We start from the raw sequence: 288,358 nt of genomic DNA, 5'->3' as shown, positions 1-288,358 counted from the left end.
TATTTATCTATCTATCTAGTTTTCAACAAATAACTCCCTAAGCACTGGTATGGACTATGCTTTTCTCTCCTCCTCTCTGTCCCACATCAGTTTCATAACAAATTCATGTTTTACAGCCTCAATGCGGCCTTCAGTGCTGCTTGCAGCCTTTCTACGTGTCTTTCTTTGGTCAGCACTCTCCCCCATTCTCCAGTGGCAAATGTCAGTCTTCATACTCATCAAAGCGTCTACCTCATCACCACCCTCTTTACTCAGGAGAGCCCCTCACCTCCTCCTTCCCAGACAAAATGAAAGCCATGAAGGAAGAACTTACTCCACCATCTACTTCCAAGTTCACCTGCCTGGGTCCCCACAATTGTTATCACTAAGTGATTGTGACAGTGGAATACTCTGGAGCCCATCCCATCTCATGCCACCTTCTCAACCCTCTCTTTCTAGACCTTCAACTTCTCCCCTTCTATCAGTTCCTTCTCCATCAGCATTTAAATATACTTCACATTATTCCATCTCGAAAGCAAACAAGCAAACAAAACCCCTCTCCTCCACGGGCTGACCCTTCCAGTTCTCTCTTCCACATCAGACCCCAGCTTGTTGAAAGCAAAGCCGACACTTACTGCCCCCGCTCTCTTCTCTCCAATAAGGTTAGGAGTTTGGATTAAACTAGACTGAGACAGAGCTGTTCTTCTCCCAGCTGAGTTGTGTGATCATGGGCATAGTATTTAAACTCTCAATGTCTCAGTTTTCTCATGTAAAATGGAGTTATTAGTTCTAAGTATTTGGATGTTGTGAATATAAAAGATGGAAATATGGGTAAAAAGTTTAGCACAGTGTCTGGCACATAGTAAGCTCTCAGAAATGTAGCTATTAATGTTATTCAATCCTGAAAACTCTTTAATCCGCCTTTTTCCCATGCCATTCCATTTCCCAGAATACTTCTTATTGCTAAATTCAAAGATAATTTTTCAGAATTATCTCCGTCTCTTTGGCACAACTAATGGCTTGTTTCCTTATTAAACAAGCTCTCTGTCCACTTCTTCTTAGTCTCCTTCCTCCAACATTGCAATATTTATAAATATTCTTCAGTTTCGTCCTCTACCCGGCCTGTTTTTCACTCTCATACTTTCTTAGTTATCTCATACACTCCTACAGCTTCTACAGACTGATAATATCCGAATCTATATCTGCAGTCCAGAACTTTCTCCCAAGCTCCAGACTCCAAAATCACATGTAAGTCATCTTTACTAAGGTGATTCACAGATGTTTCAGACGTTTCAAACTGTCCCAAGTGCACCTAATCATCTTCCATGCGTCATCCTCTGTGAACCATCACTCATCCAGTTGACACTTCCAGAATCCTTTACAACACCTGTTTCCTTCACGAGCCTCCACGTCCAATCCCAATTCTACTTCCAGTATGCCTCAATCCATTTGTGCATTCCCATCCCTACTGAGGCCCTGCCACAGTTAGCACACTGTTATCTCCTGTCAGTGACTATCACAAATTTCCAGCTGATATAGGTGTAGGGGTTCAGAAGGAGCCACCCCAAGATGTGCCTCAGTGGTATGCGAATTATTTTGAGCGAAAGGCAACTAAGACCCTGCGGGCTCAAGGTAAACTTCTGTTCTCCCCTTAACTATCTAGAAAAATTTAAATCAGGAGCCTGGCCCGCGATAACAGTTATCACCAGAAATGCCTTTTTACCTATCTATCTGACAGGGTGAACTAATAATTACAGAACACGTGCCCTCAATGTAATGACCTTGTGAAGACCCAAGGCGCATTACCTCATCCCTAGTTCAGATTGTCTTATGTACCTCACTTTCCCTTTCTGTTTCGAAACCTCTCATGTATGTGAGATCTCTGACTCTCTCATGTAGAGGTATAGGTTCCCATCCATAGGTACGTAATTAAACTCAGTCCTTTCTCTTGTTCATCTGTCTCCTGTCTATTGGACTCTTAGATCAGCCATAAAAGCCTTGCGGGTAGAGGAAAGTTTCTTCCTCCCCTACACAGGCCTTGCATCTCCTCTAATCCCTCTCTATAGCCAGAGTGAGCTTTATTTATCTATTTCATTTGAGGTAGACTTTTGAAAATATAGAAAAATACAAAGAATAATCAAACAAACACCCTTATTCCTACCACCCATAACTAACAGTGATGTTTCTAAAATTAAAATCACATAACTAGTCTGCAAACTGCCCAAAGGCTCCTACTTGGCCTTAGTATCAAGTTCAAACTCAGCTGCAAGGTTGACATGACTCCACAATTTCCAGCCTCTTCTTGCCCACACTTCCCCACTCAGCAATCTGCAGTCCAGATCACAGCAAAAAACAAAAACTGTTTTTGTTTCCCCCAAAATACCAAGCTCCCTCTCTAGCCCAGGCCTTTCCACCTTTGAGGAAGAAGGCAGTAAAGGGATGAGACACTACCTGAGTAAGGAAAAGAAGCAGAAACGAACGCTGGCAGGTAGTTGGCAGTCAGCCCACAGAACGGATGCTCAGAGCAACCCCTGAGCTCATGCCAGTGACAGCATCACAGAGTCTTAGAATTGCTCGGAAATTTATTTAAATCCAGCCTTCCCTGCCTCCCACTCCTGAACTTACCCATCACACCTTCCAAGAACCTATATCTGAAGGGTAGTAAAGTACTACCCATATACTAAATGTTTTGCATCTTATGGCTGTTTAATGTACTCAAAGGAGAATATATAATCCAGGGAGACAGATGATTATAATTCTCTAAGGCTCCTAGAAGACAGAAATCTTTCCTCTGACATCCCTCCTAGTGGGTAGAGGTGATCTTTGAATGGAAAAAGAAAGAAGGTCAGTAACTAAATTAAGCAGTCCTTTTCATGGTCAGAAAGGAAGCATCCAAAGGTTTCTGGCAATTCCTTTGTTTTATGGAGACAGTTAAAAGGAAACCAGGACGGAAAAGAAATCTTTCCACTTCTTGTGACACGCCTTACAAATTGTCTCATTTTAAGAAAACACTGGTATTTCTTTTGCTACCCAGTGACAGCACATGATGCCTAGAAAATGGCATGGTCACTGTAAACCAGAATTCTCTTATTTTAGCCCATATTGAAGTTCATCATCAAAGACATGTACATCAGTAAATGTCTGACGACATTCGGCTTGGTAACAAAATTAGTGAAATACTAGCATATCATGCAACCATACTACCAGAGTTATTTATGAAATGGTAGCCGGCATGGAGGAAAGTGGATTGTATAAAAACTGCCTAATCCTCCGGTCTGTGATGGAAATTATTATGATTTCTGTGGACAACTTAAGATGGAAGCTTTGTTGGTAATTTATCAAAATTCAATAGTTGTTAACTGATCACATCTCTGCTTCTACAATGATATTTTTTTATATAAAATGTGAGAAAAAAACCGAAGGGACTCCTTGCTGATTTTCAAAAAGTTAATAATGAAAGGGAAAGGGAAGAAAATGTGTGCATGATCTCTGTATATGTTATCTGGGGTTTTTGTTTAGGGCTTGATTTTCCCCCATTACATATGAGAATCTACTCCCTCCCCACACATACCCCATGGAGAAAATTTGTTCTAGAATATATCTGACTTTCCAGTAAAGTGAAATATCTTTAAAGTGCTGTCATTCTGATTATAAAAAAAGTACACTGCCTTTTAGAACAGATGTTTTGGAAAAAGTAAACATGTGTCAAGATGGATACTTTAATTTGTAATGGGAAGTTAACAAGCATGGCTGTGACAGGGGCTCTAAACTATCTTTTAATTTATTATTCAGAACCTTCTATCATTATGCACACATCCTCAAAAATTTCAATCCTCCAAGCACAGTTCTAACTAAAAGTGCTCAAATGCTCAAATGTGACACCTAAATGATGCTTTGAACTACATGGTAAAGTCATTAGAAAGTTGAGGAACACGCAGATTACAAGAAAGAAGCTTGTGGAAAATTCAACCTCTAGATGGTATACAGTCCATGCAGCAAGAGCACGTGGGTAAGCACTACACACACACGTACACACATGCACACAGAATATTTCAGAAGGGCAGTAAGGAAGTCTGAGCACTGTGAGCTCACACTTGTCTCTAGAACCATCATCTATTGGAAGGCATCAAGCCAGTCCCTTAGAGATAGTCTTATTCATAAATATAGAAGTCACTGTTTATTTTGTGTGCCATGGTGCCCTTTATAATCACGATTTCATTCTCCCAACAACCATATTTAGTAAGTTGTAACATCCTCATTTTACAGATAAGGAAACAGAGGTGTGCTTCATCACCAAACTATCACATGACCTTGCAAACAGCACCAGGGTCCTTTATTTTCAAGTTGTACTCATTTCATGAGGGCAAGCTTCCCAATGCCAGTAGGAATCAAATTTGGTTTTATGTCAGCTCTGATCATTTTATTCCAAAGAATTTATAATTGAAATATAGAGAATAACATTTCATTTTTATTTATTTATTTTTTTCATTCACAGCAGTGTACTTTACTTTAAAAGCTAAGGATAAAGATTGCCTAATATTCTCATAAAAGTTTATTTGAGTAGGATACACAGTGGAGCAAGTGTTGAAACATAAATGATTCTTTACAATTCAGCACCTTTCTCTCAAACTTTCATCAGTTTAACAATTCAATTCAACAAATGTTACTCTAGTACATGCTGTGTGTCAGGAACAGAAAATACAATACTAAGTTGGCAGACATGGCCCCTGGCACTCACAGAACTTTCAATCCTGTCAGGCAGATGATGATTAAAAAGTAACTCCAATACAATATTGTAAGTGCTGTAGAAGGTGAGAAGCAGGAGACTATAGGTGCATATTCAAAGGTAAGGAAGGATTCTGGGAGAAAAATGACATCTATGCTGAGAGTTGATGTTAACCACACATGGAGGAAGTAGGATAAAGATCACGTTAGGTCCTGGAGTTGAGAACATGGTTACGTTCAAGAAAGTCACTCTTAAACTGGTACCGTGATATGGTTGGTGGGAGCACAGAGGTTGGCATGGTGGGGAGGAAGATACAGTGTAAGGTGTTACAGACAGAGATGGGTAAGGGTGGCCAAAAATAAGGCTGGAAATGCCAAATCGTAAAAGCTTCATGTGCCATTTTAAGAAGGTTGAGCTTTAGCCAAAGGGTCATGGAGAACATTTGAAGGGCTTTCATCAGTAGCTACTCGTTTTAACTCTACTTCTGTCTCCAGGATTGAGTAGAACTCCACCCCAATCTCTCGCAGCTAAAACCTCCCAGATCTTTTAGCCTCACCACATGTTAAAATTCCCAAAGTTCTTCTTCCGCAGCACACTTTAATGACCCTAGAAAAGGAAACTCCTGATGTTTAGGATTTTCCCATCCAGAAGGCATGCTCAGCCCTCCCTGCCTGTTCTGATACATTATTCATTACATGCTACAGTATTCCCTGTCTCCCAGCTCAAGGAATAGAGTCTTTCTGATCCATGCAGAGCTAGAAGGAAAGATGATAGTTACTCAGCACTCGTAGCATGAACCCACGTAACTAATCTGCCCTACAATGCATTTGTCTCCTAAACCACCCTCACTCCCTTTAGCTCTTTTTCCCTTGAAACTAGAGCTTTTATGTAACTTTTCTAAATTTATTTATTTATTCATTTATTTTTTTAATTAAAGGTTATTGAGGTGACAATTGTTAGTAAAGTTACATAGGCAAGGTGTACAATTCTGTATTACATCATCTATCAATCACATTGTGTGTTCACCACCCAGAGTCAGTTCTCCTTCCATCACCATATATTTGATCCCCTTTACCCTCATCTACCACCCCACTCCCCCCTTACCCTCACCTTTATGTAACTTGAAGCTATTTAATGGAATTTTTCTTTAGCAGTTATCCCCGATACACTGGTTAAATTCAAAGCTATTTCCTCTTTACAAATTTAAAATTACAAATATATTATGCCAGAATACAACCTTCAAACCATACTTTAAATAGGTCATTTTAAAAAATATCTTAAATACATAAAGTGTATTCTCCACAAGTTTTTTTCTCCTTCTGGACAAAGAGAAAATTCTAAATGAGAACGTAGAATATGATTTTGGTGTGAGACAATCCAAAACACACACACACACACACACACACACACACACACACACACACACACACACATCCCTGCATTTGAAAATTGAATGGTAATAGAGGAAAAGTTGTTTTAAAAAGGTAGTGGGATACCTGAAGAAATAATATCCCAAATATTTCAAGTATTACCCAGGAGAGAATTTCCACTAACACATGCTGCAATTTGCCACAGGCAAATGAGAACCTCTAATTCAGAACAAAAGCTGGACTTCCACCTATAAAATTCTGCAAGCAACAGCACGCCCTGGCTAGAATAACGATGCGTGACTTATGGCTGAAAACATACCGCAGCTCAACAGATGGTTCTCTTCTGGGGTTTAAGACAGGGGCAATATCCTGACAACAGTGAAATACTGACGTGAGGAGGAGCCAGCCAGAGGCACCAGCCCCGGGGATGGCACATCTTCTGTGAAGCACACCATTTTCCGGGCGTGCACTGCAGGAATTTCCCCAAAACACAGTCCAAAGCAATTGCTTTGTTACAGAGGCATGTCAAGGAATTTGCAAAATAAGAACCATTGGTGCAAGTGAAACGCCATTACTTCTTTTCAATACATTGATAGAGGCAGATCTTGTTTGTTCGTCTCAGAAGCCCAAGGTTTGCATTCAGAAGCTGCGCATTTTTATTGTACATCTTAGGTTTTAACTTGAGGTTTGTCCCTCTGGCACATTCCAACCCGAATTCCTTGTTTTCCCAATGCAGATCCTCATTAGTAGCGGGAAGAAAGATAACTCTGTTAACTGAAAATGAGCTTCTGCTTGGTCCTGCGAGCAGCCTTACCCAAACCTGGACAAGCACTGCCACCTCTAACCCCAACATGTCAAAAACTGAACTAAAGTCCTCCCTCCAAAACCCAATTCTCCCTTTAGTTTCCCAAACTGGGAACTGGGAACCATCCACTTCCACTGTCCAACCCCGAAACCCGGGATCCTCTTTGCCTCCCTCTCTCTTACTTCTCTGGTCAATAGCCAAGTCTTGTCACATTGACAGTCTAAATCTCTCACCTGTCTGTCTCTCTCCAGCTTCAGTGCCACCTCCCAGGTCCAGCTGGCTGCCATCTCAGCCCTGAATTAATTAATTATGCAACCTGCAGCCGGAGTGGGCTTTCCCTACACAGCTCAGATGGACTTTCTCTTGCTTCAAACCCTTAGTGGCTGAGGGTCTGGCTCTCCATGGCCTTAGAACAAAGCCCAAAGTCCTCACCATGGCTGAGAAGGCCCTTCAAGTTCTGACCCTTGCCTTTAATCTGAATCCTTATCCCCTGCTATGCCCCACCTCACACTCTGTGCTCTAACCAAGCCAAACGCCATGTGACGTCCCCAAGGTACTACGCTCTCTCTCGCCACCCAGCTTCACATATGCTGCTTCCTTCATCTCCAACGAGCAACCTCCACCCAACTCCACCTCGTCCTTGAGCCTCAGCCCAGTGTTCTCTACCAAGAAGAAGGCTCCTTTTTTCTCCCAAGACTCCTTTAGTCGGACACAGGTAAGTGTCCTCCTCCCATGTTCTCATAACCCTCTTTCAAGTCATAGTACTTGTCACACCATTTTGGTGACTGGGTCCCATCAGTATTGCATCCCAAGATTTAGACACATATTAGGCACTGAAGTATTTGGTGAATAAATGCATCAATGAATACATCCTGAATGACTGAATGATATCCTAAATTAATAAATGACACTCTTGAATATTTTAGACAGTGACAGCCTGCCCACCACCACCCTACCTCACTCCTTTCCTTGTCTCTTTCTGATTTCTGCATTGATCTGCTCCCTCTCTGGTTCCTAACCTAATCAGTCCCTCTGCAGACCCCTGGATTGGAGCATGTGTAGTACTGCTGTCTGACCCTTGGCTTTCCCATGCATCTCTGATTTGGCCTGCGCTCTTGCTATTCCCCACACCCCGCACCCCCCAACATCCTTCTTTGGGTAGGACTAGCCTCACAGAATCTAGTTTTTGCTCCCAGTCATTCCGTTGGCCTATACTTGGGCAACTTCCCACTCCCACCCCCACCCACCTGTGAAGTGAGGCATCAGGCATTTCCCACCCATTGTTCTCGGAGTCCTCACTACTCAAGCAAAATTATACTGTTTCTGTCTCCTTCAATTATGGCTATGGTGTTAGGGCAAGGCACACACAGCTTGGTGGGCAGATGTGTGCTTTTCTGGACCAAAGAACGATGATGATGATGATGACGGTCAAACCAGAGATACTCACCCTTTGCCCACAAGTGCCTAAAACAACCACTGCCATGGGGTCATCAGCTCATGCTCTGTCTTCCTGTTGGAAAGTTATACGGATTCCTCACATAGCTGCAGTAATCCATGGATACCCAGTGCTCAAAATCTTGAGGAATTCTTTCTTGTAAACCAATTATAGTGGGACAGTCATATTATCCCTGCAGAGGGGACTCTGTCAGCCTCTTGGCTACTCTGTACAACAGCTCCATCCACCACCCTCTTGGCTGCCAGGAGTCACAGGCTGACATTATTAGGATACTGCAGCTGAGTACCACTGGCCTAGAATGTTCTCACACAACACTTACACGCTGAATCCTAACACTAGCTCCCTGAGACCCCTCCCATCCCATTTCCCCAGGCACCATCCTCTGCCCCTTCCCTATATGTTTTCCATTTATTTTGGTCTTGATTTCTACCACTCTGATCTTGGAACTGAGATCCCTATCTTGACCCTGCCTCTGCATTTCCTACCTACACATGGACTTTCAGGGGTATAACACCTGGCTTCCCTCTGTGACTCTGACTGGTTCAACCTTCAGATTAAGATTCCAGCACCACAGCATCTACCCAACCCATAGCCCTTTGGAAGGGGAAGAGAGGGGTTGTTAGAGTCAAACAAATAATCATTTCTAAGAGGGCAGCACACTTCCTGTAGACGCTTTCTATAAAGACTACTTTATCCTAGGCTTTGTAGACTGAGCCCTAAAACTAGAGTTGGAGGCCATCTACGTTGTAATTGACTGACAGCATGAATTAGGGAGAATTTTGAAAAGTATTCTCTCCCTTATTTATGCCATCAGCAGATACCCTGCTGTCTCACTTTAAGGCATTTTTTTCATCTGAAAAGTGCAAAATTCTTAAAACACACAAGGTAGAACTGAAAATACCACATTGGGTATCACAGAAGAATGGGCCAGCCTTTGGAGTGTGTGTGGTACTGAGAAAGTTAGAATCTTGATCTCAAAAGCTATTAAAAGCCATCCGTTTCCCAATCCCTTCACCTGCCTGCCTGATTGCTTTTAAATGAAGATGCAAGATTTCAAGGGGAAGACGGTGCAGAAAATAGAATACCATTTTTTTCTCTCCTCTATCTCACCGATAATGGTGTGGGAGCGTCCACAGGTATAGATAACCAGTGTAAATTAAAAGCTTAACTGGAGGCCTATAAAAGGCCATCTTCCCTCCCTCTTGTCTACTCCTCTTCTCACACAATGCACAATACAACCTGAGAGAAGGCCAAAAAATGTATCTCTAAAAACTCAATTGCTATAACCAATTATTCAGCAAAATGTTCTTTATTAAGCCTCAAGCCTTTGATTAGTGAGTTTAATTTAAAGAGATTCTTCCTTCTCCTACTTAAGGCTGAGCTGTATAAAGTGCTGTCTTTGCTTATCAGGCTGATATGGAGCATTTAAAGGCCAAAGGGAGTGTTGGGTATGTTACAGCATTGCTGTTAAATCAGACCTGCTTTAGAAAAGAGATTGGGAGATGACCAGAATGGCTGTCCCCTGGTTAGTCTAAGGCAACACCTAGAAGCCCCTGCTCCCAGAATCACCTTGATATCAGTAGCTTGTCCCTTCTGGCTGAGACAAAGCATAATATCAGAAAATACGTATTTCCCTCCTTCCCTGCCTTCAAAAGTGATCAGCTGCAGAAAATCTGGGTCTGCAGTTTAGGTTGAACAAATAACCTTGAAAATCCAAGACAGACATAGACATTCTTGAAATGATTTTATGGACAGTACTTCCATTCTAATACAGCCCATGGTATAATTAGCTGCAGTGAAAAATCTAAGCCACAAAACCCATAATACAAAACCAGATGTTCTGAAGGATTTACTCAGTGAATTTAGAACTTGATTAAAAAAAAAAAAAAACAAGTTTACAAAAACCAGGACACAACATTAGCCCCTTATTCAGATTAAGAGCAATTAGAGGAAATACCTAAATTATCATGGCACTTGATTTGGCTGCTCTGTCCTAATCTCTGCCCATCTCCATGCTCAGCGCCCTGCTGACTGAGCCATGAGACCCTTCCCATACCCTACTGACAGCGGACACTTGATTAAAGGCAAGCACTCAGAGTCCCTTTCACAGAAGGCTAAACTCAGACACCAACCAGCGTCCTAGTTGTTTAGCCACAAGTGCAGGACTCAGAAGGTCATGTAAACAAACTAAGACCCTGACTTTCTTTTGAAATGGCTTTAGTAATATTGCTTGTAGTGGGGAGGAAGGGAGAGCGATGGAAGGAGAAAGAGAGAGTGAAGCATCTCAAAGCTTTGTTGTAATGACTGTACCTCCTACAGAATACCTGTGGGATCCCTGAATTAAACCCCTTTTCACTGGCACTTTCTTAAATGATTTCTGTTGCTTGCCATAATGAGATAGACGCCTATGCACATTGCATGTGGCCTCCATCTGTCCTTTTATTGTGATTTGCATTTTCCTGGGTTAAACCACACCTTTATAAATAAAAATACACTTATTATGTATTTCAACAACAACCCAATTCTTACAGATACCTCAGGCTTCAAATGATTCTCTGACTATGGACGTTCATTAACCACATTACAAGGCTAGAGATCACATGCCCAGTTTTCGAGAGTTAGTAACAAAGCAAAGCTGAAGTCAAATGTCTCTGTAGTAAAAGCCGCAGAAAAAGAATTCCACGAACCCACTGTGAGAATGAAATTGATGTCAAAGGCCCCTCACAGCTACTCTTCCGTTCTTATCCGCCACGCCTTTCTCAATATTCTGGAATCTTTGATTTTGTTTTATTTTGTTTTGCTTTGGCAAGCAGTTGGGAAGCTAAGTAGATTTTGCTGGATGTTGGAGATAGGAAATAACAATCAGTCGGAATCTTTGACGCCAACACAATAAAACTGTGAAGAACTCACTTCCCTTATCCTCTTTCCTCTGGAAATGAAAACAGGACACAATCAAGTACATCAATTTTAGAGGATAAATGACCTTTAAGAAGAATGACAAGAATCAGCAAATGTGTCAGAGATTATTCTTTATTATGCTTAGTTCTTTATGTTTGTGTCAAATAACCAATTCTATTGCTAAGAACCCTTATTAGAACTGAGAATCCAGTAAAAGTTCTATTACACAGGGATCTTCTCTGTAAGAATATTTGCTGAAATGAGATATTTTCTTGTGTGATATGTAACCATTGTGGTATGGAAGCCTTTTTCAAGTTCGTATCACACACATACACTCAAACCAAAGCTGGCCACGTCCCCTGCTGGACATTCCGCTGGTGCACCCAACTTGTACCTACTACTACAACTCTACCAAGATGTTAAATAGGACTATTCCTACAGTTGCCGGACAAGATACAGGATCCCCAGGTAAACTGAATTTCAGATAAACAATAAATATTACACAGGACATAATCATACTGCAAAAAAATTATTTGGCAACCTTAACTTCTCCTCTTGTCTCAAAGATTCAACGGAAACGCTAAAGCTGAAACCATTGGGTTACAAACACCTCAACATCCCTAAAAAGAGCTGCTAAACATACCCTGGCCTTTGGTTTGATTCTGCCTCAGCCTTTGTGCCTGAGGTTCCTTAATTCTCTATCTATTCCATAAACCCCTGCCCAACTCATCTAAGATTCTACTTTCACATCTATTGTCACGTATAGCCGGCAAACTCCTTGACGACGGGGCCAAGTCCCATTCATCTGCTTCCTCGGAACCCTGAGCACATATGGATGTTCAATAAATATTCACATGTTAGCCCATGGCCTTCCGCATCAATCCTAGACCCTCTTCCTGGCTTTTGAGCGCTTTCATAATCCAGCTTCAGCTTATTCTTATTCTTCGTTTCCTCTCAAGAGCTTCCCTGTTTACGAAGCTTTTGTTCTGGCTAGGTCCCAAATGTGCTCTGTGCTCTACTCATTCTGATGTGGGAGCCCAACCTGCAAGCCCTCACCTCTGCTCCCTGAAATTTTACACACACTTTACTTAAGACCCAATTCAAGTATCACGTTCTTCAATAAGGCTTTGATTATTGCAATCTTCAAATGCCATCTCTGCTCCACGAAATTTCCATTTTAGAAGCTAGAGCATAACACAAAGTTTTACCTTCAATGTTTGCTAATTGGTTGGTCTGTTGGTTCAGTCGCCCTAGTTCTGAGGTCCATAAAGTCAAGGACTGTGTCATAAATATCTTTTGTATGCCCTTCCCTCAGCACAATGTTTGCCCAGAGGACATACCCCACAGAAAGACATTGAGTGTCATTTCCATCTTTTCTAGGACCTCCTATCAAATCACTACAGTATATTCACGGCTTAAAACTTTCAAGAACTAAAAAACATGGGGCTTCCACCTTGGCCCTTCCACAAATTTTCATCACTCCAATAAAATGTTTTAAGTGACATCTCGTTTTGATGCATATTATTCTGACCACTAGATGTTTAACATCTCAATTTTTATCAGACATTTGTATTTCTTCTTCTTTAACTGATCAGTTCATACATAGTATATTTAGCTGTATGTTCTGGTTTGAGTTTAGGATGAAATCTGAATTTGAGATAGAGTCTTGGGAGTGAATAGCCTAAGGATGGACACTGAAGTAATGGTTTTGGATAAGAAAGACCAGGGAGTATGGCAGATATAACAACCCAACTGGGCTTATCAAAAAAATATGAATATCTATAGTAAATTTTTCAGAATTATCCATTTAGCAATGGCCAAGTAAATCAGAAATGAACCATTTAAACCTAATCTTAAGCCCTCTGCTCACATTTGCTGTTATAGGATTTTGTTCAGATAAACTAAATCATGTTTCCGAGAATCAAACATATTGGTAACTGGGAAATTTCTAGGAGGCAGTATCAATAAAGCTGTGTCTGCCACTCCAATTTGACACTGTGAAACAGAGACATATCTGGCAAGAGATAGTGGCTGCACTAGGTTCTGAATAGAGATGATAGTGGCCCAAAATAATGAAATCGTAGCATCTGCTCTGACTGGGTATAAATTGTTTAGAGCAATTTATCTGGCTATTGGGCCAAAGTCAGCATTACCCACTGCAGATTGGAGAGTCAGAAATGTTGACATACGGTTCACCAGTAAGCAAAACAAAGCGTGTTGTTGTAAGTCAAACAGACATCATAATAGCTACATAAGGAGACCATTTTCAGAGATGCCAAAGGGTCAAGATATACCATTAGCTGCTTCACTATGACAGAATATACCAAAGGCCTGAGTACAGGCTAACATGCTCGACTGATAAACTAAACACAGGGAATGTTGTAATCAAAAACTGCTGTATACACAGGATTCTGCAAGGGGGAGTAATAATGTTTTATCTGCTCCTGGTTCGGGGATCATGAAAGCTATGTTTGTTCCTCCACATATCAAAGAGAAGATCGGAGGATGACAATAAAACTCCACCACTGTGAAATCGCATTCCAGGTCTGACATCCTGGAACCAGAATAAGCAGAGAGGCAATGAGGCTATCCAATGAGGCTTTCTTTCCTCACTTGCAAACACTGATGGTCAAAATAATGACAACAATAATGGTTATCATGACAACAACAGCAGTTGACAACGAGCAAGTGTCTTCTCTATGCCAGGGACTGTGCTTCAATATTTAATCCAACCCCATAAGGTAGGGTGGGATCATTTTGGAAGTTACTCATGGCATGGCCTAATCTTCCTGGAGATCTTTCTTATCTCCAGAACTTCCTCAGGATGCAGTTAGAGGCAGCATCCTGCTATTTTACAGAAGTGGCACTCAACTCTAGCCTCATACACAATATACAGTGTGAGTCCAATCTTTGGTTGTATTTCTTCTTTGTTATTTCTTCTTTTCTGATCTTGGCTGGGGATCTGTGTAGCCATATAAGAGAGTAGATTAACCCTATGTGCAAGCTCTATTAAATGTTGAACACTTCCAAACAAACCTGGCACTCTTGGATGATTTGAAGGGGAAAGGCTATAGCAAAATAAACTGGCTGGTTCCTTTGGATGCCTAGTAAGAAAATCTGGCTCAGTATTTGGGAACCACTCTAAAATCTTGGAAGGACAGTAAAGAATCCTTGTTTGTGTGGTTGTGCTATTCTCAAATAGCTATTTTTATGATTACCTTCTATTCTGAGTGACAAATGGGAAACGAAATCCTTGAACTTTTATCCCAAACAATTGCCAAGTTTTGTTTTACCATAGTGACTTGGAGAATTACAATTATGTTGCCCTGACCTCAGAAGTCGTCGTTCTGTTTTGGAAAGTAAATAAACTAAAACAGAAGTTTTTTCTTCTCTACTAAAGAGATACTCAGTATTCTGTTCTAGGACATGATCAACCCATGTTATATGGTAAATGCCTTTCTTCCCCCATTCTTTTTGTCTGTTTATATTGTCAGCTTTGAGTCTGGGGGCTCTGAAGTATTAGTTAAAATTTAGGAATTAGTTGTTAACTCATTGGCAAAGTACACTCCCTTTTCTTCCCCATTTGTTATCTGGCCTTGTAGTTTAGTCATGTAATGTGTTAAAATAACAGCAATAGTAAAATATGCAGTGAAAAAGATTTATAACAGAATAAAGCCATCTGTTGGAGAGACTTCATAGAAAATGGACATCAGAAAAAGATCTCATTCATTCAGGCAGTTTTAATAAATCCTATGTATCAGACATTGTGATGCCCAGTCCTTAGGATGGAGGAAGTGGAGGTCAGCTGGACACAGTGTCACATGGAGAGAAAATGGGCCTTGGAGGCAGGTGGAGCTGCCCTTGGCCTGCCCTGGGAAACAGGCAATAGCTGGCTTTGCACCAGCTACTGACTAGGGTCCTCTCTGGATTTCAGAGGTTACTCACTTAATTTTTTAGCTTTATATTTTGAGATAATTGTAGATTCCCATGCAAAAAATAATAAAGACATATCCTGTATACCCTTAACCCAGTTTCCCCAATGGAAATATCTTGTATAACTATAGTATAATATCCCAATGAGGAAACTGACAACCTTATGCAGATTTCACCAGTTTTTCACATACTCTGTGTATGTATGTGCTTGTATTTAGTTCTGTGCAATTTAACCACATAGTACGTAGATTCGTGAGGCCAGAAGCACAGACAAGATATAGAAGTTCCATCATAAATATCCCTCATGCTACCCTCATCTGATCTCCATTTCTATGATTTTTTCATTTCAACAATGTTATATAAATAGAATCACACAGGGCAACCTTTTGAGACTGGCTTTTTTCACTCGGCATAATACACTTGCCAGCCATTCAAAGTGTTGCGTGTATCAATAGTTCGTTCCTTTTTATTGCTAGGTATTATTTCATTTCATGGTTGTGCCACAATTTCTTTAACCAGTCATCCACTGAAGCACATTTGAGTTGTACAGTTTGGGGCTATAGCGAATAAAGCTGCTATGAACATTCACCTATGTTTTTGTGTGAATGTAAATTTTCATTTCTCTGGGATAAGGGCCCAAGAGTGGAATTCCTGGGTTGTATGGTAAGCGTATGTGTAGTTTTATAACAAACTGCCAAACTATTTTCTAGAGTGACCTTACCATTTTACATTCCCACAGCAATGCAAGAGTGATCCAATTTCTCCACACCCTTACCAGCTTTCGGTGTCACTACTACTGTTTTTACTTTACTCATTCTGATGGGTGTGCAGTTCTATCTCATTGTGGATTTAATTTGTGTGTCCCTAATAACTAATGATGTTTCACATATTTTCATATGCTCATTTGCCATCTGTATTATCGCCTTAGGGAAATGTCTATTCATGTGTGTTATCCATTTTCTAACAGGATTATTTGCTTAATTTTTACTGTTGAGCTTTAAGAGTTATTTATATAGTACTTGTATTCCAGATACAAGTCCTTTGACAGATATGTGGCCTACGAATATTTTCTCCCAGTCTACAGACTTGTCTTTTTATGCTGTTGCATAGTTTAACAGAGCAAAAGTTCTTAATTTTAATGTCAAATTCATCATTTTTTCCTTTTATGGATTATGCCTTTGGTGTCAAGTCTAAGAACTTTTCACCAGTTCTACATCCTGAAATTTTTCTCCTATGTTCTCTCCTAGAAGTTTTGCATTTTTACATTTAAGTCTATGATCCACTTTGAGTTAATTTTGTATAAGATATGGGGTTTGCGTTGGATTTTGTTGTTGTTGTTGTTGTTTGTTTGTTTATTTTTACCTATGGATGTCCAATTGCTTCAGCACCTTTTGTTGAAAAGGTTATCTCTTCCCCATTGGATTGCTTTTGCAACTTTGTCAAAAATCAGTTAGGCATATTTGTGTGGGTCACTATTTCATTGACCTGTGTGTCTATCCCTTCACCAATACCACACTGTCTTGATGTCTATAGCTATATATTAAGCCTTAATATCAAGTAGAGTGACTACTGCCACTTTATTCTTTTATTTCAACATATCTTAGCCATTCTAAGTCCTGTGCATTTCCATGTGAATTTTTCAATAAGCTTGTCTGTGTCTACTAAAAACCATGCTGGGATGTTGATGAGATTTGCATTGAACCTAGGGATCAACTCAGAGAGAGGTGACAAATTGGCTATGTTGAGTCTTGCAATGCATGAATATCACCTTGATTTTAATCATCCCCTGCAGGTTGCTTTGCCTCAGCTCATGGGTTAAAATGCCCCCAGAGCCTGCACCTGCTAAAACTCACCTGAGTTTACCACAGCCTTTGGACCCAGAGCTGCCCTCACAGACACACATCTCTGGTGCAATCCCCTGTGATTACAGCTTTGGCTACCACCTATAGCTTTACAACAAAGAGCCAGACTTATGTTTTCATTAGACCACCATCAGGTGCTACCTGAGCCACCTCAAGCCTCAATCTCCTCATCTGTGGGATAACAATGCCTTCCTTGGAGCATCCTTATAGCTAGGCCTTAAATGGGGGTTATTGTTATTGCTCTAACACATGCTCTTACCACTTCCCTAACTTGGTGTACAGTTAGGTTTTTGGCATTTAAAAAGCCAAGCCACAATCATCCTTATTAGTAATATATTACCTATTTTAATCCATCATTCCCTTACGTTGTAAGCATTCTAGACCCTGATGCCATCTATGTTTTTATCCCAGTCATTGAAAAATAATGGCAAACAAGGCAAAGAGACATGGACAGAGTTTGACATGTTACTAGAGAAATCTGTACTCATTTAGGTCCTTTGGTTGCAGTGAACGGAAATATATTCTGGGAAATTAGACAAAGGATATGAATTAGAAGGAAGTCAAAGGACCATGCCCAGGAGCAACAGAACCAGGCAGTGCCAAAATCAGAAACATGACAGTCTTGCCGAGGACCCTGGCTCTGAAACAAATAAGCTGTAACCATTATGTTTGTCTATGTCACTCTATTCAAGAGGTGAAGAGCTCAGAGAAAGGGCCTCTTGGCTGAGCTCAGGTCTGTATTAGGCAGTTCAGAGAAAGGATCTGGCTGACAAGACCCTTCAGCATCTGTTATGGAAAGAGTCTACCTACATTTCCCATCCACCCAAACTGCCCACAGTGGAGGAGAATCAGTGCCCCTAAATGGAGTCACAGTGGTGTCAGGAGGGAACAGGAGTACTTGGATACTGCAAAGTGCCAGATGTCTACCCTTTTTCCCCAAGTGATAGGATTCACTAATTAACACTGTGACTGTTAAGCCAGAAAGAGATCCACCTAATTATCCATGGACAGAGATCCACCTGCTCCACCAAAGCTGTGTTAACAAATTGATAAACAGTCTTGCTAAAATGCAGATATGTAAAATCTATGGCATTCTGTGAACCTACTGGAAAATACTCGAATCACAACTTTCATACTCACATTTAAGCAACCATACTGATTGTGTAGTGGTCTCAAGTCCCTCACTTAACTTCAGTACTCAAGTTTTCTCACCGACAAAAAGGGGGGATAATGGTTCTAATCTCACACTTGGTTGGTTCTTTCTTTATAAAGTACTATACACCTTATTTATTACCTATCAGCTAGTTATAACCCCAACTTCCTTTTTAGAAGCATAGAGGTCATTCAGTGGAAGTCCCTTAATTCTGGTTAGGTTTTTCTTTTTTTATAAGATTGGGGATACAAACTAAGGAAAAGAAAATCTGGAGGGAGAATTGAGTTGATCTGCAAAAGAGAAGACTGAGAAATAGAAGACCTCCTGCCATCTGGAGAAATCTGTGAGGGAGAAGTGAGGAACAGGGCGGGCAGAGGGAGAAAGGACCAGGAAATGGCAAAGATGTCATGCTGTCCAATGAGACCCCTCACGATGTCCCCTCAGGAAACCCACCCCAAACAGGCAGTTCCATATTAGAGTGGCATGTTCCAAGACAAAGGCAGATTCAAGGAGGTTGAGCCCAAGTGGAAGACAAAGCCAAGAGGACACAAGTATCCACTCCCTTTGTATCCTGACCCTAGCAAGAAGCAGAAATCTAGGATGTAAAGCTCCATGGACTATGGAATTTGACGGATAAAGGCAAATTTATATAGATCTCAAGGGGCAAGGAAGCCTCCAGCTGACTTCTGGATTATACATATTTGAATTCATATCTGAGAAACAACAGAATATTGAAGCCTCTAGTGATTCTTTTCAAGCAGAAAAAAGGGGGGGAGGGGGAGACTCTCAGTTCCGTTATTCCAATTTTGATCTTGTATTCATTCTCTAAGGGCAGAAACGACTGTTTATATGTTTTCATGAGTGAAATCACTCTTGAAGATTTTTTGTGTTCAGTTGCTGTTTCCTGATATGGATTTAAACACAGAAGCCCCTCTTTCTGAACCAAAAGTATCGACAACCAGCACCCTACAACTGCCATGTGCTAGAGTCTAGATTCCTTTGCGTGCTCTTTTGCTGTATGTTTTGTAGGGTACACAATTAATTACCAATGTGAACAGTGTGTTTCTTCTGTGTAGGAAAACCTGAGGTGAGATGAGCTGCCACCACCATTCCTCAGAACGTGTCTAACCATGGCCTCAGCAGAACATGGAGCCCCAGGAGGATCTATTGTGTAGCACATGGCACTGCCATGCCAGCCACAGCCAGGGTACAAATCTAAAGCCAGAGCCAAACCCCAGCCTCGCTGTGACCTCTGGGGGGAAAAGACAAGCTAGGCCAGTCACAATCTCTTTCTTGAATATTTGAAACAGGAAATGGTAAGATCATGATGAAAGTGTATGTCAAGGAAAGTCGTGAAACAGCTTTAGAGGCCATGAGATGTCATGAGCAAGCCAGAATTAGGAAAAATGCAAGTCAACAGCAAAAGGAGAATGAAGCAGACATAAGAAAATTGATTGAATCATATAAACCCCACCTGTTCCTGCCACAGGTATGAGCAAATATGAACCATTCCCTCTGCTTACCTTCTTACATTCTGTCTTCTTCTTTTTCTTCTTCTTCCTATTACCCCCTTCTTGGCCTAAACCCACCAAGTCAGAATTGTTCGAGTTTTGCCATTAGAGCTGATGGAAATGCACCTTTCTAATTCCCTTGTTTTTCTCAATCCAGAACAAGATTTACACAAGACATGTTGACCATCTTGCCATATATAGGCATGATGACACCAAGGCCTTCCTTTGTTATCTCAAAATGCCCAGATAGAAATAATATCTAAGAACTTACGGTTTCCCGTCACAGCGCTCTTCTCTCTTATGGAATCTAATTGTAGCTCAGAAAAGAGAGATTGGTTCTTGCCAAATTCCCAGCATGCTGACTCTAACACATCACAAGCTGAATAATAAACAAGGGGAGCATGGTGTGGGAGAAGTGGCAGGGTTATCTTTGCTGTCCATTCAGATTGTCAATTCAATTGGTGGGTTTGTGAGGAAAGGAAAGAGAAATGCACATGGAAGCAATATCACTACAGGCCACAATAGATAGGTCTGCAGGGGAACTGTACAGTTGAATGTATCTTCAGGATGTGGCAAGCAGATGTGACTCAACCAGAGGAATTTATAGCTGCAACTGGCATCCCGAATACCATAAAACTGTGCATGGAAATTACTTTTAGGCTTTGAGGATCAAACAGCCAAATTCAAAACACAGATAATAGAATGACAACTGCTGCTTAATGGGGAGAGGGAGACAAAAATAATTTGCTACGTTTCACTGAATTCCAACCCCATACCTCTAACACAGCAACCCTACGCAATTAATTTATTCAAGTATGTGCAGTTGCCACAAATGAGGACAAATGCTATCAGTGATGGGACAAATGGCAGACAGGAGATCCTTAGCCAGCAGCTAAACAAGGGTAAGATTTTATTTTACTTGTTTTAAAAGAGCCAGATTTTAGATGCTAAAGAAGGAACCATAGGAAGTGAAGTGAATTAGAGGAAAATAATGCCTAGTGGAAGCAGATCTCTTTATCCTACATTAGCAAAAAGAACCTACATAAATGAATCCATATTTATTTTTTTAATTATTTTTAAATAGGCTATCGCATCAATTAAGAAACTGAATGAATTCCTGGAATTAACGTCTTTTCTACCTTAGAAATCAGCCAAGAATAACCGAGACCAAACACACTCCCTTCCTATCTCTTAAATATTCATAAAAGCTCTTTCTCCAGCAATCCTTAAGAAGAATTTGAGAGCTATAAAGTCACAAGAATGATATTTTAAAGCTGGACAAATGTAAGCTGGCTTAAGAGGGTATTTCCGACTTTCCCTCCTTGTCAACCCAAAAGCTCTAGGTGTAGTAGACACATCTGTGGAGATGTTCATAGACTTGCATGTGTGGCACTTTAATGAAGAAATAAGAAGGCACTGGATTTCCCGTTTACATTCGCGCACCACCTCCCCTTCCTTCGATTTTCTCCTTGTTCCCCAACTCACGAAGCAGCACAACAGCCAGGAACAAACAGGATGAGAGTGTAGAAGGTGGATGAGAAAAACACTTGATCTTAAGAGTTGTTGAGAGCTTTTGTTCCGAAGCAGAGTGAGTACCGTTTGAAGTCCCAGATACATCATCACCATCGTCATCACCATCATCACCATCATCATCGTCATCATCATCATAATTTGAAACATTCCCTTCCTTTCTCCTGAAGTCTTCTTCCCCAATCTGGCGAATTAGAATGCACTAAATGAATATTTTCATCAGTATGTCTAAATATGCTATTCTGAGTAGGATTTTGTGAGTGATAGTCACTGGGGAATTTTCTGGAAGAGGAAGGCAGTCCCAAAATTGGATACACAAACTGCTTTAAGGTTTTAAGATTTGGCAAAGTATATTGTGCCTCCACTGCATCCCAAGCCAGAAATAGTGGGAAAAAAAAAAAAATCCGTTTTCCAGGCACTGCAAAGGGACTCACTTAGTACTGCAATAGGTTCGCAAGATTTCAGCAAGCAGGAGAGAGAGTGTTCCCATCACAAAGTAACCCACACCCCTGAGTTTCTGGCTGGCAAGTTGCCCAGCAGAGAAAATAGGATGCTACTGAATGTGCAGGCTTCTTAGTCAATGACGGGTGACGAGGGTGGGGAGCTGCTACAAAAGGACACTGGCGGGAAGAGAAATTGGGAAAGGAGGAAGAGAGAGGCAGGAGGCTTCTGAAAGCGGAAAAGTATTTTTCAAGCATAGAACAACAACTTAAAAAATATTACTGGGGGATGATGCATAAAAAGTGTCCTTAGCAGGGGGAGATGTGAAGGAGAGGGACATGTGTTATAAAATATACTCTGTGGCCAGGATCCCCTAACCCTTAAGACCACAGATAATTAAACAGAAAATTTCTAATCGAGCAGAAGAATGGTACTCTCCAGTGACAAACACACTCTAGTCGCAGGCCCAGATTAACAACAAGAGCAAAAATGTAAGTACACACACACACACACACACACACACACACACAGAGGCAGAGCATCCCGAGGACTGCACGTAGGAGTCAATGGGAAAACTCATTCCCAAGGACTTTAATTGCTTTTCATTTGTGTTTCATCTTCTCCCCCATTTCTTCTGATGGGGATGATGATTGTCTGTTGAGGTCATGGTCCACTACTGGCCTGGAATTACATAAACATGGCATTATAAAGGAAGGCCAGTTCCAGAAATAGCAAAGCAGAGAGTGGTGCCATTTGTCTTTATGGATGTAAGTGTGTGTGTCTATGTTTATAAATACCTCCCATTTACATGGTATTTGGAAATCATTTGCTAGTCTAAGCAAGGAGGGTTTAGGAAATAGAACAAGAACCTCAGTCTCATGTTCAGTTAAAGAAGATGAAGGCAAGAAAAGATGAAGACTTCGTTTCCAGTCACGATAAATGGAAATGAAGAGGTCAGAGCTAGGCTTAAGCTGACCTCAGATCTCTGAACTCGCGTGCAGTAGATGGGCTCTGCTTGTGGACAGGGAGCAGTCAGGGGTAGTGCAATTGTCAAAAGTGTCCTTCAGCACCTGTGGAACCTCAGGGAATGTCTCTCAAGCACCATTCACAACAGGAGGACGACCTACCTCCCATACTCTCACTCATACTTGCCTCCAGGGCACCACCCAGAATCTTCAACCAATAGCAATGGGAGCTGGGAGATAAATAACCCAACTTCTTCCACTCTCAGCAAAAAGCAAAATTCTAGAGTGTGCTCCACTTGTGTCACATAGGATATGTGGTAGTTTAATATGTTAACAAATTACTTGAAAGTCATCCTTTGAAAAGCTGGAGCCTAATTCACCTTCCCCTTGAATGTGGGCTGTTCTAAGGGCCTCAGGGCCCACCATGTGATGTGAGTGATGCTATGTGACTTCTATGCCTCAGTCACAGAAATACTGTTTCTCCTTTGGATCGCTGCTTCTGGGGAAAGCCAGCCCCATGGCAGGAGAACACTCAAGCAACTTGTGAAAAGGTCACAGGGTAAGGAACTAAGGTCTCCTGCCAACAACCAGCACCAACTCACCAGCCATGTGGATGAGCCACACTGGAAATGGACCTCCAGCCCCACTCAAGCCTTCACATGAATGCAGCTCCAACCAACATCTTGACTATCACCATATGAGAGATCATGAACCACCCAGGTAAGCCACTCCTAAATTCCTAATCTACAGGAAATATAAGGATAATAAATATTTATTGTTGCTTTGAGCCTTTAGATCTTAGAGTAATTTCTAACACAGTAGTAGATAACTAGGTAGAGTCCTCGTGGTTGCCCATAGCTATAACCTGCATATCAGCTCCTTCACTGTGTTCTTAGATCACCTCCACAGTAAACCACCCGCCTTCCAAATTCTTGTCTCAGGGTCTCCCTTTGGGGTCTAAACATCCCATATAAGGTAAATATTATTATCATCTTCATTTTAGGGATGAGAAAAAACAAACATAGCTTTGAGTTACACAGCAAATAGTGGCAGGAAGAAGTTTTCTGAATCCTAATCCACTGCTTCCTGTTTCATCACAGCTGTATCCCTCCCTACCCCAACCCTTTGCAATTTTAAGCAATCTTTCTTCTCTCCCCAAGAACAATAAGTCAATTTGCTCATTCACTGTGGACTTAGACGCCCATCATAATCACCAAATTTCAAAACCAATCTAAGTGAATTCAATAACAAAAGCAGGAACTTTGAGTCACTTAAGTCTCAGCATATTTGTTTTTCCCAATGATACCTATACATGGCAGGGTGGAGTAATTAGCAAATTAATGGATTCTTCTCCTGTTGACATTAATGCAAAGCCTAGATGTCACTCTACCTTGTTTCATGCACAGGCTACAGGTGCTGGCCTAAAACTGTGGCCCAAGGTCACTCATAACTTACTGAAGTTATACACAGACGACCACACTGCATGGCAAGAAACAATGAAGACGAAGCCTGTATGTGCGGTGCTTTCTGTTCTGATCCAACAGAAGGAACAGCCAACTTCATCTGTCAGACATTTAATCATAATCATTATTGTGCTATGTGGTAATTAGGCATAAATGGGACAGAAATGACTCTTGATAGCACCATTTTATATATCAAACAACAATTTTTGTGTGTTTCTTGTCCCTTTGATAGTTTTCCAGTCTCCATCTCTGCTTAGCGTCACTGTGGTTGGTTTCCCCTGAGACGGCGAGGTAGAACACATACAGGTTCTGAAACCAAACAAATCACTCAGGCTGTATGATCTTGATCAAGTCACTTTACATCACTGGGCCTCTATAAAATGGAAATGAGGCCTCTTTAGCAGGACCACTACGAGAATCAAATGAAAAATCGAAACGCAGTCACCAGCCCAGTGTTAGCATGCAGGAGGTACTCAATAAAGGTCTCCTTCCTAGCTCTTTTATCAACATGACTTCCACATGTACTCGTGTCAGAGGTTCTTGATTGTCTCCCCAGAAGTTATCATTTTCTGCCCTGGACCCCACCCCCAAGAGTACCGGCCTTCAGTCTCTACATCACAGGGTCCCATACTAAAATCCTAAACTTATTCATACTTTAAAAATTCTTTCTGGCATTGAAAGGAAAATTACTGATGGAATCATGACAAATGACTTTGAGTTCACAAGTAGAAATAAACAGACTTAAAATTTACCTAAGAGCAGGGGAGTCAACACTTGAGCATGAATGAGTTCCAGTCACAAGCAAAGGATGATGGCAATTTGTCTTTCTACTTGATGTGGATGTAGCTGGTGAGAAATTGGAATGTATTAGTCATCTGGAAGAGCTAAAGTTAAAAAAATGATGCTGTGGCTTCCAGTTGTGTTCACCCAGTGGGAGGCTGGTGCATTCTGGAGTAATTTCGTGAACATATACCGAAAGTTGACATAAACGTATTTCCCATCCTCAGTGCTGTGTGCTATTCTGGGCTTTGGCCGGTACTATGAAGGCAAACCGTTTGCCTCTGTGATGGAGAAGACAGACTTGGGAAAGCAATGCCCACTGACAAACACCACAGCTCGTAACAACAGCAACTGTAATAACTACCGCTTCTTAAGGGCCTAACATTTATTTGCATACCAAGGTTAAAAAATAACCTTTATGTCTTACCTCATTTGAGCGTCTTGCAGCTTGGGTAGATATTATTAACTCCATTTTACAAATAAACAAATGGAGACCCAGAGAAATTAGATGTCATTCCCACGAGGATTATGAATAATAGGCAAAAGGACCAGATCTAGACTCTTAATCTCACATTCCTGTTTCTTATCAGGTTCCCTCTATTAACAAATAATTAGCTTGTTTGTTTGAGGGATGAATGGAAGCTAATTTATAAATTCTCCAGTTAGCTTTTCTTCCCCAGGGTTGGTTTTTAGACTCACAAACCCACACATTCACACCACCCAGGGTGGTGTAGAAATAGTTTTTAAAACATTGTTTAGTGATCTTCAAGAAGAATTCCTTGTCATGAATAGAGAGACTTCTTCCTAGGGTCCAGAGTAATTGCAAACGGCTCTTCAGGACCACTGTAAGTTGGCAGGAAGGGTCACTGTTAGGACCAGTGATAAAAGGCTTGATCTTTTGTGGAATTGTGGCACCTTTGATGCCTATAACTTCCGCAGAAGGAAGCATTCAGAGCCTGCCACACAAGGGTAGACCTTTACAGAGTCAGCAAGCAAGTACACTTAGGTTTTTTTCAACTTCCCCCTCACAACGTGGAGGCTTCTGGCCACAAATGTCAAGATTTATCTATGAACCTCTTTCCTTCATTGGGAAAAAAATAAAAACACTGTCAAATACAAGAAATGTAAGATTCGCTTTGAAAAGAAGCAAGTGAGGCCTGGAATACAGCAGATCCAAACAGAGACAGACGCTGTGACAGGAGCAGGATCCCAGCCTGGCGGAGCAGACGGACTGTGGTTCTCAACCTGGGCTGGTCATTAGTGTTCCCTGGAGGCGCTTTAACATCCCAACAGGCTCTATTTATGGAGAATTAATTCTTCTCAATTAATTCAGAAACTCTGGGAGTAGCACCAGGCACCAGTATTTTTTAAAGCTCCCCAGGGTATCCCACTGTGCTGCCACTGTTGAGAAACAGTAATACAGTAGAAGCCAGACTGTTCCTCGCTTGCTTGATTTGAGAATCACCTAAGCTTCTCATTCAAAACACTGATTCATGGGCCCTGATCAATACTTCCTGAATCAGAATTTCCAAGGAAAGGAGTTGGGAATATGTACAGCTGACCCTTCAACAGTGCAGGTTTGAACTGCACGGGTCCACTTAGACGCAGGTTCCGTGTTTAAAGGGACCCGCGTAGGTCAAACCTGCATTGTTCATGGGTCAACTATATTTTGAACAAGAGCTCAAAAATTCTCATGATTAGGAGAGTTAGGCAAACCCTGTTACTGTCCTCAAAAACTCAACAAAATGAAAAGGCAACCTATAAAATGGGAGAAAATATTTGCAAATCATATATCTGACAAGAGGTTAATACCCAGAATATATATAAAGAAATCCCACAATTCAAAAGGATAAATAATCTCATTTTTCTAAAAATATGGTAGAAGGACATGAAGAGACGTTTCTCCAAAGATACATAAGTGGCCAACATGCATATGAAAAGATACTCAACATCACTAGTCATTAGAAAAATAAAATCAAAACCACAATAATATGTCACCTTACACTCATCAGGATGGCCACTATATTTAAAAAAAAAAAAAAAAAAAAAGCTAACAAATGTTGGCAAGGGTGCAGAGAAATTGAAATACATGTACACTGTTGGTGAGAATATAAAAATGGTGTAACCTGTATGGCAAACAGTATGAAGGTTTCTCAAAAAATTAAAATAGAACTACCATATGATCTAGCAATTCTACTTCTGGCATATATCTAAAAGAATTCAAAACAGGGTCTCAAAGAGACATTTGCACACCCATATTCATTATAGCATTATTCACAATAGGCAAAAGGTAGAAGCAACTCAAATGTCCACTGATGGATGAATGAATAAACACAATGTGGTAGACACATACAATGGAATATTATTCAGCCTTCAAAAAGGAAACCTTGTTACGTGGTACAATATGAATGAAACTTGAGGACATTATGCTAAGGAAAATAAGGCAGTCACAGAAGACAAATGCTGTATGAGCCCACTTAAATGAAGTATCTAAAGAAGTCCAGCTCGTAGAAACAGAAAGAAGAATTGTGGTCACCAGGGGCTGGGAGAAGGATTAAAGAAGTTGATCAATGGGCTTAGAATTTCAGTTTTGCAAGATGAAAAAGTTCTAGAGGTCTGCTGTACAATAATGTTCATATAGTTAGCACTACTGAACTGTACACATAAAAATGGTAAAGATAGTAAATTTTACATTACTTGTTTTTTATCACACGGAAATTTATTTTTTAATTTTTTAATTTAAAAACACAATATTGTCCAAAATCTCAATAGCTTCCTACATCCCATCAGTCTTGCTCACAGCACAGAGAACAAAAAACTAAGGGGGTTTCAGTTCTTTCTTCTGTAAAAACAAAACAAAAACAAACAAGCAAAAACATTTCCCCCAACTGCCTCCTAAGGAGGGTAGTTCCCAAAGTCCTGACACTTGCTGAACATAAATCTGGTCAAGCTGGCCCAGACGAAGATTGCTCTGATTCAGAGTGGAGAGTTTTAAAGGTATGTGGAACGGGAAGATCAGACTAAGGAGAACAGGTGCCAGGAGCCTGGGCCGTGCATGGGGCACGAGTGAAAAGAGCAGCCCAGGTCATCTGTGGGGCCTAAGGCACTTTGCAGGGAGGGGGTTTAATTCATTGAGAAGAGATGACACTGCCTGTCATGGAGCGTGTGACGAAGACCTTCTTCCATCTCCCCTAAGCCATTCCCAGTAAAATTCACTTGCTCCCTCATCTTTCAGTGTGATGAGACCTTTCTGTGAAAAGTGAAGAATTGCTCAAACACTGGAGGGGGTGGGGCTGAGGGAAGTTTCCGTGCTGCTTATTCCCCATCCACTGCCACCCTTCCACAGCCAGCCCCTGCTCAGATCCATTCTCTGCCCTTCTCTGCTCAGCTCTGTGTCCCAGATCACAACGGAGGCTCCTTGCTCTCGGCTTCTGACAGGGTCCAGTCAACGGAGCCACCATGAGGAAATGTGAGGGTGGGAGAAGGGGTGAGGCCAGGGTATAGAAGTGGCGACATCCCTCCCTGATGATAAACCCTGCAGGGCAGCTCCTCCTTCGCTGTCCCAGGGCTCCAGTAACATAGCATGCTCCCCCTGTCCCATCAGCTCTGGGGAAGGTATGGCCTCCCCTGACGCTAGCCCCTGGGTGTCCCAGTATCCCTGTGGATGTCCTACAGTATCTTTCTTAACCTTGTTTGAGTGGAATTCAGCTTCCTTCTGGAACCCTGACTGGTACACTTGGCTTCTGGTTTGTGGAGTGGGGTTGGAAGGCAAAAAGAAAAAATAATAAAAAAGTGCAAACTAGTCAAGTCTATCATGAGCTTCTGAAGCTCCCAAGCATGGGCCTCATTGGAGCCTGTTACTAGCATACATGCAACAATAGGAAATGCTTGAAGTATATAATCCCACATACGAAAAGGGCTAAAATTAATACTACCTGTCTAGGGATTTCCTATGCTTACAACAGAGAGAAAAAGGCAAAAACATCCACACAAGTACATTGGTCCACCACTGTCCGCAAACCACAACGAGGCCTTAGAAAGAAGCTCCCAGTAGGGCCATGTGTTGGCAATACATGCTCTCTTTGATCCATCACAGGAAGGCAGTCCCTGCAAGTACTAGAGGGACAGGCATAGAGAGAACTTAGCAATGATGAGAGGAAGGCAACTAAGCTCACTACAGCTGTGGCCAAAGCTCATGGGGATGTCCCGGAGAGGACTCAACCCAGAGCAGCGAGGACTCAACCCAGGGCAGCGGAAAAACAAAAGTACACACTAGGGAGAGAAGTGAGAAGTGCAGGTGAACTCAGAGACTGAGTCGTGCCCAGGAAGTCTTGGGCAGGGGTATTTACACCTCCCGGGGGCAGGTTTTGGTAACATCCCTTTGAGGAGGCTCATCAATTTCTTCACAATAGGTGAGATCCTAAGTTTCCAACTCTTTCTTCCTTATTTGGCTCCTCTGGAACTGTCATGGTGTCAGATGCATGCTGGGAGGTGTGGTAACCACAGTGTAAACGAGATTCTGATGAAGTTATAATGAACTAATGGTCAGGTCCCAGTCAAGAGGACCAGCCTTGCTGGATGAAACTGGTTCTTGTTCTTCTCCAGCTATAGGTGCGAGATACAGTCACTTGTTACTTGTGAAACCAGTGAGCCACCTCACTTGTATCCTGGAGGGGGTGGTCAGTTTCCTAGGCTACTTATCTGTTCAACACTTTCAATCACAAAGGAACCCACAAGAAACTGTTATTTAAACGTCTGAGCTTCCAGGCTGGGCTTAGAATTGATTCTTCTCAGGGATGAGTTCTTGGCAATGTCATTGGGAAACGTGATAAAAAAAATTTTTTTTAAGGTTTTCTCAGGGTCGAGGAGGAGTCACAAGGGCCCCTGAGCAACCAGCAGGTGGGTAAAAATAATAACCAACTCCTTCTTCCCGACTCCCAACCTGTCACTCAGACCCAGAAGCCTCCGTTCTCTCAAGTCCCATCAAAGACTGAAGAGGTCCTAAGAAGGACAGGACATTTTGAGGGGCTTCTGGTAAGAGGAAAGGTAATGGCAGAATGTGCAAGGAAGGAGGCTGTGTGACCCTAAAGAAAATCTGACAAAGGCAACCAGAGAATGGAGGAAAATCCAAACAGGTGGACAGAAGGTGGGTGAGCTGTGGAGGTGGACAGGAGCAAGCTACACAAGTGTTAAAATGGTCCCCATAGGGTACATTTGCTCTGTCTCTGGGAACCACCTCCATAGCCATTTGAGGCAAAGAGGTTGAAAAGAAAGGCAGGGGAGGGGTGGCGACCTGCTTCGGAATTAACGCAGCTGCTGCAGTTTCATTAGCTGGAAGATGCACAGAAGGTACCAATTGTTTTTCTTTGGGGGATACGTAACTGATTGCCAAAGAGGTCCAGACAGCCAGCTTCTCTTTCCCTGAGGTCTGGCCCTGAGTTCAGCAAAATGAGCTAAGGGCCTCTGTGCTGGAGAAGGCTCTCTTTTAAGCACAAGGTGCAAGGAAAGAGAAGCTTCAGGAACTCTTTATACCTGTCCCCAACCAAGACCCACACCATCCACTGACACTGCTACGAGCAGAAGCTGTAACTAGGGTGGAAATGGGCTCTGCTTTGGGCTTTGGCAGTCAGTTTCTAAGGGCATGAAAGAGATACACAGGACTTCAAAAGAAGCCAATTACATTGAAATACAGCTACCAAAATATTTTTTAAACAAACTGGTGATGTAGTAACAGTTCTGCATCTTTATTAAACATAATAAATAGTAAGATCTAGTGGTGGGTATAATAACTTAGAATTACAGAAGTAATGAATTGTTCAAGATATCTACAACAATAGCTACATGATATGAAAATATTTGTAATATCTAGTGGAACTGTTAATTCTACTGTGGGTTTCTGACCTACATTTATCACCGAAGGCAGTGCTAGTTTTATTTAGATGTTAGTGGGGGGAGAAAATAAGTAATATGTTTTTCACCCACGTTTACAGATCCCTGAATTCTCTCACGTGCCTCAGGTTAAGAACTACAGCTGTAAATGGGAATTTAAAATGACAATGACCCTCTCCAGTCACTGCCAGTGCTGTAAGAAAACATGCATTCATCTTTTAATTTAACTGTGCTAGGTGCAAATCGCTTAGACCTTGGCTTTAAGAGGCCTGGAATCTGGAATGAAATGACAGGGAAAGTATCACATAGAGACAGTAACTCCTGTCACCTCCAAAGCTCTTCAAACTAATGGCTGGTCACCCCCTTTCCTGCAGCCACACAGAAACAGATGGTACCACTCCTCTGTCTTCTTTTCCTGACCTTTTCTCCTTTCTATCAGTGTCCCCATTTGGGGGGTTGGAATAGATGGTGACTGAGTCCATGGAGCTCACTAACTGGACCGTGGACGATCTGTGGCTTTGGGATGGTTTTTCTCAGTGACATGATCGGATCTGTGTTTCAGGACAGTCCCTCTGGCTTCAGGATGGAGAATACCCCTCTAGACCACCAGCTGGGCTCCCTCTCCATGGCCTCACCCCTGTCTAAGTCACTACTCACTCTTGCCTAGATCGCTACTTTGTTCATAACTGGTTTCCTGGCATCCATTCCTGCCCCCCTGCTGTTGTTATTCTCAACAGAGCAGCCAGAGTGATTTTCTTGTATGAGTTATCCAATCCTATCACTTCCCTGGTTCAGTGGTTTTCCGTGTCACTTAAAATAAGTTTCAATCTCCTTGCTGTACTGCAAGGGCTGGCAATCTGTGGCCTGGTGGCCAAATCTGGCCGACACCTGCTTGTGTATGGCCTGTGAGTTAAATAAGTTATGAAAACTTGTTTTCACTCCTATTACATAAATACCTACCTATAAGTACCTCAATTTTGCCTGTTCACCCACAAAGCCTAAAATATTTACTATTTGGCCCTTTATAGAAAAAGTTTGCTAACCTCTGGCAGCCAGGAAACCAGAAGCCAGTTTCGGCCATTCAAAAGAGAGGAGGGAGGGGGGATTAACTCGGAGAATTGGTTGTTCAGAAGTTGTAAGAGCTAAGGAGACAAAAGGACACAGCAAGGCAATGCAGAGATTAAGGACAGCGGGGAGCTGTTACCACCCTGCAGGTGGACAACCAAGGAAGGAGGTGGTGTAATGAATTCAGGCGAGAGAGCTGGAGGCATCCAAGAGAGCTGAAGGGGTCACAGGTGTGCAGGAGACGCTGCCCAAGGCAGAGCTGAGGTAAGGGAGAAAACCTGGAGTCTCACTTCCTCTGTCCCCCAGTTTCGCACCAGTACTTCCTATTGGCTGAAGCCACCTGGAAGGTTGTTGGCAAGGGGCCCTAGGAAATGTAGTTCCCTGCAACAGAGAGCAGCGCGATAGAAGGAAGGGCAGACAATGGACAGCAGAGCAGACAGGCAAATGACCAGCTCCCTGTAAAGTAAGCGTAGCACCTGCTGTGCAAAATAGCTGTAAGAACGAAAGATGACTGAAGTGAGGTGTCCATATCATGCCTGGAAAGGGTGCCGACTATTATTACCATCATTATTACTGTTAGTAATGTCTACCTGTATGTGGGTTTCCTGTATTGGGCTGTCCAAGCTGAGCATGGAGGTGTGGGCAGAAGATAGGACTGTAAGTGACCTGACATACCCACATGTTGTGAGGAATGGGATGAAATCAGAGCCTATCAATGGCTCCCAAACATACCACAGCCCAGGAACTTGCACCAAACCCCATTCTCCCAAGCGCTGGAATTGTTTCATGCCTCCCATGGAGGCCAGAGGGATGGTGAGATCAGGAGTTTGCTGTTTCAAAATGTACTCAGTCAGAGATGCTTTGTGCTAAGAAGGATTTTTTTTCCCCCTAGAAGTATGTATGTTGTTCGCAGAAATTCATTTCTGTCCATTCACATACATTTCTTCATTCCCTAGAACTGTCTGTTGTGCCAATCTTTAAACCACAAGCATAGCAGCTTAGTTTAACAAGCTTCATCTGTTAAATGCCAACCAATGAAATCAATGATGGGTGTAATGAGATAAAGAATAGAGCCAGTAGGGAAAGTTTTTGCCACCTTAATGCCGTAAGCAGGGATGCAAAGGTGCACAGACTGAAAATGCATCACAAACTCAGGAGGGCCATCCATCCAAGCAGAACCTCCAAGAACTGGCTATTGGGAAACTGACCACCCACGTTTCAACTCCTGGACAGCTGAGCACTGAAACCCCAAGCCTACAACGTCAGGAGTTCCAGCTCTAAGTTACAGGGAAATATGTTTCTACTACTTCAGCCATCTCTGGAGGGTTGTGTCACTCACAGCCTTCTCTCTCCACTTACTTGTCAGGGTTCAGGCATGGTGTAGATGACGACAATAATTAAATGCATAATTTGGTCTTGCAGTCAGTCTACCTCTAATGCTGCACCTGCCAGACCCATGTGTAGGTTAAAATGTTAAGTATTACAATGACAACTATTTAAATAAAATCAAAGTGTGAGTCGAATGAATTATTTCTACCCAGTTCTCATATTGGGTCCCAGGACGGCCCTTTACTGGAATCTCCAAGCTGGCTGGCTGGGCTTGGGACCTGCTACTGAGGAGCTGAAGGTGGATGGAAGAATGGTTTTCATCCTATGCTCGAGTTTCCCAAACTTCAGTTATTCCCACAAAGTCTTCAAAATTGTTGTTATACCCAAATGCCACCTCTACACTTATTTATTTAACATCTTGCTTATAATTAATTCGTTTTTTATTTAACTTCATTTTAAGGGAAATTTTATATTATTTTCATAAATGGGAAAGTAGTATCATGTGCCAGAAATAGAAGAACCATGAAAATGAAAATGATGTGGCCTGCTGAAGGCCCGGAACCTGAGGCCCAGTCTACGTTAAAAAGAAGAGGATTGACAAGTGGCAGAACTGGCACAAAATAAAACCTTTTCCTTGAAATAATCACAAGGATTGAAGGATCACTGAAGTCACCCTTTCTGTGTGATTCAGTGTCACCTGTTACATCTCCACCCATTGCCTGAATCACCTGCCTAGTCTGGTAACAGAAAGAGCTACGTAATTTGCAGGGCCCAGTGCAACAGAAAAATGTGAAGCCCTGTTCAAAAATTACTAATAATTGGAAGACGGTGACAGCACAGCATAAGACCCAGCGCAGCGCCCTTCTAGCAAGGGGCCGACGCAATTGCACAGGCCACACCCTCATGGAGCCTTCCTTGATGTTTTATGGAGAATGCAAACACCCAAGAGAATGAGTAGCTGTGAACACCCTGTGTGAATCAAAGTCTGACAGCCCCAAAAGCACAGTCCAGAGGGCTATGGATGCTGCTGAGGCAGGAAACAAAGCCAAGGTACAGGACGAGTAAGTCCCATCACGCTGATGAGAACCACCACCAGAGTCAGGTCAGAAGCACTAATGGGGAATACGGCTGGGGCCCCTGCGTGTAACTGGGGCTTGCTTTTAGAAAATCAGCACCTTCTTCCTTTTAACCTTAGTCAAGGTTAGATTCAAGAAATGTAAGAGACAGCAATGGCATGACCTGGTATATCTGGCAGTGCTCTAACAAGAAATATCCGGTCTGCTTAAAGGTATAGCTGAAGAGAGTTTAATGAAGGAATGAGGCCCAGAGAGGTGCAGGCAGGGTCACCAGCACCAGAAGGGACAATCGCACATCAGCACTAACAACCGCAGGAAGCTATTACCAACTTTAGATCTGAAAGGGCAAAGGGAAGCGGTGGTTATTGAAACCTGGAAGGAACAGAACCCAGGAGAGAAGGGCCTGCCAAGAGGAGCCAGGGCCCAGGGGAAGGTACGGAGCTCCAGCCAAACCACAGCTCAGTGGGAGGGAGCTTAAAGAGCAAGTCCATCAACTCCTTTCTCCTCTCAGGACTGCTCATTGGCTGAACCCAACCCAGACCCAGAGGAGAAAGGTCCCGGATGATGCAATCCCAGAAGTCAGCCTTCTGGGGCACAGAAAAGGGAGGCCAAGAAGGGAATGGACCTAGAGGGCAAATGGAAATTAACCAGCACATCTGGTGATAGTATTTGTGGAGGTACAGAGGAGTGTGTGAGTGTGTGTGTGTGTGTGTGTGTGTGTGTCTGTCTGGGAGAGTGGCTGCTGAGGGAAAGATAGCACCCAGCTTTTAGGCTAGGGCAGACAGGGTGAAAGGAAATTCTACTCACCAAGCTAGGGGATTCAGAAGGAGGAACAGCCTGGAGAAGGAGGTAAGGCATTCTGTTTGGGCCATACCACATTTGCAGGCCTAAGGGACATCTAGGGGGAAAAGAAACCAGGACTGGCACTATAGACCTGGAGGTCATGGATTTGTATGAGGCAAGTAAAGTCAGTGAAAAGAAAAAAAGGCCAAGAACACAGATGCAGCAACACCAACATATAAAAGGGGGGCAGGAGGAAAAGGTGCAGAAAGGGGAACTAAAGAATGGCCAGATGGGTAAGAAGAGACCCAAGAGAGTTTATCTTTAGGAGACTGAGGTGAGGTGGTATAGAAATATGTGGTCAGGAATGTCTCTAGAGGGAGTGAGCCTCTGGTCCCTGCACAAAAAGCCATAAAGTGGAATCCTGCATTGCATAGGTAGAGATGAGAAGATCCCTTCGATATCCCATCCCTGTGTTCCCATCATGTTCAGAGATTCAGTGGCCACAGTAGTTCTCAGCTGCTCCCCCTCTAAAGATACCAGTCGGCCCCAAGAATAGAAGGCAGTGCCCCCACCACGACGATGTCCACCTTGGAGACCACCTCTGACTTTCATCCCCCACCACCATTCTCTCAATGTCTTCTGAAACCAGCGCAGAGGATTAGCGGGATGGTGCATGCTGGAGAGGACGGAGGTACAAGAGTAAGAGGAACTGAACGAATCGCCCGTGAAATCGATGAGACAATTCAGGGCCAACACACCAGCCACAAGTTCCATCCAGTTTCAGTTGCAGAGGCCAACTCCCCTCATCAGGCCTAAGGAGGTGCAAAAGGTCTCCTCCAGACAGCAGCCCTCTATCTGTCTGTCCATGCTGCTGCCCCTCACCACCCTTCTCTCCAGGCCGTGTTCATCCTTACCTGACTGGATGCTGGGGATGTAGTTACCCATGGAACCAAAGTCCCGGACTGTCCACCCCACACACTCACAGACAGGATGGCCCCGAGCCGAGTACCACAGGGAGGTGTCCCGTCCTGCTCCCCTGAGTGCCCTGTAGCTCTTTTTCAGGGAAAACAATGGCAAGGCTGACAATCCCACCTCTGAAAAGCCTTACGTGCCTCCTAGAAAGAGCATCTGACTTCCACCAAAATGAGAGGATAGAGATTTCTCCTTCCACAATTTAAGCCTGGTGTCCTCTCCAAGAAGAGCTGCTTTAGCTGCGAGTCCCCGCTGTCCACTCCCCCCACGCCCTTCCCCCACCACCTCTCGCTCCCCATGAGGAAGGTATTATTTCAATCCCCCTTTCACAAATAAGATATGGAAGGTCAGTGAAGTTACATAACTTGCCTAAGGCCACAGAGGAGCCAGAATTCAAATCTAGATCCTCATTACCGCAATCTTTTTCCACCCAGGTTAGAAGAAAGACTATGTGAATGATGCTCTAAATGCTATGAGAAAAAAAAAGGTTTCCTTAGTTTGGGTTCCTCCCAAAAGCATAACCTGAGACAAGAATGTGGGTACGGGCAATTTATTTCTAAGGTGATCCGAGGGAGCAGAGGAGAATGACACAGGAAAAGAAATCAAAATAAGGGTTCATGATTGGGGTTGCCACTCGGGATGGCAGAAGCTCCATTCCACAGACCTTCCCAGAAGCATACAGAATCCTCCCAGAATTGAGCTCCCACAGGAAGGATGGTGAAACACTGCCCATGCTCCCCTACCCCATGAGGTACAGGCCTGCTGAGCACCCTCGGGGGAACCCTGCGGCAGAAAACAGACAAAATATGTGTGTGAAACCAGACAGTGTGGGCAGCAAGTGAAACAGAAATAGGCTCTGAACCACCCATCCCAGCCACAGGTGAAATCTGAGGTGATGTGCTGACCACCTGCCTGCCAGGTGAGAGGGGATACGTCAGACACAGCAGCCCGCAGAACCGAGATGGGAGCCTGAGCACCTAAACCAGGCTTGGCCTACGACACACGTGTGAAACTTTGCAATGTCCTCGACCAAGCTCCCCAGCTGCCTCAAGCACACCGGGTTTGCAGCTCTCCTGTTGAATTTATAGAAATAAACTCTTGGGCCGTGAGGTAAACCGAAGTGGAACAACCCATGATGTTAGAAGCCCCAGGCAGCCTCTACTTTTTTCCATCCACCCATGAAAAAGCAGTCTTCTGCCTGAGGCAGGGGTGTCGTTGGGTTCTCAGCTGCTGGAAGGATAGAACTGCAGCTGAATGCTTGGACTACGTGTCCTTGGGCAAGTTATTAACCTTTCTGAACCTCAGTTTGTTTCATCTCTAACGCAGCACAAAGATGCCTACCCAGGAGAGCAGAGTGGGAATTAGACGATATTCTGCCTGTAATGCATTTAGCACAGTATGTGGCATAGAGTGAGCATTTAATCACGATGGATGTGCATATTTTAACATTTTTGAGTCGATTCAATCCGATATCCAAGGGGAGAACTACAGTTATTTATCATTTAAAGAAAGAGAGTGACATAATACAGAGAGTGCTAGGCTTGCCAGGCAAAAGATTTCATTTCCCAGCTGTGCAATCTTAGGCCCAGTAACCTCTCTAAATTTGGGTTTTTCTATCATTAAGTGGTGATAATCAAAACACTGCTGAGGCTCAATGGAGATCACAAAAGTAAAACCCGAATGTCATAGAAAAATGTTAGTGTTTGTGATTATAATAACAATAAGAATCAAAGCCCTCCCTGGCCCCACCCAACACACCCACAGACAGACTCCGTGGGGCCAACTGCTCCTCAGTCGCTGGCAGGAGAGCAAGGCATTTTCATCTAAAGGTCAATGCTATTGAAGGGAGTGTGTGATTAATATCAGAGACACTGTAACAGCTGTTCAGGGCGAGTCATTCATACGATCAGTGTCAAGGACTGTGCTGCTAATTTATTTATACATGAAGATGACAACAGGAAAAGCAATTAGGACCTGGGCATCTGCGCGTTTTTGATCCCGGATCCCGGTGGCCACAGCACACTACGGAAACCTTACCGACAATTGCTACCTGCTCACTCCCTTCCCTCTGCGTTGGCTCAGGTTCACTGCCTCTTTGTAGGCCAAACAAGTCATGTTTCTGTCCCAATCCCTCATCTGTTCCCTTCCGCACTTCACCCCAAATTACAGGACAAGTGGCAGGAGTGCTGAAGGGAAGACAAGACTTGGGGACAAAGGTGTGTGTGTGGAGGGGTTCTAAAGTATTTCCAGAGATTTTTACAGCTATCAATTAATGAACCCCTGCGACAACCAGGAAAGTAGGTCAGTATTATTATCCCCCCTTCGTGTAAGAGAAAACTGGCTTAAGAACAATGGCTCGCCCAAGGCTAAGCCAGCGATCAGAAGAGCTGAAGCGCAATTAGATGGAAGAATTCCTGACTTCAAATCCTCAGCCAAGTATGTGCTTACTTAGCATGCAGAAGGTGACAGGTAAATGAGGTGGACTCACTGAGTCCTCGGATGAAGAATTAATCCCCTCCTGCGCACAGAGGTAGAGGCTAGGTCCAACTCAGATTCTAAAACCAGCAGATCTTTTAAACATAGATCCTGAATAATCCGAGAAAATACATTTGGATGCACCGCAGTTGCAACAAAGATGAGGAGGTAGGGTTGTCTTCACAGTAGATGTTGTTTTGGCTGCCTAATAGCTCAATATGCCTCCTTCCAGGAGGCAAGGAGAGGTTTCCAGGGCCTCTCTAGCCTTCCCCCACCCTGTAACCCTATGAAAGCCCAATTAGCTCCAGCATGTAGCACAGAGAGGGCAGAGGGGGACTGGGGCCCCTGCCACCATCGAGATGCTCAGTGGCCACTGGTCTAGTGGTACCGTCCTCATAGAACTGTTCCCATGGCAAGTACTTGGCTGTGCTTCAACTCCCTGGTCTCCCCTAAGTCTGTGCTCCAGTTTTCTAATCGATTCCAATAAACGCTTCCTGCCTTAAGTTAACTGGACTCTCTTCCTGTTGTTTGCAACCCTGACTATACAGTTTCTGACCTAAAAATGGAAGTACTTGCCAAGGGGGATTAAAACTGCCAGGCGCAGATTCCCATACATTGCTGGTAGGAGGGTAAATGGGCAAAACACCCAGGGAGGGCCATTTGGCAAGGCTATCACGTACTCTTTGAGCCAGCTCTGCACCTTGGGGAATTTATCCTATTCATATACTTCCACCACTGCAAAATGCCTTACATACAAAGTCATTTTGCACTTGTGTACCTATGTGCCAGGTTATTCACTATAGCAATATTTATAACAGCAAAATACTTGAAAGGATCCAAAAGTCCATCAATAGGGAATTAGATAAATTATGAAATATACAGACGATGGAAAGTTACCCAGCTCTTTTTTTAAAATGAGATATTTTCTGTGTGTTGATATGGAAAAATCCCCCAAATATACCAGTAAGTAAAAAAACAAATAAAATTAAAATTAAAGGTTCAGAACTGTGTATATAATGTGCTATCTTTTATAAAACTAGGAAAAATAAGAATCTGCATTTGTTCTTTCTTCAATATACATAAGGCAATTCTAGCAGGATGTAAAAGAAACTGAAAACAGTGGTTTCCTATTGGGAGGAGAGGGAATGATGCAAATAAGAAAACAAGATGGGGCGGTGAAAACTGTTCACTGGGTACCTTTTTATAATGTTAGATTTTTGAATCATATCAATAGGCACCTATTCAAAAAAATTACACTTAAAAAGTGCCACCTCAGAGAGTGAAAATCAGCACAGATGTAATTCATTTGACCTCCCTGCCTTCACACCAATCTGCCCATTGCTCTCAGCATACAGACTGGGCAAACTGGTTACCAGTGACTCTTGGCTCATCAGGTTCTGGAATGTGCAGACGGCGGCAGCAGACAGAGACTTTTCATTGGAGGACTGCACACCAGAATAGAATCTGGTCCAGACCATTGAGGGGAAAGACAGAATAGGTTGTTGAAAACCAAGCAAGATGGTTTCTAGTGCAAGAGAAAAAGCAAGTGCATAGCAGCGTTTGATTTGTGGAATAAAAAGAAATTAAATTTCAGAGACATGCCTGCTCTTAAGAAAGATGTCTCCAAGCCATACAATTCACTGTCCCCTGCCGTCAAGACACCCTCCTCAAACACAGGAAAATAGCCTATTCAGCATGAGCTATTGGGAAATACAGGGTCCTGGCAAATTATTTGCACCAGTGAAGTATGTCTGATGTCATTATTCCACAAACAGTGCCTAATGAAGAGATCTGAGCTTTCTCGCTGGCAGGTCCACTGCTCAAACTCAAATCAAAGCCCCCAAGATGAAATGTACTTATTTATCCTCTAAACCATTTACTTGAAAATCAATAATATTTCAAATTTAATGAGTTGTAAGACAAGAAAATTAGAGTTTGGAGTAAGCAATATTGATTAGATTATCCTGTCAACTGGAACCCGTAACTTTCCTCTGTAATTAACTGTTCCATGTAGGGTACAATCTTCTCAACCCTAGTTGCTTTCATGAGGAAATCAGAGGTCGCCCCATTCCTGTAATGAAAGCCTTTTCCATAGGCGAGCTGGCAGTCTGTACCCTGCTAGTGTGGGCGGCCCTGCCCTTTTCCTCGGAGGCAGCAGGCTTCAGTGATAAGTGGCTTTCCCCAAGCACTAATCACCCCTTGCTCTAGTCCCAGAGCTTCAGTGAATTTGAACATCAAAATGAGGAACTGCAACTAAAAAAAAAAAAAAAAAAAAAAAAAAAAAAAATCATTGTGGTGGTAGAAATTGCCTTCAGTAAAAGAGCTTCTGTGGAATGATATGCAGCTGTTAGAAGCTGTCTTTAAAGGTCCCCTTGCAGTTTGCATTTCACAGAAGCTCGGGGATGGCCAAAGTAGATTTCTAACCAAATTGACTGAAGAAGGAACAAAAGGGCAGAACTTAAAACATCTCCTGTCACCACTCAACATCAAACGTCCTACCTCTCAACACTAAATCACCTTGCCTACATCAATCTTGTCTGCCCCATCAGGGGGACCCATATTTTTAAAATCTGAGTAACGGATGCTTTTTAATGAATGAATTTAATTAATGTTAAATGGAATCTTTGACCATGTAGTAGTCCTGGATCTTCGAACTTAAGGGTCCCCCAGCCCTATTGCTCAGGAAGAAAAATTCAGACATTGGATGAGAAATGTAGCCACTTTGCAAAGCCCCAGCTGTGTGAAATAGGAAAAACAGAAAAGCAAGCATGTATCTAGGTCCTGCTGCGGACAGCATGGACTGTGGCCTGATGTGGGCACCGGAAGCTTGTTAGACAGGAAGGCTCCACCCCCAGAGCTGCAGAATCACAATTGCATTTTAACAAGATTCCCAGGTGGTTCTTGTGCACATTCCAGCCTGAGCAGCGCCCCTACATCTGCACTGTGGCTCTGCTCTCACTGACTGTGTAACTTTGGCCAGGTTACATAGCCTCTGTATATTTCAATGTGCCTCGCATATCATGAGCACGTAACTTGACAAAGATTTTACTGGTGCTGAAGAAGTAGGAATGGATGGAAGAAGCGGTGATATCCTTGAACACAGGGATTTGTCTATTCTGCCTCTGCTCCTTGAGCCAAGAGGTACACTGGCAAAATTTAAAAAGGAAGAAAAACCAAAAAACTCACTAGATTTGGAATTCCACAGTCCTTGATTAAAATTCTGTCTCGACTATTTCCTGGCTGTGTAAACCTGAGCAAGTGACTGACCAACCTGGGCCTGAGTCTCCTACTATGTTATATATGATGTGTATATTCAAAGTTACCTTTAGAGGTTGTCATAAAATTAAATAAACAATCTGTGTGTAATAAGATGTGTGTATATAGCGCACGCGCGCACGTGTGTGTGTATGTGTGTGTACTTTTTTGAAAAGCTCGTGGAGAGTATTTGTAAGGCTAGATGAACCTCTAAAGACATGGGCTGGGTTAGGTTTATAGTGGTGCTTAGCCCTGGCTGCATGTTTCAAAACATGGGGCAGGGTAGGGTTGGGGGTGCCTTTTTTAAAAGACCAGGTTCCACACCAAACAAATTAAATCAGAAGTTTTAGGAATGGTGACTAAGCCTTAGTATTTTCAAATGTACAGCCCACGGTTGAGCCCTACCATGTTAGAAGGAAACAAGAGCTAGCCAAATCACTCTGCCCCACCCCCCAAAATCAATAACAACAACAAAAACAAACCCCAATAATCTTGGGTGGCAAAAGAGATGAGAAAGAAAAGAGGTCTGGAGATTGATGAAAGAGAAAAGGACCTTATGCTATGGTGAAGTACCTGGATCTCCAGCAGGAGAAATAGTTAAGGGTCTTAATAAAGAATAGCGAAATCTAATATAATTGATATTGGCAAGGTCATGTCAAATCTTCCAGTGAAAACAATCACACAGTTAATATGTGGGATAGTTGGGAGGAGCTAGAGAAAAAGACACTCAGAGAGAAAGAGCCATTGACTCTAATTTGGGTTGACACTAGGGCTGATATAGAAAAGAATATATGCAAAGAATAAGGATTGAAAAAAGCCAGGAACAGGAGTCAGAGATGACCGAGAGACATGGCAAGCCACAGGAAGTTGTAGAACTCTCAGGGTGGAGCACAAACATCTACACCATGAGAAATAAGAACGTCAGTCCATTTTCTCTAGAGCATAAGGGGCAGGGTGAATGCAGCTGATTTGGGGTTACACATGACACACAGCTCACCCTGGGCAGATTCTCAATACATGGTGGTAGTTATAATTAGGCCTGCCATGCAGACATCTCAACTCCCTCCACACACCTGACACTCCCCTGTATAGAGCCATCAGTACAGAAACCCTACTAATCGATGCAGAAGTTTCAGTGAGGCTACTGCGTCAGTCTAATACTCATCAGGTCTGCAAACGAACCTCATGACTTTGAAGTTGACCAGCTTTTGTATTAGAGGATAAGTCTTGGCACATGGATCTTGATGACCATTTGTAAGGAAGAGACATGGCCTCTATCTAATACACTTCTCTTAAGACCTCCAATTTTCAGAATCATATTTGTGACTCAAGAGTCAAGGGAATTAAGAAGAACACAAGCTGAGGGGGAGCCTTGCATGAGGCGCCCACATTTCCATTCACGTGCCTCCCTTCAGCCTAGTTCAGGATCCCACAGTGCTGTTGGTAAGGAGAAACACCTCAAGAGAACTCAAATCGATAACACTGAGGAGTGCACAGAATTTTTTCTTTATAAATGGCCTCTCAGAGGCATGACTGCAGCTCAACACGTGGAGTGAAATCATTTACAAGAAACAAACATCATCCAACATGAGGCTTTCTGGCCCCACAGAAAAACCTTTTAAGCTTTCAAGGCTTAAATGAAGGAAAACTTCTCAAGAACCTTCATTTTAGGATCATAAAAGCCCACTTGTCCCATTAAATACACTTGATACTCTTGGTGTCATTACTTTCCATAAATGTTTAAGCTGTCTGATTTGTCCTCTCTTTCATTGCAATAATAGGGATGTTACTTAAGAGTAGAGACTTTATTTATCTGGCTGACCCATAGTCTTTCTTCTAGTCTCAGCTCAAGTATCTTATCCTCTGAGATGCTTCTCCTGATCCCCAGGCAGGGGAAGTGGTCCTATCTCTGAGCGTCTTCAGCAGTCTCTTCATCTCACTACATCTTAGCTTCTTATGTTGAGGTCATCTTTATGTGTCTGTGTCTCCTGCAAGACTGTATACTGTTCCCATTGCACCCCTAGCACCTCACACTGTGCCTGGCACAAGATGGAAAGTCAGTATTCATTCCCCTGTGATATCAGCAGACAATGACTGGAAGAGGATTCACTATAGCTCAGAATCTGTATTACTATAAACAGGGACATCTGTGGCTTTCTTTCTCTCCTGAGTAATAACTGAGGACATTAGTCTCTTCTCCCAACTTTGTGGTGAGGCAATCCATCTAAAAAAGATTGTCCACTTGTAATATGGAGACAACTGAAAATTCTCCAAACTAGCCAAGGCTATAAGCTGCATGGGATGGGGGAACTTGTCCTCCCCATTTGGCACTGCAATACCAGGTTTGGGCACAGGCTCTGCTCATAGCAGCCACCCGTGGGGGACACTAAAACGCCCCATCCAGCCTCCCTTCTACAGAGTGTCGTCAGCACACAGCCTTCAGCTATAAGCTCCCTTCAGAGACCATCTCAGCTGCACCTCACCTAGCCTGAGGTCACGCCCTTCCCTCATCCAGGCAATGAGCAAGCAGGGTATAAAGGTACATCCATGTTCTGTTCCTCAAACTGCATCTCAGTGTCTACTCCGGAAGAACCTAACCTGTGACAATACCAATAAATGTTTGTTGAATGAAGAAATGAGTTTCCAAAAAAAAAAGAATCTATAAATAAATTAATGTGCAAATGAGTACACGATATAACTAGGAATTATTTCAGCTGTGCTAAATGACACCCACTGTCAACTGAAGACAGAGTTGGAACCATCAGGGAATCCTCAAAAACAGTCCCCTACAGACATAATGGAAAGTAGCTCCCACGATCTGAGTGCATCTCCTACTAACTGCTATGCTATGGCACATAATCCTTTCAGCTGCCCTACTGGGTGGAAATTCATTGGCCCCATTTTACAAATAGGGAAAGAAGCTCTCAGAGGTGAAGGAATTTGCTTGAGATCACAAAGCTAGTGAGTTGCAAAGTTAGGATGCAAAGCCTTTCTGCCTGGCTCCAAACCAAACTACTCTGTGGTTTATACCATGTTTCCCTGAAAATAAGACCTAGGCAGACAATCAGCTCTAATGCGTCTTTTGGAGCAAAAATTAATATAAGACCCAGTCTTATTTTAATATAAGACCAGGTCATAATATAATATAATATAATATTGGGTCTCATATTAATTTTTGCTCCAAAAGATGCATTAGAGCTGATTGCCCGGCGAGGTCTTATTTTTGGAGAAACACGGTATCATCCTCCACAATTGATAGCAAATGTTGTAGCTGGTAACCCTTTCTCAATATGGTCACACTGACTGAAAGCAAACATTTGGCCTGAACATTTCCTTCTACCCAGCTGGCTGCTCCAACAAGAAACTATTACCCTTGCTCCAAATATACCAGCTCATGCCAGTGTGGGCAAATTGACACTACCTGGAAAATTCCAGTTTTCTTTTTGCCCTTAGTGACATATGCAATGCTACTTTTCCATGTGGTGAATAATCACAATAATAAAATTGAATAGTAATAATGATAATACAATAATAACAATAATAATAGTTTTTAAAAGTCTATCTTTACTAACTTAAAAATCACAAGAAAAGAACTTTGCATCATTTATCTAAAAGGAGAATATAATGTTACCTATCAATAACGCAATGATACAGCTTGTTCCAAAAGCAATCTAAGGGGAAATTTTTAAAATACACTTCTGAATAAACACAGTGAGGGACTTTTCAGATCATGACAGACCCCTCCCTTACCAATGAGGCAAAATTGAAATGTCATTGGAAACTAGATTTCCCCAAATTAGTACTTTCCCAAACTTTTGGAGGAATTCCCTCTCATCATGATGGGGAGATGAGTCCCTGTTTCTTATCTGTTTCTGCACCCAGGCTTTTGCCTTTAACGTCATAGGGCTGTCCCACTTGGATTCAGGGCTTACCATGTGACTTGCTTTGGCCAATGGGATTCAACAAATGTGATATAGCAGAAACTTGAAAAGTGCTGGTAAGGTTGTCCTTGCTCTCACTTTTGCTCCTCTGCTATTGCCATGAGAGTGTGCCCTGGCTAACCTGCTAGAAGGTGAGAGACGTACAGAACAAAGAAGCCCCAGCTAAGGTGCCCCATCCAAGTCCAACCTAGATCAGAACTCCAGGCTCATCCTCTAATGTGTGAGAAATAAATGTTCCTTGTCAGATGTAACTAAGTTCTCCAGTAGTTCACTACATAACAAAATTTCACTGACATTCTGGGCTTAGGTAAAAATGTATTGGTAGCCTTCACTCGCTTTCATCATTGAAACAAAATGGCAAAGATAAACAGGAAAAAAAGTGAGCAGACCTCTCCTATGTATTCTCAATGTGAAGACATAAGACCAGGGCTAATCTGAAATTGGCTTTCTGAATGATCACAGATTTTTCCCCATTCTCTATTAGTATCTCTCTATATCATTGCTGTCCAATAAAAATACGTGTAACAGATAAATGATTTAAAATTTTCTAGTAACCACACTTTAAAAAAAGGTAACATTATAATATTTTAATATATCCAAAATATTATTTCAACATTAATCAATATTTTAAAATTATTAGTGAGATATTTTACATTCTTTTTTTTTTGTATTATATCTTCGAACTCTGGTGTATAATTTACATTTACAGCACATTTCCTCTTGGACTAGACATATTTCAAGTGCTCAATAGCCATAGGCAGCTAGTGGCTACCATATTGAATGGCACAACTCTGCATTCATTGGAAATGGTAACTCTATCAGTCCAGAATGGACATAAATGGGAAGTTGAGCATTGCATCTTAGTATTTTAGGCAGCCATCAGAAAATAGTAAAGCCAGAAGAACTGAGAATAGTAATTTTTCATATTCAGCTTTGGACATAAGAACTACACATTGCTACAGATTACTCAGAAATACATTTCTTCATCATATTCAGAAAAGAAAAAAGAGTGGCTAATCCAGGAAAACTGCCTCAGGTAAATGTCTGCAAGACACTAGTAACTAGTTAGGAGCACTGCATATCCATTCTCTCTTCAAGTTGAGACTTGAGATCAGGAGAACTGAGTCATTGTACAGATGGAAGATAATGAGATGAGGAAGAACCTATGTGCCCATTCGTTTGAAAACTCCAGGAGTACACACACACACACACACACACACACACACACACACACACACACAAATTTAAAAGTTTTGCATCACTGAAGAAACATGTCTCCCTGACAATGCAAATAACATATAGTTGAAAAGCAGTTGTTACAGGTAACTCAATATAATTTGAGAAGTTATAGAACCTATGAAACAAGAGTTGAAGGATCTTACATCTTGTAAGATGAAAAAAGGTTGAATTTTGTCCTTAGCTAAAAAAATTTAAAAAAACAAAGTGGAGCTTATTGAAAAGAAACAAAAATTCTAGAAAATAAAAAATGCAATGAAACATTAGAAAGATGAAGAAGAAACGGATAAACAGAATAGAGACAAGAGACCCAACTTATAAATAATTGGTGATACCAAGAGAAAAATCACAACAATATAACCAATTTTATTAAAACTGGAATTTTTCCAGGTAGTGTCAAACCTTAACAATAAAAGACAATGAAACAAATCTATAAAGTTCTGAAGCAAAGTAAATAACCCAATAATCCTCTACCAAATAAGTTGTCAACAGAAACATATTTTTGGACTGTGAACTGTACACATTATCTGTTGCCACAATGATACTGTAAAACAAACAACCACAAATCTTAGTGAGCTACAACAATGAACATTTATTTTTGTTACCAAGGTTATGGGTCAGCATATGGGGTCCGCTGATCTGAGCTAAGCTACTTCACATGTCTGCAGCCTTGGCTGGAGAGTCCACTTGACTGATATCCATGTGTCTCATTCTCCATCATGTGAGCTTGGTCTCATGGTGGTACCAGGGAAGATAGCAGACACACATAAACTTTCTAACCTCTGTTTGCATCAAGTTTGCTACTATCCCATCGGTCAAAGCAAGTCACATGACCAAGTCAAAGTCAGAATGGGAGGGGACTACAAAGTTACTGAGCAGGAGAGGTGGATACAAGGAAGCCAGTTAGTGGAGCCATTGATGCAATCACCCTACGTATCAACACCCTCCAGCCATAGACCTAACCAAGTTGGGTTTATTATTCATTTCAGTGAGGGTAAACACAGCCTGGAAAACCTTGAGGTATCTCTGTAAGAGGGCATTCAAAAGGACTGATGGTAGGATTTGGGCTAGAGTTAAGTGATTTTGAGGTACAGAGCTTAGCTCTGGATTGATGCTCCCAGGATATAGAGAAAATGTTATGATTGGGTATCTTATCTAGAAGGAAGGAAGACAAGATAAAAGCTAAAGCTACAATTGGTAAAGCAGCAGCAGTCACTTGTACTAGCTGGAACAAGGAGATGTTTCATCATCTTTGTGCTTTGGACAATAGTCATGTTTCATCTGAGTTCAAACATGATCATGAAGTAGTCTTGAACAATCACAGTCACAGAGTGGCCTGCTCTGATACTGACATTCCGGGAAATCATTTATGTCCAACAGGATACTGGTACCCATGCTGTATGGCTGTTTCTTTTTCCTCTTTGCATATCACACACACTGCCAGTTACTGCAGAAATTTTACTTAATGCTTTCATCAATCATCCCCAGAGGTGATTCAAAGTAAAGAACTTGATTAAAAAGAAAAAAAATGCTTTGGTATAAAAGCACCAACAGTAAACACTGAAACCCATTAGCTATGTCTAAACAAATGTTATAAATATGCTTACAAAATATCAAAAGCAATCATCAAATGATTCATATAAACCATGTAATAAGGGTGTGTTAATAATAACAATTTAGGTATAAAACCTCAAATTATATTAGCAAAAGTCAAGATGTAAAAAATAGATGGTGGGAGGAAGTTAAGGGGTATAATCTTTCTCATATTAGAAAGGGGGGAGTCAATTTTTTGAACAGTGGTTCAATTTTTTCCTTTGATGTTTGGTGAAACGGAGGTGTCAAATATGTTTGAATAACGAAAACTACTTATAGGGCTACAAAAACAGAATATATAACTTCTAAACGGTTAGGGGAAATAAAAGCCAAATAACTATTTTAAAATAGAAAACAAAAAAATAACAAAAGCGTATTTTTTTTTTTATGCATAAAACAAAATGGCTGAAGTAAGCCAAACCCGTTCACACCGCTGCCCCTGCCTTAGCAGCGCCCCGATGGGCTCTCTGCCTCCTACAATACTGCAAGCAGCCTGCTAATTGGTCTGTCTCCTCCACTAGGTCTCTGCAGAACAGGCTACACCTGTGCTCCCAGTGCAGTTCATGGGGTGGGACCGTCCCTATGCTGCTCTGTTGATTACAGGTCAGAGACCGGGTAAGAACCGAAACTGAGAGAAGCACTGGAAACTTGCAGCAATTTGGCAGAAGTATTTTCTATCTATTGAAACTACTAATTAAAAATTGGTTCTTGCATTTTGTACATTTTTATTTCAAGTTTCTAGTATTCCTTTTTATTGTATTTTCTAAAAATATCAGTGTGTAATAATATACTAGAAAAGGAAGAGTTGGTGCCTCCCCACAGGTGGTTTGAGAAGCCCTGTATAGACCACATCAGAAGGAGTTGTACGGACCACAAGGCAGAATCTGTCACTTCTCTGCCTGCAAACATTCAGTGGCTGCCTCTTGCCTCTAACAATGATTCTCAGCTCTTTTTCCTGCCTCCACACCATTCCTATGGGCAGCACTATCAGTCATGCCTCTTACGATGCAGGGATTCTCAGAGTGGGGGAGGAGGGTCATAGCTACTCCAAAGGGAGTGAGGAGAGAGAGAAATCTCAGACGTGGGAGGGAATGTGCACTTGGAAACAAAAGCCCTGAAGATTCAGATACACGCTGAGTGGTGTGCCCCTCCCCCTCTCCTCTGAGACTCGCTGGCTCCAGGCCGACGTCAGCGCTCCTTAGCTCTGCCTACGGTACACTTCACCTTCTGAACCCCACTACCCTCGCGCTTCCCCGCCAGGCCCTACCCCACAGCACCCAGAACTCCAGGCACGCAGATGCAGCTCCCCAAACACACTTTCTACCTTCCCGCTTGCACCCCTACTCCTCGCCATAGACTGCCCTACCTCTCCCCTCCACCCATCTGACCGCCCCAGCCTGCTGTTCCATGAAGCCCCAACTCCAATGTCACACCTTCCTTATTCCCGCCCTTCTCCCCAAAGCTCCTTTGAGACTAAAACTCTAACTTTGACTTTTAGGATCTTTTTCTAAGAACAAAATTATGGATTCATACACACATTTACCTATTAAACTGAGAGTAATGTGCAAGTGGCTGAATAACTAATTTCTATCCATAATAGAGTAATATATAGCTATTAAAAATGATGAATACTATATAACATGGAAATATGTTTATAATACATTGCTAAGTAAACAGACTATAAAACATAATATATGTGCACATATAGGGGATGATCTTGTTATTATAGTGATAGATACAAGCATAATATGTATCCAGGTACAGATAACGGTATAGACATAGGCAGAGGCACAGCTAGAAATGTGTAGACACAACACAGATACAGATATAGACCAAATGTAAAGAATAGGTTATAGGTCATTTTTATTATATGCATTATATGTATCAGGAACATTATTTGTTCAATAACAAAAACATGTCAAAGAAAGAATTGCCATGGAGCTCTTACCGTGATTATTTTCTTGGCTGGTTCCAGTGGATCGTGGTCCTGGGAGGCAGGACCGGCCTATGCCCAGTGCAAACACAGCACCCCACACTGAGCAGTCAGCAAAGATATGTTTGCAGAGTTAGAGAGAAGGTGCTGAATGGCCAAAAGACAAGCACTGAACAGCATCTATGCTGTTTCCTGGGAAACTGCAAATTAAATTGATCATAAAGACCAGGTTATGGCCGGACCCATGAAACTGAGACTTCAGGACTCACCTGTCTGGATGAAGTGTGAGTTGAACTTGGTCAAGGACGAGATGCACATACCCTGTTGGAAGCGTTCATTAGGCGTGATGGATACTTGACTGAGCAGCCCTCCCCAGCGCCGACAGTGTAGGTGTAGGCTGTGATGATTTATCCAGTAGGTATTGATTCTTTTCAGGCAATTCAGAGAGTTTTTCATGGAACTGTCTGGGAAATGGAGCAAGTCCTCAGGATGGGCATATTAGCAGCAATGATTTTTCACTTAGTTGCTGTGTGTTCATGTCTCTATGTAATAATAATACTCCCTGAAATGTGTACATTGGCTTTCCCCTGAAGAGGACTCAGTTCTTTCACACATATTGAGCCCAATGTTCCCATTTCTCAAGTTTCTCTCCAAGAGTGTGAGTACTTCAAAAGACACATTAGTTCTGTAAAGCATCTAGACTTTTATTTATTGACAGTCGGCTAATGCTGAAGGAATCAAAGCAGCGTAACGCCCGTCATCTGACTGTGTTGGCTTCCAGAAGCAACAGCCTCCCTGAGATGCTCATTCATCCTTATAAATCAGGTGTGAAAGAGCTCAAGGCAAGGAGTCACTAACGTGGACTTTGGAGGTGCCTGACCTGGGTTCAAGTCCCACCCTGTCTTTTATGAGCCAGGGATCAATCAGGCAAGGAAATAGAACCACTGTGGCTACTGTGAGCATGATGAGCTAGGACTAGGGCCTTACACAATTGTGGGAAGAGCTGGAGAAGTAAAGGTCTGAGAGGGGCAGTTGAAAGATCAGAAAAAAGTCACTAACCAGCCCTCTAGGGGGCCAGTCAGAGCCTGTGGGAGCATCAGGAAGCCTAGTGGTTCCAGCTGCTGGCGTGGGGCCACAAAGAGGTGTTGGTGGGAATGTCAGTGATGGCTGGTGTCCCACGTCTGGCCGTGGGCCTGGGGCTGCTGTTGGGCAGGCAGGCCAGCAAGTGGAAGGAAGACCTAATCATGGAGGAGGGATTTGTGAGGAAAAGCTTGGATCTGCTGGTAGGATCTCTGCATCCATCTCTCACTGCTTCTCAACACAACAACCTTCAAAGAATCAAGGCTGTTATTTCACTTCTACTTTGCACATCCCAAGCATATTTCCCTTTTGTCAACTCTAGTGCAGGACCATGAAAAGAAAGGGGTTCCAAGAGCATGATTCCAGTGTAGCTGAGTTGACACCATACAAAACCACTATAGATGTGACCTTGGGCAAGTTACTTAACTTCTCTGTGTCTCAGTTTCCTCACCTGCACAATGGCGATAGTATGAGTACCTACCTCGTATGGCGGTTTGGCAGACTAGTGAAGCGGATACAGCTAAAGAGAACAGTCCCTGGCACAGAGCAAGTGCTGGGCAAGCCTCAGTTATTATCATTGATGTTGCTGAATAAAGAGCTATTCTGGAGTTGGTATTCTTTCAGAGTTCACTTTGCAGAGTTTCATGGCTGACCTTGACTTCAACAAAGAAACTCTAGCACAGCTCAAAAAGCAGCCTCCTCCACAGACCGAGTTATTAAAAGAGGGAAACAGAGACCAAAATCAAGCTTATCTTGAATGTAGTATTTTGGAGGTGACAACAAAAAGGACTAGGTTGGGAGGCCCACTCTTACTACCCGCTAGTTATATGACCTTGGACAAAGTCACCGCCCCTATTGTTTTGGTTCTCCCATCCATGAAAGTGGGAAATGGATCCTCTTCCTTCCTCTCTCCTGGGAGGGATGGGAATGGGCCCAAGATAGGACTTTGTGAGATCTGAGAATTCTTGGAGAGAAAAACGCTCTCACAATACTAGGTAATCTTCACCTTTCTAATGGTGTTTCATCTCCACCAGGAGAAATGCTCCTTTTAAAGTGCTACCGGGTGTAGATTATCACCAAGCTGAGATTTTTAAGGTCATTTCTCCCTCCTGGTATCAGGCACTGATCAGCATATGAGTTTATGAAGAGGGACTGCTTGCCTGCTACTGTTCATAATTTCCCACGCAGGAACAGCAGCCAGAAGTGACAGCAAAGCCTCCCAGGCGAATTGCTGAGTTTGCCAAGGAGTCAAATGTGCCTCATAGTTTACGTATTAAACCATTATGCTGACTACTGTCACCATATCCATTTACAGACCCACGGAGCAGTTGAATGTTAAGACTTCTTCAGTATCCTTCAGGCTGTAAACCCTTAACAGCCCTTCCTCTGTCCTACCTTCCCCCGCCACCAACACTATAAGCCACAGACAACATGTTCTGCCACATTGAGAGTCATGGAAACTTAACAGGAAAGCAGTCACTCTAACCGCTTAATTTTTCAAATGTGGACACTGGGGCCCAAAGACGTGAAAACCTCCATCAGAGTCACAGGGAAGGATACAGGCAAGGACAACAGTCAGTCCTAGGATTCCTCATCCAACGCCCTGCCCTCCACACAATAGAAAATGACACTTGTTACCGAGCTCTACCTCCCACCCCTACCCCCTTTATGCTGACAATATGAGTCACCGTGAAAAACTCAGAGCTTAACTAAAAACCAAGTCTACAACATGCGCCTGGGTGATCCCAGAGAAAGGCTGCATTTCAGTGATTTATTATTAGTTGCAGTTTCCTGTTGCCCAGCAAAATCCATCATAACTGCATTCTCTTCCTCCTCACCCTTTCCTTTGAGTCAAGGTGAATGTACAGACCTTCTATAGCTCTTTTCTCATAAAAATATGCCCTTGGGCTGGAAGATTCCAATTACATCCTTTGATGAAGTGTTATCTATTGGAGAACGATTGAAAAAAATAAGGATCCTCTTTGACCTTTCTTTTATACAGATGCCCTTTTCCATGAGAGTGGGGCTTTTCACACACCTATGTGGGCTCCATTCCAGGGACCCTTTCTTTTAACATTTGTCATGCATTCATTTGGGCCTCGCCCTTCACCTTGAAACCTGACATGATCAGATCTGCATTGTAAGAAAACAAACAAACAAACAAAACACTGTCTATTCTTAATCTTGTCCAGGATTGATTTTAGAAGCCCTCCTCAGCTACTACTTCTAGTTGCTCAAGGCCCAACTAGAAGTTTACTCATATGGCCTGCACTGCTGATGTTGTATCTTTGTCCCTACTAACCACATATACTGAATATGCTACAGTTTTTTGTGTACATGGCACTCATCTGCAATTCTGGTTAGTAAGATTTTGGAAGGCCGTAACTTTGCCTAGCATAGTCACTTGCCCACACAATGAGCCCTCCAAAACTGGTCAGTTAAACACGTCTTTTGAATAACTAAATAAATGACTCGATAAACTCCCATAGACAGCAATTCCCCCTTTGGAGAGGCTATGAGTAACTCTAGATGAGCCCAGATCCCATCAGATCTTACAGCCATCAGGGCCTCAGTAGAGAACACTGTCCAACACGTTTCAAGAACGTTTAATGAAGAGGCTGCTTACAGAGGTGCGGGCAGGCTTCAGGAGCCCACAGCAACGATGTGGCACCCACAGACCAGCAACAGTGGGAGGACATTACACCCACCTCACTCTCAGGGTTTCTATACCCCGTGAGAAACATTGACTTCAACCTAACTTTCCTGCTCTCCTTCTTAATTCTTCTCCTCCCTTCCTCCCGACCAAGTGACAGCATCTGGATCTCTTTTCATGAAGAAAAGATTCTCTGATAGTCTATCCTACACCCTTTCATACTCCAGTGTTAATTCTCAGATCTGAGTCCTCCAGGCTCGAATGAAACTTAATTTCAAGCTGTGCCTTCTCGGAGACTCACAATAAAAGCCCTTTTTATCTCAAGAGCCTAGTTCTCACCAATCAAAATCAACTTGGCTTTCAGACTGTTATAGCCATGGACTCTCAAAACCCTCACAAGTCAAAGATAACAATGACATCTTTGTTCTACGCTGTATCCACCCTCCTCTGAAAGCAAAGAATGCTATTGATTTGGATGAAGGGAGAGAAAAGAAAGATAACTAGAAACATCTGGGGATTCCAAGAAGTGAAAATACAGCCATTGAAAAAAACAGCATCCTGCTACATGTGTAAGCCTGAAAGGCATCGCTCACTCGGGAAGCGTGAGGACCTTCAGCTCCAGACTGACTTCCCTCTCCAGTGAGCATGATTCATAGCATCTCACCCATCTTTCAGAAGAAGCACAATACAAACGATTATGTTTAAACTTTCTTAATTACAGTCCGACTCTAGTCGCGCTTCCTAAAGAGGCACGGTCAACCACCACCTTGGCTGAATTAGAATGTCTTGGAACTTCTCAGCAAAACGTTTTACAAATAGTCTCTTGAATTAGTTTCAGAGTTGGCTGACTCCTCCAAGATGTTTTAGGTATTTCGTGGATGGTAACTTTTTCCTGGTGTGCTGGGAGTGTGTGATGCAGATGGCTTCAAAGCTAGAGAAATTAAGGACAAGATAAACAACTTACCTGAGTAACCCTCCTCCATGGGATCTGATAGGCACCTTCTGGAGTCCAGTTTTTTATGAAAGGAAACAAGTCCTATTCACAGGATCTAGGGAACAAGCAAGAAGGAACTGAAATCACTCCTCACAATCCATCTGTAAGTTCCACCCATGGCCAAGGGGAAGAGAGTCTCAAATTTGTGTTGGAGATAGTGGGCCTTGGAGAGGTCCACTTAGTGAATCTTCTAGGGCCGTGGTGTTAGCCCCTTGGGAGGTTATCCCAACTACTCATAGTTCACAAAAGCCCCACACCTGTCCATCTCCCCCAAGGTTGTTATAGCAGAATGAGAGACTTATTTCTCACTGACTAATTAGCTCTCCAGACCCACTCCTTAGAAGTAAATGTTTAATTATTATTGGCCTAACTGCTTTACTTTACTGAGACAAAGTTTAATAAATCCAGGAATTAAAACCGTATTAGGCTCTCTCTTTAATGTCTGCAGGGCTTTTGTGTGTTGAAATGAATATGCACTAATATTTGTATTATGTTTAATGCTCAAGGCATTAGACTCATATATCTAATAAAGGACACTTTAAAAGCTTTTCTTTTCTTAAGTATTTAGTCATTGATTACAAGTTTGATTAATTAAATTCCCTTATACAGTTTAAACTGCAATTACAAATTTAGTGTGGCTGCCTCTTCTGAAAGTTTTCAATGCCTTAAAGAACAAACAAAACAAACAAAAGTACAATGATTTCAAAACTATTTAAACTCTTCCACACACCAAAAAAAATGGTTCTAAATATACTAAAATTGTGAATTTAACCTATTTTTTCCCAAATGCTTATCCTTTTCAGGGATTTCAACTTCCTTGACTTCCTATAGTTACAGTAATCCTACCGTACACTATTTTACATTTTCTAGAGTTTTAGTAATCTTACTAGATTCAGAAAGAAACGAATGCCATCTCAGAAAAGCTTAGAAGGCAGGTACTGGATTGATGACCTATTGACTTTAGGCCAGAATATAGGGTTTTGTTTGGCAGTCCTTTAATGACTAAGCTAAATATGTTTTTCTCATAATGTTTTGCATATGGAATTATGGAAAACTTATATCCATGTCCTTCATTTCTGACATTAGGTGTTCTTTCTCAAAATAAGAGTTTCTTTATTCCTACTATCCTGTCATTAAGAAATACTGACCTATTTTGTTGGCACTATTAAATATATATGAAAACTAGGTGGAGTTTCTTATACAGTTAAACCCATACATACACTGTGACTCAGAAATTCCACTCCTAAGCATTTATCCAAGATAAATAAAAATATATGATCACAAAAAGACTTGTACAATAATGTCTATAGAAGTTTTATTCATAATAGCCAAAAACTGGAAACGGAGTCCATCAATAAGAGAATGGAACAACAAATTGTGTTTTGTGCATATAATGAAATACTACTCAGCGATGAGAAATAATAAACTACTATATGTACCAGTATGGATCAATCCACAAAACGTTATGTTGACTGAAAGAAGCCAAACACAAACACGTACTGTATGATTCAATTTACATAAAATTCAGGAATAAGTAAAACCAATCTATGGTGATACAAGTCAGAACAGTGGTTTCCTATGTGGAGTGGGGAAAGACTGGAAAGAGACGTGAGGGAAACTTCAGGCGTGATGGAAATATTCTGTATACTGATTGGTGTATTGGTTTCACGGGTTAAGTCTGTCAACTCACCAAACTACATATTTCAGATTTATTCATCTCACTGTACCTAAATTTTACCTCACTCAATACATACAAAATATGTATGCCCTCTCAAAATATATAAGCAAACAAATAAACAAAACAAAAACAAAAACAAATCTGTCTGCAGGCACCGGAGAACTGCTAAGGCAGTGAGGACTTGAGGGGACAAAAATCCCAGAAAAAAGGGTAACTCAAAGAAGTAAGCTCAACATTTGGATTCATTTGTCCTTTTGAGGCATTTGCTTGTTCAAGAGTGGAGAAAATCTGACAAGCAGAGTATGAGGTAATTTAAGTAAAGCAGGGAAGGGGCACAGCCTAAGATGGGAGAAAAATCTGAGTTCAGGCCCACTGCTAAGGAGAGACCTGGGTAAACAGGTGTACAGCTGGGACCCCCAAAGGAATACACCCTAAGAGTAAGGTAAAGCGAAAACAGAGCAGTCCACCAAAGTTCAAATCAACTCATTTGGCGGTCTGGAGGCATGTCTGGTTGTCACAGCTGAGCAGGAGTGCATGGAGGTGGGGGGTGTGGGGAGCAGGGTGGCAGTGACCTTACTGGTATCTAGAGGGCAGAGGTCAAGGATACTGCTAAACATCCGACCATGCACAAGAAAACATCCCCGCAAATTAACATTTGGCCTCAAATGTCAATAGTGCAGAGAAACCCTGATCTAAGAAATGGGATCAAATAACTTCCAAAGAAGTCTTGTTCTTTTTTAAGGTGCAAGAGTTTCCGAGACCAGAACCTGAGGGCGGAGGCTGTACAATAGAGCTGCTGATGGACGAGCATGCAGCCATCTGTCACCAGGTCGATAAATATTTTTTTTAAAGGTTGAACTCAAATTAATAATTTATAAGTTATCTCATCATATTGTTGTATATCACTTTTCTCATGAGTTTTCCCAACCACTAAGACTTTCTGCTACATTGGCAAAAACATTTTTGTGATCAAGATTCATTCAAGGTGGCTTTCACGTAACATGGTTATGGTTCACACAATACAATATTTGCTCTCTTTTCCTCATACCTCAAGGAAAGAAAAATAGAATGAGAACTTTAAGCACTTCCAGAAAACTCTTCTATTGCTAATTTTTCCACAGATAAATACTACCAGTATCCAGATTTGATTAGCAGGCTGGTTCTCGGTTATAAAAATAGCCAGTTTAAAATAAAATAGTAGGCTTGATCTTTAGAGTAAATAATGGAACATTAGATACTAACCTAAAAGAATACAAAAAACAAACACTCTCAGATTAGACTTGAGAAGTCAGCATTGGATATTTCTTCAAGAAAAGGTCATATATTAAGAAATTCCTACCATTCAGATTCTGATAAAAGAAATACGGCATTTCCAGACCTTCGGAAAGACAGAGCTTAACTGGAGAATAAGGGGAGTTTAAAGGCCTTAATTTGTGGTGCAGTAAACTCAATTTCCAACCAAAATAAGTTTGTCTTTTGCAATGTGCACACGTTTTTCCCCACATCTCAAATTTTCATTCTCTCTCTCTCTCTCTCCACTCACTTTTCTGATCTTTAAAGTTTTTGATTCATGCATTCTAGAACATGCATGTATTTCAGTCTTCCCCAATTTAAAGGGAAAGCAAAGAACCCAGTCCAATTCTAATTCACCACTGAAAACTTATTTCAAGCCAATCTACTTGTAACCAAGCCACTGTTACAGTTTGAAACTCTCCCCTGAAAAAATGAGTGGGACAGAATAAGCCCCTGATGAGCATTGGTGTTATTCCTTTGGGCAGTAGGTTGCAAATTGAAGTGTAAAGTCTGTGTTCCTTTACTTCCCTCAGATTTTCAGATTTTCATCAGAAAACTGAAAAAAGTCTTCATTAGCCACATCTCTAGCATATGAGATAGAGAAAACAGAAGCTAAGGATGAAAACTATCATGCAACCTGCAGTAGACAAACAATATTCACTATTCACCTACTTCAGGAGCAACATGACTTTTAAAAATTATAGCCACAGAATTGTAAAAACTGTTACGGGCAGGAAACAAATCTAAGCTACCCTTTGTCAGTTATATATCATACCAGCATCTACTCAGTAATGGCTATTTATATAGAAAACAAACCTCAATTCAATGTGTATTTTAGATATTAGATAATTAGGATGAGACAAACAGACACATTTTAGAAGGTCATCGACTCCAACTAAAAGGGAGAGTGAAATCATTTATAAAGTGATTTTGTGCCATGAGGAAGACGGAAGACGTCAAACAGAGGAAGGAAAAGAGGGAGGGAGGGAGGGAAGGAAGGAAAGAAAAGTCTCTGAATTCTTACAATATCTGTGTAAGGTAAGTTTCAGTATCCAGGTTTTAAAGATGGCAAAACTGAGAGTAAGAGAGTTGGAATGACCTGGCCCAGAGCTTGAATTCAAACCGTCATCAATCTGACTCTAAAGCTATTAACCTCTTACTAAGTCAGGGAGTCCATAGTGGAATGCTCAGTATGAGACATCAGGATGAGAGGAATAGATCCTGGAAAAGATGTGTGTACATTGAGATGGACTTAAACACATTACATAGGCACAAGAGCTGGGGCTAACAAGAGAATGCTTCCAAATGGGAGCAAGATTGGCACACACCACCTCACTTTATTTACATAATTGAATTTTGGATATTAGGTTTAATCAAAATGAATAGAGAGAGTAAAATAATAGCTTTCGTATGGAATTGATGATAGACTTTAACTTGTAGCAATAATATAATTGGATACAAATTGGAGTAGTTCATAATTTTAATTGAATAGGTTCCATAAAAGCTCTAGAAAAACAAGTATGACAGTGACATTTATGAGAAAAGCTACTTTTCGTTTTCGATTTTAGTCACTAATTAGCATGCATCTATGCCAACATTTTCCACATTATACTCCATGGACCATTACTTTTTTTTTTTTTTTTTTGCCCAGCCAATGCCCAGTGCCTCCTAGCCGCAGCTGTGACTGCAGAACCCTGGGGAAGACTGGGTCTGTGGAAATCCCTGCCCTCCTCACCATCTGGGCCAGGCTCAAACCTTACTACAGCTCCTTTTAAAATAATAATAATAATCCTATTTGTTGATCACTGCAGATCCTGGCTCCATCCCTGCTGGCACTATTGAGGGGTCGGGGAAGGTACAGACCTGGGGCTGCTTAGTTAGTGCAGCCAGAGGCAGACACTGCTCCTATAAAAAGCCTTCCACTTCCAACCCCATATAGATCCTGACACACCAACATACACAGATAGATCCACAAATATAGACCCTGCCCAGACAAACACACACACAGCCAGAAACGCAGACCCAGGACAGACGTACACGCCCAAGTAGTACAAACCCTCGCAGGCATTGTCTAATCCACTGGCATATCCAAACCTGGCAGCCTCTCCACGTCCATAATTGAAGGACTCCACAGCCTTCAGCAGGCAGCAGTTTCCAGCACTGGAAGTGGCTCACAAACAAAAGCCTGGGGCTTCCAGTTCCCCACACTTAAGATGGGGAGACTTCTCTGACGGTCCTGGGTGCTGCTTCCACTCAGGACAGAGTAGTGTGGGGTAGGAGTGGGAAGTTGGCACCAGCGGCCACTCTCGCATCCTCTCCAGGCCCGAGTCAGACCCTCACTACTGGGACATAACTGACACAGCAGCAACTGTTCCCCCACTCCTCAGATAGAGCCTGGCTCTCTAACATACATACATACACACATACTCACACATGCACGTTTCCAGAGTCCAGAGATTGGCCTCTGCCCAGAGCAGCTCGGGCCCTACAAACTATTCCTCTTAAAATAAAATAGGACTCCAGCATTCAAATCATTGGGAGAAACCCTGATTTAACAACATAGGGAAATTTCTTTATTGCATGACTGCAAACATAAATCTCCAGGAAGGAGACAAAGTCTGCTGGGATGCCCAAACTTCTCTGTCCATGGGATGCTGGTTTCATAGAGTATGTAGCAGGACGTGTTCCACAGGGACGAATTTGGGAAATGCTTGTCTATGCAGTGATTGTCTTAAAAAAACAAAAGAACTTTGACGAGGGTTAAAAATATGCAAGTTGAGAACACTGCATTGCTCAACAACCTTCACAGGTAGTCATGTCTTACTTTATTCATTCACCTTTGGGCCTGAGCAAAACTGGGTAGTCCTCGAGAGCCACTGACATGAGATTCTCATTTTCTTCATTCTCCTTACTCAAGTATTTTAACCTTCATTAGAATTAAAACATCAAAACTCAGGACAATTGACCTCATAATTACGTATAGTTTAATGTTTCCTTTGCCCCTCAAATTAAAACTAGGAGCCCATTCCTTCTGCCTGATTTCATTTTAACAATTTAAGATTCATCTTTGGGGAAATATGAGGAAATCATGGGGAAAGGATTTTGAAGCTCAATTAGCATAAGTGTAGATTTAAACCTTTTCATCTTGATGGATTTGGGACATGTTCTATGCATTTGATTTTACTTTATAGATTGCCCTCAAAGTAGTCAATAAATGATTTGGGGTAACTTTTAAAATGGGCAGATATAAAAGTTCTGAGGAAGTACATAACACATATGGAAAGATAGTATTTTTCCTTCTGACTTCCTTACCCTCACAATAACCTTGAAGAGATCTTTTGTCTTCCCTTAAGGGTTTTGATAATTCTCAGAGGGCAGTTGGGAATTGTTATCTGTGTTACACAGGCAACATCAAGAGCTGGATTGCAAAGTGGAAGTGTCCATACAATTGGGAGATAGGCTATGGAGCAGCAGAGAAATGCCACTTCCTAAAAATTTTGCCAGGTCATTTAATATCTTAGTTCTGATTATGGAAAAGAAGATAACAGACGAAAGAATCAGCATTGATTGAGTACCTACTATGTACTAGGCACACTATGCCAACTGCCTTCCCAAAATTTAATTTTAATTGGCATCACAAGCCTACAATGTAAATATCATTGACCTCATTTGAGACCCACAGAGGCAAAGGTACAAAGCTGGGAGGTAGAAAGCTGGGAGTGATAGAGCCGGGAGTCTGTTTGTCCCTAATGTGTTTGATTCTAAAGACCATGTTCTTCTAATACAAAACACTGCCTTCAGTGGAAGGGTGGTCTTAACTTTTGGTTCCACTTTATTCTTTATGATAAAAGGAAGATTTAATTGAGCAGCTCTGCCCTTTTCTAGAGGCCATAAGAAGAGACGTGACTCAAGAAATAAAACTACTCATTTTCTAAAAGGAAGGAACATGTCAAAAGTCATTAACTTCATCTCAGCCTGTGCCCTGAAAAGCAGAATCGAGAGCCTAAATATTTAGTAAAGTTATTCAATGGATAAGTCATGTTTTAGACTTTGTGGATTTGGCAATGAAATGAAATAACTCCCACCATCAAGAGCTCAAGCTGTAATGGGAAGACAGGCAAGCCTCCTTTTCTCAGAATACACCAGTAGAGTCTAATTTGCAGTAATTTAGAGCCAAACAGAGTTTGATTTTTTTTTTCTTGGTGACTGACGTAATTGATTGACATAGTAATAAGCACAAATGTAACGTGTAAAGCTCGATAAACATTTACATATGTTTACACAAGTGTAACCACCACTTAAACTGAGATATAGATCATGTCTAGCACTCCAGAAGGTTCCCTCGTACCCCTCCCAATCAACATCATTCCCAAAAGCCACCTCTGACCCTGCCTCTATCATTATAGATTAATTTTGCTTATTCTTGAACTTCATATAATCACATAATAAATACTCTTTTGAATCTGGCTGAATGTACTCAACATTATATTTGTGAGAGTCATCCGTAGGATTGCACGTAGTAGCAGTTTGTTCTTTCTCATTGCTATGGAGCATGTAAATGTGCCACAGTTTATTTATCTGTTATGCTGCTGATGGACACTTGTTTCCCACTGGAGGCGACTCTAATACATATGAACAGTCTTACACATGTCTTTCAGTGGAATTGCTGGGCCATAAAATAGGCATATGTTTAGCTTTATGCTACTTCCAAGCAATATTCCAAGAATATCTGTGCAGTCATCTTACCAATGTGCACTCCTACAGCAATGTATGAGAGTTCCCATTGCCCCACATCCTCACCGACATTTAATATGCTTAGTCCTTCTAATGGCAGCCATTCTAATGGGTTTGTGGGGGTATCTTTCTGTGGTTTTCATTTGCATTTCCCTCTGGACTGATGAGAAGCACCTTTTCATAAGCTTATTGGATATTTGGATTTCTCTTTGTTACGTGCCTAGAAAAGTTCTTTGAAACAAGTGAGATGCAGCTTGTGCCAAGCCAACTTTATTTCCAACTTCACATTGCATAAGATTTACTAAAAGACACTTTTCTTCTCTCCAGTCCTTCCCCATCCTCAGTTCCTCCCCCTCCCTTCAACCCTGCTCCTCATACACATTCTCCTCCTTACCCACTAGAAAGAGCTTGTATCAGCTAGAGATGGGAACTCAACAGGAAAACCCAATTTCACTTAGAAAACTGAAATAGATTATGACACTTCAGAAGGCTTCATCTCTGCCTGCTTGTTTTTTGCTTAATGCCCATTTCATATCTCTGTTACAGCTCTGTGATTTACCATCCTGGCATAAAAGAGCCAAGTAGATTCTCTATCTCCCACTGTGCTGGAAATACGGCATTACATATATTTAAAAAACCTAAATCATTGTGAGCCCTGCAAAAAAAATATATCCAAAGTATTGATTTAAACATGTCTTTTAGCAACATGCCTCCCTGCATGCTCAGGGGAACATAAAGTGACCCATAAATATTCTGGAAGAACCACACGTTTTCTATTTTTCTGTCACCCTGAGCCATGGAACCATTCTTCCCTGTGTGCTCCCAAGATTTCAAATCCACAGGCAGACTAGCTGGGAGAAGTTTCCATTAAAGTAGATTGCTGCAGACCTTCTGCAGACAGTGCTGTCTGATCTCCCTTCAGGCTATTTCTAAAAATAATAATAAGCAATGGTGTCTCTTCGTATCACCCTTCTCCCACAATGGAGAGTTCAAAGAGTTTCTAGTATTAATTTATCAATTCCACAATAGCCTTCTGAGACAAGAAAGGGTTTGGTACCCCAGTTTCTCAGAAGGATTTTAGGGCCTGGTGTGTTTGTGTATTCTAAGTCATGCAGAAAAACAGACTGAGAGTGACTTCATGAAATCCATTACATTGAGTTACAAAGCCATACAAGTTTGAAGAGGTAAAAGCTCAGACTCAAAGAGTTTAGGGGCGGCCTAAAGTCACACAGACAAGGGATTGAGGTTCCCACCCAAGATCATGCAGAGACTTAATGACTGAAATAGGACAAGCCCCAGGTTTTCTGACTTTCAATTCAATGATCCAAGAGATTAGACAACAACAACATCAAGAAAAAGCGGCATGAAGAAGAGGAACCATTCTCATCCGTAAGATTCCACGGTAGTTAAACCAAAATTTAGCTCAAGATTTCAGAGGAACTTTTGCCTCTGGTAGGTCAAACAAGAAATAAGTACTGGATTAGAACCCAGATCTGACTGAGGTCAAACTCTACACACTGAACCACCTCCTCTATACTGGTAAGTAAATACCTGAAGTGCTTTATGATGAGAAAGTACTTAACAATTTTCTTTAAAGTATTCTAGAAAACTGAACACGTGGTTTAAGGGTGAAGTGGGAAAGAAATCCTTTTTCTTTTCATTTTATACCTTTCACACTGTTTGACTATTGTTGACTGTTATGCCCATATTACTAAAATTGTGGAGTTTTTAAGTGATTGACATATTTTAAGGATTTTCCTGAACTATAAAACGTTACTTAATTGAAAGAAAAAAACTCAATTCTTCTCCTCGCTCAAAATGTGTGCTCCCATCAAAACATTTCTTTTAATCTTCTTTGAAACATACCCAGTGTCCCTTCACCCTATTTTCTCTGACTGTATTTTTGGTATATCCAGTTTGTTACATGACAATTATAGCTAAAAATATGCTTGTTTCTGCCCACTCCCAACTTATTATTTTTGTAAGCTCCTGCTCCGTACAGTATCTGTATTATAAAGCATTTGCATAGGCCTTTATAGTTCTTGTTCACTCAAGAGACATCTATCCATCACCTACTATATGCCAGCATCTCATGACCCTGCCAGCCAGGAAGACTGACATTTGAGCAAAGTGTTACCATATAGTCACAATTAAGAGTATTGGTGTAAGGACACAGCAGAAAGTAAAATGCGTCTGAAGAGGGAGTTAGGACAGTGTTCCTAGAAGTGACATTTGACCTAAGTCTTGGAGGGTGAAATGGAGTTTTCCAAAAGTCTAAGAGGAAACAAGCATGAAGAAAAAGATAGAGAAATGTCCTCTCCAGGATTTGCGAGGGCTGCTCCCCAGAAGGAAAAAGGCAGTGAACATGGGAAACCAGAAAACAGAAGCCAGGTGGCTGTGGGAGGTGAGAAACCATAGGGTAGCATATAGTGTGTGTGCGGAAGCAGAAAGGAAGGCGAAAGCAGCATGTGGGAGAGAGCGAGGAGAGGGAAAGAATGAGAGAGGGTCTGTAAGACATTTTGCTGCATGAGGGCTTGGATCAACACCTGCACCGCCCTCAAAAAGAAAACGCTGCTATTGTGCCTTAGGGAAGCACCGTTCAGTGATAAAACGATATAAAGTCACTCAAAGATGAGATCACTGTACAAGTGGGAGAGCAGATACTTTGGCGGGGATGAGGTGCGGTGATGGGTCAGGGTACACGAAGCTCTCTGGGGTTGGTCAGTAATGTTCTCTTTCCCGACCTAAGCAGTAGTTATAAGGGTGTGTGCTGTATAAATAATTCATTAAGTTGTTTGTTCCTTCTGGCCCTGGTGGTATTCATGCTTAGTTTACAATGTAAAAAGTAACCACTATCTGGATTGAAGATGGTCTCATTTTTCAAAGTCTCTGGGTGGATGGTGGGAGTGGGAAGGTGGGAAGCAAGCCTCCAGGTGGCTCAGTGTACTCTAGGCACACGTGTAAGAACATAGCGTACCTGGGGATTGTTCTGAAGGTCACTGTAGTGGAGAGGGAGTGAGTGTCTGTAAGGTGATCCAGACTTGTGACAGAGGAGGAGCTGGGCAAGTGGGGGACCTCAGAAAGACCCCGGGGGAAGGGGGATCCTCATTTCCACAACTTCCATCCAGGAGTCAGCAGCACTGTCTCCTGAAACTTGGGGTGATAATATCAGGACCCCTTGTTCAGAGGCAGGGTCATGACAGCAACCTTACTCTGGGCAAAGAAAGAACTTGAGTTCTCCCTACTTCACCGTGGAGTGACTCAGGGGGGCCGCCTTGTAAAAAGCAGCAGAAGAGTAAAGCTACCTATCAGAGCTTCGGTTGTAGCTGGGACTGGGTGCTCATTCCAGCTTTCTGGCTCGGCACCCTTGAAGTGCATGTCCCTTGGGAACAGAGGACAGGTCTCTAACGGCTTAGGGAGGGAAATACACACTGTGTCCTGTGGTGAGACCAAGAGAGCACTGTATCCCCCAAGCCCACCTCTTCTAGGAATGTATCAGACAGGCAGCCCCAGGGGCAGCTTCTGGATTCAGAGCGTCCTAACCGCTCTGCGGAGGTCACCATTTTCTCTCCTTCCTCTTGACCCCTGCGGTGTCAACACCACAGTGTTGTCGAAACAGTGCTTGTGTTTGAGGATCAAACAGAACTCGATCAAGCAAGACCAGAGCCTTGCCACTTAAGATCCCCATGGCCTGGAGTAAGCCGCTTCATTTCTCTGCTCCTCACCTGTGAATGGAGGACAAGAACACCTCTTTCCGAGGGTTCGTGCGTGGACTAAATGAAGTCGTATCTATGAAGAACCTAGCTCAGTGCCCCACACTTAGAAGGCCCTCAGGAAATGGTGGTGTGTGTCGTTATAATTAGATAGTCTTCATAAGCATTAAAACAAATTTTTTTTAAAAAAGGACCAAATGAGAGATAACCTTCAAGACAACTAAAATGGAAAAGAACAGCAAGGCCTAAGAGTGGTGAGAATGAGGAGCAACCAGAACACTCCTAGATCCTGGCAGAAGGGTGATTTAGTTCAACAACCATGGAAAGCTGCTCAGAGAATCGGCGAAAGCTGAACATGTGCACCCCCTATAACTCAGCAGTTCTGCTCCAAGGTCTACTACATACCCAACAGAATACATACTTGCCCGTCCCAAAAGATAAGAATCATCACAGCAGCATCTTCATAATAGCCAGAATCTGGAAATCATCCAAAATCCATCAGCGGTAGATAAATTGTGGTGTACTCACACAATGGAAGAGTACACAGCAATGAAATTAAATAGATTCCTGCTTGAATCAACAACACGAATAAACCACACTAACTGTTGAGCGAAAGAAGCCAGACACAAAGAAGCACATCTAGTACACGTCCATTTATATATGATTCAAAAACAGGCAAAACTCATCGACGGAGCTGGTAGTCAGGAGAGCGATTACTCCTGGGGCAGAGGTTAAGGTGGGTGAGTAGGAAGGGGCACGAGGGGCTTCTGGGTTCTATGCTATTCTATTTCCTGATCTGGGTGGTGGTTGCTGAGTGGTTTCTGAGTGTATTCACTTTGTTGTCACTCAGTGAACTTGTATTATGTTTACTTTTACAAGTTCAGACTTGTATTATGTTTACTTTTCTAAGGCTGATATACCTCAGCTTTAAAAAAAAAAAGATTAAAAAGGATAAAAAATATCAAGCAATTACTTCCTGATATAACCTGAGATATACACCCCGTCTCACATAATCAACAGTCCGCCTTTTCCTAAAGTCTCTGGGAAGATTCTACTGCTTCTCAACGGTAATACTAGCCTTTACTGAGCACTATGCGTATGTCAGGTACGCCTCAGAGTTACAGGTATTGATTCCTTTAATTCCTTTAACAGTTTATGGGTAGAATAACCATACCTCCTCATGTGCTGGGTGTAGTCCCAATTTACTCCTGTTAGCCCACCAAAATTATTATCAGCACATCTTTTACTTTCCAAAGTGCCCAAAGGTAGAGAATAAATTACACATTCACCCTACCTATGAGGTGGGCACATTATTATTATTATTATTATTATTATTATTAATACACACAGAGTAGTTAAGTAATTTGCCCAAGATCACAGGGCTGGTAAATGGTACAACCAGAATTTGAACACGGAGTCTGCTTCCTCACCACTGGGATCTACTGCCATCCTTGTCCAAATTGCATTATTCTTGAGATTCAAAAAATTCATGTCTAACTTTTCTTCTTCTGCAATTTTAACCTCTTTTCTGTTGCCCGGCATTTGCTGAACTAAGAGCATTGCTCATGTCTCACAGTGAACCCCACAGCTGGCCCACCTCACACACAACAGCCTCTCTGCGTGTTCAGGTAATGAGTGGGACTCATAGTCTCCCTTCTCTAAAACAATATACATATGCTTCCTTTCACATTTATGGTTTTCCTCATTCAATACATTTTCCAATGCTTTAATTGTGTCTCTGGATCTGTTTCCCATTTTCCATTCATTCATTCATTCAGCCAATTATTCAAGGAACCCCTACTATGCACCAGGCACTGCTGCTCTACCTGGCAATAAAGTCCTCATAAACAAGACAAGCGCAGCCCATGTTTTCATCCTGGTAGGAAAAAATGATGCTAAAGAAATGATGACATGAATAATTATTTGTTAACATCATGATAAGGGCCGTGAAGGGTATAAGAGGAGACTTGACCTGATGAGATGAGGAGTCAGCAAAGGCTTCTCAAAGAGGGACATTTGAGCCAAGTCCTGAACCATGATGATGGGCATTGGACTGGTAAAGGCAGCAGGGAAGGGTGTTCCAGGCCGAGGGAAGAGTATATGCAGAGACCCTTGACGATGGAAGGAGTTTGGTCTGTTGGAGAAACCACAAACACTCTGGGTGGACAGAGCCTTGTGAACAGGGGAGAGAGTGGTGCCATGGCGGGCTGGTAAAAGAGGCGGGGAAGCTGGATCTCACAGGGCAGTAGCCCAAGCAATGAGTTCTAAGTGCAGTGGGAAGTATAATATTTGGTTGGACTCATTTAGCAGGACAATTCCCTAATCCCATCTCCCTGCAATACTGCAATTCCTGGCTTTCGACTCATTTAATACTCTATGCTAAGTGAAGAGGGAGGCCATCTCCATTCATCCATGTAGCCCAAGAGTGTAGAAAATTTTTAGAATGTTTTAAGAACATTTTAACAGATGAAGAGCCTACCCTAAATGCCCTTGGTTACCAGAAACATCTTTATCTTTTTCAGTAATGCATTACCAACTAGTCTACAGAGACTAAATTTGCTCAACGTCCTGGATCGCAGCCACCAGTTGCATAATTCCACTATTCACCTTGCAGTCTATTGTTGGGCTCACAGAGCACTATTTACATAAACAAGAAAAAAAGTGTTCCCTGAAGTTGTGCAGCACATAAGGTCACCTTCCATCTACTAAGACTTGTACACTCACTTGTCTTCATATTTGTATCTTTATTGATGAATCTGTGCCCCTATCTTATTCTAAAAATCACTTAAGAAGGCTTTTAAGGATAAAAAAAACAGAACAAGATAACATAACAGAGCACAAGTTCAAAGGAAGAGGAAAATAAAAGGAAAAACAAGAGTAGAGCCATAGAAATGATTCAGGAACGAGGTCATTACAAAAACGCATTCTTACAGTTTTGTACACTTGGCTCTAAAAGTTTTTCTACCAGCCAATATTGTTGGGATTTGAGGGGACTAATTAATCAGATCCTTCCTCAGAAGATGGAGAACAATTAAGAAATAGAACCAGAGAGAAAATGAAAATGCTATTTCTGTTTCTATGCTGGAAAAGCTGGATTGGAGAACGGGACTTGGGTCTGAGATCCAAAATAATGCTTCCCCATTTTGACTTGTCTCCCGCCACAGGTAGGACTCTGAACAACGGCGACTTCCCCTCTCCAAGGAGCAGAACCTGCCTGTCTGTCTAGCCGTCACCTGAAGGAGGCAAATACAGAGAATAAGAACACCTTTGCACAGGAGAGCACCGGGAAGCTAGATGCACCAGCAGTGGCCATTGTTCCAATCTCAGCAATCAGTGAAATCGTCCCCCACCCTGGGAAGTTACAAAAGGCAGAGAAAGGTATAGAAACAAATCTGCAATCATACCTTTTTAATTCGATTCGAGTACACATCTCTTTGCTGGTCTGACCTAAGCAAGCATGTATTTTGCATTGCTTCTCAGTTTTCTATACACACCGATTACCCAAAGATCATGTTGAAATGCAGTTCTAATATATGGGCCTGGGGTGGGGCTTGAGATTCTATATTCCAACAACTTCGAGGTGATACTCATCCTGCTGGTCCACATCTAGACCTTCGAGAACAGGAGTTCTTGACCTGGGGTCCACACAGCACTTCTTCATTTCAGGAGGCCTTTGAACTTGGATGGTAAGAAATATACACCTTTAGTTTTACTAACTTCTACCTAAAATGTATCCTTCCCTTCCGTTGTGAACGTGGACCACAGACCACAGCAGTATGAGCAGTACCTATGACTGTGTCAGCAACAGAAATCTCAGCTCTCTTCAATACCACTTCATTATTGCTGCAGATGTCTCCAAATTTCATATTCTGATCTCTCCAAATATTACTTATGATGGTGTGGGCATTACAGGTTTTATTCGACCCACTGCTAGCTCTTGTTATTCTAAGTGTTAATAGAGAGGCGTGTACATTATTATCTCACAAATCAACACATCAGGGTATGTTTCATATTTCAATAGCTGTATCTCATTATAAGTGGTTTCCTTCGTAGTCCTTTGCATTTTATTTTTATGCATTTAGAAGTAGTTTTCCCGGAAAGAGTTCACGGGCATCACCAGAATGCAGGAAGTACATAAAAAATTAGAACTCTTGGATGTGGAAGGGAAGGTCTCCCAGAAGTAGCCACCACCCCGTGGTGGTGACAGTATGTTCTATAGCTGGAATCTGGAGCCAGACAGTCTGGGTCTGAAACGTCCTGGCCGCGAGCTATGAGATCTGGCCACGTGCTTACCCTCCCCTGGCCCTGAGAGTGTGTATTTCAAAGAGGTGGCTAAAGAATTAGATGAGCTGCTGTTTCTAAGGTGAACAGACAAGTGCCTGGCTCAGAGTGAATACAGCACCCACCAAGAAGACAGAGATGGGGATTATAAAAATATCCCTCTTCTCACAGAGTCCACGGGTTTAGCAGAAGAGATGGCAACCAAGCAAAGGAAACCACCAAGCAAAGTCTCAGAACCTAGGTAGGCACTGTGGGAACCCAGTGGAAGGAATTCTTGGCCGGGTGGGAAGAGGAAAAGAAAGCCTCGCAAACATCCATAAAACATTCTGAGGTTGGCAAAAGCATGCCATTTCCTCCTGGCTGCTGCTTCTGATTTCTTGCTTAAATTTCCCCCAAAGCTCCCCATGCCTTCTAGAAGTCCAATACCCAAGCTTCTTATCGCATTTTTCTGTTTTGTTGGAGTTGTTCCCATCTAGTCCCACTCGCCTGCATGCTCGTCTTCCACGATGCCAGAACCGCATGACAGGTTCACACGGACTCCCTCCCGGGAGAAACATTCTCTCTGCAACCCAAGGAGCTACATGCCAACATCACCACTGCACCAGGGCTGTCACAAAACAACCCTGCAGGAAAGCGGCCTCCAGCCTGGCATCAAGACCCTTTGGCTCCAGTGCTTAGTATGTGGGGATCCCTGGAAATTTCTGTCCGACTATTAGCACTAATAACAGAGATAGCACCCATTTGCTGGGCTGGCTGTGTGCCAGGCACTGCACCAGCACTGCCCATCTGGATTAGTTTCCCAGGGCTGCTATAATAAAACCCACAGCCTGGGTGGTTTATACCACAGACATTTATTTTCTCACAAGTCTGGAGGCTCAAGATCAAGTTCTCAGCTGAGCTGGTTTCTTCTGAGGCCTCTCCTTGGTTCAGGGGTGGCTGCCTTCTCACTGTGTCTTCACATGGTCTTTTCTCTGTGCATGCACTTGTCTGTCTTAATCTCCTCTTCTCATAAGGACAGCAGTCATGTTGGATTAGGGCTTACCCCAATGACCTCCTTGTCACTTAGTCACGTCTTTAAAGATCTTATCTACAAATAGAGTTTTACATTCTGAGGCACTGGGCGCTAGGGCTTCACATTACGAATTATGAATTAAGGGAGCACACAATCACCCCACAACACTGGGGTAACACCTAACTCACGGGGGAACTGCTGCAGATGAGGGTTCCACAACTCTGAAAGATTAAGTGACTTGCTGAAGGTCTCACAGCCAGATGAGCTGAGAGCCGGAGCCAGGGCACTCTGAGCCCACAGCCTGGGCTCTAGCTTCCAGCTTCCTGTACCAGCCCCACCGGCTCCACCACACCAGTTTACTTCGGGCATGATCACGGGGCTCAGTCCACAGCATCAGAGATCCCACGGGAGAGGATTCTGCCTTCTTACCATCTCCTTAGATGAAGCACAATTTCAGAACCTCTTCATTACACCGTGTCTTCTCCTGCCCTCACTCCCATCTGTGTCCCAGTCCTTTTATCTCCTGCTCTCTAGGACTACGGGAACCCCGGTCTGCAGTCTCCATTCCCAGGAGCACGTGTCCTCCTGAAGGAGCGTATCTGTAGCAGGATATGATGTAACACCTGTTTCCCAGGCAGGTGGCAGAGCCCCACCGCCACCTGCCCTTCCCACGCCCTTGCCTTCCCTCCTCACAGCATGTAAAGCCCACTCCCCCAGGGGACGCTGAGTGGCCACCAGAGATCTGGACCAGTGAATAGCTCCTCTGGTGCAAACAGAGTTGGAGGCTGAGCTCAGCCAACCTGTACACCCAACCATTCCCTTCAGCCTCCAGTCCCAGAAGCCCTAGGAACCCCAGGGCTTCCCTCCACACTCAGTTTGAAAACCTCTGTTGTAAGCCATGCCCAAGTTGGATTTATCCTGGACTCGTCTGTTTTGTTGTTTAACAGCTTTACTAAAGTATGAATGAAACATAACAACTGCACATAAAGTGGACAGTAAGTTCTGACATGCGTATACACCAATGGAAGAAGCACCACAGTCAAGAGAATGAACACACCCATCACACCTGAAAGTGCCCTCCTGCCCCTCAGGAATACCTCTCTTGTCCCTCTCTGCCCCTCCCCAGGCCCCCACTCTTCCACCCCCCACCCCCATCCCAGGAGACCACTGTTTGCATATTGACATTCAAATTCATTATAATTAAATAAAATTAAAAATCAGTTCTTCAGTAGCAGTCGCCACATTTCAGGTGTCGTACAGCTACGTGGGGTTACATATTGGATAGTACAGATATTTAACATTTCTATTGTCACAGTGCTCTTTCTGTTGTTGGACAGCGCTACTCTAGATTTTAGATCCTGCGCTAAACAAAGGTGGTCCACATTTCTTCCTAAGCTCACATTTTTTAAGTCGCTTGTGATCACTGGGAGCTACGTGTCTACTAAGCATTTGGCATTTATTTCATTAAATAATCACAATGGCCCTGAGATAGGAGCAATTAATGTCTTCACTTAATAAATGAGAAAACTGAGGTTTCAGGAGGTTACACGGCTGGGCGAGCCGGTCTGGCTTCCAAGTCCCGCCCTTAACCTTGCATTATTTCCAAGGCACCAGAGCGTGGTGGTTAAGAGCACAGACTCAGGTGTCTGCCCACATGGGTTTCAGTTCTGGCTCCACCATCAGCTGTGTGATCTTGGGCAAGTCATCAATTATCTATGCTTACGTGTCCTCATCTGTAAAACAAGGGTAAGAATAAATCCTGCCCCATATGGCAGTGTGAGGATTGAGTGAGTTAAACTACATAACGCATTTAGGATTATGTATTAGGATGTCTGGCACACAGTCAGGCCTGCATAAGTGTTTCCCACTTTATACCCTTTTGCTTACTCCCATCCTGAATGCCTTTGTGCAACACATCAGTGTCTCTGAAACAGAAGCCCATGTCCTGAATAACTAGACATTTCCTCATTCCTGTATCGGCTCTCAAAGCACCTCCCGAGTCCCCGGGAAGCACACGCTCTCTGGGCTCAGCACCATCATCTACAAGGATGGGTGAGGTCCCCGTGGTTCCAGTCGGGATATTTCTGCTCAGACTTTTCCCCAGTGATCTATAAGTCACTTCTTTTTCTTTTTGAAGTAAAGACAAAATTATTTGAGGAAACACACGCACAGAATCATGTTCCCACTTCACTGGCTTTTCGGAAGAGTTCAATAGTGTTAGATTCATAATCTGTTCCTATTCTTCCTGTCCCTTGTTTCACTGCCTTTGAAGGCTTCATGTCCCAGTCAGAGCAAGAAAGCAGGTGCTTTCTCGAGGAAACTCGAATAACATATTATCACCGTAAGGATCACTATGACACATTATCATTGTAAGAATCATTAAGTCTTAGTGTCAAAATCCATTAAGGGAAACTTAGTTTGAGAAGAAGAGACACAGCAATGTGGACTTTGCCACACATAATAGCGCCTTTTGTGATAGACAAGACAATAAGACCCATTCTCAAGGCATTTTGGCCCCCTAGGTAACAATTTCTTTTCTTTTTAACCTCTACCCCCAGCCCCCCACCCATGCCCAACATTCGACTCCCAAAGAAAGACTTTTATTTCTTTGGCAAAGATAGAGGAAGAGGTCCACCTCACTCCACTCTTCATCAGCACACGTGTCCCCAATTCAACTGTCTACTTGCTATAGGACTGGACAGAGTCTTTCTGGGCCCCAACCAGCATCCTAATATATAAGACCACATTCTGTGGCCAAGAAAGTCTCTAACAACACACATGCACAAACGCACACACCTGCACACACTCATGTACACTTCTTCAACTTACTTTCAAATCCCGTAGTTTCTAGTCTAAAGTGACGGAACTTTCATCCAACCTGAAAGTGTTAAGAACCCCTTCCTGATCACCAAACCAACATGTTTTAAATGGATAGGGTGTAGATTAGTAAAACCATAGAATCTATGCCATGAACAGGAAAAGGGTTTTCTTAGGTACATATTGATCCTTAGAAAACACAATTTTATTTTTTTGGACAATGAAAGGGAGGTTATGCCACTGGGCCTAAGAAGAGGGTATCACTTCTTACCATCTAAGTCCAGCAAATAGCTATCTTAATTTAAAAGGCCCTAAAGGTCAATGCTTATTTAGTTCCTTGCAATAAACTGTTTTGCCATAATTCTGCTTTTCTATGTAATTTCCTTATCTATAGCAGCATTTTCCAATTTGCATTTTGCAGAATAATAGATCAATGAGGTGTTAATAAATAGCCCAGGGGTGGTGAAAAATAAGTGGTTCTACAAGCAAATAAATTTGGGAAATGCTGGGCTAAAGAAAATTCAGCAAGTTCTTTATTATAGGACTTCTCAGAGCCTTTAATATGCTAATGTGTGTTACAAGTCAGTGGGGTAAATAGGATTAAAGATGTTTATAATGTGCAAGACATATAGTAACAATCAACCTATGTTAGCTAAAGATACATAGTAACAGTCAATCTATGCTAGCTTTTATAATTGTTAGCTATGTGATTTGAAGCTTCCCCAAACTGACATGTTAAAAGTGCCCCTTCTTCCACAAAACAGCTACCTGGATCTAATATCCCATGAAACACACTTTGAAAAAGGCTAACCTACTTCATCCCTATTGATATTTTACTAAGTATTTTACTCATTTCTCTGAGCAAAGAAATAAGATGAAATATAGTACCATATTACAGTACACAATATAAAAAAGAATCTTACTCCTGATTTTGAAAGCAGGCAGTGTCTCAAAACAAACTTAGTTCCTATTTGCACAGGACTTCATTTAGTCTGCCTTCCTCGCCAGAACTAATGGTCCTAACAGTTTTACATGTTGCTAATTGCTTTTCATCAACCTAAATATGGGAACATTCAGGCATCTGGATCATTTACTAAGAGGAGAATCGAGAAAATCCATAGGTCACGTTCATTAGTCATTCATTCACCCACTTATTCATTAAAATACATACACATATGGAAATATATGTATTTTTTGGAGGGTCAGTTATGTATCAAATATTGTTCTAGACTCTGGGGATAAAACAATGAATCATGTAGACTACATCCCTACCCTCATGGAGTTTTACATGCTAGTGTGAAGAGAGATAATACGCAGATAAGTAAATACATAGTAGATCAGTATAAGTGCTCTGAAGAAAAATAAATCAGGGCAAGAGGGTTAGGCAGTGCCAGGGTAGTGGTGGTGGGGTGTTAATTTAAATAAAGGAGTAGGGAAGGCTTCATTGATAAGGTGATATTTGAGCAGAGACCTGAAAGTAGCAAAGGACAAACTGTGCAGAGGGTGGAACTTGACTGGGGCATCTGAGTACTACTAAGAAGACTATGGCTACAGTGGAGCCAGCGGCAGGGAGAGTTATAGATGAAGCTGGAAGGGTAATAGGGCAGGAGAGGGATCTGGGGCCTTGCAGGCATTTGTCAGGACTACAGCTTTTACTCTGGGAGCCACGGAGGGGTCTTGAACAAAGTGACACATCTGATTTACTGTAAAAAAAAAAAATCACACTCTCTGCTGGATTGAGATTAAACATGGAGTCCATGGAAGGCAGGGGGATTAAACCATGCACGAAGGAACACAGTGGCTTGGACCCAAGAGGTGGTGATGGAGAAGGTTCCAGGAATGAAATACATTCTAGGAGAAGTACCATCTGTCAGGCTGCTTATCACTCAACACACCTCCTGACAGCAAGTATGAAGGAAGGCTGTCTGTCTTTCTAGGATTGCGATGTTCAACAGCCATTGATCTTTGCTTAGAGGGTAAATCAAATGTCAGCTTGTTAGCAACCTGCCATCTTCTTCCTACCCAAAAAGATCTGTGCAATCAAGATCTAAATCAAGCTGCCTGGTGGATTACCATAGCTACGGTGCCTGGCAACCAGGATTAGACTGATAGTCACTGATCTATGGGCTCCAGATTCTCCCCAGGGAGGTAATGCACTGTGAGGCACATCCAAATTCCTGAAATCATCCAAAGCAGAGAGAAAAATACACAATCATCACCTTGCTCTGTCTGACTGGCCTTTGCCTCCCACAGACAAGGGGCCAGCTCACCAGATTCAAGCTTCAGGGGTCACTCGGACAGGGGGCTACCCAAACTACCGACTAGTAGAAAGTTTCAGAGAACAAGAGCAAGTTCTAAAGGAACAAAGAAACAGCACAAAGGAAATGAAAGTAATCAAAAAGATATTGGACAGGTCAATGCTGGAATAGAGACGGGAACAAAGAGTGAGCAAGAAACAGAGTGAGGGGTGTAATTCAGGGGTCAGCAGACTATGATCCATTGGTCTGCTGCTTGTTTTTTGTAAATAATGTTTCACTGGAAAGTAGTCATGATCCAATCATTTATATATTATCTATAGCTGCTTTCATGGTATGATGGCAGAGTTGAGTATTTAGTTAATGACAGAGACCATGTGGCCCCAGACACTGATATACTTATTACTTGGCCCTTTGCAAAATAACCTCATCCACTCCTGGTTCAGTTGTTCCCAAATGGCTGGTGGACATAGGGTTGCTCTTATTTGTTCACCAGAGTACTTCGTCTGGTTCAATGCACTGAACCATGGTAGGCCATGCGGAATGCTAAAGAAATATTAACAAGCTTCAAAAATATAGTCAACATCACTTTCATAATGAGGAAAGTGAGGGGTCCTATAATAATAGCCTCAGCTCCTTCTCTTGGCTGGTAAGGTATCAGACAGTAACCACGCCTTAAGACCTAACATTACACACAGAAGAGCAAAGAAACGATGACAAATATGGAAGACACAGGAGAAGCAATGGGACCTCAACACTGTTTTCATCAACTTCATGCCTGTAGACTGAATTGTGTCCCACCCCGAAAGTCATACTGAATTCGTGTTGAAGCCCTAACCCCCAATGTATTTGGAGATGGGCGCTTTTAGGTAATTAGGGCCCTCATGATGGGATTAATTCCTTATAAGAAGAAACACCAGAGAGATTCCTCTCTTTTGCTATCTCTCTCTCCTTCCTTCTTCTTCTTCTTCTCTCTCTCTCTCTCTCTGTCTCTCTCTCTCTCTGTCTCTCTGTCTCTCTCTCTCTCTCTCTCTCTCTCTCTCTCATGCACATGCGCAGACGTGCATGCTCTCATTCTCACTCTCGCTCTATCTCTCTGCCATGTTGAGGACACAGTGAGAAGACAGCCATCTGCAAACAAGAAAGAGGACTCTCACCAGAACCCAGTCATGCTGACACCCTGATCTCAGACTTCCAGCCTCCAGAATTACGAGAAAATAAATCTCTTGTTTAAGCTACCCAGTCTACGATATTGTGGCAGCCTGGGCTAAAACATTCACCAAACTGTTTGACCCAATAGAGTGAGGCTCTGGGAGCAACTGAGCCAGTGTGACTGCTGAGAAAAGACCATAGAAATCTCGTATTACCTTCTCCATTATATGTCTAGTACTCTCCTTTCCCTATTTCCAGGAAAGCCAAATTTCAATTTTTTTCTCTTCCAAGCACCCAACCAGAAACCGATCAGAAAAATGGAATTGGTACAAGAAGCCGGTTGCAGTTTTCCAGGAAATGCTTCCTAGTTAATGGTCCATGGACATCATCCAATGCCCCTGGGCTTTCCTGCCGTGCTTCCATTTACTGCTAATTATTTTCTGGAACCACAGCCCTTAGAAACAGGCTCCAAAATGCTTCTAAAATAGCCAACGTACATAACTCCAACTATTCTGGCTTCTTTCTTTCTTGCAACCTTAGCTTATTGGAAATACTAGTGACCACCTAAGTTGTCATCTACATTGGTTTGGGAGCATTTTGAGAGATTTTGTCCTTCAATAACTCAAAGAGCTGCCCACGACCTTGGGGGGAAGAAGGGTAAAATAAGAAGCATATTGTAGCTTATCCGACTCCCACACTGCATTGGCTTATACCAAGGGAAAATAGTAAGACACCTATTGTCCCCCTGACCTTCCATTACATAAACCTGAAAAAAACTCTGTAAGTTAGAAATGGTGAGAGAGACAAACAATTTGTTCTACAAGATTTTCCAAACCCTGAGTCTCTTCTGAAAATCTCTGTAGCCAAACACTTTTTTTATCCTCTGTTGAGAGATGGAGTTGAACTTGATTTGATGACAAAATAATTTAAGACCTTTCTCTAAAAATGTTGGGCCAGGATCCGAAAATGCTGTTGACAGTGCTAGAATTGTTTCTTGATGTCTTGGGGTGATAAGAAAAATTTACCCCTAAAATGCTGAAGTGGTTTTCTCTAGGGCCCTGCCCTGTCTGCAGAATGACCATCTGACCCCTTTGTGCTCCTAGGGCCACAATGCGGTAAGAGGAGCCCATCCCACAGGTAGCTAATTTTTCTTTTTTGAAGATCTGTAACAGTGGCATTTTTCTATTATTGGTTTTGCTTTTTTGAGAGTTTCTGTCTTTAGATTGTTTCTTTCTCATACTTACTGGCATTTTGTTAAACCTGAAAAGGGTCTAGTGGGTAAGGAATGTGCATAGGTTCTGACTTCCCCTGGGAAAAGTAAATGCAGGGCTCACAAGGTTGTCTTTTCACTGAGCTGTAAATTAGTGCTACTTGGAATTTTGCCTCTTCTTTAGAAGACTGGTGCAGGTTAAAACACATATTTAAATTTGAGTGGTCTCAGAGAGGCTAATAGAAAACCAGGCAAACCATGAAGAGATGAAGAACCAAAAGAAAAATACAAATGGTCAATAAACATGCTAATAAATGTAACGTTTCCCAAAATTACAAATGCAAATTCAAACAGGTCCCATTTTTTGCCCATCACGTTAGCAAGTCCTTATTTTCTTGTCAGATAACACCTAATGTTCATAAAGTGAATATCTAGGGGTCATGAGAGTATGGAGAATTATAAGATCAAGCAGTTTCATACAGTATAATAAAATTAAAAATTGTTTTTAAAAAAATTTCTGGAAGGTAATTTGGCAATATATTCTAGAATCTTATAATTTTACATAAACGTCTCACTCTAGAAATATAGTCTATGAAATTTTACTTCCATAAAATGTAGCTTGGACTTGCCAGCCTCTACAATCATGTCAGCCAATTTATTTTAAAATTTTGTCTGTGTGTGTGTGTGTGTGTGTGTGTGTGTGTGTATGTGTGTGTGTAGAGAGAGAGAGAGAGAAAAGCTATTTTCTAATTGTCTAATCTATACATGTATAAACTTTACATATATAATTGGCTCTTTTTCTGGAGAACCCTAATACAGTGGACAAATAGAAAATAGCTTTCATTTCCTCAACTCTACATCTTTAAACCACTCTGTGGGGCTGATTCATCCTGTCCCTTGAGGGAAACTTGGGTGTGGGGACAGAGCCAGGAGGGCAGTTTCCAGGCTCTCGGCCTCACGTGGAAAGGTGCTGGGTCGGGTAGTAAATGGCCATCAACTGTGGCTAGTTGGCCATCAGCTGTAACCAGTGAGCCATTGGCCACTAATATAACCGTGGTGTCTACGCTAGCAGGAAAAATGGGATCTAGCAAGGGCAGAGTGTGGATTGCGAATCGTGTGGCTCCTGCTTCCTGTGTCTCCATCCCAGCTGCCAGTGAGACTATAGTGGTATGACTCCCGTATCTATGGCTCCGTGGGTGTTCCTTTTTGGCCTCACCATGTCCTGCATTCTTATGTGGGGAGCAGGACCAGAGACCCCGCATGACACCCTGCACAACATTGGGTGAACTCCATATTTGTGGTTATTTTCACATAATAAAAAGTCCTCCTTATCACTTATAGTCACAAAATACATGCAGACTAACTTCCATGTTGTTTGACTCTCATGTAATAATAAAAACTCCAAATGTTACCTCAAATTCAAATTCCTCTCCCCCTCCATCCCAGGCCTGCCGCAGGCTTGAAGCCTGCCCTAAGGAAGGGGCTGTGGTTGGCTTTCTCCATTTCCCTGGTCTAGCTCCTCTAGCATCTATCCCAGTCAGGAGTCTGTGCTCTGCTCCTCCATAGTCAGTGTGGGAGGGAGAGGAAGGAGAGGTTGGGCGCAGGAAAAACCTTACCTGGCCCGTGTTGGCACGACGGCACGGTGGAAGGTGTTTAAGACTGTTTTCCTCATGGGGATGATAAAAATGATAACTGAAACCTTAACATAATCAGCTGTGGAAGGAGCGAGGGCTTATGGGAGGCATTCTCATACTCTGTCCTCGTGAGAACTGCAGAAAGCACTCTGATTGTAATAAAGCTCAGGTGTTATAACTGCCCCTCTTTTAACTTACTTTTCCCCTTCTATAAATGGCCCTCCATCTTGGCAGCTGTGCAGTGTGTGTGCCCGTAGCTTGCCCTGTCTTCCTACAGTGGATTGTAACCCTTTCTTTTTTTTTAAATACTTTTTTAGTGACAGGACACCTAGTTGATACTATCTTTCAGCTGGCAGGGCAAGTTCCCAGGTTCTACAGAGACGCCACCGGTTCCATCACTCCAGCCCCTCAGTGGGATCCCTGAACTCCTCCTTAACATGGACTGTGCCTCCTCCCAAAGGCCCCTGCCATTCCCTGGCTTTCAGCAGGCCTGTCCATGCAGACCGTCTCTTTCTCTTCCCACCGCCCCTTCCCCACGTAGCCTTTAGCCTGCTTCGTTCTCGCTGGTGGCCTGAAGAGTACACGGGGCAGACATCATTCATTCCCACAGAGTAGTCAGGCAGGCTTCGTCTGTGATCTTTAGGTTTTTACAGATGAGATTCTGAGGGAAGTACACACATTTCTAAGCACTCTCTCTCAGGCAGGTACTCAGGGAGGGTTTGCAGCTCCTTGCAAGTCCTGCTTAGGTGGCCTAACTAGCACCTCACTCTGGAATGCTGAAGTAGTTGGCCCTGGCCTCAGCTGAACCACAGACAAGACTCATTTTAGCGTACTTATATACAACCTGCAGGCACAAGAAGGTAGCCTCTGTTTCATACATGTCAGAAGTCTCAGAGGAACTTATGAAATTTTCTAAAATCACACAACCAGTCTATGGCAGAGCATGGATTCCAATTAATGATTGCCCAACTCCAGCTCAAGCTGTTGGCACTGTACCATTGTTGTCTTAATAAAAGGGCTTTCAAAGAGGGTTGGCCTTAAAACCTCCATCGTCCCCCACCCTCCCCAAGGCATTCCCTCTGATCATTGATGGAAAGTATGAGGGCTGGGGTATACTCCCTTTCCCACCACGTGGTCCAGCCCTACCTGAGGCTGTCTGGGCTGAGTTTGGGAGGAAGGCTGTGTGCTCTCCATAGACGCCCTGGGCGGGCAGATCTCCAGCACAGCCCAGAACCCTACACCTGGGCAGTTCCCCACCATCTCAGAATGGGGAATGGCATAGTCCACACCTCACTCTCCCGATACAAGTGAAGAAAGCACAATATAAGCATCAAACATCAGTACGTGTCTATAAACGTCATTACAAACATCACTGGGAATGAGAGAAAAACAAAGCATGTCTATTTACAATGTGGGAAAGAAAAAAAACAAAAACCTTCCCAACATATGCTTAATTACATGTCTGTACTGAGAGGGGGAAATTACCTGTAAATCTTTTCCTTCGTGGTTGATGGGAAGCTGATAGATCTTCCCTTTGGAGATGGATATTTATAAATTCCTGATGGCCGCTGGAGAGAGCAGGGCAGGCAGGGGTGCATTCCTGTGCCAGCCTGCTGGGAAAGGCATCAAAGCATCTTTGTTTAAATTGGGACAACCCACCCAACTGACCCTACCCCACCCCCTTTGGAGCTTCTTTCTCTCTTTGAGGAATCAGCAGTAAATTCAGCAGCTGACCCCAGGGGTCACCTCACAAGCACTTTCCTGTTTGAAACTTGTTCTGCAGGTCACATTTCCACCAGGACTGAGTCATTGTCCTCCAGCCCTGACATCTACACCCCATTAGATGAAAGAACTCATCTCTGCTATCCTGAACACAAAGACAGGCGGCAGGGTTTTTTGTTGTTGTTTAGATTTGCTTTCAGTTTTTTAAAATAAAAACCTATGTTACACTTTTTTCTCATTACAAAAGCAATACATGTTTGTCATAAATATATTCAAACAGTGCGGAGAAACAGAATGGAGAAATTAAAAGCGCCCATCAATGCATCAAACAAAAAATAAGCACAGTGCGCGTGTTGGAATACATCTTCCAGACTCTTTTCTCTGCAGAGATCTATCCATGTTGTGTTGCAAAAAGAGATCACACTGAACATTTTGATAATGAACTTGATTTTTTCATTTGGCACTACGTTGAGAATATTTTTCCATGTCATTAAATATTCTGCAAGATTTTTTTTTTTTATGTATTTTGTAATATGAACAAAGTTTGGTAGCGTTTGTCTGAATATAAAAGCAATTCACACTTAAAATTTCATATCCTTAGCTCCAGTCATGGCTCTCCTGGGAGTGCTGCAGAAATACTGTGGGTCAATTGGAAGAAGGCACTCTAATTTTTTCCATTTGAAAAACAGGAACATTGCTAATGTTCCCTTAAACAGCTCCTAGGGGTTGTGACTAACTGTTTTGGAGAGTTTCACAACACTCAAGTACAAAGATGTTCCCTTCTCTCTTATGTCTTCAAGTCAAGTGAGAAGAGGCCCAAGCTCCTGCTGCCCTCCCCCTCCCTGATACTGATTATCTCAGCCCCACCCCCACCTTCCCCACCACGAAGGAACCTGCCCGCCCCACGAACTATTATACAAAACACAAACCTCCAGGTCACAAACCTTAGAAGAAAATGATCAGCCCAACATGCCCACCAACGATGAGAGCACGGGGTCTACTCTGCCCTCTCCCGCCACTGCTGTTTTGGCTTCTCACCATGGCCTTTTGGTGCTCCACGGCCAATGGGTGCTCCTGGCCAACTGGGGGTGATGCCAGCCCCAAGCATGGTCCAGCTCACAGCATGGCTGCCACTGTCCTGTGAGAGAGGATGCTCCCATTCTCTCTACTACAAATCTAGCTCCAAATACCTCTCAGTGAGTGTGCAGGGAGTGTCCAGGTCCTCAGCCCTTTCACTGCCGTGGCTGAGAGCCATTCCTCCCATGGCTCTGGCTGGGGGAAGCCAGTCAGAAATGGGTTCAGGAACCTATCACTTGTTCACCAGAACCATTGTTTATTCCATTTTCCTCCTGCAAGGATCCAAAGCTACACACCTGGCATTCATTGTCTCCTTTCTCAACACTGAAGTACAAAAGGTTTCTTCCACCCCCCCCCCCTTCTGTTCAGTAGGACATTGGGGTAGTTAGTGATTGAAGGATTCAGACCCTCAACACACAGAATCTCACAGGAAGCTTCTCCTTTTGACCCTGAAATATGAACATTGCTGGCTTTCAGTTTTCAACAGAGCAGGGAATGCTAGCATCTAAGAGATCAGACCTCCTTCAAGAGCCCAGGGGAGAGAAAAGTCTCTTTATTCATGATGGAGGAAGGAATAATTTCCCTACCTCACCTTTTATTTTCCAACCCAGATTCCAGCAAGGGAACCATTTTTGTGTTTCTTGCTACAGCAGTGAAAAACAAAACCCTAGCTAGGTTTTAAGTGGGTCACGCTGCTAGAGAGCAAAATTAATCTTCAACGGGGATCACTCCTTCTTTCTTTAAATGAACAATTACTGATTGTTTTTAGAGAAACAACCTGGTGCCGTGAACATTCCCCAGGGAAGGAGTCAGAAAACCCAAGTTGTTCTCTCCTGCCTCTTACCACTATGTGACTTCCAGCCAAGTACTAAACTCTCTGAAACCCAATTTCTCTCTCTGCCTAAGATTGGACTTGACAGTGGAAACATGATACCCAAAGTCTGTTAGCCACGAGTCTGCTTCCCTGCACAGTGCTTAATAGTCCACTACCAGCATTTGTCGGGGCAACTTATTTTTCTGGGTATTCTCACTTTGCAATTTCAAGAACTGAAAATCTGAAAATCTAAATGCTTGCTCATTAACGTGAGAATCCTTAAAGTACCTAGCTAGGTGACACAGTTGATTGACTGTAAGTTACTAACTGCATGACTTTGAGGAAACTGTTAGTCTCTCTGGAATTCAGTTTCCTCAACAGTAAAAAGAGCTAACACAAGTTCTACAGGCCAGGCACTAGTCTAAATGTATAGCTATAGTAACTCATTAAAACTTTACAACTGCAGCTCTATTAAGGTAGGTATTATTATTATTAGTAGTAGTAGTAGTAGTAGTATCATCATCATCATCATCATTTTAGGTCAGGAAACTGAGGCATGAGCGTTTAAGTGACTTTCCCAAAGTAACATAGCTAAGAAGTGGCAGAGCCAGGATTCCAACCCAGGCAGTCTGGTTCCAGAGTCCATATATGCATGTCACACCACCTGTGGCTTTGAGACTATGGAAGGGTGAGTCAGGCTTACCTCCTAAGAGTATTGAAAGGATTAAATGTACGTACGTGACACACACTGAGTCCTCAGTATATAAGTCAATATGACTATATTACTATTTTTAGATTAATTTGATCACATTTTATGCGCTAGTTGAAAATTATAAGAACTGCATGGCAACAGAGAGAAACCCAACTATCACACATTATATAGGGATTAAAGTGAAATATAAAATAGTGTTATGTTGTGGTTGTGCCTATGTACAAATTATGTTCACATTTATTGGTCAGTTATTGCTGCATAACAAACAATAAGCATTACTGTTTATATGTCTGCTACTAGCTACAGACCTACACATGTAGACTGGTTTCACCTGAGCAGCTTTTGCAACAGGCTGCAGTCCCACTGGGTTTTCTCCTGGATGCAGATTGGACTCAGGTCTGCTCCACGCACGCCCATTCTGGGGCTCAGGCCGGAAGGGCAACAGCCAGCTGAAGGAAGCTCTTCTTGCGGCAATGACAGTGAAACAAGAGGGCAAGTCCAACTGCACAAGTGCACTTCAAATTCTACTTGCATCATAACATCCCATTTGTCAAAATAAATTATGTGGCTGAGCCCAGAATAAAGGGATGAGAAAGCAGACTCCACATTCTATGAGACTAAATGGACTTGGTCACACAGGCAAGTCCAATATCAACTGATCAGGGACACATACTTTTCCCATGGAAGTGGAGGTAAGATAGTAAATATTTTTTGAGCTATAATGTACTATAAGAAGAATGATATATAGAGAAAATTGAGAAAGATAAATAGTTTGGTGAGATCATAGGTGAGTATTTTATTTCCTTTCCTTTCCAAAATTACACTTTTTATTTTATTGTCTTTAAGATTGAAGGAGGAAAATAAAGGGAAACCTCAAGAATCAGTCCTAAAACAAAAAAACTGAAAGGGAAGACTAACACTAAGCAACATTAATTCACTCATGCAGCAAACATTTGCTGAGCTCCTCTTATGCTAATCTAGTTCCTGTCCTCAAGCATCTCACAGTCTAGCCAATGAGTGATAATGATAATGGTGATGATAATTATTACAGTAAGAGCCAGCATTTATTAAGTGTCATACCCCACGTGGTATGTTAAACCATTTACGTGGTGTAATTTCCTATACTCCTATTACAAAAACTCTGCAAAGAAAGCTCTGTTACAATTGCATTTTATAGAAAAGAAACTGAGGCATAGAGGTTGTCATGCGGGAGACCCTGCTCGCTGCTCCATTTGTCGTGCGGGGCGGCCTGCGGGGTCTCTGCTCCCGCTCCCCACATAACGCAGGATATGGTGAGGCCAAAAAGGAACACCCACGGAGCCATAGATGGGGGAGTCATACCACTATATTCTCTCTGGCGGCACTATACTCTCACTGGAGGCTGGATCCACACTGTCCGCAAACCACCATCCACGCTTGCCAGCCCAGCCGCCATCTTCTTGCTAGCCCCCATTTTCTCTCTCTTCTCCTTCCTCTCTGCTAGCGTAGCCACAGCAGTTATATTGTGGCCAATGGCTCACTGGTTACAGCTGACGGCCAACTAGCCACAGCTGATGGCCATGCAATCACAGTTGGCCATTTACTACCTGAGCCAGCACCTGTTTATGTGAGGCTGAGAGCCTGGAAACTACTTTCTGGGGCTCTGCCCCCACAGAGGTAGATAATTTATTCAAGGTCACCCTACCTCATGGCTGAACTGGAATTCCCACCAGGCAGTCCATCATCCATACCCTCATCCTCCTAATTACTAAGTATAGATGTGAAAGTTTGACAGTGGAGAAGGCTGATAGGAAAAAAATTGATTCATTTGAAAAACGGTGTTGGAAAAGAACTCTATGGATACCCTGGACCACCAAAAAGAAGGACAAGTGGGTCCTAGAGCAAATTAAGCCTGAAATACCACTGGAGGCAAAAAACAACACAACTAAAGCTATCTTACTCAGGGCACATCATGAGAAGGCAGGTTTCTTTGGAAAACACAATAATGCTGGGAAAAATCAAAGGCAATAAGAAAAGAGAGAGAGCAAATACAAGATGGATTAACTCTGTAAAACAAAGCCATAGGCATGAGTCTACAGGGGCTGAGCAGGGCTGTTGAGGACATTGTGGACGTCACTCATTCATAGGGTCACCAGGAGTTGGAGCCCACTCAATAATGCATAATACACACAGTCCAGCTTCTGACCCTGCACTCTGAAGCCCTCTACTCCCCATTCACTCATATTCCCCTAACCCATCCCACCTCCGTTCCTTCAAAGCAGACCCGTTCCCTATCCCTGAATTAAAAGATTACTGAGTTACTGACACAAAACCTCCCTTCTCTGGAAAGGATTGGCCAACACAAAGCCTCCCCTTTCAACTGCGTACTTCACAGGTTAGATCTCACAGGAATGTGTGAGCAAAAGAGGCCAGACTTCAGTAAAGAAAGTGACCTTTGGTAGCTATGAGAAAACAAGAATGAAGGGAGAACTCAACAATGTTCATTTTCTAGGTTGATGGAGGCTGAGTGTATGTGCCAGAAGGGCTGTGCTTGCTTTTCTCCACCTCAAAAGGAAGCAGTAAGAATAAGGGTTTGTACTGCAGCATCAGAGAACGGGATGAGGCAAAAGTGGATATTTCCAGGTAACAAAGACTTTTTGCACGGAAAGAGTCTGCCAAGGCGGAGGCCCAAGGATCCCTCTCTCAGAGGCAAGGTGGGGAAGCAGGTCAAGCAGGAGGCAAGGTGTAGACAGATGATGTTACCCTAGAATTTAGTAACTATTCTACTCAGATTCTCTTTCTACCTCACTTTTTTCTTGAGGCAGCTTTCGGAATGTGCCAAGCAACAGAGGTTGAGTAAGACATCAAACCCCATTTAGACCAAATTATTTCTTCCTTCTTGACTTTGTAACCCTGCCAGCCCACCCTGGAGCCTACCCTCGTGCAGCCTTGATCTGGCACATAAGAGAAACATAACTTCCCACTCTTCCCTCACACACAAAAAAATCAAAACAAAACACCAGAACAGGGGAGCCATATAAACACTAGCATGGAACTCAGCTCTTTCACATAAAATTATAATATTTCACTTGATCGATAACTAACACCAAGAAGGCAAATAATAACCAATAGCCAACAAAGAGACTATGTGATGAATCAAATAGTTTCAAATAGAAAATAACGTATTTGTTTGTAAGTGTCCAATTTAACCCATCACAAATGACCCCACGAGTAGCTGATGAAAGGAATAGCCAAATTTAAGCTGCAGACAGTCCTTCCAGAGGAATCCCACAAGGAGAATGCCAAGCAGTTCTCTTTTCTTAGAAATAATGGCCAATCACATTGAGTACAGTAACAGAAAATTAGAGTTGGCCTCTTCCATTAAAACTGGGTCACTCTTAACCTGAGCAGGCTCTGTGCGACAGTTACCTGCTGTCCACCTGGTGATTGCTGCGGACCTAATTAACAGCCTATAGGGACTGGTAAAAAAAAAAATCCATTTAGCTTCAACCAGTGGGTTTCCAGATATTTCCGCCCTCACATTTCCGACAGGAAGAAAATTAAGAGATTAAAGAGGTAATATTTTTAATAGGATTTTGTAATGCTTCCCCTTCACACAGGCTCAGCACCGGCATGCAGCTGGCTTCTGCACCTCCCCCATCCTTCGAGCTGTCTCACATTGAGGAAATGCATTGCTATTTGTGGAGCCCCTACCACCCCACTCCTAGGGTTCTGTTGTTCCATAACGTGGGAAACCCTGGACAATTCCACAAAGGTGGGAAAGGAACAGCCTGGGGGTGGGAGGGCTGTCGGTGGTGTACGGCAGCTGAGAAAATGAAGACAGTTCCCTGGAAAAGGCTACAGAGAATGGGGCCTCCAAGGGCACCAGGTTTCAATTAAGTCAGAAGGCGTCAATTTCAATACCTTCCTCTCTGCCCTGGCTCCTTTGTTTTACTGCTTCCTCTCTTCTGTCTTGACAATCTGTGGGGACAGAGCCCCAGAAAGCAGTTTCCAGGCTCTAGGCCTCACGGGGAAAGGTGCTGGCTCAGGTAGTAAATGGCCATCAACTGTGATTGGATGGCCATCAGCTGTGGCTAGTTGGCTGTCAGCTGTAACCAGTGAGCCATTGGCCACTAATATAACTGCTGTGGCTACGCTAGCAGCAAATGGGGGGCTAGCAAGAAGATGGTGGCTGAGCCTGCAAGCGGTGCAGTAAGGGTTGCGAACAGTGTGGCTCCTGCTTCCTGTGTCTCCAACCCAGCCGCCAGGGAGAATATAGTGGTATGACTCCCCTGTCTATGGCTCCGTGGGTGTTCCTCTTTGGCCTCACCATATCCTGCGTTCTCTTGTGGGGAGCGGGAGCAGAGACCCCGCAGACCGCCCCGCACAACACAATCTTATCATAACTCCTGTGAGGATGTGACCTTAAAATCAATTCTTACAAAGGTTCCACTTTTTAAAGAATGTGATCTGTGTCTCTGCTCCAGGGTAAGTGTCTGGTAGAAAATGGAGGCCACATTCTGTGACTAGTTTAAGGATTTGGTTTACCTCAGAATGAGGGTCACTGAGAGTACATGGAATAAGAGGTGGGGGGAGGGGGAGTAGGGAAAGCCATGAGTGGAGGAGAAAACACAGAGCCTGTGAGGATGAGAATCAATCGAAAGAGGGGGTGGGAGGCGGGACATGCTAGAGCAAAGATGAACCTTGAAGACCTTATGCTAAGTGAAGTAAGCCAGGCACAAAAGGACAAACACTGTATGATTCCACTTGTATGAGAAACCTAGATTAGTCAAATTCACAGAAGCATAAAGTAGAACAGTGGTTGCCTGGGGCTGGGGGAGTGGGGAAGAGGGTTATTGTTTAATGGATACGGAGTTTGATTTGGGGAAGATGAACATTTTAGAGATGGATGGTGGCGACGGCTGCACAACAGTGTGCACGTACTTAATGCCACTGGACTATACACTTAAAAGTGGTTAAAATGGTCAATTTTATTGTACCACAAAAAATAAAAAAAGTTTTTTAAAGATACGGGATGGGGGACAAGGATAGTTTAGTTAGTTATGGAAAAGACCTAGTTTGGAAAGAAACAGATTCAATGTCACTCTGAAACTCAGAGGCCCAAGGCAGGGTGCAGGGGGGAGGGTCCAGCTGGGCCACCAGGCCTCTCCCAGAAATGTCCGTCTCAGTGATGTCTGAACTTGGGAACGTGGAATCTTTTGAACTGACTGAAGGGACATGAGTTCTTCATTGGAAACCATCCTAAGTATACAGCAGACACCCTTTATTTCTATTCACCCAGGAGGCAGCCTCGGGACATATTCACAAATGGGGTCCCCTTCCCTAAAGGAACCAACCCAAAGGCTTTCCAGGAAAGCTGGGAATAAAAGTGGAAAATGTTAAGGGTGAATTGCGTATAAATTCAGCCTTTCAGATTGGGAATGAAACACCTTGCAAATTTTACCACATGGAAATCACCAAAACTCTGTGCAAGAAACCAGGATAGTGGTATCCAGAACTCCATTTGCCCCTGAACTCTGGTAATTAGGTTGGCCAGAGTGTGCTCAGCGGGTAGACTGGGGCTGCCCCAGGTCTGGCATTGCTCAAGAGGGCAGCCTTCCCAGACTTAGCTTGGGAACCACGGTTGAGGGAGGCGCAGAAGTTGGGCTGGCAGCTTACGGTTGGCATCCTGTTTGCCCCAGGCAAGCATCATGTCTGTGGGTTATTTTGGTCTCTGGCCTTGACTTATTTTTCCCAGTGCCACTCCTTGCCTGGTAACATTTCTTCCCTGGTTTATTAAAAACTGAGATAAATCACCTAATAAATCTTTATTAACTTTTTTTCTTTAAACCTCCAACAATGGCCAAAGTCACAACGTTGCATGTTTCTCACAGCAGGAGGCTAACAAAATAACTGGTGTGTTCATGGAAACGTATAGATTAAGAAAACAAAGAGAAAACCTTTAATTATTCAGAAGTCTCCCACTCTGGTACTAAATTAACTTGCCTTGGTTTGATTTAAAGAGGCAGAGCAACACCTGAGCAGCAACGTAGCTGGCTGTAATTACAGCCACCAGCACTCAAAGTTGGCTTGCCTCCCTTTGCGTGATGAAGACGTGCATATATAAACTATCTTCTTTGGTGATTGGACAGTGGTTGGGAGCACTTCTAGCATGTCAATTTTAAAGCTTGCCCTCCCCAAACACATATACCCAACAAACATCTGTACCCTACTCTCCTTCAGTTTCTTAACATCACTGAATCACAGAATTCTGGCATTTGAAAGAAACTCAGGCACCCTTTAATATAATCCATTATTTTCATAGACGCACAGGATTCTAAGGATATTAAAGGATAGACTAGATATTAAAGGATATCTAGTCTGACACCAACTCTCCCCATCAGGTGTCTTATAATTCACACACAAATCTATTTAACACCCCAACAGTACTGTGTACATATCTCCATTAGTACCTTGCTCATTTACTGTAATTATTTCTTTTTAAAAAGTTTAAACTAGTATTTATGTTTTGAAAAGGTAATATGTTCACATGATTGGTAATTTAAAAGGTAAAAAGAATATATTATCCTATCCTACAGACATCTAGTTTACCTCCCCAGAAGCAACTAATGTTAACAATCCTTTCTTAAGTATCCTTTCTGAGATAGTCTATGTATCTGTATACATTAATATATTCTTCCTTCTTTTTTACATAAGTGCTTTTACACTGGTCTGCATCTGTGCTTTCATATATTTTGTAGATCTTTCTGTATCATTCTTTTAGACAGCCCCATGGTCTTCCATTATATAGATGTACCATAATTTGGGAACATTTTGATTGCCAGCAGTCTTATTTATTACAAATAAAGCTGCAAAGGAATAATCGTGTGCTCTTGATATTTTGTACCATGACTTCCTCAGGGTAAATTCCCTGACGTGGAATTGCTGGGTCCAAAGGTATGTGCATTTGCAATTATGATAAATATCACCAGACATCCTCCCCTAATTTCTACTCTGACCAACAACAGGTGATAGTGCATGTTTCCCTACATCAACAGTCTGTCTTCAAACTCTTTGACTTTTGTTGTAATTATTTACCTGTTTCTCTTCCTGGCCCCATCCCCTTATTAAAATATGAACTCAGAACCAACATGACATCTAGTACATAATAGAATCTCAATAAGTATTTGACTGGGCTTATTTTGGCAGCACATACACTAAAATTGGACTGATAGAAGGTTACCATGGCCCCTGCACAAGGATTCATGCAAACTCATGAAGTGTTCCATATTTTCAGGGAGTAGATCTTAAATGTTCTTATGATACACACACACACACACAAAAATGATAATATGAGAGGTGATAGAGGCGTTAACTAAACTTACTGTGGTGATCATTTCTCAATATATACGTGTATCAAATCATCACATTGTACACCTTAAACTTGCACAGTGTTATATGTCAATTATATTTCAATAAGGTTCGGGGGGAAATGAGTCCCTTCAAAAACTAGTAAATAAATAAACACTTGAGAAATATACTCTAAATGGATGAATGAATGAATGAATACAGGTTTAAGTCAGAATCACACCCTCCCCTCACACATCCACCAGGCCCCAGGTAGAACACTCTACCTGTGGCCACTGCACAACTGGCCAGCCAAAAGATTAGTCATCAAGAGCAGTGGATAAACTAGGAAATCAAGGCTGGAGATCAAGCCCCCATCTGTGGCTGCTGTTTTTAAGGTGGTACGATGCCAGAAGCAAAATAACAATGTGGCCATGTGGGGAAATGGCCCACGCAGACATTCACTCACCCCATCAAAACGTTCAGAGAGTAGGAGAAAGTGTCCCACTGTGATTTGAGAGTTGGCCTTTCCAAAAACAAAACAAAACAAAACCCCGTAATTATCAGGCTACCTGTCCTTGATTCTGAGCCAGAGGTGAGGCCCAAGCACAGAAGTCTAAGGTAGGAGAAGTGTCAGGGAAAAGATGTCTGGGAGACAACCCCTATCAACTTGGAGTTAAAGTAGATCTTGCCACCAGATAGCTTTCAAAATCATGTTTTGCTGTTTTATTTTGTTTGTAATCAAATTATAATGTGGAAATTTAAGATCTAGATAACTTGTGCTTAAACCCCAGGCACACACAAAAGCCCAGCGGCCTGCCGAGGGTTCCTGTGAAAAGAATTTAAGTGCTCAAAGTCACCTCTCTCTTCTTCTATTCATGGGTTATCTCATAGTTTGTGACCACACTGACCTACACCTTAAACTTAGCCTCCTCCTGGAGGTCCATAAATTTAAAATGTCACATGAAGCATTGTGGCTCCTTTCCTAGGAGGAAAATGAAGGAAGAGATCATATTGTAGGGACCCAAACAATTTGAGTTGAACCCTGTATTCGTTTGCTCGAGCTGCCATAACAAAATACTACAGCCTGGGTGGCTTAAATAACAGAAATTTACTTTCTCATAATTTTGGAAGCTAGAAATCCACGATGAGTAAGTGTGTCACCCTCTCAGTGTGGATGTGTTCACCAACATGGAAGCTCTCCAAACCCTGTGCTTTTGGAATTTTATGGAGGCTTCATCACCTAGGCATGATCGATCATTAACTCCATTTTTAGCCCTTGTCCCTTCTCAAGAGAATGGGGGTGGGCTGAAAATTCCAAGCTTCTAACCATGGCTTAGTCTTCCTGGTGACCAGTCCTCATCCAGGAACCATCCAGGAACCCACCCAGAGCTGCCTCATTAGAACAAAAGTGTACTTTCCTCTCACCCAGGAAATTACAAAGGTTTCAGAAGTGCTGTATTAGGAATCAGGGGCAGTGACTAACATATATTTTCTATTATCTCAGAAGTCACTATGTTTTGGGTCTCTATTACTCATGATTGAAAGCAATTCCTATCTGACATATGCCCTCTCTAACTCACTCCCATGTTTATACACTTAGAGGACTCACTCATTAGTGTCACTGTCTACTGGCCTTCTTGCTTAAGAAGAATCAGAGAACATGCTGGCTGGCATTACACTGCCCTATGCCCTGAAATGTGCCATAATGTGGAATCCTCGGCCCTGTCTGCCAGCCAAGTATGGTCAGGTCTGTGGCCACTGGTTCCTGACCAGGACTGAGAATTTATAACCCAGTAACTACCTGGACACTGACTCCAGACTCCTGCCTCGTATTGATTTCTCACCTCTTGGCCTCCCTTAAAGAGTGAACCTGGGGTCAAGACAGACAAATAGTTAGTGCCTGTCATTACTCCCTTGCTCTTACATAGTTTTTTACAGTTCACAAAGCATGTCCATGAGCAATGTTTTTTTTTTTTAACTGTCACAACAACTTGGACTAATGAACAGGGATGGTACTGGCTTATGCCCGCATTTTAGAGTTCGGGAAACTGGACTTGGAGAGGCTACTATTTGCCCAAGGCACAGAGCCAGGATATAAACTCAGCCCTTTGACTCCAAGGTCCCCACTCTTTCCAATACGCGAGTGCTCCCACAAGATTTCTTAGATTCTAATGAGAGAAGCCCAAGACACGGCTCAGTTCAGGTAACCTCTTCTGAAGCAAATTTGATTCATCACCAACTGCCTGTCTCTACCCTGTCTCTGAATTATTCCTCATCATCAAAAGGCTGATCTACTCACCTGAATTGAATGAATGACTACATGGTGTTAAAAAAGAATCAGTTATGTCAACACCATCTGTAGCCACTGCATATTTACTCTCTCTAACAGGCAATATTGACTTGAACAACACTGATAGTTCTGTAAACATCCAACAGATGAATCACTTAGGTGAGAACAATGGTCGTAGTTTCGCTCTTGCTCAGAATATAGTGGAAGACAGTGACAAGTGGGGCTGAGAAGATGCTGACACACAGAGAAGAGAAAATACAAGGAAAAATTGGCACTTCCCAATTAGTCAGGAGAGGCTTCTTGGGAAGACAGAGTGTCAGACACTGTTTAATTCAGGAATGAAACAAGTTCAGGAAGATAAGTGCCAGTTCAAACAGAGGCAGAAATGGGAGAATAATAATCAGAGCTAGCGCTGTACTTGCATGGTACTAGACAGAGTTTTTAAGCATGGGAAACAGAAATTGGATCTGACTGATGTGAGCACAACGGGAATTTGTTGAAAAGATATTGCGGAAATTGCATAGTTGCCAAGAATTGTGGCAGACCGGGCTCTGAAAATGAACAGAGACAAAGAGATGCTAGACAACCAGAACCACTCAAAATCCCACCATTCATCAGGTCGAGCACCAGACACAGTGAAGTGTTTCTACAATAATACTGGTCTAACAAGCGACCACAAACACACCGTGACATACGATAATGTTGGTCGCTCATGTGCCTGGCGTCACTCAGAGGCTAGTAGGCAGTTCTGCCATCTTGATGGGGCCACTCATGAGGTTTCAGGTTGGCCAGCCAGTGGCTTTTCCAGCCTGGCGTCAGTTGGGGTGACTGGGATGACGCAGCTCGGTTCCACACATCTCTCATCCTCCAGCATGTCTGGACCAGACATGTTCTCATAGTGATGACAGAAAAGCAAAGGAATTACAAAGGCACATAGTGCCTTTTAGGTCTAGGCTCAGAAGTGGCAAGACCACCACCTCAGGGGCCAATGCAAGTCACAAAGCCAACTTTGGTTTAAGGAGTAGAGAAATAGACTCTGCCTCATTAGTAAGGGAAGTGCTAAACCACACAACAAAGGGCCTGATACCGGGGGTTTACGAATTGGGACCATCAATGTAATCTCTCTACCACTCCCAGGAAACCACTACTCACATCTCTGCCACTTCTGCCCTGAAATTATACATAGTCCCCATCGCTGCCACCACCACCTGTGTGGATTCCCCATGCTTCTTTGCATCCCAGCTCCAGATTCAGGATTCCAGGCAAGTATATCAGGATAGTTGGGACTAGATGATGGAGTTGTACACTAAAGGCACAGAAACACTGGGAAAGCAAGTATCTGAGGTTTTGCTCTTTGTTAGGAGGAGATAGGTTCTGCGTCTCACCAAGACCTATGAGGTGGGGAATACCCCAAACATAGGAAAGATGTTCAGATGCTGGATAGCCAAAAATCTGACAGTGGTTCTTGAAAACCACCCAATATCTGTTGGGGTACATTAGAGATTATCCTCAATTCTTCACCCCTATTTGGATCTATGCCCTTTGTCATATAGCTTGCTATGGCCTCCCTCCACGGGCAGGGTTGCCTGCCTCACTCTTCGACACTAGACTCAGTCTTTCGTATGTTCACATTGGCTCATGGAACGTTAGCAGATGTACCATTAACAGAGGCTTGCGATGGGCTTGCACATTAGAGCTTATTCTCTTGTACCTCTGCCACCACCACAGGAACATGCCCAGGTTAGCCTGACAGTGAATGAGAGATATGTAGACCAAAGCGGAAGACCCCCAGTTGTTTCAGCCTAGATCAACCAGCTGACAGCTAGACAAGCCACAGACATAAGAGCAAGCCCAGCTTGAATCAGCAAAACCATCTAGCTAACCTCCAGCAGACCCAAACACATGAGCAATAAACTTGTTACATGGCCCCAAAGTTTTGTGGTGATTTGTTATAAAGCATTATTATGAATGGATAACTGATAGTCTGCCAGCTGTTTGCATATAAGTAAGCTCATTTCATTCTCAACCTACAAGTTAGATATCAGAATTTTCATTCACATAGAGAGATCAGGTAAACTGTCTAAGGTTACCCAAGCTGGATTTGATAGTGGTTTTCCTACAACAGAAGCCACTCTCTGGATAGCTTTACCCTGGAACATAGTTAGAAGGAAGTGCGTTCATGACCCTGACCTGAACTTGTGGGACAGAGTTTTTCCTCACCTTGCCTGGTCCAAAAGTGACTCTAAAATGAGCCAGGAAAATTAAAACAATAACCAAGAAACTCTTCCAATGCTAATCCCATTAGAGCAAACCCTGGGAACAATGCAAGATCATTCTCTGTCCTGGAAAGTTCTCGAAATAAGAGAACCATCAACACAGACCTAGAAATACTTTAATTATTTGTGGTTTCTCCTGGTAACTGGTTTAGTTACAATAACATTTGGTCTGTCTCCTATTCTCAAGGGGCTAAGATTGTTTGCTTGATACAGATAACGCCACAGAACCTAAATTAGTACCACATATACAGTGTGTAGTGACAACTGTCACAATACCCAGCATACAATAGGTGCTCATAGACAGTGGGCCCCTCCTTTGCCCTCTCATACCTCATATTTAAGGAATCATATCACCAAGCCTTTTTATTTCTGCAAATCACAGTTCTTGGGGCCTGACAGACTCAAACTTATATTTTGGTTTAACTTATATACTATAGACCTAATATGTATTAGATGCCAAGAATGCAGAGACCTGGAGCTGACCTTGAAAACTTAGAATCTAGTGGGAAACAAAACTTCTCAGAATCAAATTCAATTACTAACCAAAAGTAATATCACCATAGTACCAAGTGAGCTATCAAAGCACCACATTTGGAGAAAAAAATGCAATTGTCAAATTTATGTAATGTGAAAAGCTGATTTTATTCATTTTTATCTCTATTAAAAGACACAATGACCAATTTTCAATTTTACTTTAATTTCCTCCATTATGAACATATTATAAATGTTCTATTTTTAATATACAAAACCTGAAATCTATATTAGCTTTGATATACATCCACTTTTGCCTAAGTCCAGAACTATAAAAATCCCACTTTACAGCTGAAAATATAAACTTCACAATAACAAAACTAAACTTCACAAAACCTACACTGATTCATTCATTTAAACTCTATTAAAGACATCACAAATTATTATTTTAGTTACTTGGAAGATAACTAGGCTTCAAAGGTAAAGGATTTTTTTTTTTCAAGCAATTCCTGTCTGCGATGGCACATTTTGAGGAAGAATTGGCAGAAAGTTCAAGAAAAACATGAAAAGTCCAAATCTAAAGAAAGAGTTGCTATAATAACAAAGTTTAATTGCCAAGACGACGTTTACTTTATTGCATCCATGTACCAACCAGCATTTAACAGTAAAACCCAGTTGTTTGATCCCTATCATCTCATTCCAGGGGGAATTCTGAAACCATTTCAAGAGCTGTCTAACTTCATTCTTGCTTTCAAAGTCTTTTCTTTGAAGAGAGAGTTATGTCCGTTTGGGCACGTGCTCCCTGCACAAACCCTACCTTAGAGATCCATGGATTAGCATCCACAGGACTGATTCTTCGTTGAATGGCCAACTGCTGTGCAACGGGAAGGAAGCAGAGTTTGGAGGGAATGAGACAGAACAAGCTCAGTTGGAATTAAGGAAAAGTTCTGAGGAGGAAGCAGAGTGAGCTTTGGGACAACCGAACAGATACAGCAGGCCTAAATGCGACTCCAGCCATCAGCTGGTGATGTGCCCTCAGGTAGCAGGACGGTCCTGAATGTCTGTGAAGGGGGAGCCGGGGTAAGAAAGAGACCATGTCTAGTATATCACAGAAGCTCAATAAATGGTTGTGCAATGAATGGCCATTTTACTACAATGGACTAACAGCTTTGGCTGTAGTTATTCTACCCCTAAGGTGAAAATCACAAAGTCAAAATTATCCTTGACAAGTCCATCAAATTGCCCATAAAGTACAGGAATTTTGCTCTCTTGCACCATGATGGCTAGATTCGTTGCAGCCATGTTTACTTGCTCCATACTGGAAACCAACACACTGAGACCAAGGCAGGCAGGTTTTCCTCCAGGGATGGAACCCGTGATTAGTATTTTTTTCAATAAGTGCCAGACAAGGCAGTTGGCTTGTGTTAGAAGTCACATTATAAGAAATAACACATATTTTCAAACACCAAAAACACACTCAATGTAGTAAGAGGTACATATTATAAGAGGCATGTGGGAACTTAGACCAAGTAGGACAAAGCAGATTTACCTTTGTGACCGTATACCCAGTCCAGGAGAAATTCACAGAGAGGAATATAGACTGAATGGTCCACACTATTTAAATGACTTATTCTCTCTTCTAGGAGAAGGGGGGAGGTGTGTGAAGTTCATGCATTTGAATTTGCATAAGTTAAATTGGCATATGATACAATTGAGCTATGCTTTTTAACTTGCCTGGACCTAGGCCGTTTAGTACAGTAGCCATTATGAATTAGGATATGCTGTAAGTATAAAATACACACTGGATTTCAAAGACTTTGTATACAAAATGTAAAATACCTTACTAACAATTTTTTTATTGATGCTATTTTGAAATTATAGTATTTCGGGTAAATTGGATTAAACTTAATCTTGCTAAAATTAATTTCACCTGTTTCTTTTTACTTTGTTTAAACATGGCTACTAGAAAATTTAAAATGGTATCTGGCACCCATTATATTTCCCTTGGATGGCATTGGCTTTGACAAAGGGCCTAGATTTCGTTTGGAATTATCCTAAACTTAAACTTCGAATTGCTAACACATGTGAAACTTCGTAAAATTATTTAAAATTTTTCCTTTTTCTTTAACAATCCCATCAGATTTCAGAAAACATTGGCTCAAACTATCATCTATATTTAAGCTGATAATCCAGAATCCCTAATCAATTTTGTTTCAGCAGGATTGGGTCAAGTCCCGGAATCCATCTGTAAACCTGTAGCATTTATGTATCACATAATTGTCTACTGACCATCAAGTCTGAACGCCTCAAATTCAACAGAACAACATCTAATTTTTAAAGTTTTCATTCCTTTTTTGTTTTGCTATATGTCACATATTTTATTCATATATATAGAAATTACTTTTGTTCCAACATTGGATTATAAAAAATCAGAAACACACAATTAACATGCATACAATATGAAGTAAGACACAGACACTGGGCTCCAACAGACTGATGGTACTATTTGAAGTGGAGGGAGTAGGATCCAAACCATAGATCGGCCCCTGATTTCATTGTCCCGTTGTTTAAATCGAAGGTACACAGAGTATTATACACAAGAAGGAGGAGAAGCTAAAAGAGAGGTGGTAGCCAAATGCTGATTCCATCACCCAAAAGAAAGTACTTTGCATCTTCATTACTCTACTTTTCAACAAGCAAAGAAAGGCTCCTGGCTGACAATGTGAATCAAATTTATCTCGTGGAAAAAAAATTAATTTAAAAATGTATTGAACAGGTGAAATAAGTAGTTTATAAGACAACTTAAACCACGTGTTGTTGATCCACCTCTGTAATAATTCTGTTTGTCACATTTTTTATTAAGGTTTTTATAGGTAACACAATAATAGATTTTTTTTTGTCCATCAACTGTCTTGTAGGAATTAAGATTAATTCATAAAAAGTTTCAACCTCCTAAATACAAAGTAGAGAATACTATTTTGAGAGGAGGACACAATCGAAAGCCATTGGTAGGAAAAGTACAGGTAGTACCCCAAAAAGATTTACAGGTGGCAACTATCCCATTACCACAATAATAATTGTGTCAAAGTCCCCTTGTCCTCAACATGGCCTTTCCAGATAGATATCATTTCATTTCTAACTCCCTCGTTATAGAAGATACTATCAGTGTCCGCCCCCCTGTCCCCCCCCCACCCCGGGTTTCTCCAGATCAGATCAATTTTTACCATTTTACCTTCCTGCCTTCAGCACTTTTTTTCCCCAATAGGCAGCACCTGAAGATGTTTGTTTTGGAAGACTGCCCTCAGGCTACAGGAGCCCACTTTGCTCACATGCACAGAAAGTTGAAATTTATGTAGCCCCATTTTTGTCCCTTAACCAATGACTCCTGGGTGTGGGAGACTTGACTGGGGCCAGCACTGCCCCCAAGAGCTCCCTGCAAGATCAGCCTGAACTCTGCTCTGGAGGCCTCTGTCTGAGATCACACAGTTGCATGGCCTCCTCTCCTTTCTTGTCCTTCATCCTCATTCCCTCACTGGAATCTCCCTGGAGCATTTCCTTAATATATCACTAGGCATCCAGACCCACATCTCGGGGTCTGCTTCTGGAAATCTTAACCACAAATACTTACCAATCTGGTTCCTGTGGTGACAGCAGGACTTAAAATCTTCAACTTAGCTTCCAAGAATCCTAGTATTCATCCTAAATTTCAACTACACACTGACATCCTCATACCATTTCCCAAACTCAATCTACATTATCCCGTTTTCTCGTCTTTGCATCTATTATCCTCGCTATTTAGAATTCTCTGAGCTCTCCCCTTTCCAAATGGATCTTCCTTGGCTCTCCCAGACTGTGACTCCACCGAATGTTCTCTCGTAGTCCTCTGTATACATTACTAGTTGGGCACCCATGTGGCTACGAAGCTGTACTGCCTGGGTTCAAATCCTGACTCTGCTACTTCCAACTTGGTGATTTCACAAGCTACTTCATCTCTCTTTTACTGTTTTCACATCTGTAAAATGGATATAAAAGTCAAATCCGTAACACTTTCTTGTGAAAATGAATGAGATCATTTACACGCAAAACATTTACAGGTAACTGACTAGTTCATAGCAAATGTTAGCTGGTGTTTTTGTACTCTGGTTATTTATTCATGAGTCTGTTTTCCTTGTTTAGCTCCTCAAGGGCAAAAGTCATATCATATTCATCTTGATAAATGTATATGAAATAAATAAACACATTCCATCAAAGAGCAGTTCTCTCGAGACGGGTAACACTTTAAATTGTTAGTGTTGAATCCCTTAAAACTCCATAATTTGCATATTACCTTCATGATTTTTCCCTCACAGCCTGTACTATTATTTACTTATTATATTTCTTTAAGTTGACTTTCTATCAATCATTTTTTTACACTGCCCTTATGCTAAGAAATAGAATATATGAAATCACAGGTTTACTATGTTAGTTGTGGTTTCTTCTAATAGTCATTAAAATAAGCATGTCACCTTTAATATAAAATCTGTTCATCTGTACAGCTTCCCAAATAATCTTATATATCTCTACTGGTATCCCCATAGCACTTTGTAAAACTGCCTCAGGACATTGGCAACCAGTCAATAGATGCCCAAGAATGTACATGGAGTTTGCATAAATATTAGAACAGCAATAAATCAATTAACAAGACCATGGAGTAGATAGTTCTCTGTTCTGAGCTTACATTACCGCATTCTTTGAACCTCAGCTTCTTTTAGCTCAGTTCTTAAGCACAGAAGATATGACATACATTCTACTTCATCCAACAAAGGAGGGCCTCTGCACCCCACCCCACCCCCCCAAAAAAACCCAGGACCTCAAACAATTAAAAGTAAGCACAGGTAGATGGGCTCCATGATAGCACATTAGAACATGAGTTCACACCTCTTCCCGCCATGTCTAAACATGTTTCCTGTAGGAGGTTAGTTTGAAACTGAAGCAAGAAAGAATTTAACAGATAGGGAAAGGAAAATCAGCCATTTCAGTAAGGCAGGGACTAGGCCTGGTAAAGACTGAATGTAGAAGGACACAGGCCCCCAGTCCACCCTACATGTCAGGAGTCTTCATCATGCTGCACCATGAGCTAGTCTTTTCATTACTGTAAGATGACCACACATTCTAGTATTTGCCCAAGGTATTTGTCCCAGGAAAATTTCCAGGAAAGTTTCCCTGGGATTTTCTTACCACCACCCCTACCCCACAAAGCCCATTACCTGAGCTGTAGAGTGTGGAGTTTAATAGCACATGTAAAATGAGCTAAACCCTTACAAAAGAAATTTTAGAACTTTGGTCACCAATTAGACTTGCAACTAGAGATGAGTAAGACCAAGAGAAACAAGAGAATATTTGATCATGAAACGGTGTGGTTACCTTTCAGAAGGGTAAGATGGCTGAATGATTTATGTTCCAGACAACTTAGGGTGGGGACCAGGTGCCCAGGACTTGGGAGAGAAGGGAGAATTGAAGAAGTTTGTTTGAAGGAGGTAGTTTATACCCTTCTCACATTGTAGTCCGGGGGACCAGTATAACTGGCATTACCTGGGAGTTCGGTAGAATTTCGCAGTCCTAGGCCTCACCCCAGACCTACGGAATCAGAATATCCTATGTATACACATTAGAGTTGGATGTGGTCTTACCAGCCTCTCTGCCCTTTCATGTGATGGAAACACATGATCAATGGGTTCTTTGCTTCCTCTCTTTCAGGCAGGCCTTCTTAGCACCTGCCAACCACCATTTGCAAAAGGCTGGTCTAACTCACCCTATGTTCTTCTCCACTCCCTGTGCCCTGTTCTCATTGCCTCATTGTCAGCATTGTGCTCCTTGACAACATCTTTCTTGCCTCATGGCCTTTGCATGTGCTGTTTTTTCTGCCCAAAACACTCTTCAACTGGCCAATACCAACATTTCCATCAAGTGTCGGCTGAAATATTACTTCCTCAGAGATGCTTTTCTTGTCACTCATTTTAATGTAGATCCTCTACCGTTCTCTCTTGTGGTGGCTCACAGTTCTTTTCCTTTATATTAGTCACTACAATTTGTGTCTGTAAATTAGTTGTCTTCCTTGCCAGATTGCTTAGGGTAGGACCAGGTGTGTTTGCTCACTGCTGTATACCCCCACACACGCCAGCACCTGCACAAAACCTGAAGGAAAATAGGTGCTTGCTCAATAAATACTGTTTGAATGAATAAATAATTGAAGCCAGTTTCTTTACGGCATGAGTCTTCGAAGCAAATGAGCATCATCAATCTCTAAGAGAACAATAAACTGTATAGTGTTTCCCAAACTAATTTGCCTCTCTGCGGAAAACCCATTAATGTTCTACGGAAAAGGATTCCATAGGACACAATTTGGAAAATCCTGGGATAAGTAAAGTGGGAAAAGACAATATTCCTATAAGTCAAAGCTCTACAGAACTCTAGGGAAGATAAAAAATATGAATACTCATTTTTAGAGGTCTTTAGAAAAAAAGCACCATGAAAGATTACACTGGCTCTCATCATAATTGTCTAACTCTCCCAGAACTTGTTGTGAAAACTCGTCCATCAATGAAAACAACCAGGAAAACATTACAGACCAGAACCATCACTGAGAGAATAAAAGAGAACATGAATCCTCAGCTACCACCACTATGAAAAAGCAGCATTTCTGGAAAGTCAACATTGCGATCATTTAGAAATTAATATGCTGAGCCACCTCTCCCTGAGATCACTGCACAGTACAGTGTAATAGAATGACCCATCATAGCGGTCACTGAAAGGGCAGAAATAAATTATCTTTGAGGAGGTCACAAAGTGAAGGTGTTCTGGTTACTATTGCTGGGTAGCCAACCATCCCAAAATGTGGTGGCTTAAAACAGCAACGGTATTTTTTTTTCCCTACAAGTCAGCAATTTGTGCAGGAGTCAATGAGGAAGGCCCATCTGCTTCAAGTGGCCCAGCCTGAGCAGTCTGAGTGTGGCCTGAAGATTCCTTGCAAGACAGCTCCCTTCTATGATTGGCAAGTTGTGATGGTACTTTCTGGGAGCTCTACCAGTGCCCTGGGCCAAGGCCTCAGCTCCTCTCCACAGGAGCCTCTCCTTGGGGTGCTTGGGCTCCCTCCCAGCCTGGTGGCTGGGTTCCAAGTGTGAGTGTCCCAAAAGAACCATGAAGCTGCATGGCATTATCTAATCTAGACTCAGAAGTCACAAGGCATCACTTTTGCTGCCTTCTACTGATGGAGTAATTACAAGCCCACCCAGATTTAAAGGGAAGGGAATTACTCTCCATTTCTTGATAAGGAAGTTGAAAGATTCTTGAAGATCATGTAGGATGGGAGAGATTGTTGCAGCCATTTTTGGAAAAAAAAAAAAAAATGCCACAGGAGAAAAGATGAACAAAAGGTATAGTTAAAAAAAAAAAAAAAAAAAAGACAAAACTTGTTAAAATCAAAGCTCTCTGAATCTTTTTATAGTATGAAGGGAGGAAGGATACATGTCAATATATGTCAAGACAGAATAGGGAGTTTATTGCTAAAAATGTGGAGACGTAACCCAGGCAAACCCACAGAGGTCTAAATGGGAGCATTGCGATCATACCTTGGCCTAGTGAGCTATGGACTTGATAAAGGTCAAATAGTCATTGTGTCAGGAAACATAAAACAGGTTAAGGTACAGGTGAGACCAAACAAAAACAAAACAAGCTGTACCTACACAAAAAAATCCACAAAGCTGACCCACACTGCTGATTTGAAGTCATTGGTTTCAAATAAGTCTGATTTTCTGGGAGAATCCCAATATCAAATATTTTGTCACCATGACAATCCTGATCTAAGCCTTAAAAGACAAGTAGGATTTAAATATTCTGCCTGGCAAGACAACCAAACAATAGAAAACAAGGTGTGGGGAAAGAAACAACAAAAAAAGCTGCCCTTTTTTTCTTTTCTCTTCTTTTGTTCCAAGTGTCATTAGAGACCTGCTTGGTGAAAGCATCGAGCTCAAAGTAGTCCCTGAATAAACATTTATGCACACTAAAGAGTTCTTTTTCTGCCCATCACAGGCCTTAAAATTTCCACATTATACAGTCTTTCCTTTGGTTCAACCAACGTGGCAGTCATGGGGATGCACAACTCCGATCTCACCCTAAGAAAGAACTCTCCGCCCAGTGGGAGCAGCTGACAGCCTCCAGCTGTTACTGTCTTTAGAGTCTGTCTCCATTTTTAAGACAAAGCCGTGCTCTTCTCAGGGTGACCCCCAGGCAATGACTGAGCAAGACAGCAGTACTGGGTCTACCCATTTCCACCCAATACAGGATGCCCCCATAATGGGTAAACTTTGCTCTGGAGTTCTCCATTGAGCTGTCAGAGGCTTTATCCAGGCTGCGTCAAGGTCTGATGGCTGCCAATGCAAATCCTGCTTCATGTTTATTTTCACAGATATAACTCCCTAATAATCTTTTTGCACTCCTAACTTTATCTGAGCATCTGTTTCCCCAAGAAGCCAACTTGCCACAGGCAGGTCTCCAAGAAAAAGCCAATACCCCAGTACACCAAGTTCTTCCCAGACTTGATCCCCTTAGAGAAACACTATGGAAGTGGGACACTGCACAGGTACACTTTGAAGGAGGGCGAGAATAGATAGGAGAAACTTGCAATATTTCCATAGTGTAATGTTACATTAGTGGCCAAGAAAGGAGAAGATAGTACACAAAGCTTATACGATATTGTCATGTTTATCTTCAGGGCATTCTCTTTGTGTGTGTTTGGGGGCCAGTAGGGGGTGGTCCTGGGTAACTCCCACCCCTGCCAAACAAATGCGACTATGAAAGTTCGCTCCCCAAACTTTCTCCTAAAGTAGTTGAAATGTATAGACTTTAAATATAAAGCTGAATAATGCATCTTGACAGTAATATGACTTTTCACATTTGGGAACAAATTTTATATTTAAAATGTAGGTATACGACTAGATTTTAGCAAAATATCTTTAAGGGATTGGTGGCTCACTTGGGCATGGGATGTTTACATCTTGAATGCTCAGCAATCTTTGATGAGAGTAAGACCTACACCAACCTCATCCCAAAGAGAGCAAAGACCTGACAGAAGTGTCTCGGGGGAGTGTAAGTAATTGGACACAGGGCAGAGCTCGGCTGTTGCTGCTGCACCTGTTGAGACCCAGTGAAGAAAGACCATTTCTCCCACAGTTAGCAAAGGCAGGACATCAAGATTTGAAAGAATTCTGACCTGAGTATCAGTGAGCCTCACTCTGCAGCACCAAAGCAGGTCTAAGGAGAAAATGTACCCTTGCACTTCCTTATTGAGTGAGCGTTCTTCCTCTTTCTTCCCCATTGGGTCTCAGAAACTTAGGAAGCAGAGCTAGAGCTTACTTCGTTTCACCCATGTCCTGAGAATCTGCATGAAGCCAACTCATTTAGGAGAGGAAAAACTACTTCTAGTTTCTATCTCACCCCTGGAAATAGGGATTTAAACTCTTATCAGAGTGATACAGGGTCACCAAGAAATTGAAAAGTATTGGTATTGCCGTGCGAGACAGAGGAAGGAGAAGAAAAAAAGGTCAATGCCCCTCAGCAGAAGTAGCTCCTCCCCTTCTCTGGTTAAACAGTTCAATGGCTGATCTACCAATGACCTAACCTGTTACTCAATATATATGTTTTCTCTACTTCATGGCTTCTTCTACTACACAGCTTCTTCTTGATTGTGCAGTCAGCTTATTATTCTCTGCTCACTTATGGCACTTTCTGTTTCATGCTCTTCTGTGTCTTTTCAATTTCTGCTCCTGTTTCTCTATTACTAAGTCTTTACAGATGCTGTCAAGGCCCTTTCTGCCTACTTCCAAGTCTGTCATAGCCATGGTGGAGAATTCCAGCAAGCTGAGATTCCCAGTGCAAGCACCTTTTGATGTCTCCATCTGAGGTTCCATGGAAGCTTGCTCAGCTGTGGCTGGTGCATCTCAGAGTGAAGGAGTTAATGTCCTAGAAGTAATAACCCTCACCTTATGGGGTTATTACTCATTGTGATAGGGTTTGTTACTTATTGTGATAGGCCCTGAGTAAGTGTCCAGATTCCATGTCCTCCACAGAGACAACTTCTAAACAAGTCCCACACGGTTTCTAAAAAGGTCCTAAATAGGGTTGAGCTCCAGTTGGCTGCAGTGGTAACCAATTATTAAATCTTTATTAGTTTTTCTTTCCTGTATGTCCCACTTTCCTTAGATGCTACTTGCCATTCTTGAAATCACCTCCTGTATTAGTCGGGGTTCTCCAGAGAAACAGAGCTAATAGATGGTGGATGGATGAATGGATGGATAGATAAGTAGATAGATAAAAAGGAGATTTATTATAGTAATTGGCTCACATAATTATGAATGACAAGAACTACCACAATGCGCCATCTGAAAGCTGAAGAACCAGGAAAGCCAATGGTATAATTCAGTCAGATTCCAAAGGCCTGAAAACAAGGGAAGCCAATGGTGCAATGCCCAGTCCAAGGTCAAAGACCTGAAAACCAGGAGCTCTGATGTCCATGGGCAGGAGAAGATGAGCATCCTGACTCAGAGAGAATATGCCACTCCTTTGCCTTTTTGTTCCATCTGGGCCCCCAGTAGATTGGATAATGCCAACTCGCATTGGCAAGCGGAAATCTCTTTATTCAGTCTACTGAATCAAATGTTAATCTTATCCAAAAACACTCTCACAGATGTACCCAGAAATAATGTTTTACCAGCTACCTAGCATCCTTTAGGCCAGTCAAGTTGACATATAAAATTAATTATCACACCTCCCAAATAAACTTTCTACACCCAAGTTATTGTCTCAGAGTCTGCTCCTGGGGAAATGTAAACTGAAACAAATCCCAGTTCAAAACCCCAAAAGAATTGTTAATTCCCCCTTAATTATCATTACCTATATTTAGACAGAGCTTTTTACACATCACCACACAGACTATTGGCCATCTATTATCAGCTGCTCTTAGGTCTAGACCTGTGTTCTAAACACCTTTAGGCAGAGTTAGAATTCTGTGGTATAAAACATGGCTGCTAAGAGCTGGTCCATGAGTGGAACCATCTTCCTTAGAAGGGCTATGAGCAGGACAGGCACTCTGACCAATTGAGTCAGTACAGAATCTGAGTACCTGTTTCTATATCTAGACATATCGTTATAGTAAGTATGACCTACTCCCCCCATAAGATATACGTATTGTTCCAGATCTCCACATTTATTTATAAGTATATGTGATTCAAACTACTCCAGAGATTCATTAGCCACTCAACTTTGTTTCTTCTTCCTCCTAGGTTTCTTCTTTCAGTAGTGTTCTGTGAGGAACTCTGCCAAGAAAGGGTTATATATACAAGGAATTGATTAGGCCAAATGTCTATGTGAAAGGAACTAGGGAGTGAGCTGGAGGATGCTTGGAAACGCATCAGATCATGACACAGACATGCCCCAAGTAAAGGAGAGAAGGTTGGATGGACACAGCACAGCCTAAGTCACTGTGCAGCCAAAGGAAGGTTTGGGAAAGCTGTTCAGGAGGCTCTGAGCCAAGCTGGCTAGCAAAGGACTCCCTGCCTCCCAGAAATGGGTCTGCTTTAGTATCCCCGCCACACACAGTCAATGGTAGGGAGCAGCTCATAGGAAGTATGGCCTTGGCACAAACACAGGCCAGACTTCAATTTGCAGCAGCTGGAGCCTCAGTCAATTATACTCCACATTTGACCCTAAGAGGCCATTCTCATGGTCACTTATGGACTATAATAATTGTCACCCTTATTTGGGACCCTCTGTGCTGGAGGACTATACATCCTCTTATTTCTGGCATGGCTAAATGATTTGCTTTGGCCAATGAAATGTGAGCAGAAGTGAAAGGAGTTGTTTTTAGACAGAAGCTTTAAGAGCCAATATAGGGTTCACCATCTTCTCTGTTTTCCTCTTCCTCAATAATCAACAGTGTCCCAGAGAGAAGCAACTTCATCAATGTGAGTCCTGAGACAAAGGTGACATGGCACAAAGCCAAGGTCAATCCATGGTAACGCAGTACAAACAAGAAAGAAATCTCAGTTGTTATAAGCTACGGAAATGTCGGGTTCTCTGTTACCACAGCATAACTTAGCCCATATAGACCAATACACAAATTCTGCCATCTTGCCAAGTTTTCTTCTCCACCTATATAAAATTTCAGATCATCCTGACATAGGATTAGAAAAAAATAATTGTTTTCACCATCTAACTTCCTCTACACTCCCACTGTCACAGGCAATAAGTTGGGTGGGCTTTTTTATTGTTTGTTACTTTTCTCATCAGCTAGCCCTATTAAGAAAAATGCGTGTGGTTTTATATCCTGAATAGAATATTTTTTAAAGGAGAAAAAAGTAGGCAGCTTGATTTTACAGTCTAGAACTTCTGTGATAGAGTATACACTTCACAGCACTGCCGTGATGGATTCCTCTTTGAAAGCCATTTCTTAAAATATATATCCTGCATGGCTCTATGTGTTCACCAATCATTTTCCGTTCTGTATCATAATTCTTTTCACCCCTCTTTTGCAAATCCTTTACAATGGACTCAAGGGACTAAAACTGCATTTAAGAACTTAATGTTCTGGATGAATTTATACAATTTCAAATGAACAGGAAAATAATCCTGACAAGTGACGAAAGATTCATAAATACAAATCCATTTTGGCATTTGCTTTTTCCATTATAACATAAGAAGAAAAAAAGGAAGCATCCCGCAAATGCTGGTTTAGAGAAGCTCAATTGGTCACCCACTCTCCCATTCAATGGTGCCCATAGCCTGTTGCTAAGGGACTGTGGATTTGATGTGTGACCTGTGTGCTTGCCAAGATGCAAGGGGCTTGGGAACAGTGTGGGAGATTCCTTTGGATTTAATCATAGATTAAAATGGACTTTTTAAACTTTTGGCAAAAAGAGCACACAGAAATTTGTGGAAAAGATGTCTCTGAGGATGCTGGTCTTTGGCTAAAAATTGAAAGAAGGCAGAATGCTGACAAATTAACATACCTAATTATAGGAATTTCTTACAGACAAATGCTTGTGTCAGCTTTTTTCTCGTCATACTGGTCATTACTAGTTTCCAGTCAGAAGAAATAAGAAAATTACACATGGGAAACCTGCCAATTATTCTCAAAAGGGAAAAACTGTGAATACACCTGGAGATTTCTTGTAGCAAGGTAATATGCCATACAATTTCAGGTTGATATCCACCTACCCTGTCTCCTGACTCTCCCCAAATCTGGAGACAGACTCCTTGGTCACTCTGGATGCCAAATACATTGATTTCTGATAGAATCAGTGAACTGAGTCCTATTTCAGGCTTCCAGCTGTAGTAAGATATTCCAACTGGTGGAAACAAATCCAGCTGAAGTACCCTTGAGCACAAATCAAATGAGACCAGACTGCAATTGAGGAAAATTATAGTCATAACTTTGCTTTAGAAGCTAAGTCGGCTTTCTCTCTGCACAATCTCTGAAAATGGTATGAATGCTCTTGGCTATTGGCAATGATGCAGGTGCCAGAACACATTTTTGCTAAAGAGAGTTATTAAAAATGTCTTTAAATATCTGGGGTGTGTCATCATTATTAAAAACAAAAGCAGAGAAGAAAATAATAAAATCAGGGTTTCCAGGCCTGACATGTGCTAGCAATACTATTAATGCCAACATTCAGTGGGTTCCTGAAGCGTTCTGTCAATCAATACAAACACACTATGGTGCAGAATAGCTAAAAACGTTACTACTTTTCATAAGCGAGCTCTCCTAGTGGGTTTCCACAGTCCATTTCTCCAGTTTCTGTCTTGTAATTGTGCATATCAAATAAGGTTTCTGACACATCCATACTCACAACATCATGGAATGTTGTGGAAAAGGGAACCGTGGCTACCACCTCCTAAATATCTCTCCACTCACCCAGCTTCCACTCCGACATACTCAGCCCTCATTTCACAGATGAGAATAACCGAGGCCCAGGAAAGTCAAATGAGTTGCCCAAGGTCACACAGTGAGTTAGAGACAACCAGAATTAAAATCCAAGACCAGAACTCTTTCTTCTCTAGAATACACTCTCAATGTCATCAACAGCTTCAAGATATTTTTTTTTTCAGAAGTGAGTAGACTATGAATTATAAATAGATCAATAGTACTCCACACCATATCCCCCAAAGGTAACTCTGTACAGGATGCCTCCACTTTTAAGTTGCAATTAAAATGCCGTACATTTCCGGAAACAGATGTTATAGAGCTCACCGTTGGCAGACCAGACAAGGCTCTGCCAAACATGGGTAGCGTGGTCAGAAACCAGACCAAGAAGGCAAGAAGGAAAGCCTAGGTATCCAGTAAGAAATATAAAACAAAGAAAGAAGAAAAATTCAGCAGGTTGAGAAGTAGGCACTACCTCTGCATTTCAATGGAGGCCATTAAACTTTGAGATAGGCAGATCAGCAATCCTTGGTCCTCCAAGTTCTGTTTTCTTTTATTTGAATTCAGCTTGACAAACACTTGCTGAAACATCTGATACATGCCAGGCTTGAGGTTAAGCATGGAGACACTTATAGTGCTAGACCAAACAGCCATGGCCCCTGCCCCCCAGGAGGTCTTGTGGGAAAGACAGACCAGAAAGAGGATATTTAAGGAAATGTTTTAAGCGCTATGCTCTGGATGCTCTGGAGACTCTGAGAAGGAGTACCTGCAAATACCTCTTCCACATTCTTTTCACACCGCCTCCATGAACTAACAGCCCAGCAGTTTAGGTGGGAATGACCTGTCCCAGCTCCGAGGGTGAGCCCCATAGGTCTAAGCCAAACAGTGTATAAGACTTCTGGGGCCCCAGTGATTGGTTCCAGGTGGACATATGACCTAAGTTTGTCCTATTAGAATAAAGCCCATTTTTTTTCAGCTGCTGAGGGAAGAGAGGCTCCTTAGTCTGTGGAGTCTAAATGTGAGGTCACTACAGTCATTTTATGACTGTAACCAGGTGCTGAGTGGGAAGCTTCCTGTTGCCCCAGAATTGAGGTCCAGGATCAAAGCTGGAGAGAAAAAGAATAAGGGCTCGTCCCCTGGCAAAATCATAAAGAGAGCAGGAAACTCTCCACAAGGTTCGTTAAAAGGCCACTTAACTGGTTCTCCTTGCACCTCAGGTCAAGGGAGGAGGACTCCTGAGGACCCCTCACAGTGATGGGAAGTGTCCTCAATTGGGGCAGTGGACTGCAGAAACCCACACACACAACCTAGGATCCCTTGTTGGCCAGAGTGTATGGAGGGAAGGAGTCCCTGGGTGACACTGGCAATCTCTCCAGGAAATAAACATTGTGATGGGGCCTTCTTGTCTAGAGAGTTCTCAGGTTGGGTGGCCAGTCTGGAAAGGAGAGAACTGGTGTGGTGTGCCTAGAAACAAGGTGGCAGCTAGCCTATCTAAACCCAGTTCATCAAGGCTATTAGATGTCACGGAAGAAGCTGTGGAAGTTTCTATGACTCCACATGATTGTCACAGAGGTTAGACGAGGAGACAGCAGCCATGATGTTGTGTGGACAGCTGCTAGCTGGCCAAGGCCACAACCCATCTGGAGAGCGTGGTGTGCAGGCTACTGGAGGTAATGAAAAGAACACACAACTACCATCTCTGAGGGAGCTTCATCACTGCAGGTGTGGGATACAGGCAACCAGCATCCCAAGAAAACATGTCCACCATCAACACAGATCACCGGGAACCAGAAAATGACTCGGAGCAACTTTGTCGACCGATGGCAGCCAGCGAACAAAGACCACTCAGCCATGTTTCCCAGCCCTTCTGCCCAGTGGTAAACACAAAAGCATTCTAGAACCTGAAAAGGCAGGAAAGGAGAGGTGAATGAGCAGCCCATGGTCCCTCCCTACTGCGTGTACCTCACACCCCAGTTTCAGCTGAGCTAGGGGTAAAGAGAGACAGGAGGGGAGCTTAAGAATAGATTTAAGATTGGAGTTTCAAACGCGAATGAGATTGGACTGTAAATGCTGAAATGGCTGTTTCACTAACCAATGTTGGCTATAAAGTTATGGAATCTGTTCAGGATATTGGTTGGAGAGGGGGGCGTGAGATTTGAACTACCACATTGGGAGCAGTGATTGAAGGAAAGTAAAACTTTTTCAAATCCTTATTCTGTCACATACCAGCTTTCTGAAATGGGGATAAATTGCAGGATTGTTACAATGACTATGCATGCTTTCTTAGTCCATTCAGGTGGCTATAATAAAATACTACAGACTAGGTGGCTTATCAACAACAGAAATGTATTTCTCACAGGTCTGAGGCTGGGAGTCTGAGATCAGGGTGCCAGCATGGTCAGGAAGGGCCCTCTCCCAGGTCCCAGACTTCTGGTTGTATCCTCACATGACAGAAGAGGCAGGAATCTCTCTGTGGTCTCTTTTACAAGGCCACTAATCCCACTTATGAGGGCTCTGCCCTCATGCCCTAATCACATCCCAAAGTCCCCACTTTCTAATGCCATCGTATTGGCTATTAGGTTTTCAACATATGAATTTGGGGGGACACAAACATTTAGAACATAGAACATGCCTTCAAAATATTTAACATGATACCTCCAGCATTGTTCTTTTTTCTTAGGGATTGCTTTGGCTATGCAGGGTCTTTTGTGGTTCCATACGAATCTGATGATATTTTGTTCTATTTCTTTAAAAAATACCATTGGGTGTACACCTGAAGTCTGTGTGGTTTTGCTAACAATTTTGACCCCAATAAACTTTAATTAAAAAACAAATATTTAACATGGTTCACAAAACATTCTTTGACTTTAGTGAGCTGTGTGGGAAATTGTTGAAGATGTGTGAGACAGAGTATAGTTTTCAAAAATGACTACAGTAATATTTTCGGTCCCACATGCCACACTCCATCAAGAGGTGGAGTCTATCCCCCTCTTGAACCTGGGCAAGGCTTTGTGACTGCCAAATAGAATATAGTGGAAGTGATCCTGTCTTAATTCCAAAGCTAGGTTAGTAAAGGCGATATACCTTCTACCGGACTCTCTCTTTCTCGGGACATTTGCCTTAGGTCTCAGCCACCATGTTGTAAGAAAGCCCAGGCCACATGCAGAGGTCCTCAGGCTGACAGCACCAATGGAGGACTCAGCTGTCAGTCATCATCAACCACCAGATATGAGACTGAACAAGACTTTACGTGAGTCCAGCGGCTGGTCTTCAATTGCCACAGCGAATACCAAGAGGAACAGAAGTGACCTATGTCCACCAAGTCCTGCTCAAACTACATATTTGAAAGCAAAATACTGTCATTGTTTTAAGTCACTACATTTTGGGGTAATCTATGATACAGCCTTAGTAACTGAAATACTGAGGTTGGCAAGTAAGCAGGAGCCAAATGGTAGAAAGCCTTGGAAGCCATAGAAAATGTTTGGATTTCATCCTAAATAGATTGAGAAGACTTTGATGTGATATAATCTAGTTACTGTATTTTGCTGTGTATAATGCACACTTTTTTGCCCAAATTTGTGAGATAAAAATAAGGATGTGCATTATACATGGGTAGTACTAATTCTGTATCTGTATAAATGTTTGTAATTATTCTATTTATGTTTATGAGCTAAAAGTGTAACTTCAGAAATCAATAATGCTATCTGTATGCAAAATAAAACCCTGGAATAGGATAATCGGTTTTGTTTAATGTATGATGAATGTGCAATGGAAGTAATTTCGGCCAATGATTCAAGGAAATGAAACGAAGAGTGACGTATTGTGTCCACAAAGTAAGTGACTGCCTTGATAAGATAGGTGATGCCGACTTTATTACCACAGGGTGAACAGCGTGACTTTTCTCTTCATACACTTTAGGCAGGAGCTAGCGATCTAGATGCTATTTTTAGCTGATAGTTCCAAAAATTATTGGAAAATCCCTTGAAAAATTAAAACAAAAGATTGTTTTTCCAAAGTTTCAGCCAAAAACATTGTGCGCATTATACATGGGAGCACATAATACATGGCAAAATACAGTAAGTTTGGGGAAGATGACTCTTTCCTCCATGAGGAGAGAATAAGTGGGGAGACTGGTTGGGAGGCTATTATAGTAAGTAGTTCAGGGAAGATATGCTGGTGGCTTAGTGTTGGGTGGTAGTGGTGGAGATGGCAAGAAGTTAACAGATTTGCAATACTCTCCACTTAGCAGCCAAAACTCAAGTGTAATACCGTATTTCCCCAAAAATAAGACCTAACCAGAAAATAGGCCCTAGCATGATTTTTTCGGGATGACATCCCCTGAACATAAGCTCTAATATATCTTTTGGAACAAAAATTAATATAAGACCCGGTCTTATTTTTGGGAAAACACAGTATCATCATTGTTAAAAAGCCTTTCTAGGCTATTATCAAAAAGACAAGAAGTAGCAAGTGTTAGTGAGGATGTAGAGAAAAGAGAACCCTCATGCAGCGTTGGTGGGAATGTCGGTTGGTGCACCCATTATGGAAAACAGTATGGAGGTTCCTCAAAAAATTGAAAAATAGAACTTTCTTATAACCAACCAATTCCACTTCTAGGTATTTGTCCAAAGAAATTCAAAACACTAATTTGAAAAGATATATGCACCCCTGTGTTAACTGCAGCATTAGTCACAATAGCCAAGAGAGATGGAAACAACCTAAATATACACAAACAGTTCAATGGATAAAGAAAGTGTGATATACTATATACTGTGTTTCCCCAAAAATAAGACCTAGCCAGACCATCAGCTCTAATGCGTCTTTTGGAGCAAAAATTAATATAAGACCCAGTCTTATTTTACTATCATCTGTTATAGCAAAATAAGACCAGGTCTTTGATATGATATGATATGATATGATATGATATGATATGATATGATATGATATGATATAATATAATAACATAATATAATACCGGGTCTTATATAATTTTTGCTCCAAAAGGCGCATTAGAGCTGATGGTCCTGGCTAGGTCTTATTTTTGTGGAAACGCAGTATATATGTATATATGTATACATACACATACACACACGTACACACACTCTCACACACACAATGGAATATTATTCAGTTATGAAAAAAATAAAGCCTTGCCGTTTTCAACAACATGGATAGAACTTGAGGGCATTATGGTAAGTGAAATAAGTTAGACAGAGAAAGACAACTACTGTGTGATTTCTTCTATATTTAGAACGTAAAACAAAAACAAAAACTGAACCTCATAGACACAGAACAGATTGGTGGCTGCCAGAGGCAAGGGGATGGGCAAAATGAGTGAAGGAGGTCCAAAGGCACAAACTGTGAGTTATAAAATAAACAAGTCATGGCAATGGAATGTATAGCATGATGACTACAGTTAAGAAGACTGTATTGCATATTTGAAAGTTGCTAAGAGACTAAATCTGAAAAGTTCTCATCACAGGAAAAAAATTTCTGTAACCATGTATGGTGATAGATGTTAACTAGACTTCGTGGGAGTATTTCACAACATACACAAATGTTGAATCATTATGTTGTACATCTGAAACTAATATAATGTCTTATGGAAATTAAACCACAATAAAATAAAATCCTTTCCATAGATTTTAGATAGTGGCTATATGGTGCTCGGCACAAGAAGACTTAAAAAATGCAGGCCCTAAAAAGAGACTTGGGGGTGGGAGGAAGGTTCCAGGTAGAGGGTACATTATAAATAAAAGCACAGCAGCCTGAGGTGTTGAAGGATTAGAAATAAGGTCAAGCAAGCAACCCCCTCTGAAGTCTGCACTCACCCCAGTGAATGTTCAATAATGCCTCTGACGGACTGGTTTGTAAAAGCCCTGGTGATATAGCTCGAAGTGCCTCAGGGATCCTGGCAGGAAGTCTCTGTGTCAGCCTTCACTTTTCTAGGATGCATATTTAACACCATTCCTGTAGTAGACAGTGGCAGCGTTTACCTTTCTGTGGCTGGGAACAGTCCACTTGATTTTATCTTTGCCTTCTGTTCACCAAAAAAAAAAAAAAAAAAAAGGCAGTAAGATCCTGCTGGAGAGACAGGAATGGGGGTGGGGGGGAGTGGGGCGGCAGGAAAGGAGACGGAATCAAAAGTGAAGGAGGAGCAAATCAATGGAAACCCAAGGAAAGAAGGACAGGGGTCCTTTGTAAGGTTTTCTATTTGGCAAAAAAAAAAATAAGGCTGGGAATCTGGGACCACTTCAGAAAATATTTAATTAAATCCTAGAAAGAGATGTGACGGGTCAAGACAGTTTCCATAGGGAAATTTAGCCCCCAAATGAGTCTTTTGTCCCATTTCTGAACTTTGCCCACCCATACCTCTGGTCCAGATCTCCTTGGAACTGTATCTCAGGGAAAACCAATCTGCCTAAAAAAAAATCTTCTCAAATTCCGATTAGAATAGAATGGACTAATGGCCACAGGCCAGTATAGCACATTGCCTAAGGGCATGGCGTAAGATTACGCTTCCTGAATTCAAATCCCAGATCTGCCACTTACTAATGAGGCAGTCATGGATCAGTATTTGGGCCTCTCTGTGCGTTAATTTCCTCATTAGTAAAAATAAAGATGAAGCAGTTTCTATGCAGTTTCAGCTTTCTAGGGGTGTTGAGTGAGATATGTTTAGCCCTCGATACAGTAACTGACACATAGTCATGCTCTGTATGTATTAGTTGGCCATCACTTTTTTGGGACTCCTGCTAAGAGAATATAGCATCACGGTTCTACATCATTTAGTTATATTAATGTACCTGTGGAGAGAGGAAAGAGTCATCCCTGGAGGGCAGACTTATTTGTGACTTGGGGAATCGAAATTGGGCAGGGCTCATCTGGGTGATTCTTCAGCTCCTGATAGCATCAACTAAGGTCTCTCAGTGGTACTCAGCTGGTGGATAGACTCTTCTAGAGGGCCTGAGACAGCTTCACTCATATATTTGGTGCCTTGGTGGGAATAACAGGAAGTCTGGGATTAACAGGACCAGAGTGGCTATACATAGTGAGGTCAGAGTGGTCAGCCGTCATCATACCTGATCACTCAGACCCCCCAAGGACAGTGTTTTGAAAGGCCTGGGTGGAATCTGCAATGCCTCTTGGGAACTAGCCTTGTAATCCCAGAACATCACTTGTACTCGTTCTGTTAGTTAAGCCAATAACTAAGGCTAACTAGGTTTACGGGAAGGACATTAGATTTCACCTCTCAATGGGAGGAGAAGTAGAGAATTTCCAATCATCTTTAATCTACCTGACTATCTAGAGCAGGTCTCCTCCCATAAGCTATTATAATATCTTGTACTTTGTAATCATAAATTGCGATTACACATTTATTTGTGTGCTTATTTATTCATTATTTATTATTTCTCTCCCACTAGATCTAAGCTCCATGAAGTCAGGACCAAAATGTCTAGCTCCTATTTGTTTGTTCACTACTATATATATATAGCTTCTAGCCTGGAAACTTGTACATAGAAAATGCTCAATAAATACTAGTGTAATAAATAAGTGAATGTCTTCCCTTCTTGAAAATAAACTCCATAAACGGAGGAACATGTCCATTTTGTTTATTACTATTTTATAGGACCTAACACATAAATAGGTATTCAATAAATCATTTTTCATTAAGTTGAAAAGGCCAAATTGGATGCAGAAAGGACAGGTTAGGAGGCTCTCAAAGTAATCCAGGTTCTGATTGAAGGTTGTGAGAGTGAAACTACAAAGACAAGGATGACTTGAAAGGGCATTAGAGAGTGTTATGCATCGGGGGTTAGGCTCGAGGATGAGTAAGTAGGAGGAATCTAGAATAGAAGGGGCTGCCCCTCATAGAGTACAAGGATACAGGAGAAGAGGTGGGTTTGGGGAAGGAACTGGGGAGGTCAGTTTGAGGTGCTCATAGGACAATTAAACAACCAGGGAGAGCGAGATCTGGATGAAGTGTAAAGGGCACACCATTGCCCTAGTTTGAAGTACAAAGGGGTCAAGATTTCCAGTTGGCAACTCTAACAGGGTGAAAGAAAGTTAAGATGGAACCTTCTGCAAAGAGGCAAAGCCAGAAGAAGAAGGCTGGATCCCAGGCAAGTGTCAGTCAAGTTGTGCCTCCCTGAATATGAGAAGACATGGGACTTGCTCCAGACAGTGTCGGTGGAATCAAAAGCCTGCAATTCATGTGTTGGATTGTATTACATTTATATAGTCTCAGTATTTTGTTTTTCTTTACCTAAATTGCTTAGTAAAAATTGTTTCAAAGTAGGAGCCATCTCTAGAAAAATTTAGAGAACGGGTTTACTGTATGCTTGGGTCAGAGTTGGAAGGGAAAAAGAGTTCACTCTCAAAATCATCACGGGGCTGTGATTGGTACAGAGCAGAAATGATTTTCAGAGATAAGTCAAAATTCAGGGACACTGATCCAGCCCCTTTTCTCTTCACAGAGCTCCTTTTTCCTATGTAAAATCTTGTTGGTTCTAAATTTAAGTTTGTTAAGGGAAGCGGTTTTACTCACTAACATGACACATTATGCAAGCATATGAGTTGATTCAATATCATCTAGCTTCTAAGAAAGATGTGAGATCACCTGTTCAGGCAAAAATTGTACAACTCTCAAAAGGAAAACTGTAGAAACATTAAGTCGTGTTTCACTGACTTTGAAATACAATGTTGGATATTTTTAGCTGAAACTGCTCCTAATTTTGGGTAGGAAGTCAAAGAAAGAACTTTTAAACCTAAAAATCATCATTTTCTAAGCATAAAACCAAAGACAAAAACATTTTTTGAAAAAACACAAAGGAAGAGATTAATTGCTCAATTTAGTTGCATAAACATTTCAGTCTTCTATACATCAAAAAGCTAAAAGACAAAATGAGAAAAAAAATATTTCTCATTTAACCACTAGGTTAAAGCAACATAGCACCATGATTAGAATTTCTAGTTTTGGTATTACCAGGCTTGTATTCAAATCCTGGCTTATTCTACAGGTGTATGAACTTGGACAAGCCAATTTAAAAACTGCCTGAGGCTCAATTTCCTCATGTACAAATTAGACAAAATAATTCCTACTACAAAGAGTTATTGTGAGACTCAAGAGCAGGTCTCCTTGTACAACTGTCCACATTGTTCACCGCACAAGAACTAGGGAGCACAGTTGAAGGAACAAGTAGAAACTAAAAACCACCTCACTTTATACTCACCAAGTCATGTACCCTGGAGCATGACTGTACATTCCTATCTGAGGTAGTAGGAACATTTTCTCATTTGCATTAAGGAGCCATGTGACCTAGCAGTGACCACTTCATAATTACATAAAATACATGAAAATTACATTAAATAATAATTGCGTTAAAATTAATTAAAATAATACATGTGAATCACTTAACTCCATGCCCAGTACATTGCAAGAGTTTATTAAATGGACCTACTACCATTAAGGACAAATAGAAGAAAAATGGTCCTTCAGAATAATAAGTAATGACATGTACAGACAATACAGAAGTAATTAAAATTTCTAATAACCATTAAAAAAATAGGCCATCTCGTAAGTAATCAAAGAAAATTAAATTAAAAATAGAAACTATCTTGCTATAAAAGCACCAAGCTTTTCTAAAAACTAATGATAGCAGAACTGTGAAATGGGCCATGCTCATATTATGTGGATAGTGCAGTGAGTTATTATCCCCCTTCCAGAGAAATTTTACAATATGTATTAGGATTTTGAAAACCACCAATACACTTTATGCCCTGGTAATTTCTCTTATTCAAATTTGGCCATAAAAAGATTCAGAGTTGAGATGCAATTGAGGATATATGTTTGAGACTACATGTTGCACCATTATTTGTAATGGCCAAAGACTGAAAATAACCAAAATGTACAACAGTGAGGGATTAGTTGCTCAAAAATGACTGATAAATTGAACTGAAATAAGAGGGGGAAATGAGGAAGTGTTGTCCCCATCCTTCATAATTTCTTTTGTCCCCTTTTGATTAATTTGCTCCACCACTTTAATTTTTGGGTTATTGTTTTCCTTCTTCTTGTAGAAAGTACGTAAGTGGTGTCTTGGGTCAGTTTCCCCAGAGACAGAGCTTAAGTCATTGATGTGGCTTCACGAGGTTTATACAGACAATGCTCCCAGGAGAAGGGGAGTGGAGAAAGCAGAATGGGGCTGTGGAAGAAGCTGAGCAAGAACGTGGTCTCAGCTGAAGCTTGCCTCAGCCTGAACCCACAGGGAGCTCTGCGGCATGAGGGGTACCCCAGAGCTGGTCCCTACTTGAGAGGAAGGGCTACTCTTCTGTATTTCCATGTCAGTCAGTCATGCGACACAGGATGTGTAGGTGGAGGCATAAAGTCCCAGTGGAAATCAATCTTGTTCCTAGGACAATTGTCTGGAGCAGGGACAGCTGTGAGCCACCAACAGCCAACCCTGCCAACTGGCCTGGTAAAGGGGATCAGGGCAGGGCAGCAGCAGCGTCCACCACATGTGTGGACAGGTTGGGTGTTCGGCCTCAGATCTTTGCCTATGAGCGATGAAGATATTTGTGCAGCATACTTATCAAGTCACCTCAATTACCTGTGGAACTCTGCCTGCCACATACCTGTGTTGTCACTGAGTAATCAGGTAGTATGCTCATTAAACATTATCTCATGGGGAAAGAGTTCTGGCAATCTGCTTCAGTGAAATGCAAGTTAATGGATGTTGTCCACAGCCTGGAAGCTGATATTTTAAAAATACATTCCATACCGGGGGTGCCAAAAAAAAATGTGTACAAGTGGACATTTTGGTCAATGTCGCTCAAGCAGTAGTTCGCCATAATCAGAAGTTTCTGGACGCTGATGGTAACCACTTTGAGCACCTCTTGTAATTGCAGAAATCAAACATGACTTGCATTCATCTTTTGTTATCGATATTTGAGTATTACAATTTTAATACAGTTGTTCTTTCTTAAAATGTGTAAACTTGTTTTGGCACCCTCTGTATATCTTGCAAACCTTCTATGTAATAAAAGGCCTATTGAAAAGCAAGCAATTAAAAACATGAGTGGTGCCAATTTAAGGTTTGGGAAGGTGACAAATTTTAAACAGATTGGCCAGCTTACAAAGACAAAAAAAAAAAAGCTATAGGGCAAAACTGAGCATTCTGCATGAATCTCTGGATTACCCTGTTTCCCTAAAAATGAGACCTAGCCAGACCATCAGCTCTAATGCGTCTTTTGGAGCAAAAATTAATATAAGACCCGATTATATTATATTATATTATATTATATTATATTATATTATATTATATTATATTATATTATATTATATTATGTATTATACCCAGTCTTATATTATAGTAAAATAAGACCGGATCTTATATTAATTTTTGCTCCAAAAGACGCATTAGAGCTGATGGTCCGGCTAGGTCTTCTTTTCGGGGAAATGCAGTATAAGCAAAATGATTTGTCTCCCTAGGAAGCCCAGAGCCACCCAAAAGGCTTTCTGAGAATAAACACAAGTCAGTCGTAGAAACCCTTCGGCCTTCTACCACTACCTAGAGGGAGCATAGCACGGGAGGTCCTAGGGAAAACAGGCTCCCGGGGCTGTCCTTAGCTTGACGTGGCAGGACAGGGGCTGCCAGAGCCAAGGAGCAGCTTGTCGGCTGCTGGCAAGGCCACCTTGGGCCAAGCTGCTTCATTGCGTTAATATTAGCCAGGACGGCGCACTCCAGCTCACAGTTAGTTATATGCATGGACAAGGATAATTTTCTTTTCACACAATGAGAAGGTATAAACAAGTGGAGTGAACACTGCTTGGCCTTATCCAGTTTCTTCCTTACCAACCCCAGAGCCGATCCACTGAGAAGTATCCAGTCTATGCTCTTGTTGGAGGTGTTCGAATAATAATCTGCGATTCTTACACTCAAAGAAGTCCAGCTCATACACCTTCTCTCTCTCTCTCTCTCTCTCTCTCTCTCTCTCTCTCTCTCTCTCTGTCTCTGCCCCACCCCCACCTCCTTCCCTCACCAGCTCCTTTTCCTAAGTGCCTGTCTCAGTATAAAACCACCCTTCCTTAAAAGAGAAAAACAAGTTTCTCAAAGGTTCTCTCACTGACCCAGATCAGGAGTGAGGTAGGAAATGTACATACAAATTCTGCAAGTGTGTACCGACCACCTACTATGTTCCAGGCCCTGAGTTAGGCCCAACAATCACACAGATAGGTTAGACATGGACCCTCAGGGCCTTTTTATCTACTGAAGACAAACATATTAAAACTAGTGCAGCCTTTGAGTCTCAGGTGTGTTAGAATGATAAATTTTTCTTCCCTAACTCAAGGTGATTCTATTTCTAGCCCTCAATCTGCCCCAGTGACAGAAACATCATTAACCTGGGGTTTGTTTCCTGCTGTTTTCCCTAGAGTTGTGCATCATTTCCAGGAGGTTAACATACAGTCAAGGAAGGGACACAGGGACTTTGGTCACCATCTAATCATAGTGGCTGACACAACATGCCTCTGTCATCTTTGGTCTACTGGGGAGGAGGGGTGGCAGTGGGGCCCTCAGTCCATTTTTAAAAGGTAACTGTGACATAGGATGGAAAAGTAGAGTAGGTGTGGGGGGGGGGGGTGCGGGGCGGGCACTGTAGGCAGGAAGATGAATCGGAGGTTTGCTTAACGTATCCAGGGAAACAGTGATGAATTTGGTCTGGATTAGGCAGTGATAGTGGAAGTAGGGAAGAGGCATGGAGAAGAGTTTGTGAGGCAGAATCGGTGGGATTTGTGACTGATGAGATGCTGGGTTAGGGAGAGGATGGCACGGAGGATGACACTTAGGTTTTGGCTTTAAGTGATTATGTGGCTGGTGCCACTCTCACCAGCAGGTTGGATGTGGAGGAGGGCTCCCGCCTGGCCGAGTTCAGGGCACTGGTGAGTTCCACGTTGATGATGATATGCTGAGGAGATGTGTTGGTGCAGATGTCCAACAGATGTCTCAGCAGGAAGTCACAGATGCGGACATCCTCAGAACCCAGGTGTCAGTTCTTACCACGTATAATACACGAACAAGGCCACCAGGCAGAACTCGGAGCCCGAGAAGAGAAGAGAGCAGAGGACAGAGTCCTGCAGGACATCAACATGTAAGGAGCGGATACAGGAAGTGAAAATGATGAGATAGGAACAGGGTGAGCACAGAGGCTATTTTAGATGCATCAAAGGAACAGAGTTTCCACCAGGATGTTTTCCAGCAGAATCAAATGCTGCATGGGACTGAATGGAAGCAGAACAGAAGCCCTTAGATCAGGCACTAACCCCACTGCTAGGTTAACCCACCTCCATCACACACTTAAAGAGCCAGTGATAACTAGCTAATACATATTTTTATTTCGTTGCATTTACCATTTGAAAGGTGCTAAGAAGCAGAAGGGAAAAGGAGCACCAAATAGCCTTGTTAGGTCAAAAAGGGGTCCTCATCTTATAAGTCAGTTGCCCCCTACACAGGGTGAATTGTATCTATACATGTAGTCTCACGAAATTCATTAAGATCCCTTCATTTCTGTTCCCCAGGGGGTAACTGTGTGCCATGAGCTGGCAGGGGAACCTTCAATAGGAGAAGGCTCCCTGATAGCATGTGGGTTACTTGGGCTGTGATTGAAAATCACATTTACTTAAGAACTGTGCCCATTCCTTGGTCTATGGGCAAAGTACGGTACCTCCTGCAGGGCCACCCTCTTGAGAAATATCCACTTTGCGTGATCTCAAGAGAAGCTAATACACCCAACCCTGAGTTCTCTGCCGTGGAATTTTAAATTCTCATCATTAGCCAGGCCTTTAAAAGGTTTCTGAAGACCATGATGTACAACAGGTACAGATAACCAGGACTAATAACGAAAAGAATAAGATTTCCACGTCCTATTGCAGCTTACATTGCTAGCCTACCCTCTCACCCTCATCTTCTCCGCTTCGATGAGCCAGTGACACCGGCCTTGCAGTTCCCCAAATAGTCAGTCTCTTTCTTACCTCCAGCCCTTTGCACATGATCTGCCCCCTGCCTAGAATGTTCTCACAGGATTCAGTTTAAATACTCTTTCCCCAGAGGCTGAGGAGCTGAGAAGAAATGTAAGGAAAAGGATGGAAAGCAACTAGTTTTGGAGAAGCCATTGAGAGAATTGAATCTGATTTGTCTAAGAGTGGATACACACTGAAAAATTCCATCTGATCGGGCTTGGCAGAGACTCAAATATGGTTTGATGAGATGCCTGGAGGCATGAGTGTGGAACTGACGACTTCCCCAAATCCTCTGCAGAACAATCTAGAATATAACATGCCCAAAACTGCCAGTTATGAGAGGTCAGAGTAAAGAAGTTTCTGACCCCTTTTTTCTCTTGGAGATCACCCAAAACAACAAGGAAAAGGAGAAACAGAACACAAATTCCATTTCTGACAGAAGTAGGCAGCATGTGTAAAGCTGAACCACAATATATGAGGAAGAGTTGCCAAAGGCAGAGGAAATTAAAAGAGTTCTGGAAGATGCTGAAAACACAAAGTAAGCGTAAGGGACAAAATTAACAATCCTTTCTTTGGCTCAAGGAAAGGGGATATGAGCTGGCTGGTAAACTTCCTTGGATTCTGGAGAATGACAGAAGTAGTGGGGCCAAATAGACTAAAGTGGAAATTATATGGATAACATTTTCTGATTAAAATGCACTTAAACTGGAAATGAATGACAAAGGTCTTTGAAACACTATATGTCAGAATCTATGGGGTACAGCTAAAGCATCTCAGAGAAAAATTCAATCTGAAGCACTTATATTATAAATAAGAAAGAATGAAGAGAAATGAATTATACACACATTCTCAAGGAGTTATAAAAAGACTAATGAAATAAGCCTAATAAAACAGAAAGAAATAATAAATAAAAACAGAAATCAATGAATTGTATACTAAGAAAATAGAAAAAAACTATATAAAGAAACATATAGATAAGAAAAAGAGACAGACCAATAGGCATTTGTTTTGAGAGAGGGGGAAAAAATCACCCAATAAAATAGAAAAACATAAGTTAAATTAAGGGATAAAAGTATTAAAATGAAAATGGAAAAATATACAGATCGATAGAGCTATTAAAAGAATCATGTGACTATTTTGATCTATTCTATGCAAATATTTTTAAAATCTGAACAAAAAATAATTTGAAAACATGAATGGAGGATTGTCCAATGAAACATAAATTACTAAAAACAAAACCCAAAGAGACAGATGACTTAAATGAACCGATTACTGTTTTTTGGGAGGGAAAAAACTAGAAAAAAAATTGTCAAATAGCTACTCGTTGCAAAAATACCCAGTCCATATGGTTTCAAAGGAAAAACTTTCCAAAATGTTAAGAAATAGCAAAACCAATGTTACTTAAATCGTTGTACAATATGGAAAAAGAAATAAGTTTCAAAATTCATTTTATGAAATCACAACATTGGCTCCCAGACCCAACAAAGATAACACACCGAAAAGAAAACCACAGACTGATCTCATTTACGACTGTGGACAAAAATACCTAACATAAAATATTAGCAAATAAAATCCAGTAATAAGTTAGAGAACTAATATAACATGATTAATTGGAGTTCATGCCAAAAGGAAAAAGACAACTGTGTATATTATAAAACATATAACTACAGTTAATCATAATAATCAGTCAACTTGAAAAATTATAAGGTATCCACATACATGCTGAAAAATAATCAGATAAGATTCACCTCCGTTCTTGATTTTAGTTTAAGGTATCAATCATCCTGATTTGTCTGGGAGTGAGGTATTTCCCAGGATAGTCAACATTTAATGATAAAATAGGGTAAGTCCCATGCAAAAGAGACAAGTTGGTTATGCTGATTTCCATAGAAATAAAAGTATACTTCCTTTTCAGTAGAGACAGGGATTAACATGGCTATGGAAAGACATACATCTCCACCCAGAATGCAGCATCAGGGAAAGACTACAAACATTATCAATAAAGTTGGTAACAGGTCAATGACATCCACGAATACCACATTATTTAACATTTTTATGGAAGTACTAGCTAACACAATTATCTAAAAGAATAAAATTTAAAATATAAAAAAATTAGGAGGAAATAAAATTTCCCATCATCTGTAGATAATATGATTATATACCTGGAAAGACTAAGAGAAGCATAACTCTTAGGCCATAATGATTTCAATTGAAAACAGGTAAGGTGGTTGAGTGTATAATAATTAATAATAATAATACACAGAACAAGTAGTATTCCTATATAAAAACAGCAAATTGTTAGAAAATATCATAGAAGAAAAGATACATATTACAAAAGCAACAAAAATATGAAACATCTAGGAATGAATTTGGATGTAATTGATTCAAATTAACAAGAAATATGCAAGATATAGGAAGGAAATTTAAACTGAGGTAAGTATGGGGAAAAGTTGAAGAAATGAATATGCATACCCTGTCCTTGTATGAGAAGACTCTCAATTCTCCCCAAAGTAATTTATATATGTAACGTGACGTGATGGGAATAAAAATACCAACAGGACGTCTTTCTTAAAACTAGACAAACTGAATTTGAAATGTCTGAGAAACTGGAGTCTAGGGCTTTGCATAACACAGCAGAACTTCCAAAACATAATTATTCATCTCTCTCCAAAGCTACCCATCACAGCACCCGTTTCTCTTCCTTTTCTTTTTTCCCTTTCTCTTTCTCTCTTCCCCCACCCCCCGCACTTTCCCCTACCCCAACCCTTGCTGGTTTCCTCATCATCTCCGGTAACGCTTCCAGTATCATCCTTTTCCACTTAATGCAATTTGGCCTGCTTTCAAGTTCCATTTCTCTCTTTTCCAGCGCTCCCCCTGCTCATGAGAGAGAGGGAGATAAGTAACTGCAAGTTAAATGTTGATATCCTTTCAGCAGCCAGTAGAAACCCTGACTCAAACTGAATTAAGTAATGAGAAAATTATTATAACTATATACTTATTGTAACTATATAACCATAGATCTTTTATATAAATATAGAGTCCAGAGGTAGGATGAGCTTCAAATTTAATCAAATCAGAGGTGCAGCAATGTCATCAAGAAAACGATTGCTTTCCATCTCTCCACTCTACCAACCTTGGGGTTGACATCACTCTTGGGCTAATGGAAAATGGCTACCTTCTCTCCTTGTAGCTCTTTAAAGATCAGTGAAATTGTTCCTGGAAGCCCTGCAGCATACTGTCCCTCACACTTCACCACCGATAATCATCTCTTCCTGAATCGATAATGGATGAGGGGAAAGGAATTACCAGTGTTGACCCAGGATGGATGGTGGCTATCCAATTGCAATGCCCACCACAATGTGCGACCCATAATAAGATTCTATGTCAAGTCATGTCCATTCTGTATGCCTCAGCTTCCTTCTCTGTAAATCTGGATCGTTTCTGAGTTGCATTCTGACTCTAACAATCAATGACTCGTGAGTCTTTGAGAGAAACAACGTGCAATGAAAATAACATAATCTCTCTGATTTTCTAATTTATCATCTGAAAATGAGGTAATAATACCTACCTCACAGAGCTGTTGACAGGATTGATTGACGTCATGCAGTTAAAGGGTCCTGCACTAAGTGTATCACATTGCAGTTACTCAACAAATGACATAATGATGATGATGATTGTATTTATTATGCAGAGACGATGCTGATTTTTCTAAGAAAACTTAAAAACTAATACAGGGGGAATAAGGAGTTGTTTTTGAAAGAAAACAAATTAATTCTCTCCGAGTTTGTTTTGTTTTGGGTAGCCCTTTAAATTAATTCTTTTAAAGTCATCTTTTGAACTGAAAAGAGCTTCATCATTTTAAGACGTATTTCCAGAAGGGAAATTACATTTGGATTGTTATGCCCTTATCACCATTAACTGTTATTTGCATCCAAAGAAGAAAACATATCATTTAAATTCCAGATGCTGACGGTATAATCTATAATTTATCCTTTTATGGGCACAAGCATGTTTCCTTATTGTTCAGTTCTACTCTGCCTGCATTTCCCAAATCACTGGTGCATAAAATTATTAATTTAAACAAATGGTTTTCAGCTCTGTCTTTATGCCACCTTTGGGCTAGGATGCAGTGGCCAATGATTCAAATAAGCAAAATAATCCACTAACCTTACTGTATTCTCCAAGAAAGGCCTTTGCACCAATACATTCAGGGAGCAGGAAATGCTTTACTCAAGAGTAGGGAGAAATCACATTTATTAAGTCCTGTGGGGAAATTTTGGTAAGAACCACTTATATAGCAATGTAGGGTCAACCCCTTTTGAAAAGGAATTACCACAGATGCAAATTATTTATGATTGACCAGAAACAAAATAAATAGACCACTTCACCCATTGAAAGGTACTTGACTCATTTAGGCTATGAAAACTTCAGTGATTTTGAAAAGCAGAAAACTAAGCTTTCCCTGCCAGAGGATTCTATTATTACCTTAGCTCGACCCCAGTGGATTTAAATAATTCAGGTCAGAGTTTCATGATCAATCCCATGTAAAGGTGCAGATGCTCATTGTGAGAAGAGTTAGAGAAAAGATGTTTATTAGTGGCTCGGGTTATAAATATAGAGTCTCCAAGAGACTTGCCAGGCTCTCTGTCTACCCTGAGAACTGAAACCAGCAAACTTTCCTATCCTTATGCTAAACAATACTGGGACTGAGTATTTCTTCTTTTTGATTGTCAATTTAATTGAGAAATATTTATGCACATACATTTTTCCCTCAGTGCTAAACAATACTGGGGCCAGTAAAAAATAAATTAAAAATTAGCTACTCGATCCCACAACGAAACAGTTTACTTTTGAAAACGAACAGCTACATATCAAATAAGACCCTCACCTTTACATTGTATAAAATATTATGTTAGAAACTATGCCCAATACCAATTAGGTCTCCGCCTTGTAAGACTTTCCTTAAAATCGTCTATCCCAGGTCCTAAACCCAATAAATATCTTCCCTGACTTCCCCTTCTGAGATATTACTAACAACGTCGAGGTAGTATTCTCCCTATCTGCAGTAAGTCTGAAAAACTTAGCTTTCTTTGACCAACAGGCTTTTCTAGTGGTCTTTTTGGAGTGTTGACAGCCAACTACTCTTTCCTACAGAAAAACATCTCTCAGAGGATACCACAGAGATGAACAAAGCATTTTCGATCCTATTTCCCATAAATCCCCATTTCCTGGTCAACCATAATTAATAAATATTTACTGTTTTCTACCTACAGAGCGCTATAGCAGGTATTGTGTCACTGTCAAATAAAGGCTGTTTCCTTATGGGCCTGTGGGAAGCTTGGGAACAGATAAAAGACTGAGAAGCCAGCAAACATGAGCAGCCAGTGCTTGTTTCATATATACAGGATGACTGGTACAGACGTTAGTGCCAGGAGGGCTCAGAGGAGGGATAACCCTGAGGCCCGGGAGATGGACAAGCTGCTGGAACCCACGGCTTACACTTTCTCTCCCACTCAGAGCCTCCCAGGATACTCCTCATCTCTACTGCAGACCCGTCTCCTGAAGCCAAAACATGACTGTTCATAATTCATGACTATACTTGATGAATTTGCTTCCCATTCAAATTTCAGGAGGCAATAAAAAATGTTTGAAGGAAAATCCAGTTAAGTATTCAAAGGATTACAAGGGCCAGGAGGGACCAGAAGAGATCTATCCTCAGTCCTTCCTTGTCGCCATTTACACGTAAATTCTGCCCAATCACATTATATAGCTATTTATTCATTTGGATGCTTATTTCTTCAAAAGCCAAGGAATCATCAAAGACTTTTATGTGGCATGGAGAAATTATCTTAAATACAGCTTCTGTATTTATTCTCAAAAAGCAACCAACAATTTCACGGGCATGAAATACAAAATGTCAAAAGCATATCTAGAGACACTTCCAGACTGTCTCCTCCTCTCAGCAAGCAACTAAAAGGACAAAGCAATTAAATAAAATCAAACAGCAGCAGAGTGTAAAAAACCATCCCACGCCATATTGCTCTTCAAGGTTCTACCCACCAACAAGTACTTTTCTCTCATTGCTTCAATTTCGTTGACTTGTACCATCTAACAGTTCGATTTGGAGACCGTTTCTTGGATCTGACTCCTTGACTCAGCTCTGCCACTAACCAGTGATGTGAATTTGGACATAACCCCTTTGTGCCTCAGTTTCTTCATTCAAAATAATGAGGCTATTAATTCTGACCACCTCGTAGATTATAGGAAGTATGAAATTATGACAAGAATTCAATACTGTGTGTACAGTGTTATATGCTATGCTTAAACAATTATGCTTCAGTAATAAACAATCCCAAAACCTTAACCCAGCAAAAATTTATCTCTTATTCATGCTACATGTTCAACTCGGATCTCTAGCTTCCCCAATTCATGCTAATACACTGAATAAAAGAATGTGGCAAAAGTCACATCGCTTTTAAAGATTCTACCCTGAAGTGACTCATATCAGTTTCACTAATATTTCATTGGTCACAGCAAGTCACATAGCTATGTCTACTTTCATAGAGGTGGAAAAGGAACTCTCATGTATCATGTCCCTGGAATGAAAGAAAAAACCAGCATATTTCTGACCAGTCTTAATGGCTACCAAGACATAGAACATGTGCTAACTATTATGGTTGCTGCTGTCATCAACAACATCTTTATGGAATGTCAGAGCTGGAAAGGCCTGGAGTTCCACTGCATCCCATGCACTTATTCACTCAATATTTATACTGATAATTAGTCAATATTTTTTTAGGGCTGTTATGTAAAGAATTTGGTCTTTGTCCCAGGTTCCTAGGAGGGAGTTTCTACACCCTTGGAATCTCCTAAGTGATAGGAGTGTCTTTGTTATTTATGGTGGGCCTCTAGGACCTCACCTGAGTTTGTGTAATGAGGTGACACATGGTAGGCCCATAGTTAGTTTCAGGATAGGGGATAACGGAGCTGGAAAGACCAATCATGTGATACGAAGGTTGGGCTTTGAGCCACATGATATCAGCTCAGACTTAGGAGAGGAGAAGAAGGCTAGAGAGCAAGTTCAACCAACCTCATGACCAGTGTTCAATTAATCATGCCTATGTAATGAAACACCAAAAATAACTCTGGACACCAAAGCTCAAGTGAGCTTTCCTGGTTGGTAATTATATATCGATATGCTGTCAGGGTGACATGTTCTGATCCTATAGGGAGAGGACACACAAGCTCCCTGTTTGGGACCTTCCCAGATCTTGTCCTATGGGTCTCCTCTTCAGGCTGGTCCTGATTTCTGTCCTTTATAATAAAACTGTAATCATAAATATAGCACTTTCCTGAGTTCTGTGAGTCATTCAAACCTGAGGGATAGCGGGAACTTTCAAATTTGTAGCCAGTTGGTCAGAAGCATGAGTAGCCAGGGAACCCCCAGAGTTGTGGCTGGTGGTGAAGTAACAGCAGTCTTCCTAGAGACTGTGTCCTTAACTTGTGAAATGTGGACTAACTCCAGGTAGTTAGAATCAGAGTTGCATTACAAGGGCCTAATATATGCCCAGCACTAGCAATATAGAGGTTAATAAAATAAGCTCAGCTGCTGCTCCCATAGACCTTATAGTTAAGAGCAGGAGACATATATTAAAAAGAAACAAACAAAGACCTACTAGGAATATCATTGCAAACTGAGTCCTACTACACTCTATGTAATAATAAGGCAAAAAGTCACTATGGGAAAGTCTCTTAACACAAAATAAAATTATCCTGGATAAAGGTGTTGCATTAACCCTTATCCTTCCTTAAGTACCTTCTCTGTAGCTAAATATCATATTCAAAACAGAGAAAAGGATCTTAAATGCAGGTAGGAGCTTTCTACACACACATAAAAGCATTCTCTAGCTGAACACTAGTGCTGTTATTACAAATCTCTTAGAAAAAGACCTTATAGCTAAAGTAGTGCATCTTATGGCATATAACTATAATTCGATTTTTATTTCATCTTATTATTGCAAAAAGTTGTTCAGGAAAAAAAAAGTTGTGTGTGTTTGAGTGTGTGTGTGTGTGTGTGTGTGTGTGTGTGAATGTACATGTAATAAGAGTTTAAGATAATAACATGTTACATAGCTATTGATCATAAGATATTATCTTTTATATATGTATATATATATATATTTTTTTACATATATATATTTTATATATATATGTATGCATTATTCTATGCCATTAAATATTCTTCTAAAGCATAATTTTTGATATAGAAAACAAATCCCATTCCTTGATATTAGAATTTCTTGAACTATTCCTATTATCGAACAGTTAGGTTACTTTCAATTCTTTCACAATCATAAATAATGCAGAATTGACATCCCTGTACATAAATCATTGTCCACACCTTTATTTTCATAGGATAAATTGCTAGAGAATAAAGAATTGGGTCAAAGGGAAGAAACATTTTTAAGTCTTTGGTACTCAGTGCCAAAATGCTCTCCAGAAAGTTTGTATTAATTTTTCCTCCCACAAGGAGTGAGAATATTACTCTCTTGCTGATACAAGAAAATTTGACCTCAAAACAATTTAACATTGAAACACTAGAGCACTGCTTCTCACTCTGGGCAATTTTGTCCCCGGGGAATACTTGATTGTTACCACTGGTAGGATGATGATATCAAGTAGATAGAGGCCAGGGACACGGCTAAACATCCTACAGTGCACCAGGCATCCCCCGTAACTATGAATTATCCATCCCAAAATATCAAGTGTCAAAGCTGAGAAATCCTGCACTGGGGGCATCCCCTTTACAATCGGGACACAAACGGGATGCTCTCCATCACCAGTATCAAGCTCATTCTCCTGGAAGTTCAAATCAGTGTTTTAAGGATAAAATGTAAATAAGATATAAAATTGATGGCAAGGAGGAGACAAAATTATCAATATTTCAGAACACATATTTGCACACTGTAAAATAAAACAGAATTAACTGGAAAACCATAACATGACTATAGAATATTACCCTGCTCTTTCTGCTTGCCAATACAGAGCTAACTAGCTGCTAGGTAAATGTGACTATGCATCAATCACATGTATTACATATTTATTAAGTCAGATATTAGGTCCCAGCATTTTTCTGGACACTAGAGATACGACAATAAACCAGAAACAACATCTCTTACTTAGCTCACAGAATTTACATGTTAGTGTGGGAAGACTCCCAAAAAAGCATATAAACAAGTAAATATACAATGTATTCATTGGTGATAAATTCTACATAAAAACAACAACAACAACAACAACAACAACAATAATAATAATAATAATAATAATAAAGCAGGGCACAGAGAAGAGAGAATTCTTAGAGACAAAAAAGCGCAAGATTTTAGAGATGTTGGTCCTATAAAGATTTAGGCTTTTACTCTGGAGAAATTCAGAAGCCACTGGAGGATTTTATACAGAGCAGTGACATGTTCTGATAACTGTTTTCAGAGGACACCATGACTGTCAGGGAGAGAGGACAGAAGCAGGTAACAGAAACAAAGGAAGAACTAGACACAAATCTAGGTTGGACTCTGTAGGCCAGTGTAAGGATTTGGGATTTTACTCAGAGGAAGATGGAACAGCCAGAGAATTTTGAGCAAAGGTGTAACATGAACAGACTCAAATTTTTAAAAGGAGGACTCTGGTATAATGTGGAAAACACTGTGTGGGGATGAAAGACAAATGCAACAGCAATTGAGGCAACAAAGTCCTTTCATGCTCGCAGGAAAATTCTGGTTCCTGCCTCCATCCATGTTTGTCCAGCTCATTCTTAGATGGTTCAAATAGATGAGTAAAGAAACAACATTGTTGAAAATAATAATAAATAAATATATAAATTTTTAAAAAAGAAACAACACTGTTTTTATTTATCTTGGCAAGCAAATATTAATAAAAAAGGCTTTCAAAAAATTCAGTTGGAAATGTTTCTGTTTGTTTCATCTTGGCTTCATTGGACCTCCTGGAAGTTTCTTTTGCTCATGGGAGGGTAGACTTACTTGACCCTGGGACTTAAGGGAAGAGTTCAATCTCACAGTCAGAGCTGGCTGTTGGATTCTAAAGTCTCCCCTAACCATTCCTGAGGATGATTTGTTAGCCCTGCTGACTAGAGTGATCTATAGCGATGGGTTTTCAAAGAGGCAAAACCTTGGAAGTGTTCCCAGCCATCACCAGTTCCTTTTTCATGAATCCTTTTCAACAGCTTCAGGCTCCGTTTGTCGGATCCTGATAGGTCACCCAGAAGAAAGGAATTATATTCTCCTTAAGACAGACACGTTGACATGATCCAAAAGTTTTAGGTTTCTGAAATAAGGAGGGTAACCAAGCCACAAGAGGTGTCATTAATTCTGATTCAAAAAAGAATAGGGACCTATGACAAGTTAAGAATAATATTCCTTAATGATTCCTTTCAAGGATTTAAGATTTTCTTTGGCTTGACAGCCAACTTTGTGAAATGAAGACCAAGTTTATCCTCTTACTATGTTACATAATTTTACTAGGGTTATCATCTTTGAAGACTGTACTTGGTTAGCAGTGATTGGCAATGAAGCTTTATGGACAGGCAAGGTGTTGTCACAACTTAGGAACAAGGCACAGTGAGAATATCCACAGGAGCACATAGCAGATGAAGGGGAGATCTGACTCCTTAAACTATATACCAAGTCATGGCAGGTACTGGGAGAAATTCCCTGGGTTCAAGGATAAGCCCCGGACTTGGGTGGAGATGGTGAATCCAGGGAGGGGAGTTGGGAGACAGTCGGCACCCAGGCAGACATTCAGTCTTATGTCAACATGGAAAGTACATAGCAAATCTGCATCTTAAAGGAGCACATGTCACCCAAGTCTCATCCCTGAGGGTCTTAGATCCTAAGTCTTATTGTCAACAATGCATCTCAAAACAGCTATGACTGAGACACTAGACTGTATAGTTCTTGAAAGAAAAGTGCTTCCAATATCCTATGGTTTCTGAATGACTTTTCATTGAACTAAATTAGAATACCTGCATGGATGGATGGATGCCTTAATTTTAAATCAAGGTAAATGCCTTAATTTTAAACAAACAGATGGACGAGCAGAAGCTACTGGAATATATCCTTAATTGGCTTTTCTCTAAACCTATATATGGGATCTTCAGTGTATTTGATTTTGACTTACTGGGAAAGGCCATGGGAATGGATTTGATTCTGGGTCTAGTCTTATTCCTCCATTCAGTATAATCCCATCAAACAAAAACAAACTTTCAATGGGTTCAGGGGCTTCTTTTACTCTTATTACAGTATGGTATGACTTTTCCTTAATGCTTTCACAATCACTAATGGAGATTTGCAGAAGAAAAAAGCACAGGGAATTCTAAAACCAACGGGAGAATTACTGGGCAGGTGGTAGGGGCAGGGAGATACTAGGATAAAAATAGAAAGGAAGGAGAGCGTCAGAGAGCCTGGTTTGGATGATACCTCTTCACCTCCATTACAAAAAAGATCTGGGTGTCTTCTATCAGTCATTTCTGCCTGCCCTTCCTCCTTAACCCACACCACTGGTGACTTGCAAGAGGCAAGTCACCTGCCCAAAGACAGCTCCAATCAGAGCTACCTGACTGTAACTTCAAAAGATGTTCCAGCTCTTGATTTTTCTCCACGTTTTTACTTATCTCTGAGCCAATGCAGTTGCATGCTGTGCCCTGAACAAGCCTTCTAATTTCTTACCTAATTGTCTCTGCCAATGTGATTGCCCCTATCTGACAAGACCTTCTTGCTATCTTCTCCTTTTGAAATGTTGGCTGTTCCTTAGAGCTTGCCTCCAACACACCCTCCAGCTCCATGATGCCTCTCCAGTGTGTATGGACATTCCCTTGGACCACAGTTGGCCCTTTCCAACTGATCTTTAAAAACTGTAGTCTTCACTAGTTACTGGAAAGTCATCTAACCTAAGACTCAAATTTATTATCTCAAAATTGAGCTGAGATGAATGATATGTGTGGAAACACTATACACACTAGAAGATGCTTTGGAACTAAGATGAGTACTCTTACAGGAAGCTCTTAGAACCATGGCCAGAGAAGGAGTTTCAAACATCCTAAATTCTGAAAAGATTTTGTTCCCCCAATATAAAAATTTTAAAAAAAACAAAATTATAAACAATAGTTAAGTATATTAGTTGTAAGTATAAATAAAGTTAGACAATGACTATTTCACTGCTCTATCTTTTTGAAAAATCAAATTATTTTTTTCTTTGTCCTTTCAGTTTGTTTTATATCCTGGCTTTGCTGCTTTCCTAAGTCTAATGATTATTTGGTGCTGCATTTTATCCCATCTACTAGACCAGGGTCTCCGTGAAGCCTCTGTCTTAGCTTGCACATAGCCAGCACTCAATAAATATTTGCTAAATTTAATTCCTCCTCTTGACACATTGTAGAAATTTGTCTCTTCTATGTTAGTAGGAAAACTCCACAAATAGTAAGAAGCATAAATGGCTCTGAGCAATCATACCTCAATCACTCAACAGGAAATTATTAAAAGCAAACTATATGGGGGTGGCCAGATGGCTCAGTTGGTTAGAGCGTGAGCTCTGAATGTCAGGGTTGCCAGTTTGATTCCCATATGGGCCAGTGAGCTGCGCCCTCTGCAACTAGATTGAAGACAACGAGCTGTCGCTGAGCTTCTGGAGGGGCGGCTGGATGGCTCAGTTGGTTAGAGTGCAAGCTCTCAACAACAAGGTTGCCTGTTCAATTCCTGCATGGGGCTGTGCCCCCTGCAACTAAAGATTGAAAATGGCGACTGGACTTGGAGCTGAGCTGTGCCCTCCACAACTAGATTGAAGGATTACTACTTGGAGCTGAAGGGCCCTGGAGAAACACACTGTTCCCCAATATATTCCCCAATAAAATTTATAATGTGTGTGTGTGTGTGTGTGTGTGTGTGTGTGTGTGTGTATGTATAATTCAGAACTTGAGACAATGGGAAATATAAATAAAAATGAAAGGAGGTGGGCATACCCTCAAAAAGCATATGAGAGGCTAGGGGAGGGAGAAAAGGAGAGAGTCAGGAGAAGGAGTAATTGAAATATAACTGTGGGGGGGAATAAAGAAGCTCTTAAGCAAATAGTCGAAAATATCAAGTTACAAGGAATCATAGCTGGAATTAAAGTTGAAATGGACCTTAGATGATATTTTACCTAACCCCCCACCCAAATTTAAGCCCTTATCTATCTATAAGCAACAAAAGAGCAGAGAGTGAGCACATAACGCGTAACATGCTCCAGGATAGCACTTCCCTCGTTTTTCAGAGCCGTTCATGCTGATGCTCATTCCTAGAAAGAAGGTCCCCTCAGGACTCAACACTTTTGGGGGTTATATTCTGTTCTAAAAAACTGAGGCATTTTGCTTTCCATGGGGACATATGTGAATATTCTCAGTGCCCTAATTTCTCTCTCATGTCTTTCTCTCACTTTCTTTGCATTTTCTTTTGCCTCTGATCCTCTGCCATCAGCATTTTATCTGCCCAACATGGTCCTTTTTATCATTCTTTCTCTCTGCTATCCAGGCTTTTAGCAAAATGCATTCTCCTGGGGAGGTTACATACTCCATAGCTCATCTCAGCAGGTAGGAGCTTCCTCGAGTTGCTGTGAAAAGCATAAATGCATTTGTTTTGGGGAAAAAATAAGATAAAATGAGAATCAGCTCCAATTGAAACGTTAGATTAGAAAAAAAAAAAAGGTTGTTGCACTTACTATGGCTTCATTTACATATTCTCTTTGGTATTCTATTTGAGACAAATTGGTGAGTGTAATGGTGACAGAATGGCCTTTGCCTTCAGAAAACGCTGATTATCAGCTGTGGGCCTTGAGAGAAGCTGCTTCACCCTGTAAGTTTTCGTTCCCTGTTCTGTAAAATGTGAATAGTAACAATGACAGAGCACATACAAACCACCTAGCTTGGTTACAGTGCCATTTTCAACTTCCCCACTCCCCTACTGGTGTTCTCCTTCACTTCCCAAATAAACTACTTGTTCTTGAATTCTTGCTTCAAGATCTGCTTCTGGTGTGGAGAGAGGCAGGCATTAACAAAACACTTTGGAGTGACATTCTTTGTACAGACAGCCGTCACTAGAATGTTCTTCCCTAGTTTTCCAGTGAAGGGCAAGTAGACATTGAGGTGTTGGGCTCCAGGCCAAAATCCTCTGTGTGCTCTTTCAGGCCCAACCACAGGCAATGACAAAGGCTTTATCTGGCAGGCCTTGTGGGGTGGGTGTGGGTGTGGGGGTGGATTGATCTCCTCACTTGCTGCAGGGGTTATCCATGCACATATCTGCATTCCTCCCCCAGATGCCCTCATGTAGAAATCTTCTTATTGGGGAGCCCTTGACCAAGCCCTTTCTCAGGCACCTCTTCCACGATCACCTTATCTGGTAGGCCTTGAAGACACTCTTCTGACTCAATATTCAATATTTTTCCACTAACCATTTCCTCTTTTCTCCCCCCATACCCCTAGGCTCCAAGTCCGTAAAACAGCAGGACCCTTTTTATCAGAGTTTCCCCCAGTAGTGAGATGATCCCCAAATCTGAATTAATTCACCTAACCCTCACCCCACAACACTGTTCAAAAATAAAACAAGGGATATCTGGTGCTTTTTTTCTGTTTAACCTCTTGTTTATATTGTCACAGTAGTGAGAAAAGGCTTGATTGCTACTTTCATTTCAGTTTCCATCACAACACCTGGAAACTCAGCTCTTTCTAGCTCAACTTTTTGCAGAGATCATTGATCTGCAAAAAGGTCATAATGGAACTTTCTGTGTTGCTGTGGCCTGACAAAAATGCAGGCCTCTTTTCATTCAGATCTGGTCCCAGATATCAATTTGCATGTGCCCTAGGACTAAGAAAGAGAAACAGACCCCAACCATTGCTCTTAGGGATTTGAAGTTAAGGAAGGCTGTTAGGATAAGTCAGAAGGCTGTCAGGGGAGTCTAGGAGTCTGGGCTGGTGATCCAAACTCAAACAAGAGTCAGAAGAGTCTCGGGAGATGGCTGAATCTGGAATAGCACATAGCCAACACTGTAGGTCCCTCAGGGCCCAGCCAGACGATATGGTGGCATGCTTCAGAGAGCAATGGCTGAGCATGCAAGAACTAGGAGACCTAGAACCTTGGAGTACATAGAGACATTAGCACTGACACTAAGCAGAGTTTTAATGAGCATAGGCACCATTCCAGCAACAGGCATGGCACGTAGGCATCACATTGTGCAGGGTTAGTGAGCAACCACTGAAACAAAGGTGTTATTGGCACCTGAGTGCAGGGAGTGGGAGGTGGTGTGTGTTTGTGTATGTGTATGTGTGGTGTGTGTGTGTGTGTGTGTGTGTGTGTGTGTGTGTGTATAGCATAAGAGCAGGCACAATCCATGAATGTGTGTATGTGAGTCTTCTGTCCATGTGCATGACCAAACCCCAAATGATAGAGTAAACCTGCTGATTTAAGGCAGCCCTCTCCATTCTGTGCATTGCTTTCCAGGAAAGGCAACATCTGCTACTGAGTTTTAAGATATAGCTAGGTTTGGCCCAATTAAGTACAAGGTCAAAAATGCTATGGCTTTTTTAAAATCTATTATATTATTTCATTTTTTCTTAGCACAAAAGTAATATATCTTCATCATATAGATTCAATGAAAAGCAAGAAGAATAAGTCACAGATAATCTCACCATGCACAGATAACCACCTATACCATTTTTGTGAAATTATTTTCAGCATCTTTTATTTTTCACAAAATTAGGAACACAGAATATGTATCTATATATATATGGAGTATTATAATCTGCTATAACAGTCAGAGTCTCAACAGGAATAGAGGGTATCCTTATATTTAGATAAATTAAGTGAGATTTTAACAAAGGGTTCTTTGCACAGGTGTGGGCAAAGCTACAAGGAACCAGGAGGGCTAGGCAGGACCCCAGGGCTAATGACAGCAGGAAGGTCTCATCCTGGACCTGAAGGGGTCTAACGGGGTGAGATAACTAGAACAAAGGCAGAAAGGGCTGATTGGAGAGGGGCCCATCAGAGGACTTGAGACTCTCAGTCCAGAAACAGAGCCATCCTGTGACAACCACACAGGGAGGCAACTAAAGGAATCAAGTCCCCAACTCCCTTCCCTCCTTCCCTCCAATCATCTGCCGTGCTCCCCCGTGACTGAACCCAACTGGAACCAAGAAGAAAAAGGAGCAGCTGATATGGACCAGAGAATGGCAAACATTTTCTGTAAAGAGCCAGACAACAAGTTCAGGCTTTGTGGGCCATATGGTCTCTGTCACAAATACACAAACCTACAGGTGTAGCACAAAAACAGGAACAGAGAATATTTAAACAAATGGAGGTTATGAGATTTGGCACGCAGGCCATCGTGTGCCAACCTCTGGTGTAGGCCGTCTGGGTCAGCCTCTCAGGCCACAGAAAATGGTAGAAAACACGGAGAATAGATATAGAGGGGTGAATGAAAGACACCTGGAAACTTGCTTTATTGGTTGAACAGTCCATACACTTTACCATGTTGAAATTTTTTCTTTGTTAAGCTTGTCGTATAATAACTTCATTGGAAACAGGGGCAAACTAGGCAAATACAGTTTAGCAAATATTACAGAAATAGTGTATAAGCTTGTAAAAGGTGTGATCAAGAAATTCGGTGAGTGTTTAATTTTTTAAAAATTTATTACAGTAAAAGACACATTGCTATTAATGCCCCTCAAAATACTCCTCCTCGCTTTGAATACACTTATCCCATCATTCTTGCCACTTTCTGAAGCAGTTCTGGAAGTCCTCTGTCATGAGCATCCTTCATTGTGCTGTCATAGCAGCCTCAATGTCCTGAATGGATTCAAAATGTTTCCCTCCCATGGTCATTTTGACTTTGGGGAAGAGCCAGAAGTCACATGGTGCCAGATCTGGTAAACAAGATGGGTAAGGACATACCGTTTCCTTTTTCATTTGACAGAAATTGCCATATATCAGAAGCGATGTGTGACACAGAGGCTTTCCATTGTGATCAAAACATACGGTGAATGCTGTTGCTGAGTGCCAGCCAATGTAAAGGCAGGGATATTCTATACAAGAAGCAGCACATCAAACCTTAGGAACAGTGTGTGACAAGTTTCAAGTTGTTTGGTTCAGTCAGTCAGGTGTGAGCTGTGGTTGAGAGAAGGTGTGTTGTAAAGTGTGCCATAAATCATGGATCACGAACAGTGTATTAACATGAAATGGGCAAACAGTTTCATCCTCCATCATGACAACGTGCTGTGTCACTTCTGATATATGGCAATTTCTGTCAAATAAAAATGTTACAGTGTGTCCTCATCCACCTTATTCACTAGATCTGGCACAGAGCAACTTCTGGCTCTTCCCCAAAGTCAAAATGTCCATGAAAGGTAAACATTTTGAATTGATTCAGGACATCAAGGCAGTCAACACAACGCAACTAAAGACACTCACAAAAGAGAGTTTCCAGAGCTGCTTCAGAAAAGTGGCAAGAACGACGGAATGAGCGTGCTCGAAGTGAGAGGGCGTATTCTGAGGGGGATTAATGACAATGCATCCTTTACTGTAATCACTTTTTTAAATTTAATCATTCATCGCATTTTTTTATCACATATGGAACTTATTATATCACATTAGAAACTTATTTATCTGTAACTCATAATATTACAAAAAGATTTTAAGGAGGTTTATATGTGCAACATGAGTTGATATTAAATTTAAAATAAATAAATAATCTTGTAGGAAATTACCCTGTAGCTATAATCACTTATGTACACAAGACTCTATATATTCAATGAGTCAAATTAACGTAAAAATAAATGAATGAACTTGTAGGATTTACCCTCTAGATATAAGCATGTATGTGCACAAAGACATATGAAAAGGACATTCATTTCAACATTGATCTTAATAACAAAAATAAAAAAAATTTAAAAAGGAAATAATAGAAATCAACTGGCAGACAGTTAAATAAATTAAAGCCTATCTACAGAATGGATATTTTTCAGCCATTAGAAAGGAACCCTACAAGAACTGATGTGGAACAATCTCCAAGATGTGATGTTAAATGGAAAACAAAGTGCAGAACATTATAGAGTACGCTATTATTTGTATTGTAAAGATACTTATGTATGTGGTTGTGTGTATATGTATATATATACACAAACGTATATATGCAGACATATAAATATATACATATATATGCATGTGTATATATTTTTCTTCTTTAAGACAATGTTAATGGATAAATACACAAGAAATTGGAAATAGTTGTTGTCTCTAGGAAGGGGAATTAAGTGACTAGAGTACGCAGTATCAGAGAAATACACTTTTACCTAGAAATACTTTTGCACTAGTCACTTGTGTTACCTATTCAAAATCATTCATTCATTCAAATAAATTTAAAGCATGGATGAGAAAAGGGCATGAGCTGGTATATATGGACAATATGCATAGCCGTGCCTATTTCCTGGTTTACATTAACTCGTTTGCTCGTTATCTAGTCTGAAGAACCTTGATCATCCACACATTCTAAAATATCACACCGATCCCCAACTTGATAGTATTTCGCCAAATGAACATGGGAAATAAAAAGTACTTTCTATTCAGGAAGATACTTAGTAAGACATAGGCACGACAGAGGATGAAAGATAAACCCCACTGAACCAGGGGCTCACATCTTAAGTGAAGTTCCTAGGGGTGCAGTGGTCTGGAGCATGGTGGCATATTTTCGTTAAAGTGAAAGACCAATTGCTGTATTTTGTACAACCCACGAGTAAGAAAGAAGCACAATAACCATTGGGCCCTTTTGGATTTTGGAGGCAATATATGCCACATGTTCTAGTTATCAAATAACAAATAGAGTTGCCAATACCTATTGGGGCCCAGAGCAATAGAAGGTTATATAAAAAGTCCCAGGCTGCAATGCAAATGGAATTGTCACTTGGGCCTCATGGTTCAGCAGTGTCAATGGTAGCTGAGGTGCTGTGGCAAATAGGGATGCTTAATGGAACATCTGGTAAACCCCAATAGGAAAATTACAGGCAGACCCATAGAATTTGGAGTAATGCCATGTCTTCTTCTGTCAATAATTATTTTGATTTTGAGAAATAGGTTTTGGCTCATTACTATACCCTAGTAGAGACTAAACATCTAACCAGGGGTACCAAATGACCACGATGTCTGAGCTGCCCATCATTAATTTATCATAATCTGATCCACCAACCATAAAGTTGGGTGTACACAGCAGTAATTCATCATCAAATGAAACTGACCTATCCAAGGTCAGACTTAAACAGGTCCTAAAAGCATAAAAGCACAACACTGACTCAGCCTCCCATAGCAATTACTGTTGTGTTGCCATTTATCCCTCAATCCATACCTACAACTTCACGGAAGCTTCTTGTGAACCTTTCATTTAATTCAGGTCTCATTTACTATGGCATGGACTGGAAGGAAATATTACTGTTTCACTCTGAAATGTCTGAAAAATAATGACAAATCCTTCCCTGGGCAAAAATTTAAGTAGTACCTCTGATTATCCATTTTGCCTGGACAGAGAGATGGAGAAAGGAATACCTATATCCTGATTCTTGGGCAATAGGCTAATTGTTTGGCCACATGGTCTGGGAATTAGAGAAAAAAACAACCTGGAACACTGGTGATAAAAGGTTCTAGGAAAAGATACTAGTAATGCATTCCAGCAAATATTGCAGAAGCCGAATCAAAGATACCACCTGTAAGAGGGGTATCAGCAGAAATGGTGGGATAAATACCTCTGAAAATCTGCTTCTCTGAAAGCCATGAGAACACCAACAAAATTGTAAAAATCAACTTTTCCAAAACTCTGGAAATTAACCAAATTCTTGAAACAACCCAGGGAGTGTTTCTTCCAAAAAAGAAAAAAGAACAGACTGTTGCTAGGAACAGTCAGTTTTGTGACATTTTCACTTGCCTTATTCCCTCCTACCCCAGTTCCAAAGTAACCTTGAAACCCACAGATTTCACAATCGCAGCGAGAACTAGCAGCCCAGCAGCCACTGGAGGAAGGAGACAGGCTTATCTGTGCCACAATATTGTATAGACCCTCTGAACCAGACCTGAGTTTTATCTTCTGCAGTCAAATGAAAGGGTCACAAGAAACTTCCATGAAGCTGTAGGTTTGGACTGAGGGATGAATGGCAGCGCAGCAGGAGTTCCTGGACACTCTTTCTAGCAGGTCTTTACGTGACTTGACTCAGAACTCACTCAGTATAAACATTTTCCTCAGAGGCATTTATCAAAAACAATCAGTAACAATTGTTTAGTATCACACGTGCATGAGGTGGCAATAACAGTTGGAACAAACAACAAGCTGACCAAGACATTTAGAAAGAAAAGCAAAATCCACACAGATCTTTGAGAAGTTCTAACTTTTCAATCTGGCAATTCAGAAAGTTCTGATTTTCCCCATAGCCTGGGAATCTAGGCCGTGTGTTTGTGCAGGGCTCTGCAGGATCCCAGAGCTGTGCACAAGGCCAGAAAAACACTGAGAACACCCAAAGGTCTCACCCCTGGCTTACCTTAGGCTCTGCTAAAGCAGGAAGTAAAGGCTAGGCAAAACAAAAGGCCTGTCTGAGCATTAAAGGTGTGCCCCAACATTCACATAGAGTCCCTCTGCAAAGGCGGAGAGACGTATTCATTCAGAGCATTGAAGGTAGTCTCTGTGCAATCATTAGCTGACCTCTAAGCTAACTGAGCAGAGACTTCAGAGGTCACACATGACCAAGAATACAGACTTTACAAAATTAGTTCAGAAAAGTCACTAAGCAAATAGCATGAGCAACAACAGTAACCACAACAAACAGCAACAATACAAACACAAAAGCAGAGGAGAATCAGATCTCCAGAATGGCCACCGAATAGTTAAAGTGTCTAATTTTCAAGGGCAGGCAACAGACAAAAATTGCAAGACATGAAAAGAAACAAAAAAGTATAGCCCTGCACGGGAAGGAAAAAAGCAGTCAATAAAAAGTGTTCCTGCATGGATGGACCTAGAGGATATTATGCTAAGTGAAATGTTGACAAAGACAAATACCACGTGACCTCACTTATATGTGGGATCTAAAGTACAGAATAAATGAGCAAACAAAACAGAAATCGACTCATAGATACAGAGAAAAAATTAATGGTTGCTAGATGGTCGAGGAGTTAGGGAATGGGGAGAAGGTGAAGGGATTACAAAGTACAAATTGGTAGTCACAAAACAGTCATAGGGATGTGAAATACAGTATGAGGAATATTATCAATAATTTTGTAAAGACTATGTAGGGTGTCAGATGGGTACTGGACTTATTGGGGGTATTGCTTCCTAACCACTGTGCTGTATACCTGAAACTAATACAAAATAATATTGAGTGTCAACTATAATTAAATATATATATTACATAATTATATATATATATATATAATAAGATTATATATATGTTAAATACACACACACTCATGTGTGTAGTCACAGGATGTAAAGTACAGCATAGGGAATATAGCCAATGGTGTTGTAATAGCTATGTATGGTGTGAGATTGGTAGTAGACTTGGGGGGGTTATCATTTTGTGAGCAGTGTATATGTCTAATCATTATGCTGTTTTGTACACCTGAAACTAAAAAAACAAACAAACAAACAAGCAAAAAAAAAAACCACTGGGCTTCCTAGACAAAGACTTTAGATCGCTTTTAAAAATATGTTCAAAGAATGAAACAAAATCACATGGAAAGAACTAAAGGAAAGCATGAGAATGACATCCCACCAAACAGAGAAAATTAGTAAAGAGATAAAAATTATTAAAATAATAATAATAATCACATAGAAACTCTGGAGTTAAAAAGTTCAACAACTGAAACGAATATTTCACTAAAGGATTTCAAAGACAGATTTGAGGTGGCAGAAAATATCAGTGAACATGAAGATAGGTCAGTTGGAATGATCCAGTTTGAGAAAGAGAAAGGAAAAGAATGAAGAGAAATGAACAGAGATGTGTGAGACACCATGAAACATACCAACATATGCATAATAGGAGTTACCACAGAAGGAGAAGAGAGAGACAAGGGGCAGAAAGAATTTGAAAAAAACATTGGCCAAAACTTTCCAAATCTGATGAAAAACACTCATCTACATATTCAAGGAGATCAATGAAGTTCAAGTTGAATAAATTCAAAGATCCACATCTAAATACATCATAATCAAATTATCAAAAGACAAAGATAGCAGCAAGAGATAAAATGTTCCATCACATCCAGTGGCACCACTCCCTAGAACAGGGGTGTCCAAACTTTTTTCAATGTTTTTCACCAAGGGCCATATGTGGTAAAAATACACAAACAGCCGGGCCACTCACTCGAGGTGAAGTACATATGGCCTCACCTGGTTTATTTAAGTAAACTAAATATATTTTTGGAATTTGCTGCGGGCCAATAAAAAATGGATTGTGGGCCACAGTTGGCCTATGGGCTGCAATTTGGACACCCCTGCCCTAGAAGAACCAGCTGGTCACCTGACAACATGCTGATTTCATTGGACTATTTCCATCAGGGAGGTGGCATGAATGTGGCCATTGTAATCGACATTTATTGTCCAAGTGGGTTTGCCCTGTCCGCTCTCAGTGCTTGTTCCAGCAACACCATCCATGGTCTTATAGAATACCTTATTCAACATCATGGTATCTACACTCAACATTACTTCTGACCTAGGAATTTATTTTATTGGAAAAAATACCAGAATAATAACTTCACACACTCAGGATTGACTGGTCTTCACATGTTCCCCATTATGTAGGAGCAGCTAGCATAATAGAATGCTCAAGTAGCAATGAAGATTCAATTATAGCACCATCTGGGATATAAGACACTCTAACGTTTGATGCTATGATAGATAATGTTGTGTGTGCAATGTATAAAGACTATATACCATGGCCAGAAAAAAAATTCTAACAACACACACACACACACACACATACACACACACACACAAACATTTTGTTGTCATTTCTTACAGATTTACAACAGTCTGCAGACCAACATTTGCAAATCATGGTGTTACCAGATTTCCTGGGCCTATAATTTTTTTAAATGGCTTAGGAGAACTACAGCTATACCTGATAAAAATGAGACAAGCATTTCTCCTTTAGATTTTTATAACAAGGAAGCTGATACCACCACCACCATCTTCAGCCACATTCTCACTATAAATACAGCAATGAGCTTCTTCACTAAGTGTATTTTGCTGACCCTCAGTATAAATAGGTCATTACCTGTTACCTTATCTGGTATGCAATTTTTGTCCCACTATTTGTCTACTTTTTCATATGATCGTTCTTTTTAGTACCTATCTTGCTTTCCTGATTAAACTGTAAACTTCTACTGGACAAGGAGTGTTTCTAATATTTATTTCCACCCTTTCTCTTGCCCCACAATATCTTACACAGTACTTCTTTTATCAAGCAGAAACCTGATACATTATATCAATCAATATCAACTTCCTTTTTGTCAAAACAGTTATCAAGGACTCAGAGCAATGCCAAAATAAAATACAAATGGCAACTGGATTACATTTAAGAAAATATTAAATTAATGAATAAATGAATGAATGGATATATTTGAAATCATTAGAGCCAAGCTTTCCAAACAGGATTTCATGGTTGAATGAGTATGAAATGGTTCGTTTTTTGTCTTGTAGCAGAGCAATGACCTAAGGGGGAAAGAGAACTAACATTCACAGAGCAACCATAATGTGCTAAATAGTTTGGGTGCTTTACATATGTTATCAGAACAACCTTGTGAGATAGGTGATAGTTCCATCATTATGCAAATAAGAAAACAGACCCAGAGAATTCCAGTAGTCATTTAAAAGCACAAAACGAATTTGAACCTAGGTCTGTGTGTGTAATGCAGGGTCTCAGCTCCTGCTCCCCGCACAAGAACGCAGGATATGGTGAGGCCAAAAAGGAACAACAACAGAGTCATCGATAGGGGAGACATACCAGTATACTCTCGCTGCCGGCTGGGTTGGAGACACAGGAAGCAGGAGCCACATGATCCACAATCCGCCACCCGTTTCTCTGCCAACCAATCAACCCCTTGCCAGCGTAGCCCCAGCAGTTATATTAGTGGCTAACGGCTAACTGGTTACAGCTGATGGCCACCCAGCCACAGGAGATGGCCATCTGATTACAGCCGATGGCCATCTAATAACCGAGCCAGCACCTTTCCACGTGAGGCCGAGAGCCTGGAAACTGCTCTCTGGGACTCTGTCCCCACAGTGTGATACTCCATCACATCAAGCACAAATATCCTCAAAACAAATCAAATATATGGTAATATTTTAAAACTATGTAAAATATTTTAAATTCTGTATACTCCTGGAGATCCTGTTTTTCTTCCATTTTTGCAAGTTCCGGGTCTATAACCTTTCCCTCTGTTGCATCTGTTTTCTGTGTGGGTGTGATAGGTCTCCGGTGTCCTATCTCTGCTCCCATCAGAAGCCTCAGCTGAGATGTCAGCAGTTTAACCTGCTTCTTAAAGAGCTCCCTAGCCTTCCCTATTGAGAGGGTGAGAACTGCTTCTGGCTTAGTACTTTCGTTCTCTTTGCTTTCGTGTTGTTTTTCTGGCCCAGACATTTGTCTTTCTAACTTACTTCTCTGAACTTTGCGTTTTGGAGTCCCCCAGAGAACCTGATACCAGGTCAAGGAGTGGACAGTTTTCCAAAGCATGCAATTTTCAAACAAGCCTTGTCTATCTTCACTTTCCTGAGTTGTTCATTCCCACTTAGGGGGTATGACCTCGTCAGATCAATGGCCAACTCAGGACTGACCTTGTTTATTTTTATTTCACTGATTCCCTTACAGTAGGTCTTATTTGCCCTGAGCCTTCCCTTGAGAGTATCCTCATTCCATAAATTCTTCTGACAGGTTTCCCTCGGGCACAGGCAATTTCTGCATCCCTATCTATGGTAACTATACCACCTGCCAATTCATCACTCGGTGCCTTGAGTACTTTATCCTGGCTTCTCATCTGTCCAAATATTATGCAGGGCTGTCTCAGTCTTTGAGGGGGTATTTACCCAGATGTTCTTATTAGGGAATATCTAGCTGCAGTTTATAGAGATACCCCTCAATCATTTCCTAAATTCAGGAACCCCTCGGTGGGTTATTCACATCTCATCCCTGAGATCAGTTAACTTTTTTTAATCTTAGAGCTGTTGTATAGCAGTCCCCTCGTTAAGGAGTAGTTAGATGCATATGCTTCTCCTCTCCATTCTTAGGTGTGTCTAATCTGGCCTCCGAGATCTCATTTTCCATTTCATATCTGCCTAGGTGATGTGCTAAGATCAGTCATTCTGCTAAATAAATTTCTCCCTTTTCCAACTTAATCAGTTATCTTCCTTTTCATTTTCTTTTATTCTTCTACTTGTTCCTATTTTGAGAGTAAGATCCATGCATGATTTAAATAATTTCCATCATTTCCTGAGCAAACTTGATCCCTAAAAACAAAGTGTTATGAATATAGATCTTTGTAAAAAAAGAAAGACCTCTTCTTTTCTTTGGATATATAATAATTTATATAATACATAATAATTTATATCTATTATAAATTATTAATTTATAACAATTAGTAATTTAATTATTTCTTTTCTGCACCCAAAAGAAGATGTCCCATTCCTATTCAGTAAGTCCCCCATTCAAGTTTATGGTGTGATTCTACAGTCTGGCTCACTAAACACTAACATGAGATCCAACCGCATGTAATTAACAAAACAGAGCCTCCCATATGAATTCCTATCTCTGACAAGGCCCCTGAAATTAAAAGAAAACAGAAAGAGGTGGATGATTTCAGGCCACCTCACACCCTCCCTGTCTTTAACGACATGCTAGAATTTGCAGAAGACACACCTGAGTTTTGTCTCAGTTCTGCCATTTTATTATCTGAACTTTGAGTCCAGTCTTGACCCGGCCCCTGCCATCATGTCCCCCACACTTTGGTTGTATCATGTACACTTATGAGCTGCTCTTAATGAAAGACTGGTCAAAACCAGCAGCATCAGGCAAGTTTTCCCTTCTGGAAACATGGCTCTCCCACATGTCCACTCTGTAGTACCTCCCACGGCAGTGTCACCTACCCGAGCTTGCATCCTAGATACATCTTTTGCTACCTCAACCCCACTCTGGCTTCCAGTTCTGCCATGAGGCAATGTGGTACAGTGATAGTGGTATCACTACCAAAATTAAACCATTGTTATTATGTAGTCACACCGTTACCACATGTGCTTTATAAAAGTTATGCATTTAAATAATATCAATTATTTTCTTATATATGTTATAATAAAATAGGATTTATTATGCAATTTTATGGTGTTTTATTTATGCCAAAATATAAGCTCCATGAGGACAAAAATTGTGTCTGTCTTATACACTGTATCCCCTACACCTCGAACAGTGCCTGACACATCATAGGTGCTAGTAAATATTTATTGAATTAATAAAGGATTATTAGCAGAGACTAAAATCAGACTATTTGGACTCAAATCTGGGTGCCACTGCTTACTAGCTGTGTGAACTTAGATGAGTTAAGTAAACTTTCTAAGCCTGAGTGTCCTCTATAAAATGGGGATGAAGGTAATGGGGACAAGCGATGTGGTGAGAGTTAAGAGAGCTCATCATTGTGAAGAGTCTGGCGCATAGTACTTGACCCAAGTGAAGGCTGAATTAATGTTAGCCATTATTTTTCCAGTTGCACACTGGACAGCTCCTCTCAAATGTCCCATACGAGCACTTTGGATTCCACGTACCCAAAATTATATGTGTTATCTAATTATTCAACCTTTCTCCAAATCTGCAAAGTGAGGAATCATCTTCAATTCCTGCACATCCCTCACCTACAATCATATTAGACACCAAGAATATTGTCCTAACATGTCTCAAACCTTCTCTCAGGCCAACTGGCCAAGCTCATCATCTATGTCCCATTATAGGGGCAGCGTGGTAAAACCATCTCTTTCCCATAGCATTTGTCACATTGGGTGGACGTTGACTTAATGATCTACTTCCCTCCTTACACAGCAAGCTCTCCAAAGCCCGCTAACTTCCCTTCTTCCTTTTTAAGGAAACTAGCATTCTGTCTACCCTTCGTCATCAATAAATAACTCCTCAGAAAATAATGCTAACAAATAAAAGCTTTGTAGCAGATAGTGCAGAGGAACTGGCCTAGCCTCCATCTTTAGCTTCATTATTCCCTGCCTGCCTCTATCATTGAAGCTATAAAAGCCCAAAACTCAATTTCTCAGACTTTCTTGCAGCTAGGTATAGCCCTTGACACAGTTTTATCCAATGAGCCCAAAACAGACAGTCATTGGTGCCAACTCTTCCCTTTCTTATTTCTTCTTGATGGTATGGACTGAATGTTTATCTTCCCCAAAGTTCATACGTTGAAACCTTAAGCCTCAGTGTGATGCTATTAGGAAGTGAGGCCCCTGAGAGGTAATGAGATTAGATGAGGTCATGAAGTGGGACCCTTATGATGGAATTAGTGCCCTTATAAGAAAAGACATCAGAGTGCGCTCTCTCTCTCTCTCTCTCTCTCTCTCTCTCTCTCTCTCTCTCTCTCAGTCTCTCTCTCTCACTCTATCTCTCTCAAAGTGAGGGCAAAGCTAGAAGGCATCTCAGGAAGCAAACCAGCCAACACCGTTTACCAGCTGGTGTGCTCATCCCCTCTCTGCTGCAAATGTTGCCATTAATGGCTTACTTGACTTGAGCAACATTTGCCAGAGAATTCTACATAGATGAAGAAAGCTAGCTGGCCAGGAGACACTTAAAAGTATCAACTAGGGGAAGAGGGGGACAGTGGTAGATGACTGACTAATAAGTGGCAAAAAAACACAAAATTATAAAAGGAAGCCTAGCCATTTGCATCAAGATTAGACAAGCCTGAAGCACTGTTTCTGCTCCAGAACCCCCATGGATCAAGACCAAGCTGGACTTTTGGTGGAGACTGCTGCCTTGCTTGACTCCTTCCCCTCCCCCGTCCTGCTTTCTCTGCTCCCTAAGAGGTTATTCCTAAAGAGCATTTTGCACTCTCTCCCTACATCCTATGTACTCAAATCTGTCCTGGGTTCTGCTTCTAGGGACCCCAACCTAAGACACCCACTTACAGATTCCCTATTTTAAGAGTATCCTTTTCTGAAAGGAGGAGCAGGTGTGGCAATACCAACACCACAATCTGGAATGTTCAGCCATTCATGCTCTAAGATGACTCACAGTCCCACTGGAGATGCCTCTGTCTTCCTGGATGTTATTACACATCAATTAGAAGCATCTGTGAGGCCCAAAGTCCTGGTAGCACTAACAGAAACCTTTGAGGCAGAATTGATTAATTTCTTACTCCATCAAAGTTTATGTCATCAGGGATCTCAGAACATAGCTAAGGGATTCTGAGATTAGGGTCCATTCGGTGAGCAAACATGGTAGGAAAATACTTATTTGCTTGATGTATAAGAAAAGGCAATCCTTTTGGTCCCCCAATTCTGCCTGCATAGAACTGAACTTCCAAAGGATATGGGAAATTCCACATTACTCCAGCAAGTGTGGATTTAGAGAAAATTCAGTGCAAGTTTTCAGATCTTAATTTTTTTAAAGAAGGCCACATTTTGTTACAAAAAATATCCCATCAAGAGTTGGTAATTATAGGAAAAATAGAATCTTGGTTAAGTAGTGTGTGACAAATAGCCCATTTCTTCAAGTGTACGTGACAAGGTTCATTTTATATAAATTAAACATAGATGGGGATAGCATTAATATTAATGTTCAAAATGTCAGAAACTCACCAGCAGGAAACAGAAAAATAGGTAAGTCAGGCAGCAGAGGAAAGGGTAAGAATGAGATTAAACAAGATACAAAATAATACCTGTGTTTCAGCTAATCAAAATAGGAACTACAGAAAGCAGTCGGTGGAAGTTCCCAAGGCTGGATGCCCGGGAAGAGAAAGATATGCAAGAACCTGAAAGGAGAAAGCACCATTTTAGGGCCTAGGGAGCTTCCTAGAAAAGCCACTTTGGGCCCAAAGATATCCCTTGGAAAAGGCCCACCATGTCCTTAATCTTCATGTTCCAAAAAGCAGAGAAATACCACAAAGCAAAAGGGAGGAGAAATTCATGGAGATGGTTCTTTTCAGTGGCCTGAAAAGAGAAGAATGCAAGGAAGAAGAGAAATGAACCTTATTCTTTGAGTTTGGCAAAGCTGGCTTTTTTGGCAAAGTGACTTTTTCCTGTGCCGTATTTGCAATCTGTGAAACCAAAAGACTTTGTACTCTGAGATTTCTCATCCTATAGCTAACCACTTTAATATTCTTAAAAACACAAATTCTGGCTTAAACTGCCTGGATCAAATCCAAGCTCTGCTATGAATTAGTTGTTTGTAGCAAAGCAGTTTAACCCCTCCTGACTCAGTTTCTTCGTCTATAGATGAGAATACTAATAGCACCCATCTCGTGCAGGATACGGGGAGAAGGAAATGAGTTAATATACATCAAGTAGTTGGAACAGTATGTGGCTCATGGTGCATGCTCAGTTACATATTAGGCATTATTGTCACACGAGACACAACTGCACTAGGTAGCAGACGGCACACACAGGATTGAAGGACTGCACTTTGGTTCCAAAGTTGGCACGTAAGGAAGGAAAGGCTGTGTTCCCCCATGTGGTGGGAGGCAAAGGCAAAGAACCTTCTATGAGCTGCCTTTGAAGTTTTTTACGGGTTGACCCCTGAGCTATAAACTGTTTAGTTCAGTTGGCTCATCATGGTCATATAGCCCGGGCTCTGACCTGAGCTTATGGCCTCTTTTTTCTTCTTCTTTTTTTTTTTTTTTTTTTTTTGCATTTCTCTGGAGCCATAGACTCCATCCAATTCCTAATCAACTGTTGTACACATAACCACAGTTAGTCTCAGGGAGATGGACATTCAATAACCATCACTACTTGAAGAACTATTCAGAACGCCATCAATCTCTAAGTATTTTCTTAGGAAACACAACTCACATGTCTTGTGCCCTTATTAAGTATCAGGCATGTAGCAAGCACTAGGCAAGGCATTTCATGAACACAGGCTCATGTAATTCTCCTCAAGGCCCTATGATGCCATTAGGTCTATTTTACATTTTTAATGTCTTTTGTAATTAGAAACATGAACACATGGTCACTGTAGTAAAACTTGCACAGCATCTCTTCTGCTGCAGTCTTTTGATTTAAGCCAAGATTCAAAGGGAAGGGACTACACAGGGGTGTAGATACATATTCCACTTATTCAGGAGGTGAGGTTCACTGGAGGCCACTAAGTTATAGACTGCCATACCCTGTCTCTGTGATGCTTAATTCGAATTCTCCAGAGAATCAAATTGGCCCAGCTACTGAGCCTCCGGGGCCTCCTGGGCCTGGGGTCCATCCTAGTCCAAACAGCTGTGAACAGAAAGGGAAAGGGTCATATGACACAAACATGGCCTTCAAAGCCATTTTTTCATCTGGAATTCTGTGGTAGGGCTAACAGTTCTAAGAAATGAGGGTGTGGACTGAGGGGATACCCCAAAAGAGTTTGATTACATTAACACCACAGAATCATTAAGTGCTAGGCTCTGATTCTGACCCTGAATATAGCAGTCCAAGAAAGAATGTGACCGCTGTTATCCAAAATATTCAAGGAAATTTCTTTTTGTTGTTGTTCTTCTTGCTTCTTACACAGCACGTAACCTGGAATCATTAGTGGAATTTAGGTTGGATAAGGGGAAAAAGAAGGACGTTCTATGAGGAACACTGACAATGGCAAGGTGGAAATGAACAGAGCATAGAGGAGATAAGAGACCAAGCTGTGCCCTAATGAGCAAGTACCTGACATGACTCCTGACAATTGTGGATAAATGCAGTACCATCTCCTCCTTGAAGTCTCTTTGCATTAAAATATAGATTCTAAGATGGTAGGAACTTTGATTCCTAGAGCAAAAGTCCTCCCGTTTTGTTCCTAAGATTGCCTTTGGTATGCTATTAGTTTTCTGTGGCTGCCATCACATTTTACCACAACTCTAGGGCTTGTCTCACAGTTCTGCGTATCAGAGGACGGCATGGGCTCAGCTGGTTCCTGCTCTGGGTCTCACCAGGCCCAAACCAAGACCTCAGCCAGCCTGGGCTTGTATTGGGAGCCTCTCTGAGAGAATCTTCTTTTAAACACATTCAGGTTGTTGGCTGAATTCAGCTCTTTGAGGCTATAAGGCTGAGGTGTCCATTTTCATGCTGTCTGCCAGCTGGGAGCCTTGTCAGCTTTTTAAGGCTACCCGCATCCCTTGTCATGTTTCCCCTACTATCTTCAAACCAGCAATGGCATTTTGAATCTTCCTCGTACTTCAAATTCTCTAATATCTTTGCTGCCTCTCTTCCGCCTCCAGCCAAAGAAAGTTCTCTGCTTTTAACGGCTCATGTGATTTGGTCCAAAATAACTCAGAATAACCTCCCTATTTAAAGTTGATAGCCTTAATTACACCTACAAAGTCCTTTTGCCATGTAACATAACATACTCACAGGTTCCAGAGATTCAAGTGTGGACATCTTTGGGGATCAAACTGCCAACTGCAGCTCTTCTAAATCTCTTGCATTTCCATACAAATTTAGACTTATTTTATCAATTTTCACAAAAACGTCTCCAATGCAATTGTTTTTTTATATGCAAAGAGCTGTAGATATTTAATGTACATATCTTGATGTGTTTGGAGCTGGTATAATTTTGATTGGGATTGCATAATATTTACAGGTTAATTTGGTGAATATTGACATCTTAACAATATTGAGTCTTCTGATACATGATCATAGTAAATCCTTCCATGTATTTAGGTCTTTCTTCCTTTCTCTCTGAAATGTTTGTAAAGATCTTGCACATCTTTTGTTAGATTTGCTAATGAGTATTTGATACTTTTGGTGCTTTTATAAATGGTACTTTTTCTCATTTCCTAAAATTTTGTGGGTAGGCACCTTGTATCACCAACACTTAGCATAGTACCTGGCAAATACTAGGCACTCAATAAATGTTTGTTGAATGAATGAATGAATGAATGAATGAATGAATGAATGAATGAATTGCACTTTATTTGCACTTCACCTTTTTATGGCTGTTGATATTTGGTATCTTACAGCTGTTTGCGTACCAATCTTGGTTCCCTGGGAGAATGTGAGCATTGTGGGGTAGGAATGTATCAAATCCATACTCTACACTATCTTCTAGCACAGCATTTGACACATTGCAGAGCCTATTAAAGTATCCTTATTTGCTATTAATTAGTGACATGGAATATCTACACTCCTCATGAAGTAGGAGTGTCCCTGCTACCCTATTCTCATTGAAAGTTCTGTTTCACAAAATATTAGTGGGGGATTCCAGGAAACACATGTCGTCCCATATGTTATTCTAGTATCCAGAGCCTGAACTCCAGACCCTTTAAATCAAGTCATTGCATTAAGGTGTATGCTTGGTCCACAAGCTCTGTGCTTCTAGGGAACTTACTTTTCTGAATTATATTTGGCATTAGATCATGACCTGTTTTGAAAAACATAATAGAAACCAGTGCTATAAAATTCAGGTTGTGCTAATGAGATAATGTTAGAACAGAGTTCTCTACATTATAAGGTATCGCTTTAATGAAGATTAACAGGAAAAATTCTCTCTGTCCCCAGAACTTTGAATAACTGTTCATTTCCTCAGCAACTGTAACTTCATCATCTGATTAAATTTCCCACGTTGCCTTGGCTACTAGGAAGATCATTATTAATCAGTGGCCAAACTATATAGGATATGATATGCATTTTGGTTTTAAAGATTAAGCTGATCCTTAGAAGGAAAAGTAGAAAGTGGAAAAAAACTCCACTAGGGATGAAACTCCAGAGGGCAGATGCTACATTTGTTTCATTCATTCTTGTACATACGGAGTCTATATAGTAAAGCAGGGAATGCTACATAGCACAGCACAGGGCCTTGAAAATAATGTACAATACAGGATGCAATAATAAAGGAAAGAGAGAGGGAGGAAAAAAGTCTAAAGTGTTTGTAAAATCAATGATTATTTAATTAATTATGAGAAATGTAATATGACTTTTCTCCTAATGTTGAATTTTTAATGTATGTTATTGTTTTTGTTAAAAGAAATTGGGACATCCATTAACAGAGTAAGGCATAACTTGGTGTACTGATGTGGAAAGATACAATACAGTGAACACAAGTATGTACTGTATAATCACATTTTTGTTTTTGAAAAAAAAAAGTCTGTATGAATATTTACATATTTCTTTTCCTAAAGAAATAGTCATAAGTTCAAAGAGAAAACTAGGAGTTCTTAGTACTGTTTTACTTTCTACACTGGATTATTGTAAACCTGACTTGGGACATCTTCTCACAAGGGTGACAATGGTACAATGAAATCTAGCATGATATTGATTTTTTTTCGATGTTGCCAGTGGCAGTTTTTATTGGTAAGCATACAGGTTATCAGTTTAACATTGCTTATCTGAAGCCATAGTGATGTTCATAACCTTTGACCTATTATTCCACATCGGGACATTTATCTTAAGGCAATTGCTCCAATGAAGTCAAAGGTCCATCCCCAAAGATAAGCATCAGTATCACAATCCAAACCAAGCGGGAGTAAAATATCGAAATGCCTTCCTCTTCTTAACTTTTCTCTCAGTTGCATGATATTTGAAACAGATCATACATTGCCTTTTAATCATTTTAAAGTATCAGGAATAAACAAGAGTATCATTTTGGAGTATTAAAATGTTGAATCAAATCTGAATCAAAACTTCAGTCTCATTTAACGTAAAACTCTTGGTCTGATCTGAGCTTAGAAAGCTGCAGTGAAGATTGGGAAGCAATAGAGGGCAGGGAGGGGAGGGGAGGGAGATAGCTTTTTCTATTTTTTGTTTTACTTCCTTCCTCACTTCCCTGTTCAGGATGGGGGCAGGAGAAGAGAGGAAAGAAAAAGGGGGTAAAAAGCCTTACTTGACCAATGTAAATCTGGGGTGAGAACCCTGTGTGTCACAGACACCTAAATATTAGCAGCCCTTTCTTTTTAGTCCCTTTTGTGGAGAGAACTCCTCAGTTGGGAGTCCCCCACTACATAACTTAAGTTAAGCACAGACTCTTGATTTGGGGTTACCACTTCGGCACAGGCAGACGTCTTGGGCAGGATGTTTGAAATCCAACACAAGTGCAGTTACCTTCCAAGGATCATCACTGTTTCACCCTCTGCCACCCTCTGCCACTCTCTCAATGCTCTGACTTCAAGGGAAGTCACTGTTCGATATTTCTAGGCGTGACCCAGACACGAGCCTCTGTGTTCTCCAACACAGGACATACCTCTAGGAGTTCTACTGAGGACTCTCTCCCTTGGCTGAAGTTCCGGGGTGTGAATGGGGAGAAACCAAACACTCCTTCAGTTCTCCCCAGAGTCTCACTAGTAAGACCCCCTAACTCCTCCGCCTTCAAATACATATTGAATAGAAGTGGGCGATGGGCTGTGTGAGCAGAATTAGTGTTTTGGGTCTCCCTTTAGGACTGACCACGTGGGTGATCTGGCACCTCTCTTTACACACAAAGATACTTAACACTCTTTCACCCCAGCTGCAGCTCTAAAACCAAAAGGCATTCTGTGACACCGCTATATTCATTTATTTACTACTTTTTTAAAACCAATAAAAATTTACTTCAGTAAACTTCAAATAACTTCCACAATTTTCTCAATACGACCATAGGAAACCAAGTTCTTAGCAGAGAAAAACAGGCTTTAAAGTTTTTAATGTGTGTAGTTACTCATGCAAAATGCCTATTATAGCTCATGTTATGGTAGACTGGTTAATCAAATCAAAATCAAATCTACTACTACCCAGAGAGTACAATAAAATGGAAATAATTCATTCATAAGATTCTAATTTATAAAACAACTCCACTACTTACAAAATACTACCCTAAGAATTAGAATTCTATCAAGCTTCAATTTGAACAAATGTACAATCACTTAAACAACAGCTGTTACACTAAAAATAAATTCAAAATGCCTCTAGAAGAGTGACAGAAATGTTATTAACATGGTTGCCCTGGTTCAGACATTCAAAAGGAGACTCTCTGGAAGGCAGAGTCAGCCCTCGGAGACTCATGCGTTGGCAGTAGCTCCTGAGCAAGAGTCACGGGGAGCCCCCTCAGCACTAACAGAGGATGAAGAACCAGGAAAAGCCGCTGTGGGTTGTAATCTCAGGTCGTCATACAGATTTCTTGGAAGTGAGGGAGATAAATGAGGTCCCCCGCTTATAAACTACCCTATGGATCTATTCCCAGCACAGAACTTCACTGGGATGATGTGGATAAGGAAAAGAGCCTGGAATAACTTCACTTTCAAATAGTAGAGGTGGGTCAGGAGGACCTAAATTACTGAAAGCATCTTCAGGATGAGTCCCACCAGACCCCATTTTTAAAGATGTGGACCAATTGCTCTCTCAAAAGATGGCCCATTAAAACATACAACCATGGGGATACGAAAGTCAACTTTGGGAATGTAATCAACAATGTTGTAAAGATTTTGTAGGGTATCCGAAGGACACTTATCGTATTAGGAAGACCACCTCAGGGATGATGTCAATGCCTGATCACTGCACTGTACACCTGAAGCTGAAGCTGAACAATAATGAATGTCAACTATAATTACATATATATATATATATATATATATATATATATATATATATATATATATATATACAAGAAATGGAGTACAACATTAGGAATAGAGACAGTGGAAACGTAATGGCTGTATGCGATGTCCGAGGGATAGTAGATTGGGTGAGGGGGGTTATCACTTTGTGAGGGATATAAATAATAACTGTCTAACTATTACATTGTTTGATACACCTGAAACTAGTAAAAAAAAAACTCATAAATCTTTCTGGTGCAGAAAGATAACCAGTGTCTGAAGCAAAAAGGTAAACTCTGTCATGTACATGTGAAAGGAAACTTGGGCCACAATATGGATGGCCTGGTTGACATGGGATGTCATCCCGTGGAGATGACATCTCATGACATCTGGCGATGCAGCACAACACTGAACCCTGAAGCTCTAAATCATCCCAGCTGGACATACCTGTCTTGATGATTTAATGCTCCAGAGAATTCCCTGGTTCTCCTGGGCCTCTTCCAAATGCTGCCCTTGGATCATCAAGGCCTTGAGGATCCTTTTCTAAAATCTCAAATTTATCTTCTGGGGTAAATTTTGGTCTCCCATGTACATTTTCTGTAATCAACAGCAATGAGCTGGCTTTTCAAAGGACAGATAAGTCCTTCCATTCCTTCTCCTGAGCTTTGGTTTGTTTTATGGGTTGGTTTTGTTTTTTGTTTTGTTTTGGCATCCACCTCTTCATGGCCCAACTCATGTTTTTATCTGCTTTAAAACTTTTCTCCTTAGTCTAAATTATTATTCTTCCTTTATAGGAAAATCTCCTGGGAGGTTTCTTATTCTTGTCATGACCCAGGTCAGTCTTTAAGCTTCTGCTGAAGCTTTTGAACCTCACTTATCTTTGCATTTTCTGATTCCAACAATGCATGTTTATTTGTTTGTTTGTTTGTTTGTTTGTTTGGAGAGTTGCAATATACAAGGTGATCAAACAACACGGTGAATGTTTCAATAAAAAAATTTATTACAGTAAAAGACACATTGCCATTAATCCCCCTCAAAACACTCCCTCACAACTCAAACACACTCATCCCATTGTTCTTGCCACTTTCTGAAGCAGTTTTGAAGTCCTCTTTCATGAGTGTCTTTAGTTGCGCTGTTGTGGCTGCCTTGCGTAATCTGTTAGTGATTGTTGTTTCTTCTCCAGCTAGTTAAATATATATTTGGTTATTTTCTTCTTCAAAGGTTTAAAAGAAAGCATTTAGCTGGATGGCATCACTCAGTTTCCTCAATTTATTGACTGACCATCTAAATGGTGTCCAATTTTTGATCCTCTCTATTATGTCCATTTCCTTGTGACCTTCATCTATGCTATCTTGTTCAAGGAGAGCTGCCAAATCTACCATCTTCAGCAGACATTTAATAAGAGTCTTGCTCTAATGTTCCTTTTCATGCAGAACTTTTTCCACCCATGCTTTAGAGCAGTGGTTCTCGATGTGTGGCCTGTGGGTCCTGGGGATCCCAAAGATTCTTATAGGGGAGCTATGAGGTCAAAAATATTTTCATAATAATACTAAAACATTGTTTTCTTTTTCACAGTTGACATTTGCACTGATAGTGCAAAAACAATGATGGGTAAATTGGTGACACTTTAGTATGAATCAAGGCAGAGACAGCAAACTATACTGGTATTAATTGTATTCTTTATCACCTTGCAATCTTGATTTTTAAAAAAAAATAGCTCAATTTAAGAATATCCTTGATGAAGGAGAAAAAAATACTAATTTTATTAAAACTCGACCCTTTGATATATTTCAAATATCTTGAAGAACAAAAGGGGAAGTACACATAAAACACTTCTGCTTCATACTGACATTTGATGATTATCTGGAGGGAAAGCATGTGTAAAATTGATTGCATTGCAAGTTGAATTAGCCACTTTTTTCATAGAACTCTACCTATATTCACTTGAAACAAAAATTGACAAACTATACAGATTAAGGTATTTGGCAGATAAATTTTTGAAAATAAAGTAAGCCTGTCACTTCAAGGAAAGCAATTGACAATATGTTTTGCCTATGATAAAACTCAAGTTTTCAAGTGAATATTAGAATTTTGGAAAATATTGTATCTGTCACCATGAGTTGGACAGCTTCCCAATACTTAAAGCTTTTTATGATTTAATCAGTGGCCTTATTAACAAAGTATAATATTTTTTATATTTTATAATGAAGTGTGTCAACATTTGGAAGATTTGAAAAACTCAGTAAACCAATATTTTTCAAGTGGCTAATACTTGATTTTACAAAATCATGCAAAGATTAAAAATCTGTTTAATGTGCAAGATAGAGTAATGACTTTTAGTGTAACACAGTATGGAAATTGCATCAATATAACGTCAGATTCCATATTGCAACTACCCTTTAATAAATAATTGTCAAGTTCTAGTATAGTAACAAAGAATACCCACAATTATTTAAAAAGGCTATTAACATATTTCCTTCTTTAACTACATATTTGTGTAAGACAGAATTTTCTTCACACCTAAATTACAGCAACATACTACAACGTATTGAATGAAGAAGAAGATACAAGAATCTAGCTATGTTCTATTATGCCAGACTTTTAAAAAACTTACAAATCTGTAAAATAATGCCAGTCTTCTAATTTTTTATTGTTTTGGGGGGAAATTTGGGGCAACGTTTCATTAAAATTTGTTATTTATTTGTAAGTGTTAGGGGTTTATCACTATAAACAAATAATTGTGTAACTGATTATTATGATGAATACAATAATGAATAAATACAATTCTTAAAATGTTCCTATGTTAATTTCTAATACAGTAAACATCAATAGATATAACTCGCATAAACAAAAACCTTTTGGGCTCCTCCATAATTTTTAAGAATGTAAAGGGTTCCTGACACCAAAAATTTTGAGAACTGCTGCTTTAGAGTCTTCAACCTTTTATTTATTTCTTTCCTGTACATTGAGTTTTTCACTCTTTCTATGTTCAGCATCTTATGAATTACAGTTTTCTGCTTTCTGGATGATGGGCATGTTCATCCACAAATGCTGTCATTGGTTGTTCCTCGCTTCCCTAATATAACTCTAAGGCTGCTTTTGCCTCAGCCACTGGAATTGAATGGCTTCTGATTCATCTTCTTGTGACTGAGCTTTCTTATGACAACCCCTCACCAACTCTCACCTAGACATTTAGATGTCTCTTCCCTCATTGTTTTACTGACAAGTCTGCTTTAACCTCAAGAAGGAACCATTAAAGTTTTGTTTTTAATTTGCCTCCAGCTACTTCAAAAAGGACTCCAGTGTTTCATCATCTCTCTTAATATTCCTGAGCTCAGAAATGTTACTTTTTTTTTTCATCTAGAGCATAATAAGTTCTGCCAAGTTCCTTACATGTAAAAGTTCAGTTTTATCTACAAGGAAGACTATACCACCATCTCCCAAGTAGCAGGTATCACCACTGAGGGCTGGACCGGAACTCACACCTTCACGTGGGGCCCTCAACCCTGCACAGCATTTCCAGGATGCCCTGGGGTAAAGCTCCATAGCCATCATGAGGCCTCTTATGGCACCAGTGGCTGCCAGAACAGCCTCAGGTTATCAGGGCCCTACTGGCCCCAACAGACTACAGGGGCTCCATAGAATGCTCCCCTCAGAACATAAGCCAGTGCCTGGCCACAAGAACAGACCAGCCATGGGAGGGAATGAGGGAGGGTGGGGGAACAACGTGACAAAACAGAGCTTTCCCACATTTTCTACATCATGGCACAACAATAAATCATGGTTACTGGAGAAATGGTAAGCTCCTCATGGCTGAGGGGACAGACTCCACCTGGGAGGAGGGAGAGCGAAGTATCCATATCTTTCCACACATGGGACCCATTCCAGGACTGCCGACCAACAGGAAGTTCTGCTGTAAAGGGCTCGTCTGCTGCTATGCTTTACTTACAGACCTAGAAGCATGACCCTGCATATAAAAGTCCCAGAGATTTGGTCACTATGGGAGTGTCCATATGAGCATGTGTGAGTTGGGAATAAAAACAGCCTTACAAGAGTTTTCTTTAACTGTCACAGTAAAATAATGTTAAACTACCTCATGACTAATGTAGGAAATTTACAAATAGCTTAATTGTACTTAGCCCCTCTCCTAGAATTTGTGTTCTTATTATTATATAAGTTACTTCTACATATGGTATAATTCCACCATACATTTTTATTACTGTTTTAAATAGCCAATAATCTTTTATATGTATGTATATAAATATATACATTACTTCTGGTGAGAAATCTGCCATTTTTCTGTAAGTAATGTATCTTTTTCTTCAGTCTAATTTTGCAATTTTCTCTTTATCTTTGTTTTTCAGAAGTTGACTGTTTGCCTATGGTTTATTTTGAATTTATCATGCTTAGAGTCCATTGAGATTCTTGGGCCTGTAAGTTGTTATATTTCATCAATTTAGAGAAATTCACGGCCATTATCTCTTCAAATATTTCTTCTGCTCCATTGTCTCTCTCATCTCTTTCTAGAACTCCTACTATACTTACATTATTACATCATTTTATGTTCTCCCTAAAGTCTCAGATTTTTTGTTGTTGTTTTTCATTTTTATTTCTTCTTTGTTTTCAGCTTTTATAATCTCTATTAATCTGTCTCCATGTTCTCTGGTCCTTTCCTGCTGTTAGGTCTATCAATTCAATTATGAAAATCAATTTTGACATATATTTTTCAATTTTAGCCTTTCCACTTGGTTCCTTTTAACATTTTCTCTCTTTTTTGCTGAACTTCTACATTTGTTTACACACGTTATCCATCTTTTCCACTCGATTCTGTAACATATTTATAATAGCTATTTTAAAGGTCATGTCTGCTAATCCCAACTTCTATGCCATATGTGGGTCAATTCTTTTGACTCTCTTCTCTCTGGTTTATAGGTCACATTTTCCTCCTTTGTCTCATGTCTTGCTATTTTTTTTATTGTATGCAAAAGAACAATAGAAAATGAAGTCAGTAATATTTACCCCCAAAAGAGTATGCCCATTCCTGTCTCAGGCTGCTAGTGTGTGAGTGTGTGGTGGGAGAAGAGGACAGGAATGAGTCAGTCTAATCTACAGATGAGCTAAGTTTGGGCCTTGTTGGCAGCTCATTTAATGAGATTTAGTTCAAATGCTTTGAGGGAGGGGTCAGGGCTTTGCCTTCAGCAGGGCTTGGAATCTGAGCATCAGTGCTACTCCAGAGACCTCCCTCTGTGCTTTGTACCTCTCTGTTCAGCTGCCAACTTTGGGGGTTACTGAGGAGTTCTATTTGCTCTGACACCAACTCTTTATTCTGTTTTATTAAATTGGAAATTATTTAAATCTCCAACAAGAAGAGTGGTTACCTAAGTGGTGGGAAAACCAATACTGGACTTGTATGCACTGATTTATAAAATTGTTCTGAGGAAAAGGCAAATGCTTAATGTATAATGTTAAATTTAAAAAGTAAAAACCAGAACATTAAGATATATTTAATAAACATTAGGTAAAAAAAAAATTAGGTAAGAAAAAAATAAAAAACTTGTCCATATCCATATGGACAAGTACTAGAAAGAAGCCCCTAAAAATGAAATGTTTGAACCATTGCTGTGGCAAGATCATGCGCAGTTTTGTCTTCATTTTTTGTTGTGATTTCCATTACTGATGCCAACCATATTGAGTATGTAGGAAATCGATGTGAAATAACAATTTCTTAGTCTAGGAAAAAATAACCCAGAGCCGAAAAGGGCCAGCTAGCCTCTTCTCCCCTAAGGCCCAAACAAAGAGAAACTAGTTTAAAATAGAGCAAGAGGACTGGGTGAGGAGCAAGGAAGAAAGAGCCTTTGGACTGTCAGGGTGGTAAAATGAACACGACAGTGGGAGAGTTAGAAAAGGGGACTAAACCTAGAGAAATCCAGATGTGAAACTGTCCAGTCCTGCCCATCAGTTCTTCATTAATTGACAATAATGCAATCAGACATCTCAGAGTAAACCATCCTCATTTCCATCACTATTATTATGGACTAGAACTGGTTACCAAGAAAAGCTGTGGAATCTTTTTTTTTTCCCCCGGAGGCCATTTAAAATCAGATATAGACAACTACCTGCCTAAAATAATTCAGGTTCCATCCTGTCTAGAGGCAGAGGATTGAACTAAATAACCCCTGAAGTTCCTTTTAAACTCTATGACTTTGGATTCCTGTGCTGATAATACTTAGAAAGCCTTATTATACAACTTTTTTCTAATCCATTACTGTGTATTCTCTGTTTATGTTTTTTCAGACTAGAAAGGAAAACTCCTTCCTGCAAGCAGTCCCTTTGATTCTCTCCCTGACACAAGGCTGAAACTTTAGTATTGCAAATATCACTGGGGAATATTTCTTAGCTGCAGTTGATTGTTTCTTCTTTTACTGCCAGGTGTCACTGGGCCTGGAGAGAATTCGCTTAGGAAGGGGCAGTGGGCTGCAGAGGGAAGAAACACCATGCCAAAGAAGCTGGGTGGGTGGGCCTGGCAGGAAGTGGAGTTGGGGGCGGGGGGGGGGGGGGGGGACAAGAAGGGCAGAATTTATGGAAAGTCAGCAGACACAAAGCAAGTATTTAAGTTAAACATAAAAAGTTTGGTAAACTGTCATTGTGTGTGCATGTGTTTAAAGTGCTTTAGGACACAAAATTCTGTACCGTCCAACCAAAGCTATTATTTGACCACCACAACTAAAACTAAATGATTCCACACCAAATGCTTCATAAGAAATCATCCCTGGCTGCCAAAAAGGTGGGGGGAAGTATTAGGAAAGTATCCGGGGAGGAAGATTTGTATACACCCACTCAGAATGGAACATTAGTGACCTAGAAAATAACCAAACAAACTTGTATTTTGCCCTGAATTTCTCATCTCCCTAATTTGTCAGTGACCACTTCTGGGGGTTCTCTGTGAAGATTGCCTTTTCCCCTCCTTTGGAATGTAATTTTCAGCCAGCGAAGAGACCCGGGCAGGAATTATTGAAAGCCCTGTTTGGGATCAGCATTAACAATTCATGGACCTCATTTCTAGCGCCACCTAAGGCATTGGGAAAGACACCCGATGTGCAGCAAGGGCTTGTTCAAAGTACCTCCTAATCTGCTTTGAAATGCACAGTGGACCGGGGCCAACTCCAGGTCAACATCCCGTCCTCATTTAGTGAGCTGCCTGGCTGTTCTTCTGGTCGAAGAAATGGAAAAAAAAAAGGGACTGACTGCAAACCCATGGCAGCTGCTGAAGGGTCTTTTGAAATGCAAACCTCTAGAGCTGAGGCACTGGAAACTTGTTTTCTATTCAGGGCCACTGGCTCACAAAGGGGGGAAAAAATCATCACCGAAAGTAATTTAGGTTGAAATGGAGCAAAGGTTAAACTCACACAATTAAATGTTGACAGCAGGGAATTTTAAACATTTTCATTAAGTAGACCCGATTTGGGAGAATGTATTTCAATTTCTGATGAGGGGCAGGTAAGAAGGCCTTTCACTCCTTTCAGTCCACCAAACTTCATGCAGGGGCAACACACATTCTACAGCGCTGGCCATTCCCTCCATGCAACACTCTCCTCTCTGGCTTCCGGGATGCCAAACTCTCCTGGTTTCCCTCCTCCCTCCAGACATCCCACTCCTCAGTGGCGTTTGCCAGGTCTTCCTCCTCGTCTCAAACTTGAACGTTGGCTCCTTGAGGCTTGGTCCTGGGCCTGCTTTTATTCTCACTGACATGCCCTCTACCTCAACAATCTCACCCACACCCTAGTTCCTCACTGTCTCTAAGCAGATGACCACACATCTGATCTCCATCTAGACCTTTCATCAGAACTCCAGGCTCATGAGTCCAGCTGCCGGCTGATAGAACCCCTTGGATATTTCACAGGCACCTCCAACTTAGTGTGTTCCAAACCCACCTCCACCCCTTCTTCCAATGTCCTTTCTCAGTGAATGCAGAACCATCTGCTCAGTTTCAAAAGCTGGAACGCTGGGAGTCAGTCCTGACACCTCCCTCTCCCTCACCCCATATCTAATCCATTCCAAATCCTACGTATCTCTTCTTCTCTCTATCCCCTAAGTCCAAGCTGCCAGCATCTCTATGTCTGAAATGTCAAGAACTTATTGATGAGTTTCCCTACATCTGTTTTGCCCCCTCCAGTTCATTCCGTATATATCAGCAAGGGGGATCTTTCTACAGGGCATGGCAATGCATCCCAATGATTTTTGAATAAAGACCAACAACCTAATCATGGCTCATAAAGCTGTGAAAGACCTGTCTTTGCACAATTCTGCAGCCGCCTCTCTACATACCTTCCTGCTTCCCACGCCCCCTCCCAGTTCCACTGTGAAAACCACAGAGGACTTTCATTTCCTCCATCTCACCCTGCTCCTCTCCACACCAGCATCTTCAAAAATGCAGGTTTTCTCTGTCCAAACCTGCTGGCCTCCTGTGAATCTGCTTAGCCAATTTCTTTTCATCCTCCCAGCCTCAGCAGCATTACCACCTCTTCACAGAAATCTTTCTGAATCCCCAAGACCAAGTCAAACCTCTAGTTGTCCAGTTTCATAATCCCTTCGACTTTTTGTTTGTATAGGATTTATCACACTTTCTAATTAAATAACTGTTCTACATATTTAGTTGTTTTCTATCTTTTGCACGGCTGCTTCTTCAGTGTCTAAGAGCTCATCCTGCATATCGGACACACTCAGTGAAGTTATCCTGAATGAATGAATAAACAAGTAATCGTAATAGAGGTAAAATTACAGAAGAAGGAGAAAGGTTACCTGTAGTCAAGTGACGCAGAAGTTCTATATTTTTATTTCTGTGAATTTATTTAGATGTTCTCTCTCCATTACTCACATTGGAATTAGTGACCATCTTAATCCCCAGTGGCTTTTTCACATTAACTGATGTCATGACATGTTTGCCTCTGTGCTTCGGTAATTTAGGTTTCATCTATATGTAAAGATTTTGTCTTCGGGAAAAAATATAATTTTTGAACCCAAATTCTCTCATCTAAGATATTAACTGTCCTCTCCTGGTGTCACTTGAAAATACTGTAGTCATAACTTTTATGCCTTTTTTTCAAACAGTTAATAAATGGTCTCCTCGTGCTAGTACCACAAAACCCTATGAATACCCCTGAAGGCTTCTTTCCCAGTGTAGCAGTCATACTTGGTCAACTTATCCAATAGCCACTTCTCCCAACTTGCTTATTCCTTGTTCTCTTATTTATAGAGGCTACAAAAAGCCAAAAACCAAATTTGCCTGCTTCCTTGTAACTGGTGATGGCTAGAGAGACATAAAAGGACATCTACAAAGAGGAAGGAGTATGGGGAACTATTCTGCTCCCATTTTAAAAGAAAAGGCAAGGTCAACCTAAGATGTGCTTTCTTAACACTGATAACTCCATTGCTTCTACTTTTGAATGTGATTGCAACGCCTGGGGTCATAGCATCCATTTTGTGACCAAGAGGTAATAATCCTGAAGGCAGAGTCAATATGATAAAGATGGCGGAACTTCAGAACCAGCCTATTATGCCTACCTACAGAGTTTTTATGCGACTATAAGAAATAGCTGTGTCTTTATTGCTTAAACCACTGTTAGTTGGGTTTTCTATGACTTATATGCATACATAACTTGAATGACACATTCAGTTACAATGGGATCACTGATCACATTTAAAGTATAGGTGATCAACCAGATACAATTCTGTCTAACCATAGAGAATTCCAACCCTCATTTTTCTATTTTAACCATGAAGCTATCATGAAAGGCTTTATTTCAAATTCCTTACTCAGATCAAGGTACACTGAGACTAGGATATTTCCCTCATTTGATAGTTCTCCAGCTTTATTTCATAAGCATTGCTCTTGGCCTGAAGAGAATATAGATAATAGACATAATGTGCTCAGATCCTAGCTTCATGAATTTTGATCTGGATTAACACTAAGCCTCTTAAGACCTTGTTCTCTATCAACTTTATCTTACTCTTTTTCATAATTGTTTTTTAAACTGGGTAGGTGCTTTTTCCTTCTGAGCACATAAAAATGAGGAATCAACACAATGAAGAATAAGTTCTCCCTACTGTTCTTCCAAACTCTTCCATGGTTCTGTATCCTGAAAAATCTTTTGAGGTTCTCTTCAGTAAATAAAATAATCAGAACATCCTCTGGCATTAGTTAGAATATCAGTTGAGCTTCTGGATCATAGACTCAAAGTAACAGTAGCCTCAATAAGAAAGGTGATTACTTCTAGCCTAACAGCCCAGCCACTAGCCATGCAGGGTGGCATAATAGGTCCATAATATCGGTTCCCAGTCTCCTTCTATGTTACTACTCAAGTATATCTGCTTAGCTTTTCCTCTTGGCCCAAGATGCTGCCTACCACATCCACATTCAGGACAGCAGGATGGAGAAAGGAGAATGGAAGATGTCCTTTCCCTTTAAGGACATGACCCCCAAATTGCACTCATCACTTCTGCCCACATCTAACTGACTACCCTTAGTCACATGGCCCCATCTAGGTGGAAGAAGATGAGAAAATGTAGTCACTATTCTGAGAAGTCATGAGCCCAGCTAAATACCAGGACTTCTACTGCTATAGACAAAGAAAGGAGAAATTTTGAGGGAGAACTTACAGTCTCTATCAGACTTCCCCCCAAGAGAAATCTGATTTCCTGGGCCAAAGTTGTAGTAACCAATAATAATGTAACAACCTAGATGAAGTCAAATCAAAGACTGAAGCTGGCTCATGGGCTGGACAAATATCACCCACCTTAATGAGAGAGGCCTGATATTTTTTAAGAAGTTTCTTTATAATAGTAGTTCTCAATATATGGCTGGGACCAACAAATCAGCATCACCTGGGAATTGTTAGAAATGCAAATTCTTAGGCCCCACTTGACTCACTGAATCAGAAACTCTAGGGATGGAGCCCAGCAGCCTGTATTTTAATGCGTTCTGTGGAAGATTCTGATGAATGTTCAAGTTTGAGAACCCCCACACTGTAAAAGATAGCACTTGATGGACTCATAATGAGTATTTATAAATTCCTACCATGTTTCCCTGAAAATAGGATGCAGTCTTATATTAATTTTTGCTCCAAAAGACGCATTAAGACTTATGTTCAGGGGATGTCATCCTGAAAAATCATGCTAGGGCTTATTTTGTGGTTAGGTCTTCTTTTCAGGGAAACATGATACAATAAGACATGTGGTACCTGGATAGTTCTTGTGCTGAGATGAGCAATAAACTGTTCAGTTAAGGAAATGTTCTGATCATAATTGGTTTCCAAATAAAATATATATCTTTATATTAAGCAGTCTTTAATTCTTCTTAAGAAATATTCTATTAGATTTGTCTTTAACCTTTTCAAAACCAATAATTGTGCAGCACTGGATTTCAAGTTGAGAAAAGAGTAAATCCTCCTCTTACTATATTGTCATCATAAAGACATGGCCCAGCTCTCTTTCTGCTGCACTCAGCATTATGAACATCACATCTAATGGGGACATCTTGTCTCAAAGGAAGGAGTGCCAATGACTGGTTCACTAGATAGAGGAGGCAGGGGTGTCTGGGGCATCACTCTACACAAAGGTTTCCTTTCCTGGCTCATAGATGTGAATAATTACTTATTTATACGGTCTTTCCTTTCTTTTATGGTCTTCTTACTTATAAGAGATAATGCATTGTCAATATAATCATTTACAGCACTGCCTCTCAAACTTCCATTTGCAGATGAAACACCTGGGGATCTTGATAAAACACAGGCTCTAATTTAGGGGATCTGGGGCCAGGTCTGAAATTCTGCATTTCTAATGAGCTCTCAGATGAGGCTGGATTCTGCTGGTCTACAGACCACACTTTGAGTAGTAAGGATTTATAGAATAACAGAATAAAGAACAGAGTTGTTTCAGAAGGCCTTCCAAATTTAGTTACAGAAGTCTCCACCCATGGGTAGAGTTCAAATTAAGCATTCAGCATCAGCCACGTTAAAAAAAGAAAGGATGCCTATTTACTGGGGGCAGTGGACAAAGAAAGGAAACAAGAAGGGGCCACAGGATGCCCACTCCCCAATTATTACTCCACCTATGGTTCCAGGGCAGGACATTCTCATGGTATAGCTGTTCTCCCTGGGAAGCATTATGGTTGATGACAGGTATACCCTCATGTGTACATTCATTTAACAAATATTTACTAAGCAATGATTGTATGTGAAGGGGTCAACTCAAGTCTCAAAGCATCACCTGGACAAGCAGAGGGACCCTGTCATGATCCCACACTCTGCCTAGGCTTTAGCATCTTATAATGCTCCACGCCACTCCTTCCGTCCATCAGAGCACTGGCTCATCTCCAGAACATTACCTCGGAAGTAGGATTTTCTCATCAGGTTGCTTAATAGCTTTGAGTTACAGGGGTTCATTTATATTGAACCCACTTGCTTTATCCTGCAGGAGACGGTGTTCTCCAGTTGGGGAGATATTTGTCCAGCAGTGTCCCATGGATATCTGTCTCTACTATTTACTTACAGAGCTAGTAGTGTTCAGCATTTCCACTCTCAACTCAAAAATCACTCTTTTAGCTGGTATTAATGACAGAAAAACTATCTTTGATTCATTTTATACTCTAAGCCCAAACATCTTCAATGTCTTGGCCAAAAGATTCAATGTGTTTCTTGTTTTACTATTCCACAAGGCAAAATGAACTTCTGAAAAATTCATCATACACAAGCTGTCCCTGGCTCTTCTTTTCATAACCCCTACAAAAGGACATTAAGAAAACTTTAAGAATGCCACGATTCAAGAGAAGTCAAGAGACCATGAAGGCCCTGTGTAAACTGAACATATTTTTCCAAGCCTCAAATCAAGGATATACCTGGAAAATTTTTAAATTTAAGAGGACAAAGGAACAGAAGATTTAAGAGTAGGCTTATCCTAAAAAGTTTCAAACCTGTATTCGTCTTGGCACTGGTAGGCCAAAAGTATTCTAGAGGTGACATAGAAAGAGGAAAAAAAGATAAAGGGACACAGAAAAAAGACAGATTATGTGCTTCATAACTATATATCATTCGAGATAAGCTAGATCAGTTTTCTCAACCTATTTTTCATTATCACCTCCCCAAGGAGTCTTTTTAGACATTTTGTCCTTAATGCCCCTAGGAAATTTCAATACCACAGGTATGCTATATATCTGTTTATTTATAGTATGTATATACTATATATTTTTGCCCATCCCAAGAACCAATTCTCATCCCCGTGGAAGTGATATTGTCCCTGTTAATGCATGGGTAAGAGGTTGCTTGGTAACAACCAATCTAAAATCTTGGTTTTACAAGATTTTAGCTGGTTACAACAAAGTTGTTTCTCACTCACATTCCCTGTATATCACAGGTCAGATAAGGGGTGGAAGGAGGTGCTGTTCCCCAAATCTCTTCACCCCAGGATCTAAGCTAACACAGCAACCACCAATGCCAGTGTTCCCGGATGCCAGTGGCAGAGGGTAAACAGCATTCAGGAAGGTCTCACACCTGCAGCTCAGAAGAGACACATGTCGCTTCTCATCTCAGGTCACTGGCTGGAAATAAGCCATATGACCCCCACAACCACAAGGGGACCAGGAAGTTCCATTCCACTGTACGCCCAGAAGATGGAAAGCTGGAGGAAATAGGAGGCAAGAGGCAACAAATGTTTTCAAAGCAACCTTGTCTTTGGACAGTCCTGCTGTCAAAGAGTGTATGTTGCTAAATATATACAGAGAGGCTCTTGGGACCATAGGATGTAAACTTGCCTTGTACAAAGCTCACCTGAGTTCTTGCCAGAATTAACCAAAAGGACACTTCCTCTTCCCCATCACCCCATCCTATGCCCAGTCCTTTCATACCCCAATGACGTTGTAGCTGCACACACCACATCCCCTCTTCTCTCACTACCACTTTTACTTCAGCTCCCCAATAGAGATCAAAAACCAGCAAAAGGAAGTTAGAAGGCTAAGAAGGCTGTTACAGAAACTCTTTAGATTACAAAATGCCGACTGTTTCAATTGCCAGTGCCTTTGTGGGAAGCAGGTAAACTAAAAATACTTTCATGCATAAGCAAGCTCTCACCAAGATGAAACAAAGTAAGTGCTCAAGAAATACCTAATATATAAATGAATGCATGATTGGATAAATCAGTGAGTAAAAAGTACAGTGGGCAGCCCATTTTCCAAAGTCCTCAAAAACACATTTTCACCTTTATTGTTGTTTTCCTTATCTTGATGGGGATCAGTGGTGCTCTCCTGCCTCACTTGTCATGTTCCAGCCTTAACAACAAGCTCTGTTTCCTTGTGTTCTCACTGTTGGCTTGACAACTGGGTTTGGAGTACCTTTGTTTATTACTCCGCTTCCTCTTTCCTTCCTCTCTAACTGCAGGCAAGGCCTTGTCACTTGGCCCCTTCTCTAGATTGGCCTACGTACCCTGTTTGACCTGTGACTATTCAGGCCTCGTGTTAACCCTCCCCAAATTCTTCAGAAGGACCTCATGACATAAACACAGTGACAGTGAAACAATGACATTGATAAACAGAAAGAAAGTAATGATGTTGTTGCCAGAAACGTGCACACAGAGCTGTGCTCCTTCTGCCAAGAATTGTTTTGGGTTTGCTGTTTCTCATTTTAAGACACACCAATGAGCAGGTGTTTAGTGGTTGGAATTATTCATCTTTCCACATATATTTATGTGATCATGCACTCCTGATACAAGTGTCATAATTACTGTTGAAAACTATGAACTATGAACTAGAACAAATCAGCCAATTGGTCCATATTTAGGCAGTTCAAGTGTCCAAGTGGAGGCTCGTCACTTTCGAACAAAAACGTTTACTGAAAAACAAGAAAATGTTATTGAATCCCTTTTTGGGACAGAGTTGGGGGCCAGGGTGAGAATGTGGGAATGGGAGCTGGTCTTTCTGTTCTACAGCGGGATGGAGCGGAAAAAAAAAATACCCTTGGGGGAAGGGAGAGGAAAAAGATGATCCCTTTGTTCCCAGAAATGTTTTGAGTCAGAAATTCTAGAACCAAGCCTCAGAAAGGGCAACGTGGACTTGCTCTGAATGCACCAGATGTCCATCTAGGTTGTCAATATCCCGTAGCATGTCTCTCCTTGTGATGTGCTAGTGATAGGTTACAGATTTCTATTTCCACCTCTTAATCTGATAGTCTTGACAAACAGCATAATGGAGAGGAGAAAGTACAAAATCATAGAAGGAAAAGGAACTTACCTTGCCCTTTCCAGGCAGGTAACACATTTACAGCTCTGCACTTCTATACGACCAAGATGTGGGACAGGCACTGACCTGGGTACTAGGAATACAACAGTGGACAACACACAGTCCCTGATCTCATGGAGGGGACATTTTAACGAAGAATAAGAGACGATGAGCAAAGAGATGAACAAATGGATGAGGCAATTTCATGTGATAATTAATGCTGGAAAGAAAATAAGACAGAATAAGGTGATTTTGTTTTAATGCTACGATAGTTGGAGATGACATTAGATACAGTGGTCAGGTGAGATTTTTTTCTAAAGTGGTGTCATTTGAACTGAGACCTAGATGATGAAAAAGGGAACAATAAGTACAGAGCCCCTGGGGCAATAATGAACTTGGGGGCATTCAAGAAACAGAAAGAAAGCCATGTGCCTAGAAAAGGGAGGAGGGTTATGACAGGAGATGCAGTTGGAGCAGTAAGTTGACTCTAGATCATGTGGGATCCTAAAGACCAGGGTGAAGTGTTTGAATTGCTAAGTATATATATAGTGTGCCTGTCACAAGTCAGAGTGAGAAGAACAGGCATGAGGCCGTCTTCCTTCTGTCTACCCCAGCTCCACTGTGTGCCAGCGACATAGGTGTGGTCTCACAACCAATTAGTACAAACGAAATTATTATGTCATAAGTCAAGTTTTCTAAAAGTAGACTCCAAGGCAAGGACTCATGCACAAGGTACTTACCCAGGAAGTACACCCAGGAGAAACCAGTAAGGGAAGATAGGGAAGGAAGATAGAGAAGGCAAAGAAACTAAGGAGGGGAGCACGCTCAGGCAGAGTTCCACAGGCAGGAGCTACCGCCTCATCCATGAAGGCAACTCTGAGGGAAGATTGTGTAATGGAACACCTCACAGCTGTCCCAGTTTGAGATAAGAAAGCTGAGCTTTCGTAGTCTCATACCTGACAGTCATTGGCTGAAGGCCACCCCAGGAAAAGTGGGCTCCAGTATCCTGAGTGCAATCCTCCGAAAAAGAGCTACAGGCGTAAACTATTGGCAGTAAAAGCACACTGAATTGTGTGCGTACACACACGCACACGCACACACACACACACACACACACACCAGTAAAATCAGATCCTGGAGGACTGGGCAGAGTACCTATATTACACATTGCACAGCCTAACTGAAATACCTACTGCAAAAGAAAGTTCCACCACTTACTCCCTCTGTGACCTCGGTGTTCTCATCTATATAATGTACGCAATCATAGTACTTACCTTACAGGATTATTCCAAAGATTTAAATCATGATAACGTATTTAAAATGCTAACACAATCCCTAGCATATAAAAGACACTCAATAATTTTTTTTTTTTCTCCTAATAAGGCATTCTAAAATTGCTGCACCACTCTAATGGAATGTTTCCCATTTAGTGCTTTCTCCATGCTCTTATGAGATCATGAAAGCGCCACCAATTTCCATAAGTATAATAGCTTTATAATAAGGTCAGTTGGCAAGCTAAAGGATTATCTTCAGAACCTTCAAAGAGAAATATAACTGCATTCCCACCTAATTATACATCAAGGCATCCTTAAGAATCTCTCTTCCCTCTGGGGAGGACTAGGAATATTCTTAATAATAGCCAAGGAATGTCATTAGCTATCATAAATAGATTTAGAAATCACAGGTGTCCAAAAGACTTCAATCAAATTCTTTATATGCAGGTCCATTATGAGTGATAATAGACTTGTAGCAGCTTCATGGATTCGTGGATTTATTTCACTGCTTCCATAATTGTATTTCAAATGCTATCCTATTTCCTAATAATGAAGGTACAAGTTCACGTCAGCGGAGTTTTTTCTTTAACTTGATTACAGTACCCAGTGTCAAAGAATCTCTACTTAGCACTCAATGGGACTTTGAAAATTTAATTGTGTTCACATGTCTTTCATCATCCCACTTCCCAGCACCTACATTTTGAGCTGTTTCTAAATTGGCCTATTCCTTTCTATCCATTAAAACGAGCCCACAACAAGCAAAGGATGACCTAAAATATGGAAATTAGAAACCAAACTCAATAAAATATAGAGCAAAATACCACTCAGATCAGTGTCTGGTTGGAAAGGAAAGTAATATATTCTACTCCTTAAAATCAACACAATCTATTTAGATGGAAATTAAAGGGACTTGACTGATAAAGATTGTGAAAAGTAGTTGTTTCAGACTTCTAAATAAAGAGGGATTACCTTCCATGGTTTTCTCCCTTTCCTTGCAACACCCCACTGAAATTCCAGTAAAGGAACAAAAGATTGTGTTACCCAAAAGGACAAACAGAGCAGAAGAGGGGATAGCAAAGAGCTGGAGTTATAAATGGAACTGAAAACACAGCAATTAAAACCCATATACTGAATTACAAGAACTTCCGCTTTCTTCTTCCACCTGCCCCAACATGATAGTAGCCAGGCAACTTACTGTCCCTTCGTCCTACTCCAGGCTGCAAGCTGAAGATTCTTCCCTAGGGAAGCTGAACAACACAGAGAAAAAACCTTTTGAGACATAAGGTTTCCCCAATAAAAAGATCCCCTCATTACTTCATTATTCTCAACTGGGGCCCATCAGTGGAAAGGTCCCTTCCCCCACAGTACACAGCTTTCAGTCTAGTTTCTAATGCTTTACTCTCAATATATATGGAAAGCCAAAGATCACCATTTATGAAAATAGATTTCTGGCATGAAAGACACCAAAACAAATAGAAAAGTAGGACCTAAAGGAAACAGATACAACAAATGGAGAAGAAAAGTTTGACTGATCTACAGTACATATCTTTAGAAAGCTAAAAAAAAAAAAAGATATTTCCATTTGTGAAATAAGAATAAGATGCTAGCAAAAAGTATCAATCAAAGCACACAAAAAAAGATGTATCATTTTAAATGTAACTGAAATTAAAAATTTGATGGAAAAGCTAGATGATAAATTTGAGGAACCTACCTAAGAAGTAGAATAATAAAACCGAGAACATAGAATAATTCTCCAAAGACATGGTAGATGGGAGGAATAATAAAACAAAATTAGATAATCCATCCAAAGAGCCTAATATCTGATTAACATGAATTCCAGAAAGAAATAACAGAGGAAAAGGATGGGTAAAATTATTAAAGTCACAGTACAAAAAGATAGCCCATAACTGAAGACATGAGTCTTTAGTTCTCTAAGTGACAAATACAATAAATCATAAGAGACTCAACCACAGGATCATGTCATCATAAAAAATCAAAACAGCTGGGATAAATGAAAACTCTAAATACTTTCAGAGAGAGAAAAATACTGTGTTTCCCCAAAAATAAGACCTAGCCGGACAATCAGCTTTAATGTGTCTTTTGGAGCAAAAATTAATATAAGACCCAGTCTTATTTTACTATAAGACCGAGTCATATAATATAATATAATATAATATAATATAATATAATATAATATAATATAATATAATATAATATAATATAATATAATACAATATAACAAATATAATATAATACCGGGTCTTATATTAAGTTTTGCTCCAAAAGTCGCATTAGAGCTAATTGTCCGGCTAGGTCTTATTTTCGGGGAAACACGGTATGTCACATACAAATACTGGAAACAAGAATGGCAACACTAAATGACTTCAAATTTCTGAAGTCCATTATTCTTAATCTAAAATTGTATACTAAGTCTAATCCTCAATCAAATATACGGAAACAATAAAAACATTTGCAAACACAAAAATGTTCAAATAAATAAACTCTCCATGCATTCTTTTGCTGGGAAGCTACTAAATAATATGCTTCACTAAAAGAACCAGGGTTCAGGGTTCTGTGGTCTCTAGAAAGGTTCAATGGAAGAAAAAAGGGAAGAGAAGTCACAAACAAATAACTGGTGGAGAGAAGACTCGTGGAGGCCTACAGAGCAGCCATTTCAGATGGAATAAGAAGGAGGAAGCCTGCAGGGAGATCTCCAGAGTGGGAAAAAAAATGGAACATATACATTATTTGATGTGTTTGATCATTTGGAAAAATAAAGATATTACTCTTTAACAGATCAGTGAGAGCATCTGGGTAAAAAAATAGAAAGTCTGTAGAAAGCTAATGAAAAGTAAAAACAAGAGGCAACTATAGTTGCTAGACGCAGAGGGCAGGGGAAGGATGAAATGGGTGAGGGTGTCAAAAGGTACAAACGTCCAGTTATAAAAATAAACAAATAAGTCATGGGGATGTAACATACTGCATGGTGACTATAGCTAATAATGCTGTATTGTATATTTGAAAGTTGCTAAGAGAGTGTTAAAAGTTCTCATTACAAGAAAAAAGTTGTTACAATGTATAGTGATGGATGTTAACTAGACTTCTAAAGATGAATTATCCTCTGTGGTTTAGACTTATGGTGATAATCATTTTGCAATATATACAAATATTGAATCATTATGTTATACATCCGAAACTAATATAACATTATATGCCAATTATGCCTAAATATTTTTTTATTTTAAAAATAGAGGCAACTATTAACGCCAAGAAAAACAGAAACTGCACAAAAGTACAACCATAACCATATCACATTTCTCAGCAGTGAATGACATTTAAAAATTGAGATGATATAAACATCAACTCTTGATTGAACTAAAAAATGTGATAAATTGGGTAATGGTAGAGAGAACTGGAAAGAGAATTGTGAAATTCTCAACTGCCTAGCAGGAAATTTAAAAATAATGTTAAGAGATAACATAAGACTATTGCTGGACATGTGGAAGTATATATGAGAAATAATTTCTAAAAAGGATTGAAAGTGGTTATTTCTGAGGATTGGAGGTAAGGGATGAAAAAGGTTCAACAGAAAGTCCCTTTTTTTTTTAGCAAATGTTTGAACACTACTTGAATTTTTTTTAGTATATACATGTAAAACTTTCATATAATTTTTTTTAACTGTGAGGAGGAAATAAGAAAGGTCCACTCTCTGTGATCCACTCTCTATCGTCAAATGTTCAGATACAAAATTGTTCTTGTTGAGATGGTGCCCAGTTCAACAGAGTCTCCAAAGAAACCATAACCCACTCAAATGTACTTTTAAAGACTTAACCAATGTAAAGAACAAAATAAACAAACAAACAAAACAGAAATAGACTCATAGATACAGAGAACAAACTGATGGTTTCTAGATGGGATGGGGATTGGGGAATGAGTGAGAAAGTGAAGGGATTAGGAAATATTATACAAATCAGTAGTCACAAAATAGTCACAGAGATGTGAAACACAGTATGGAGAATATAGTCAATAATGTTGTAAAGACTATGTAGGGTGTCAGATAGGTACTAGACTTATCGGGAAGATCACTTCATAGATTATATAAATGCTTAACCACTGTGCTGTACACCTGAAACTAATATAAAATAATATTGAATGTCAACTATAATTATAGTCATGGATGGAAAGTACAAGGTCACACAATCAGGTTTGCAAACTCATCCTAGAAAAAGTGCTACATACCTCATTGCTGAATATCACTATGGTCACCTTCAAAGTACTCCCCTTGGGAAGCTATGCACCAATGACAGTGCCTAGTCAAGCCTTTAAAGCAACTTTGGAACTCTTTTTCTGGAATGGCCATCAAAGCTGTCGTCGTATTACCCTTGATGTCCTGAATGTCAGCAAAATGTCTCCCTTTCAATATCTCCTTTATCTTCTAGTAAAGAAAGACGTCATTGGGGTCCACATCAGGTGAGTAGGGAAGATGTTCCAATACAGTTATTTGTTTACTGGCTGAAAACTCCCTCACAGACAGTGCTGTGTGAGCTGGTGCATTGTCGTGATGCAAGAGCCATGAATTGTTGGCAAAAAGTTCAGGTCGTCTAACCTTTTCATGCAGCCTTTTCAGCACTTCCAAATAGTAATCTTGGTTAACTGTTTGTCCAGTTGGTACAAATTCATAATAAATAATCCCTCTGATATCAAAAAAGGTTAGCAATATCGTTGCAACAAGTTCGTGAACTTAATTGTTAGACTTCGTACAGCATAGGACATATATCAATGGTATTGTAATAACTATGTATGATGTCAGAGGGGTAGTAGACTTGGTGGGGTTATCACTTTGTGAGGGGTGTAAATATCTAATCATTATGTTGTTTTGTACACCTGAAACTAATATAAAATAAAGATGGGGGAAGACTAAACCAGCTTGAAACTAAAAATAAAAAAAACATACTTAGTTTCCTAAAAAACAGACTCAAGTCAAATAAATAAATATAAAGTTCACTTTATGTTCAAGTCTGTATAGGTCTTTCAGTTTTGATCCTCTTTGATCACTTTATATACACACACACACACAAACACCTTTATTCAAATCTCCCTAAGATGCAGGTTCTTATTTTTCACTTGTAATCATTTTGATTAAATGATTAACATTGCACCCCAGTTGTTGGTCTTTTAAGGTTGTCAAATAAAATATAGGATGCTCAGTTAAATTTGAATTTCAGATAAACAATGTGTAATTTTGTATAAGTATGTCCCATACAATATTTGGGACATACTTATACAAAATTACACATTGTTTATCTGAAATTCAAATTTAACTGGGTCGCCTGTGTTTTTATTTGCTAAATCTGACAACCCTTTTTTAAGGGTTAACTCTGCCAAACTCATCTCGTATCTGCTTCTGAGTCTGTCTAAAATGCAGCTGCTGTTTTTTATCACATGCTCCCACTTCACCACCTCAGCTCCATCTTGAGCCATCATTTTTTGTGCCTGGTCGTCACTTCAGGACCTCCAAGGCTCTCGTTCTTTCTGAATAGAGCAGAGCCTCTGCCTTGCCAGCCGCAGCCAAGGGGTAATGCAGAGCTGGTGGCGTTTCCCTATCCTGGCTACTCCTTGACATCTGCCAACACCACTAACATAGAATCTGTGCCTTTGTAAAAGATCTGGTGACACTTGACACAGAATATTCGATATGACACAGTAAAACAAAACAAAAAAGGAAAGCCTTCACTTGGGACCTTCTCGTGGAAAACTTTGGTTCCTAGCTCACTTCCGTCTCCTGTGGCCTACTACCATCACAGCCTCTTCTGGGTGATAAAACCATCTCCATTAGTCGTTCAGAATATAAGTCCCCTTTTAGGAGAGTCCAATTCCCACCCACCTGAGTGGGCCTCACCCTTCCCCTACCAGAGGAATTTATTAGGATTAAGAATCTCCCAAGCAGTGACGAAAATATTTTATATCTCCACTGTAGTGGTGGTTACATGAGTACCCCCTTCGTCAAGATTCATGAATTGTACACATAGAATGCATAGATTTCATGATATATTAATGATGCCTCAATGAAGTGGATTTTTGTAAAAATATCCCCAAACACTACTTTTACTAGAATGTGAGTTAATCATTCAGGAATCTAAAATAACACTGCAGGGATTTCAGCCGCACAGCCCAGGATTTTGCATTCCGAGTTTGGATTTCCTCAAGTTCTGGTGCCCTTTTTGTTTCTTGTGGTGGTCTAGCATCTTATGGGTACTTTTGAATAACACACACATACACACACACACACACACATACACACACATCCCATGGAGATAATACAATATAGTCCCCCTAAATAGCTTATTGAAAGCAAAATTATTTAATAATCAACACTTTATGTGACCTAGAGACATGTGCAAGGTATTGTTTGGCAGAACAATTCAGTCAAGATAAAAGCATCAGCCTCTCTCTACAAATGCACTTCCACATGAGGCAATATTAAGAAAGGAATTATTAAACAGGAATATCCTCTGAACTATTACAGGTGGAGTGGTGGGGTGGAGTTCGGGAGATGTTTAATGTTGTTTTACAGGAATTGTCTTGGCTTCCAGGATTTTGCTGTTCAACAAAGAGAAAATTCCATTTTCAGCTCCAACCCTTATCAGGAAACTATTCTTCAAAAAAAGGAGGGAACAGCTGAAAAATTCCTCACTACTCCACAGCCCAGAAAACAAACAGGACAGGAGGCCGGAACCCTGCGCTCCACCCAGAGAAGAGCCATTTCTGGGTAAGGAATAATTTAGGGCCAGGCATTTTGCAGATAACGTGGGAGGAAAGCAAACCTCTTCAGCCAAGAGTGGATACTTACTGTAAGCCTTTGGAAAGCATGTAAACAAATTCTAACAACTTTCTATAAACTTTAATAAGTGCTTTGATATTAAAGAGAGAAAGAAGAAGAAGAAATAAAATAATCTAGTACCAAACGAAGACAGCAAAGGGTCCCCAGCAAGCAGAGCATTGAGAGAAACAAAGAGGATTGTGATCAGCATCGGAATCATCAGAATAATATTGACAACTACTCTGAGTACTCGGTGTGCACCCAGGACTGTTCTGAAGTGTTTTACATTTGTGCATTTTTATATTTGTGTTTTATATAAGTGTATTTAATACAACAGCCCTATGAGCTAGTATGATTATTAGTCTCACTGTGCACATAATGGAACTGAGGCACCGAGCTCTCAAGCAACTTGCACAAAATCACACTGCAAGTGTGTAGCAGAGTACAGATTTGAAGACACCACCGTCTACTTGCAAATCCTTAACCTCTGACCACTATGCTCTCGTTCCCTGCTACTCCAGGTGTGCTCCACGGACCAATAGCAGCACGAGCATCACTCTGGAGCGTGTTAAAATGCAGCATCTCAGGCGGTACCCCCAGACCTACTCCATCAGAATCTGAATTTTAACAAGACCACCAGGTGGTTCTATGAATATTAAAATCTGAAATGCACTGCTCTAGTCCCTTTCAGAAGACAGATAATTCTTAGTCATGTCTGATTCCGATTTATTACCAGTGCCTTCGTGGGGATGCATTGGAAATGGATATCAGAATCTATTATATAGAATTCATAATTATTTTAAATAAATTATGCTTTCTTTTTGCAAAACACGTATTGCTTAGTTAGGTTCTTTCAGGTTACAGGGACTAGGCATCCCCAAGTTACTTTACAGCCACCCTTTCAAACTTTTCTACCAAGTACCCCTAACAGCTGAGCATATACCCCTAATGGTCTTGGGAGCCATAACCATTTCTCTCTCTCTTGCTCTCTTCCTTCCTTCCTTCCTTCCTTCCTTCCTTCCTTCCTTCCTTCCTTCCTTCCTTCCTTCCTTTTGGAAAACAACTTTACTGAGGTATAATTTTCATACTAGAAGATTCAACTGTTAAATTTACAATGCAATGATTTTTAATAAATTCCGTGGATTCACTGAGACCTATAACCATCACCATAATCCAGATTTAGAGCACGTCCATCACACCAATAAGGGTTCTCGCGCCTATTTACAGTCAATCCCCATTCCCGCCACCAGCCCATCTCTATAAATTTGCCTACTCTGGACATTTTATATAACTGGAATCGGAATCATACAACACATGGTCTTTTTCATCTGGCTTTTTTCACAAAGAGTAATCTTTCTGAGGTTTATTCATACTGCAGCATAGAGCAGTACTTAATTCTTTTTACTGCTGAATTATCCAGTATATGGAGTCTTAGCCCTTTTTATTATTTAGCAAGTTTGAAAAAAAAAATTGAAGCCTCAATATTTATAATTCAATCAAGTAGTGTTTATCTCTATGTTGGCCTTAGTAGAAAAATGTTTTAAATAATGTAGAAGTTTTCTCCAATTTTTTAAAAATTAAGTCGCTGCTCCAGCTCACCTTAGATTCCATTTGTATGATGTATAACCTTGGGGGTGGGAGTTCGTTATAGGGAAGCACACAGGGATGAGAGAAAAGTGTGGTTATATAAATCTTTAATCATGTCAGTCTTTAGTCATTCCCAAACTAACCCCTCTGTCACTTGCTTCAAGCCCCAAGATAAACATGCCCACTGGTACAAAGAGATAGCAGAATAAGATGGACCATCATGAAAAGTGCAATCAAGATTTTGAGGACTTTGAACTGAAAAAAATAACATCACTCTTTTTATAAAAATATTGCTTTAATAAAGGACTTTTCTGTTACACAGCACAAATAGCTCCCTTTTACCCTAATATTCAAGAGCTTAGTTTTAAAGGGAAGCCCTGCCTTGTGTGTTCTTAAGTTCTTTTTGTTGAGTTTTTCAAATCTTGGAACAGCCCCATGCGACTGTTAATTAATTCCATAGATGATCAACTTGTTGTTCCCTTGCTGAGGTTCTATTAAAAGTACCATCAAGTCACCCAGTGCAAAAATCTTGTTCCCAATACCATTTTCCAATCAAAGAAACCAGAGCACCTTGAAGATACAGTTGATTCTAGGACTGGGGCAGGAAAATATAAGATGATTCTGAAGCATTTACAGTACCAGAATGTAAGATACTTCTTACTTTCTATTCCCAAAAATAATAATGATGGTATGTCCAAAGGACACAAGAGCCAACCTGAGCTCCCAATGGCCAAAGCTGGAACAATCTGAGAAACAAAATAAATAAAGTAACATTGAATTAAAATCTAAAAGCAAATCCATGAGACCATAGTAACATAAGATGTTAACTTTAAGGGATATATGGAAACTTTCTTCACTATATTTGTAACTTTTCTACAAATCTATTCAATTTGAAACAAAACATTTACTATTTTTTAAAAAAAAAATGTAAGCTACAACTAGAGTTATTTCAGAAATCTCCCAACAGGGAAATATACAATAAATTAGCCTAACTAACTATAGGCAATGGTTATATGAATAGAGACTCTTTTGTTCATTTTAAGGAGTCACTCACTGCCCAGTCTGATGTCATCCATAGCCAAAGGCTTTGAGCTACATATGATGACTCTCGAATACAGCCACCTATCCCCAGCCCCTGTTCAAACACCCAAAGCCTAATAATGTTTCCACATTGCTGTCCCCCTCAAACACATATGACAACAAACGGTGGACAGTAAAGTTGTGTATAATTGTTGGCCATTATTATAATGGTTCAACTATCCGACACAGACTCATCTTCAGGAAGGCTGATGTTTGTGAGTTTGGCCTCTTGGCTGGCCCTAGTGATGTGCTTAGTCTTTAAAATGGATGCATATATTTTATAAACCATATGTCTACAGAGATCCACTAGCAAATAATGCAGTCATTCCTAAATGCTCAGAGTAGTTCTTGAGATCAATTATTCAAAATAAACTGAAGCCAATTTGCGGGAAGGGGGGGAGGGAGAAATGAGGTAAAAGTGGAGATTATGAAAAATGTCAAATCTATCCCTAAGGCTCCAAAATTGGGAAGTTGGGAGCTGATGCTGGGCCAAGAATGAGAACACAGGCTCTCCCGTGTAGTTACTTTCCATCCTTTATTCATTCTTTCAACAATGATTTATTGAAATAACCCTGGCCTATGACCTATGCCAGGTGGTCCCCTAGATAACCAGAAAAGAGGAAAAGCAGGTAGAAACAAGAATGAAATAAGTTAAGCCCGGAACTACCTATGTACAAAAGTCCGAAGTTCTTTGTATTATCCAACAGTACCTGGTATACAGTAGGTGCTTACCAACCATTTGTTGAGTGAATGGACACATCAGGGCTTTCCCTAGATACCAAAGTGAATACCTGGAGGAGAAGGTTAAATTCCAATGGGAAACTAAGGAACTATACTAAAGAATCCACTTCCTACGTGTCAAAGAAGGAATTGGTTATTTTTTCCCATTTTCCTTTGTGACCAGTGACTTTGCCCTACACCAGCCCAACCACCATTGAAACAAAAATAACATTACTATTTCTAAGTGGACTGATGGACCAGTCTTTGGAATCATAACATCCAAGAGTGGATTTCAGAGCCTTTCTACCAAACACAGTCATCCTGGGGCCCCTGTGAAATAAGCCGATGGGTTGAGTGCAAAGAACTTGGTCTCCAGTCAGAGACCAAATTAAGTTTTAATTACAACATTGTTTCTATATTTAAGAAATGTTATTGATCTTAAAATTAGCTGAACAAGATCAAAACATTCTTAATATAAACTGAATGATCATTTGTGAACAAATCTCAATAAGGAAAGTAATCAACATGATGCTTTGGAAAAAGGACTAAATTAAGAATTAAGAGAAGGATGCTCTGGTACCAGTTGTGCCTTTTAGCTCTTAGAATTTTAGGAAGGTTATTGTACTTCTCTGTCACTCTGTTTCCTTTCCTTAAAAAAGAGGGTGGAGTAAGGAGTTAGACTACATTATCTCTAAGGTCCCCTCAGAGTCTGTATCTTATCATTGTAAGTGTATTGCCCTCATAATAATAGAATAATAGCTACTCAGAAGTTGTATTCACTATATGTCTTTATACTTCTATGTATTTTGAAGCATTGTCTCATTTAATCCTCATAACAACTGTATTAGGTAGGTGTTGTTATTCCCATTCTCAGATGAGGAAACTGAAGCACCGAAAGGTTAAGGTCCCAGGCAGTCCTCACTGTACACAACCCCAAAGGCATAGGTCTGATATGCATGCATTTCTGTTAGAGTATTTTGAAAATTGCTGACTGCCTGTACGTGAACTTAGGCAATCCAACTTCAGAGCCTGCACACTTAGACTCTGCCTACACCAGTGGATCTCAAAAGATGGTCAGCAGACCAGGAACAGCAGCATGATCTGTGAACTTTGACAGAAAAGCAAAATTTTGACCAGAGTCCTGACCACAGAATCAGAAGCTCTGGGACTGGGACCGAGCAGTCCCTCTGAACAAGCCCTCTGGGTGGTTCTGAGGCAAGGCCGAATGTGAGAACCACTGCTCCACAAAAGCCTGCTCCATGACTCATAGTAGATGTGATGGTGGAAATCAGGAAGTGGAGAATGTGATGGTTGGGGCATCCTCAAAGGTCATCTACTCTAGATGAACTAAGGGTTCCTTAAGCTGAGAAACAAGGGCCTTAACAAGAAAACCTGCAAAAGTAGGTCCAATTTGGAGACTGGCTACCTTTAGAGATATCATTTTCTTTTCACATAGCACTTCAATGAACAAAGAAAAAATCCATCATTTTCCTTAAAAATATTGTCCATGACCATTCTTTTCAGGTGGAAGTATCTTCAGGACACATCTCTGAGTTTCCAAAGTGCTAGCCAGGGATTTCGCGGCAGGGCACCAATTAAACTCAGCAGGAGAGATCTGCTGGAGCCACCAAAGATGCTTTAATATCTTTACTTCTGGTGGATGGCCTCCCCTTCTCAGACACAGCATCTGATGTTCAGAAAGTGGTGGAAAGCATTTGACAACCCTCTTATTTCTTTTTCAGGCCTAATGCTGTTGATTTGGTGGCTTTTGTCTGAGAGACACAACCAGATTGTCAGCTTCCTCTCTTAAAAAAAATTTAAAATCTCCAGGCTAAGATATTCAAATAGCCAAGCCAGTGATATCATAGGAGACCATTATAAAATCTTCTCTGAGTTAAGTCTGCATGCCTCAAAGAGCAAAAAATTAATACACTGTTGTTACACAGTTGAGAGGGGAAATTAATTTATACAGAAACCTTTTCTAAAGCATGTTCTGACTGCCCAGATACTGTGCCAAATGGGAGCATTATCTGCCTTCCCAAACTAAGACACCATATGCCCTAATCTGGCAGACACAAAGATAATTACATGACTCTGGCAGAGCCAATATGCTTGCTAATAAATGAAAAAATGAGGACAATGCAAATCAAAGTTAAGTTCAATGGGTATTCAGAATTGTGGTAAGGAAGCTACCTGCTGCAATTAAACACGATGACAAGCAGAAAATGGGTCTCTTGCATAGATTAAAAGAGCCAAAGCTGCTGTGAGGAGGCCAGTGTATATCAAGGAATATTAATAGAGGAAACCAAGTTGTTCGCAGGCATGTGTGGTAGTTTCGTATGATTCTAAGCCAAAGGGTAATTCTGTTTGTAGTAATCCACTCTTACAGGGAGTCAACAGGAGTTCTTAATAAAACCAAAGCTCAAAATGCCAAATTCCACACAATTACCTACAATTTTAAAGCAAAAAATCTAAGTGCAAAATGTTCTCTGGAAACTGGATTTGCATCAACACAAAACTACCGATGTTATGGCCCCGAATCACGGAAAGCTCTAGCCCACAGTAAAAGATCACCATCTGACATCAGCACACTCTTCAGAGCGCTTTCTTTTTTAAGCAAGTGATCTTCTTTTCTTCATTATTTTCTCACAAAGCTACTTGAAATTCTTACGTCTAAGCCCCTTGGCCCTGACATACACTGAAAAGCACTAAGTAACTGGAATTATCAAGCCTGACCTCCACATGACTATGGATGAAACATGTAAAGACCAAAAATCAACAAAGAAATGGTGTTTCTTTGACCTTGGAAAATACCCAATTTTTATTGGGAAAAAATCTTTTCCTGCAATTTTTCTGTTTATTTTCTCCACCAATAAGTCCTCTGTCCCAGCCCAGGCAAGTCTTCCTGTGTGTAGAAGAAAGAGCTCAGTCCTGGTGATAAAAGAAACATTGATGTGAGGGACCCAGATTGAAAGCATCCAACCTCTATGAAAGGATCACCTTGAAATAAGATGTCAGAGGGGTAGCAGCTTAGGGGAGGAGGGTTATTTCGTGAGGGGTGTAAATGTCTAACTATTATGTTGCTTTGTACACCTGAAACTAATTTTTAAAAAGACAAAGAAAAGAAAGCATCCAACCTCTGATGTACTGTATTAAGAACAAATCAGACTCCTAATACACCATTGGGATGAAATGTGGGGACATGGCAAGCCCTGTGTGAGGGGCTTCAGATTAAAAGTCCCTCTTGTCAACCAAGGAAAAATCAGACATTGGGAACGTGTACCCTTGGAAAAAGAGTCCCTCCTAGAATGCTAACAAATTAAGTCCCATGAGTCACTCTTGCCAATTAAATTCCAGGAGAAAGACAGTGACAGATGTGAAGGTGCCAGTAGATTTGAGCTCTGTCAGTACAAATACCTTCACAAGGAAGCCTGCACTGTACAGAAGAAGGCAGCAGTGATGAAATATTTACATATTGATAAATATCTAGACATTAACAAGCTTTCCAATTTTATTCCATGCATTCTAAAAAGTCGTCCCAGGAAAGAGAGAGGAGAGAGAGACAAGGCCCTAGATCAAGGGATGACCACAGGTTTAGGAAACCAGAAAGAGGCGAACCAGGGTCTCCATTCCAGGAGGATATCCATCATTGTCATTCCTTCAGGGATAACCTTTGCAAATCACAGGAAAGATTACCAGCCCAGACATTTATCTAATATAACATCTCCTAAAGCATTTTCCACACCTCTCCCAAGAGATGATTGGGGTGGGGGCAGGGAGCTGGATTTTCAACTAAATTAGGGAAATGTTTTATTCTTAGAGATTCAAAACATCCACTGGCTTAGCAAAGGCTCTGAAAAGTCCAGCAATAAAGAAAGTTGTTAAATGTTATTTAATACAACATTTCCCTGGCTTCTTTTGTCACAAGAATCCTTTTATTCACTACTATCTATATCTTGTGTAGTCCAAATTATCCTTCATCACACTATGCAACATAGAATTTAATTATGAAAATTTTCATTTTCTTATTCAGTATTTTAATGTTAAATTAAACAACAGTGAATTTCTTTTCTGACAGTCTAGAGCAACACGAGTTTCTTTAAGGAAAAAAAATCCTGATTAGAGTGCCTATGAGGTTCTGTTTGATTTAAATCTTTTATTTATTTATTTATTGTTCTTGTATCGGAGGCCAAGATCAGACTAGCTTTTCTACAAAGACAAACATAAAAAGCACCACCACAATTCAGGTCATTCTCTGACCCTCTAAAACAACAACAGAAAGACAGGACAGTTCGTGGAGGGGAGAGGAGGTATTTCTGAGAAGTGACTGATTTTGACTGATTTCTGACCTAGCTTGTCAGCCTGCTATCGTTTGGGACAAGCTCCTTTTAAACAGGAGCTGCTGAGTTGCTTACGCAGATGCGTCTCCACTCAAAACAAATTCTGAATGTGAAATTGTCAGAATTTGTCCTCTTCTCCACTCCTCCCACCCCATCTAGGGCTAAGTTACTTATTAGCAACTCAGTGTGGCTCACTTGCCTTTACCTGCCAGCTCTGTCCTACTTATACTGTAGAACTGGCCCTAAGTCCAGGCTGAAAAGCAAAGAGACTTCCATGCTGAGGCAAGAATGACCTTTGAATGCGCCTTTAATTTCTCCTGGTGTGAATCAGCTCTTGCCACAATGATGCCACAGAACAGAGTACCCCAAAATTCAGTGGCTACAACAACAAACATGTCTTTCTCACTCAAGTTCCCAGAGATGGTTCACCTTCTGTTTCTGGTTGGTTAGCTTGGCTCTAAGCTGCGGGTTGAGCTCAGGTCAGCTCCCTGTGTCTCTTCATTCTAGGCCCCAGGCTGAAAAGGCGGTGGATATTTAGGCTCTTAAGGTGGGTCACTGGAGCCAAAGAGAGTGTGTCCAATAGCACAACACATTTAAGGTCTCTGAGGTTCATATCATATCTGCTAACAGTCTACTGGCCAAAGAAAGGCACACAGCCAAGCCCAACATCAACGGGGGGAAAGTGAAGGAGAGTGGAGTGAATATTTGCTGAACAGTAGTTCACACCAGACTACCACACATTTCTTCCCACGCTTCTCCTTGCACTATGTATTTTGAGGTTTCCTCACCTCCTGGTCTGGCTTTCAGCAACCTGGGTGATTTTAACCATTTGTACACTGCCTACTTTCTAACTTTCAGGGGGTCTTCTGGGATGCCAGCCAACTGGACAATGCTGGAGTGGAGACCTAGGAGCCAAAATAGGATCAAGTGGGATGAGGAGCTTTAGGAATCCAAAGTAGAAAGAGGTTGGGTATGAGCCCTGATGTTAGGGAGTAGCAAGAAAAATATAGGGAAGCCCAATTCCATCTTCCAGGCAGGAGGGTCCCAGCACAGAAAATAATAAGAGATGAACATCCATGATCAGACACTGAACAGAACCTGAAACAAGGCAGAGGCCAGCAGGTTCTTCTGGCTGATTCCCACTTGGCCATCAGAGTCTTATTTTGGACTTTCCCAGGCCAAATTTGTTACTGTGACCTGCTGTCCCACCCAGGGCAACAGGCTGGTGGTGGCACCCCCAACTCCTCACTCACCTCCAGATTGCAGGGCAGATGGAACAAGTGGTTTTTGAGTTCGTTGTTCCAGCCTCAGCTTAGCCCTCCCTGTTGTTAGGAGACATAGCCCCCAGCATCCCTCCAAATGATCTCCCCTTTCCACCGAAGACAGACGTTCCCAGACTTTGCTTCACATGGGAATCACCTAGAAATCTTTAAAAAGTGACTCCCACCCCCCACTCCCCGCCCGGCATTCTGATTTAATTAGTCTGTGATACAACCTGGGCACCAGAATTTTTTAAAGCTCCTCAGGTGATTCTAATGAGCAGCAAAGTTTGGGACCCACCAATCTGGAAACCTAATCTCATTGATCATATTACAACAGGAGTTAATTTTAAATCTACAACACAGTTTGGGATGGGCAGAAGATGACCCTAAACTGAGTTTGTACATGAGAACTGGAGAGACCCCAAATGGCTCTGCGTAAAGAAATACAGGTCCATAATCCCTTATTCTGAAACACAAAAGACTCTGAAAATTGAAAGTTTATCAAAACTCAATGGTAACAAAGCCTGACCTTACTTGAACTCACTTGGTAGCAAGACTCAACTATTTGTAATCTTTATTCATCCCACTTAGTGTGAATGTTCATGCATTTTGCCAGGAAAATATTAATGTGTATAATTACAGAGTGCTTTCCCAGACCCTCCTGAAGTTTTTACATAATACACGGTATGTGTAATTGTCTATATTCTGAAAATTTCTGAATTCATAAAGGAAATGTGTGTCCCTGCCAAAAACAAAAGGCTGCAAGCTGAGGGAATGTGGACTTACAGAATTATTTGTTTTATTGCTTCTTAGATATAAAGGGCTAAAAGGAAAAGAAGGCAATAGGAGAGAGCAAAATGACCAAACAATATGGCCCTTGTGTGACTTATATAAAAGTGCCCCCCATCTGAATAGATTAATTAGAGAACAGGACCACCTCTGGATAAACACAGCCCTTCAGTAGGACTCACAGCTTGATAAGCAGATCACAGGCTGGATTTATTCTTACTCACTTCCCTTGGCCAGATTTTGTTTTGTGCAGTGCACAACCTATACAGCCATACAGGTGGCCTTGCCAAGCAATTTCCATAGTGGCTGAAACCTGAGGTGCAGAAATGGGCAAAGCTTTTTCTAAATATTATATAAGGATGTCTAATACTAATTTTTTAGTTGTGTCTATTAATGAAACGAAAATGTCTCTGCCTCCCAAACCTTTAGCATAGTCTACCACATAAAAGCTTTGGAGCAAAGATCAAGGGCAGGCCTACGTAGAATGCATGTGAGATGGTATGTATGTACAGGATGGCAAGCATGGGAGGGCCAGAGTTCATAACATGGGACGTTGGACTTTCCACAAACTATTAAATAGGCCTCAGGCTAATTTCATGCAACCATTAAAAAGCAGCATTTGGTATGAGTGATCCCAGCCAATGTCTAGGCTATAAAACCATTTCATTGAACATTTAGTATGCTAAATATAGCATGCGCTATCTCAGGTAAGCCTCACAACAATCCTAGGAGAGGAAAACAAGCTAGGAGCTATGAGGTCATTTGCTCAAGTAAAAGTAGTTACAAAGTGGCAAAGCCAGTTATTCAACCTAGATGTTTCTGATGCCAAAGGCAATGGTCATAACCACTACACTGTGCCTACCTCATCACAGCTGTAACAGCACTTGGCAGGGTGTCTGGCACATAAGCACCCAAAGGCCACCTCAGCCAAAGCAAAAAAAAAAAAAAAAAAAAAAAATGGTATCTACCCAGCAGTGCATATGGGCAGATCTCGTTAAATCTATGCCTCAAAACTAAACCATAATAAACAGCCTTCCAGACTAACACTAGTATGTGAAACATTTTTTTCTTTCTTTTTTTTTAATTGGGAATATTGGGGAACAGTGTATTTCTCCAGGGTCCATCAGCTCCAAGTCGTTGTCCTTCAATCTCGTTATGGACGGTGCAGCTCACTGGCCCATGTGGGAATCAAACCGGCAACCCTGTTGTTCAGAGCTCGCGCTCTAACCAACTGACCATCCGACCACCCCGTGAAACTCTTGACTAGCTCCTGTAAACTTGCCTGCCTCCTTCGCATTTACAGAAATCTTACCATACAAATATAACCAAAATTTCAGCTATATGTTTTCTTCTGGGCATTTCATTTGTAGGATCCATTAAACTGAACATGACCATTAGTTACTTAGAACCAAGAAATACTATAGGCAAAGCTGAAAGTATTCATAGCATTATTTATGTGCAAGGGTGGTTTCATTACCCTCACAATTTTTAATATGCAGCAGACCACGAGGAATTCAGCCAATCAGGACAGAGCAGTGCCCTGACCTGTAGCCAGCCACACATTCAGCTCTCTGCTTAAGCTCCTATCAGAACTCAGCAATCAAAATACACCAGTGATGATATGATACCTAAGAAGCAGCATAGGTAACTTGAAAATAGAAATTTCCTGCTGTTAGAGATTGTGCCAGAGACGTCTGGTTATCAACTGTGGCAACAGCTAACTATGCATCAAAAATGTATCCTCCCCAAAGGGTCTTCTTTAGTGCTGGTTATATTCTGTTTCTGGAGCGAGAGCTGGTCACATAGATACATTAAGTTTATAAAAATGCAGTGGGCTATACATTTATAATATATACACTCTTCTGATTGTACACTCTACTTCAATGAATAGTTTTTTTAAAAAAATGATTACCAAGTCTACACAACATAAGCAAATTAAAAAACCAACTGAGAAAATTGCTGTGTTCTTCACAGGTGTAGAGGTGCCAGCGGAAGCAGATGCCCAAGCAGGAACTACATGTGTATTTCCCAGAACTGCCTGCTTCTAGATGGAGCCACATGACTCATTCTCACCAACAGAGTGTGAGCAAAAGTGAGCAGAGTGTGTCATTTCTAGGCCACTGTGGCTAAGACGCTGTGTATTATCTCTACTCCCTCTACCCATGTGCCTACTGGATGAAGCGGATTCCATTGCCCTAAATATAGCAGATCAATAAGAGGGAAAGCTGCCCACTGACCAGGAACACCCATAGTGGACTTTTAGTGACCTATAAATAAAATTCTATTTTATTAAGCCATTGAAATTTGGAGTTTCTTAAAGCCGCTAGCATTATCCTAATTTATATAACTACCCTAAATCTGTTCACTTCTTCTTCTTGACTAATGGAATCCTGGGTGTTTTTTGTTTCTTTGTCTGTTTATTTGACCATATGTCCACTTAAAAATACCAATCTCACCCTATTCCCTTGAAATTAGATGTGGCCACATGACTCAGTCCTGGTCAATGACATATAAATGGAATTTGTAGGCTTTGACCTCTAAGAAAGTCTTTTAAAATATTCAGCTTTATCCCGTGTGGAGCATGGACCTGGTACCTGAAGTGCAGCAGCTATTCTGCAACCATGAGAGCATACTAAAGAAAGCCACGGACACCTCTTACGCTAACCACCCAATCAAGAAATAGAAAACTGCCACTACCCCAGAAATCTCTCGGGTATCCTTTCCTGATCACAATTTCCTTCTCTTCCCCTAGAAGTAACCACAGTTCTGCTCAGTCTTTCTTATTTATGGCATTTCCCTACCCCACGTACATACACACCCAATACACATATGTACAAATATTCTTTTTTTTTAATGGCAGTTGGGTATAAGAAGTAGGGGACTCAAGTGTCCTCATGGCAGTGACATAGGGTGTCCTCAGACTTACACAGTCTAATGGTGTATCTTATCTTTGTGAAAGAGAATATCAAGACCCACTTGTCCTACAAGCTCTCTTTTTTGCCTTGGTGTCTCTTTCTCTGCCTCCTCTTTGCCCTTAAAACATCCCAGCAGAAGGGACAGGATTCCTCCTGTGTCATAGTCTCCTTCCTTCCAACTCCAGTTCCAAGAACAAGCCTTAATGGGGACAATTATTTCTTTCTTTACTAAATAAGAAAAACTCTAGTAAAACAGGATTTTGCAATGTTACGAAAGGAGCTAAAAGAATCTAGAAAAATTCCCCTTCTCAATGCCTAATGCTTGAGCCTGTCTCTTGCCAAAGAAGTCAAGAATTTAACCTATCCTCCTGAATCACTAAGCCTCCAGGTAGTTCAAGGAGAACTTCGTAGCTTAAAATAACAACCATTTATTGTGCTCATGAGTGTGCAGGTCATCTGAGCAGGTTCTTCTGATCTCCGCTGAGCTCACTCATGCATCTGCAGTCCAGCTGTGGATTGGCTAGTTGACTCTGCAGATCTGAGCTGGGATCTCTTACATGCCCGGGGGTCATCTGACTATCAGCTAATCTACAAAGGCTTTGGCTGCTGCATACATTTCATTCTGACAGTTAAGCCTGGCCACATTCTTCATGGCAATCACAGGAGAATAGGGGAGACAGTAGAAATGCACAGTCTTTCTCAAGCCTTTGTTGCAAACCTGCTAACATCCTATAGACCAGTGAAAACATATGAAACCCAGATTCAAGTGATGGGAACATAGATACAGTCTCTTTAGTGAGAGAAACTGTAAAGTCATAAGGCAACAGGCATGGATTCAGAGGGGGTCAAAGAATTGGTACCATTAACATAACGAACGATCTGCTACACCCACCAATTCCCATCTCCACTGATTTAAGACAATTCCTCAGCCCTCCCAGTCTGCCCAGGAGCTTGAGTCAAGGGAAAGACCTCAGGCAGAGAATTACAGATACTTAGAGTAGCACAACGTTGGCAATTACTGGAATGGTGAGTACAGGAACTGTGGAAGGACTCGGTAGTCAATTGACTGTTTGGTGGGTGGTCCATGAGGGAACTGACTCGTCAGATTTTCACTCAGAAATCAGTACTGGACGCCTGGATAGATGTGACAGAAAAAGAAAGACATACGAGGCAAGTTGTAAGATGGCACCCACGTTGCAATGTGCTGAACTCAACCCCTCCTATGAGCAAAATCAAATATACATCTATATAGGTAGCAGTTACTCCTGTGCAACAACTAAGTGCTGGATGAACAGCTTCTAACAACAAACAAGAGACAGAGAAGATGCAGGAGCCCTCTGGGAACTGCAGAAACACTCTATAGCTGGAGGAGTCGGTGAGCAGCACCACTCACTTTCCCCTCCACTTTGCTAGGACAGGGGGGAGCTCTGTTGGGTGCTTTGGCCTACCTGCAAAATCACCACAGCACATTCACAGCTACAGTGCCTGGAGCTTTTTGCCTCCAAACAAAGAGAGCAAGCAGGAAGGACAGGGCATCACCACACCCACTTGGCCTCCCTGCCCAGACTCTTCCCCTACCACACCCTCCCCCCCACAGGCTAGTTAGTGCCCCAGGCACCATAAGCGCATGTCCAACTATAAGCAGCTTCTGAAAACAACCTGGCAAATAGAGCCTACACAGAGGTGTCTTCTACTTGGGACTACTGTACATCAAACAAGAGAGACTGCATAGAGAAGGCGGGGGACTCATGGGAGCTCTTTGGGACTGCAGGAATCCTCCAGGGTTGGAGGTGCTGGTGAGAACTGTGGACAAAAAAGGGGGTTCTATGGAAAGTAACCTCCCAGGGAGATCTGATCATAAATTCCTAACTGGGAAGGTCATGGTGGGTAGTCACACTTCAGGCATATAACTTCTTCAGTAAATGCTTATCTTTGCCTCAAGCAAGCCCTGTCCATCGTTTCTGTGCATCTAGGTTAATACACTGTTGAAATCCCTCTTTTCAGACCCTTCCTTCTAATATGTGATCACCTTTCCAGAACCCTCAAGAGAGCACATAATCTTAACTAGCCTGTAATCCAATCCTCTCCTTGCTTTCTCCCACCTTCATGTAATCTTCCTTATGTTCCCTCCTTAATTTCAAATGCTTAAAAGAAACTGCAAGTCTGTTATTCTCTTGGCGTATTTGAGAACTTGCTGCCCAGCACATGTCATCAGTTAGGCTCAAATAAGCTCTTATAAAAAATTCTTTACAAGTTTGGACATTTTTTATGTCAACAGAACTATTGTTTCTGTCCCCCTCTACCTCTTTTGGGTGGGCAGGGACTCTGTCCAGGTGCCCTGCCCTGCCTACAAAGTCACTGCAGTATGTTCCCAGACACTCTGGCTGAGCCCATATTGGCCCTAACAAAGGGAGCCAGCAGGATCAAGAGGGAATTACTACAAGCACCTGGCCTCTCAACATGGAGCTGCTCTGTTTCAGTAGGCCCATGCCCTCAGCCCTACTGGCTTACCAAACCCAACCTGCACACACAGTCTACACAGAGCCCACTTCTACATAAGGGTACCTATCTAAAACTGGAAAGGACGGCTATTTTGTCTAATTCATATAAACAAACATAGAAATTCAAACACAATGAAAAGGCAGAAGAATATCTCTCAAATGAAGGAACAAGAAAATATCCCCAGGGGGTTGGGGGAGGGGGGAGAACCCTAAGGAAATGGAAATAAGTAATTTGCCTGATAAAGAATTGAAAGAAACAGTCATAAGAATGCTCACCAATCGTGCCTGAGGACTAAAGGAACTTAGAGAAAACGTCAACAAAGAGTAAGTATAAGAAAGAACCAAGCAGACCTGAAGAATATAATAACTAAAATAAAAAACATTAGAAGGAATCAACAACAAGTTAGTTAACACAGAAAAATGGATCAGGGACCTGGAAGACAGACTAGTGGAAATCAACCAAACAGAGCAGCAGAATGAACAAAGAATTTAAAAAAACAAGGGTAGTTTAAGGGACCTCTGAGACAACACCAAGCACTCAAACATTCACATTATAGGGGTCCCAGAAAGACAAGAAAGATATAAAGGAGCAGAAACTGTATTTAAAGAAATAATGGCTGAAAACTTTCCTAACCTGGGAAAAGAAACAGACATCTATGTCCAGGAAGCATAGAGAGTTCCAAACACGATGAACCCAAAGAGACCCACACTAAGACATGCTGCAGTTAAAATGACAAAAGTTAAAGATGAAACGACAATCTTGAAGGAAGCATAAGAAAAATGGATTCCATATAAAGGAAACCCTATAAGGTTATCAGCTGATTTTTCATCAACAACTTTACAGGCCCGAAGGGAATGGCAGTACATCTTTAAAAGACTGAAAAAAAGGAACCTACAACCTAGAATAATTTGCCCAGCAAGATTATCATTCAGAATTGAAGGAGAGAAAAAGAGGTTCCCTGACAAGCAAAAACTAAAGACTTCATCACCATTAAACCTTTACAAGAAATACTGAAAGGCCTTCTTTAAGTAGAAAAGAAAAAGCCAGGACCAGAAGTAAGAAAATATGGGAAAGGGAAAATCCTCACAGGTAAAGCCAAATATTCAATAAATATAGCAAATCAGAAATTTAAAAAGCTATTACAAAGGTTAAAACTCAACTCAAACCATAATAAGTAGCTAGGAGATACCCAACACAAAAATATTTAAAATATGACATTAGTAACATAAGGCATGGAGAGGGAGCAAAAATGTAATCCTCATAGAATATATTCAAACTTCAATGCCTATCAGCTTAAAAGAGATTAAGTAAAAAGAAAGGAACACAGGACAACTATAAAAACTACCCAAAAACTATTAACAAAATGGAAATTAGTACAAATCCATCAATAATTACTTTAAATGTAAATGGATTAAATGCTCCAATAAAAAGACATGGAGTGGCTGAGTGGATTAAAAAACATAACTCATCTGTATGCTGTATACAAGAGGCTCACTTCAAATTGAAAAGACACATACAGACTGAAACTGAAGGGATGGAAAAAGGTATTTCATGCAAACGAAAATAAAAAGAAAGCTGAAGTAGCAATACTTATATCAGAAAAAATAGACTTTAAAACAAAGAATGTCAATCACGTGATAAATTACACAAATGTCTAATCACTAAGTTGTACACATGAAACTAATGTAATATTGTATGTCAAATATAATTGAAAAAAAATAAAGAATAAAAATAAAAGCATGAGTAAAACATGAAGTAAATAGTTATTTAAAAAAACAAAATTGTTATACTCTCAAGGATATTGTATAAAAGATGCTAATTTAGGGATAGAGTCTTCAGTTGATTAATTCACATAACAAGAGGAAAACCAGCATTTTCTCACAAATTCCCTCTTTCCATGCATTCCCATAAGAGGCAAGTTAAAACATTATTACATCAGAAATAAAACTAAAACAAAAAAAAAATGGTTGCATTATCTTATAAGGAGGACTATTCCTTAGGCAGGTTTTAAAATCTTCTGTTTTATAGAAATTAATCTTCCCATAAACATCACAGAAACTGCAAACTTAGCTTCATATTTATATAAAGAGAAGGGGAAAAAGGAATATAGACCAACATACACCATCTTGGAATGCAGCCTGTTGCAAACACAATCACATTTGCTTCTTCGCACTGAATCAAGATCACAGAGACATTCAGAAGTGAAACTAAATGAGGAACAGATAACAATACATTTGAGTGGTTTATTACTTGTGCCAGACTGGAAAAGTCTGAATGACAGTATGCTTTTTGTTTATTTCAAGAAAAATGAATTACTTTAATACCAGGAAACTACATTTGATAACTATTCTTTAAGTCAACAAACAAAACCAAAACATTTCCTTTTTTATAATCTGACCTTTCTGCGACTGTATTTAGTCCATGCTTCTGTCATGGTTAATGGTTGTAAGCAACAAAAGATGAGTTCTGACAGAATAAGCAAAAGAATATTCAAATCTTAAGCAGGTCACAAAGTCCTTTGGAGGGGCTGGAGAACCAGGCTTGAGACGAGTTCCCAGAAACAGTTTCCAAATCTATACTGCAGAACTAGTTCAATTAGGAAACTCTTGTCACCACTACTACTACCAGGCAATAAATATGCCACATCCATTCCAAGAATTCTACCTCATAGCCTTAACCTCCAAAGAAAGAAAACAAGTTCACCATCTGTATTAGTTAGGGTTCTCCAGAGAAACAGAACCAATAGGTTATACGTTGATTATAGATTTATTTATAGATAGATAGATAGATAGATAGATAGATAGATAGATAGATAGATCTGTATCCATATATAAAAAACTTCCTTTCAGCAAAGATACTCTGAATATGTAATTTAGTAATACCCAAATCTCCAACTCAATGTATACATATGTGTATATATATATATATATATATATATATATATATATATATATAGAGAGAGAGAGAGAGAGAGAGAGAGAGAGAGAGAGAGAGAATAGATTTAAATACAGAGATAGAGATGGAGATAGATATATGAGAGAAATTGGCTCATGTGATTTTATAGGCTGGGAAAGTGAAAATCTGATGGAGAAAGCTAGCAGGGAAGAGTTGCAGTTCAAGTCCAAAGGCAATCTGCTGGCAGAATTCCCTCTTGCTTGGGGGAGATTAGTCTTTCAGTCTCTTCAGGCCTTCAGTTGATTAGATGAGGCCCACCTACATTAGACAGGGAAATATGCTTTATTCAAAGTCCACTGATTGAACTGTTAATCTCACGCAAAAAACACCCTCACAGAAACTCCAGAATAACGTTTGACCAAATATCTGGGTACTGTGGCCCAGCCAAGTTGACACATAAACTTAAGCATCACACCATCCCAGCCCTCTTCTGTTACCATCTTTTGGATCATAATTTGGCAAAGCCATGTACGAGTGACAAAGTGAATCAGTGGGTATCCAGGCAGGAAAGAGATGGCACACTCAGAAGGATCATTGCAGAGTGTTTATTAAGAGGACTGTTTATAGTGGTGTGGGAAGGGATGTGATATACCTAAGGACTAGCAACAGGGGACACCATTATTGCACCTAGATCTGAAGGGTCAAGGGAAAGGAATTAGTCCTGGAACAGTTAGTAGACATAGTAAATAGTTTTTTGTTTTGTTTTGATTCAGAGCTTTGGGGAAATTTATTGAGAACAACTTTCATGTACCAAGAGGTTGCTGAGCTTTTCTCCATCATTGGCAGGTGTCACAGCTGGTTGTCCTTTTATTACCACTAGTTGGTAGGCTAGATTACAATGACCGCAATAGCCACAAGCAACAATAAAATCAACACATTCATCCCATAAGATGAGACTTTCTGTTCACTGTATTCACACACCTGGGTTCAGTGCAAAGTATCTCATCTGTATTTTCCACCAGGTTGGCAAGGTCATCAGTTATCTTTATGACTTTCTACTATCTCTACTTTCTATTCCTGGAACAGTAGCAATAATCAGAACACTTCCTGACATAGACGGGGCTGGGGGAATCAGCTCTCCCTTTTCATCGTCCAGTCTCCTCCTGCTATGGCCTCCCATTGTCTAAACCCAGTTGGAAGCCAGAGGTAAAAAAAACCGTGGTAATATGGTCCATACAAGTCAGCCTCCTGGGGGACAGGGCAAGTAGAGAGGGTGGGGAGTGGATCTGGAGGGACAAACAGAAGAAACCCATCACCCAGATCCTATGTTACTGACCTGTGCACCAGCTGTAAGACAAACCAGGTATTTGAGTGCCGGGAACATAACACCTGCCTTCTACCTTCAGGAGGCAGGATTTAAAATGAGGGAAATTTCCAGAATAGAAGAAACGTGTTCCAGTAATGCTGAGTGGATACAAACAAGACAATTTTCATCTTTAAACTCCATCAATTGGGTACATCCTGAAGATGACAGAGGCAAGCAGTAGCTACTGCTGTGGCACAGGCCTCAATCTTAGAAAAGCTGAAAACAACCAATACACCTCATACATCGGCCTTTCTCTCCTCGTCTACAACATCCATTGTCCTGGGATTCCAAACCCTCTGTATCTTTTCCTTGGGAGGAGATTGGACATTTTCTAATGTTGTCAGAGAAAAACAAGAAATAAACATGCTTCTACAAAAATAAAACTTCCTTTCAGCAAAGATACTCTGAATATGTAATTTAGTAATACCCAAATCTCCAACACAATCTTTAAAAATGCTCAAGGTCAAAGGGTATCGGCCTTAATCGAGGTGAGACCCAGTAACGACACACAGAGGCCCCTGCTATGCTCAGGGCCACTCAGGTGATACGTCACCAATCTGCAGTTTGGGGGAAATGGAAACTGGCATCAGCCTTTCCTCCAGGTGTTTCCTAAAACAACAACCCACCTATGCAAATATAATCTTAAAGTCCAGAGCTTTCATCCCAGAATCCATACTTGTAAAAATAGACCAAGGTCAGAAATTGCCACTGCTGGTCTAGGGTCCACTCAGACCCACAAAGATGTATGGTTGGGCCTGCACAGTGTTATCCTGCACTGAATTTATGATGGTTTTTTTAGTTGCCAATATTTAAAACTTGGGAAATTCAAAACCAGAAACCAGATTGCCAGCGTCTCCTAAAAATTAATCTGCTCTGGGAAAACTGAGCCCATGTTCCAACATGGCAGCACTCCACAAGAGCTGAGAAATACATAACTCCTTTTGCTAGGATGTATGCTCTTCAAGTCACCACTTGTTTGGGCCCCTAGAAACTGAGGCTGACCATGACTGACTGATTGTCATCTCAATTGTGCTTTTTTCTTATAATCAAGTTGGAGAGAAAAATATTTCTCACACATCCCTATCAAAATGTGAGAAGAATAAAGACAAATTAACAGAACCACATGTTTCAAAAAAAGGGGGAGGAAGTCTATTTTTGTGCTGAAATGACACAGTCTGCTTCACTCATTGTTATTTTTGGTAGAGCCTCAAGGGACTGTGGGGTTGATACCTGATATGGGCCTGGCAGACTCCTTGAGACCCACTTTTGCCTCTTGGTTTCTTACTTGATTTAACTTGCTTTTCAAACCCTAACCATGATTTTATTATTATTATTAAAAATGCTGCATGCCACCTACAAGAAGGGGGATGTCCAATTTCTTGTTTATTCATTTAGTATCCATTCAATAAGTAATTACGGAGCACTTATGGGCAAGGTACTTTGCTAAACACAGAGATACAGCATTGACAAAGACTGACGTGACCTTCACCCTCATGAAGCCACCATTCTCTCTCCAACTCTTTTCCAGAAAGTAACTGGAGTCCATTACTATGTAGAAACCTCATTTTTCAGTAAGCAACTTCACAGCTTTTTCCTAAGCCAGCAAAATGACCTGGAAAAGTATCCTTGCATATGGTAATAAGGGTTGCTTTCAGTGAGAAGAAATCTCAAGAGGAAGAGGGGAAGAATTATTTCCCTGAAAAGGCCCCAAATGTTTTCACAACTGTATCTCAGGATAAGCTGTTGTGCTGTGGTAAAAAAGGACCCCGATTTCAGAGGCTTATTTCCTGTTCATGCTACATATGTCTATCACACATCAGCTGTGGCGCTTCTCCAGGTCAGTGTCAACCAGGAACTCAATGGAGTAGCCTCTATCTGTGACCTGGCCAGCTTGTAGCAGAAGGAAAGAGTTTGGGAAGAAGCACACAATAACCCTATATCTTCTTCTACTTGGAAGTCTCACACATCACTGTTACTCATATTTCTTTGGGCAAAGCAAGTCTCGTGGCCAGTTCAAACTCAACCGAACCGGGATATAGAATCCTCTGGCAGGATAGGTACGATGGAGGGCATTTCAGAGAAGGACAATTGACATTTCGAACAATAACACAACCTACTACAAATGGCAATACAATCAATATCGTCTGGTCCCTAGACACCAAAAGAAAAAGAGAGTTTGGGCATAAAAACCATATCTGCAAGAAACTGATAGTCTCCAGCTGAAAAGTCAAACAAGCGAAGGAAGAAAACGGCAAGCTCAGAGCCAGTTGTGTTCCTTTGTCCTCCCTGCAACAGCCACAGCCACATGTTTTCCTCACAAAGCAGATGGATACTCACACTGTGTATGATGCACTGCATCCCAAGGTCAAATTTCCCCTGCCTGCTCATCATAGCAAAGCGACTGAAACAGGAAGCCTAGAAAATTGTTTTTTGGGGGTATTAAATAACTTCCTGACTTAATTGATTGATGAATAATAACTTCTAAAATTAGCTCTGCATTTCATTATAGTCTGAAATGAAATTCACTGAGCTTACCCAAAATCCTAGGAAATGGAAATGATGAACAAATGTCTTTTAAGCTCCTAAAATTGTCTTCCTCTTGAGTTGACTACCAAGCATTACATACGGGGGTGGACGGAGGGCTCATTTCCATTTGTAAAAGCCTCTCTTTCTCCCACGGCTTCCAAGAGCACCCACCGGTGTACAATCTTAACCATCAGAAAGGTCTCAGTTCTTTGTTCATCCTCTTAGAAGGAAATAAAGATTGGGAATTGAAAACTGTAATTACTTTCCACCTATGCCAACTCTTATCTTTTCTCTCCAACAATTCATGAGTAGAAATTATAAAATACAGATGGGAGAAGGCAGCTGTGTGATTCAGAAAGATCTGGGGCAGGAACCAGAGGACTGTAAACACACAAATGCCTTGTAGGCAGGAAAGGAATCCTCTCGTCCCCCAAGAGGAAGGCACTTAACCCCAATAGGGGTGAGGAGGGTGAAGGCATCCTAAGGCTTTTAAAGCAATTAGCCGTATCTGCAGGCTATCTGAGTCACAGTTTATTTTCATTAGTTTGCTTTCAGCCCCAAAGAGACATAAACTGAAGTTCCCAAAAGTATTCTACTATAGACCACGACACATTAATTCCATGGGAAAACATGATTAGAAATAGAAAGAGTTATTACGGATCTGTGACCCTTTTGTCAAGATTCGAATGTGGGTGGTCAAATGTGCTTTCCCAAATTTAAACTTCTTCACCCACATTACCACTTCCTTTACCACTGATGTCCAAACTCAGCAAGTATCTACCAACCATCCATGGGCTGCCGAATGACTTTAGATGCAAAATTTACTTACCTACCAGGCAATGAAGCACTTGCCTCATGTCCCCCTCTGAGCACGTGTACAGACAGACAAACCAGTCAAATCAACAAGATTCCATGTGGTCTTAGATAAATCCCTCCCGTAAAACGTGAGAAGATTTGCATTTTCATTAGCTTGAGCTTATTAACAAGAACCCTGATAGACAAGCCTAGAGATAAAGTGGAAAATTTTCTTGAAGCCATGCTATAAAGATGACTTTATATAATGCAAAAATTGACACCTTCTCAAACGCAAGTGCTACAATCAAAAAAGAAAGAAAGAAAGATGGGCCTAAAGTCAGTGTAATGCAGAGTCTCAGCTCCCGCTCCTCACACAAGAACGTAGGACATGGCGAGGCCAAAAAGGAATAACAACAGAGCCATGGATAGGGGTTCATACCACTATATTCTCGCTGGTGGCTGCGTTGGAGACACAGGAAGCAGGCTTCACACGATGCTCAATCTGCCACCACCTCTCTGCCAACCAACCAACCCCCTAGCGTAATCATGGCAGTTATATTAGTGGCTAATGGCCACCCAATTACAGCTGATGGCCATCTACTACCTGAGCCAGCCCCTTTCCATGTGAGGCCGAGAGCCTGGAAACTGCTCTCTGGGACTCTGTTCCCACAGTCAGTCCACACACAATTAAGATGTAAGTGCTAGAGATATAGACATGAGCAAAATGGACACAATTTATGGGGAAAGATAGACAAATATTTGGAAATTTGATGAGCATTGTAAAAGGAGAAGCACACGTTGCTGTGGAATATAGAACTGGGGAGTCAGAAAAGGCTTCCTTAAGGAAGTGGCTTGGAAGCTGAGACATAAATGATTCGTAGGATAGTAGTTAGAACACATGGCAGCTCACATTGCTGCCCACAGAGATTCTCACAGTTGTCAGCTCCCCATCTTTCCATCCAAGAAGCTCCCACCACGCATCAAAGCTCAGCAGCAAACCACCCACCTGATTCCATTAGGTAGATGTAGGGGAGGAAAGTGTCTTCCTCCTTCCCTTCTAGGTTCTTTTGGTGGTGTAATATTTACATTGACATAAGACAGATTAATAGGAGAAAAAAAATTAATTTCGTACATATGGGAACCATACCAAAATATGAGACCCAAAGGCAGTCAGGCAATTGAAGCTTATATGCCATCATGAGCTAAGAAATGGGATGGGGGCCTGGGGTTTCAAAGGAGAAGAGGGTAATTAATGGGATGATAAGAAGAACAGATGTTTGGTAATTAGGTGTTTGCCCTTTCATACAGATAGGTCATTCAGATAAAAAGTTACCTCAGGAAAGAAAGAGTTGCTCTCTCTCTTTCTGGGCCAGTCCCCTACTGAAATTCTTTTAGGTAGTTAAGAGAGGTAAAATTTTTCTTGAGTCTGCTAGGTCTTGATTGCCTTCAGCTCAAAGCAACCCACATGGGAAACTGGCATATTTTGGGTTCACGTATTTTGACCCACGCCCCACACACAGAGACAATAAGACAAATAAATGGAGAAACAAGTTGAGGAATATTTTCAGTCCAAAAAAGTTTAAATGGTTTGCTAGATGGGCCATCACAGAAGTGAGCTAATTTAGATTCTGTAAAATAGGTAGTGCCTAATCCTGCCAAGATCACAGTAAGTACACCTTCCCACAATCAGGAGTAGCGCTCTACTTTTTCTGATGCAGTCTTTTAAAGACAATGAGACACAAAACTATAACTTTATAAGTGGAACAAGAAGGAGGACCTTCTTGTCAATTGTTTGACAAATGTATTTCAAAACTTTCCTTCAAGATCAGTACAGAAAGAAAAATAACAGCAGGTATTATCAACAGTCAATATCATTCTCACATTTAAAGAGAAAATGTGCATTGCTTTTCTAAAAGTGTCATGCTTCAGTCAAAATGGGAGTACTGGATCCCCTACTGCTCAGTTTAACCAGCAATAATCCACTTGGCAATCATGAGGCATGCAGTTTGATCTGACAGACAAGGCTGGATATGAACACTCAGCAAATTGATTGCAAGCAGAACAACTGCATGAGTATTAATCATTTGTCTCCTGAAGATGTGTGACCATAACAAAAAAGTGTTCTTTGGTATAATTCTCACAATTAGGATGCCTGTTTCTCCTGGAGGTTATTTTAACCACATGTGGTGTCTTCTTCATTAGCCACATGGAAAGAACTTGGGTTAGACTTGGGTTCAAGAAGGCCGTGAGAAACCCTAACTCCATGGCCAAAGTGTAAAGCCCAAAGTGCTGGTATATCACAAGGACACCTGGCCACCTTTTCCTCTCACCTCTGTTAGGTGCCACTTGTCCCCATTCCTCTACCATGGCAAATTAAACCAAGTTCTCTCTGCTAACCTTGAAGGTATTCTATTGTTCAAAACCACCTTAGCTGAGTCACCTTTCTTATTCAGCCAAGACTAACCTACTCAGGAGGGTGGCTATAGAAAGCACTCATTCAACTCCCAGAGATCCTTTTGTTAGGGAATAAAAGGCCACTCAGGTGCATCATTCCTGGTACTCAGTGGTGTGTGTTAACAGGCAAAAAGTCTTCATCGGAAATTGTTTCTGGCCTTTCTTTGAAACAAATGTAACTATAACTTCGAGTTTGGGGATCTACAGATCTAGAAGTGAACTCCTGGTTGACCTTACACATTGCGATACATTCATTGGGTGGGAATAAAAGTCTTATTCTTCTGGAGGGGAAATTATAGAAAAGCAATAGGACTTTTTTGTTGTTGTTTAAAATTTAAAAACAACTATTCTTACAGTACAGTACCATTGTATATTCTTTTTTTTTTTCCTGAGAAAGCTGCATTTTGCTTTATTTGTAATGTAACTAGAACAATTATTATTTCCACTGTCCATATGTTATAGAGATGCTTACAATGTTCCCACCGGGGCTACTATTCATCACACTAGTCAATATACTTTATTTCCTCTAAATATTCATAACGCTTTTTTGAAATTGATCTCTCTATTATGAATCAGTTGGATCAAGTGAAACACAATGAGTTTTCAGCATGTAGGTCAGTTTTCAGCATTCAATAGTTTTCATTAAGTTCAGTCATTCTTTTAAAGAATATGCCAGCATATCCACTAGATGACTTGCTGCATTCCCTTCCTGAATTTTCTTTAACCAACACCAAAAAAAAAAAAGGATTCCCAAAAAGCCAGGTTTAAAATAAAAATATTAGCTGATAGATTGTCAACTTTCCAAATGACAGTAGGAGAAATAAAAGGCTTGCAGATTGATTATTGGTAGAAGCAGAAACATGTAAAATGACCCCAATCTATCTAAAGGACCAGCTCTTGTCCACCTTTTCCCAGACCTGTTTGAAATGATTCAAGTTCAGATTCCATTTGGGATATTTACAATTCTTGTCTGTTTATGTAATTCTCTCCTTCAAATTGACTAACGGTCTCTCTCTCGCTCTCGCTCTCGCCATTCTCCAGCGGTTTTGGCTTCTAGGAGAAACACATGACAACTATTAAGAAGCTTTTGCATGGCTCTAACAAAAGAAACCTTTTATATTTTCACACAGGAAGTTTTCCTTTGTGATACTTTCAAATCTTCTAAGTTCCTCATTATGAGGTCTGACAATTAAGTTCGTGAACTCATCCTAGAAAAAGAGCTACACACCGCATTGCTACGGTCAACTTCTAAGTACTCCCCTTGGGAAGCTATGCACTGACACCAGTGCCTAGTCCACCCTTCAAAGCAATTTTTGTTCTTGTTTTCTGGAATGCCGTCAGAGCTGTCATCGTATTACACTTGATGTCCTGAATGTCATCAAAATGTCTTTCTTTCAATATTTCCTTTATCTTCAGGTAACGAAAGAAGTCATTGGGGGCCAGATCAGGGGAGTAGGGAGGGTGTTCCAATACAGTTATTTGTTTACTGGCTAAAAACTCCCTCACAGACGGTGCCATGTGAGCTGGTGCATTGTCATGATGCAAGAGCCATGAATTGGCGAAAAGTTCATGTCGTCTAACTTTTTCATGCAGCCCTTTCAGCACTTCCAAATAGTAAACTTGGTTAACTGTTTGTCCAGTTGGTACAAATTCATAATGAATAACCCCTCTGATATCAAAAAAGGTTAGCAACATCTTTTTGACTCTTGATTTGGACTGATGGAACTTTTCTGTTCGTGGAGAATTGGCCGACTTCCATTGTGCACTTTGACGCTTTGTTTTGGGGTCATATTAGTACACCCATGTTTCATCACCAGTAATAACATGGCCCAAAACATTGTTTTGCCTCTCCAAAAGGTCTTGGCAAACTTCGACTCTCCTTTACTTTTGTTCAACAAAAGCTCATTTGGGACCATTTTTGCACACACCTTTCTCATGCCAAGATTTTCAGTGAAGATTTTCCTGTTTCTCTATGGATGTTTCTTTGGTCTCCTATGCTTCTCACAGTCAGCCCATGATTTTGACGCACAATTCAACAAATTTTTGCAATGTTTTTGTCAGTTCTGCTCGTTACTGGCCGCCCTGACCTCTCTTCATCAGTGATGTGTTCTCTCCCCTCATAAAAATGTTTAATCCATTTGTACACTGCCGTTTTCTTCATAGCTTTATCCCTATAAACTTGGACTAATATATCCTGATTTCACTTCCACTCTTGCCAAGTTTAACAAGAAATTTAATGTTTGTTCATTGCTCTAATTCAAACTCAGACATTCTGGTGATGGCACACAAAACACACAAGAACAATAATGAACGCCACTCAGCAAGACACCGCCACACGTCAACACAAACACAGCTGTGAGACACTGATACACTAAGGTTATGAAACCTTACCGAGCTGTCTGTACAGTGCTGCCAATGTAAGCACACAGTGGCAAATTCACGAACTTACTTGTAAGGCCTTATATGTTCATAATTATCTACATTTTGTAAGTAGTTGTGATTTTCTTTTCTGTATAGTTTCATAAATATCTCAAATGCTCTTACTGTTTTATTAATCACTTTCACATAGATAGTATAACACTTGACACATGTAGCATTAAAGATTTCCCTAAGAAAACATACAAGAAATATTATTCTTCCTCCTCTTTGATCATCCCAAACAAAATCTCTTAGTTTAAAATGCTCCAAATAAGAGACCTTTTTCTGATTTTCCCTTCTAAACATAGAGAGGTTGCTTCCATGAAAGAGAAAATGTGGACTGGGGGACAAAGGTAGGAGTGAAACTTACTTTTCACTTGTATTAGTTTTCTATTGATTATGAAAAATTTCACAGCTTAAAACAATATGAATTTATTATCTCTGACTACCATAGTCAGAAGTCTGGTTTAGATTGAGTGGTTTCTCTACTCTGGGTTTCATGAGGCTCAAATCAAGATGTCAGCAGAGTTCATTCCTAATTGGAGTCTTTGGAGAATAATCTGCTTTTCAGCTCATTCAAGTTGTTAGCTGAATTCAATTCCTTGTGGTTGTAGAAGTGAAGTCTCAGTTTCCTTGCTGGCTATCAGCCAAGGGCTGGTCTTGGAGCTTCCAAGTTGCCTCCATTCCATATGGTCCCCTTTCGCACCAGTTCATTGCATCTCACAATGGAATCCCTCTGCCTTCCTCTTCTGCAGACTCTCTCCATCTCCAGCCCAAGAAAGTTCTGTTTTTAAGGGTTCATCTGATTAGATTTGACCCACCTAGATAATCCAGGATCATCTCCCTAGCTTAAAGTTTGTAACCTTAATTACAAGCGAGAGTCCCTTTTGCTATGTAATATATGCACAGGACCCAAAGATTAGGGTGGGGACATCTCTGGAAGTGGGCATTATTTGAGCAATTGCTCACTGCTTAGTTTTCTTTTTATTTGAATTTTTGCTGTGTATATATTAGGTGTTCAAAACCTACCTAATAATAATTACAATAATGGAAAAGGACATATGGAACAACAACATGGCAACATTTGTGGAAGTTGTAGCATGTTTTCTGAATGCTTGCCAACGTGCATGTATTACCTAATTTAATCACCACAACATCATCATCTAGATTTCACAAATGAAGAAACCAGGCCCAGAGGGGTTAAAGATTTGTCCAAGGTCACACAGCTAGTATGTGACAGACAGTCTTACCCAAAGGTAGCTGACACCACCAGAGCCTTTTTCTAACCACTAGGCGGCACTGCCTGCCTAGTCCCCCGCTGTGGGAGTCACTGCTCGAATTCCACCTTCATGTTTCCCTCTTACAGAAATTTATCTGGGGGAATACACAGCTGAGGGAAGTGACTTTAAGTGTACTATGTTTTATAAGAGACTGGAGGAAGCTTCCTTGTTCTAATAGATCAGCACCCCTGTACACACCACTTCCCTCGTGCCTATCCCAAGTGGGAGACTACCAGTGGGAGAACCAGTGGGCTAGACTAGTCAGAAGCTGCTGAGGGGGAGGCACTGGGCTACTTTTAGGGGTGGCATCCCCTCCCTTACTGTACCTGCCCCTACCTGCTCCTGAGTAGCAAATGTATATATTATCCCAAAGATCACCAAGTACTTCCCTGATGGTCCTCTGAGGTCTTCTGCCCCAGACCCCCTCTTAGCTAACAGGAGGCTTCTTTTTACGTACGACGAGAAGAGACCCCCACTCCTCTACCAGCACTCCATAGCAGACAGGGTGGAAGGCAGAGTACAGAACCACCTGACACTCCCTCCATATACACACGTCAGGCATCCTGTCTGTTGCATGTGAAATTAAGCTCTATTTTTTCCAATTATACAGGTATTGTGTGTTCCCTGAAGGAAAATTATGAAATATACAGATGAGCAAAGAGAGAAATTGAGTTACCATATCTCTCCACCAACAGAAAGCCACTGCAGTCAGTATATTAGCGTATGTGCTTCTAGATGTGTGTGTGAGTGTGTGTGTGTATGTGTGTGTGTGTATGTGTGTTGTCAGAGAAAGAGAGACGAAAGAGGCAAAGAGAGAATAAATTAATTTCTCTTTTTTGAAAAAGTAGAATCTGGGGGGTGGGAGATGAGGGTAAGGGGGATCAAATATATGGTGATGGAAGGAGAACTGACTCTGGGTGGTGAACACACAATGGGATTTATAGATGATGTAATACAGAATTGTACACCTGAAATCTATGTAATTTTACTAACAATTGTCACCCCAATAAATTGAAAAAATAAATTGGAAAAAAAGAAAAAGTAGAATCATCCTACATATAGTTTAACACCCTTTCATTTACATTTCTTATTTTTGTGAACTTTTTTTCATGTCAATAGACGAACTTCTACAATGATACTCTTTTACAGTTCCTAGGAGGTTTTTGCAAATATTTTTAAATGAGTAGCACGTATTCATTGTAGAAAATACAGATAAGCAACATAAAATTGTAATTTCGCCATGTGGAGACAACCACTGTCAGCATTTCTACCTTCACTGTGACTGAATACACACTCTCCTAGTTTTGCAAAGTTGAACACTGCTGCCAAGATTTTGCTAGACACACTTTTGCTAGACAGGCAGCAGCAAACAGAAGAGAAGTTAAACCTTTGCTCACATATTGATTATTTCTGAAAGAGTAAGTTCAGCAGTGCTGGGTCATAGGACATGTACACTTTTAAGGCCATTGATCAATATCGCCACACTGCTTTCTGGGAGAGGTTACAGGTTATGGGGGTAACTTTCTCCAGGCCACCTCACCAATCTTGAGTAGTACAAGTTTTTTAAAGTCTTTCCGGCATACCATTTAAAACATTTTCAAGTTTGGCACAGCACAAAGCTGTTCCATGTCTTGCTTTGGGAGTACAAGTTCTAACAGCTTTTCTGGCATACTGGTTTAATCAGATCCTAGTGCACTTTGAGGGGCAGATATGTTCTTATGCGGGGTGGGGGGGGAATCATGAAACACACACACATTTACAAGGAGAAAACTATGAAATTACCAAAGAAAAGATTCAGGGGAAGAAAGAAATAGGATGCCCTGTGAAATCGTTTCCAGAAGGAAACAGAGTCATCTTCACCTTGATTTTGTTTTCTTAAGCCCCCGATCCCATGGAGTCCATTTGTAACTTTAGGACTGTGGTGTCAAATACCAATTTAAGAAAACCTGAAGAGGCTCTGACTCTCCTTTGGTGAGCACCTTACACAAAGAAATGGCAACACAGAACATCTCATTCTGTCCTCCGTTGCTCTGCTTTGTCCAAAGACAAAGCTCCTGCTCAGAAGGTTCATCGTTAAGAAGCTCTTCTGTCTTTTGTGGATCTGGTTTCAGTCAGAGCATATAATCTGCCACCTGGAGCTCAGTTCAGCAAAGGCATTGGCCCATTTCCAGCAATTATCTGAGAAAATCTATTTCAGTCACTAAAACTCCAGTTTTAATCAAACTTGCAAATCCCAGTTACCCCCAGCAGTGAGCAATCACAGTTAGGTCCCACGGAAGCAGTGATTGCATCTGTGACCCCAGAAGACCTCTCTCCATTAGCTATCACTTGGAAATCCCTGGGTCTCATTGTCTCCCATTAAAAATTTACCATTTCCAGATAAGATATTGGAATGAAGAAGGAAATGATGCCCAGGTACTTCAGGGCTGCAACTCTCAGGCTGGAGCTTGTGGAAGGGAAACAATTACCCAGGAAATAGATGTCTATCCTGTTCCTTAATATCATCAGATGCCTAGCTTGACCAGAAATTTCCTTCCCAGCAGCTCCAGCAATGAGAGCGTTGTGCTAGCCATCTGAGTGTAACTAATTAGCCCGGATGAATTTGGCTTTGGTGCCAGGAACTATTTTAAGGTGACATATACCAAGAGCTCCTAGTTTAACCCCAGCAGCTAAGCCTTTTTGGCACTACCAAAAGCTGCCGTCTCACCCAGCAAAAACCCCAGTGGCAGAGCTTTTGGTGCCCAGCAGAGGTCCAGGTTATTTATTATTTCAGCAAGTGGAATAGATCAGCTCTTAACTGTGGCATGTAAAAGCTCATTCATTCTGAACATCTGTATCTTAAAAATCATATACCAAGGAAAGAATTGTTTTCCTTTGTAGGTGAATCTAGGAGAGACTATCACAACTTACCACTTTAAATTATGGGTAAAAAAAATTTTTATTTTTCTGTTGTTTTTTTGTTTTTTAAATGTTGAGATAGAAGGGAGAGGACAGAAGTAGCCAAAATGTGCCTTAAAAAAAATAAGTAAGCTCTTACTTCCCCAAACTGCCAGCCCAGGTATTCTAAAACACTGTGGAAAATTAATTATCTCTATAGAATTAGTCACCGAATTCTAACCAATTTACGCTTAAAAAAAAAAAAAAAAAAGATAATATTTATGCTCTAATTAAGCTCAACAAAAACACCATAGGCATTTCTTCAATTGGGTCAGAAATCAGGAAGTTAGTTGTGCCAACACTACTGTCAAGTACACCTGCCAATGATTTAGCATCTCCCCACTTCATGCTTCTCTGAACAGCAGGAAATGTTCAGCATTGTCACAAAGCTGCTTTCCTGTGCTTTGCTACGCAAGCATCTTCCACCTGCATTATTTTTCAGAACTTTTTTCCCCTATCTTGCAAAAAATAAACTGTACCTACCTGTTCCTCTATCTACAAAGATTCTTCCCGTAATTTGTTATTGTTAAACACAGTCCTGATTCTCCTTAATCGATCAAACTTAAGCTTTATGCCTGAGATACTTGCATGGTGTTTTTGCTTGGTTTATGTAGTCTGTTAAGCACTGAGAAATACTACCAGGCAAGAGTTACTACTACTGCTCTGCTATGATGATGCAATGTGGGCCACAGGCCAAGTTTGCTCCGAGGGGTGATTGGCCCTGCCCTGTCCGTGCTCCACAGAAAACCAGAAGAGCCTGGGAGTTTATGCCACCATCCCCCAAAGTTGTCCTTATTCAATAACCAGGAATATGAAAACCTCAAATCAAGATACCCCTGGGACATAATTTAGATTTCCCCCAATGAGATCAACGTAGAAATACCCTCCGTAGGGTTTTGCTTGAAATCTTACCCCTATTGGGTTTCTTCCTGTTTCCATTCTTTATTGCTGCATAACAAACTAAGCCAACCTTCAGTTATCTATTGCTGCATAACAAACTAAGCCAACCTTCAGTTATCTATTGTTGTGTAAAAAACTACCCCAAACTTCAGTTGTCTGTTGCTATATAACAAACTACCCCAAAGCTTAAAACAAGGATTGCTTTATTTATGCATTATGCATGATTCTCCTGGTCAGGAATTCAGACAAGCCATGGTGGAGATGCCTTTTCTCTGTCTCCTATATTTGAGGACCCCAGCTGGGATGGCTTAAGATATTGGAGGTTCTGGCTGGGATGGCTTGATTTATGTCATATGTCACTGTCAGCTGGATCCCTCAGTTCTCCTCCATGTGATCTCTCCATGTCACTAGTCTGGACTTCTTCATAGCTCCATGGTCTCAGGGTGGCTGAGTTTCTTTAAGTAACATCTGACTACCCATAGGAACAAGAAGCTGCTTGGCCTGTTGAAACATAAACCTGGGATTGCCTCAGCACAACTTCCGCCATGCCTATTGTCCAAGTCAGGTTAGAAGGCCAGCTCTAACTGGGGGAGAAATAAACCTCATCATGGTGAGTGGAGTGGCATATGCAAGCAGACAGGGCAGGAAAGGAAAGCAGCCACCGTGGGAGACCAACTGCCATCTCCCCTTCCCTGTCCTGCTTACTCCCTTATAGGTTTTTCCTAAGAGCCCTTCCTAATTGAAACAGGTCGCACATGTGTGCTCATCCCATGGTCTCCCTCTGGGGAACCTGGCCCTATGACAGGGGCTATTCCAATCCAAAGTTTCCAGTCTCCTTCCAGGAAGGATTGTTATCAGCACAGGCCAAACCCAAGTCTATCCTGACTGACACTTGCAAACCCCAAGAGCAAACAGTGACAGCTCCAAGTCAGGGGATCTCAATTTTGGCTGCTCATTAGAAACACTTGGGAGCTTAAAAAAAAAAAAAAGGCTTAGGTCTCCTACATATCCCAGAGATTCTGAATTAATTGAGCTGCAATGAGACCTACACATGGGTATTGTCATGCAGGGTGGCGTGCAGGGTCTCTAGTCCTGCTCCCCACATAAGAATGCAGGATATGTTGAAGCCAAAAAGGAACACCCACGGAGTCATAGGTAGGGGAGTCATACCACTATAGTCTCACTGGCGGCTGGTTGGAGACACAGGAAGCAGCAGCCACACACTCCACAACCCGTCGTCCACTTGTCTCTGCCAACCAACCTCACTTGCTAACTGCAATCCACCTCTCTGCAATCTGCGATCCACACTCCGCCCTTGCAGGCTCAGCCACCATCTTCTTGCTAGCCCTCCATTTTCTGCTAGCGTAGCCACTGTAGTTATATTAGTGGCCAATGGCTCACTGGTTATACCTGATGGCCAACTAGCCACAGCTGATGGCCATCCAATCACAGTTGATGGCCATTTACTACCTGAGTGAGCACCTTTACATGTGAGGGAGAGAACCTGGAAACTGCACTCCTGACTCTGTCCCCACAGGTATGTTGGGGGTTTTTTGTTTGTTTTCTATTTTCCCCAGAATTTCTAATTGGCAGCCCAAGTTAAGAACCTATTCTAAGTAATTCAAGCTCTGTCTGTTCAAGCTTAGTGTGTGTGGGGAGAGGAAGATTAAAATGTGTCTGGTGAAGAGGAAAAAAAAATAACCCTTGACCAAATTACCCCTTGCCCTGGAATCAAAATCTTATCACTGCCATCAAATAATGTTAGTTGCAAATCCAGTTGCTCTATTTTCAAGTCTAGGAGTGGAGTGGCTTCTTGTCCTAGTTTAGAAAAACAAATTCCAGTTATTATGTATGTACCCTTTGCTTTATGGCATATAGCATAGAGAATGTGATTCTTAAATCCCACTCATGTTTCATCAACATGATTAGAATACCTAGCTTTGTTCTCATGAGGAACAAAAAATAATCTTGGTTATATCAGTGCCTGAGTTGGAAAAAAACAAAACAAAACAAAACCATATCTTCCAATGCCATTTATTAAGCTTCTGGGATGAAATCTGTCTATGAAAATTTCATCGTCTAGAAGGATATTTCAGAGTATAAAGTACAAGCAAATACTTTTCCAGGCTAATTCCACAATAAATATGACAGTATTTTCCCTTTGTCTTCTTGCTGAGCCTGTTAATCTTTAAATGATACAGAGGAGACAGTGTTCTACCTTCCTGTTACATTTTCTTTTTAAATTTTATCCTTACTCTTAATTCTCAATTTGGTTCCTATAATCACTGGCTTTTAGTCTGTAAAACTGAGTTTTTTAATTAGCAAGGTAGAGATCAATGTAATACAAAATACATGCTAGTGCAGAACTAGATTCTGTTCTCCCATACATGGGTGCCAAGTGGAGAGACGATAACCTGTGAACATAGTTCGAGAGAAACTTGAGCTCATCCCAGAAATAACAACCTCCTCTTTCATGGGAAGGAGCAACCTGGAAATATCACATTTCCACACTGCACTTGCACTCCCCCAGGAATGTTAACATCTATGAAATGAGGAGATGTCTTATAATTGTCATAGTTTAATTGGCTTCTTGTCTTTCATAGTGGTGCATAAAATAATGGGGCAACTTAAAACTGATAATGTCTTAGCTTAGATGAAATATGGCAATCCACATGAATTGAGCCATAGGGAGAACTGAATAGATTTCAGATTAAGATTCTGTGTATATAAGGTTCTGTTGAGTATGTGAAAGCATGGAGAAAAACTGAATTTCCTCTCTGACGTAGCACCTTTTGGACCCTTTCAGGAGCAAACAGTTATATCCAAAGCTCAGAGTGCTATTTACAAGTATATACTGACCACATTTAGAATGAATCCTAAAAGAGACTGTGTTGAAAGTGTAGGTTCATGGTAATAAATTTTACAACTGCCCAGTTGGTATTTGGTTGAGTTCCTATGACACACTTCTCTGTTTCACAAAAACAGCTCTCGGGTTTTTAATGCTAATATGGGTTCTAAGACGAAGTTTAATAGTGTGGGTAACCCTTGGCATCTGTTAAACATATTAATCCCAGGGCTTCACCCCAGAACTTTTGATTCAGAAACTCTGAGGGTGGCAGGTCAGGGATACCATCCGTATGGTTAACAAGCTCTACGGGTGACTCAGATGCGTAGCACCTTTGAACAACACTGCGCCGGTAGTGTTAGAACTCCAGTGCAATGTGGCATGCACTTGGGACATTGGTGGTGAGATTCCCTAAGCCACCATCTGTGCAAGGCTGCTCCCCAAATGTCCAGCGTCACCTGCTGTGTGCTCACACCGATCATTAAACATAGCTCAAGCCTGGGGTGGGGGTTTAAATTATCCTTCTTACTATAGACCTCCAAATTCTCAGAACAGTGACCTACTGGAGACCCAAAGGAGCAGGGTTTGCATGGAGCCTGAGAACCAGAACACTGGATTTTCCCGTTTCTCAAAAGCAAATGGGATTAACTGACTCTGACTCTATTTCTTAAACAGTGAATGCCAAGGTCTCTCGGTCCATTCCAGGTGTGCTGCATTTTGCAACCAAACAGGAGAACTCACCGAATCTGCAGGTCTCCTGTTAAAACTTATTTGTATTTGAAAGCATGCTTGCTTGCACTTGGGATACATATAAGGTTTTACTGGAGTTTAGAGGAAAGTTTATCCACCAGTGTCCCAAAGAGGATGAAAGAAGTTGTGCCCTTTCATTTCTGCCCTACATGAGACAATGAAAAGGGCTAAACAGTCTCATGCCTGGAAGTCTCCCAAGTGTTCTTAGACTGCAGGCACTGCCTTTTGCTGTCCCATTGTCCTATCTCGTGCCCTTCCCAGCTCCCCACTCGTCCATCCCAATAAGGTCATCCTATACCAAGTCTTTATTTTATTTATTTATTTATTTTTTTTTTTTGCAGATCTAAATTTCTGAATTTATGAGAATAAAATGTATATTATTTATTTATATTCAATTTAGTTTTTCAGTTATATTTGACATTCAGTATTATTTTATATTAGTTTCAGGTATACAGCATAGAGACATTTATGTAATTTATATAGTGATCCCCACCTCCACCCCCCATTAAACTAACACCCACCTGGCACTAAACATGGTTGTTTCAAATCCTATACCCATTCTTAAGCTTTGGGAGTCTTTGGATGATGTTTACCATCAGGAAGAGGATGGAAACTTGGGGGTGAGGTGCCAGATGGTGTCTGCTGTATTGCAATACTACACTCCCCTTCCATGGCCTCTTCTCTCCTGCCAGGGCAGATAGGCTGCAGACGACACTCTCCACACTTTTCTTCCACCTGGCATCCTGTCACATGCTACCAGTGCGAGGCACTGGCAGGAGTCCGGAAGGCGACAGAAAGGAAGAAGCCTTTTTTCTGGGGATTTGGTTCTGTTCTTGCAGAAGCGGCGGCGACGATGAGCAGTGAGAGCGGACAAAGGCTGTGGAGGCCGCGGGCAAGTACAGGCTTCTGGGTTTCTGCCAGCTCTGCCAACGCAATTCTGACAACACACTGTGCACTCTGAGTAACGCTTTTTTTCTCTTCGCTCTTTCAGATCTGGAGGTGGTAGCCACTTCCTGCAGTTACAGATCTTTGGGAAATCTTACCTTCCCACTTTTCCCCCTATAGCTCTTCTAACACCTTTACAACCAACTCCCTCTTTGAAAATCTAGGGTAGTTTCTGTTTTCCCGATTAGATGCAGACTGATAAAACCGGAACCTTACACTGTTATTAACAAGGGACAGAGAGTAAATGAAACCCTTTATCTACCTTCAATATCCCGGTTTTTAAGGATCTCATTTCACTGGGATCAAAGGAATCAAAGTAGGATCCTGCCCAGAAAGGGGAGGTGTCTTGAATTTGGCAGCACATGTCAAACCAGATTGGAAGCCAATGTTCTTTCTGAGATCCTCATGGTCTTAGGTTGGTTTCCCCACACGTAGCCCCTGAGGTGGGGATTCATGCCTTCCTGACTTATTATGGGAGTGCTACAAGACAGGCCTACAAAAACATGGAGTAAGCGAGGCAGGATGAAGCCAAGCAGGGGTGAGACTGCAGCTCAGGCCTCAGAGGCCGCTCCAGCCTGACCCCCAGGGGAGCTGGAGTGTAAGCTATGCCTCAGAGCTTTCACGATGATTGTACCCATCAGTCATTTTCCAAGGGATGCCTGAAGGGGCCATAAACTGCCAGTAATTTGACTGACCCTGGTAGCCCAAGAACAGACAGGCCTCTAAAGAAGAGCTGCAAGTGTGAGCCCTTGGAAACAAAAACACACTGAAGCTGGAGAAAGGCACACAGAAAAGGTCAAATGGACGCGAGGGGTTCTGGCCAGAGCACTGACAGGGCGCCTCTGATTCTGACCCTTAATGTATCTGACTATGAAAAGACCTTCAGAAAGGGATGTCCAATGCATCACTCTGCCTCCCAGATTTCATGCAAGGTCTTCTTTTGGCCAACACTAACCAAGAACCATAGAGGGAAGGGGGTTCTGGGAAATGTTCCTAGCTTAACCAAGTTGATAACAGAATAATCCAAACATTAGGCCTAGCTGTTTCAATAAAGTGTCACAAAATCCCAGGATATGAGTGGGCTTCCTTTTGCTAGAAGACCCTCACGTAACTGTTGGCAAAAGGCCCAACTGTACCAAGAAGTACTAACACAGCTCCTCTGTGTGGTTCCCATGATATGTTCAATCAAATGTAAGGAGATGTTCTGCAGGCAGAGGATAAAGTTCCATGCAGCAGGCTGGCCCTGGCCCTGGTCCTGGCCCTGACAGGTGTTAGGCCAACTCCACACTTCTCCACGTGGCCACCCAGGGCTGGACCTCTAACCTTAGCATCCTCATCCCCAGCTTCCTTGAGCCCTTCATGTCAATTCTTGAGTGCTTATTTGGGAAATCAAAAATACTTCTCACTGATGATTTTTATTCTCTGCATATAAATTTAGAGGCAGTGGGTGTTACAGCTAAAAGCATGGTCTCTGAAGGCAGATTTTCTGGGCTCAAGTATTAGGTCCATCATTTACCAGCTCTGTGATCTTGACAAAGTTACTTAACCTCTCTACCTCAATTTCCTCATTTATAAAGTAGGAATAGTGTTACTATCTATTTTATATAGGTTATGAGAAGCTTAAAGGAATTTATATATATATATTGGTCACTTAGAATTTATGTGAATAATATTCATTAAATTTCAATGATTATAAGTCACCTTTATTTAATGATTATATATTTTTCTTATCTATTCTACTAAAACATGATCCAGTAGGATTTGACAATGCTTTGGCACAAATTAACATCGTCATGTATAAGAAAACAGTAAAAGTGTGTGATAATTTCAAAATATTCTTATTCCTACTTTTCATTATTTCAGAATGATCTGCCCCAAATTTGTGAGATTTTATCATACATGGACTATCCTCTTACAAGACAATATTTAGAGGAAATTTTCTAACAAAAAATAGTGATTATAGAAAGGGTAAAGACCACGTATGAGACATTTGAAGTCTTATTTCCATCAATAGCTGGCAAGTTTCACCAACAACTATTCGCCTAAGTAGTGGGAACATAGAACCATAAGAAAGGTGTGCAAGTATTAGGTTTCCTTTGAAGATCTCAGCAAGAATATAAATGTATCCTCTCTGAGACATATAAATAACCTAGAGTTCCTCATACTCAGTCTCAAAGAAATACTTGGCATTCTCTGGTGATCTGGTATGATGAATTATCGGGGTTAGAATTTTCCCTCCAAACACAGTCATTGCTGGTGGAACTGCATGTTTGGTACAACCTCTTTGTAGGACAATTTGGAAATGTCTGTCGACGCTTTCAGTGCTTATACCCAGTGATATGCTTGTTGTGTAATAAAGTGTTTGTTGTATGATACAGTATTTGAATGGTCTTTGTCCCAGGTTCCTGGAACAGAGGAACTCTTGGAATTTCCTGAATGATAGGAGCCCTGAGTTCCTTGCAGTGGGCTCCTAGGATCACCCCTGAGTTTGTTAACAAGGTGACGCATGGTGGACTCCTAGAAAGTTTTAGGAGGGGGGCTGGCCAAGCCAGAAAGACCAACCATGTGATTAGAGAGTTAGGGCTTCGGGCCACCTGATACCAACCCATATGCCTGACCTCTGGGGAAGGTCTAGGGCTAGAGACTGAGTTCAGTCACAGAGCCAATGATTCAATCAATCATGCCTACGTAACGAAACCCCAATAAAAACTCTGGACGCTGGAAGCTCCAGTGAGCTTCCTTGTTGGTGAACACATTGGGGTGCCAGAAGGATGATATGTCCTCAAGTCACAGGGAAAAGACACAAAAACTCCATATTCAGGACTCTGCCAGACCTCACTAATAGGCTTCTTCATTTGGATGGTCCTGATTTACATTTTCTTCCTAATAAAACTATAATAATAAGTATAATGCTTTCCTGAGTTCTGTGAGTCATTCTAGGGAATTACCAAACCTAAAGGGGTCATGGGAACCCTCAAATTTGTAGTCAGTTTGTCTGAAGTGTGGGTGGCCTAGGAATCGCCAGAAGTGTGGCTGGCATCTGAGGTGAGGGCAGTCTTGTTGGGGACTGCATGCTTCACCTGGGAGTCTGTACTAACTCCAGGTAGTATCAGAATTGAATCACAGTATTGCAATGTTTAACAACCAGCTCTCCAGGAGAGAACGGGGAAGTCCTCGTTTATAGTGTTTGCAGATTTCCGTGATACAAATACTCTCACTATTGCCAATTTCAAGTTACCAAGGTGATGTCATTGATCATGGAGTTGAGAAGAGATGCACTTGATCTGCTCCTCATGAGCTTGTGCCAGTTGACTCCAGCACACTGTTACTTATATCTTGTCACCGAGCAATTCCATTTCTCAAAACTTATTCAACAGATATGCTGGCACATTTTCCTTTTTCTAAATAAGTACAAAAATGTTCATTAAAGCATTGTGTGCATTCATAAAAGATTAAAAACAAGCTACAGGCCCACCAATGAACTTAAACAAGTCATAATTTCATTAATAAAATGAAATGTTATGCAGGCTTTAGAAAGAATTAGACAAATATATACTGATGTGGAATAATTTGCAAGATATATTTATTATTAGGTGAAAAAAGAAAGAGGCAGAACAGTTGGCAGTTTGATACCACTTGGTGTAATATGAAGGGGGATATATATTAACTTGTATACATCTATAGACTTTTGGGGGAAGAAATACACACACACACACACACACACACACACACACACACACACTCCAAAAAACAAACACACAAGAAAAAACAAACTTAGTAAAAGAGGTACCTTCCGGAAGGAGGATGAGGAGATTTGAGTGAGAGAGACACGACTTTTTATATATGCCTTTTTGTAGCGTTCTCATTTTTTTATGGTGTCTATTTAAAGAATTAAAGCATAGGAAATGATAGAGAGAAAGTAGGGTGATAGAAATGAATGACTGAATGAACAAATGAGTGAACCTCTGAGCAAAGCGACTTGCTCTTTCATCACAGTCAACGCACTTCTCAGCGGTCCCTGTGCACAGCTCTGTTCTAAAGTCTGCTTCAGGGAGACGGTAACAGGGTTCACAGAGAAATGACAGGGTATTTTCTCACAATGAGGTCAAGCACTGAAATGCCCATAGGAGCCAGGTAGACACCATGAATGCATGATGTTGTCCGGGTGGGGATTATGCTGAACTGAAGGGCTCCTGCCACAAATAGAAGGAAGCCAGGACTCAGCTACGGCAGCCATTGGTCTGCAGAAATATGGACACAGTATTGCCAGATCTTCTGATTTTTCAAGAAAACGCAGAAATCCAAACTAGTATGTGAAATGTCATCATGTGTTGAACTAATACATATTTTTCAACAATATAATGTGAGCCAAAGAAAACCTCATTATAACTTTATACGTTTTTAAGAGAATGGCTATATTTCTACCAATGAAACACAGGAACTTATTTTAGGCTGAGCTTAGATGAGTAACAAGTATTTGGATTTGGCGTTCTAAGGAAAGAGATTTTATCATTTTTTCCCCCAAGCCCCAGACGATTAAATGTAATGATGGTATCTGTGAAGTGAGTGTCCTTAGTCTATTCTGGCTGCTATAACAAAATACCACGGATTGGGTAGCTTATAAACAACAGAAATGTATTTCTTATAGTTTTGGAGGCTGGGAAGTCCCCAGATCAAGGTGCCAGCATGGTTGCACTCTCTGGTGATGGCACTCTTCCTGATTCATAGCCTTGTACATGCCTTCTCTCTGTCCTCACATGGTGAAAGGGCAAGGGAGCTCTCTGGAGCCTCTTTAAAAGGGCACTAATCCCATTCATGAGGGCTCCACCCTCAGGACCTAAGCACCTCCAAAAGGCCCCATCTCTTAATACTGCCATCTTTGGGGGTTAGGATTTCAACAGGTGAATTTTGGGGGGAAACAAACCTTCAGACCATAGCAGTCAGTTAAGTCTGAAACCTATTTCTTTTAGCAGTATATGTTGGTTAATAGATTTTAAAAGCTATGAGAAGTCTGTCACACCCATTCAAAAGTGAGGAATGGGAGTGTGCAGAGAAAAGTGCAAAGTGGAAGAAAGAGATATAAGGCGGTAGTCAGGCAAACACAGAAAGAGAGCCAGAGAGGAGAGCCTGACAGGATGCAAGTAGAAGGACAGAACTATAGCACTGACCCACATCAGGAGCATGGGAAAGAGACCAAAGATGGAAAGTCCAACCATTATAAGGTAGTTTCTTTCAGCGGTTTTCTTGTGTATTGATTTGCCTTTCTGAATCCCCAGTGTGCCCACTCTAGTTTAATTAAAATTGCCTGAGTCCATCAGTATTCAATTTATGACTAATTTATCCCTACTAACTTAGATTCTCCCAACATTCTGTTGGCTGAAAGTGTGCTGATTTCCTGTTGTTCTAGTTTTTCAAAAATCTCAGCTGTAAGCATGACCATGCCTCTATGGAATCTCAGGCCTGCAAGGATTAAGCAAACTCGGATGAAGTGAGATTAATGGTGGTGTCTGTGTTACTGCAGAGGGAGAGAAAATAGTGGCATTAATCATAATGATGATGATGGTAGAGCATTTATTATGGGCCAACGGGCTTTATGAGAAAGACAATCAGAAGTCTCACCCTAGTACTACCTCTAACTTTAAGTCCAGCATCTCTGGGGAATGGGCCTTCCTCCCAGTCAGGTCCGTGTATAACTCCTCAGAGTCCAGAAATGATACATTTAAATATTTCCAATACACTATATTCAACAGAACAACGACAGAAAGAAAATAAGGTAACCACAAATATATTTTGGATAAAAACAAATAGAGAGAACAACCAGTCCTTCGCATATTCTGTATCCAGCCAGAGAAGACTGGCAGCAACTCCTGTCCTTGGCAATGAAGTGATGTCCTTGGTCAGCCAATCTGGCTGCCCCTGGTTTTGCAAACAGAAAGAACTTTGCATAGCAAGGTTATATCCTGTTTCCTGTTATAAGAACCAGCTTGGACTACATTTTGTCCCATTCTTTTAGGACTTTACTGAAGGCTGCAAGAATAAGCCAACACACTCCAGCACCATGACATTTTTCTACCTAAGTCAAGGCTGAAGTTCCATATTATTGTTTCCTATCCACAGAGCAGGAAGCTAAGACTTAGAGAGATTAAACCACTAACCCAATCAGTAAGAAGCAGAGCATAAACATTCAAGACTATTATTCTTTCTTTGTATTTCATCTTTTATAACTTTTTCATTCCTAATTACCAAAGTAGTACAAGAGGAAGACGGAAAAATTGGAATATACAGAAATGTGTTTTGTATTTCTAGTCTCATTCTCTTGTCTTATTACATGCACACAAAACCACACATAGTAGTTCATCAGGATTAGCCACTATATATTCTTTCCACTTCTCTACAAAGGTACAGAATTCTCGTCATGCGGCAAGGAAAACAGTCCCAAGAATTCCAGGTTTCCAACAGTTTGTTGGAGCAACTTCAAATTACCTCAAGTGGGCTTGTACTTCCACTGTGCCAATTTTCAAAGAACCCATTACATGAATAACACAAGCCCTAGATTAAGTGAGATTTTAAAATTATTTCTCTTTCATGCCTCAGTTCAGAATTGGTGCTCAGGTATAATGAATACTAAGTTTAACTAAAGTAAGAACAATCCTGTCCAGCAAGGGTATGACGAAGGGAAATAAATTAAGGTCAAATATTCATCTATTCATTTATCACTCAACAAATAATTTTGAGCACGTTTTATGTGCTACACCTTGATTTGGGGATTGAGGATACAAACAATATATCAAACAGGCAAATTCCCTGCTCTCAGGGAACTTGCACTTTAGGAAGGAAAAACAGACAATAAATACACAGATAAACTGAGAAAATATCAGGTAGTAATAAGTACTATGGAGAAAAATAAAGCAGAATAAAGGGAACGGGAAGTGTTGAGGAAGGAGGTTGCTCTTTCATGCAGTATATTCGTCTGCCGGGGCTGTCATAACAAAATAGACAGCGTGGCTTCATCAATAGACATTTGTTTTCTCACAGTTCTGGAGGTTAAACATCCAAGATCAAGCCAATTCACTTTCTGGTGAGAGCTCTGTTCCTGGCTTGCAGATAGCCACCTTCTTCCTATGTCCTCACATGATCTCCCCTTGGTACAAGTGCTCTAGTGTCTCTTCTTATAAGGACACTAATCCTATCAGATCAGGGCCCACCTTTAAGAAATCACTTTATCTTACTTACTTCCTTACTCAAAATACAGCCACTGGGGGTTACGGCTTCAACATATGAATTTGAGGGGCGGCAGAGGGAAGACACATACGTTTAGTCCATCATATACAGGATAGTGAGAAAAGGCATCTCTGATAAGATGGGGTAGCTAGCTTTCAAGATGGCCCTCAGTGAGCCACATCTCATGGTATTCTCAGCCTTGTGTAGTCTTCTCCCACAATAAATGGGTGCAGTAAACTACAGTAGAGATTAAGGTGTTTGACTTCTGAGGCTAGGTCATAAAAGGCACTGAAGCTTCCACTTTGCTGTTTTGGACCACTCACTCTGGAGCAAGCGAGCCATCACATCATGAGGACACTCAGCAGCCTTGAGAGAGGCCCATGTGCATAGGAACTCAGACCTCCCACCAACAGCACCAACCTGTCAGACATTGAATGAACCACCTTGGAAATGGAACCTGAGGCACCAGTCAAGCCTTCAGATGACTATAGCCCCAGCTGACGTCTGGACTCCAACCTCATGGGAAACCCTCAGTCAGAACCACCCAGCTAAACTCGTTCCAATTTTCTGGACTACAGAAAAAGTGAGCTAAGAAATGTTTGTTGTTGTTTTACGCTTCTATGATTCATAGTAATTTTTTACACAAGAAGAGATAAGTAAGACATACAGTGACACCAAGAGATCTGAAGGAAGTAATCAGGATAAAGCCCTTCAGGTAGAAGGAAAAGCAAGTGCCAAAGCCATTGAATTTCAGCATGTGTGGCATGTGCAAGGAACAGCAAGGGAGATAGTGTGCCAGGAATAGAATGAGCAAGCGCAAGAAGATGAGGAGGCTGCTCAGAGAGAAAATGTGGGGTCAGATCATAGGGAATCTTATTTGTCTGTAACCTTGCCAGAGTGATGCATAGACAGACACCCACTTAGGAGAAGCATCTGATTTGTTTAGATGAAATGTTCTGATAACTTTTGAATCTTATGTCACCAGATTACATCAGTCAGCCACCTTGGTGATCTCAACAACTCTCATGCTTTTAACTATTATTTATATGTTTACAATTCCCAAATTTATGCTTCCAGTCTAGAGCTCTCCCTTGAACTGCAGCAACATATACCCAAGGGCTTAGTCAATATCTCCCCTGGAATTTCTAGTGGGAATTTCAAAACTACTGTGTTCAAAATAAAATTCCTACTCTTCTCCCACCTGACCGTCCATAATCCACCCCATCTCTGAAAGTGAAAGCCCGTCCTTTCAGGTACTCAAGCCAAAAACTTAGTCGCCTGTTAGCCTCCTCTTCCCCCCATACCATGTACCCATCCAAATTATCTCCAACGTCTGTAACCACTCCTTTAAAAAAGTGTATCCAGAATCAAACACTTCTCACACCTCATTCACTATTCTCCAAGCCACTGTTATGTCTAGTCTGGATTATGGTATAAGCCTTCTAACCAGTTTCACTTTACCTTCTAGAGTCTATGCTCAACTCAGTAGCCATAGGGAGACTTATCAGATCATGTCATTTCTCTGCCTTAAATCCCCCAATGTCTCCCCATCTTGCTCAATGTAAAAAACCAAACCTTCATAGGATAAGGCCCTTTGGTCTCTCGACCAATTATCCTGCCAAGCTCATCTCCATCTACTCTTGCTCTTACTGCAGCATCTTACTTGCTCTTGCTCCACAATGGCCTCCTTGTTGTCTCAGAAACAAGCCAGGCACACTTCTGCCTCAGAGCCCATGCTCTTGCTTTTTCTTTTAGCTGGAATGCTCTTTGCTCAAATATATCCAAGATTCATTTCCTTACCTCTTTCAGGAATATGCTCAAATGTTACCTTGTCAGCAAAATCTTCCCGGACCACCTTATAAGATTTGCAAACCCCCCTCCAGAATCCCTTAGTTCTTCCTTGCCTTATTTTTGTACATAGTTCTTATCACTATCTGACAATACACATTTTAATTATGTATTTGCTTCATTTACTTATTTTTGTCTGTCTTCTTCCACTACACTGTAAACTCCTTGATAGTAAGGATTTTTGTCTGTTTGTGCACTGTTCTATCCCCATGTCCTGGAACGGTGGTTGGCACATGGGTAAGCCCCCAATAAACCCTTGTTGAATGAATGAATAAGCCCCTTAGAGTGGATATAAGACCCGCTCCAAGACAAAACTAAATGGTAAAACACGGAGGCTAACCTGCTTGCATAAGACAATGAGAACAGGAGATGCTCTAAAGAGTGAGGAAAAGAAAAATAAAGGAAGGGTGTAGAAAGAAGAGCCCAGCATGTCTGAGAGGACCTGGGAGAAGCCGGAGAGAAAGATCTTCCCTTTGGGTTGGGCTCAAATGACTGGGGAAATCCAAAATGTGTAAGAGTACTTTTAAAAACCTGCTTTGCTGTGGGATATGCAAATGTAAACTGCAATCGTCCACCTTCTCTATAAAATTTTTGTATCAACTCTTCTTTGCTTGATAATGCTTATAGGTGGGGGGGTTCTTGTTGGGAAGTGGAAGAGGATTGACTTCCGCATCCAAGCTGGCTAAAAGTCGACATGTTTAGATGCAGAATCAAAGGCCAAGAGCACAGCTGATATCCGAAATGCACATGCAGGCTTTAACCTTGCTGTCTATTTCCTTGGCTCGCTTCTGTTGCATGGAATGGCGATTTTAACAAGGACCAGGGTTTTTAATTAATTAGACACTGTTCACTGTGGCTCTGGTCCAATTCATCTTAGGGCAGCTGCTTTCCTACACATTCCTCAATTCATACTTATAATTATTATCAATAACCACCACATACATACACAGTGTGCCAGACACTACAGTCTGAAAAGACGTGACCTCTGAGCTAAACAGTTTAGTTTCTATTTTAATCATGTACTCCTAGAATCTTACTTTCCTACTTTTTTTCTATTAGGGTTAGCTTTTCTAAAGTAGGTAGTCTTTTAAATTCACGTCTCCATAAAATTTTGCTCCTGCTTGGTCTTTGGGAGTGCTGCAGGCAAAGAAATTTCCTTGAGGAAAAACAAAGGTGGTTATTGCCACTGGAGAAGGGCCAGAAAATTAAAGTACAGAGATAAGAATCATGCTATTTTGTATTGTTAATATAAAATCATATTGAGATAGTACATACAATGATAGTTAAAACTATTCACAGAGAAAGAAAATAAATTTGTGGGCTAAAAATCCATATTCACAAAAATTATATATTTTTTTATCTACATCTGTCTGGCTAACTTTTATCTGCCTTTATTTTATTACCTTTATATATTGAGTATTAATAGTGTGTCATACACTAGAAAAGCCGTAAGGATCCTTTTCAGTCTAGGCTTTTTTGGAGGGTCTATTTATGCCCTGAAACCCCAGCTTCTGAGCAGCCCCTTTCTCACTTCTGCTTCTCACCCAGCTTGACTGATCACTGAACCCTCCACTTCGAAAGTGTTATCCTTTCAGTTCTCCTCTGCAAAGGGATTTCTCGCTCTCCAAGTTTCCTACAGGTAAAAAGTCATACAGAACCTTCCCCAAATCTCTCAGATTTTGAAACTCAATTTCATTTAATTCAAATACCACAAGTGATAAAAACCACACACAACGCCATTTTTACAAATGAGTGGACAAGAACAGGGATTAGTCATGATATCTTTTCAGTAGAATTTAATAAAACTTCTTGAAGCCATATCAGAAAATCACTGTTGGGGTATATGATGAAACACAGGAAGAGGCCTCATGGGTGCAACACTGACTCCCTATGCTACACACTCTACACACATCCCATCACAAGCAATGTGTAAGTTCTGTGTTCAAAAAAGAAAACACGTTTATCGATACAGAAATAGACAAAAGACCAAAGGAATAGGAGAGCCTAAAACAAATGCATGCCAATGAGGACACTTGATGTGTAATACGGGTGGCACTTCACAGCAGTAGAGAAAGACGGTCATTGAATACATTGTGCTGGGACAGTTGGCTGTCCATGTGGAAAATTTGAAACTGAATGCCTCCCATACAACATACACAATAAATTCCTAATGGATTAAGAATTCAAATAAGAAAGGCAAAACACTCAGATTTTTAGAAAAGAATATCTTTATGACCCGAGGGGTTAGGGAGCAGAAAGCTTTCTTAAAGCACAAAAAGTACAAAATTAATAGGAGATTGATTGGTAAACTGTACTGTTAAAAGTATGAGAATATATTCATCAAATGACACCATTAAAAAAGTTTAAAAGCGAAACCACAAACTGGGGATAAGTATCTGCAATAGGGTAATCAACAAAGTATTAGTAACCTGAAAATACAAACAGCCCCATGAATGGTTGAGAAAGCAAACAAACAGCACAACAGATACATGGACAAACTACATGAACAAGTACATCTCCAAATATAACCAACAAATGTGACATAGTCAATAAATTTTTTAAAAAATGTTTTTAACAGGGAACTACAAATTATAACAATGAGATACTACTTCATACCCACTGGGTTAAAAAATAACCGAAAAGTGTAATCCTGAGTGTTTGAGACAATGTAGAACAACAGGAACTCCCATTCACTGCTAATAGGAGAAAACAATTTGGCAGTACCTGGTAAAGTTACGTAGATGTACATAGCCTATGTATAACTCATCAATTTCACTCCTAGATACAGATCCTAAAGAAACTTCTAAAAATAATGACAAAAAATTGTATAGCACTGCATACTTTGCAAAGCACTATTATTGGTATAGGTAATCTACAAACCATAATCCACTTTTTAGTAGGCATTATTAACTCTACTTTTCACAGAGGTTTAGTTATCTTTCCAAGGTTACACAATTGGTGAGTAGCAGTGACACTGCCCAGTATAAATTCTCCCTTCTCCTGGTAACAGCCCCAGCTTTTGTCTGGAGATCTCCTCCCCCAACTTTTATGGGGTCTGGATGAGGCTTCACCCACACATGGTCGATCAAAGGACCACAGTGACTGGTTCAGGGAAAATACCGGTTAGGTCTGTCCAATCGGGGTGAGACTTAGTACTACTAGAAAAGATTCTTGCCCTTTCAAGCTGGTCTCAAGCCTGGGAAGAGATGAGACCAGAGCTGCTGTAAGAAGTGGAAAATGAAGCAGACAAGCAGAAGGTATACTTGAGAGATGAAAAGAAACTAAGTCTTGATGACATAATTTATAGCTCTGAGGTATCTAAGGCCAGATCTACCTCTGAACACCTAGGTTATGCAAGCAATAAATTTCCTTTATGCTTGTGATTTGAGTTACCATTTTTACAACTTACAACCCAAAGAATTCTGGATGATACAATAACAAAGCCAGAACCGGAGCCAGGAGTCCCAATGCCCACTGTTCTTTCCACAGCACTACCTAGCAAGATGTGGTTGATAGGCTCCAAAACCAAAACAAAAGCAGTATTTTGCTTTTACTACGATAAGAATCTTTGGATTCTCCCAGCCCCAGTTTATTATACAGAAAAATATTTCTGTCTTTTATTTCTATGTTTATATATCTAGTTTATATCTTATCCAGTTCGAGGTCAACAACTTCAGAATTGAAGTAGTCTCTTTGTCAAAAATTCTCCTTAACATAGTCAAGGACGACATCCTGTAATTATAAATTCATCCAAACCAGCAATTGTGTCTAAAGGTGATCGAAGTACGGATGTATGTTAAATTATTATCATGAAAGGGATTTCGACTATTTAATTAAACAATAGGAGTGAAGTATGATGACACTGAAAATAAAATAACCAACAATACAGAGTCCTAAAGAACACTGCCTCCCCACACAGGGGAGTGGGAGATTGTCAGAGCTGTCACTAGGATGTCCTTGTCTTCTAAAAGATGCCAACTACACTCAGAGGATTCACCTTGTTAGCTGGAGCCAGTGAACTGGAACTGAGGGGCTCTGGAAACCATTCCCATTAATTGCAACACCATGATTCCCAAACTTTGTCTGACAAGTGTGAATGTACTTATGAGGACAATGAAACATGGTATCTGAAAGCAGGACCTCCTAGGAATTCCAGAATGGTGATCACCAGCGTGGATAATAAAAGCCATTCTCAGTCACAACAAATAGGTCGGGACATCAAAGAATAAGCGTTTGGTGTCAACACTGCTGCCGAAATTGCAAAGCATTCACAGTCGGTCGCTAAAGTCTTCCACTGCTTGTTCACCTCCCTCTGCTACCTTCCAGCTTCCCTCCTCCCTCTTCCCTCAGCCCCCAGCAACTCAAATCCTTCAAGGAAAGCCTCACAGTGAGGCACTCAGTTCAGGCATACTCTCTGGAGAAGGGCTTAAAGCTCCAAAATGAAGTAATTCTCATTCCAACTCACTCATGGAGATTTCCATTCCCTCACAGAATCATGCTGTACGAGGCTAGCCAAACCATGCCACTTACAAACTAGTGAAACTGGGCAAGTTAGTTAACATTCCAAGTATGGATTACGTCATCTGGAAAATTGGTATACAGGTATTCCCCTGCTTTTCGAAAGTTTGCTGTGTGCCACTTCACTTTCATGAAAGACCTACATGAGTACCCGTTTTCGATAATGGAAAGAAATCTGAAGAGGATTTTCATTTTTATGAAAAGAGGGGGAAAGTGAAAATAGCGCCCAATGCTTGTTTTGCAGTTAGTCTCTTCAGAGGCAGCACTCACCGGTGCTGCACTGGCACCACCGAGCTCCTTCCCCAGGAAGCACATCCCAGCATCAAGCCACTGTAGCCTTCAGTTTTGTCTGTGTGCATCTGTGCTGTATACAATCCATCTATTTAGTGCTACTGTGAGCAAGATGTGTCCTAAGGTGATTGTTTCTTCACTTGACGCTATTTTTAGTTATGAAAACTTTTATATGAATGTTCTACTTTTGGATAGTGTGGAGGAAACCTGTAATAATAGCCCCTAACTCAGAGTTGTTGAAAGAGTTCTGTGACATAAAGCACATAACGTGATTTACCCAACGGGTGGTCCCAAGGGAAAGCCCAATAAACATCAACAATTATTACTACTACTAATAATAATAATAGTAATAAAGATAAGAATGATCAACACATTTAACCAGACTGTGGAAATTTGTCTGTTTTTGAAAAGGAGCTTAATGGCCAGTTGACACTTTTTTGGAAATCCTCATTCACCTTTTGTATTTTGCATTCACTGTTTTGTGTGTGTGTGTGTGTGTGTGTGTGTGTGTGTGTGTGTGTGTGTGTTTTGCCTGTGGGGCTTTCTGTAGAACAGATCAGATGTCTTTTATTGTAGTAAATTTCAGTATTCCTTTTTCACAGGATCCATTAGCTCTGAAATGAGAAACTCTTCAAACACAGCATGTAACCAACACAAGCGAGGCAAAACAATACACCAGCCCCAAGATTCGATACTAGCAATATACAAAAAGACCTTTTCCCACTTTTCTTTGGTAATTTACTTTATGGATAAATTGCTTTTTTTTAAAGGTCACTTTGTTGTCTTAGAAAACTTTACACCTGACACTGTCCTCTTATTGTAGGGAGTTGCACAAAGGATAATTTAAGCAATATATCCCACAATTTTATCTATTACAGCAATTCTTCCAGAGAAAAAAACAACTTACGATGTTAACTAAGAAAGGTGGTTTGCCTGAAAACACAAGTTTTATCAAAAATCAAAACAATAAAAAAAACCTATTTTAAATATCTTCCACTTGGGTGAGACGTAATAGTTAATTATAATTAATTGTTTATTAAATATTTACTATGCCTGGTAATTTACACTAAGGATTTATATGTATCATCTCATTGAGTCCTGATAACTATTTTATGAGGTAAGTTATTACTGTTCTCAGTTTTAAAATAAGAAAACTAAGACTTCACAGTGTTAAGCAAATGAGCCCAAGGGACGCAACTAATGAGGGATGAATAGAGGATGGATTTAATTATTCTCCTCTCTAATCCAAGCTCGTTGCTCAAACTAGCTACACCCAAACTCTTGACCACAACACCTCCAAAAGTAAATGTTGAGAAATATAAATTAGGATAGCTAAGGAGACTTGAATCAGAACAGCCAAATCCAGTAGCTCTTGAAGACTCTACCCTCTTAGTCTTCTTTGGAACATCCATCCTGGACTTCCTAACTACTAGGATGGGATCTGAGAATTTCCTAATTCCAAGGTAGATTCACCATTCAAAAAATCAGGCACCAAAATGACTATCTGCCCTGGACATGCACTATTTTCTTCCATTCTGCCTACAGCCCTCTGAGGTGGGTATCACTCTTGCTTTACAAATGAGGAAATAAGGTTCTGACACCAGAGCCTCTTCCTGGCTCATGGGGATATTCTTTTTGGCCCATGGAGTGGTATTAAAATATTTGAGCCAACATTTAAAATTTAGATTCCATGCTAAAAACCCAGATTTCAGTATTTTACTGAGAATTTCAAATTCCTAGAAACCCTGGACAAATTCCCTCACGGAAACCAATGGCAAACGCTGAGGAATAGCTGCCCAGGGCACATTCTCTCCAGCCATCACTGGCCCCATCAGCCAGCATCATTCATTTCATTTTGGCACGTATTGGTTCCCACCTCTCATGAGAACAGGCAGAATATTATGACCAATTGCTGACCAATCTGCAAAAGGCCTTGGCTGTGAGAAATATCCACTCTTACACTGTCACCATCATCAAAAGATGCTAAAATTCCAGGAGAGCCACAGGGGAATGATACCAATACAAGGACACTGAATGTATTATCTCAGTCTATTCGAAACACTATTTACCACAGGACATATTTTTAAAATTATTGCAGAATATTGTTTTCATTAGCTGTTTTGTGTGTCTATTATGTGGGCAACCTTTGTTGTTTTGCCATATGACTCCCCTAGGAGCAATTCTAATAAAAGACTTAGAAAGATCACACAGTTTTTATTTCCCCTTCCTTTTAGCAGTCAAATCCCTGAGTTTTAGCTAGGCATATAATCACATAATTAAACAAAAAAAAAACTACATTTCCCAGTATCCCTGGTAGCTAAGCAGGATCGCATGACTTAATTCAGACCAATGGGATGTCAGCACACATAAACCAAGCAACTTCTGGGTCTTCTCCTAAAAGATTGACCTGGGCACTCTTTTTTCCTTGCCCCATGCTAGACCACCAATGTGAAAGTGAGCCAGTATCAGCCATGTGGACAGTAGAGATTATTGGGCAATAGACAGAAGGCACCAGCATCTCTGAATTTCCCTGTAGAGCAGAGCCATCCTACCAGACCAAGATGCTCATTCTAAGCTGTTTATTGGGAAATAGATAAACTTTTATTTACCTAAGCCTCTATAGTTTTATATAGCTCTGTTATAGCAGCCTTCCTCCCGCTTTTTACTCCGACTCCTTCCATTTTCAGTCATCCTTTGTTCTTCCCAGGATTTCAGAGGATGTGGTATCCTTCCTCCACTGCTTTAAATATAGCCTTAATACCTGACACAGTTTCTTGGGAGCAGTGTGACCTTGAGCAAGTTACTTACCTTCTCTGAACCTGATCTGCAAAATAAGAGTTGGAATAATTTGTCCAAAGGAGAGAGTACGCATACAGTTACTTCTACGTCCTAACATAAAGCCACCCTCCAACCTATTTTTCTCTAATGCAGACTTGAGCCCACTATTCCACACTAAAATCAGTGGCGTCCCTATTGTCCTTAGGAGAGACTCCAAGTTTCCAAAAACAACTTTGAAAGGCCCCAGTTGATTGGGCTCCAGTGTCATCTGCAGGCACACTCTCCAGGCAGCCAGGCATGCTGTCACTGCGTTGGGAAAAGGCTCATGGCCAATCAGGCCTGTAATTCTTGTTTTAAGCCTGTACTCAGTTTCCTATAGCTCAGCAAACCAGGAGGCTATGCAGTGTAGGGAATAAGACCAGCGGAATCAGACGGATCTTGGTTCAAACACTGGCTCCACCAATTCTTGGCATGACTTCTGGCAAAGACTTGCCCTCCATGTAAAAATTAGTGTAACACTAGCACTCACCTCAGGGGTGTTCTGTTTGTTAAATGAGATCATGTACATAGCCCTCAGGTGAGTGACTTGCATGTAGTAATCATTCAATAGTTATTATCATTGTTGCAGTTCTCCTGGCTAGCTTTTTGAGTTTGTTATGGCATAAAAGAAGCATGGAACAAGCTCCCAATGCTATGCCCACCCCAGGCTCTACCAGAGGATATATTAAGGCCACAGAAGCTGTCATAGAGTTGGGAAACAAAGTGAGCATTACTCCCAGATTGTATCTCTCTGAGGATAATGTGCAAGTGACACAGAATGTAGCCTAAGCCGCTCCCACACACCTGTCTGTCCAACGCGTTCTAGGAGAGGTTAATGGGTGACCATGACTTCCTGATGTATGAGCAACCAAATTCCAGCATCCTGGTGCCCAAGCATCAGATACAAATCCTTCTCTATCATTTTGCCTCATTGAACCATATGCAAGTTGACTCTGGCTTTCGAAGCTCTCGTTTGAAACAAAAATCCTTCATATAAAACACCCAAAGCCCAGTTTATTGTGATCCAGTCATACATTAATTAAAACAACAAGCCATCATCCAAAAAGTAATATTTAACCAACATTTTACTGCAGTGTCTCTCAAAGAACACCAAAGAGAGAACACACACGAACTGTTAGAAATGCTCTCTTGCCTTTCATTCATTTTCAATTATTCCCAAACCCCTGCAGCTGCCCCAAAGTCTCTTAGCCTTCCCTCTGAAGCTAGACACACACACACACACACACACACACACACACACACACACACACACACACAGACTACCAGAGGTATGCCAGAGCCAGCTTGTACCGGCTTGAAAGAGCCGATTGTTAAATTTTCAGGAAATTTGCCAGCTCATGGTTAAACAACATCCACGATTAAAAATTAAATTATATAAACTTACAACAAAACAAATTATAAACAAAGGTGGCAAATATACAGCACTCAGAGGGAAAAACATGAATGACTATCAAAATAATTATGCTGAAACATGAGTGAGTCTCAAAATAATTCTGCTGAAGCAAAACAAAAGGAGAGTCTACACTGAGTGATTCCATTTATAGAAAACTAATCTATAGTGATAAAAAGCATATCAGTGGTTGTCTGAGGGAGGGCTAAGGAGCAGTAGAAGAGAGAGCTTACAAAGGGGCATGGGGACATTTTGAGGAGTGGTGGATCTGTTCATCTTCTTGATTGTGGTGATGGTGTCACAGGTGTATAAATATGTCAAACTTATTAAATGGTACACTTCAAGTACATGCAATTTATGGTGTATCAATTGTAGCTCAATAAAGCTGTTAAATAAACACTCAAAATCCATCATTTTCTAATTATTTTACTGCTATCTATACTCTTGAGGTTTCTTTACCTCTTTGTGTCTGTACTGTGGAAATACTATCTAATGGGGCTTCTTGATATCTCTGCCCAATTCCATGTTCAGCAATGTCACATTGGTAGCTTAAAATTGGCTGTGGTGGAAGTATTTACACCGTGGAAATCAACAAACCCTACAAATAAGGACTTGATTTTTCGTTTTGTTGGTTTTCTAGATTTAAGAAAGTCATGAGGAAAAAAATGCTAATAATGTAAACTTTAAAGTGTGTTTTGCCTATAGCCATTGCCTTGTGAATAGCACAAAAAACTAAGAAAACACTATTTCAGTATCCTAAAACTGTTATCTGATTCAGTAAAGGAATCACTTACATCATTGATGAATGTGTAAAGTTAAATATATGCTTTGCTGTTTCACTTTCTTATGTCTAACTTGTTAACACAAATGAAAATATTAACCAACGTTTGCCAGAGCTGTATTCATTTGCCAATTGCAATGGATACAAGAGTTCAGCAAAAATCAATGAAAACATTTTGTGAGAATCAATTGCTTATATAGAATTTATAATAAAGAGGATTACATATTTTATTATTATTTGTCAGTTGTGTGCTATACAATAAAATCTTTAATAAACTTATGTATGCATGTGTGCACATACACGCACACAGATAATTTAGTTTTCATTTTGTTTTGTTTTTTCAGAAAGACTGTATTAAACATTTATCATCACTATGTCATTTTCATGTCACTATGATGTCATTTGTAAGATAACCATTCCATTTCCTGGTGCCCCCTGACCTTTCTCTACCTTATTTCTTTTTTATGCCACTTAATAATGTAGTTTTCTTCAGTATGTAGATTGAAGTTTTTTTGTTGTTTTTGTTTATTTTTCTTCTTTATTTTGTTTGTTCAATTTCCAATTCCAGAAAATAAGAAAGGAAGACTCTGGACTGACCAAAGAAGTAAGAATCCTTCCTCCTTAGTGAAGGAAGAATGTTGCAACCACTTCAATATAATCTGCTCTCTTTTCCTTTATTTCTGCCACATGCGTATTCTTGGCATAGTGCTTTAGACAAGGTGCTCATACACATGCTTGCTTTAACACAGCTGGCTACCCTCACTTCCACATCTTCCTTTAAGTTGCCTCTATGGGGTCCTGTTATAAAAGTCAGCATGCGTTTGCTGAAGGCATTGCAGAAAGAAGTACGGGTGTTCACTGGATAACATTGACAGAGTTCAGAGGTGGCAAGCAAATCCTTGAATCCAAGATTTCCTGACCATAAAATCATATCAACACTCTGATTATGGAGACAGAAACATTTCAGAGGCTTTCCTGCAAGGAACGACATAGAAATGAGAGGACTCATTTGCTGGAGTGGTAAAAATGTAAGTGAACTTTTTACCTGTGGTTTGAATTCTGTTAATGTCACTATATTGTTTGCATAATTATACAAATAACTGGGCAGTTTTACTTATGTATAGCATATCACAGTGGAGAAACAGCATTATTTGCTTTGTTTCTATTCATCCTAAAGCACGAGGTATTATACAAATTTCCTCGTATACATTCTTATCCCACAACCCTGCTACTCCCACTCCCATTATCTGCTATGTTTTTCTCCTTCCTTGTTTCCTCACCTTCCCCCACAACTCTTCTCCCCCCACCAGCTAATCAGGGCAGCTGCTTTCTAATCCCACAGGCTCTCTAAAAGCACACCCTCCTCTTGTCCCTGACAGAGCCAAAAAGACCGCTGCTTCCCCAGTGTTCTGGCCATATTGCCCATTGTCACCTCCTAAACATGCTCCATTGCCTGGAAAGGCAAGCATGGTTGTCCCTTCGTACCTTCATTCAAATTCTTTCCTCCATCTGGAATGTTCTTCTCCACCATTAACCATTGAAACCCTACCTCTGTTTCTAAACTCTACAAAGTGATACTTCCTCAGGTATGACAAGCTTCTTCTGAGGCCCTGAGGGAATGAATAATCCCCATTTCCTAGACTTCTCCAGTTCCTACTTAACCCTCTATTTTCATGTTCGTCTCATGCTGCTTTCCAAACCAAGCCTTCTCTGCCAGTCTTTGAGCTTCTCAACGGATTAACTCTTATATCAAACTCCATATTCTTGATCCTGGAACAATGCCTAGCTCATTCGCAGAACAAGTGAATGCTTTGTTCTACAATTGGTTGTTTACATTAATTCAAAAAAGAGTTACCTAGGATTTTCCAGTCAAGATGGCAGAGCAGGTAAACACTCTGCTTACCTTCTTTCACGACAACATCAAAATTACAACTAAACTACGGAATAACCACCATTGAGAACAGTCTGAAATCTAGCTGAATGGAAGCCCTACAAACTAAGGATATAGAGAAGAAGCCAACTCGAGACTTGTAGGAGGGGTGGAGACATGAACAAGCTAGTCCCACACCCATGTGTGACCATTAAAAATTGGGAGGAATATCTTGGCTTGCAGAGGTCCCCCCCAAGAGGAGCAAGGGGTCACAACACTGCTCCAGGCTCCCCAGCCCAAGGTTCCAGTGCCAGGGAGAGAAATCCCCATAATTTCTGGTTGTGAAAACCGGTGGAGATTTTGCTGAGTGAGACAAGGGCAGCCCTCTTGGAGGGCCCAGGCATGGACTTAACGTGCTAATGGTCTCACTCACTCTGAGCTCCAGTGCTGGGGCAGCAGCTTGAAAGGCAAAAGGGTCTCATGGGGAGGAACTGAGTTGTCTGGCTTCAAGGTGAGTGTTGGAGGAGCAGCTTTCTCCTGGACAGAGGAGAAGCCATTGTTTCTTTGTTGAGCCCTCCCCTTCTTGGCATGTAGCCACAGACAGCCACCATATTTGACTTACCATCAACCTGGCTCCACCCTGGTGATTCCGAGACCATGCCCCATCCAACTCTGAGGCACACCCAAATTGCTTCCAGTGGCTTTTTCATACAAACTGGCTGCTTTGGCTCATGCTGCAGACTTTCCTAAAGTCTCTCAAAAGTTCACAAAACCCAAACAAACAATATCTTGCTTCAGTATGTCCCAAACCTCCAGCTGAGCAACCCTAAGCCCAGCACTAGCATCAGCCAATCTTTGTACATGGCTTGGCCTCTCAAGACACCTCCAAGCACAGCACAGGTGGCAGCCATCTCTGGATTTATTTGTGGCTCATGCCAGGTGGCCCCAGGCAGGTCACAGGCTGTGACTGAACTTGGCCTGCAGCAGGTCCCCCACCAGGTGGCCCTGGAGCTAGCACACCCAGTGGCCAGCTTCAAATCAAGTTGGAGCATCACCTGGCCACCTCCAAGGATGACACACTCAGAAGGCACACTGGGCAGGCACCAGAGCCCTGCTAAAGTGAATCCTGCTCCATAGGATCAGCCCCTGTACAACTGCTCCTCCACTGTAGTCATGGCCAGTCCTCACAACCAACAGTCCCAAGGGTCAATCCCTCCAAATGACTTGCAAACAGCAACCAAAGCTCAACTATAACAAGAGGACACATATAACCCACACAATGGACACACCTAAAGCACCCAGCTCAGGTGACCAGGGAGACTGTGCCACTGGGCCACCAAAACATCTACTACATAAGCCCACTCTGCTAAGATCAGCAAACATAGCAGCACTACCTAATATATAGAAACAAACACAGGGAGGCAGCCAAAATGAAGAGACAAAGAAACATGTCCCAAATGAAAGAATAGAACAAAGCTTCAGCAAATAATAAAGAAAATGGACACAGCAATCTATCAGATTCAGAGTTCAAAACACTGGTAATAAGGATGCTCAATGATCTCAGGGAGAACTTCAACAAAGAGATTAGGAACATAAAAAATAGGATAAAAAACATAAAAAGGAACCAGTCAAAATGAAGAATACAATAACTGAAATAAAGAATACACTAGAAAAAATCAACAGCAGATTAGGTGAAGCAGAGGCTTGAATCAGTGATTTGGAAGATAAGGCAGCAGAAAACACCCAATCAGAACAGCATAAAGAAAAAAGAATCCCCCAAAATGAGGACAGTTTAAGGGGCCTCTGGGACAACAGCAAGCAAAGCAGAAGAAGAGAGAGCAAGGAATTGAAAACCTATTTGAAGAAATAATGACTGAAAACTTCCCTAACCTGGCAAAGGAAATGGATATCAAAGCCCAGGAAGCACAGAGAGTCCCAAACAAGATGAACCCAAACAGGCCCAACACCAAGACACATAATTAAAATGCCAAAGGTTAAAGACAAAGAGAGAATCTTAAAAGCAGCAAGAGAAAAGCTGTTAGTTACCTACAAGGGAGTTCCCATAAGACTGTCAGCTGATTTCTCAACAGAAATTTTGCAGGCCAGAAGGGATTGGCAGGAAATATTCAAAGTGATGAAAAGCAGGACCTACAACCAAGATTACTCTACCCAACAAAGCTATCATTTAAAATCAAAGGACAGATAAAGAGCTTCCCAGATAAGAAAAATCTAAAGGAGTTCATCACCACCAAACCAGTATTACAAGGAATCTTACAGTGATTTCTTCAGGATGAAAAAAAGAAAAGAAAAGAAGAATAAAAAGGCAATAACTACATATCTATCAACAATTATTTTAAATGTAAATGGTTTAAATGCTCCAATCAAAAGACATAGGGTGGCTGAATGGATAAGAAAACGAGACCTATACATATGCTGCCTACAAGAAACTCACTTCAGATCAAAAGACATACACAGACTGAAAATAATAGGATGGAAAAAGTTATTTCATGAAAATGGAAAAAAACAAAAAAGCTGTGGTAGCAATACTTACACCAGACAAAATAGACTTTAAAACAAAGGCTATAGCAAGAAACAAAGAAGGACCCAGTAATCCCACTTCTGGGTATTTATCCGAAGAAACCAAAACACGACTTCAAAGGGACATATGCATCCATATGTTCATTGCAGCATTATTTACAATGGTTAAGATCTGAAGGCAACCTGGGTGTCCATCAATGGATGAATAGATAAAGAAGAGGTGGTACATATATACGATGAATATTACCCAGCCATAAAAAAGAATGAAATCTTGCCATCTGCAATAAAATGGATGGACCTAGAGGGTATTGTTCTGAGTGTAGTTAAGTCAGAGAACAAAAGACAAATGTCATATGAGTTCACTTATATGTTAAATTTGAAGAAAAAAAATAAACAAACAAATACAACAGAAAGAAATTCATGGATACAGAGAACATTTTGATGGTTACCAGATGGGAGGGGTGGTTGGTTGGTGGGTGTAAAGGGGAAGGGATTAACAAGTACAAATTTGTTGTTACACTGTGGTCATGAGGTTATAGGGTATAGCACAAGGAATATAGTCAATAATATTGTAATAACTATGTATGGTGTCAAAAGGGTACCAGATAATTCGGGGTGATAGATGGATGGAGGGTTGGGGGCAGGGTGAAAAGGGTGAAGGGATTAAGAAATACAAATTGGAAGTTACAAAATAGTCAATGGGATGTAAAGTAAAGCATAGGGAATATAATCAATAATATGGTAATAACTATGTATATTACCATGTGGGTACTAAACTAGTTAGGGGGATCACTTCTTAAATTATATAAATGTCTAACCACTATACTGCATGCCTGATGTAATGTACAGCATAGGGAATATAGTCAATAATATTGTGATAGCATGGTATGGTGTGAGATAGTTGCTGGATTTATCATGGTGATCACTTCTTTTGTTATAGAAATGTTGAATAACTATGATGCACACCTGAAACTAATATACTATTGTATGTTAGCTATATTTTAATAAAAATCCTTAAATAAAAGAATTATTCTGCACTTAAAATGTGCCAGGTACTAGGGTAAGTACTATGGATCATATAAAAAAATTAGGCCCAGTCCAAGTTCTCAAGGAGCTTGGGGGGAGGTGGAAGTGTGCAGGGCTCAAACTAGGGTGAGGCAAGTACTTGCCTCAGGCAGAAATTTTAATTAGATGCCAAAAATCTCGGTATATTAGTGTTCTCCAGAGAGCAGACCAAATAAGATATATGTGTATATATATGAACTTGGCTCACATTATTATGGAGTCTCAGAAGACGCAAGGTCTGCAGTTGGTAAACTGGAGACTCAAGAAAGCCAATGGAGTCTCAAGAAAGCCAATGGAGTAATTTCAGTCTGAAAGCAGAAGTCTTGAGACTCAAAAAGAGCTCATATTTCAGTTTGAGTCCAAAGGCAGGAAAAGAAATCAGCATGCCAGCTCAAAGGCGGTCAAGCAGGAGATATTCTGTCTTACCCATGGGAGGGTCAGCTTTTCAGTTCTGTTCAGACCTTCAACTGATTGGATGAGGCCCACCCACATTAGTGAGAGCAATCTGCTTTACTCAGTCTACCCATTCAAATGTTAATCTCATCCCAAAATACCCTCACAGACATATCCAGAATAATGTTTGCCCAAATATCTGGGCACACTATGGCCCAATCAAGATGACACATAAAATTAGCCAACATACTCAGTAAATTCAGATAAACAATATTTATAATATTTTAAAAATTCAGATAAACAATATTTATAATATTTTAAAAAGCAATACTTTTTAAAAATTCAGACTTAATGTAAAAAAAAAAAAGCATAATAATCAAAATATCAAAACTTTAAAATAAAGACAGGATCCTTTTCCTTTTGCCTCAGACTCCAGTATGGCTCAGCACAGCACTGTGTGTGAGGGTGTGTGTACATTGGGATGAGAGGACGAAGGGAAGAAGACAACAGATAAAATATGACACATGGGAAGAGGAACTGAATCCGCCTACCGAAATCAGCAGTATGGTGTGTGCCTCGCCTACTTATTCACCCTAACACCATCCTGCTCTTCCCGTTTCTCTTACCTCAGTAAATAATGCAACCCTGCGACAGGAGCCCAGCCAGAAACCAGCGAATTACCTTGTCTGTTCTCTCTCTCCCCTCAGCTTCCCAGGCTTTCCTCCAGTTCAATCTCCACATTCGCTCCAGGGGGCTCTTATAAATGCCAACGTGATCATCCTACCAGTTTACTCCTCAGAGAGGCCTGTATGAACTGGACCCTGCCTGTCCCCTGATCCTCTGCTGCTACCAGACTGAGCTCAATCCCTTGTACTTTTTTTGCCTCAGGGCTTTGCCCTTGCTGCTCTCCCTGCTCTCAGAACCTTTCCTTTCAGTGCCTGGAAAACTTCTAATCAACCCACAGCTGAGAAGCAAAGTCTTGAAACAAAGCCAATCAACGCAATGTATAACCCGCTACGACTATAGATACAAAACAATATATAGGCTCCCCCACAGAGTCTCTGCTTAGACGTCATCCCTTCCAGGAAAACGTGCTCAAATACCCCCATCTCCCAAGACAGGATTGGAAGCCCCATCTATGTCCTCTTACGGAAGGCCACCTGTAAACTTAACCACGTGTGCTGTATTTGCCTGTTCACTTGCCTGTCTCCCCACTAAACTGTAAGCAAGCTACAGTTAGGGATTTTCTTGGGATCACTTTTGTATCCCAGCTCTGACACTTTTCTTAGATGTAGTACATGCTCAATAAACGCTGAGTGAATGAATGAAAATACTGTGGCATCTGGGTTGGTAAGAAGTACCTGTTAGCTAAAGGGAAGAGAAATGTCGTCTCCCAGGGTTTTTGTGTATAGTTGGACAGGTTGTACACTTCATAGCTTTAAGAAAGCTAAGATTTATGGTATGTCTATGTGAATGCTACCGACAGGAACCGCATACACACACACACACACACACACACACACACACACACACACAAAAACCTCTCATTTCTTCAAGACATACAAGCTTTTTTTCTCTTTAAGGAATGTGAGTATAGAGGGGATTTCTTCTCCATCTGCCCACTCCTGCCCACAACAAATGAGATTTTTGCTCATTATAATTTCAAAAATGGCCTTTTCCTGACCTTGCCCCATTTTCTAAGTTATTGTGTTAGCTATTGGCAGCATGACCAAAAGGCAAGATGGAGTGGGCCAGAAACAAATAAGAGTTTCAATATAAAAAATAAAAAGGGCTGAATTTTTATGTCTCTGCTTCCCGAAGCACGTGATGTAAAAAGACAATTTATCATTGCTCTTTACAAGGAGATGCTGGCTAAATATTAACACTTTTCATCTTAATAAGGGTTCCTTTTGTTCCTTGTTAACCAAGTCAAATTTGACCAACACATTTCTTCTCTTATCCTAGAAGGTACTTATGGGCAGAGTATTATATTGAAGACTCTATTGTCCTCTAGAAAACAATTTCTGCACGCATTTTTCCTACCACAGAATACTGAGCAATCTGGTAGTGTGAAATAATTGATGATCAGATGGTTTATGTTGGTTTATTTTTTCTCTGTATGGACCAAGTAATAACAGTGGGAAAATCCAAGTTCATTTCATTTGATCCCTATGATATTATTTCTCCGTCCCTCATACCCCCTTCCCAGAAAATAATTGTTCATTTGGTAGGTTGGAATTCAGACTAGAGTTTCTGAACTATCAAGGACGAAGTACACTGAATGACCCTGTAAACAGTGGTTAAAATACCAATTAGTCTTTCATAAAACCTTGACAAGAGGTAATAAAACTATGAACATGCCTCTCCTTTTCCTAGCCTATTCCCTGTGAAAAATGAGGTGTTCAGAATTTCGGAAATAGGGCAGAGAAGAAAGGTGTACGTATTTTGAAAAAGCGTCCCTGATATGGTGATTCTCTTGCTAAGTCATTTTTTCCTCCTCCTTCTTTGTTTTGGTCCTTTGTTCTGTGGCTATATTTCTATTTACCTTTTTTCTTTTTCATTTGTAGACATATTACTTTTTTATCCCCTGTCTTACCACCTCAAAATTTGAGAAGGTATTATTTCTTTCTCCCTTCATTCTTCTTCTATTTTATTATTTTCCTCATTATCTCTCCTCTTTCTTTTTATTCCTTCTCTCACAACTGATAACACAGAATTCAAGTTTACTTCAAAATGGTGATTGTATTTCTAAAATTAGCTTGACTTCCACATTCTTCATTGTAAAATCAGAGTTTGAAGGAGGAGAAGGGAATTACATTTGTTCAACACTTGAGTGCCAGACTTTATGCACGGTCCTTTGCAGACATAAATCCATTTAATCATTTTAACGGCCGATGGTAGATTAGATTATTGTTCCGAAATATTCACTCCTTCCCCCTCACTTTCATGAGGAGTGTATACTTCCTGCTCCAGTGGTGTTGGGTTTGTCTGTATGACTTGCTTTGGCTTCAGATTGGGTGTACTTCCTCTCCCCTTGGCTTTGGTTTCATTCCTGTGACAAGCTGTAGCCAATTGGGTATTAGTAGATGTGATACCAAGATACAGGCAGAGACTTGAACTACAGGGAAAAACATTCTCAGGCAGCCCTCTAGTCCCAGGAGGAGGATGAGACTCTCAGAGAATAAAACCACACCAACTTAGATTAGCCAACTCCCAGCTGATGCCTGCATACACAGCACTAGCTAACGAATACACAATGCTATGAGGCAAATAATGTGCGTTTTTAACTTAAATGGAAACAAAGGAAAAGACATGCCCATCGTCACACAGCTAGTATGCTGCAGAGCCAGGATTCACACCAAGAAGTCTGTCATATCCAAAATCCAGTGCTCTTTTACATGTATTATTACAGCATGATTCTTCCTTAATCTTCATGGTCCTCTTTTTATAAAACAAACAAAAGTCAATTTGATTTTTACTTTCATGTGTCTCTTGCTTATTCCAAAAATGTAATATATGTGTGTGTGTGTGTGTGTATGTATGTATGTATATATACTAATTTTTGTAATATATACTAATTTTTTAGCTCAGAATTGGTCAGATCTGAAAAGCAAGTGCTGGGTGCAGGTATATGATAGATAATCATTTCCTCCCCTGCTCTAGCCTAGAGGGGAGCATGTGATAAAGCAGAAGTGTTCCTGAGTGGTGGGCCCCGATAACAGTTCTCAGCGCTTGGCAAGAATTGGCGTCACTGCTGAGTCATTTGTCATTATTTTTCAGAGCTGATAGTACTGAGGAGAAATGCCTGAAAAATAAGGAAGCAGGACAAACACAGTGCCCATTATTTTCAAAAAGCCAGAAGACTCCTCTGGCTATTCGAGATTGATCAGTTTAACTTCAGTACCTACAGAAGCACTAGAAAAAATAGTCAATTTGAAGTGATGCTGTAGCCAACTCAATTGCCAGGCAAACGGAGTCCCACTTTGCTAGCTTAACCCTCTATCATAAATCTCTAAATATCACCAATGGTGGCTGTAAAGTTGACAGGGAATACTGTTTTGGGGTGTGTTCTTTTTTTATAATCCGTCTTTGGAATACAATTCAGAGTTTCTCACCCTGGGCACGCTTGACAATTTGGCCCGAAGAGTCCTTGGTTACAGAGGCTGCCCTATACGCTGCAGACATTTGGCAGCATACCCTGGCCTCTACCCAGTAGAGGTCAGTGTCTCTAAACATTGCCAAATGCCCCATGGGGGTCAAAAATTGCCCCTGGTTAAGAATCAATGGGACACATAAACACTATTTCTAATTACATTCATTTGGAATAACAAATTATAGTGCATTAACTTGCTTTGTTTCAGCCTTACCAGCCTCTGAGTATGTTCTTAGCAGGCCTTGCCCACTGATATGATACTGTCAGGTCACTTCAAAGCCCCAAAGTCTCACCCAGCTCCTTCTAGGGTCAGCAGATTGTCCCAAATACATTCTCAGAGAAGTCTTTAGCTACTGTTAACACATGGTGTTTACAATTCTTTCCTCATCTGTCCTGGCCTCCTTCCCCACACCCCACCCTCTCGGATTGTCTGCAACCTGGTAAGTCACTTGAGGATACCTCTCCATGTCTGTGCTGCCTCCAGGAGTGTTCAAAGATGCCAGCCCTGGAGATGGCAGACTAATACCACCTTCCCTGCAGTCCTCACTGCACCAGAACCATTGCTCCATCCCCTGGGCATCAAAAGAATATTATTTGTGCCTTGCCTCGCTACTCCCATCTCACAGAATCTGTCAGGAAAAGAATCCTTTGGGCTCAATTATTCTCAAACCATTAGGCCTTTGCTTCTCAACTTAATGTTCATTAAGAATCATCTAGGAGATCTTGTTAATATGTGATTATGATTCAAGAGAACTTGGGTGGGTCCTGAGAATTTGCATTTCTTACAAGCTCCCAAGTGAGGCTTACTCTGTAATACACTTGAAGCAGCAAGGTTTTAGTAGATGCCATTATCGCCTGGGATGCAGGTTCCTAGGACCTTCCACCAGAGATACTGATTCAGAGGAACCCAAGCATCTATGCTTTTAACAACTTTCCCCCAGGTAGTTCAGAATCCTCACTTAAAGAAGCACCTCATTGATCTAGCCCTTATCTTTATAAGATTGTGAAACACATTCTCAGGGGCTGGACCCAGTCCATGGAGTGATGAAGCAGGTTCCACAGGAATATATTCTTCCTGATTATAAGCTCTCTCCCTATAGGCAGACCACTTCATGGAAACTGGACTTATCTGGGTGTATCTGATGACCTGTCTGGTAACACCCACAGGTCATCATATACACCCACATAAGTCCAAGCCCCCAGCAGCTAACCTAGGTTAGGTGCCTGCTGGGCCCCCAGAAGACAGGAAGTGACGAAAGTTTAGTTCTCCTTCCAGGTTAGGGAACAGGGTGAGCCTTGTAAATAAAGGCACAATTGCCAACCCATATAGAAAGTATGTGCATGATTCAACCATCTAGAAATAGAGAGTTGGAAAATCCTTCCTCATGGACCTTGGGCATAGCCTGTCCCTAGGGCCTTTGAGATGAACAGTTGCCTCAGACACAGTAGGTTAGAGATGTCTACTGCCTGGAACCCCTTCCAGTATCTTGGAGTTTCAAGGTCAAATACACCTTTTGAGTATTTACAGCAAGGAAGAAATTTCAGAGAACCTTCCAAGGTTAAAATCCATAGAGGCCTCCCGCTCTGGTGTTCACCAATAGAATTCCCTCTCCGTACCCTTTTCCCCATGAGGGTCACATTTTCCCATCAAAGCACGTCTAAGACATCAAGTGAAAAACAGAACAGTTCTAGCACAAGAGAGAGAAAGAAAAAGGCACTACAGTTCAAGGGAGAGAGTAGAGCACTTTTACTGATGCACGTATTTAAAAGGGACCCCCGAGGTTGACCACAGAAGTCCACGTGACTCGTGTCCATGTAAAGAACATATGCTGAGATCCTGCCATGTAACTGGCACTGGCATACATTACTTCCCATCACCCTCACAAGAAGATGAGGTGTCATCACTCTCACTTCATTGATGAAGACATGGAATTGAAAACATTTGAATGCAAGAGAAAAAGAAATCTGGGTTCCTGACTCAAGGGAGCTGCCCTATCAGCGCTATGTTGCTTCCACCAAAACTTGTATCTTATTTAAGACATTGTTATTTCAGGTCTTTCTATGACTGTAGCTGAAACCTACAACCTAACTACTATCACCAGATTCTATCCCATAATTACTAGGATAAATATAGCCTTTAAATCCCATAATTCAGGAGTTTTGTATCATTTTTTGAGTGTTTTTCCGTGATGGCATTTTTGCACGTGAATTTCAAAGGTGAATGTTCACTGCTTTGAACCCTGGTGCTTCTCTAAGCTCACCGACACGCCCCCATTACCTGCTAACTCCAATAATGGCATCATTCGAACTCTTCAATAAGCAACGTCCTGACAGATTTGGTGGGATCACACTAAAGCCACCCAGGAAGAAAATGTCATTTTCTATTTTCATAAGTGACTTTTGAAGAAACCTATAATATTACTATACTTCTTTATGAAAACCTATATTGCAAAGGATAAACTGCTAAGCCAGAGCAGATCAATAAGTATGCCAGTGTAGTGCATCTGAATTCTAGTTTTCTCCAGTTCTAACTTCAAAATAGATATCCATTTCATTACACACTATTTTTATACGAAGCTATGATCAACATTTTACATTTTACGTTATGAACCAATCCCCTAAACCCTTAAGAAATGTGGACACAATGACCATATAGCCTAGATCTTCCAGGGTCAACCCAATTTCAAATGTTTTTCAATTGTCATCCTTGGGTCCTGCTCTATGGTTTGCCCCTCTGTCCAAGAATGCATTCTTATTTTTTCCCATTTAAAATAAGAAAATATAAGTTTCCCCAATCTGAAAATTTGCTATCCTACACTGTTCTGGAATGGATTTGATTCAGAGGGGCTGAACCCCTCCTTCCTGATTCTGCCTTTCCCTCTGATTCCCAAGGGCTTTAGTTAATCTCTATTATTTACCGAAGCATTATTATGAGGGTTGGTTGTTTTTCTTTTGTCCATATGTGCATTTGTATGCATCTATCTCCTTCCTAGACTGTGAACTCTTTGAAAACAGGGATTCCTGTTTGATGGCATTCACTTTTGCATCCATACGCCTAACACACAGGTTGGCACATGATAGATGTTCAATAATCATATGTTTTAAGTTAACAAAATAAATAAACATGGTTTTGCTCATAGATAAGTATGCAAGTGGGATTTCTGGGCATAACAGAAAGTTGTGTCTATGTAAGATGGTTCATCCAGGCAACATGAGTAGCTTGGCTGGGAAGGGGGAGGAAAGGGAATCGTGCTAATCGGGAAGAGGAGAAGGCGCCAATAACAAATGTTATCTTCATCCAATTTTGTCTAGAGCTCCTCTTGTCCACAACAATCACAGGGAGCTAAATTTAACAGCTAGAAGTGAGGTCAAGGGCCAAGGGCAGACTTAGTGGATTTAGAAATTAAATAAATTCTGAAGTTGAATGAAGAATAAATGCTCTACTGCTACACTCTAAGAACATCCTCCAGAAAAATAAGTTCCATTAATTTAAAGAACCAGAAGTATGGCTCAAAAGATAAATTGTGTCTCCCCACTCTATGAAAAAAGCGACTTACTTGACACTCTTGTTGGCCGATAATGTGAGATGTGATCATGGTATTCAGTTGGTTTCAGGGCAAGTGTTTTCTGGGGGCTTACACCAGGGAACTGGGGCCTTTAAATGGAATAAATAAATTAAGTCAGGTGACATTTCAAGGGTACTCAAATAGATTTTTTTCTTTTTTTTCTTTTTTATCCCCTAGCAGAGGGGATGCAGAGGAAAGGGAAATTCTCTTCAAGCAATGTGAGAGAGAGCTTGGACCTGGGCACCCAAATCATTGTTACTTTCTATAGTACCCACATCCATCTATCTGAGTTCATCTTCTACCAAGCCGACAAAGCTCACCCACAAAAGTTAGAGTTTTCCAGAGTTCAAAAGAGGTCTACAGTTTGCATATTTCTTGACTTATTTAAGAAATCCGGATGCTTCTTCCCCAAAGTTCTGATTTTTGATCTATGATGTTTTATTTTTGCCTTGGTTGACAAAAGACAGTACATCCTTTCTTGGCATTCTGCACCCCCAACTTAGTCACCAGAAGCAGATGGCTATGAACATGTGATCAAACTTATTTTTTTATGATTTTTTTTTTTTTTACAAAGTCAATATATCAATACATGAAAGCAGGCAGGCTGGCAGCCTAAAATAATAAGCACTGCAAAAATCTTCTTTGTGTGAAGGGGAAAATGTGTTCTTGTGCATACCCTCCACCTCTAAATACTCAGCTGCTCCATATAGGCTGTAAAAATCCCCCTTCTTTTGTTCATACTGTTCATTAACTGAGGGCATAACTGTTTCTGATTCTGCTCCCATAAACAACCAGCACTTCACACTGGCAGTTTGATGTGCACAGATTATAGATTGGGACTTTTGCAACTCAACATGTAGCCACCACTGGGTTCTCTTTTCTTTAAAGAAACTACAATCAGCTACTCATGGTTATCCAAGTTCTTCTTGATGGTCTTAACACACTTAGCTTAATTAAGTCCTTTGTTGATATTAATAAGGTTTTGGCTTACCTGGGCTTAGCAAAAGGAAAAGTGTGCGTTCAAGTTCTTTTCTTGCAAACAAGAGAAATACAAGGAAATGAGTTCAAACTCACCAAGAAGGGGGCTTTATTGTGAGACTTGGAGAGTCTCGAAGGCCTGGAGGACATTGAAGTAGAAAGACCTACACGTCCTCAGGGCACGGAAGAGCCTGGGGATTATAAAACTAGGAAGACTCATTCAGCAAAGACATCTTCTACCTTCTCTCTCCACAAACCAGCTTTAACTTCTCAGGACCTAGAGTTTCAGCCAAGAGACAGAACCTCCTCTCAGCCTCAATCCTAAATGTCTAGGAGACGGGCAAGTTTAGAGCTAATATCTAGCCCTGGTTCGTGTGGCCAGAATAAACCACGATGGCTGGAGGAGCAGGTTTTAGGATGGAAGTCATTCCTGGGAAAATGGGAAGTCAGTCTCACTGGCTAATCAAACATCTCCCAAAAATTCCACCAAACAAAATCATCTTTAAGACACACACACACACACATATACTTTGTGATCCCATAGAAGGTGTGCAGTAGCAAGTTGGGTAACTGGGGTGACAAATGAGGAATGCTTTCAGCCAGTGTTTTGTATCACTCTGAAAGGAATGGCTACTTTTTCCCTCTTGACATAGGGATAATAATAGGGATTTTGGACAGCTTTCCAGTTCCTCTTGAACCTTATTTTAATAATGTAAATGGATTTGCCATTTACTTTGAAATATTATGATTTTCCACGGTCAAACAAATCCATATTTTAATAGAAGTACCAAATCCATTTTAAAGCCTAACAGATATGACTTATGAAAGTATGTTGTTGGATTTTTATTTCCTTTAAATTTCAAAGAACTGAAGCATGATGAGTATATCTCAGTTTGTAAATGTAATAAAGATAATATTTTGAAGTTATTTTCCCTCAGCAGTTCATTTCTTTCTTATATCCTTTTCTCTCTAAGTAGTTAGGCAGTGCTAATCTCATTGCCTCAGGGAAAGGATAAGCCCTGATGGAAAGCTCAATCAATGAAGTTTTTCTGGCTTGGGTTTCCAAAATCATAGGCCCTGTACTGAGGGGCGAGAGGACAGATGGAAACCATCTTCAGCACAGACAGAAAAACTCCATGGTTGAGAACAGGGGAGGGGTGGGGGAGGTTGTTGAGTAGATGAGGGTTTCTCTCAGAGTTAGAAAATTCTTTGGCTGGGTGAAAGAGAGAAATCTAGGGACAACTTAAATATTTAGAAAACAGCAAGTCCTCAAGACTGTGGCCTTCCACCCCTTTTCCTGGTCAGAGTCCCCAGTAGGCAGCAACTCTTAAGATAGATTTGAAGGACCAAGGGATGAGTACCTGATCTCTGCTTCCCCTGTGAATAGAACTGCCTAGCATTGTAGCACAACATACACAGCAATCTGCAGAGACCTAGGAGGAGTCACATGCATCTAGGTAGGCAAAACTTTGGTCATCCTGGCCTTAGAGAGCCCACCATAGCACAGAAGCAGCAAAACAGTACTCCAAAATAGTGCGTAAGTAAGTAAAGCAAGTCACAGGAGTCACCTCTCAATGGTCATTTCCATGGATTCGCTTATGAGACCGAAGAATGATGAATATTTTGGTGGATGACTGTGCAGAAAGATGACTTGAAGACCAGATGTTCTCCAGATGTCTTTTGATAATACATAACCCCCTAGGATTTAGATACAATCTTGAAGAAGATTGGAGACAGATAATTCTAAATTAAATGAGGTCAAGTTTCAGCCACTCCACTGAATGGGGGCTCAAAATAGGATTAAGTTGGTTTATAGGAAGTAAAGCACTATTCTAGGCACAATTTAATTTTTGAACTGAGATATACATTTACTAAATAAATATATAGAAAACACAAGAAGCAATTTCAGCAAACCTCCTAGGAGGTCATTCAATGCCACTCAGGATTATGGTAGATATTCTTATTTCCCAACCAATGTCCTCTTTCTGTTCCTCTCCTTTGTGGAACTCCTCTGGCCCACTGATGTTGGGCATGGATAATGGATTGTTGGTAGACATGATGCAAGTAGAGGCAGAGACACTTAAAAATATTCTTGCTTAGTCTGGCTTGTTCACTTGTGTTTTTGCCCTTCATCATGAAAAGAGCATGCCCCAGAATGTAATTGTCCCAGAATGAGAAGATGCATGGAACAGACCAGAATCCTATCCCAAAGCAGAGTCATCCCTACTGACCCCCAACCCATAAATGAGAATATTTGTTGTAGTAAGCCACTGAGATCTTTGGATTGTTTGTTACGTAACTCATTACAGTAATAGCTGGCTAATACACATCAAAAACTATAGCGCTAGGATATCAGCAGCTGCTCTGACGATGCAACCAAATCTTAAGTGCTTATGTGCTCAGGAATAGGTGTCCATTGATTCCTTCCCTGACATTGTGCTATTGTGGCTACTAGAATGGGTATCAATTATTTACTCTATCCAGAGTTTCTCCCCCTTCTTCAGGGAAACCTACCCTCTTTCTGTTGAAGGTCTTTTCTGTCTCTCCCATGCAAATCCATGACGTTCTACTGAAGACTGACAACCATAGCACCCAGCCCTCCTCGCCACACTGATTTGTCCAGAGATAGTTATGTGACCTAAGCTGGACCAATCAGAGCCTTTCCCCAGGATGTTTTAGTGTTGAAGGTGCAGGTGGCCATGTCCCTTTCCATGCATTGACAATACCAGTTGACAATAAGAGAGAATGAAGCAAACACTCAGAGGGAAACAAGTGTACAAGACAAAGACAGTAATTTCTGGTTGGGTTCAATCCTTCTTCTTGTCCTTCCAACCATATACTTGATCTTCCTGCCTGCGTTAGCCAACAGATTCCCCTTTTTGCCTATGCAAGTTCAAGTGGGGTTTTTGTCCCTTAAAATGAAGAATGCTGACAAATAATTTTCTGCTTTTGCTTCTACTGCTGCCTCCATTGTTAACTGACTCTCTTCTCTTCCTCTTCCCATCACAGCTTCCACACTCTTTGTTACCTCTGTTTCTATGCTCCCCTCCTCTTGCTGTGTGGCTGTATATGTCTTATACCCCAACATCCTCAGAGAAGCCAGCCGTGAACCAAAGTAGGTACAGGCCACCTTTGACCATCTTTGAACCTGACTGCTGACCTTTGACCATCTTTGAACCTGAACCCCATCACTACTCCAGTCAGGTGAGGCCTGGATGGTGGGGGGTACATGATGCAAAGCATGATGTCCTATGCAGAAAGGGAGTGAGGGCATGGCAGACATTCTGAGGCTAACCAGAAAGGAACAATATAACCAGGCAGTACCTTTCTTGGCCTGTCCTCTTGTTGCTGCTCTTGTTGATCCATATTATTGCTCCCTTTGTATTGTACAGACAATGGAAGATTAACTGAAAATGAAAGCAGGAACTGGTTTCTATTTAGAAAATAATATGGAAGGGGGGACTTTTTGGAAAATAATTGGTTGCAGATTCTAACAATGCAACTAAGAAGAGAAGCTTCTTTTTAGTTTCCAACTCTTGCATCTTCTAAGATCTTTCTGGTACCATTTACTTCTCTGATTTAATTGAATTCTCTATCTGATGGTTCTCACTTCTAATATTGTTTCCCAGATAAAAGGCTGGAGATCAGATCATTCATTCATTTATTCAACAAACATTGACTAATTAATTAACTTAGTATTGAAGCACAGTTCACTTTGGTTTTTCAACTATTTCCAAATTTGTTAGTGATTATTTAACTAATCATTATTTTTTTTCTCTAATTTTTTATATTTAAAAAAGCCAAACTCACAGAAAACTTGCAAGAATGATGAAAGAACACCTAAGTTCACCCTTCTTTGGGTTCACCAGTGAACTTTTATTGATTGGAGTATTAGTTATACTGTATTAGACTGGGGTCATAAAAATGAAAAAAATGAAAAATAAAAGAAAATATCCCAAAGGAGCTTAAAGTCCAAACAACAAAAGCAGAAGAGCAGGTCTGATAGCAAACTGCATCAAGAATCTCTGACTCAGTTGGTCTATGGTGGAGCCCAGGGAACTGAACTGATAATGAACTCAGCAAGTGACTCTGCTATGAAGCTAGGTCTGAGGCCACTAGCAGAAGAGAGAGAGAACAAAGAAAGAAGAACAATATGGTAAGATGAATTAAAGATGTGAAAATGTTCTGTGAAAACAGAGGATGTAGCAAGATTAGAAGATTCAAATGGGGCTAATTAGTGTGCCTAATCGAAATTTCTCATATGGAGTTTGGGTATGAAGGTATGATAGCTGTCCTTGAACTCTCCATTTATCTACTCTCGTAACCTCCTCCTATGGTAAGTGGAGTACTGGGTGTGTACTGGGTACCTAAATTCTTACAGCTCTTGGCATTTTCTGGATAATTAATCAAGCGCTTTCTGATTTGTAGAAAGGGGTTAAAATGTTTCCCTATTCATTTCACCCGGTTGCGGTATGCATCAAAGACAAGAAAGCTTGTGAACATCCTTTGTTGTCTGGCAAGTGATTTATACACATAGAATAATTATTATCACCCTCAGTCAGTGGATCCATTTTCACATTCACACCATCCACATATGTCTGGGTGCTACTCCCTCAGCAGCTTTGTCACAGAATGTGTGAAAAAGCACAGAATACATGCAAAGTTTTTATTAACCTCACTTTAAATGGAGCTGGCAACTAATAGTCATGCAATAAACTTTTATTGACTAATTGATAGGCTCTTTCCAATTACATTAATCTCCCCTAGAGATGAAATGGAGTTGTTTGACATATTTCTGGTCATAGACCATTTCCCCCACTCAATATAGGATCTCACAGTAACAAAGACATATTGATTCTTTCTCAAAGAAGATATAAAACTGCCCTCAGTGACACAACTTGAGGTGAATTACCTGAAATTTCCTTATTTCATATGTAGATGGTTGGAACTCCTTGTAAACCATTGATTTGTGGATAGCATCATTTCCATTGCTTTGTTTCCTAGTTCTTCAAGTCCCTCAATGTGGATGGAATAATTAGATTTGGACCCATTTTCTTGAGCTGGGCAAGCTCTTCCTGGTGACAGTTACTTCCACTGTATCTTGCCCCACAGCGTCGTAGTGTAAACCTGTCTTCAAAAAGCCTGCCTGGGATCTCTAACTGGTTTACTTGCTTTTCTTTGTTTCTTGTTAAGTATCCTCAGAAGGGGGACACACATTGGAAGCCTGCTGTGTATAATTAAGAGATAATTGTAGTCGTCTGAGCATTTTGTGTTGCTACACCATTAGCTGATTTGCAAGGGATGCCTAAATGTGGTTAAGATGACGATTCTGAAAATGAATAAAGAATACATTTTGAAGGATGAAATGTGTGATAATTTGAAAGAGGACTTTACCTTGTTTTGCTAAGGGACACTACATGTTAGCCTGATATTTTTAAATTAAGCTTGAAGTTTTTAAATTAAGCTGACTTGCTTTGGTTTCCAGGACAATCATCACATATTTTGTCCTACTGTGTACAGGCTTGAAGGTCCTTTTTATACCATAACTTTCCTTCTTCGGAGATGTGTAATGCAGTCTTTGGACAAGTGAATATGATTAAATGCAGTCTAGGACAGTGAATAATAATTCCCAATGAATTTTGGAGCAAGCCTATTCAATTTCACTAACTTTAGCTAGATGAAGAAATTGTCTGGTATTATCCTGGATGTGACTTTTTACTATTCTACTATATGATGAATGCTAGTGAGTTATTTATGGGAAAAAATTAATAAGACAATATACTGAAAACATTATTCATCTCACTGAATAGTGGATGGATAGGTCAAAGAATAAAAGCCAAAATTTGGGGAGTTGCATAGTGTTAAATAATGCACATAATTCTTTTTCCATTATTGTATTCTCCATTGAATTCTCTGCCATTTATCTTTGGATTGAGCTGTTCCCAATAATGTTTATAAAGGTCTCTAGCCAGTTCTAAATGGTAAGACTGAGCTATGTGTGCAAATATATAACCTCAGTGCGCATTGGGTGAAATTGTGATAGAACCATGCAGAAATGTTGCTATCACTTCACTTAAGCTCTTGACATGAGTAGAAGAATGTGAAAAATTGACAAGATACCTGAGAAGAAATTCAATTTGCATTGAGTACAATTGTATAAACTTATCATCACCTAACAGTGCTCGTCTGAGTAAGACATTATATTTTTTTGACTTAATTTAGAGATGACTAAAAGAGAGCTAATGGTACTTGCTTTTTTAAAAGAAAGGGGGCAGAACTTGATTAGCTCTTTTGCAATAATTATATCCCTTCACTATGGGAATAGCTACCATAAATAGCATAATCTTAGAATTGTCATTATTAACAAATATTTATCAAGTCCTCCTTCAGTGCATGCATAGGTTATAACGATTTACAGGGTTGCTTAGAAACAGTCAGTGTTCCCAATAGTTTATAATCTAAAGACAGAGACCATTGAGAAGAACATAAAAGATACTATTTTCTTGAAGCTTAGAATGGCGTGATCTATTATTCTGTATTTTTTTTTTTTTTTTTTATCTCTCACTGTCCTACTGGAGTTTTCTATCTTAAATGGGTTCTCGCAAAAGTCAGTCCTTGAGATAAGAATTTGGGAGCAAGTAGTTTATTGGGAGGCGATCACAGGAAGCACGCGTGTGAGTGTGGGGAAATGAGACAGGAAAGGGCGGAAATCAGTAAAGGGTGTGTTCATTAGCATCTTACTGCTGCGAGGAATAAGGCTCAATCCTGCTGGGGACCCACTGAGCGCCTGCAGAGAACACACATCAGAATTGTCCCTTCTCCCAAAGAGGAGATGTGGATATTTATCCTCCAACTCCTGTCCCTAAGTGGCATTAGGGGAATTAAATCTCAGGCTCTGTGGGCATCCTCCTGACAAGAGCCCAGCACAATCCCACAGAGCAGGGAGATGGAGGAGGGAGGAGACTGTTTTGTCTCCTCTACTGACATGGGCAGGTGACCCCTGGGGGCGGGGGGGGGGGGGGGGGCAAGGAGAGATAACTGGGGTATTTATAGCATCTGCTACACCCTCTTTTTCCCTTTGGGTGAAAGTTAGCCCTGACCCAAAGCCATCATCAGGATATCTAGGATTCAAAACATTTTTACCACTATTTTAAGGCACCATATACTTTGCGTGTACTAAATATTACATAGTGTTTAATTTAGTCTCGAATAACCTATCCTGATTTTGAATAGCATAGAAATTAGCACACATATCTGGATCATTTTTTATCACAAGTGTCATATACTGGTATTTTTTCTTGTCATTTTTTTTTCTTATAGGGCAATGAGTACCTAAGAAAAGAAATTATCCATCTTTTACAAGAAGACAATTATCTCCAAAGAATCAAAGTAAAACTGTGCTAACCAAAATAGTAGATACTTCAATGTCACCAAGCAATTGCATATTATCTTTCTGAGATTATATGCATGCCAAACAGGTTCAATCAAATTCAATTTCAAAAGACTGAGTTCAATAATATCTATTTTTAGAGATTATCTTCATGACAGGGAACAGCCAATTTGAGGGTTTCCTCCAATTTCTTGAAAGGTTGTGTGGGTGACCTAAAGAAATAGTTAGTGCATTTTAAATGGGCAGAGGCAAGTCAGGAGGGGGGTAAAACCACCCAACCCGGGGCATCATCATGCCCTTCTGGGAATAAGGCAAAAGTGCAGAAAGGAAACTAATACAAGCAAACAAATATGGTAGTCTTTTATAGGCACTTGAAATGAAAGACTGTCAGAGTCAGGGCATGTGAAAGCAGCAAAAGGGAAAATGCGCAAATCAGGACATACTGTTTTATCACTTAGGATTCTGGCAAGTAAGACAAGCCACACTGAAACTGAGTAATTTGAGGAGAGTTTAAAAAATGGATTACTTATAAAAGTGTGGGCAGTTTGGGGAAATCACAATAGACAGTGTAATATTTAGGGCTAGTAATAGGAAGGAGGATGCTCAGATCCTGATAGGACAGAGAGGAAGGGAAGTTACCAGAAATCAGAAAGAGAGAGAAAGAGAACTGTGAAGATAGGGCCACCTGGCAGGAGCTGTGTCAGTGTGTCAGCACTGGTGACCCCACAGAGAGGATGCCAGGGCAATAAATATCCCACCCTCACCTGTCAGTCCTCACCATTGGACAACCCCAACCAGAAGCCAGAGGGCAGGGACCAGGTGGATGTCACCCATCCAGGTCAGCCACCAGGAGCAGAGGAGAGTGGATGTGGAGAGCAAAAGGAGACATTCAATGCCACCGTTATATGAGAGGACCTTGCTGAATTCATTTGCAAGCTAGCTGAGAGAGACCTCTACCCTCTGGGAATTCCTGCTCTTTTTGAATTGTCCTGACATCGACTGGAGACAAAGCAAGTAGAAGTTCACCAAGTAAGGTTTCCCCTAATGTCGGGTGTAAGAGAAAGGATACTCGGTCACTACAATAGCAGAGTCTAAAATGTCAGGATCCCATTTATAATCCTAAAGAGAATGTGTAGCTCCCTGAGTTCCATTAATTTGTGACCGACTCAGAGAGAAGAGTCCCAATAGTCATAAATTAGCAGCATCCCCCCTGCATACCTGGACATTTGTAGAATTTGACCTTGTGCTTCAGAAGCTTTAGGAGTCCCCTTGCTGCTCCCAAGCATAATTACATTAGGCTGGCGGCAACTGCTTATTATACACTGGGGAGCATGAATGATGTTCTATAACATGTCTCTGTCTCAAGTTAAACACTTTTTTTTTCAATGCATATAAGTAAAAGACCCAGAGTTCTCCCATTTCTAGGACGTTGTACTCATGGCTACCTCAGCATCCAGTCGTGGAAGGATGAACAATAGACGACTCAGATGGTTTCTCCTCATCGCTGACGGTTTGCAGCATCTTTTCTCACAGTGGCTTAAGGAAATCCTGTATATATGTGCTTTGGGAGACAGCAGGTAATGCTAAGCCTCAGAGAGCCAGTGAAACTTGGACTGTGACGGCAATTTCCCTGGCTTGAGAGGGACTCTCTGCTAGATAAGAAATTGAGCGCTCCTTTTTCCTCTGCCATATGGTGCTGCAGTATAATTTAAATTCAAAAAGCCAAATTTCATAGCCTGAGAATCACAGTTGGTAGACACTCCTAATCACTTTACTGATATAAGTAGGTGCAGAGAAGCATAATAATTTAAGCAAAAACCATGCTTTCAGATACTGATAGGAAAACCTCCAAACCCAATGTTTTTTATCTTCTAATCCAGAAAAAAGATGCCAAGGGAACAGGCGAGGCAAATTGATACAATTAGCAAAGTTACTTTAAAAAAAAAAAGCTGTGCTGCTGACCAACTGTTTGGAACCCTTCAAAATGAGGCCTATTATGGCAGGATTCTTAGAACAATGGAAAGAAATCCATTAAGCTCTAATTCCCACAGATACTGTGAATGTTAATAAGTCATAACTGAAAAAGAGGAGGTGGGTATGCAGCCAAGCTATTGGACAGAGGAGCTTTTACTGAATAGCAAAATAATCCTAAGAAGCATTTGCTAAGGATAAATAAATATACCTAGAATAGGTAGGGCAGAGAATTCCAGCTTATGAGTCTTAGCAGAGATTTGCAAGCCAACATATTTTTAAAATTTTAATCAAATCCAAGAAGGCAAGTTTTAAGAAACACAGCAGTCCCCTGTCCTTTAGGCTGAAAGGAAATGGAGCATGATGAGGCGTAGTTTGGCCCTTAGGACATCTAAGAAAGAACTCAGTTCCCATTCTGAGCAACTGTAAGAAGAAAGGAGAACCTGAGAGGACAAAGAAATAAAGATGACCTTAGATATTCTTTGGGAGAATCCTCCTTTCTGTATAAATCAAGATTCTTTCAGTTGGGGGGAAAAAAAAGAATAAGAGGAAAGAAGAGAAGGAAGGAAGGAAAGAAGGAAGGAAGAAAAGTTATTAGCTTAAATAGTAGGGATGTTTTGTCATCAGGTGCAGCTTGATCCAGAGGTTCAAAGATATCTTAGTAACAAGATTGACCTATTTTCATCTTTCAATTCTGCTCCTTTGGGACAGGTTGTATGCGCAGTCAGGCTTCCCTTTTGTGGAGATACAGCAGAGAAAGCTCAATGCCCTCCCATAGCTGTTTTCCCCTTATTCCTTTGTAACGAAACCTCAGACTTACGGTTGTGTATATAATGTAGATAAAGACTACATTTCCAGGGTCAGAAGTCACCATACTGAGGGCAGCATGGAGAATGCCAGGTCCCATTCAGACCCAGGCAATGACTCCAGTCCTTGGGTTACTGGGTGACGGGTGTATCTGGCTTCCCTCTGACCATGGGTGTCTTTGTTCACCTCCTCGTGGTCTTACCCTTCTGGCCCCACCCGCAGACATGCCATCCAGAAACCCACTGGGCCCAGCCAAAAAGATGATCCATCCCCTTCCACGCTGCTCACAGATTACCATAACACCCTGGAATTGAGAAGGCTGATGATATTGCAAAAGGACCCTTGTCTTTGAAAATGGCCAACCAGACGGAGAAGCTAAAAATCAAGCAAGAGCAGTTAACAAACAAGGTCATGGAAAATGCTGAGGATATCAGCTCCCTGGAGGCTTGAATTGTTGCATTAACTGTTAAGATCCAGAATTATGAAGAACACATGTAGAAACATTGAAAAGACAAAGCCCACAAGTGTTGTCTGCTGACGAGCATTGACCAGCGGGAAAAGATGCTCCAGTAAACCTCCATAAGACCAACTATAACACCTTTGAAAGAAGTGCAAGGAGCTGGGGATTGAGTACACCTTTCCCACTCTGTACTACTGAAGAGCCCACTGGTTCTAGGTGACAAAGAAGGCTCTGTGCATTCGCGTTTTCCAGGAGGCTCAAATGCTGAAGAAGTAAAAAGGGTCTTAAAAGCCACGGCAGCTTCTGCCCAGAAACAAGGACAAACACAAAGAACCCTTCCAAAGCCAGGCCAGAGGCAATCAAGGCAAACCAATAAATTTTGTTAAAGTTAAAAAAAAAAAAAAACACTACATTTCCATGTCTCTGTTGCAGTTAGGCATAGCAGTGTGACTAAGTTCTGGCCAATGGGGTGCAAGTAGAAGAGTCATGAACAATTTCCAGAAAGTGTGCTTGAAGGATCCCTCTTTATCCCTTCCTCCTCCTTACGGCCTGGAAGCTCAAGCAGCCGTCTGGAATCATGAAGCAGAGCCATGTTGTCAAGGAACAAAGAGGACAAGAGAAACAAACAACAACAAAAAAACTCTCTGGTGATCTTAGTGCCACCACACAGCCCTGAGTTGCTTACCTCCAGACTTCCATTTACGTGAGGAAAAAAATACCTTTCTATCTCGTTTAAATTACTATAAATTTAAGTTTTCTGTCTCATAACCTAATATTAATTAACATACACAGCAGAATGCTTACCACAGTTCCAGGCTGCTATCCTATGAGATAAAGCCCAGTAGCATACTATGCCTGCTTCTTCCTCAGTAGCCCTAGAAAGAGTTTCATTTCACCATCTCAGTGGATCTGATTGGGTCATGGGCCAATCCCTGAACCAATGACTATGGCCTGGGGCTCTGACGGTTATAACAGATGTGCCCACTGCTGGAGCTGAAAGTGGAATTTTCTCCATCTGAATTGCACAGAGGGGAAAGAACAAATGGTCACTATGCTCCCCAAACCAGATTTCTTTCCCCTTTATGATTTTTATCAAAAATCGAATCATTCTTCTAGGCTCATAACATAATTCCTTCCTTCTTGATATGGTCTTTTGTGCTTGATTTGGTCTCTTCTCCAACATCTCTCAGTAAATAAAAACAAAGAAACAGATATAAGAGACACATTACTATTCGGTAGTGTAATGTTTGGAGGGTGAGAGTAAATAGTATGTATGTGCCCATAATTTTCTGAGAAAAATATTTTAACAACTGTTATAACCACAAAGTTTAAAAGTACACAAATCAACAAAATATCTGATCAGTATTCTCCAAAATTGTCAAGGTTATGAAGGACAAGAAGACCGAGCAACTGTCACAGATTAGAGCAGACTAAGGAGACAGGGCAAGTGTAGAGGACAGATTTTACAGCAGCCATGATGATCCCCAACCCCTGATGGTCACACCCTTGTATTATCCCCTCTCCTTGACTTGTTTTTAACCAATAGATTATGGCAAAGGTGATGGGATGTCATTCTGTGATTATGTTACATTATATATACATTATATAGCTGGCAGACTCGCTCAAGAGATTTCTCTTCCTACCTACCTTTGAAGAAGTTAGTGGCCATTTTGAGACATACATTGGGCAAGGCACTGAAGGCAGCCTCTAGAGGCTGAGCATAGCCTCCAGGCAAAAGCCAGCAAGAAGCCAGGGCCTTCAGTCCTATACCAGTATATCTCATTTTATTGTGCTTCACAAATGTTGCATTTTTTTTTTTTTAAAACAAATTGAAGAACCTCCGCCAGCAAAAAAGATTACAACATGTTTTATTGCAGTGGTCTGGAATTTCACATGCAATATCTCTGAGGTAATCCCGTAGTCTCAAAGGAGTGAATTCTGTCAACACCTGAGAGAGCTTGGAAGCAATTCTCCTTCCTAGCCTCAAAATGAGAACAGCCCTGCTGACACGTTGATTACAACCTTGTGAGACCCTAGCAGAGTATCCAATGAAGCTGTGCCCAAACTCCCAACCCACAGCAATTATGAGATCATTAATGTGTTGTCTAAAGCTGCTAAGTTTGTGACTATTTATTATGCAGTAATAGTTAACTCTCTTAATCAACTCAAGCTGCTATAACAAAATACCATAAACTGTTTAGCTTAACAACAGAAACTTATTTCTCACAGATCGTGGTGCCAGCATGATTGGGTTATGGCTGGAGCCCTCCATGTTGAAGAGGGCTAACTTCTCAGTTCTAAGAGAGCTACCTCTTTGGCTTCTTCTTATAATCCCATTCATTAGGGCTCCACACTCATGATCTAATTACCTCCCAGAGGCCCCACCTCCAAATACCATCACATTGGGGATTAGATGTCAGCATACGAATTTGTTGGGTGACACAACCATTCAGTCCAAAACAATCACTAACATGACAACTAAATGCAATGTTGGATACTGGACCAAAAAAAGGACATAAGGGAAAAGATAGTGAAATCAAAATAAAGTCTGTAGTTTAGTTAATAGTCAATCATTGTATAACGATTATGTAAGATGCTAGCATCAGGGGGAATTACATATATGGGAAACCCTATGCTACATATCTAGAATGTCCAAATTAAAAGTTAAAAAAATAAGCACAAATAAATTTAAAAACGCACAAATCAGCTAAAACACTTGTGAAAAATAAGCCTTGGTTGTGTTGGCTAACAATAGTGTAAAAATAACGAAATGTTCATCATGGTGGAAAATAAAACTATGGACAATTTGACACCATGTTTACTTGTCTGATGCCCAGCTTTCCCTCTTGCCCAAGCTTGTCTATACATGTCAACACCTGACAATCATTTGTCCCCTTGGAAAACAAATTTCTTATTTTCAATCATTTGATATCTCACAGATGTAGTTAATTGTGGTTTTATTCTTAGTTACTATGATTATTTGAAAAGAATTTTATATAAAAGATCTTTCCCCCACTCTCCCTAGAAATCTCTCTTGCTCCTGTCTCTCCAAAAGCTTCTCCCATAACTATGTCACTTTCTTTCCCTTCCATACCTTTTTTCTCCCTTCACCATCTCTTTCTCATGAGGTTTGTAATTTATAAGGAAGGATAAACAGGAACTACCAATATAAGAAAAACAGAGACATCCAAGATGGCAGAGTAGATAGACATTGTGCCTGCATATTTCTGAGAACATATTAAAATTACAACTAAATTATAGAACAATCAACCTGGAGAACCATCTGAAGTCTAGCCAAACAGAAGTCCTATAACTAAAAATATAAATGTTGTGCGGGGCGGCCTGTGGGGTCTCAGCTCCTGCTCCCCACATAAGAAGGCAGGACATGGTGAGGCCAAAAAGGAACACCCACAGAGCCATAGGTAGGGGAGTCAACCACTATATTCTCACTGGTGGCTGGGTTGGAGACACAGGAAGCAGGAGCCACACTGTCCGCAACCCGCCGTCCTAATTGCAATCCATGCTTGCCAGCCACTATCTTCTTGCTAGCCCCCATTTTTCTGCTAGCATAGCCACGGCAGTTATATTAGTGGCCAATGGGTCACTGGTTACAGCTGACGGCCAATTAGCCACAGCTAATGGCCATCCAATCACAGTTGATGGCCATTTACTACCTGAGCCAGCACCTTTCTATGTGAGGCCGAGAGCCTGGAAACTGCACTCCTGGCTCTGTTCCCACAATAAAGAACAAGACACAATGAGACAGTAGGAGGGGCGGAGATGCAGAACGGGCTCCAAACCTCCCTGTGGTAGAAATCAGGAGGGATATCTTGGCAATGGAGGTTCCCTGCCCCCTCAGAGGAGCAAGGGATCCCAGCCACACACCAGCCTCCTCAGCCCAGAGTATTGGTACTGGGAAGAGGAACCCCCACAACTTATGGCTGTGACAAACAGTGGGGATTCTGACCTTTTTGGTGGGACAGAAGGCTGCAGGAAACACAGACTTCCTCTTAAACAGCCCGTGCACAGACTCACTCACTCACAGGCACTCACCTTGGGCTCCAGTGGAGGGATGGTGACTCAGGGGGCCTCAGAGACTTGTGGGGAGAAGACTGAGGTATGTGGCTTCAGAGGAATGACTGGAGAACAGTTGGTATTTTCCTGGTGAAGGGTTCTGCTCCTGTGCAGCCAGCAGGTGGGTGCCATCTTTCCTATGTTAAGCCCACCCCCATAGGCCAAATTGGAATCTGATTGGCCTGGTGAGCTCCACTGGTCTACCCTGCTGACTCAGCTGGGACCCTACCCTACCTAACTCACACATTGCCAGAGGCACTTTCTCCGAGAGTAGCCAGCCCCTCCCACATTGCACTCTTTTTTGGAAAACTGTCAGAGTCCACAGCCTCAGGTGGGTGACAACTGGCCTTGGTGTGCTTTGAGACTTTTGCTGAGTTGCTCCAGTGTCAGCACAGGCACCAAACCAGAGTTTACATTAACCTGGTGACCACAAGTCTTCCCACTCTAGTGACTCCCTGAGACCCTGCCTCACCCAACTTATATACTGCATGAGGCTTTATCAGTGGCTGAACCTTAAGGGAGCCAGCAGGTGGTAGCAGGCCTCCAGGTGTCGTGGCTTTTTGCAGAGTTACCCCAGGCCCCGTACTTGTGGCAGCCATCCTCGGTTCACAATGTGGCCTCTCCCAAATGCCTCCAGGTTTAACACAGGGAGTGAACACCTGCGGATCACTTTGTTGTTCCTACCATGTAGTCACTGGCCAGGCACAGGCAGTGGTGGACCGGCCTGCACCAGAGCCCCTCCCAAGAGGCCCCAGAACCAACATAATTGGAGGTTGGCTTCAGACCACAGCAGAGCCTCCCCAATTAGCCCCACAAGTGGTACACACAAAAGGTGGTCTCAACAGGCACCAGAACCCTCTGGAGCAAATCCCAGTCAGTGGGGTAAGCCTCCTGCACAGCAGCCCATAATCTGTGGACATGGCCAAACTCACAGCCAGTCAGCCTGAGAATCAATCCCACCCACTGATTTACCAATAGCAACCAATGCTCAACTATAACAGGAGGACCCACACAAGGGATACTCCTGGAGTACCCAGCACAGGTGACCAGGGAGAGTTTGCCACTGGGCCCCACAGGACACCTACTACATAAGGACAACTGGCCAAGACTGGGAGACATAGCAGATCCACCTAATACATAGAAACAAACACAGGCAGCCAAAATGAGGGAACAAAGAAATGCATCCCAAATGAAAGAACAGGAGAAAAATCCAGAAAAGGAACTAAATGAAATGGAGGCAAGCAACCTACCAGAGACAGAGTTCAAAACAGTGGTTATAAAGGGTGCTCAAGGAACTTAGTGAGAACTTCAACAAAGAGATTGAAAGCATAAAAAGGACATGGACACCATTAAAAAGTGAAGAATACAATAACTGAAATGAAGACTGCTCTAGGAGGAATTACCAGCAGACTAGATGAAGCAAAGGAACCAATCAGCGATTTGGAAGACAACATAGTGGAAAACACCCAATTGGAACAGCAAAAAGAATTTTTAAAAAAATAAGGATAGTTTAAGAGACCTCTGGGACAACATCAGCATAACAACATTCACATCACAGGGATACAAGAAGGAGAAGAGAGAAAACAAGGAATTGAGAACATATTTGAAGAAATAATGTCTGAAACTTTCCTAACCTGGTGAAGGAAACAGACATACAAGTCAAGGAAGTACAGAATCCCAAACAGGATGAACCCAAACAGGCCCACACCTAATACATTATAATTAAAATGTCAAAGGTTAAAGACAAAGAGAGAATCCTAAAAGCAGCAAGAGAAAGGCAACGAGTAACTTATAGGAAGCTCTCACAAAATTGTCAGCTGATTTCTCAACAGCAACTTTGCAGGCCAGAAGGGATTGGCACAAAACATTCAACTTGATGAAAAGCAAGGACCTACAACCAAGACTATTCAGCAAGGCTATGATTTATAATTGAAGGACAGATAAAGAACTTCCCAGACAAGAAAAAGCTAAAGGAATATATCACCAGCAAACCAGTATTACAAGGACTGTTAGAGGGACTTCTTTAAGACAGAAAAAAAAATTCAAAATTATGAATAATAAAATGGCAATAGCTACATATCTATCAACAATTACTTTCAATGTAAATGGATTAAGTGTTCCAATCAAAAGACATAGAAGGGATGAATAGATAAGAAAACAAAACCCTTACATATGCTACCTACACAAGACTCACTTCAGATTGAAAGATACACACAGAAAGTAAAGGAATGGAAAAATATATTTCATGAAAATGAAAATGAAAAAATCAAAACCAAAAATACTGGAGTAGCAATACTTATACCAGACAAAGGCTATAAGAAGAGACAATGAGGAACCCAATAATCCCACTTCAGGGTATTTATCCAAAGAAACTCAAATCACTACTATAAGAGGACATGGGCATCCATGTGTTCATTGCAGCATTGTTGACAATGGCAGCCTGGGAGAATGGATAAAGAGGATGTGGTACATAGATACAATAGAATATTGCTCAGCCATGGAAGAGAATAGGTTCTTGCCATCTGCAGCGGCATGGATGGACCTGGAGGTTGTTTTCCTGAGTGGAGTATATCAGACAGAAAAAGACAGACGCAATGTGGTTTTGCTTATATGTGGAATCTAAGAACAAAATTAACACAAAAAACAGAAACAAACAGATAGATATAGAAAACATTTTGATGGTTACCAGACAGGAGGAGAGTTGGAAGTGTGTGTGAAAGATGGGGATGGGATTAAGAAGTACAAATTGGTTGTTACAAAGTAGTTATGGGGATGTAGGGTCTAGCATAAGGGAAATAGTCAGTAATATTGTAATAACTATATATGGTGTCAGATGGGTACTAGAATTGGGGTGATAGTTAGGAGGGGGTTGGGGAGCTGGGTGAAAAAAGTGAAGGGATTAAAAAGTACAAATTGGTAGTTACAAAGTAGTCATGGGGGTGTAAAGTAAAGCACAGGGAATATAGTCAATAATATGGTAATAACTATATATAATGTTAGGTAGGTACTAGACTAGTCAGGGGGATCACTCCTTAAATTATATAAATGTCTAACCACTATGCTGTACACCTGAAATTAATACAAAATAATACTGATAAAAAGAAAAGAAAAACAAAGGGCCTGGTGTATTACAGTTTTATATTCTGTGGACAATACACAAAATCCACCCTCGCTCCTTCAAAATTTGAATTGTGGTGTGCTTACACTCCATTCAGAATTCATCACTTCTCTCTACCTAAATCTTTAAAACGGTAGCTCACCCCAGGGTAAAATGTGCCCCAAATATTGTACACTTCTTGACCTCAAACAGGTTTTATAACTTCAAAGGAAGTTTGCAACCACTTTTTCAAATGTAGATCAGGTACACAACTTGGCAAAGGAAATGAATGTGGAGAGCCAGAAACCATTATTTAAAAAACAGAGTTCATTTGTATAGACTATTGTTTGGAAAATAAATAGCTCACCCTGGATCCCAAACAAAACTAGAATAATTAAGTACCATTGACTTGGTGAAAATGTCTTATATCTGGTTGAAAGGGGCATAAATATTAATTGAATGAATTTCTTTTATTTTGGTCTGTAGAGTTAAAAACCTTTTAAACCTATTGGAAGCTCTCAGAGCTCTTTCTTGCTACTTACCCTGAACATTGTGTTGAATTGCTGTGTAGATCTTAATATCAACAATATTTGATCAGTGAGCAAATATCAATATTTGGTCTACTCCATAATCTGTACTTACATGCTCTGCCTTCAAGATGCTTAACTATTCCTCTGAAAGTGTAAAACCTTCTTTTGAAGTGGAAATGGGACAAGACATCCCCTAGTACTAAAGCAGAGGCACAAAACTGTAATTATGTATAGAGTATAAAAAAATCTCTTTTATTTAAAGGGCACAAAGATGAATAGGGAAAAATAGAGGAGAATGAAAATTAAGGCCCTTATACTCACAGAAGTTACTATTAACCGTTCATTATTCTGTTAAATAATGTACATAGAAAGAGATTTGAATTTCTTATTTCAGAGTTACTTACCTTTTTAAAGTAAATTTTAAAGTGCACTCAGAGTCTTGAGGGTTTTTCTTATCTATGTGACATTGTAGGCTTGTGGATACATGGACTTAATGAGTGCTCTCAATTTAGAGAAACAGAAACTTGAATTCAAGTGGAAATAAATTTAATTTTAAAGTTAATGCTTCAGGTGTGTTGGCATGCCTGACAAGGTTTTATTCTCACAAATGTTTAGTTGGGCTCTCGGTGTTAAAATGAAAGAGAATTGTGAGTCCAGTAGATGCTAGCAGGTGGGAGAAGGCTGCCCTGGCAGGTTGGGGCAAACTGCTGGTAGGTGCCTTTCAGTCCCACACCCCTTGGAGGGAGTGGAGAGTTACCAGTGCTTGGGCATCTTGTGCAGGGCCACTGAGAAATTACATCTTCTGTGTAGAGACTGTCTAGAAAAGAAGGAATAATTGTCCAAGTGTTGGGATTCCCTGGAAAGTTTTCCTGTCTCAGTAGCCAAAGAAAAATTGAATATATTTTGTGTGTGTGTGTGTATGTGTGAAATGAGAGTAGGCTAAATGAAATCTATATTTTTCATCTAGGTTTTATTTGATTCATGAATAATATGCAAGACCGTGTCTAAATATAGTGCATTATGTACAGGTTACGTGAGGAGGGACTACCAAAATTGAATTTCATCTATGGCTGGTCAAACATCTTACTGCTTTACACTTTGTACCTTGCACACAAATGCGTGCATTCACACACTTGTTTTTGCCAGTAAAGACCATGCTGCTCAACCACTCTGAACATGACCTTTGAGTTGTTTTTCTAATAGTGGTTTGGGGTTTGCACTGTTATTCTGTCTCATGTGGTTGTCTTTGTGACCTAGGGCACATTTCCAAAATTTCTAGCAAAAGTTACATTTTTCATCTGAGAAACAGTTTTTCTCACTGAAAAGTGGAGTGGTTAGGTAATGATAATTATGAAATTTCCTGAGCACTCAGCGTAGTAAGCACCGTCCTCATGCTTTACTTCGATGAACTCATTTAATCTTGATAACACTGTTATATAAGCCCTATTATTAATATCATTGTTGATGGACAAAACTGAGACACAGAGAGGTCGAATAACTCACCCAAGAGAACACAGCAGGTAAAAACTGCCAGGATACAAACTCAGGAAGTCTGGCTCCAAGGCCCATGCTCTTAACAACTAAACTACTCCTAGCATTGTGTTGTTTGCTACATAAGGGAAATCTTTGTAAAGTCAATCTTTAACAACTGGTATCTTTAAAACAAGGAAATAAAACTGGCTAGCTAGACAAAAAAGACTAGCCAGACTCAAAAGAAATTAGGGTCTAGTGGACAGAATACCTATTTTATAGTCAGAAATACCTGGGTATGTCTCTGTAGTAGTGGTATTTGCTACTACCAGAATATCCAAGTGCTCGCCTACATTTTCTAGGCCCCTGGTAATCATTAACACCATGTGACTAGTTCTGACCATTGACTATGAGTGGAAGGAATGCAAATCATGTCTGGACGGAAAATTTAATTCTTCAGTCCAGTGTCTGACTCTCCAGGTCTATGTTCATCTGCCATGGTCATGGAGAAAGCCACTGGGTCCAGATGCTATAGCTATATGAGAGCCTCAGTCAGGCTAGGTTTGTGAGTAATCATGGAACAGAGCCCTTCATAAGCCCACCTGGATGTGAACCGTGAGTGAGAAATAAACCTTAGTTGTGTTAAGTCACTGAGAGTTAAGGACTACTTTCTTTCTGTTATTATCTGGCTAATATAGTCTACACGTTTTACCAGGTGTTACAGATATTCATGGAAAAGGTGTTTGACCTCTCTGAGTCTCATTTCCTTATTTTTAAAATATGAACACTAATGCTTTCTTGGCAGAGTTGACAAGAGAATTAAATGAGAGCTCTCGGTGTGATTGGCAAATAGGAGATGCTCGATAAACGGTAGCTATTGTAATTACTCAATAGTATACTACATAAAAGTAACAGAAAAGCTCAAGTGACATTGTGAGTGTATAAAGAACATGAAGGACATTTTTTTAGCAGAGCTTATTATTGGATTTCTATGCATTGCTTATAACTATAAAACAGCTAACGAATATTTCCAATGCAATGCATAAACAGGGTCATAATATGCATCCATTTTATAAATATCTCTTATTTTGGCACGCAGCTTTCACACTCCTGTCTTTTGCTGACTGTAACCCAGTTTCCCATGGAAAACCTTTTCTTCCTCCATTCTCAACCAGCAAGCTGCAGGTGGGTCTCCAAAATCAAGTTTCAGAATGGAGCACATGACAAAGCTAAGTCAATCAATCATCACAGTTCCCTGGCCACAGAGATTGGTTCAAGGATGGGAAAATTGTCTGTTCAGAGCCACCAAGATACAAAGAGAAAGCCAGGGATCCTGAAAAAATGATTATGCCATTCTTTTCTTATTTGAACATCAGATATTGAAATATTTGGAGATATGGTAGCTATCTTGAACTACAAGGGATGAGCCTGTCTGGGAATGGAACCAACATAGAGATGAATGGTACCAAGTGGATGGTGGTGTTGGAGAAATGAAGGTGACATTGTTCGAACCCCTGATCAAGTTGCATCTGAAACAAAATCAAACCCTGGAATTTTCACTTGAGTGAGTTCATAAGATATCTTTTTTTCTTAATCTAGTTAAAATGAGACTTTAGTCAGATGTGACATTTGGGAAGCTCAAAAGGAAAGTACTCAGTTCTGACTAGATGAGGTTAAAATTTGGATCACATGAGTATGTATGGGATCCTTTTCCATTTCTGGAGCTCTACAAAGCTTTTTCTCTGTCATTCTTCCTAGATGCTGTATCGAGGGTTGAGCTAGATTCTCTACAGTCAAAAATATTATGGTTGTGATCTTCAAATTTCAAGTATGTACATAAAAAGTAAGTACAATATTTATGTTATATGCTAATAGAATTTCAAAATATAGGTAAAATAAAAATTCAAATCATAAGAATATGGGGTACTGAGGCCTCGGAGATCTCTGGATCTGCATGTACAGACTGCACCTGCTGCAGGTTTTCGAAACATGAATCCTTCACTCTTCCTGACTGCCCTTTTCTTGGGAATAGCTTCAGCTGCTCCAAAACTTGATGGAAATTTAGATGCACAATGGAACCAGTGGAAGGCAACACAAGGGAAACTACATGGCTTGAATAAAGAAGGATGGATGAGAACAATGTGGGAGAAGAATATGAAAATGACTGAATTGCACAACCAGGAATACAACCAAGGGAAGCAGAGCTTTCCCATGACAATGAACGCCTTTGGCGACATGACCAATGAAGAATTCAGGCAGGTGATGAAAGGCCTTCAAATCAAGAAACACAAGAAAAGGAAAGTGGTCCGGGAACCTCTCTTTGCTGAGATTCCCCCCATCTGTGGATTGGAGACAGAAAAGCTATGTAACTCCTGTGACGGATCAGGGTTACTGTGGTTCTTGTTAGGCTTTTAGTGCAACTGGTGCCCTTCAAGGACAAATGTTCTAGAAAACTGGCAAACTTATTTCACCGAGTAAGCAGAACGTTGTAAATTGTTCACAGTCTCAAGGCTATGAGGGCTGCAATGAGGGCCTACTGGATAATGCCTTCCAGTATATTACGTACAACAGAGGCCTGGGCTCGGAGGAATCCTACCCATATCATGCAAAGGTTGAATCCTGCAAACACAAGCCGGAGGAATCTGTTGCCAATGACACTCGCTTCATGGACATTCATCAGCAGGAGAGGTCCCTTATGAAGGCAGTGGTACCTGTGGGTCCCATCACCATTGCTATAGATGCAAGCCATTATAGCTTCCAGTTCTATGAAGAAGGCATTTATTATAATCCAGCACACAGAAGCAAAGACCTAGATCATGGCATTCTGGGGGTTGGCTATGGTTTTGAAGGAGCAGAATCTGATAACAATAAATACTGTACTGTTGAGAACAGCTGGGATACAGCTTGGGGCGAGAAGGGGCCAAAGACGGGAACAACCACTGTGGAATTGCCACCTCGGCTAGCTATCCTATTGTGTGAAATGATGGTAATAAAAAAGGACTTAATTGAGAACTGGATATCCAAAGGAGGAATTTTATCTTAAAACTGACCACACCTTATCGTGTGGAATAAAACACTCGAATCATTTAAGATCCAAGTTGTGCTTTGAATTCTGTGATATTTTACATGGGTCAAGTGTTACCACTTCTTTAATTACTGCTGTACCCAGCTTTGTATGATCGACTTGCCTAATAACTTTGAAATTCCATGTTTCAAAGGTGTAAAAAGTTTTACCTTTTAAAATAAAACTTTATGAAAAAAAAAAGAATATGGGACACTGATAATGTTTCTGAGTTTTTGAATACATGAGATGGATGTGTTAGTAAGTTTCTTAGATTGAGTCTGGCTGAATCTTGTAAGTTTCATAAATAAAACTATAAATCTTATATCATTTCAAAAAGTTTTGTGAATATGCTGAAGTAGAGAAAGGCACTTAAAGTAAAATGTATTGTTCACCTAGTCAGTGCTCAGTACACGTCTTAGTTGGCTTGGGCTACCATACAGGACGGGATTGCTAAAACGACAGAAATTATTTCCAGTTCAGGGGACTGAAAGCCTAAGGTTAAGGTGCCAGAAGGGTTAGTTTCTAATGAGAACTCTCTCGTTGGGTTGCAGAAGGCTGCCTTCTCGCTGTGTCCTCACATGGCCTTTCCTCTGAGACATCTCTCGTGTCTCTTCCTCTTCTTATAAGGACACCTCCTATTGGATTAAGGCCCCACACTTATGCTCTCATTTAACCTTAATCACCTCCTTAAAGGTATTATCTCCAAATACAGTCACATTGTGGTTAGGGATTCAACATATGACTTTAGGTGTGACACATTCAGTTTATAACAACACATATAGTGAAAAAAGAATTTGGTAGAAAGAACACAGATTCTGGTTTCACACATGCAAGGTTTAGGATCAGACCCTGCTACCTACTAAGGTATCTCTGAGTTGTTTTCCATAAAAGAATGTCTTACAGGCAATAAAACACAAGGCAATCAAATTTTTACTGACTCCCCTACCTTCAAACAAGCAGGCCAATCCTTGGATTTGAAAACAAAGAACTGCTATTTCTTTGCCAAATGTTTCAAACCACCCTTAGTACAGAAATGTGACCATTTCTCCAGATAGCCAAGTCCTGACCTGCAAGGTCCATACCATATCTTGGATATGGCAGAGCTTCTGCCCCATCCAATTCCTATGTATATTCTCTCCCGGGTCAAAAGCAGCCCTCAAAATTCCATGTACATGCTCAAGGTTATCCGACGTAATGGACAGCATCCCTGGCCCCACCACCTGGAACAAGTGTGGAGAGCTGAACCTTCTCAGTATCTCATCAAACATACACTATTACTGTGTCTGAAACAAAACTGCTGAACCTCCATCTCAATCTCTTGCGGATGTCCCACCAACTCTTTCACCTTTAGCTTCACACATTCGCCTTTGCACTCAGGTCTTCTTTTCTAGCAGGAATGTAGAAGTACTCAGATTGTAATTTTGTAGTCAGGCGACTGGCAGGCTGCAGTTAGCCTAGATGAAACGACATATACAAAGACACGAGGTGGTTGAGGTGGTCGTAGACACCTCGGAATCTGCTTCAAGTTGCTAGTAAACATTTTTGTAAACAAACTTCCACATTGCAAACAAAGCATCACTGGAAACTTCCTTTTATGAAAAAGAAATTTTGAGACACGTTCAGTGTTAGCTGTAAAGCCTCAGGTGAATTTCTTAGCCTTTTAGAGCTTCAATTTCTGTACTAGTAAAATGAAGTGGATCATATCTATTAATACTTTGTAAAGTGGTGGTTCTCACACTTTGATATGAATCCAATTACGTGGGTGCTTACTGAAAATGCAAACTCTTAGGCCATGCCCTAGACCTGCTGGGTGGGTAGTTATTATTGGGGTCTTGTTTGGGGAAATATTATTATAAGAAATAAATTGAGAAAATATGAAGCACCTGTTTCATTTCCTATACATGAATAGTAATTACTATTTAAAACCCCTACTCATCCAAAAAATCGAATCTGAGATCAAGAGATGGTGGCTTACTTTTAAGACACATTTGATAAAAAAAAAAAAAAGAAAAAGAAAAAGAGAAGTTAAAGTAACAAGTCCAGGTGCAAATAAACTAAAACAAAATAGACTAGTCTGTACAGGAACAAGCCATGCAAAGTACAAGATTCAGGCCTGTTACTCTGGTCTCTTTAAAAGCCTCAGCATAACTGTCAGAGCTGCAGCCACCTACTGGAGGCTTATTATAGACAGGTGACCATGCATTGTAGCATGTGACCCTACTACCTGAGCCACAACTGACAAGACCAGAGAAATATGCCAGGTAGCCCTGTATCCAGTAACCCATAGATTGAGTGACCCAGTACAACAGTCCAATAGAAGCACCCTATACATGAGGGTAACTTCTTAACCCAATCGGGTTGTCTCAATCTGAGCCACATTTGAACCTCAGGGGGATGCTGAAGCAGTGCCCCACCCACATCCAAGATCTTCAGATTCCTCTTTACCATGTGCATGTGTTTATACTCCCAATTTTCCCTTCCAATGACGAGAGAGACAGTGTGTCTAGAAGCTCATGTATCTCCTTGGACCTTAACCAGTGACTGACAGGTGTCAGAGTAGGACTGCCTCAGGTCTTTGCCTCCAGGTTGGAAATCAGAGACATAACTTACACTCCCAAACACCCTCAATGGCATTAGGCTAGAGGTCCCTCCTCAGTGTTTGTTGAGCCTGCATCCTTGGTGGGCTTCTTCCCTTCCCTTGACCTTCTCATTCCCTTACTGGTTTCTCCTGAGCTCACTTCCTCAATAAATTATGCAAAAGCTCATCTCAGGGTCTGCTTCCAGGGAAACTGATCTAGGACAGATGTGCAAAGATTTCATGAGAAGCAGAGAGATGTTCAAGAGTGGACAGTAAGCAGAAGACCCAAAGCAGTAGGTGTCATAAAGAAGCATGAGTGAAGCATCTTTGAGAACAAGAGTAGTGAGCAAATTAAAGGGTAAAAACAGAAGAAGCAGTCACAGTGGGAACCAAGACAGAACAGTGGGGTCAGCATGTGGACAGAACACAGTGTAGGGAGCTGCTGAACGCAAGGAAAATGACAAGTCCTGCTACTGGCCTACAGAATTTTGTGGAACCACTAGAATTGTTGTGTGTCCCAGAATAACGTCTTGTTTTCTGCAAGGCCTGGCTATGTAGTTGCAGAAATGTCTTCCTGTCTCTCTTACTTCTGTGTGCACCCTTTCAATAAATTCCGTTATCCAGTCACCCAAATATATCTCTGTTGTTTAAAAACTGAAAGAGCCTAAGAAACCCACACTATCAGAGGTAAAATTAACACTCCAATCATGAATGCCTTTACAATGCTTAGGATAGTTTTATAATTAATATATCCCTTCAGCTCATTTTAAGATTGTTTTTATTACCAAAATGATAATGTAGTTTTCAATTTTATAACTTCTAGCTAATGCACACTCCATTCTTCATTGTGTTACTACTAATTTAATAACCAACAAAATCTCTTCTAATAACTCAGTCAATGAGTTTGTTTTGTGTAATTATCAAGTGGAATACACTTCTTCAGCATATTTCTTGTACCTAACTTTAAAATTAAACATTTGAAAGATCAACAATTTACAATGAAAAAGAAATAAAGAGATTTTAAAACTGCACGTACAAGTACTGAAGCTCCATCTATATTAAATTCTCTTCTAAGAGAGAGTCCCTATTTCAAGTTTGCTCTTTTCCTGACACGTGTAGGGTGAAATAATAGCATCTTCATATTTTATAAACTTCTTTGAACTTCATTTTGACTTATTTTATAAGAATATAATTTAATGAATTCTCTTACAAATATAATGCCGTTATTGATTCCATGAGTGCTTGGATAAATATACAAAAACAAAACAAGACAAAAATACCAAAACCCAAATGTGTAGGGATAGGTAATCGTACTGCACTGGAATCACTGTACCTGTAATTGAAATACATTGAAAGAAAATATTATTTGCTAACATTGTCTATTTACTTGTCTGCTCTTATAAGGCTCTCAGGAAGAGATGGACAGTTTAGCTATATATCAGGGAGGCACATTATGATGTTAAAACAAAATGAAGCAACCACCTCTCTATCAGGGGAGGCATTTGCTAACAGTTACTTTATCTTTAGGCAAGTTCTGCTTGAATTTCTTAATGCATCATAAAAAAATCCCTTCATTACTTCACAGGTACTTTCATGAAGTACATGGTCTAGAATAGATAATCTAGGGGATATGCTAAATTGAACAGCAGAAGAGTTTGTTTTTGTGTTTTTTTTAAAAAAACAGATTCGCATGAATTCAGTATAGATGACCTCATTTTCTGAGCAACTAGCAAATAAAATTATACATGTTAATGGCTTCCATAACATTGGAGCATACTACTCCAATAATTACACTTAAAGATACACAATCAGTGATGGCAATTCTGACTCATTGAGGATGTGAAAAGATTGCTTTAAATATAAAATCAAGTACCCTTAGCCTTACTCATAAAGGAAATGCAAATTAAAACTGGCAGTTTGCACCTCACTTGTTAGGAAAAAAAAGCCAACAATTTCTTAACACATTTTGCTGGTGAACCCTGGGAAATGGGCCTTTCACACATTGTAGGAATGTAATTGATACAAACTATATGGAGGATAGTTTACCTGTTGAAATTATACATATACCCATACCATACCAAATTTCACTTACGGTAATTTTTCAATCAACACACCTGCGCTTGGGAAAATGTGCTTTCTTATACATTTATTCCTTGTGTACTTGTTTATAGTAGCATGAGATTGGAAACAGCCTAAATGTCCACCAATGGGTTATTGATGAAATTAATATGGTACGTCCATCCTATGGAATATCATGAAGTCATAAAAATAAATGAAAATTTCTCTGTGAGGTAATGTGGAAAGATCTTGAAGATAATTGTTTAGAAAAAAATAAGATGATGAGAAGTGTGTAGACCATGTAAAAAGACTGCAAAAAAATAAGAAAATATGTTTATCTGTGCTAGCATTTCCATAAAAAATGTTGAAAAGATAAAAAAAAAGGAAATAATAAAAATGATTGCCCATAAGGACGAAGAGAAAGAAGGAATTTGCCTGTCAGAGAAAGAGAGGGAAGCAGAGTCTTCATGTAAAGTATTAACTTTGTAGAGCATTAAATAATAATAACAATAATAATAAAATCAAGCTGTCAAGTTTGCATCATTTCAGGGATAAGGCATACTCTAGTTTAGGAGATGGCGAACTATAACCTGCAGACCAAATCTGGCCTGCCACCTGTTTTGATAAGTCAAGTTTTATTGGAACACAGCCACTTCCTCAGTTTATGTATTGTCTATGGCCAGTTTCATACTACAATGGCAATGTTGAGTCACTAAGACCATATGGCCCCAAAGCCTAAGATATTTACTGTTTGGCCCTTTACAGAAAAATCTTGCCAACCTCTACTCCAGATTGATGTTAGGTCTGAATCAAGTCAAGTGAATAAGGAAAGGTGTTTTAAGGTGGGGGACCTTAAAAATACTTATATTATATACTCTTCAAATTTTAGATTCTTTGATATTATTTCTATCTAATATGTACACTAAGGTGTAAATAACTATACTCAGATTGTTTCCTCTTGGCCAAAATTCTTTATCCTAAATATAGCAGAGAATTATCTTTTTCTCCCTAGCATCTAGTCCTGTTTCCTTTCTGGAACAGTAGCTCAGAATTTTTTTTTTTTTTTTTACAAGTAAGGTTTTGTGTGGGATTGACTGAATGCCTGCTCCAGGGTAGCTTAAGCCAATGAGTGTTTCTCATCCTCTCAGCCAAGGCATTTGGTCAGGAATTGGCACATGATCTAAGTCAGGCCAATATGAGCAACCGGAATCCAATTTCAGGATTTTTGTCTGAGCTATCAGAAAGGCCAAACATGCCTAAAGAAGTGAGGCTGTAGCCCCAAAGCACTATAAAGTCCATGCGATCATGGGAGGTGTGGGTGGTGGGTTCTTGCCACTGAGACCTAAGAGAAAGTTGGCTAAGGTAATTTCTGGAAAAATTTTTGTTTTCCTTAAAAAAGGAAGACATGTAATTGACATTTCCCTTTCTCCTGAAATTCTGCCTCAAATGCTGATGTGATGTTTAGAGCTTCAGCAGGTATCTTACAATAGTGAGGCAACAGTCAACAGAATGAAAACCAGCACACTAAGGGAATCGCATGTGTCTTATTGGGTTCATTGGCAAAACAGAGCTACTCTGTTTTGTTTGGTGAGGCTCCGTCCCCATGCACACACTTTCAGTTCACATGAAACTGGAGGAGTATATTCCAGTTTAAATCCTATTTGTTACAAAGTTAAGTCACTAGATCCAGCCCACACACAAGTGCAAGAGATGCACAGGGTATGACTACCAGGAATCAAGGATCATTAGGAGCCATTTTAGAAGCTGCCTACCACACCCACTCTCTGAGGGTTTCTTCCCGCCTTAGCTGTCTTCTAGTTTACCCAGCAGATTATTTCAGTGCAACAGCATTCCTATGTACTGGTTGATTTGAGGCAGGCACTTCTCAGTTTAAAAAACAGAAGCATTCAGATGGGCTCACTTCATGGAAGATTATATTAAAGATATCCCAGAAAGTAAGTCTCATAGTCATTCATTCTGTCATTGTTCTACATATAGTAGTCCCAGTAAAATTGTCAAAAACCCACATGTATTGCATGCTTCCTTTGTGCTAAGCGCTGTTCTAAGTTCTTTTCATGTGTTGATTCATTTACAACCCTAAGAAGAAAGTGCAATTCTTATCCACACCTCAGAGAGATAAGGACACCAAGGCACAGAGAGGTGAAGGAATTTGCCAAAGGACATGTGACTCAGAAGTACAGCCAGGATTTGATCTCGGGTAGTAAATCTCCAGCGCTTATGCTCTGAACCACCACACAACACTGCTTCTAGGCAGCCTACGTAGGATTTCACAAGCTCATGACTCAGTTTCTCCCTCTCTGCTTCCCTCTCCTCTCCTGGGGCTATAGGTCACCAGGCAGGTACTCTGACTGATGCTTGTCAGAAGAGGACAAGATAAGAGTTGAGAAGTTCCTCTGTCACCAAATATTTATAAACGCCAATTATATGCTGGAGTTTGGCAGCTCCCTACTGTAGTGTGTTCATCAGTACAAGAGTATGTGTCATGTTGTTTCTGTTCCTCTTGGAAGGAGGGAAACTTCTGTCAGCCCTGTGCCATTCCTGAGACATGTTATCAGCATTTAACTCTTTTCTTGACCACAGTGGGAAATCCAGGGACTGAGGAACAGTCATTTTGTCTTTTCTTGGTTTGACTTGGTCCTCTGTGCGCTTTCACAGCCAGACTTCTAAAAAGGTTGGTTTACACTCTCTGCTTCCCTACCCTTTGCTCCCAGCCCTTCCTCATCTGCTGCCGTCTGGTTTCTGCTCCCTACCATCTCACTCAAATTGACCTTGCTAATGTACCTGGAGAATTCCTACTCGCCAATACAAGGTACACTCACTTTTCAGTGGTGTCACACTTCACTTCTATGCACTCTCACTGCTGGCCTCTTTTTGTCACTTTTTCTGTTTTGGCTCCTGGGACATTAGCCTCTCTGCTGTTCTTCTACTTCTTTGGCTGCCCTTATCTCAGGCTCCCTTGTAGGTATGTTTTTAGCTTCTTTATTTTGGGAGTTCCTTAGGATTCTGTCCTCAATCCTTCTTTCATTCTCTCTAAATTTGGTTCCACCAAAATTTCATCCATGGCCATGGAGTCCCAAATCTTATCCCCCCAAAACCCTTCCTCTTGAGTATCTGATCTCTTTATCTAAGTGCCTCCTCTTGGGTGGCCTAAAGAGACTTAAAAGATGACATGTCCAAAGCCATCTGAGCATCTGATCACGCTCCCCATTTCTGTGACACTACCTCCAGACTCATCCTAACCCTCAAGTCCTTTATCCTGTTCCCACCATCAATTTCTGGATTCCACCCTCTTGCTAAACACTCCTATCTAACCTATCCTTTGTCCCAGTTTTGACATCTAATTCTCTTGCCTAAATTTTTGCAAATGCCTCTTTATTGGTCTCCCTGATTCTACTCTCACCCTTTCCGGTATATTCTTCACAATGCTGTCAATTTTCCCCCCCATTAACCAAGTCTGATCATTTTATTACTGTTCAACATGCTTCAAAGGCTCCCAGCTGCTTAAAGGTTAATATCTAAGAATGAGGCAACAAATCCTTGATAATATGGTTGTCTCGCTTTTAGCCTCATCTCCCAAGGCACCCTCATGAATACTAAACATTGTGTAGTGCTTCCAAGGACATCCTTGTTCCTGCTTGGAATCCCCCATCTCCGTTCCTAGTGTATCTGGTGAACTCCTACTCATCCCTTAGCTCAAATATTATGTACCTTCTCTCAGAAGCCCCTGGTAGACCTGGGCTCACTGTTTGCTTTGCTTCTGATGACCCCACCACTCTGCTCATCAGATTGCACAGTTTATGTGACTATCTGACTTCTCAAAGATTTGAACTCAGTGAGGATAGTATAAGGACCTAACAGGATCAAGAAGCTCAAAGACAGAGAGGCAAAGCAATACACTCGAGCTTCATGCACAAACTGGAAAGCATTTTTCTACTTTGGTGGGCTGGAAAGTGAGAATTTACTGGTCCCCTCTCCAATGCGCTTTCTATGTTGCATTCTTGGTAATCTTTCAAAACACACATCTGATCATCTCTCTCACTCCATGTTACACAAACCACATCCTGCTTAAAACCTTTTATGGCTCCCTATTGTTCCCAGGTTAAAGCAAAACAAAAACACTTTTTACAATGACCTACACTATCTGACCATTTCTTCAACTTCTATCCCACATTGTTCCACTATGTTGTAGCCATACTGACCCTTTTCTGGGTGCCTGTACTTGGCTCCCTAGCCTCGCTGCAGGGTCTTTGCATGTGCTTCTCTGTCTGGATAAATTTGTCCATTCTTCTTCCGCTGGTCCATTCATCTTCACCTTCAGTCTTCAGCAATAGTGCGGCTTCCTCCAGGTAACATTCCCATTTCGTACAGATCAGATCCTCTGTGTATCTCCCTTCCACAGTACTTTTCACATTGCATTTGGGTACTTAGCAATGTGATGGTTTAGTCAATGCACATCTCCCTAGGGAGATGTGCTCTGTGAGGGCAGGGATCTTGTCTCTCATGTTCCCTACTGTATCCCAGTGCCCACATAGTTCTTGGAGCTCAATAAATACTTGTTGAATGAATGAGTGAATAAATGAAGACCGAGAATAATGCGGGTTTCCTACTGTTTTTACTCTCAACACAACTGTCGTACAGGGTGGCCTGCGGGATCTCTGGTCCCGCTCCCCACATAAGAATGAAGGATATGGTGAGGCCAAAAAGGAACACCCATGGAGCCATAAGTAGGGGAGTCATACCACTATATTCTCGCTGGCAGCATCCGCCTCTCTGCAATCCGCTCTTGCTAGCTCAGCCACCATCTTCTTGCTAGCCCCCATTTTCTGCTAGCATAGCCACAGCAGTTATATTAGTGGCCAATGGCTCACTGGTTACAGCTGACGGCCAACTAGCCACAGCTGATGGCCATACAATCACAGTTGATGGTCATTTACTACCTGAGCCAGCACCTGTCTATGTGAGGCCGCGAACCTGGAAACTGCATTCCAGGCTCTGTCCCCACAACAACCCTGCATTTGCATGTATTCCTTAACAAGTTTTCAAAGTATTTTCAGATAAGCTATCTCATTTGATGTTAACAATTGAGTAGAAAAGTCAACCCATACAGGGGACTTGTCCAATGTTACATGGCTAATAAGCAATGATGTGGGACTAGACCATATCACTTTTCAAATCAGAACTTTGGCCATTAAACAACCATAACGAAGCAAAAGAAGATAATGTAGAATTTAATAGGGAGAATCTACACAAAACACAATAAAATATAAATGTCAAAATAAATTAAAACAAAAACACAAAATAAATTTTATTTTAGGTTGATAGAACTTTGGTTCATGGAACATGGGCACAAATACTC

General features: G+C 40.9%; 1 non-coding gene and 2 pseudogenes across 1 annotated transcript; all 3 read left to right on the top strand.

The window, feature by feature from the left end:
- The first annotated feature begins 92,422 nt into the window (after positions 1 to 92,422).
- LOC141567420 (U6 spliceosomal RNA) lies at positions 92,423 to 92,524 on the top strand. Its single transcript, XR_012490002.1, has one exon. It is a non-coding gene; the product is annotated as a U6 spliceosomal RNA (small nuclear RNA).
- Positions 92,525 to 113,327: 20,803 nt separating this feature from the next.
- On the top strand, positions 113,328 to 266,486 carry LOC109445392 (small ribosomal subunit protein uS15m pseudogene; annotated as a pseudogene).
- A 10,784-nt stretch (positions 266,487 to 277,270) lies between these two features.
- LOC109445404 (procathepsin L pseudogene) lies at positions 277,271 to 278,260 on the top strand (annotated as a pseudogene).
- The last annotated feature ends 10,098 nt before the right edge of the window (positions 278,261 to 288,358 follow it).

The sequence above is a fragment of the Rhinolophus sinicus genome, chromosome 5 (genome assembly GCF_057876585.1).
Source record: "Rhinolophus sinicus isolate RSI-liver-muscle chromosome 5, RSI-T2T, whole genome shotgun sequence".
NCBI classification, from domain to species: domain Eukaryota; kingdom Metazoa; phylum Chordata; class Mammalia; order Chiroptera; family Rhinolophidae; genus Rhinolophus; species Rhinolophus sinicus.
This window is presented reverse-complemented; position numbering and strand designations above follow the sequence as displayed.